General features: G+C 44.4%; 4 protein-coding genes and 1 long non-coding RNA gene across 13 annotated transcripts in view; 2 read left to right on the top strand and 3 right to left on the bottom strand.

Annotated features, from left to right (window-relative positions):
- Positions 1–302, bottom strand: part of TMEM254 (transmembrane protein 254) — an 8570-nt gene extending 8268 nt beyond the window's left edge. For 3 of the 6 annotated variants that reach the window (XR_014789323.1, XR_014789324.1, XM_084845249.1), the window contains exon 1: positions 1–191. This exon is cut by the window's left edge. Coding sequence is in view for 4 of the 6 variants with exons in the window: in XM_084845249.1 (XP_084701375.1) it covers positions 1–176 (176 nt within the window). In the remaining 2 variants the exon portion in view is untranslated. The other 3 variants (XM_084845247.1, XM_084845248.1, XM_084845246.1) reach the window with 2 other exon arrangements.
- A 64826-nt stretch (positions 303–65128) lies between these two features.
- Positions 65129–73240, top strand: LOC146350584 (homeobox protein prophet of Pit-1-like). Its single transcript, XM_084845587.1, has 3 exons — positions 65129–65151; positions 68493–68793; positions 72660–73240. The coding sequence occupies exons 1-3, from the start codon at positions 65129–65131 to the stop codon at positions 73182–73184; spliced, it is 849 nt and encodes a 282-aa protein (XP_084701713.1). The 3' UTR covers positions 73185–73240.
- A 412-nt stretch (positions 73241–73652) lies between these two features.
- LOC146350583 (uncharacterized) lies at positions 73653–88597 on the bottom strand. The gene is made up of 3 exons (XR_014789322.1): positions 88485–88597; positions 87936–88013; positions 73653–73842 (listed from the first exon to the last, which is right to left on the bottom strand). It is a non-coding gene; the product is annotated as an uncharacterized LOC146350583 (long non-coding RNA).
- A 55484-nt stretch (positions 88598–144081) lies between these two features.
- PLAC9 (placenta associated 9) lies at positions 144082–238816 on the top strand. Of its 4 annotated transcripts, none has more exons than XM_084845244.1 (5): positions 144082–144273; positions 145069–145141; positions 229389–229489; positions 234552–234672; positions 235632–238816. In XM_084845244.1, exons 2-5 carry the CDS (start codon positions 145087–145089, stop codon positions 235640–235642), a joined length of 288 nt encoding a protein of 95 aa, XP_084701370.1. In that variant the 5' UTR covers positions 144082–144273; positions 145069–145086; the 3' UTR covers positions 235643–238816. The 4 variants fall into 4 exon arrangements, with proteins under 4 accessions (XP_084701370.1, XP_084701369.1, XP_084701368.1 ...); XM_084845243.1 differs by having other exon boundaries at positions 144114–144564; XM_084845242.1 differs by having other exon boundaries at positions 144115–144205.
- ANXA11 (annexin A11) lies at positions 238457–282685 on the bottom strand. Its single transcript, XM_084845241.1, has 15 exons — positions 282577–282685; positions 261823–261929; positions 260010–260122; positions 257539–257886; positions 256697–256784; positions 255196–255290; positions 253424–253537; positions 251894–251984; positions 250127–250206; positions 247561–247617; positions 246467–246560; positions 244431–244526; positions 241577–241635; positions 240781–240903; positions 238457–239861 (listed from the first exon to the last, which is right to left on the bottom strand). Exons 2-15 carry the CDS (start codon positions 261926–261928, stop codon positions 239802–239804), a joined length of 1524 nt encoding a protein of 507 aa, XP_084701367.1. The 5' UTR covers position 261929; positions 282577–282685; the 3' UTR covers positions 238457–239801.
- Between the last annotated feature and the right edge of the window lie 5673 nt (positions 282686–288358).

The following is a 288358-nucleotide window of genomic DNA, read 5'->3' as shown; positions in this document are numbered from 1 at the left end:
GTGATGGTAGGGCCAGGCCGCCGGGACCAGTCGTGCGCAGGCGAAACCTCCGCCATGTCCACTCCCGAACCTATCGCTGAGATCTCCGCGTCCTTCTGCTCAAGCACCGGCACGCGCGAGCGCTCCACGCCCGCCCCCTGGGCGTGGCTACGCGGGACCCCACGCGCAGTTTGCATTATGAGGAGTGGACGGCGCCACTCTGACGTCCATCAAGAAAGTGGGGGTTTGCCACGGAGCGGGTCGCCGACCGCCCCTGCGCAGACTACGCGTGCGGGCGCTCTCGCCTCGCCTCTCCATCTCTCGGGGTTGTTTCCAGTCTCGGCGGGGCAGGGGTAACTACTTCCTCCCTCCACCGGCCAGGCAACGCAAATCGTTAGCGGCGGCGGCGGCGGAGGCATCATCGCCTGGCTGGTTGTGGCGCGGCTGTAACATGCGCAGGAGCCCCGGCGGGAAGAAGAGGCGGCTTGCGATGATCTTCCCACCGTGGGAGCAAGAGCGGCCCACCCTTGGCCGCGCGATGTTTCGCCCAAGAAGGGGGAAATCTCGCCCAGCCCGGAGTGGCTGGGCGTTGCTGGGCGTTGTAGGACTTCCTTCTGCCTAAACATGCCCAGTCAATCGCTAATGTTTCTGTCTAAACAAGCACAGACGAGTTCAAGCAACTCGCTACATGGTCTATTTTTCTTTCAAAAGCAAACTTCCTGTTAATAGCATGGGAAGGTGAGACAGAGAGGAAGGCCAGGATCTCCTCTCGATCATCCCAGAGTGCAGGACACGGAATAATGGGCTCAAGTTACAGGAAGCCAGAGTCCGGCTGAACATCAGGGAAAACTTCCTGACTGCTAGAGCAATACGACAATGGAACCAATTGCCTAGGGAGGTGGTGGGCTCTCCCACACTGGAGGCATTCAAGACGAGGCTGGGCAGCCATCTGTCAGGGATGCTCTGACTTGGATTCCGGCATTGAGCAGGGGGTTGGACTCGATGACCTTGCAGGCCCCTTCCAACCCTACTATTCTATGATTCTAAGTCTCAAGACATCCACGCAGGGTGAAAGGAACAAACCTCCCCCGTCCCCTGCTGTAACCCCGACCCAAATGCAGGGAAGGAGTCCGCAGCTACTTTTAGAACAGGAAAAAAATTGTGTGTTCACTCAGTGCACCTGGGTTTAGCAACTAATATACATGTATCTTCGGGAACTATATGACTTACACAAACAATGGATTTAAAAAAAAATGTTATCAGTCATTTTTCCCGCAACGATTTAAATCGCTGGTTTAAATTGCCTTGCTTTAAATTTATTTTACTTGTAGTTAGTAAAAAAAAAAAAAGCCAAAAAAATAATTACTCCATTTTAATTGTTTGTCCCAACTTGCCACAAGTATTTGACCTGAAATATTTGAGGGGGAAATGAAAGCACACTAAATGTGATTGAAATGTTATATTATGAAAGATGGTAGCATTTACTTCCCTTACATTGTTTACATTTAAGAAAAAAAGGAGAAGCAGTATAAATATTGCATATAAATGCATCTACAATGTGGAAACTTCCACACTTGCCTAATATTTAATTTGCAATATGCATTGGTACTAATGAAACTGAAATATTTCCACCCATATCACTGGGTTAAATCAATCCACCTTATAAGTGATTAGATCTGTTCTATGAAATTGCTGAGCTGACAGGTTAAGACTGGATATACATACGATAAGTTAATGGGTTCCTCTACAGCCCTATGATAACCAACTTGAGTGTTAACATTTTATGTGTCAGGGTGGAAACTGCGCCCAGAGAGCCTCAGAGCAGTTCGGATTCTGAGGAGGAACAGCTATCCGTGGGAGAGGGACCAGCTCATCCCTCACAGGCTCAGCACCTGGCAGAGATTCCTCCTGCCAGCATTCCTGAGATAGATAGTGACCCTGGTAGTGAGGGAGTGCGGGAGTGGGGCTTCTTAGATGCTCGATGCAGACGCAAAGAGCGACAAGCGATGGAGGGCGTGGAAAGGAGGCGTAGCGCCCGTTTGGCACACAAGCAACGGCCGCCTCCCATGGACCTAAGGGAAAGAGGGAGGATCTCTCCCTAGCCCATAAGTTCTGGGTCTTCAAGTGACTCTCTTTCAAATGGGGATCAACTGCCTACTTGAAGCTTAGGCCACTCTGCTGTTCCTTGCTTTAGTCGCTGGTGATTAGCATCTGAAAGAGTCATTAAGTTGTAAAAGGATTAAAGCTTTGAAAAGAAATTCTTTCCTCTGTGTCTTGAGTTGGCTATTGGAATCTACTGAGAGAGGTTGCCAAGGTGCTCCTGACATTATGTGGATTCAGCTATGGGAACCCTTCAGGAGCAGCATTTTTGGTTTCTTGTACTGCTTCTGTAAGTGGCAACAGCATCAACTGTGTTGAGGCTTCCACTTTTCTGAGGCAGAATTTTGAATTTCTTTTGGTGGTATTTTTGAGTTTACCTAATCTCTGTGAGGTGGCAGAGGGTGCAGTGTGTGTTTTCTGTCTCTATTACACATCTTTCCATTGCTCTGCAGTTCTCCCAGGCCACCTGCCCTTCCTGAACTGAAAAAGCCCCATGGGAGGAATTGCCTCATGATGTCTTCCTCATGATGTCTTTAATTAAAGTACGGGAAACCAAGGAGGCTACAGGCTGCCACAGAGAGTATTGTATGATGCCAGACAGGACACCCATGCACACTCTTCAGCCACCTCATAAGTAAGGTAAGCACAAGAACCCTAAACCCACCCTATGAGAATTTCTCCAAATATCCATTCTCATAAAATATCCATTCTCACTGCTTTACATGGAGCCAGTCCCAAATGGGGCCATTTAATATGGCAGCGTCATAACAATTCCCACTGTACTGAATTTGAACTATGCACTTTGGCTGTGAAATTATGAACTATCTTAATAATTAAAGTAATGTTTGCTAGAAGAATACTTTTGGATTCCTTTATTTCAGTTATGAAAACAACATGCAAGCCACAGAAACCCCCAAATAAACTCTCTCTGCCACCCAGGCCGACTTCCATACAAACATTGTACTTCAGGAATTAAGAGTGAAATGTTTCCCCAAATAATGACCGACACATCTGTGTCATTGATGACAATGTTACTTGGTGAGGTCCATGACATTGCAAGGTGGTAAATCTCTTGGGAATTTGCCTCTTCATGGGTGCATTTCTAAGAGCTCTCTTCATGCCATTGCATCCTATCATCCACAGTACGGAAAATGCACTGTGTCCCTGGCACCAGGGGATCTTCCGTCTTCCCTTCCTGCTACTGCATATTCCTGTTATATCAGAATAAAAAGACACTTTGGACTCCAAATCAAAGTGTGAGAAAACAAATAACTGGGAGCCCGGTTGCTGAGTGTTGAATATTACGTTAGAAGAACGTTGCTGTTAAGTAATTTTAGGGTGCAATCCTATGTGTGTTTAGACAGAGAAAAGGCCTACAATTCCCAGCATTCCCCAGTGAGCATGGCTGGCTGGGGAATGCTGGGAGTTGTAGGCCTTTTCCTCTGTCTAAACATGCATCGGATTGCACCCTTAGTTAATTAAAATTAATGTTAAGCCTAAATCTAATCTTTCACTGTCCCAATCAAGGTTGCATTTGATTTTCTCATCCTACTGATTGCAGCATAAGAGAACTAACTGAGACTCCCAGCTCCACTTGCTATTGCTCAAGAAGCAAAGAAATCAGGTCGTGAATTTTTAAGACGGAAAAGAATATGGGCTTCTCGTTTTGAAAAGTTATTGGTATGTTACAGTAACAGCTTACTCACCTCTTAGTTGTCCCTGCCTCTGACATGGATCAATAAGTTTAAGAAGGGTAAAAAAGAGGCAGCAGCAGAGATAGCAACCCTGCTTAAGCTTTGTCTTAACCCCTTAGGTGGGAGGAACAAAGGGAGGACCAAGTGTATGCGTGTGTGTGTGGTGGCGTTACTCAGCAGTTAGGGGAATGCACTCTAAACATGGGCAGAGGCACCTCCATCTTTAGTATTCACTCTCATCCATGATCCAGGCCTGAGCCCTGGCACATATTCCCAGGATGAGACTGCTGGGCTCTGGCTTCAGTTACGCTCTACCAAAAAGCATCTCAGGCAACCCTACGCACCCAGAGCATGCATGTCTCTGCCTCTGTCTGTGGCAGAAAATAGACACCCTTGCTACTCTAATATCCATTTCTTGGAAGTGAGTCCTGTTGAGAACAGTGGCAGTTTCAAGAGCGTTTTGGATCAGGATGTTACTAACACAAGACCCGCTAAGGAAAATCAGTATGAGAAACTTGCTAGAATCTATGTGTATGAGGAGGAGAAAGGGGTTTAGGGGTGATCGAGAGGATGGGTTTTGGAAGGATCCTGCAGGAGAATGAGCATTTTTTCATGTATTTGCTCAGTGTGTGTGTGTGTGTGTGTGTGTGCATGGAGTGGGACAGTATGTGTGTACGTGTGTGACTGGACGGGTGGTGATCCAAGATGAGAGGGTGTGTGCATGGGTAGTGATCCTGGGTGAGAGAGGAAAAGAGATGGTGTGGTGTGAAATGCACTGGCTGGCAGAGAGGGAGGGGAGAGAGGAAATTTATTAAGTCATTTATTAATGACGTGGATGACGAGGTGCAGGGAATGCTTATCAGACTTGCAGATAACACAAAATTGGGCAGGATAGCTAATACCCTGGAAGACAGAAACAGAATTCAAAGTGATCTTGATAGGCTGGAGTGCTGAGCAGTAAACAACGGAATGAAATTTAATAGGGATAAATGCCAAGTTCTCCACCTAGGAAAAAGAAACCAAATGCACAGGTAAAAGATGGGCGATACTTGGCTCAACAATACTACAAGCAAGAAGGATCTTGGAATTGTTGTTGTTCACAAGCTGAATATGAGCCAACAATGTGATGTGCCTGCAAAAAAGGCAAATGCTATTTTGGGCTGCATTAATAGAAGTATAGCTTCCAAATCCCGTGAAGTACTAGTTCCACTCTACTCAGCAGTAGTTAGGCCTCATCTTGAGTACTGTGTCCAGTTGTGGGCACCACACTATAAGAAGGATGCAGACAAACTGGAGAGGGTTCAAAGGAGGGCAACGAAGATGATCAGGGGACTGGAAACAAGGCCCTATGAGGAGAGACTGAAAGAACTGGGCATGTTTAGCCTTGAGAAGAGAAGACTGAGGGGAGATAGGATAGCGCTCTTCAAGTACTTGACAGGCTGTCACAGAGAGGAAGGCCAGGATCTCTTCTCGATCCTCCCAGAGTGCAGGACACGGAATAATTGGCTCAAGTGACAGGAAGCCAGATTCCGGCTGAACATCAGGAAAAACTTCCTGACTGCTAGAGCAATATGACAGTGGAACCAATTACCTAGGGAGGTAGTGGGCTCTCCCACACTAGAGGCATTCAAGACGAGGCTGGACAGCCATCTGTCAGGGATGCTTTGACTTAGATTCCTGCACTGAGCAGGGGGTTGGACTCGATGGTCTTACAGGCCCCTTCCAACTCTACTATTCTATGATTCTATGAAACGAGTTTGCTTTCAGTGAAATAGTTTCTGATGGAACAAATAACTGTGCACTCCAAGGAGTTGTTTAAAGTGTTGGGGCCCAGACCTCACCTCTGCCTTGTGCTCCCATCTCCCATGGACAGATTTCTTCTCTTTTGTGACTAGCCACACCTTCCAAGGCAGCAATTTTATGGTGGGGCCCAGGACAGCTTCTCAGTTTGCCAAATGGGCCCTCAGGCCCCAAATGGTTGCCTACTCCTGCTATTCTAGCAGTTAGCTCAAGCCAAAGTCCCTCCTGCCTCTGGCAATTCAAAAGCTGGCCCCTAGGCCTTTCCCTTTTGCTTGGACATTGCCTGTTACTGACCTAGTCATGGCTGCTAGACCCATTGTTTTCCATTAATTAGTCAAATATGCCTTTTGAGATGGAACTATTCACAGTATTCAAAATGGGACCACACATTTTATTCATGTAAAGCTACCATGATCCTGTCATTTTCTTTACTTTTTTCTTATTTTTTTCTTAGCAAATATACAAAATGTTCAATTGTATAAAAATATAGAAGTAGAGAATTATATTAATATTGAAACTATGTTGGATAAACGCATATATAAATTATACAAAAACATAATTCTTAACAATTTTGCAGTCATTATTATAACCATCCTCTGCATTCTCATAAAATTAATCCTCTACCCATACTATACTAAAGATAAATTACCCAGTCAGACTGGCCATGAGGATACATAAGAGTCCTTTGATTTAATCGTTGATAGATAAATAAATAAATAAGCAAGCAAGCTTGCTCCAATTCATTCCAGTTACTGTAGAAAGTTTGTCCTAGCAATTTAACAATGACTCTGAACAATTAATTAAACCCTCATATTTATTTCAAGATTTTATGCCAATTTCGAAACAAAACGTTTCCCCAAGGATGTACACAATAAACAAATTTTAAACAATAATACAATTTCAATATCTATAATATTAAAACTAAGACACTTAAATAGTAAAAGAGCAGCATAAGGACATCAGAGCAAATGGCCAATATATTGTCACCAGCAGAATATAATGGGTACAACCAATTTGAACGTAGTTCAGTACACATGGTACAGTTGGGAGGCCGGCAGTCATTAGAAATGGCAAAATGAAGGTGCCATCCCAAGTCACAAGTGTAAAAGCCTGCTCAACCACCAGCAGCACCTCACACCTCTGTGGCTGAACCAGTTCCTTTTGTTTTATCTGTATCATCACTTGCGCATTTTCTTTCCATAAGTACCGAGATTTTGAATCATTATTTGCCACCCATTCAGTTGGAAATATGCACATTTTAACCACAGCAGTTCTTCCAAACCAAGAACAATTCTGCTTTCCATCTTGTAAAATTTCTGGAGTATTTTTTTAAGGTTGTGGATTTAAATGAATGAGACTACACAATCTCATTGAGGGTTAATAAAAGACCTGGGTGTCTAATTGGCATTGACTTCCAGGATACCCAAATGTAATCTTTGTGTTAGATTTATGCTGTTCATTCAAATGAAACCCAATGAATTCTGTGTTTGATCCATTTAGTTTGTATCCTGAAACCTCTCCAACCATCTCATTTCACCTTGTATAATTATTCTATTGGACCAGATGAATGTTTTATTGAATACATGTTCATAGAATTTTTATTGTACCTATTGTATATGTTTTTTTTCTTGTACACTGCCTTGGGAGCATTCCACCCTTAAAGGCAGACTAGAAATAATGTTAAATAACTAACCTAACTGTTGTCTGTTTTGTGCACCTAATTTTATGTCTTTTATTTCCTGACTGCTTTGAACAGCAATGGCTAAACTTTCACTAAATATAGCAAATAAAAAGCCATTTCCTAATCATTCTCAACACTATGGCTATGATCCTACTTGGGTGTAAATCTCATTGAACACACCTCTAAGTAAACATGTATAGGTGTGCACAGAGGTCTGCAATCCTATGTACACCTACTTGAAAGTAAGTCCATTTGAGCCAAGTTCTGATTGTATATATCGGATTGTGTTGAAAGATTGCCTTTTTCAGTGCCCTTGTACACAAAGGGCCAATCTGGAGGTTAAGGACCTTCTGCATTTCTTAAAAGTAGGATTAAGGAGGTGGGGTCTGATCTGGATCCAGATCATGGTGCTAGGGCAGGGATGTTAACCTTTTATCCCAAGAATTTTAAATCAGTCCCTGAACCTATTTGGCTCTGGGGGAGGGGGAAGGTACAAACAAGTGCTTTAGTGGTATCTATAGGTTTCCTTCTGTGGGGTAGAATAACAGCTTGCCTGGTGACTGATGTTGATTCTGCCTTCTCTTGTAGTCCACGAGCCCATGTTAGAAGGTACGAAAGGTTTAATGATCATGATATCGTACAAATTCTCAAAAATTGCCAGTCTTATGAGCATCTTCTTGGGCATTTAGGGGGTGGCTGCTTCACCCAAACCTCTTCTTGGGGCCAGTGCTGATGTCATGAAGTAGATGGATGAAACAAGCAGTATCTGTTGGGAAACAGTGTACATCATTCCAGACTGTCCAGTCTGACTGACTTTGTTGGGGCTTGCTCCTTTTCTGCTCCTTCAGAAAGGGGTTATGGGGACAATTAATTACACTGGAAATACATGACTGAAACTAGTTCCACTGGGTAGAGATCACCTTCCTGCATCTTGAAATATCGAATCTGACAGATTTATATGGGGCAATCTAAAGTCAGGCCATTTAATATGGCCAGAGACACATGACATTGCTGTTTGTGAGTACGCACACCCATGCACACACACATACACTCAAGGAAAGCTATTTTATGTACTATAGTGCAAACACATTTTTTACTACATATCTTAGCGGAAAGTGCCTTTCATGCTTTCCTCCAAGCAAAAGAATCCATTACCTTGTCCATAGTAAAGAACCCAAGCTCCTATTTTCACTTGCCCTTTTACAGCATAGACCTCACAGACCCAGGATACATAAACTCACATAGAAACCTCTGAAGCAGCAGCTGAGGAAAGACTTCATCTCCAAAACACCTCCTTCGCCATTTTGCAGCGCCAAAGCTGTATTTCTAAAGAGGCATAATATTCAATCCCTGAAAGTCCCATCATTCCCCATATCAGGATTTGGGGGGGTTGTTTGTTGTTAGGCCTTCTGTGATTGAATATTGCTCTTTTAGAAACATGCAGACTTAGGAGTTGCAATGAGCAGCATGCAGAGGAGGTGGGGGGCAGGCTATTTATACATATCAAAATTGAATTCTTAACTCAATCACCTAAAATGTGGGGGATGTGACGAAAATGTATATGACCCACCCAATCCTCCAGAAAGTGTTAGTGTGCATTGCAATAAATCTGTTAATGACAGAATCCCATACAGGTCTATTCAGGGGTAACTCCCACGGACGTCAATGGAACCTACTCTCAGGCAAGTGTGTATAGGATTGCAGCCTTTTTAAGGTGTCACAACAGTCTATGTTTTCCCCCTAACCACACCTGGAGCTCATCCAGCATAAAGTGCATTCATTCTGTCCCATTTACTTGTAAGACTCTGTAGCAAGAAACAAGCATTTTACCCTCCATTCCCCCTGAAAAATAATAGGGATGCAAACCTTTTAAAAATTTATTTAAGGCATCGTACTTCACTTCCAATCCTCCCTATTCAGTTCATTCAACAATGTATAGTGTGTAACCAATTTGTAAGCCTTTAAAATGCCACAGGAGTCTTTGTTGTCCCCTTAGCCACACCTGTTGCAGTGTTGGCACAGCATTTTGGAGGTGGAACAGTGAAATGTAGTGCATCCAGGTACTCACTGTCTCAAGGGAGTGCTTTCTTCTAGGTTGTCCCGTGGATGTCTCCCCTTGCACATAAGATTTTGGACTCTTTACTGGGCTTGGGTTTCCTTTTCTGGGCAATGGGTGGCTGCTGGGGCAGAAAATGTGGGTTCAAGAGTGTTTTTTTCCTGTGCTGTGGGGATCAGGCCTTCCAGTGTTGGGGCAGAGTAGGGCCCCTGATACAGCCTCCTAGCCCCCAGCCCATCATGGCTGTGGGCCAGCCCTGCTCTTTACTTCTGCAGCTGCAGAAGTGTTAGAGTGATCTAGGGTGCAGTCTCAGCTGCCCCAAAAGATATGTTGTTGTTGTTGTTGTTGTTCAGTCGTTCAGTCGTGTCCGACTCTTCGTGACCCCATGGACCATAGCACGCCAGGCCTTCCTGTCCTGCGCTCTATGTACAGTGTTGCATCTCCCCTTCTTTAAAAAGCCAGCCCCAAGATCATATACAATGCAACCATGTTAACATTCAATTTTTTTTAAAGGAACAAAAATATAAACAAAGAGTGAAAATAGTATAAAATAAAAATATTTACTTACAGGGTTTACAAAAATTTTCAGTGGATGAATTACATGAAGAACATTTTGCAATTTCTGATGGATTTACAATCACTGATTCTAATGGGTGTATTTTTATTTTTAAAAAAATATTTACAGTCAGGGCCAGAAACATTGGAACAAGGATAACTGTTTTACCAGTTGGCCTCTGTTGTTGTTGTTCAGTCATTAAGTCGTGTCCGACTCTTCGTGACCCCATGGACCATAGCACGCCAGGCCTTCCTGTCCTGCGCTCTCTCCCAGAGTGTGCTCAAGTTCATATTCATTGCATCAGTGATGCTGTCTAGCCATCTCATCCTCTGCCGTCCCCTTCTCCTTTTGCCTTCAATCTTTCCCAGCATCAAGGTCTTTTCCAGGGAGTTTTCTCTTCGCATTAGGTGGCCAAAATATTTGAGCTTCAGCTTCAGTATCTGTCCTTCCAATGAGCACTCAGGGTTGATTTCCTTTAGGATTGACTGATTGGACCTCCTTGCAGTCCAGGGGACTCGTAAGAGTCTTCTCCAGCACCACAGTTAGAAGGCATCAATTCTTCAGCGCTCAGCCTTCCTTATAGTCCAGCTCTCACAGCCGTATGTTGCTACTGGGAAAACCATAGCTTTGATTATACGAATCTTTGTCGGCAAGGTGATGTCTCTGCTTCTTACTATGCTGTCTAGGTTTGCCATAGCTTTCTTCCCAAGGAGCAAGCGTCTTTTAATTTAATGGCTACAGTCACCGTCTGCGGTGATCTTGGAGCCCAAGAAAATAAAATCTGTCACTGCTTCCATTTCTTCCCCTTCTATATGCCAGGAAGTGATGGGGCCAGATGCCATGATCTTAGTTTTGTTAATGTTGAGTTTCAAACCAGCTTTTGCACTCTCCTCTTTCACCCTCAACAAGAGGCTCTTTAGATCCTCTTTGCTTTCTGCCATTAGGGTGGTATCATCTGCGTATCTGAGGTTGTTGATAATTCTCCCGGCAATCTTAATTCCAACCTGTGATCCAACCCAGCGTTTCTCATGATGTACTCTGCATATAAATTAAATAAGCAGGGCGACAATATACAGCCTTGTCGTACTCCTTTCCCAATTTTGAACCACTCGGTTGTTCCATATCCAGTTCTTACTGTTGCTTCTTGTCCCTTGTACAGTTTCTCAGGAGACAGGTAAGGTGGTCTGGTACGCCCATCTCTTTAAGAATTTTCCACAGTTTGTTGTGATCCACACAATCAAAGGCTTTAGCATAGTCAATGAAGCAGAAATAGATGTTTTTCTGGAATTCTCTTGCTTTCTCCATGATGCAGCGAATGTTGGCGATTTGATCTCTAGTTCCTCTGCCTCTTCGAAACCCAGCTTGTACTTCTGGTAGTTCTCGGTTCACGTGCTGCTGAAGCCTAGCTTGTAGGATTTTGAGCATCACCTTGCTGGCATGTGAAATGAGCGCAACTGTATGGTAGTTTGAGCACTCTTTGGCATTGCCCTTCTTTGGAATTGGAATGTAAACTGACCTTTTCCAGTCTTGTGGCCACTGTTGAGTGTTCCAAATATGTTGGCATATTGAATGCAGCACTTTAACAGCATCATCTTTTAGGATTTTAAATAGCTCAGCTGGAATACTGTCATCTCCGCTAGCTTTGTTGTTACTAATGCTTCCTAAGGCCCACTTGACTTCACTCTCGAGGATGTCCGGCTCAAGTTCAGTGACCGCACTATCATGGCTATCAGGGACATTCAGATCTTTCCTTTATAGTTCTTCTGTGTATACTTTCCACCTCTTCTTAATCTCATCTGCTTCCGTTAGGTCCCTGCCTTCTTTGTCCTTTATCATGCCCGTCTTTGCACAAAACGTTCCTTTGATATATCTGATTTTCTTGAAGAGATCTCTAGTCTTTCCCATTCTGTTGTTTTCCTCGATTTCTTTGCATTGTTCATTTAAGAAGGCCTTCTTGTCTCTCCTTGCTATTCTCTGGAACTCTGCTTTCAGTTGGATATATCTTCCCCTTTGTCCCTTGATTTTTGCTTCCCTTCTTTCCTCAGCTACTTGTAAAGCCTCATCAGACAGCCACTTGGCTTTCTTGCATTTCTTTTTCTTTGGGGTGGATTAAGTTGCTGTCTCCTGAACAATGTTACAGACCTCCATCCATAGTTCCTCAGGCACTCTGTCTATCAGGTCTAATCCCTTAAATCTATTCCTCACCTCCACTGTATATTCATAAGGAATATGATTTAGGTCATACCTGAATGGTTTAGTGGTTTTCCCTACGTTCTTCAATTTAAGCCGAAATTTTGCAACAAGAAGCTCATGATCTGAACCACAGTCAGCTCCAGGTCTTGTTTTGACTGACTGTATAGAGTTTCTCCATCTTTGGCTGCAAAGGACATAACCAATCTGATTTCGATATTGACCATCTGGTGATGTCCATGTGTAGAGTCGCCTCTTGTGCTGTTGGAAAAGAGTGTTTGCTATGATCAGCGTGTTCTCTTGGCAAAACTCTATTAGCCTTTGTCCTGCTTCATTTTGTACACCAAGGCTACGCTTGCCTGTTATCCTGGTTATTTCTTGAGTTCCTACTTTAGCATTCCAATCCCCTATGATGAAGAGGACATCTTTTTTTGGTGTTAGTTCTAGAAGGTGCTGTAGGTCTTCATAGAACCGATCAACCTCAGCTTCTTTGGCCTCAGTGGTTGGGGCATAGACTTGAATTACTGTGATGCTGAATGGTTTGCCTTGGATTCGTACTGAGATCATTCTATCGTTTTTGAGATTGTACCCCAGTACTGCTTTCCCCACCGTTTTGTTGACTATGAGTGCTACTCCATTTCTTCTAAGGGATTCTTGCCCACAGTAGTAGATATAATGGTCACCTGAATTAAATTCGCCCATGCTTGTCCATTTTAGTTTGCTGATTCCCAAGATGTCGATGTTCAATCTTGCCATCTCATGTTTGACCACCTCCAGCTTACCTTGATTCATTAATCTGACATTCCACGTTCCTAAACAATATTGTTCTTTACAGCATCGGACTTTCTTTTCACCACCAGACACATCCACAGCTGAGTGTCCTTTCGGCTTTGGCCCAGCCGCTTCACTCTTTCTGGCGCTACTTGGAAATTCCCTCTGCTCTTCCCCAGTAGTATATTGGACACCTTCCGACCTGAGGGGCTCATCTTCCGGCGTCATCTCTTTTAGCCTTGTGATACGTTCCATGGGTTTTTCTTGGCAAGAATACTGGAGTGGGTTGCCATTTCCTTCTCCAGTGGACCACATTTTGTCAGAACTCTCTGCCATGATCTGTCCATCTTGGGTGGTCCTGCATGGCATAGCTTATGGCTTCACTGAGTTACGCAAGCCCCTTCGCCACAACAAGGCAGTGATCCATGGAGGGGTGGCCTCTGTACATCACCACATTGAAGTTGAAAGGAAACACACCCAGATGGGAGCAAAGTCAGGACTTTCAGCTGTAATTCAAGGGGTTTGACAAAAGTGGGGCACTAACCATTCAGGAAGGATAGCCAGTGGCATACACACACACCCATCGTTGGTGGCTCATAAGTAATGGAATGAATGGCTGACAAGCAGCTGCATGGCCACGTGTGGCCTGTTTCCTGGGCACCCCATGACCAATCAAGCAGATAAAAGGCCTGGAGGTGGTTCTGAGTGTTACATTTGCATTTGGTAGCTGTTCACTGGAACTCCCAACATGAGGTCCAAAGAAGTGTCCATGCGAGTGAAGGAGGCCATCATTAGGCTGAGGAAACAAAATGAACCCATCAGAGAGATTGCAAAAACAGTGGGAGTGGCCAATACAACAGTTTGGAATATCCTGAAAAAGAAGACATTAACTGGCAAGCTCAGCAACAGCAAAAGGCCTGGAAGGCCACGGAAGACAACTTAAGTGGATGACCGCAGAATGCTGCTCATGGTGAAGAGGAACCCTTTCACAACATCTAGCCAGGTCAAGAACGCTTCTGCGGAGGTGGGCATATCATTGTCAACATCTACAGTCAAGAGACAGCTTTATGAATGTAAATACAGAGGCTCCACAACAAGGTGCAAACCACTGGTAACGCTCAAGAACCGAAAGGCCAGATTAGCCTTTGCCAGCAAACACCTAAAAAAGCCTGCCCAGTTCTGGAATAAGATTCTTTGGACTGATAAAACCAAGATTAACTTGTACCAGAATGATGGGAAGAGAAAAGTATGGAGAAGGAAAGGAACAGCTCATGATCCAAAGCATACCACATCATCTGTCAAAACATGGTGTTATGGCATGGGCATGTATGGCTGCCATTGGAACTGGGTCACTGGTGTTTATTGATGACCTGACTGCTGATAAAAGCAGCAGGATGAATTCTGAAGTGTAAGGGCTATACTTTCTGCTCAGATTCAGCCGAATGCTGCCAAACTGATAGGACGCCACTTCATATTGCAGATGGATAATGACCCAAAACATACAGCAAAAGCTACCCAAGAGTTCTGAAGGCAAAGAAGTGGGATGTTCTTCAATGTCCAAGTCAATCACCTGATCTCAACCCAATAGAGTATGCTTTTCACTTACTGAAGACAAGACTGAAGGCAGAAAGACCCACAAACAAGCAGCAGCTGAGGGCAGCTGCAGTAAAGGCCTGGCAAAGCATCTCGAGGGAGGAAACTCCGCATTTGGTCATGGCCATGGGTTCCAGACTTCAGGCAATCATTGACTGCAAAGGATTTTCATCCAGGTATTAAAGGCGATCCTTAAGTTTGAGATGATGTTGGTTTGTTCCATTACTTATGAGCCACCAATGATGGGTGTGTGCGTATGCCACTGGCTGTCCTTCCTGAATGGTTAGTGCCCCACTTTTGTCAAACCCCTTGAATTACAGCTGAAAGTCCTGGCTTCACTGCCATCTAGGTGTGTTTCCTTTCAACTTCAGTGTGGTGGTGTATGGAGGCCAACTGCCTGTTCCAATATTTCTGGCCCTGATTGTATTATTTAGTATGAATAGACTACCCAGTAGTTGGAAAGCTCCAGAAATAGCCCTGATGTAAACAGCAGTCCCAACATACTGGGCTTTTGGCAGACTTGGTAACTGCAAACATTTGGGGGAACTCAATTGCCTCCTTTTCAAGGACAGAGTAGAGGATACAGGAACTAAAGCAATAATCCCTGATATGACTCCAGTGGTAAAAAAAAAAAGGCATTTCCCCCCTCTTCCTTGTTCTTTAAGAAATTCTATAAGGCAAGGAAGATAAACGACAGAGCTGCTGCATCCACAAGGCAAGCTAAGGACATCAGGTCCTGAGAGATAAAAATCTCCATGGGGAGAGATGAGTATTGTTCATTGAATCCATCATAGTGCAAAAAGGTGTCTTCATCAACAGTAGCATCCTACATAAAAGAGATGGTAGAGATCCCAATCCGCACCATTCCAGAGCTGATTGATGCTGCCCAGATAGCCACTTTTGGAAGCCAGCATAGGAGGGAGCCACCCTAAGGGAGGGCACCACTGTGCAGCAAGCTTGGCCCTGAGGTTCATACCCAAACTGCTGGCAACTTCTCTGTCCTCTGGTTCGTATCCTCTGCTTAGAGATTGTTCATTAGTTGTTTAGGGCCTGGAGCAATCGGAGTTTCCTTGAATCTGCATTTGTAGAGAGGCAGCAAAACAAACCTTCTCTTCTAGCAAAACAAAGTCCTACTAGCCTGAAGCTTTGTCTCTTGTGGTGTTGATTGCAAAGGGAAAGGACCATCCATTTCTGACAGTAATATCCTTGTATTTGAGTTAATTGGTATGTGTATTTTTAAAAATAAGAGTGGGACCAAAGAAGGAAGGGGTTTTCTTTTGCCCTCCCCCAATGCTAGGCTCTACTGCCATGCTGCATTGACTTCAGAAAAAGCCCTAAGCTGCCAAACTTGGCCTTTTAGAGGGTGTGCAAGCCCATCTGGCACCTGTCAATCACCTCCATCGAGGCAGGTCAGCTTTTCTACCCACAGGCCCTTTGTCTTGTCTGGATTACGTTTCAGCTTCTTCACCCTCATTCATCCCAAAACTGTATCTGGAGACCTGTTCAGAAGGCCCACAGCCTCCCTGGGATTTGTAGGTGAAACTGGGAGGCAGAACTGTGTCTGCCCAGTGATGACACTTGATCCCTAACCTCCAGATGACTTCCTCCAGAGCTACTGTTGTTCTTTCCACCACTGTGTTTAGGGATGCAGCAGAAGAGAGATGGGAAGCCCAGGTTTCTATCAGTCAGCTGTGTTGAAAGACCAGCTTCAGTATGCTTTCCTCCTCTCTTCTGGTAGCGGACATCCCATCAGGCCACAGCAGAAGGAGGGGAGGGAAGATCTGCTGAGAGAACCTCCATCTGAGGTGACAGATGGAGGGGTCCTTGCTTTGAACTGCTTCTGGTCCAGCCACTCATTAGAAGGTCCACTATTTAACTTGAAGAACGGGATCCCCTGTTTTCCTCTACCCTCCCTGTCCCTTTGTCCTTTTCTGCTTTTGTGATGAAAGTTATTGTTATTTTAAATAAAAACACTTTGGGAATGTCAGCAGGTGTTAGATTTTCCATCTCAGCCATCATACATTCAAGGTCACCTGGTCCAGCCTGGAGACAGAAATTATCTTTACATGAAAAGAGAATCAAGGGGGCAAACAGCCTTAGGTGAATGAGAAGGTAATTGCCTCAGGATGACTGGGCCATTAATGGTAACTACAGCTTCATTTTTTACCTTTAGACCCACACACACCCCACAGCCCCAGACTTCTTACTCTCTTCTTACCCTCTCAGAGACACAGACTTCTTACTCTCTCAGCCATGGCAGCCAAATGGAACTCGGGAGAGAAAGTCAGACAGACAGGACTGGCCAAAGTCCCCGGTCCAACAGCTCAGGGGGGCCTACTACCAATCCCACCTGGCCAGTGTCCTTTTATATTCCAGCAGCACCAGTTTCTTCCATGCTGCAATGATCCCCACCCTGCATCACCATGAACCTTACTTTTAAACTTAAAAAATGGAGGGGGGGGGGGGCTGATAAAATGGCCAGATAGAAGGGAGGCACCCTGTAGGCAAAAACGCAAGTGACTCAAACTCACAAAAGTGCCTATTTATTATGTACCAGCACACCACACATATCTGAGCTGAACTCCTTCCTCAGTGGCTACCTGCAATACTGGAAAACACCATCAGAAGGTCTACTATTCAACTTTAAGAATTGGTGCCTCAGTTTGCTTTTCTCCTCTACCTTCCCTATCCCTTTGTCCTTTTCTGCTTTTGTGTTTTAGATTAAAGTTGTTTTAATAAAACTTTAAGAATGTCAGCAGGTGTTAGACTCTTCATCTCAGTCCTAATTCTTTCAAGGTCACCTGCTCCAACCTGGAGACAGAATTTATCTTTATATAAACAAAGAAGCAAGGGGCCAAACAGCCTTAGGTGAATGAGAAGGTAATTGCCTCAGGATGACTCACCCATCAATGGTAGCTACAGCTGAACATTTATCTCTAGAGACAAGGAGCAGGGGAGTTCACCTGTCCAGGCAAGTAGGTTCCTTTGATTCCAGGCAAGTCTGTTTAAGAACAAACTTTATTGAAAAACATTCAGTCACACACATTCAGATAAAAATTGATGCTTAAAAGCACCTTGTTCAAAATCCTTTTGAAATAGTTTGTTAAAATCTCCTATTACCTTTTAATAAATACCCCTTGTAGTTTAAAAATATAGAAAGTGTTCTTAACACTATGACTGGATTCGGATGTCACGATAAACCACGATGGGTTAATTAACCTCTTGTGGGTTATCCTGTCCTGTGTCAGGATTTTTTTTACCCATGATGGCTTAATTACCCAAAATAACCTATGTCAATATCCCAAGGTCTACAGTAGGGTTTATTTAACCCACCATGGGTTATCGTGTCCTCTGGCAGTCACCATGGTTATTTTGGCTGGTTAGAGAGCTGTGTGGCAAGAGTGGTCAAAACTGCTGCCACTTTGCTCATTGCTGCAATAGAGGCTGGGCTGAGGGCTATAGATCGCTAAAGCACTTTAGTGATCAAGTGAAAATGCTCCCCTCCCCTAGAAAACAGGTTGTTTCTTCCTGATCCTGCACACCCCTCCCCCAGCTTTTATTGCCACAAACCCCTTTTTTGTGTACTTGGGACCTTCGCTGCTGGGTGAGTGATCATATTGGGCTTGGCTGGCGGATCGGGTGCCTAGATATGAACCAGCGCCACTGCTCAGGCGGGAGGACTGCAGCAGAACGGAGGAAGGGAGGGGGGTTAGTCAGATTACACACAGTAGCTTAATAAACTACTCACAGTAGCTTATTAGCCCCTTTCTTGTTGTGGGGGATTGTGGGCTAATTTACAAATAAACTACTGTGAGTAGCTTATTAGCCCATCATGGGCTATCATGGTGTCTAAACGTGGCATATGTGTGACTAGAGGAGGAGTTTGAATCCTGGCCTACAGAGTGGAAATAACTGCTTTTGTGCTTGTGTCATTTCCAAAAGCCCTGCAACTTAATTATTTCCCATATAGAGCCAAGGGGGATTGTACTGTGCCATTAGATGATAGAAAGTGTGGACTGGAGTCTGTTGCCCTTCTAAAGAGGGGGAAGGAAGTGGAACTGCATAGAAGGGCCTGTTTCATCTGCACCAAAGGGGCTGTTTCCAGGCTGAAAGTTACAATCCTGTTGATATTGTCCCTTTGGGTGAGAGAGATGCCAACTTCCTCTTGGCTGATGGATAAAATTCTGAGCTGCTGGTGCTGCTTCTGAATAATTTTGGCTCTCCCTTGGTTGGTCCTGAAGAAGAGGTTAATGAGAAGGCCTTAGTGGTTTCCACCTGACTTGGAATTGGTGGATTTCAGCTTCCTGACTTGCCTATTTTGGAACAAGACCTAGAACAGAAGAATGCGAAGAACCACATGCCCATTACTTCCATACTTGAGATTCTATCGTTTCTAACTTTCTAGGTACAACTACATTCAAACACAGTACAATCTACATAATCTTGTTTGTTTGATTTGCTGTGTGAAAAATAAAAACACGAGTAGGACTAACATTCAATACTTACAACCCAAGGCTGTCATCCAATGGCTAGAAGAAAGCCCCCTTGAATTAAGTGGCACTGTGCACCTAAGAAAAGCAATGAGGGGTCAATCCTTGCCACAGAAGGAATCTCAGGATCAAGCATGCTCAGCCCGGGGGCTCCAGAGGTTCGGGGCTCCAATGATGGGAGTTTTTGTCCCAAACATCCAGAGAGCAACAGGCTGCCTACTCCTGTTTCCATTGGTGCAGTTTTGTCAGATGTGCAGAGTATCACTTTTTGTATCAGGACTGACAAACATTTCTCTCTCACGCACATATCAGGAATGTAGAAGCACGTGTTAAGCATGGAACGGCGGAGGGTGGGGTGAGGAATGAGAAATGTTTGTTTGAAGTCACAGCTTTATGAAGATTTGAGCTTGGGAGAAAAACCATGCCCTCCCCAGCTATTAAAGAAACCAGGCACTTGAAAGCATGGCTCTCAAAATTTATTTTGAGAGAGGCAGATTAATACAAGATTTCAAGAACTTTTTTTGTTTATATTCCTTCTCCTCCCTCCTTTTTGCAGCCCACTCCTAACCACATCACTGCCGGGAGCGGGGGAGATACAATTTATTTTAATAGGCTGCAACTAAGTTCCAATTATATTGCCATACTGCGCTTTTCCTGCAGGAAATGCTTCTCTGCAATGGAGGAGTTACTTCCAAGCGAACGTGTACAAGGTGAGGAAACAAAACACCCCAAGTTGAACGAGCCCCATTTCCAGTTCTTTCTATTTAGTGAGATGTGCCTCTTGATCTCAAGCATGTTTACTTGGAAGCAAATCTTGAGCTCACCCAACTGGGAATAAGTTGCATTAAAAACACAAAGCAACTCCCAGATTTCTATCTCTGTAAATAGGCTCGCTGCTTTCGAACTGTGGTGCTGGAGAAGACTCTTACGAGTCCCCTGGACTACAAGGAGATCAAATCAGTCAATCCTAAAGCAAATCAACCCTGACTGCTCATTGGAAGGACAGATAGTGAAGCTGAAGCTCAAATATTTTGGCCACCTAATGCGAAGAGAAAACTCTCTGGAAAAGACCCTGATGCTGGGAAAGACTGAAGGCAAAAGGAGAAGGGGGACGGCAGAGGATGAGATGGCTAGATAGCATCACCGATGCAATGAATATGGACTTGAGCATGCTCCGGGAGAGAGCGCAGGACAGGAAGGCCTGGCGTGCTATGGTCCATGGGGTCACGAAGAGTCGGACATGACTGAATGACTGAACAACAACAAAATAGGCTCGGGTGGCACGATTTCGTTAAGCACGCCGTCTGCCCTTTCGTGAAAGCTTGATAAATGATTATGGCCTTTACTTTGGGAAGCTGCGGTTTTATTCAAATTCATCTTTAAACAAAAGAACCAAAAAGAATCCTGTGCAGTCATTTCCATCCAAATAGTAGCAGCACAATCACAGTTGCCAAGAAAAACCTTCTCAAGTTTTAAAACCAAATGGTCAGGATCATCTAAGCACAGTTAATGTTTACTTGTGAGCAGCGTTAGACAGAATTTACTATGGGGGGAGTGACATATCAATTAAGGGAACAATCCTATGCAGGTTTAGACTGGAAAAAAAAGTCCTACAGCTCCCAGCACTCCCTATTCAGCCATGCTACCTGGGAAATGCTGGGAGTTGTAGGACTTTTTTCTGTCTAAACATGTACAGGATTGTGTTCTAAATAAACTTAAATGATTCTTTTTATCCTGAAGATGGATACAATTTTAATACATCAATATCTGCCCCACCCCCAATTTAGCATCTGTGGCCTTTCAAATTGCTTAACTGTGACCAGATCATATCGCACCAAAAGAAATAACCACCCTCCATATTCAAACCCATATATAAAATAATTGACGTGTGTGTGTGTGTAAGAAGAAAAATATTTACCTAATCCAAAAAGTGTTTCTTACCTTGATTAGTTGGTTCTATCTTGCATGCATAAGTCAGGTTCATCTTCTAGACGCCCTTAGCAAAAAAAACAAAACACTGCTTTTCTAAGGTGGGGGTGTCTTTCAGTAAAATAAAACTTGCTTTTGCTTTTATAGCCCTATCCATTCTGAAGCTTAGTGATCAGACCCCTGTCCCACCTTTCAGTCTCCTCAAATGGGATTGGGCTCACTAAAATTGGCAGCCACACCTGTATAGGCTTGTATTGGCTACAGACTCAATTACAGATGAGATATCTCAACCTCCAAATAACATCTCATGAGACTTGCTGCTTCCTGTAACCAGGAAAATGCTTTCCCAGGGCAGCGGCGGTGGCATGTGACTTTGATTCCCAAAAGGCCTGGTTTCATCTAGGCCACAGTGATGCACCAAGCAATGCTCCTGAACGTTCTGGGTTTCTTTCTTTGAGAGCCTCCACGCAGATGTTAGGATTCAGAACTCTACTTGCATAAGGTGAGGATTAGAAGAATACACCATCATCATTTGACTTTAGACCCTATTGGCTATGATGGCTGGGGATGTTAAGAATGGTAGGTCAATACATCTAGAGGGCTGGACAAGGCTGCATCAGCCATCCCTACAATGGTTCTGTAAGGGAGATGAGGCTGAAACCAAACGCCCTTCCCTGGAGCAAGCCCCCCGGAGCACAAGTGGTCTTCCTCCCAGGTAAATAGGTGGAGGCTGCTCCTGTTATTCTGTATCCCATGTTGCAGATGGGGAAGAGGGAAGGGTGGAGGCGGAAGATAATGGTTTGTCTCCCAGTGAGTTTATCACAAAGGAAAGATTTCGTTTCCCATCAAGCTGGGGCTCCCTGGCTCACCGCTGACTCTAGCGCAGCCCCATCCTTGGCCTGCTTACTCCGAAATTAAGCCTTTTCCCAACCAAGTCTGTCTAGGATTGTAGGTTTTGCCACTGCACTACACTAGAAGGGAAGAGACGGGCAGGAGAGGCCTGAAGGAGAAAGTCTTTTCAGGGGGCTTTCCAGGCACTTTTTCTTGTAAATAAACTCAACTGAAATAAATGGCCAATGCTTCCGAGTAAATGTGCTTACGATTCTGCTGCATGCCTTCTGAATGAATCCCATGTTTGCTTCTCTTCTTAGGTTTTTTTTTATTTCCAGTGCTCCCTGCCCCCATCTTTAAATTTTATTTTCCACTTCACTCTTTTCTCTCTCTCTCTTACAAGCAGATAGTCCAAAGGTCAAGTAAAGGTTTTTCCCAGTGTGGCAATTTCCCTGATATCAGGGTGGGAGACCTTGAAAGATATGGAGACCCCAGGGAATGTGTTTGTATATCCTTGTCCAAGTTTATGCATGATCAAAACAGGGCCCACATTATTGGTGGGCGTGCGCGCGCGTGTGTGTGTGTGTAGAGAGGCCAAAGTCAAATCTAAAAGTCCCACCCTGTGATGATTCTCCCCCTGCCCCATTTTAGCCAATCATTTTCTCCCTAAATCCTTCTAAAAACAGTAGTAAGGGGGCTGTTACAAAAGGTATGGGGTTCAGGGAGGCTCTGTGTGTCGTGTTCCCCCCCCCTGTCATCTGAGCACTGCAACAAGGCCCACCTCCCCCAGCAACAGAATCCAGCCTTCTTCAATATAGAAGGCGATTTGAGCCAGACTCCCCCCCCGTCCTGCTCTTTCCATGGGTGAAGCTCAAGAAAGGGATTGACCTGCAGCCGCGGGTTCTTGGGAAACAGGCCTTGCCCCAGGGGGAAGAAGCAACTAGTGAGGCAGTTCCAATGGCTTGGCAGCTTCCCTCAAGCATGGTACACAAGGCAGCTGGGACCTATTGAAGAAGAAGAAGATGATGATGATGATTACTATTATTTCATAATAAATTTAACAAATAAATATAAACACTGTAGCAGTAGCATACACAGTGAAACACAGCAGAAGGTTATATCACTTGTACATTGCAGGTTAGCTGGCCTCTGCTATTATACATGTATCTAATCTCTAGGAGGGCCCTATGTCAATATTAATTGCCTTCCAGATTACTTGGATCACAACTCCCAGCATTCTTGACCATTGACCAAGCTGTCTCGCGCTGATGGGAGCTGGACTCCAAAATATCAGGAGGAGCCCAAGTTGGGGAAGGTTGCCTTACAGAAGTATCAGGAACATTAAGGGCTTGATCCTATGCATGTTCAGACAGAAAAAAGGCCTCCAGCTCCCATCATCCCCCAGCCAGCATGGTTGCCTGGGGCATGCTGGGAGTTGTAGGACTTTTGTCTATCTAAACGTGCATAGGATTGCACCCTAAGACTGCTTGGGTTACATGAGGGGATCTTTCAAAAAGGAAGAATGAAGTGCAGGTGGATGAAATTGTGTGTTGGGGGGGGGGGACCCTTTATGAAATTCTGCAAGGGCTATCAGCCAGACCCTCGAGAACCAGTTCTCAGTCAAGTCGGCTGCTTTCACTTCTGCATTTCTCACCATTTCCAATCTAGCTGCAGCTAGCATAAGTCAAATAAGGGGATTGGGGCCGGGGGTGGGGGACACACAGAAATGATACAGCTGCCGATACAGGTGCCAAGAGGACGGCCTGCTGAATTTCCTTGGAAATAAAGTCCAAAGCCAGCCTCCCTAAAGTTGCAATGTATGAATGAAGGATCCCTGTTCTTTGCAGCCTTTCCAGGGCTATCCTGGTTGTTAGGCCAAGTGCTGCAGTCACCTCAGGCAGAAGATGCTGGGAGCTGGGAAAGGGCAGTCATGGGAACCCCTGGCCAGTTCTGTCCCTTGGAGCACAGAGTGGTGTGTCCTAGGCAGTCTGCCCTGCACCCCCAAGCAAGCCCCCTGGGATGCTAGATAAGGTGGAGGGAACTGTGAAAGAAATTCAGTGGTGAAGGAAATTTTGGAACCCCTGAGACTGAGGGCTTTTCTACATGAGGCTTTTAACCTGCAACTTCACTGAGGCTTCTGCTTCTGGAATCTTTATGGGATCAAGATTGGCTCTTTAACATGTTTTTTCCCCCCAGGTTTTTCCCCCTCTGCTTATCTATATGTTCCATTACACAACCACTAGGTGGCACTGTGGTATACTGGAATTGTGCAAATACACCAGGGTTTCATATCACCATTTACAGAAATACCAGACTTTCTTTGTTAGAAACCACCCCCCACACACACACACACACTATGTTTGCAAAATTTGGGAGAGGCCCTGGAAGATGAATCATGCAAAGTACCCACAAACTACTGTTAGTGAGGAATCATGAGCGTGCAATAAATACCTTGTGTAGAAAGGCTGTGAGGCAGAACAACGGAAGCCTCTTTCGTGGGGCGGAAAAATTCAGGAAACTGGAGGACAGATTTTGACACAGCACTTTCTCTATCTCATCCCTGGAGCTTAGACACAATGCTGCACCCTTCAAACCTGCATTGTGTGGATGCAAAATGGGGGCCAGCCTGTCTGATGCTGTTGCTTCTTGCAGTGGCAGTGCAGAAAGCCAAAATCCTTAGGAAAAAAGAAAGAGTATCTCTACACCACCTTAAAATCCCACTTTTAAAACTGGGCTTTCAGCTTCTGTTTTAAATGCAGGATCGCGACAGACTACCTTTACAAGTGCTTCCTTCCTCCCTTCCCCCCCACTTTCCCCCTTATCTGAGTCTTCCATATGTTTCATTATATAGCCACTAGATGGCGCTGTGGTCTAGGTCCTCTCATTGCAGCTTTTCCTTTTTCATGAGGGAACTGAAGTGGAACTCAAGCGTGGTAATTTTATAGATCTCTGATCTTTTAAAAAATGGAATAAAGGTCATTTAGTGCGGGAGACACCATGGAGGTTGTTGATATCATCTAAAGGACCCTCAAACTTCTCTGAGTAACCAATCTCAATAGCAGGATAGAAGCTCCATGTGAAGAAATCCAAAGAAGCTGAGCTACAACCCTGCCTGTGGTGAGCTCTTCCTGAGAAAAACGGCTGAGAATTTCTCCTACCCCTGGAGAAATTTGGCAAAAGTGTCCTCCCAATTTCTTTGCCCACAAATACAGCGGAGAATGTTCAGAGGTCATTTGCACAACACTCTAGCTGTGCCATCACTGGAGTTGAAGTGATTCCGCTGTCAGTGCAACTGGCTTCTGTGGGTGGAATGGCAGAAAGGTGCCATCTTATCCTTCACTTCTGGCAACAAATGTCATGGGCTGGCCCTGATCCCCTCTTGACACCAAGGCAAGAGATTGCTATCAGTGTTATAAATTTCACTAGGGTGAAGTGCCACCTATGTATTCGTTTCAAAGAAGACTCCCAGATGTTTGTTGCTTTTGAATGGCTGCTTCACCCAGATCAAGTCCCATTTTGCATCCAGGATATGTCTGCCTATGTCTGCCTCCCAGACCATTCTCAATCCTCTGGGGATCCCTCTGTTTGACAGGACAGAGAATCGATCTGCTCCTGTTCTAAACTGGTCTAAGGTCATCCCAAAGCAGCTACATGTAGACAGTGGGAGATTTCATTGGTGTACATCAGGGGCATCTAACCCCCCCTGGGGGGGGGATGTAAGAGAGGTAGTGACCTGGCTCTCCAATAGGTGGTTCCTTTTCATATCTGGCAGACATGGCTTCAGTGGGCACTCTTATGTGTCAATCTGCAAATGTGTAGATGACATGCTCATGTCTTTAAGCTATATATATATGTATGCAGCTTTTTCCAATCCAGTGCTCTCCCGGTGGGTTGGACTAAAACTCCCATCATCCCATGCTGGCTGGGGATGGTGGGAGTTGTGGACCAATGCAGCTGGAGGGCACCAGGTTGGGGAAGCTGGCTAGGGAGGAACCCCAGCCAAATAGAGTGCCCAAAGATGTGTAGATCCCACGAGCCCCAAGTCTGACACTGGTCCACATACATGCTTGCTGTGAGAAACTTTGGCTTATCCACAGCAATTGTATTTGCCACATGTACCTCAAATGTGGGAAGTAGCTCTTCCTTAGCATGTTCACTCAGAAGCCAGTCTTATTGCGTTCATTGGACTTACTCCCTAAGAAGTCTGCTCAGGATTTCATCGTTAGTTCTCATTTATACTGCTATTCCACTGGAATGATTTTTTAAACTATATTTTAGATTGTTTTTGCTGTAAACTGTATTAAATTGGTTTGAGAAGCCCTTTTCAGGGCAGATCATGGCCCTTTTCAGGGCACCAAGGTGGCATTGGAAATTTAAACATTAAATAATACAGATGAATGAAACCCCCAATAACTTTTGGTGAAAAATTTCCTCAGAACCAATATAATCTGGCACGCTTTGTTCTGAGATCTGTAGTGGGCTCCTTTCCCAAAGAAATTTCTCCGAAATAGCTGACAGCCATATAGTCCAATCATCCTGTGGATATTTAATTTGAAGTTAAGGGCCTTGCACTTCAGTGCTGGGACATGTCACTCCAGTTCTGTGAGGGGGCTGGGGTCTCTAAGAAAATGACCTCAGCCGCACAAGAAGAGAGAAATCCATACAACTGACTTCCAATGGATCACTTATCATTCAAGGACATTGCGCAATGCACGCTTTCTCTGTTGCCTATTGTGTGAGAAGATGTCTGGCGAGGGATGTGAGAGGAGCGCTTCCTGGGGATGCTTATGGAAGAGGCTTTTATTGTGCAATCTCATTGCCTCATTCACGGAATTTTATGAGAGGGGGGCATCCTAGATGTTAATTTCTTTCAATCATTTGCTCCTGGCATTCTTTACCAAAGTGCTCATGGCAGCTCACGATAAAAACTACAAACTGCAAGACCAACTTCCTCAGCATATAGCTTTGGTGAAGGGACTGTTGGCAAGGGACGGGTAGCACCTCAAAACAGCAGGGAAGAATGTGTTTGACCACAGCATGAAGAACAGCATGAAGCTCTCATCAGAAGGGCTTTAAACTGAATCCTATGGGGGAGGGAGATATAAAGTTGGGGGTAACAATGGACAAAAGCTCATGCACCACAACAGACACAACAACAGCTCTAATAGCACTCAATAATAGTCTTCAAAAACATGTAGGAAGAAAGCCAGACTATAAAGCACATGGTCTTCGATGTCTATATACTAATGCCCAGAATATGGGAAACAAATAGAATGATCTTGAACTTTTAATACAGGAGGGAAATTATGTCTTGATAGGTGTAACTGAAACTTGGTGGGATGACTCCCATGACTGGAATACAGCAATTGAAGGATATAACTTGTTCAGAAGGAACAGAAAGGGAGGTGGAGGTGCACTATATGTTAAAAATGCATATCTCTGCACAGAAATACAGGAGGGTGAATCTACTACCGGCCACCCAATCAAGGAGAAGACGAGGATGAAACTTTTGAAAAGCAAATTGCCAATGTTTCAAGGAAGCAAGATGTAGTAGTAATGGGGGACTTCAATTTTGAAGCTTGAGATTGATGGGCGTATGGTCAAGGAACACCTAATTACTCTGAATGAGTTCAAATCTCCAGGGCCAGATGAACTGCATCCTAGAGTAATAAAGGAACTGGCAGAAGAACTCTCAGAACCGCTGCCTATTCGCTTTGAGAAATCATGGAGGACGGGTGAAGTGCCAGATGACTGGAGGAGGGCTAATGTTGTCCCTATCTTCAAAAAGGGCAACAAGGAGGAACCTGGGAACTACAGACCAGTCATTCTGACATCAATCCCCAGGAAAATTCTGGAGCAGATGATAAAGCGATCAATATTTAAGCATCTTGACAATAATGCAGTGATTACTCGAAGCCAACATGGATTTGTCAAGAACAAATCCTGCCAGATGAATCTGATCTCATTTTTTGATCAAGTAACCTCCCTTGTGGACTGTAAGAATGCTGTGGACACAATATATCTCGATTTCAGCAAAGCTTTCAACAAAGTGCCCCATGATATCCTGATGAGCAAACTAGCTCAAAGTGGGCTAGATGAAACAACTATCAGGTGGATCCACAGTTGGCTACAGAATCGGACTCAAAGAGTGCTTATCAATGGGATCTTCTCAAACTGGGGAGAGGTTACGAACGGGGTACCACAGGGCTCAGTCCTGGGCCCATTTCTCTTCAACATTTTTATTAATGACTTGGATGAAGAGGTGCAGGAATGCTGATCAAATTTGCAGATGACACAAAATTGGGCGGGATAGCTAATACCTTGGAAGACAGAAACACAATTCAAAGTGATCTTGATAGACTGGAGCACTGGGCAGAAAACAATGGAATGAAATGTAATAGGGATAAATGCCATGTTCTGCACCTAGGAAAAAGAAGCCAAATGCACAGGTAAAAGATGGGGGATACTTGGCTCAACAATACTACAAGCAAGAAGGATCTTGGAACTGTTGTAGATCACAAGTTGAATATGAGCCAACAATGTGATGTGGATGCAAAAAAGGCCAATGCTATTTTGGACTGCATTAATAGACGTATAGCTTCCAAATCCTGTGAAGCACTAGTTCTCCTCTACTCAGCACTGGTTAAGCCTCATCTGGAGTACTGTGTCCAGTTCTGGGTGCCACACTTTAAGAATGATGCAGACAAACTGGAGAGGGTTCAGAGGAGGGCAGTGAAGATGATCAGGGGACTGGAAACAAGTCCCTATGAGGAGTGACTGAAAGAACTGGGCATGTTTAGCCTTGAGAAGAGAAGACTGAGGGGAGATAGGATAGCGCTCTTCAGGTACTTGAAATGTCACAGGAAGGAAGGCCAGGATCTCTTCTCGGTCATCCAAGAGTGCAGGGCACGGAATAATGGGCTCAAGTTGCAGGAAGCCAGATTCCAGCTGAACATCAGGGAAAACTTCCTGACTGTTAGAGCAATACAACAATGGAACCAATTACCTAGGGAGGTAGTGGGCTCTCCCACACTGGAGGCATTCAAGATGAGGCTGGACAGCCATCTGTCAGGGATGCTTTGACTTAGATTCCTGCATTGAGCAGGGGGTTGGACTCAGTGGTCTTACAGGCCCCTTCCAACCCTACTATTCTGTGATTCTAAGGCTGCTCCTATTGACTTCCTGCCTGTCCAAGAGGAGCCCTTCCAGAAAAAGGCTGGCAGCCCCAATGATGACTGTTTCACACACAGGGTCAGGGTTGCAGTTAGGAAGGGAGAAACAGCAGCCCTCCTAGGACAGCAGATTTGCTGGTCCTATTACAGAGCAGCATATTGACAAAGGTTTCATTTATTATATACTAGGTTACCACCATAGGACAAGAAGGTCGCCTTTGGATTTTCTGCCTCAGGCACTAAAATGTCTAGGCTGCCTCTGTTCATATGCACATTCACATGTTTACATCTATTTATCTGTTTCCTCTGATCATCTGTTTACATCTCTTTCATCTCTTTATATGCACATTCACCTGTTTACATGCTGTGCTAATTGTGGGGAAGAGCTGTGTTGCTCAGTGGATGAGCACATATTTTCTGTGGAGGAGGCCCCAGTTTTAATCCCTGGCACCTCTAGAGACAGTTCTACATGGAAACAGAATGAGAAGCCCTTTCTATTATATCCAGATTTTCATGAAATCGCTTTGGTCCGTTGGGGGCACACGAAGCAAGAAAAGCAGAGTATACACTACCTAAAAACCCACTTTCAGGGGTCACATAGTGCTTAAAACCCACATACTTCGAGGTTGGGTGGGCAGAGTAGGACTGAATGTCATCAACCACATAGGTGCTGCTCAGCAAATGAGGCAGGCTTGTTCCCCACCCCTGACCACACTCCTCTGCTCAGGGGAAGTTTAATGGAAGCTCTGAATTAAGCCCCGTAGTTTACCCCACACCTCTCTTAACTCATCCACCATTGGGAGATTGTGAAAGATTAAAGATTTAAACTGGTCTTATAGGAATGGGAATAACAGGCTGCATTCTGTCGATGAGTAAAGCCACTACTACAGTCTTCTGATCAATTGGAACAGCAAAACTGCACTTTTTGGGTGATCTCAGTGGGTAAAGCAGCTTGTGAATGGGAAGTGGTGCTAAGTAGGAAGATGCCTGTGCCCAAAAGCCCCACTGTCCTTCATAGCTTCCTAAAAGCCCAGCTTTGAAGCAAGAGGCTTGCCCACCCCCTTATGCTTCTGAGGATCTCTCAACAACCAAGGGAGGAAACTGCCAAGGGGCAGGGAGGCCAGAGGAGAGGGAAAGAGGAGAGTGCGTGGCATCCCTGCCCAGCGGACTCCAGGGGATTATTAGCTGCCTGTTGGGGACGAGGGTGGGCAGTGGGGCGAGGGCCCGTCCCCCAATCCCCGCCCTCTGGTTGGTGGTCTAAATGCTGGAAACAAAGACAGGCAGGAGGACTAAATGCTCCTAGGGGGGCCTGGCTGTGCTCCTGCAAAGCAGCTGCCCCCACTGCTGCAGCAGAGAAATGGGCAGCTGAGGAGAGGCGGAGGCAGCAGGAGGCTTCTGCAGACATTTGCTGATCCAGAAATTCAAATTTTCCGCACCCCTCTCTACTCCTGTACTCTGCAAAGTACAATGGAAGGCAATGAGTTACTTCAGAGCAGCCATAGCCTCATATCCACTCATGTCCTTTGAAGGTGCGAATGGGGGAAACCTGTGTCCCAAAAGCGTGCTACTCCGGTGGAGGAAAATAAGGAAATGGAGGGAGGGAGTGACAGCTCCACCCCTTGGCCAAAGGTCACAGCCAGGCGCAGCACTGCCCTAGGCATGCCCGGCATGCAGGATTTAATTCAGGTGAGTGGGGCACACTGCAACTGAAGCGCGCAGGAGCCGCATTTAAGGAAAAACACGCACTAAAATGACTTTTAGAAAATGCATCCTAAACGGCCCTGAAGCACTCTCCCTCCACGCTAAATCACACGTGTAGATGAGCCCAAGGTAGGGCTGGAAAAGACTCCTATTCAAAACCCTGGATATCTACTGCCAGTCAGCATGAAAATACTGAGCTACAGAGACCAGTATCATTTGGGTTAAGGTGCCTGATTACGTCAGCAGTGGTGGGCAGGGGCATTGTATTAACTTCAGGTTAATTAACATGGGGAATAACTATGTGGTAGTTAAATTACTGAAATTAAAAATTTAAATACAAAAAGATAGTATCTTTATCAATAGCAATAGCACCTTGATCATCAAAGGTGCTATTGCTGAGCTGCTCAGCATATGATAGATGAGGGAGGTACTTTTTTCTGTTTCTGCCCCTGCCAAATAGGTACTTAAGGTGGGGCTGCCAGAGGCTGCTCGGGAAGGAGCTTGTGGGGAAGGAGGACCAGCCAGCTGCACCGGGTGGAGCCTGAGCCTGTTTCTGCCCCTGCAAAACAGGTACTTAGGCGGAGCTGCCAGAGGCAGTGTCTTGGTGTGCGCCTCGGTGTCGCACCAAGTGCGACGCTAAGTGCGCACTTAGCGTCGCACTTGGAGATGCACGGAACAGCACATGAACACCCACCCACAGCCTCTCCAGAGACGCCAGCAGCCACAGATACCAGCAGCAAATAGCAGCAGCAGAGGGCAGCAGCTTTAAAGACCAGGGAGAAAGGGGCAAACGTAGATTTTATCTGCTCCTTCTTAGCTGCTGTTCTCTTTTATCTCTTTTGTTATTTTTTATCTTTTATATTCTTTTATATTGTTGTATATTTTATATCTTAACAATATGTGCCTGGGAGGACCATTGAGCAACTCAGGGGGTCGGGGAGGTGCCACCATAACTGTGCTCACGGGCAGGGGGAGGTATGGCATTGGGGGATTAACAGGCCAGCTGAGGAGAAGAGGGGCTAGACACCTTACAGCTGTCCCCTCTTCTGGTTCTTCCCCCAACCTGATGGTTCCTGGCAGCCTTACCAGTCTGCCCTCGGGTCTGGTGGTGCTGCTGCTGAATGCCAGGTCGGCCCAAAATAAAATCTCCCTCATCCATGATTTGATTGTGGATGAGGGGGCTGACCTGGTATGTATTACTGAGACCTGGGTGGGGGAACTGGGAGGGGTCACTCTCTCCCAGCTGTGCCCTCCTGGGTACTCAGTGCAGCACCAACACCGACTCGAGGGTCGGGGGGTGGTGGGGGCGCTGTGGTCTATAGGAATTCAATCTCTCTCTCCACGCTTCCTGCTCATTTGAGTGCAGATCTTGAGTGTTTGTACCTTGTGTTGGGTACCTGGGACAGATTAGGGATTCTGTTGGTGTACTACCCACCCCGCTGCCCATCAAACTCCCTGCCTGAGCTGACAGTGGTGGTCTTGGACCTGGTGTTGAGGACCCCTAGGATGATGGTCCTGGAGGATCTCAACTTTGATGTTGAGGCCACTGTATCTGGGGCGGCTCAGGACTTCATGGCCGCTATGACAACCATGGGGCTGTCCCAACATGTCATCAGCCCAAAGCATATAAAAGGATACACGCTTGATCTGGTTTTCTCGACTGGGCAGGAGGATGGTGATCTGAAAGTGGAGGAATTAACATCTGTCCCTTTGTCATGGTCAGATCACTTCCTTTTGAGGTTTAGACTCTTGGCAGCCTTCCCCTTCTGCAGGGGTGGGGGACCTATTAAAATGGTCCAGCCCCAGAGGCTAATGGATTCCGATGGATTCCAGAGGGCTCTGGGTAGGGATGTCAGAGAATTCCTCCACGGAACTCGGTGAGGCCGAATGCTAGTGCATTCGACCCCCTGAAATCCGTGGCAGAACGAAGCCCCCCGCCCCCACACCCCGCGAAATGGGCCTGGAACGGAGCACCTACCTGCTGCTGTCCACGCTGCATTGAGAATGGCGGCTGCGTCTGCAGCCGCCATTTGCTTCTTCCATATAGCTGTGATAGGCTACGTAAATACGACAAAAGAGAGGGGCGCAAATGGCATAGTGGCCACCATTTGCGTTCCCTTTTTTTTTTGCCATAATAGGCTATGTAAATATTTACGTAGCCTATCACAGAAAAAAAAAAAAGAGAACACAAATGGCGGCCTCCATAGCCACCGCCATTTGCGTTTGCTGTTTTGTTTTTGTTTTTCCGTGATAGGCTACGTAAAGATTTACGTAGCCTATCACGGCAAAATACAGGGACGCAAATGGTGGCAGCTACGGCAGCCACCATTTGCGTCCCTGTGCAGGCTGCCCAGCGGCTGGATGTCTGGCTGCAGGTGGCCCCGGCCGGTGGTTCCGCGGAATCTCCATGGAGTGGAGCTGGCCAGAGAGAATTTCGGGGGGAGGGACGGAGCGCCTCCCCCCCACCACGAATGTCACCCTTCGAAAACGTAAGTGACTTTCGTACATCCCTAGCTTCGGGGGATTTCCCTGCTGGGATGGCGGGTGCTCCTGTTGAAGCCCAGGTTGCTCTATGGAATGCAAAGATGACTCAGGCAGCTGACACAATCGCGCCTAAGTGCCCTCTCCCTCTGAGCAGAGCCCAGCCAGCTCCTTGGTATACACCTGAGCTGAGGGCAATGAAGCAAGAGGGGAGACAGCTAGAACGCAGGTGGAGGAAAACTCGTGCTGAGTCTGACCAAACACAGGTAAGAGCTCACTATCAAGCCTACTCTGTGGCGGTGAGGGTGGCAAAGAGACAGTTCTTTTCCACCAGCATTGCATCTTCTCAGTGTCATCCAGCGGAGATTTTCCCAGTGGTTTGTGGCCGGTTACATTCTGGGCCAGGGAGAGAGATGTGGCACTCTGTGATGAGTTTGCAAGGCACTTTGAAGATAAAGTTGCTCAGATTCGCCATGAACTGGACACCGCGATTAACGCAATTCCATTGGTAGAGGTGTTCAGAGCACCGTCTGGTCCAGTTTTATTGGATGAGTTTCAGTTACTGAGGCCTGAGGATGCAGACAAGGTGCTTGGCCAAGTCCGATCAACCACTTGTGTGCTTGACCCTTGCCTTTCATGGCTTATTAAATCAAACAAGGAGGGGATGTCCGGCCGGGTCCAGGAGGTTGTAAATTCCTCCTTGAGAGAGGGAGTGGTAATTAGACCACTCCTGAAAAAGCCTAACCAGGACCTGGAGAATGTTAACAACTATAGGCCAGTGGCCAACATCTCCTTCCTGGGCAAGGTGCTTGAGCAGGTGGTAGCAGGACAGCTCCAGGCACTGTTGAATGAAACGGATTATCTAGATCCATTTCAATCGGGCTTCAGGCCTGGTTTTGGAACGGAAACTGCCTTGGTCGCCCTGTGGGATGACCTCTGCTGGGAGAGGGACAGGGGGAGTGCAACCCTGTTGATTCTTCTGGACCTCTCAGCAGCTTTCGATACCATCGACCATGGTATCCTTCTGGATAGGTTGTCTGGGTTGGGAGTTGGAGGCACTGCATTGCAGTGGTTCCACTCCTACTTGGATGGACAACTCCAGAACGTGGTGCTGGGGGATTATTGCTCTGTGCCATGGCAATTGTGCCATGGGGTTCCACAGGGCTCTATTTTATCCCCCATGCTGTTTAACATCTACATGAAACCGCTGGGGTGAGCTGAGGTGCCATCAATATGTGGATGCCTCTCTTTCTCATCAAACCCAGGTGAGGCAGTGGCTGTTCTGAATCAGGGCCTGGGCATGGTAATGGACTGGATGAGGGCCAATAAACTGAAACTCAATCCAGACAAGACGAAGGTACTGTTAGTGGGTGGTTCGTCTGCCCGGCTAGGTGATATTCAACCTGTTCTGGAGGGGGTTGCACTCCCCCTAAAGGATCAGGTTCGTAGTTTGGGGGTGCTCTTGGATCCAGAACTGTCACTTGAGGCACTGGTGAACTCAGTGGCACGGAGCACTTTTTATCAGCTTAGGCTGGTATACCAACTACGCCCTTATCTGGACAGAGATAGCCTAGCTACAGTTATCCATGCTCTGATAACTTCTCGTCTGGATTACTGCAATGCGTTATACGTGGGGCTGCCTTTGAAAACTGTCCAGAAACTTCAGCTGGTCCAAAATAGAGCAGCAAGATTGTCAACAGGGACTGGCCAGCAAGTTCATATTACGCTAGTACTTTTTCAGCTGCACTGGCTGCCAGTCCATTTCCGGGCCCGATTCAAAGTGCTGGTATTAACATTTAAAGCCCTTAACGGCTTGGGGCCAGGTTATCTGAAGGATCGCCTCCCCCCATATGTGCCTGCCCAGACCTTAAGATCATCCTCAGCGGCCCTTCTCCATGAGCCCCTGCCAAGGGAAGTGAGGCGGGTGGCTACTAGGAGGAGGGCTTTTTCTGCTGTGGCACCCCGGCTCTGGAATGAGCTCCCTAGTGAGGTTCGCCTGGCCACCTACATTGTATTCCTTTCGGCGCCAGGTGAAGACCTTTTTATTTTCCCAGGCATTTTAGCTTTCTAGACTTTTCGCTTTGCTGTTTTAAATCTGTATTTTAAACTCCTGCACTGCTGCTAGGTTTTATTGTGGTTGTATTGTTATATTGTGGTTTTAATGTTCTATATATTTTAAATTGTTTTATTGTGTGCTGTTTGGTTTTAATTTTTGTGAACTGCCCAGAGAGCTTCGGCTATTGGGCGGTATAGAAATGAAATGAATGAATGAATGAAATACTTTTTAATTCACCAAGGACAGTTAAAAAAAACCCTACTTGAGCTGGTCCTGAAGAGCAGCTGTGTCTCTCCTACACGTTTATTTATTTATTATTGTATTTAAAAAAATTTTAGGCCGCCTTTAAGGGTAGAACCCTCTCAAGGCTACAAGATTAAAACAGTACAAAGCAATGCAAAGTGAACACAATAAAAATGCAATAAATTTGTAAATAAATCAATACACTGTTCCTCTATTTCAAGAATCATTTATTTCATTTAATTTACTGCTTTTCCTGCTTCCTCTCTGCTCTGCAAACCATTTTGGAATGTTCAACCACCTGCATTTAAAAAAAAAAATGCAGCTTTGATAAGCCTCGTGGATCCTGGCCTGCAAGGAAGTTATTCACCAGGGCTGGCCCTCTCACCAGGTGGGGTGATTGCCAGCAAGTCTGCTCTTTACCGAAGTCCAGGGCCCTGAAGGGGCTCCCCATATGGCCACCCAGAGAGCAGCAGGTGACGAGGGCATTAGGGCAGCAGACACAAACTCCATTTTATTCCTCTAGTCATGATAGCGCTATGATTTTAGTGAGCTTAAAATACAAAATTGTACATGCTCAGAGGTTGGTGTTTTTAAATCAAGGTTGGCAAACATTCTAACATATATGGAATGTAGAAGCAGTTGTAAAGCATGGGGTGGCGACTGGGATAGAAGAGAAACGTTGGGGGCGTTACAACTGAAGTAATATACACCAGGCCAAGTAGTCCCGCCTTAAGACCATTAAGTCCAGTGTCTAAAATTTGTTAGTGGCACCACTGGGAGAGGGGTCCTTGAGAACTGAAGCCACTGAGAGACAGATTGAGTTCCCAGCATAGGATAAACTTTATATGCATAGAATAACCCCATGTCTGCATTGATCTGGAGAGCAACTGTCCACATCTACAACTATTTGGCAATGGATCCTGGAAGTCAGAGATTTGCAGTGGTAATGAATTTCCACTGTGGGGCCATTCACAGACTTTTAACAAGGCCATTGTGTCACAAGCCAGCACTTATTCCCAGAGACATAGCTCAACTGATCAAGCTCAATTTGCATAAACTGATTAATGAGAACTCTCCCGGGTTTAGATAGATGGGCATCTTTAAAGTTTGTTTGTTTGTGAGTTTGTGGGGTAAGGTAAACAAACTGAAGATTAATAGTATACCTTGGATTATTTATATGTGGGATGCTCTATACCCGGCAAATATTTTCAAAAACTCAAGGCTCCTTTTTTTTTTTTTTAAACTCTGTGACAGGTACATTGGGAAAACGGTTAATGTCCTAGTAAGATCCTTGCACATCGTCTTAAACAGCACCAACATCCGAATGTCATTTCAGCTATTAAAGATGAGAGTGACAAAGCATATACTTCTCCTATAGATAAAAACCTCACAATTTTAAAAGTTCTATTCTGATCTTTACAGCACTGGTAGCGAGATATCAGAGCAAGATACGGAAGCTTTTTTTCTCATATTTATCTTCCATGCTTAAACTCTTCATGACAGCTTCTTTTGGCTCCTTTGCATTTGGAGGAAATTATGAATGCAATTATGAATATGAACACTGGGAAATCACCCGGTCTAGATGGTTTCCCAATTGAGTGGTATAAAACATTCTCCAGCTTTTTAGCTCCAAAGCTGTACTGCCTCTATAACCATATTTTTGAGGTGGGCTCCCCTTCTTCATCGTTAAACGTTGCTTATATTACCATGATTCCTAAGCCTCGCAAGGATGATAACTATTAACTATTGACCTACATCATTAATTAAAGTAGATATCAAAATATTAACAGCAATTTTGGCCTATAGACTGCAACAAGTTAGCATTGCAGCATTGGTTAGACTAGGTGGTATTTATTAAAAATAGACAGGGGGCAGATAGATTAGTTGTCGATCTAGTCACTTTCAACTCTGAAAGAACTGACCAGGCGGCCATCATTTCCTTGGATGTATTCATTGACAAAATTCACTGGAATGTTATTTTTTACCAAATTGACTAATTTCAGTTTTCCTATAGAATTTTTGAAATGAGTTAAAATTTTATACTCGGATCCAAGAGCAAGAATACAGACTAATGGTTTATTTTCGGCTTTTTTAAAAACTTAGTCGGGGCACCAATCAAGGCTGTCCACTTTCCCCATTGATTTTCGACTTATGCTTGGAACCCCTGGCATGTGCTATTAATCAAAATAGTAGTATTCATGGATTTGTACATCCTGGCTTAGAATTTAAAATTAGCCTTTATGCTGATGATCTTTTGCTGTTTATTTCGAAACTCTAGTCGGTTCCAGCTTTGATGAAATTGATTAATAAGTTTGGTGATTTGTCTGGTTATTCAATTAATTGGTCAGAGTCAGAAAAAATGCCGATTGGAGATAGGGTATACTCTAGTGTATTAGCCAACTGGTAATTGCGACGGTGCCCAGAGTTTATTACTTATTTGAGATATATCTCTAGAGATATAACTCAAATAATTTAAGTAAATTTAAGTAAATCGATCAACGATATTTCACGAGATATAGATAGATGGACATCTTTAAAGTTGAGCTTATGGGGGAAGGTTAATACACTTAAGATGAACACTATGGCTCAAATTGTTTATGTTAATTGTGGGATCCCCTTACTAATACCTGGCAAATATTTCCAAAAACTTAATGCTTTGTTTCGTAAATTCTTTGGGGGTTCCTTTCCACCAGAATATCTTTGAAAAGGACGCAACTTCCAATTAATGAAGGTGGGTTTGGCTTTCCGGAACTTGCTACATATCATCAGGCTTATTTGCTGACCTGCACTAAATTTTGGTCTTTTCCACTCAGATTTGATTTTCCATCTTGGTCAGTTTGGGAATCTTCCTGTTTGGAGCCTCTCTCCAAATGGATGGCATTAGGTTCTCAGCATATTAAGGTGGATAGAGTTCCTCCCATAAGCTTGGCGGTTAGAGATGTGTAGTGTATAATGTCATGCCAGTTACAGTTTTTGCAATTTGCAGTTTCAACATTTGTTAGAATCAAGTTTTGACTCTGCCGCTTTTACAGCTTCAGAGACCCCTTCAATATTGGGAGCACTTATTGAAGCCAATCATTCATATTGAACCCAAATCCCTCTTTATAAATACCTATTAATGGGGAAAAATATGATCTACAGGGTCTTAAGCAGGAATGGAATAGAGAACTGGATTGTCCCATTCTGCCTAATCAATGGATCACCGTTTTAGCGTCTGTATCTGAAGCACCTGTGGATCTCAAGTTACATGTTATTCAGCAAAAACTCTTGTTCCATTCCTATTGGATATCTTTAATATGGGTTTGTGTCAGCTATTTGCTGGAGGTGTAACACAGCTAATGCTTCTTTTAACCATATGGTTTGGCAATGCCAAATAGTTGCCTCTTTGGGGGAGGAGGTTATTATACAGATAAACCTTGTATTGGAACACTCTAATATTTACTGATGCGCATCCTTTTACATTATCTGCCTGTTTCCTGGAAGCAAATGCACAGTTAGCTCAAATGGATACTCCATGCCCTTTTGACAGCTAAAAGACTGATATGACAACATTGGAAAGATAAATGCTCACCTATAATGCACTGGATTGAGGATGTAACAACATTTCAACATTTGAACGGGTGGTATATAGATGATATTCACAAATATCCATTGTGAATGGATATTTATACAGATATTTGGCTTGCTTTTGTTGAAGTTTATGTATAATTCTTAGAGAGCAATATTATCTCTCACACACACACTTCATATTCATGCAATAAAATGTATATAATCACCTTAATGTAGCTATATTTTTTCTTTTCCTCTTTTTTATTTTGCTTTGTTGAAAGTTTACAATAAAAAATGAATTAAAACAAAAACAAAAAATGATTTTGCAATGAACCCCATAAGGAAGGGATTTGGAATGATAATAAGTTCCCACTGGGTGGCCATTCACAGACTTTTAACGGGATCATTATGTCACAAGCCAACACAAACAAATGCTAGCCACACAATGGTTGTTGAGAAAGAGGTGGACATTTGTGACCCTCCTGCTGGGTTCAGGCAGGAGTAAACTTTTAGTAAGATAAACTTAATACAAATCTATGCCCAATTAATTAATTTATGGGGGCAAAATTTTGATTGTTTTTTACATCAGAAAACTATGCCAAATTAAATGTTTGGGATAAATTGCATATGGAAAAATGTACCACCATAATCATCATCAATACACCAATGACAGAAATTCATTATTGCATATCGGACTATGGCTATAACTTTCTGGATTCATCGACCAGGAAGGCAGAGTTGCCAGGTTCTCATGCAGCTAAGGCTGGACCGTGCAGCTGAAGTCCCCCCCCCCTCGATCCCCTAGAAAGCAGCAGGTGATGCGAGTCGGTATCCATACCTGGGCCAGCATAGGTGTGCTGAGGCCCACTTAGTTGGGGCAGATGCTGGTCATTGCAGCACCCTTTCGTTCCCCCTATTTTTTTAAAAAAAATTATAGTTGGGGGGCTGCAGCTTGGGGATTCTCCTGAACTCAGTGCAGCATGGCGGCAGAGCCTGGTGTTGAGGTTAACAAATGAGAACCCCCTTTCTTCTTTGGTCCCATTCTTATTTTTAAAAATACACATAAGATAAATGAGTATTAATTGAGTTAATACTCAAATACAATGATATTACACTCTTAGTTCTTTCTACTGGCTGTTGACACCATTCTAACTGGGAACTCTAGACAGCAGTTGCCATGATACCCCGTTAGCATTCAAACTGGGTCACCACCCTACAGAGCAGTTGCTGAGGCCCCCAGATCAGACAATAGTCAGGTCTTCTCCCAAGATCTAGAAAAGGCCTTCAATGCTACAGTCTGACTGAGGAGCCCATTTCATGTACATATACACTATTAACTACAGCCCACATCCCCCTAACAGTAAGATATGCTGGGTAGCGCCACAGGGTTTAGTTGCCATTGGGTGAGAAATCACAAGATCCTTATGGTCTCTTTTGTCATTTTTGTTTCCTTTACAATGCTTCACAATATCATGAAAAAGGTAGACCCCTTAGGCAGACAAGAAAATTTCTGAACCTCTATCTGAAAGTAGCGGCTTAGACCAGCCTCCCCCAACTGGGTGCTCTCCAGATGTACTGGACTACAGATATGTTGGATTATCTCTGAATATCATCTGGAGGGCATCTGGCTTGGGAAACCCTGACTTAGAGCCTCACAACTGCCAAAGCTGTTTCCAGTCTAGCCAGCCTTGCAGTGTGTTGCCTCTGCCTGCCTGCCTGCCTCCCTCTCCCCAGCTCTATAGCTGTTTTAGGCTGCAAGACTATACACGCTTGCTGGTGTCTGGGATAAATCCAAGTGAACTCAAGGGAGTTTACCTCTTAGTAGGCAGGTCTAATAGAATGGCACTGTGACCTGTCCTTCCCCAACTTTGTGATGGCAACTGGCATCTGGAGGTAGTAGACAGATTTTCAGCTGTCTAGGGGTGTACAGTCTAACTGCATAAATGCGCGCGCGCGCGCACACACACACACACACACACTGAGAACTGGCAGTTGTCAACATGGGAAAGTTTCTTTTCTTTGCCATGTTTGCTCAGTTTCTTTGCTGGAAATTAGGCAGCTTTTTCCTGGCTATCCTATGCTGGATTATGTGTATCTCTTCAGCAGCGAGTGTACAATGGAGAGTATGGCAGGCAGAGAACGTTCCAGGCATCAGTCAGCTCTGGCATGGTATGGATTGGGATCTCTACAGTCTCTTTTATGCGGGATGCTACTGTGGATGAAGACATCTTTTTACACTGGGATGGATCTGAGGAACAATACTGGTCCCTCCCCAAGGGGATTCTTATTGCTCAGGACCTAAAGTCATTAGCGTTCCTTGCGTTACCAAATTTCTTAAAGAACAAGGAAGAAGGGGGAAATGCATTATTTTCTCTTTTTTCAACCACTGGAGCCATATCAGGGACTACTGCTTTAATTCCTGTATCCTAGAACCTCTACTCTATCCTTGAAAAGGAGGCAACCGGGTTTCCCAAATGTTTGCAGTTACCAAGTCTGCCGAAAGCCCAGTATGTTGGGACTGCTATTTACATCGGGGCTATTTCTGGAGCTCTCCAGTTACTGAGCAGTGTATTAATAATAAATACTAAATATTTTTAAAATAAAATAAAATAAAATATCCCCATTAGAATTAGTAATTGTAAATCCATCAGAAATTGCAAAATGTTCCTCATGTAATTCATCCACTGCAAATCTTGAAATTATTTTTGTAACCTCTGTAAATAAATATTTTTATTTTATACTATTTTCACCCTTTACATTTATATTTTTCTGTTTTATAAAAAAATGAAACGTTATGGTTGCATTGTGCATGATACTTGGATTGGATTTTTTTTTAAAGGGGAGATGCAACAAAGTACATATCTTTTGGGAGAGCTGAGCATGCCGCCTAGATCACTCTAACACTTCTGCAGCTGCAGAAGTAAAAATGGTGGTGGTGAGCAGGGCTGCATCACAGGTAGTACTGAGCCCCCCACTGCGTCCTGACACTGAATTCACAGACAGGACATTTGCACATGCATTTGCAACAGTAGTGACTGGTGCCCATTGGGGCCAGCTGGGTGGACGGCGAGGCAAAGCAGCTAATGCTAGGCAGAGCCAGAGGTAGGAGGAGATCATGAATGTAAAGCAGAAGGTTGGAGGATCTGATCCCTACAGCACAGAAAAAACACTCCTTTGAACCCACATTTTCTGCCCCAGCAGCAACCAGAAAAGGCAAACTGAGCCCAGTATATAGACCAAATCTTGTGTGCAAAGCAGGGGATGAGGGGACAATGCAGGGGACAATCTACATGACAATGCAGAAGAAAGCACTGTATCTGGATGTACTATACTTCACTGGTTCCATATCTGAAAGGCTGTACCAGCACACTGCAGCAGGTGTGGCTAAGCAGAAACCAAAGAGTCTTGTGCCACCTTAAAGACTTACAAATTGTTTACACAGTATATATTACTGCATGAACTGAACAGGGAAGGTTGGAAATGAGATATAGAATCATAGAATCATAGAATAGTAGGGTTGGAAGGGGCCTACAAGGCCATCGAGTCCAACCCCCTGCTCAATGCAGGAATCCAAGTCAGAGCATCCCCGACAAATGGCTGTCCAGCCTCGTCTTAAAGGCCTCCAGTGTGGGAGAGCCCACCACCTCCCCAAGTAATTGGTTCCATTGCCGTATTGCTCTGACACTCAGGAAGTTTTTCCTGATGTTCAGCCGGAATCTGGCTTCCTGTAACTTGAGCCCATTATTCCGTGTCCTGCACTCTGGGATGATCAAGAAGAGATCCTGGCCTTCTTCTCTGTGACAACCTTTCAAGTACTTGAAGAGTGCTATCCTATCTCCCCTCAGTCTTCTCTTCTCAAGGCTAAACATGCCCAGTTCTTTCAGTCTCTCTTCATAGGGCTTTGTTTCCAGTCCCCTGATCATCTTTGTTGCCCTCCTTTGAACCCTCTCCAGCTTGTCTGCATCCTTCTTAAAGTGTGGTGCCCAGAACTGGACACAGTTCTCCAGATGAGGCCTAACCAGTGCTGAGTAGAGGGGAACTAGTACTTCCCGGGATTTGGAAGCGATGCTTCTATTAATGCAGCCCAAAATAGCATTTGCCTTTTTTGCAGCCACATCACATTGTTGGCTCATATTCAGCTTGTGATCGACGACAATTCCAAGATCCTTCTCGCTCGTAGTGTGGTTGAGCCACGTATCCCCCATCTTGTAACTGTGCATTTGGTTTCTTTTTCCTAGGTGCAGAACTTGGCATTTGTCCCTATTAAATGCCATTCTGTTGTTTTCTGCCCAGCACTCCAGTCTATCCAGATCACTTTGAATTTTGTTTCTGTCTTCCAAAGTATTAGCTATCCCTCCCAATTTTGTGTCATCTGCAAATTTGATCAGCATTCCCTGCACCTCCTCCTCCAAGTCATTCATAAAAATGTTGAAGAGCACTGGGCCCAGGACTGAGCCCTGCGGTGCCCCACTCGTTACCTCTCCCCAGCTTGAGAAGGTCCCATTGATAAGCACTCTTTGAGTCCGATTCTGTAGCCAACTGTGGATCCACATGATCGTTGTTTCATCTAGCCCACTTCGAGCAAGTTTGCTCAACAGGATATCATGGGGCACTTTGTCGAAAGCTTTGCTGAAGTCGAGGTATATGATGTCTACAGCATTCCCACGGTCTACAAGGGAGGTTACTTGATCAAAAAATGAGATCAGATTTGTCTGGCAGGACTTGTTTTTGACAAATCCATGTTGGCTTCGAGTAATCACGGCATTGTTGTCAAGGTGCTTCCAGATGGATTGCTTTATGATCTGCTCCAGAATTTTCCCAGGGATTGATGTCAGACTGACTGGTCTGTAGTTCCCAGGTTCCTCCTTTTTACCCTTTTTGAAGATAGGGACAACGTTAGCCCTCCTCCAGTCATCTGGCACTTCCCCGGTCCTCCATGATTTCTCAAAGAGAATAGACAGCGGTTCTGAGAGTTCTTCTGCCAGTTCCTTTATTACTCTAGGATGCAGTTCATCTGGCCCTGGAGATCTGAACTCATTCAAAGTAATGAGGTGTTCCTTGACCATATGCCTGTCGATCTGAAGCTGCAATCCTGCCCCTTCAGCCTGTACTTCGCCTTTGCCAGGGGGGTCATAGACCCTCTTTTGGGAGAAGACTGAGCCAAAGTAGGAATTGAGCACCTCTGCCTTTTCTTTGTCATCTGTTATCATTTTGCCATCCTTATTTAATAGCTGAACAACCATTTCTTTCCTCTGCCTTTTACTATGCACGTAGCTGAAGAAAGCCTTTTTGTTGTTTTTAGCATCCCTCGCTAACCTCACCTCGTTCTCCACTTTAGCCTTCCTGACGCCATCCCTGCAATTCTGTGCTACCTGCCTGTACTCTTCCTTTGTTACTTGGCCTTCTTTCCACTTCCTATATGTGTCCTTTTTTGTTTTCAGGTCATCCCTAAGCTTTTTGTGAAGCCACATTGGCTTCTTCTGTTGTCTTCCACCTTTTCTTCTTGTTGGAATTGTTTGTGATTGTGCCTTGAGAATTTCCTTTTTTAAAAGTTCCCACCCATCTTGGACTCCTTTTCTCGCTAGCATTGTTTGCCATGGGACCTTACTGATCATTGTTCTGAGTTTATTAAAATCAGCTTTCCTAAAATCCAGGGTACGCGTTTGAGTACACTCGGCTTTTGCTTCCCTTAGAACCAAGAACTCAAGTACAACATGGTCGCTTTCCCCCAGAGTTCCTGTAACTGCTACTTTCTCCACTAAGTCATCTCTGTTGGTTAGGATCAAGTCAAGGATAGCCGATCCTCTAGTTCCTTCCTCTACTTTCTGTAGGAGGAAGTTATCCACCACACAAGTCAGGAATTTCCTGGAGGGGCCATGTTTTGCAGAATTTGTCTCCCAACAAATATCGGGGAAATTGAAGTCCCCCATTACTACTACATCATGCTTCCTTAAAACATTGGCTATTTGCTTTTCAAAAGTTTCATCCTTGTCTTCTCCTTGATTGGGTGGCCGGTAGTAGACTCCGACCACCAGGTTCCTTTTATTCTTTGCTCCATTTATTTCAACCCAGATGCTCTCGATGGGGCTACCAAGCTCCTCCTCCTGTATTTCTGTGCAGAGATATGTATTTTTCACATACAGTGCAACCCCGCCTCCCTTTCTGTTCCTCCTGTTCTTTTTGAACAAGTTATATCCTTCAACTGCTGTATTCCAGTCATGAGAGTCATCCCACCAAGTCTCAGTTATACCTATCAAGTCATAATTTCCCTCCTGTATTAAGAGTTCAAGTTCGTTCTGTTTGTTTCCCATACTCTGGGCATTAGTATATAGACATCGAAGACCATGTGCTTCATAGTCTGGCTTTCTTCCTACATGTGTCTGAAGACTATTATTGGGCGCTATCAGCGCTGTTCTCTCCATTGCAGTGCATGCGCCTACGTCCATTGTTACCCCCAACATTACATCTCCCTTCCCCGTAGGATTCAGTTTAAAGCCCTCCTGATGAAGTTCTTCATGCTGTGGCCAAACACATTCTTCCCAGCCTTTGTGAGGTGCAACCCATCCCTAGCCAACAGCCCATCTTCCAGGAAGTATAGCCCGTGGTCCCAGAATCCAAATCTCTCTCGTCGGCACCACCTTCGTAGCCAGTCATTCACCCGGAGTATTTTTCGTTCCCTTTCTATCCCTCTTCTAACTACTGGAAGGATGGATGAGAAAACTATCTGGGCTGCAAAGTTCTTGAGTTTCCTTCCCAAAGCTTCAAAGTCTGACGTGATCTCTTCGTAGCTCCGCTTGGCGGTATCATTTGTTCCCACATGGATGAGAAGAAAGGGATACCTGTCAGTGGGCTTTATGAGTGCAGGCAACCTTTCAGTCACGTCTCTAATCTGTCCTCCCGGGAGACAACATACCTGGCGAGTCCACGGGTCTTGGCGACATACTTGGGTCTCGATCCCACGCAGCAAGGAGTACCCACTACTACCACTCTTCTCTTCTTGTTGTTGTAGGCCTGGGTTTCATCGCCTCTGTTTGACTGACCTTCAGCCTCTTGCTCACTCTCATGCAGGTAATGCAGGTAATATGATGTCTTAAATTTAAAAAAAAGTTTTGCACCCGTATTTTTTCAAGGTGGGGTGGAAGGTTGAAAATGCTTGTTTATTTACAGGGTCTTATGAGTAAATGGGACAGGATGGATGCACTCTATTCCACTGATTCCATTCTGAAAGGCTGTGCCAACATAGCAGGTGAGGCTAGCGGGGGAAAGAAAGACCAATAGGAAACCTTAAAAAGACTTTGGCTGCAATTCTATACACATTTACCTGGGAGTACGTTTCACTGAACTCAGTGGGGCTTACCTCTGACTAGACATGTGCAGGATTACACTGTTAACAGCTTTGTTGCAATGCACACTAGCATCATCTGGAGGGAGGGTGGGTCATATAAATGTTTAATCAGATACCCCGCATTTGGGGTGTTTGAAAGTCTGGTGTGACTTACAGCCAAGTTGCTTTTTATAGAGAAAGCGTGGCAACACAGCATTTAGTACCGGAGGAAAAAAACACAGGAATTCAATTTTTTTTTGCATGTATACAGCTAAATAGCCCCCTTCTCTCTGCACTGCTGCTGATTGCAGCCCCTAAGTCTGTACTGTTCTAAAAGGGCATCATATCCAATTACAGCAAGCCAAACACACACCCCAGTCTTGATGTGGGAGATGATGGGACTTGACTTTACAGCTACTTCTACCTTCCTAATGTGTTAGAGCAAGTGAGTTTAACAACTGTGCTGGAGACAGGGATAATATATATTTAAAGGAAAAATGCTAAAAGGGGTATGTGCATGACCAGCTGGCCCCCTACCCCCACCCCTGTAAATGTACATTTGGGTCTTTATCACCAGCTGGCCCTAATCTTTATTCGGAGGCCTTTCCAGAAAGAGAAGGCGTGGGGAGGCGTTCAACCCTCTAGCTTACGATGCAAATAATGATCCCCATGACCCTTTTTCGGAGGGGTCAGGTCAGATTGGATGGTCTGGAATGATGTGAACTGTTCCCTCACAGATACTGCATGTCACATTCATGTACCTTATGACGTCATTATTGGCCCCGGGAAGGAGTCTGTGGGGAGCTGCCACCCACTAAACGCCTCAGCAGACGCTCATAAGACTGGCAGTTTTTGAGATGCCACACGGCATTTGTAAGGTATCTCGATAATCAAAGCTACTGTGACTTAAGATGTATGTATTTCGACACGAGTTCTTGGACTACAAGAGAAGGCAAAATAAATGTTGTAAGCATTACAAAATATACACCAGGAGACAGTTTGTTGTAAGACTGTTTTGCTCCTGGTGGGACCCGTAAAAGAAAATAATCCCCTCTGACTAAGGAACAAGACTTTGCCTGAAGGTATTAAGGTAGGCATCACCTTCAATGGCTCGGGCTCAGCTGGACTATAAGATCTAGTCTTTTACTCTCATTTTACATTTTGTTTCCTCATTTTACTTACAGACCATTTAGAGGCAGTCCTCACCAACCAAGCACCTTCCAGGTGTGTTGGACTATGCTTCCCATCATAGTCAGTGTGTTCAGGATTAAGTTAATAGCAACCGCAGGAGAAGAAGAATTGGCTTAGGGCTGTGGCGCTAGGGAAGGGGCGCTAACCCTTTCCCCCCTGAACGTTATTTTCCCCAAAGCTGCTATTCTCTGCCAAAGAAAAAAAATACACAGATACTGTGAACTTACTGGTATGTAAAAACCCCCACAACCCCCCACAACCCCCCCCCCACAACACAAATAGGTTCAGGGATTGATTTAAATTGGGGAAATTGTTGGGAGAAAAAGTTAACACCACTACCCTAGTGGCATGGCCCTATTTCAAATTGGACCCCCACCCTCTAATCCTAATTTTAAGAAAGAGATTCTGAACGTCCACCTTGGACCTCCATGTTCAAAGATCACTGAAAAATAATCTGATACATTAAAACCAGAAGTAACTCAAACTTGGCCCAAATGGACTTACTTCCAAGTAGGTGTACATAGGATTGCAGCCCTGAAGTGCAAATGTATGCATGTTTATTCAGACATAAGCCCCCCTGTGTTCAATGAGATTTACTCTCAGGTAGGATTGCAGCCATAGTGTTGGGAATTATTAGGAAATGGCTTTCTATTTGCTGTATGTATTGAGGACTTGGCCACTGCAACTTGAAGCAATCAGGAGATAAAACGCATAAAATTAGGTGCACATGGAATCAAAACAGACAACATAAAGTTAAGTCTATCAGATCCAGTAGAATAATTACAGAAGGAGAAGTGAGATGTTAGGATACAGAATTAATTAGATTTCATTTGCATGAACAGCATAAATCTAACATACAGATTATGTTTGGATGCCCAGGAAGTCAATGGCCATAAGACATCTGGATATTTTGTTAACTCCTAAATTAGATCAAATAGCCTCAATTAATTTTAATCCAGTTATTTAGAAAAAAAAAAACTTGAACGATTCTAGAGTAGGGAAAGAAGAATTGCTCTTGGTTTGGAAGAATTGCTGTGCTTGAACTGTACATATTACCAACATTTATTTTCAAAACCTGACTGTGAAATATTAGATCAACTGAAAGAGTGGCAAAGAATGATTCCAAATTTCTATTCTAATGGAAACAAAGAATGCAAATAATGATACATGTAAGTCAGGAAAGGGTGCAGTCACAGAGTGGCAGGTTTGCTGGTGATGGTGCTCTGCAGTCTCTAGCACTGGGGAAAGGATTTAAACCCCACGCCATTTCCCCCACCCAAGTTGTTGTTCACCCACACCTAGTACTTACCTTGTGCTGGAGGGACTTGCAGGTACCATTCAGGGCAAACAACAGCTAGGAGTGAAATATCCCTCTCCAAGCACTGTCAGGTGATGTCCATTCTGCTGAGCATCTTCTCCCAGAAGTACAAGAAACTATTCAAAAGAAGACATGTCAAACATCATACTCCAGAGACAGCAAAACCTTATTATCAAAGATTTGTTGTTCCCAAGTTAGGAGACATATTACATAGAAGTGGAACAGCCAGAGTAAATCAGTTCTTCTTTTAGAGTTCATGTGATGCATAACCACACAAAAGATGTCCCTGCACAAAAGTGCTGTGATGTGACTTATAATATATTAGCTAAAGAGAAGGTTTTCAAAATGTTCCGCATGAGCTGGAATGAATCGGATCAAACAAAATTATTGAATCAAAGAACTAGGAGTTATCACCATGGCCTATCTGACTGGGTAATTAGGGGATTGATTTAGCGGATTGATTTTATTAGAATTTAGAGGATTGTTAAATTCATGGTTGCATAATAGTTAAGAATGATGTCGTATAGTTTATATATTTGTATATCTAACATAGTTTCTATACTAATATAATTCTCTAATTCTATATTATTCTGTATTTTATATAATTGTACATTTTGTATATTTGTGAATACAAAATAAGAAAAAAGAAAGGAAAATGGCCAGTATCACAATGCCTTTAAGTAAATGAAAGGTGTGGTCCCATTTTCAATACTGTGAACAGTTCCATCTCAAAAAGCATATAATACAGTAGCACCAGAAAAGGGCAATTAAAAATGCAATCTTATACATGCCTACTTAAAAATAATCCCCACTGGGTTCAATGGGACCTACTCCCAGGTAAATTAGTATAGGATTGCAGCCTCAAATGATGCAGAAGTTGGAGCACCTTCCATATGAGGAATGGTGTAAAGTGCTTAGGTCTAAAAAAGACAGCTAAGAGGGAGACATGAGAAAAATTCATAATGTTATGAATAGAGTAGAAAGAGGGAAATTCTCTTTGGTCATAATATTTAAATCCAGGAAGCCCAGTGCCAATACACAGGACCTTTGATGGCTTTCAATGGGGCTCCTGCTAATTAATGGAAGATTACAGGCCTGCCAGCCTTTGCTTAGGTCTATCAGAGGCAATATGCATATGAATGCTGGGTGGGGTGTAGACAAGGCATAGAGCTCAGCCACCACCTTCCTGCCTTGTTGTTGAACTGCCAGAGACAGGATGCAGCTGGCTAATGCTAAGGATCAACCAGGTGGAGGTGGACTGACTTGGGTTTGATCTAGCAAATCATCTTAGATTTCTGTACAGATTTTCCTTCATGGGCTTTGTGCTGATAACATCCAAATCCAAAACGCCTTTGAAAGTATAATTGATCTTGACGGGCCTCCCTTGCAAGAAATGGAGATCACAGTAGTAGGGGTGTCTTGTTGCTGCAACAGATAGGTACACGCATGTGCTGGGTGAGATGCTCTATTTTAAATGATTGTACCAACTACTATGGTGTCACAAAACACAACGTCTGCCACCATTTTCTCATAGAGCTTCACTGTAGCCAGAGCCCTAGGTCTCAACCTGGGAATTTGCTTTCTGTGCTAGGCCTCAGCCCTGAAATACTAAAGATGGAGCTGCCTCTCCCTATGTTCAGAGTGCATTTCCTCACCACCGATAACCACCGCACACATCTAGAATTAAGAGGAAAAGCTGCTCAGTCAGAAGGTGTTGGTTGCTTCTGTGGCTGCTTCAGCCCCAGCACCTCCTGTTTAGGAAATACTCCCCAATCAACTCCTTTTCCATATCTACAGAGGACAATGGATGCCCCTTTGCCCAGACGCTCCCACCCCAAAGCATAAAATGCTGAACAGGAACAGGAGTTCTGCTTGGAGCCAGGGGCTCCTGGAATAAAAGACAGTCCCATCCAATAAGGCACACTTAAGGGATCTGCTTCACTTTTTACTCGAACCCCGAGATCACAGAATCATAGAATAGTAGGATTGGAAGGGGCCTACAAGGCCATCTAGTCCAACCCTCTGCTCAATGCAGGAATCCAAGTCAGAGCATCCCTGACAGATGGCTGTCCAGCCTCATCTTGAATGCCTCCAGTGTGGGAGAGCCCACTACCTCCCTAGGTAATTTATTTATTTATTTATTTCATTTCTATACCGCCCAATAGCCGAAGCTCTCTGGGCGGTTCACAAAAACTAAAACCAAACAACACACAATAAAACAATTTAAAATATATAGAACATTAAAACCACAATATAACAATACAACCACAATAAAACCTATCAGCAGTACAGGAGTTTAAAATACAGATTTAAAACAGCAAAGATAAAAATTTAGAAAGCTAAAATGCCTGGGAAAATAAAAAGGTCTTCACCTGGCGCCGAAAGGAGTACAATGTAGGCGCCAGGCAAACCTCACTAGGGAGCTCATTCTAGAGCCGGGGTGCCACAACAGAAAAAGCCCTCCTCCTAGTAGCCACCCGCCTTACTTCCTTCGGCAGGGGCTCACGGAGAAGGGCCGCTGATGATGATCTTAAGGTCCGGGCAGGCACATATGGGAGGAGGCGATCCTTCAGGTAACTTGGCCCCAAGCCGTTAAGGGCTTTGAATGTTAACACCAGCACTTTGAATCGGGCCCGGAAATGGACTGGCAGCCAGTGCAGCTGGAAAAGTACTGGCGTAATATGAGCTCGCAGGCCAGTCCCTGTTAACATTCTTGCTGCCCTATTTTGGACCAGCTGAAGTTTCCGGACCATTTTCAAAGGCAGCCCCACGTATAACGCATTGCAGTAATCCAGACGAGAAGTTATCAGAGCATGGATAACTGTAGCTAGGCTATCTCTGTCCAGATAAGGGCGTAGTTGGTATACCAGCCTAAGCTGATAAAAAGTGCTCCGTGCCACTAAGTTCACCTGTGCCTCAAGTGACAGTTCTGGATCCAAGAGCACCCCCAAACTACGAACCTGATCCTTTAGGGGGAGTGCAGCCCCCTCCAGAACAGGTTGAATATCACCTAGCCGGGCAGACGAACCACCCACTAACAGTACCTCCGTCTTGTCTGGATTGAGTTTCAGTTTTTTAGTTTCAGTAATTCAGTAGGTAATTGGTTCCATTGTCGTATTGCTCTAACAGTCAGGACGTTTTTCCTGATGTTCAGCCGGAATCTGGCTTCCTGTCACTTGAGCCCATTATTCCCCATGTCCTGCAATCTGGGATGATTGAGAAGAGATCCTAGCCTTCCTCTCTGTGATAACCTTTCAAGTACTTGAAGAGTGCTATCCTATCTTCCCTCAGTCTTCTCTTCTCAAGGCTAAACATGCCCAGTTCTTTCAGTCTCTCCTCACAGGGCTTTGTTTCCACTCCCTGATCATCTTTGTTGCCCTCCTCTGAATCCTCTCAAGTTTGTCTGCATCCTTCTTAAAGTGTGAACTGGACACAGTACTCCAGATGAGGCCTAACGAGTGCTGAGTAGAGGGGAACTAGTACTTCCCAAGATTTGGCAGCTATACTTCTATTAATGCAGCCCAAAATAGCATTTGCCTTTTTTGCAGCCACATCACATTGTTGGCTCATATTCAGCTTGTGATCGACAACAATTCCAAGATCCTTCTCGCTTGTCGTGTTGTTGAGCCACGTATCCCCCATCCTGTACTTGTGCATTTGGTTTCTTTTTCCTAGGTGCAGAACTTGGCATTTATCCCTATTACATTTCATTCCATTGTTTTCTGCCCAGCGCTCCAGTCTATCAAGATCACTCTGAATTGTGTTTCTGTCTTCCAAAGTATTAGCTATCCCGCCCAATTTTGTGTCATCTGCATATTTGTTCAGCATCCCCTGCACCACCTCCTCCTCCAAGTCATTAATAAAAATATTGAAGAGCATTGGGCCCAGGACTGAGCCCTGTGGTACCCCGCTCTATCCTCTCCCCAGTTTGAGAAGATCTCACTGATAAGCACTCTTTGAGTCCAATCCTGTAGCCAACTGTGGATCCACCAGATCGTTGTTTCATCTAGCCCACTTTGAGCTAGTTTGCTCATCAGGATATGATGGGGCACTTTGTCGAAAGCTTTGCTGAAGTCAAGGTATATTACATCTACAGCATTCCCACAGTCCACAAAGGAGGTTACTTGATCAAAAAATGAGATCAGATTAGTCTGGCAGGATTTGTTCTTGACAAATCCATGTTGGCTTTGAGTAATCACTGCATTGTTTTCAAGGTGCTTACGGATGGATTGCTCTATAATCTGCTCCAGAATTTTCCCAGGGATTGATGTCAGACTGACTGGTCTGTAGCTCCCAGGTTCCTCCTTGTTGCCCTTTTTGAAGATAGGGACAACATTAGCCCTCCTCCAGTCATCTGGCACTTCACCCGTCCTCCATGATTTCTCAAAGCGAATAGGCAGCGGTTCTGAGAGCTCTTCTGCCAGTTCTTTTATTACTCTAGGATGCAGTTCATCTGGCCCCGGAGATTTGAATTCATTCAAAGTAATTAGGTATTCCTTGACCATATGCCTATCGATCTCAAGCTGCAATCCTGCCCCTTCAGTCTGTACTTCGCCTTTGCCAGGGGGGTCATAGACCCTCTTTCGGGAGAAGGCTGAGCCAAAGTAGGAATTGAGCACTTCTGCCTTTTCTTTGTCCTCTGTTATCATTTTGCTATCCTTATTTAATAGCTGAACCGCCATTTATTTCCTCTTTTACTATGCACGTAGCTGAAGAAAGCCTTTTTGTTGCTTTTAGCATCCCTTGCTAACCTCAGCTCGTTCTCAGCTTTAGCCTTGCTGATGCCATCCCTGCAATTCTGTGCTACCTGCCTGTACTCTTCCTTTGTTGTTTGGCCTTCTTTCCACTTCCTATATATGTCCTTTTTTGTTTTCAGGCCATCTCTTTTTGTGAAGCCACATTGGCTTCTTCTGTTGTCTGCCACCTTTTCTTCTTGTTGGAATGGTTTGTAATTGTGCCTTGAGAATTTCCTTTTTTAAAAGCTCCCACCCATCTTGGAATCCTTTTCTCATTAGAGTCGCTTGCCATGGGACCTTACTTATCATTGTTCTGAGTTTCTTAAAATCTGCTTTCCTAAAATCCAGGGTACACATTTGATCCACTAACTAAAGCTGGTTGCCAAAGAAATACATTTAGAATTCAAAGAATTCTGACCCCTGGGATTTCTTTGGAGGACCAGAACTGAACAGAGCTCATGGATCTTCCTCTCCTTGCAGAGCTCAAGCTTTTTTCATTTCAGCAGTATAATTTAGGGGGAAGAGTCATTTTGTTGTTGCTGTTCTCAACAACCGGGAAGCACATCCTTGCCAATCTATTCCACGTCACTCAGTGATCAACCCATCTACCTCCTGCCCACCTCTGCAGTAAGGCAGCCTACTTATGGTTTCTCAGTAGCCAGTGATCTGTACGTATTGCTTCTTCCCACAGCCCCTTTCCCTGTTTCCATCTCTTTGGCCATGCTGCACCCAAATGGAACTCATGAAATGGCAGATGGCTGTCCATCCATCTGATATGACATAGCTTTGCTAGGCTTGCTCATTTTCCTGGTATGGCTGATTCCGTGCTTTTGGTGTTGCTGTCATGGAGAGGCAGTGATGGGAAATACATCACTTGCTGAATTTCCGCCAGCTTGGCAGCCAGAGAGGCTTGGAAGCAGTGGTAGAGCTACTTCATTTTAGACCCCGGACATAATGTTCTTACCCATGGCTATCTAAAGGGGTGAGTGGGTGGGTGGGGGCTATTACATCATTTGTGAAGCGCACAACTACCTTCTCCAGTCCTGTCCCCATCATTCCATGCTTTACCGCTGTTCTGCATTCCTGATATTTAAGAGCAAACACACAAAAGAAGCCATTTGCTAACACTGGAAAAGAAAAAGTCATACTCAGAGCATTGCATTTGAAACTAACTGAGATCATATCACCATCATGACTACAGAACTATAATCCCATTTGCTTCTGCTGCAAAACACATTTATTTGGGAATAAGCAGCATTTTGTTGTAGAAACGGAGAATATAGTTTTAAAGTAAAAAAATAATAACTTGAGCATCTGTTGACTGGTACATACCTGGCTGCCCCCCCCCAGCTATAAAAATGTTAATTTAAAAATAGGAAGAAAAGGTGCTGCAGTGAGCAGCATCTGCCCCACCCCAGTGGGCCCTGGCACGCCCATGCTGACCAAGGTGCGGGCACTGCCCTCATCATCCGCTGCTTTCTGGGTGGTCATTTGGGGGGAACAAGGTTCAGCACTAGCTGCACCAATGGCTGCAAGGAGAAAAGTGCCAATTCTACCTTCCAGGTGAATGAATCATAAGAACATAAGAAGCGCCATGATGGTCCATCTAGTCCAGCATTCTGTTCACACAGTGTCCAACCAGTTGTTGACCAGGGACCCACAAGCAGGACATGAATGCAACAGCACCCTCCCGCCCATGTTCCCCAGCAACTGGTGTACATAGGCTCAATGTCTCTGGTACTGGGGGTAGCACATAGCTATCAAGACTAGTAGTCATTGATAGCCTTTTCCTCCAGTAATTTGTCCAACCCCTTTTAAAGCCATCCAGATTGGTGCCCATCACTACATCTGTGGTAGCAAATTCCATAGTTTAACTATGCACTGTGTGAAGGACTTCCTCTTATCTGTCCTGAATCTCCCACCAATCAGCTTCATGGGATGACCCCAGGTTCTAGTATTTTGCGGGGGGGGGGGGATTTCTCCCTATCCACATTCTCCACACTATGCATAATTTTGTACACGTCTATGTCTCCCCTTACACTCTTTTTTTCCAAGCTAAACCATCCCAGCTGTTGCAAGCTTTTCTCATAGGAGAGATTCTCCAGCTCCTTGATCATTTCAGTGATCATTTCACTGGCCCTTTCCAGGAAGTTATAGTCATAGCCTGATATGCAGTAGCGAGTTTCCATCTTCGGTGTGTTATTAGTGATAATGGTAGCACATTTTTGCACAGGTTACCCCACCTATTTCATTTGGCATACTTTTCTGAGGAAGAAACCACAGTCAAACTGTTGTCCTTGTAAATTAATTGGACACAGATCCATCTAAGTTCACCTTAGGCTAGGTTTTCTCCTGCCTGAACCTGTGAGGAAGGTCGATTGTGTGAGCTGGCTTGTAACATAATGGCCTGTAAAAAACCTGTGAACGGCCACACAGTGGGAACTCATTACCATTACAAATCCCTTTCTTCTGGGGAGCGTTGCCCAATGCTGGCAGAAGTGGTCGAGGCCTGCCAGATCCGTGCAAAGAGGGTGTTGCATGCGCACAAAGTTGATTTCAAAAGCGAGAGAGGTCTTAAAAAAACGCCCGGTCAGAATCACAGTTCAATATTAGACACAGGAACTGCTTGCTAGGAACTCAACCTGCCTTTCAGGGCCTTCGGCCTCAGAGCTGAAGGAAGCCTCCCTGCAGCCCTGCTGTCCACCCCCGGCACCTTCCAAGAGCCCCTTGCCTGTAGCGACTCAGGGATAAGCCGAACCTAATGCTGGGATATCCAGTGGCGTTTTTTTTTAAATGGCAAGTGCAGCTGTGGTGGAGCGGGATTCAGTTCAGTCTGTGATGCTGAGGAAGGAGTTTTAAAACCCATGCGGGTTTCTCCATCAAGGTTGTCCCCCCAGGCAGTCCGGGGTGGGGGTGTTGGAATTTGCAGGTACTCGACAGGGCAAATGGCAGCTCAGGGGAATACTTAGGGTGGGGGTGGGGGAACAATGAAGTGAAAGAGTTAAACGTCCTTCGCCAAGCACTCCACCCCGTGGCTACCTTTGTATATGGTATCTTATCAGATCTCCAGACATCAGGTCTGGTTTGGATCTGAGGGGCCCAAGACAGGGAGAACTCTTTCCATCCCAAGACTTTGTTCATCCTGGAGTGCAGAGTCACTATTGCTCATCCTGATGCTAAGCCCAAAACATTGCCATTGTTAGAAATTAGCTGCTGCCTAGGGCAATATTGTCAAAAGAGTTTCAGCTAGCGCCTTAGAACTTTAGCTGAAACTAAAGCGAAATCCATAATGCTATATTTTTATTAGGCTGGCTAAAAGGTCCCCCCAAATGTGCAAGCTTTGAGATCTCCAGCTCTCTTCATCAGGCAAAATATTACAAAAAGCAGGGAGCGGGAATGGGGGGGGGGCATGGAGGGAGGCTGATTTGATGTTCAAATCATGATCATGTTGCCTGCATGATCAAGAGTCCCAAGATTGCACAGTTTCTGTGACCTTTGAGTTGGTCTAATAAAGGTATTATTCTAATATGGGTTTTGATATTTTTCTTTTGGCCAACATAGGTACCTTTGCTTTTTAGTGGGAGAGCCAGCATGGTGCATTAGAAGGAAGGTTGGATTGAGACTGGGGGCTGCTGGGGGGGGGGCAGGCATGAAGCCCCTGCTCAACCCATGACAAGCAACCTCCTCTTAATGGACGGCTCTCACCGGAAAGTTGATCTAGAACAGAATCTAAGGGAGCAGTGACCAGTTTCCTTTCATGATGCCAATGCTAGCTCACAAGATGGTTTCCCAAAAGTAGACAAAGCAGTCCTGTGAATGTCAGCTTTATTCCATTCCAGATCATAGTGAATATCTATATTATAATGTATTATATTCCTATAGCCAAAGTTCTCTGAGTGGTTCAGAGCAGTTTTAGCTTTATAACTTAAAGATTGTAGCTTGAAACTCAAATGCCTTGCTTTGACTGGCCTGCTTCATGTTTTGCCTCAGGTGTATGGTTGTCCTGAGGGGAGTAGACAAAAGCCAAAACAGCTTGGTGAGATGCCATCATCTACTTCTCAATGATGCTCTCCACCCCCCCCCCCCAAATGCCACCAGAGGGGCTTCTTGCCCTGAGGGAAATGCAGAAGGAGCAGATACAGCTTTTTTCAGACAAATTGTTGTTTTTCCTCCTCCTTTTTGTTGAATAGTTCTTATGGATGCCTTCTGAGGTGATACCTCTTAAGGGGCCAGGCTTGGAGTTACCCCAAGACGCTGTACAGCCTGGAGTGGGGTTTCCTGCCAACTGGATTAGGCCTGTGAGCTGGAGGTTCTACATCCCTGATTTAAGATTTGTGGCACGTTGCTCTTATACTCTTGAGTAAAATCACCCCCTTACTTTATGGTCACAGAGCATATAATCTTGTGATGCAGACTCTGTAAACATGTGCTTTAGTTTGCCAGTTTTTTCCTCAAAAACTGAATAGAGGTGAAGGGGCTAGGGCTGCATTAACAGAGAGAAACATGGTTTTTTAATGTGTTTTTGCCCTGATTCAACTCTCATTGTGCTTAATGTATGTCCTACTGCAAGCAGTGTCAAGAGCTGACTGGTGTCCTCTGATGGGTATTTTACACATCAAGGCTTACTAGATGGGGTGAAAGTGACACAGATGTGGGTCTTCTGAACTCAATTGGGCTGATTAAGACTTCTGTTCCACTTTTATTTCATCTATAATCAGAATAGTTATGTTTTCTTCAACAATAGTTACATTTTCTTCAACATTTAAAAAGATTGAAACTGATTCAAGATGGACGTTAGGTCCCCTCAAGTTATCTTATGACAAGCTGGACAGAAAAAACCAATGACCCTGAACTTAAGAACTCAGTAATTGATTATACCACTGTGTCTTGGTCAGGTGTCGCTCCAGGTAGGGGGACCCACCCCACTAGATTGTGTGTGGGGGTTTGAAGTTTTGGGTTTTCCTGTGCTTCCCTTGGCTGCTGTGTTGTGTTTTTCTGCCACTAGTCAGATGTGCACCTCTGCTTACATGGACCTTGCCTCTTTGGGGACAGTGCTGTCTAGGGATCACAGAATAGCGATCTTAGGGCACTGACGAAAAAGGATTCAAACTGCAAGAATTGGAGACAGACAAAATTACGACATCATTGCCATTTCTAAACCAAAAATTCTACAAATTCAGAGATGAAAACTCCAAATTGTCAAATAAAGTAAAATACACCAACACATGCACACACAAACTTCACTATATCAAAGATAAGAATGAAAAGACAAGGAAATTAACAAACAATGTTCTGATTTCTTCTCGGAGTTATATACCTCAGGAAATCCCGAGAGGGAGCAGATACATGTGTACCTGGAAAACACTATAGAGCAAAAATTAAGTACTGGACATCAGAACTTCCTTAACCAACCAATAACAGAAGAAACAAAAACCTCTGTCAAATTTATATATATATCAATCACCCAGTGTAGATGGTCTGCCTGGGGATTTTTTTTATAAAATACTTGAACTGATATTTACCCCATACTGAGTAAGATATACCTCCAGAATGGTAGTCATACCAAGACCAGGAACAGACATTGAAGTCACAGACTCTTGAAGCCCAATTATACTCCTCAGTAAAGACTACAAAATATTCACAGGAATTCTAGCTAAATAAATAACTTGGCCCCAACATAGATGAATTCAGATTGCACAGGCTTTCTTAAAAAAAAAGACAGATTTCAGACTCAATAAGAAGCATACTTAACATAATTCAAATTAACAACAACAAATCCAGACACACAGGTAGCCATATTTTCCCATGATGCTACAAAAAACGTTGACAAAACGGAATGGCCCTTTCCAATTGAATTGTAAAAAGGGTGGTAATAAAAAATTAAAAATAATCAAATAACTATATCTGCATAATAAAACACAAATAAGGATCAATGGAATGGATATGCAGTGAGATATTTAACAAGACTGACTCCCCCTTTTTCTTTGCCTTCTCCACAGAACCGTTAGCTTAGCAAATTCATTTAGGAAAAATACACACATTAAAGGCATTGATGTAAATAATATTCAACAGGGTACATTTATTTACTGATGATGTGGCAGTAATGATTTCTAACCCCAATCTCTGACAGAAGTTATAAAACTCACACAGCAATATGGTGGGGTGTCAGGCCTTCAAATATTTTTTTAATTGAAAATGTCTTAAATTTAGTGATACATCAACAAAAAATGTTGCAGCAAAATCAGGCATCCTATTATGCAATAAACAATGAAATATTAAAGGACTGAATGAACTTTAATCTCAAAACAAATGAAACTAGATTTTCGAAAGTGGCAAAACTTAAATCCTGGCTGGGAAAAGTAGCTGCTTGAAAAATATCTATCCTAACAAAACCAGAGTCTTTCAGGGCTTACAATTATTTTCACATATCAGAAAACAATGTAAATGAGTGGCAAAAACTAATCAATAATAACAAATAAACCATAGACTGAGTAAAATATATTATATAGATAATTGAATGGAGGAGGAATGGGTATCCCACATATACAGGCTCTCCTAGCTTGCATTAGCCACTAAAATATGCCATACCAGCTCCTAGGTCAGGTGTATAAGCCCATAAATGTATATATGTATAACATTTGGTAAATGACTCAAGCAGGCCTCTTAGAGAAGATTGAGGCTGACTTCATAAGAACAGCCATGGAGGATCAGACCAAGTGCCCATCCACTTCAGCAGTCTGTTCACATAGTGGCCAAAGAGCTGCCTGTGGAAAAACCACAAGTAGGACATGAGTGCAACAGCACCCGCCCAGTTCCGGAGGTAGTATATAGCCATAATGACTAGTCCCCATTGATAGCTTTATCCTCCATGAATTTGTCTAATCTCCTTTTAAAGCCATCCAAATTAAGTGTTGCTGAGTATGCATTCTTGCTTAAGTACCTTTCTAAATGTCATCCTTCATGGATCCCAACAGCCAAAGGGAATATTTCTTGGGAAGTTTTACCACCTGTGCCAACCAGGGTGTGGTTTATATCGTTAGATGTCCATGCAATCTAATATACGTAGGAATGACTACCGGTAAACTGAAGATAAGAATTGGAGAGCAGTTGAATAATATAAAGGAGAAAAGAGAAGATGAACTCTTAGTCAAACATTACTTACAACGTGGATATTTTATTTTGGGCCATAGAGCAGATTGCCCTGAAAGAGAGGAAAGAGCTTTGTAGAAAGAAACTACTTAGAAAGAAAGCAATGCGGATCTTGAGCCTTGATACTGTAACCCCTTCAGGGTTTAAATGATAGTATTGATTATATGTCTCACTTGGAATAAGCTGTATAATATACTAATTCTTGTTTATATCTTAAAATTGATTACAATATGGGGTAGTAAGTCTTAACAGGATTTGTACCATTCTGTCTTTAAGAATTGAGGCCCGGAAAAGGAGTTTAAATAAGCCCAATTTAATTTGGTTATAATCAGCTGATACCCCACATATGCCATGAGAGGGAATCCTCCAAAATAATGTCTAAGAGTTTGTAAGTACACTTTTAAAAATCCTGCCTGATCATCATTGGATATCTGAATACAGAGAATTTCATCATTTTTAAGCCAGTTGATATGTTTTGCAGTTTTTAATTTTAGGCTGTCCAGAGATCTTGTTAAAAACATATACATTTGTATCTTAAATACCTAGTATATGTATACACACACACACAGTTATGTTTTTAATACTTGTTAGATTATAAAATGTATGTATTTATATAATTTTAACATTTTTAGGATAATTTAGCATGTTTTGAAGATTTTAATTAGTCAATAGATATTATTCAAGAATTCTCTTTGAAACATGTGAAAATGTATTTAAAGTGTTTTGGTGTACATTATATATCACTTATGTGTTTTATATTTTGTATTCTGCAGTTCCCCTGATAAAGACCAAGTGTCGAAACGAGTTGGGAATTCAATTGGTGCAGCTGTTGTTTTTTTTACTTTGGTTTCCAGCCTTACAACTGTTTTTTCTGGTTCCTATTGGCACTGTTGCATTCCCCATTCTTCCATGCAAAGAAACGCAGTTGATCTGTTAACCCTGTTGGTTTTTATCTTTGTTTTGTTATTATTGTCTTACCATAGCTTTGTAGTTTATGTTTTCAATTTGGACACCACCTAGACAACTCCCATTATTGGGCAGTTGAGAAATGTAATAAATAAAATAAAATAAATAAGTGGCTAAACTGTGGCAGAGGTTCTGCAAGGGGCATCAGTAGCAGCAGAGGGTTTTGATATACCTGGACAGGAGTAGAAGGGCTAGTGAGGCTTGACTATGGGGTAATGGCCAGTGTGCCTCTCCAGCACTGCAACTGGAACATGGGGATGTGGGGAACTGCCCTATACAAGGGCAGATCTCCGGTCCATCTAGTCCAATATAGTCTCTTCCACCTGGCAGCAACTCTCCATGGCCTCTGGCAGAGGTCTTTTCCATCAGCTACAACCTAAGCCTTTTCAACTGGAGATGCCAGAGACTGAATCTAGGAGACCGTCTGCTTGGAAAGCTTGTATGTGATCATTGACTTATGGCCTTTGTTCTTTATGCATGAGATGAGAGGCCAAAGCACCCTGAGTGCATGTTGTTTTTCATGTTAGAGTGGTGTCCTCCCATATACAGCACATTTCCCCCAAAAATTTAGTGCATCGTGGCTGTAGTTCTGAGCACCAGGCAATCCTCTGTCTGTGCTAGAAGCTGTCTGGCTTTTCCAAATTCCTCCATGCATGACTTAAACACACAAACAAATTTTAAAAATGCTGTGCCCCCGTTGCATTTTATATTTAGTGGGCAGTATCCAAGCTGTCCCTCTGCTGATCCTAAAGCAACCCCAGAAATTAGCCAAAACACTTGTTTCCAGAATGGGACAGGTCAGCAGAGCTCCCTTCTGCAGACTCCACTGACCTGCTCTGTTGTGAAAAGTAGCCTTTTGGCTCATTTCCAGTTCCTTTAGGAAGCGCTAGCTTCCTATTGTGCGTGTGGTGGATCCTGTTGGCACACTGGCAGAATTTGCTGCTGCTTATGATTATCAATACTCACTTGGTGCACTACAGCATAAGGGGGAAAGGTCCCTGTCCCAAGGAGCTTCCAATCTAAAGTTAGTAAAATGCAGGACAGAACAGTAGGATGGGAAAGCCAAATGTAACAATGATTATGAGCTAAAGCAATTATATGTATATACAACTTGCTCCTATGCACATTTGATAGGAAGTAAATCCCACCGATTTCAGTCAGTGAGCATAGGATTGTTGGGTTAGTTGTGGTTGGGGGATAGTGTAGCACTCCCACAAATCCAGATCTGGCATACTATACCATCCTCGTATAATGATGTTGGGTGTGTGTACCAGCCTCTCTCTCTCTTTTTACATTTTTTCACACCAAAATTAAGTTTAATTGGAAAGGAACAGCTGAGTGACTTGGAACTATCTGGAGCAGGGTGAAAACTAATGGAAGAATGTATCTTATTTGAGGTGATTTTGATGAGAAATTCTCCCATAAAATTCCATGAAGGAGACAATGAGATTGCACAATAAAAGCCTCTTCCACAAGCATCCCCAGGAAGCGCTCCTCTCACATCCCTCGCCAGACATCTTCTCACACAATAGGCAACAGAGAAAGCGTGCATTGCGCAACGTCCTTGAATGATAAGTAATCCATTGAAAGTCAGTTGTATGGATTTCTCTCTTCTTGTGCCGCTGAGGTCATTTTCTTAGAGAGCCCAGCCCCCTCACAGAATTACAGAGTGACATGTCCTGGCTTCCTTGGGGAAGGAGGCAACTGATAGCACCGTAAAACTGGTTTGTTTGTGGCTTTGATGAATTTAGACACTACAAGTCTGTTATTGCACACTAACTGGGGAGGAATTACTGCTGAAGTGTGAGGCCCTTACTTCAAATTAAATGCCCATAGGATGATTGGGCTGTATGGCAGTCAGCTATTTTGGAGAGATTTCCTTAGAGAAAGGAGTCCAATACAGTTCTCAGAACAATAGTCTATTCTCTTTGAGGAAAAGTTTCACCAAAAGATATTGGGGATTTCATTACTCTTTAATTCTACTTTTCCAGTGCCACCTTTCTAGCCTGAAAAGGGCCATACAAACAAATTTAATACAATTTATAGCTAAAACTATCTAAAATACTGTAAAAAAAGAAGAAAAATGGAACAGCAGAAACTAAGACTAAAGATGCAACCCTAAACAGACTTCTTAGGGATTAACTCCAGTGAACCCAATGAGACTGACAGTTGAGTAAACATACTAAGAAACAGCTACTTCCCACATGTAGGGGACATGTGGCAAATACAATTGCTATGGGTATGTAAAAGATTCTCACAGCAAGCATGTATGTGGAACAGTGGCAGACTTCAGGCTTGTGGGATCTACTTTGATCTACTCCACCCATCCATCCAGTTTCATTCACCTGCCTTTCACTCTTTCTTTTGGAAAGATTCCCTAATGTAACCAAAGTGGTCTTATTGCCTATTAGAATGATGTAGGCAGCCTCCTCTAGCCTCGTGCCCTCCAGATATTTTGGACTTGAATTCCTATCTGCCCCAGCTGGCATGGTCAATGGTCAGGGATGCTGGAGGTTGTAGACCAAAACATCTGGAGGGCATGAGGTTGGGGAAGTCTGACGTAGACAATTAATACTTACCTGTTGTCATCCTGGAGCTTAGAAACATGTTTAATGAAAGAGGCCAGCTAATGTACAAGTTTTAACCTTTTCTTGTGTTTGTTTGTACATGTTTATTTGTTAAAATTAACTTAATAAAAATGGATCTCCTTCCATGTCTTCTAGTCTTGTGTACAGTACCTGAGGGAATCTTCCAGTCAAGTGGAATGACTTCACGCATTACATTAAAAGGAAGCTTCATTCTGGGGCAATATTTTTCTCCCAAAGACCCCTGGCTGGCTCCAAGGTGACCCCATTCTTAGATTCCACCCACGGAATGAGCAGGAGAAGCAGAGGAGGAGGAAGACTGCAGCTCAAATTGCCCTTAGAATCTCTACAGCAGAAGGCTGGGTTAGGTCTCTTAAAGAGGAAGGCCCTACTGCAGGACTCAGATCGGGGGGGGGGGGAGATGGCACAGAGGCCCCCTGGCCCCATACCTCCTGCAACAAACCCTTTACTACTGTTTTTAGGAGCATACAGGGAGGGCATGATTGGCTAAAATGGGGATGATCAGGAGTGGGGCTTGTGGATTTGACTCTGGCCCCTCTAACCCCACTCCCCAATAATTTGGCCCCTGTTTTGATCATGCATAAGGACTGGGATTTACAAACACTTTCCCTTAGGTCTCTTTATCTTTCAAGGTCTCCCAACTTCATATCAAGGAAATGCCACACTGGGGAAAGCTTTACTTCACCTTTTGACTTCCTGCTTGTCAGAGAGAGAGAAAGAGAAATACAAGAGTGAAGTGGAAAATAAAACATCAAGGTGGGAGGAAGGAGCATCAGAAATAGAAAGCCTGAGAAGAGAAGCAAACATGGGCACCATCCGGAAGGCATGCAGCAGAATCCTAGGCACATTTACTCAGAAGCAATGGCCATCTGTTCAGTTGGATTTAGTTACAATGAAGAGTGCCTGGAATGTAGCCTTTTACCCACACAGTTACCTGCTTCTAAGGTAAAGCACCTAAGGGAGGCCATGAACGGGTATCTGGAAGACAGGTGTGAGCAAGCTGAGCTGACCTCTCTCCTTTATGACTGAGTTGCCCTCTTTGCATCCAGGCTTTAGGGAGCAGCATTTTCTAGCATGCCTGGGGCATCTCTTCATAAACATTAGGCCTTCTGAAAGGATGTTCTCCTTCAGGTCCCTCTTGCCTGTCTCTTCTCTTCTAGTGTACTACAGTGGCAAAACCTACACTCCTAGATAGACTTGGTTGGGAAAAGGCTTCATTTAGGAGTAAGCAGGCCAAGGATGGGGCTGCGCTAGAGTCAGCGGTGAGCCAGACAGCCCCAGCTTGATAGGAAAAGAAATATTTCCTTTGCAATAAACTCCCTGGGAGACAAACCAGCACCTTCAGCCCCCCCTTCCCTCTTCCCCCTCTGCAATGTGGGATACAGAATAACAGAAGCAGCCTCCTCCTGTTTACCTGGGAGGAAGGTTCAGGGGGCTTATTCCAGGGAAGGGCCTTGGAATGCAGCCAGGTCTACCATACAGAGCTGTTGTAAGGATGGCTGATGCTGTCTTCCTCACCCTAGTCTCCTCCACACGCACTGGCCTACAACCAGTGGAGGCTGGTAGCTCTGATGTCAGTGGGGAAGTGAATCCACTCTGGTTTTCAGTCAGAACCAGCCAGAATTCTAAAACAGCATCTTGGATAGCTCCTTCAGAGTTCTGGCTGGTTCTGACTGAAACCCAGAGCAGACTCACTGCCCCACTAACATCAGAGCCACCAGGCTCTTTTGCCTACAACTCCCATCATCCACAACCAGCATAGCCAATAAAGACAAATGCTGCTGCTTCTTCTTATTATTATCTGCACTCTTCTAATCTTCACCCTGTGACCAAGAGCTCTCTCCCATCAAGCCTGCAAGTACAAAGTTCTGAATCCTAACAACTGGCTGGAGGTTCTCAAAGAAAGAAACCCAGAGCCGTTTCAGGGCATTCCTTGATGCATCACTGTCAGCTGGAAGAAACCAGGCCTTTTGGGATCTTGGCTGCTTTGCCTCCATTGGATTAGTACAGAAAAATCTCCCTCTCTTTGTTGAGAAGCAAAGTCACCCCCTTGGAGGACAGACAGAAATTAGCATTTTCCTGGATGCCATTAGGCAGTGCCTTAGGTGTTTACTGGAGTTTGAGATATCTCACCTGTGATTGGGTCTTCAGCCAATGCAGGCGTGGCTTCCCCATCTATAGGTAAGCTTGATCCTATTGGAGGAGATTGAAAGGGGTGGGGGGTTCCTTCTAAGCTCCAGAATGGACAGGGTTATAAAAGCAAAAGCCGCCTCCAGAATTTTATTCTAGAGAAGACAACTCCCCATCAGAAAAGCAGTTATTTTTGCTAAGAGAGCCTACAAGATGAAAACAGCTTATACATATGTGATGGAGCCAACTAAACAAGGTAAGAAAGAACCACTTTCTGGATTAGCCAAATATTTTTCTTCTTAAAAACAAAACAAAATCCCAGGGCAAAAATTTTATATATGGGGTTGAGTATGGCGGCAGTTATTTCTATCTAAGTGGGATGATCCAGTTACAGTTAAGCAATTTGAAAGCCACTGCCAAAATTGTGGGTGGGTTATTTATTAAAATTCTATGCATCTTCAGGGCAAAAAGTATTTTGTTTAAATTTATTTTATTGATATGTTGCTTCTCCCACAATAAATCCTACCCAATGCTGCTCACAAGTAAACATTAACTGTGCCTCAATGTTTTATTTTAAAACTTGATAAAAGTTTTTTTTCTTGGCAGTTGTGATTGCACCTCTGTTTTGATGGAAATGGTTGCACAAGGGTTTTTTTTGTTCTTTTGTTTAAAGAAGAATATGAGTAAAATCACAGCTTCCCAAAGTAAAGGTTGCAATTATCAAGCCTTCGCACTATGGCAGACTGCGTACTTAATGAACTCCTATTTTCATAGGCAGAAATTTGGGGGTTGTTCTGGTTTTTAATGTGGCTTATTCCCAGTTGGGTGAGCCCCGGATTTGCTTCCTAGCAAAGATGCTTAGGATCAAGAGGCATATCTCACTAAATAGCAAGAACTAGAAATGGGGCCTGTTCAATTTGGTGTTTTGTAGCCTCACCTTGTCTACCTTTGCCTGGAAGTAACTTCCCCTGAGAGGAGAAAAATGTGCAGAGGACTGATTGCTGCAGGTCCTGTGCAAATGTCCTTGGCCCTTATTTACATCCTATTAAAATAAATTTGATCCCCCCCCAGTAAATGTGGTTAGGGATGGCCAAAGGGAGGGAGAAGAAATATAAAAGCCAGAGTTCTTGAATTCTTGTTTAAATCTGCCTCCCTTGATAGTTTGTGAGAGGCCGTTGTTTCCTTAATAGCTGCAAAAGACGGTGGAATGATGTGCCAAATCCAAATCTGCATAAAGCTCCTCTCATGTTAGTCACAAACTGTGACTTAGGGCACTTCTGCTGGGGGCATTTCCACACAAGGCTTTTACTGTGTGCGAGGTACTTTGTACCATCTCCCATTTTTTGCAACCATTATCCAGGCTTTTTTCATAACTGGTATTTTCTCTGATTCACATTATAGAAGCCTTGTGTAAATGCATAATTCCTCTATACCACATCACCATCTAGTGGTTATATAATGAAACATATAGAAAGGCTGAGAAAGAAAAATCCCAGAAAAAAGCATGTGTGAAGGAGCTGGTCTTAATCCCGCAAAGAATCTGGAAACAGAAGCTCCAGTAAGGGTGCACAATAAAGGCCTCATGTAAAAATGCCCAGTTTTGGAGGCTGGATGTAATGGTTTTACAGGCACCCACTTGAGGCAGCCATGGGTAATAATACAGTGGGGAAGCAAACCACTAACATTTTTCTTTTCCTCACCCCAATCCAGGGGTTCCATTCTTAACAAGAGCCTCTACATTCCTGATATTTTAGAGCCAAAGGTCACCCCCCCAGCCAAAACCCCTTTTGCCAATCCTAATTTTAAAAAAGAAATACCTTGAGCATCTGCCCTACAGGAGCAAGGAACCTGTTGCCCTCTGGATGTCTAGAACTGCAACTTCCATCATTGGGGTCCAAAACATCTGGAGTCATCCAGGTTGCCTACCCTCTCTGAGCACGTTTGAATCCGGGTTTCCTTCTTGCTTTTTTTTTGGTGCACTATACCATTGAACTCAATAGGGCTTCCTCCCAACATTCAGCTGCAGCCTCAGCACAGCAGTCGGGTTGCACCCAGTGGGAGTCCGACTTAGAGTAGACCCATTTAAATGAACGGGACTAGATCCTCATGGCTATCTTAAGTCTCATTCATTTCACTGGGTCTACTCTAAGTAGGAGTCTCATTGGCGATAACCCCTTGCGAGTCTCTTTGGCCCCCCGAGAACTGGTGCCGTTTCCATCCGAGAAAGGCACCCACGAGGGCGAGAGGACTGCAAGGCAGCGGTGCTTAAAGTCCTGCGTTTGTCCTCCGGCCCCGCTTTTGTGCTCCTTGCAGGAAGGTGTCGCAAAACAGCAACAGGCGGCGGAGGACGCCGCAGCGGCAGCGAGAGAAGGAAGCGGACCCACTTCACCCCAGCCCAGCAGGCGATCCTCGTCAAGGCCTTTGAGAAGGACCGCTACCCGGGCTTCGAGGAGAGGAACAGGCTGGCAGGCCTGATCGGCAAGGAAGAGCCTCGCGTTCAGGTAAGAAGGGGGAGGATTTAGTTTTTCTCTCCTCTCAGCCTCCCCCCGCCCGATACTAGGTCACTAGCCCGGGCGGGAGTGGCTCGGTCTAGAAAAATCATCTAACAACCCTGCCCCTCCTGCTCGTTGTAGCTAGTGGTCACAACGAGCAGGAAATTCAACCCCGATCTCCGTCAAACACGTGTCCATTGCGCGAAAGGAGCCCCAAAATATTTCACCCCTCCCGCCCTGTTGGGGAGATGCTGGCCTGGAAACTGTCCTGAATCTTGTGTCCAAAAGCCCCTTTTCTTGGATGACGGTACAGGGGAGACGCTCTGAATAGCAGGTAGGAAAAAGCGGGCACAGAATTTGGGATTAAAAAGGCTTCCAAGTAATCTGAAGACAGGAAAGCCAGGTTTATTCTAGTGGGCATTTGGAAATGCTGGTGACTTTTTAATCAGGTTGCTTTTAATGCGGCTCCTCTTTTGACTTGGTTTGCTTCCAGTTTAATAATTACCTTGGTTATATTCTCAACCTCCCTAGGGTGGAAAGGCAGTATATTCTTTCTAATGGAGGAGTTTACAGGGTCTGAAAAGATGCCATTAAAGGTGTATATCTATAGATAAGCCACCCCCAGCATCTGGTCTTGGCTTTAACCACAATCCTAACAGAAAACCAAAAGCATGCTGGTAGGCATATTTTCAGACATACAGTTTTTGACCTTGAGTGGCACAAGATCTTACAAACTCCCCCAGCTTTATTTTAAAAATACTTTTTCTACCCCAAGTGGTTCCAAGGAGGTTCAGAATATAAATGAGCAATTCAAAATAACTGCAATATTGAAAGGGACCAGATCAGGTCTCTTGAGATAAATCTTCCCTGCCCTAAAACTGAAGGGAGTCAGTGGCCACACCAGTGCAGTGGGCAGAATTTGCCTAATACCCAACTACTATTCTATGATTCAGTTCTATTTTCAGCATCAGTTGTTGTAAATAACTGGAAACCACCACTTTTGCCAAATTATTCCTAAAAAATTAAACCTGAGTGTTTACGGTTGCAACCTTCCCCCGCACGACTAGGCAGTGGGACTTTCGTATGTGTGATCTAAAGCGTGGCCAAAAGTGTCCAGTGGATGCTATTTTTTGCCATTAGGGGTTCCAACCTCCATAGGTACACAGATGCTTTACCACATTCAAAAGAGTGATGTTATGTTATCCAGTGAACTCCTACAAAGGGATGAGTCACCCACACGTTTTTCCTAGTTTATCTCTAGAGGTGTCTTGTGCAAGAAGCAAGTTCCTCTTTTTCTGCCTTTGGACAACTTGTGGCCCTCCAGGTGGTGTTGCACTTCTACCTCCATCAGCCCTAGCCAGCATAGCCATTGGTGAGGGACAATGGGAGATGCAGTCCAGCAACATCTAGCACACCACAAGTTGCCCATCCCTGCATCAGGAGAACATGCTGCTGAGCTACTTTTGCTCCTTTGGGGTGGGGCGTGTTGCTAGGTTTTCCTATACTGATAGGGCTTATCCTGCGGGATATGTGAGTTTATGTTTCTGAGTGTGTGCAGAGTGCATTTTAGAGGAGGTCCTTCTGGTTGGAGGGTGGAGTTTCCATGTAGACTTGAACCCACTGCCTCTCTGTTGTATCTTCTCAGAAATCATGGTTCAAACCAGGTCTTGATTTTCCTCCCCAGTACAATTCACAATAAACTGTTCTCATTTGATACAAGTTCTGGGTTTCAGTAGTAAAACGTCTTTACAGACCCGGGTTAGAAATCCCTTTCATGCCAGGGCTAAGAGTACAACCCCTTAGAGCATGACCCAGCCCCATTAACTCCAAAGTAAGCGTGGGTCAGATTGCAGCCTAAATTGTCTTGCGCTTGAGAGGGCAGAAGGGGCATAGCTCGGCTAGAAGGGCAGTCCGGATGGGTTGTGCAAGGGCTTGATTCTCTTCCACAGAAATAAGTGGGGTTTAGAGAGGTGTCTTTCACCTCCACAGCCAAGCCACCTCGAGGTACTTGGGTGGCCCAGGCGGCAGATCCGATGGCACCACCCAGGAGGGTGCAATCCCCTGGCAAGTCCTCCGGCCAAGCCTTTGTGCCACCCTTCTTCGTCTCAATGCAGTCTGTGCAGGAGAACCTGCCAGTGGATTCTGCCCCAGTGCTCTGATTTATGCTGTTTCTGGCTCTGCCTCCTTTTAGTGCTACCTTCCCTCATCAGAGGATTGCCTTTGACTGGATTGTTCCCAAGATGCCTAGCCCTGCCTGCTTTCAGCCCAGTCCTAACCAGGTTTATGCAAACATAAATCAATTTAAATAAGAACTGAATTGTAAATTAGGAAGTATTGGGATTACTTGGCTATTTGGAAGCAAGTTCTACCGATCGTGATGCAAGTTCTGCATCAGCAATAGTTAGTGATGGGCTAGGTTGTTTCTGAGGATGGTGATAGGGCAGCCCTGCATGAACAAGGCTCTGTTCCAGTAGGGCAGCAAGTCCCCAACCTTGTGCCCTCCAGATGTGTTGGACTAACTCCCAGCAGGCCCCAGCCAGCATGCTAGGAGATGTAGTCCAGCACATCTGGCGGGCACCAGGTTGGGGAAGGCTGTAAGAGAGGGAGCCTTTGAGCATGCTTCTGCACTAGCACCTCCTACTGGCACTGAACTCTGGAATTCTCTTGTTAATTTCACAGCACAATCCTATAGTGTCTACTCAGAGGTATGTCCCATTGAATTCAGTGGTGCTTACTCCAAGGTAAATGTGCATAGGATTGCAGCCTCAGGCTTATAACTTTTTGCTTTGTGAAATGCAAGTAGGTTTCTAAGGTGTACTTGCAGTAGCCCCATTGGAAGGCATTATTTGCATGAAAAGGGGCTCAGCAGGACAGTGATACTGCTCTGTATTTCTAATAGCCCTTCTCTGAAGTTGCAGTCTGAAGCATACTTCCTGAATGGGGTGGGACTATCCTGTAGGACAAGGAGACCTGCTTCCACCAAGCTGCACAAGCGTCCAGACCTTAATATATGCTGTCTGACCTTTAGACAGGAAAAGAGTCAGGGAACTTGTGTTCCTGACCTTTAGATGACACCTGCAGGACAAGAGTGTTCAGCCACACTAGTATTGGCTAGATTAATATCTAACATTTTCAGGGTAAGCAATGATAACGGATGGGAAAGATTTCTGATCCAGGAGATCAAAAATATGGCTCAAATATTCCTAGGCACTACTCGATGGGATGAAAATAATTACAGTGAGTGACTTCTGGAGAAATCTTTTTGTTAGGAAGCATGATATGTCTGGTCTGACTGGCAGCCTAATGGGGAAAAAAAGAGAACAAGATCAGACTCATAGAATCATAGGATAGGGGCCTACAAGACCATTGGAAGGGGCCTACAAGACCATTGGAAGGGGCCTACAAGACCATTGGAAGGGGCCTACAAGACCAACGAGTCCAACCCCTGCTCAGTGAAGGAATCCAAGTCAAAGACTGGTAAACTTTGTTAAATCCAAATCGGAAGTGTTACATTAGCAGCTATGGGCATGTGATGTCTGAATGTGGAATTGGAAACAGCAGCAAAACGCTGCAAAGAACAAGTAACACAGGAATGGGGTCAGGCACACTTTATTAAAAGTAATTCTTATCTGTAACATAGTAAAGCCAAGAAGATTGCAGTGCCACAATGGAGAAAGTGGAGAAAAGACAGTAGTTGCCCATGGTAATGATGGCTTTTCACTAGGGCTACTGCATATTCATCATAGTTAAACAAACAAGATTGTGTAAGACCTCCTCATATTATGCTAATCTTTGCTTTGTTGTTGTAACCAGAAAGTTAAAAGCCACAGAATCCTAATCTGGGAATAATGGGCATGTGGTTCTTTCCATTCTAGGTATGGTTCCAAAACCGACGAGCGAGGCAACCAAAATCAACCGATTCCAGGGCACATGGAAACCAAGATGTCCTTCCTCCTAACCTCTGCCTTCAGGAGCAACCAAGGCAGAGCCAAAATTATGCAGCAGCAGCAGCAGCAGCAACAGCAGCATATCAGAATTGTATACATCAGCCAAGCCAGCCAGGAGGGAGCTGGCATCTCTCTCATCTAGCTGGACAATACCAACAGAACAGCTATTTCCAGCTGCCAAACAGCCCAATTGGAATAGGTCAGCTGGACCCTTTCCCACAAAGCAACTCTTTCTTGGGTTCTGTGGCTGGTTTCGGAGGTTCTGGTACTTTTCCTCTGATGCAGTATCAGGACCAGGAAAACAACTGTTATGAGGAATCTCTTCCCCAGAACAATTACGTTAATGAAAACCTAGTCCAGTCTTGGCAACAGACTCTTCAGGATCCAGCCCATGCTTTTCCTCAGGAAATGACACAATATAATCCACCTTGGCCTGATATGGCAAATAATTAAGTCCTTAATCTGTGTGACTGACATTTCTGTATAAAGTTTTTTAATGTTCTTAAACCAACTTGCCTGGGATTATCTTCTTGTTACTGCTCACCTGTCTTGCCTGTGGGCTTCACATTTGTTTATACGAATAGGAGCTTCCTTCCTGGGACAAATACCAGCTTTGGCCCTGGTGGGATCTTCATCAGGGCCATGACACAGGGAGAAGGTTTTTAAAACCCTCCTTTTCTTGCAGGGTGGTCCTCTAGGTAGAATCCAACTAAAGTCCTATATAGAGTAGACCCATTGAAACTTAAGTCCCATTTCATTTCAATGGGTCTACTGTATGTAGGACTTTAGTTGGATTCTGCTTTCTGATTTCCCCCTCCCCTGCAGCTGATATGTAAAAGGGAAAGATACATTTAATACAATCACATTTAATGTGACATCTTTAAAAATGTAAACTGTCCTGGGAACATGATTGCAGGGTGGTATAAAAATACAAAGATATACGAAGTACATAAGCGGTGCTGTCTGTGTGGCTGAAGAACACAGAAGGAGGTGAGCATCCAGAGTAGATCACAAAGAAGAGAAACAGGTTCTTGGGATGCAAGATAGAATTTATTCAAAGAAGCCCAGTGAGTTTCGGCCTTTTTTCTTATTTTAGGCCTTCTTCAGGGGGCTGTAATATAAATGATAATAAACACAAATCAGACAACACATAGTTAAAACATTACTGCAGTACAAATTGCCACAGGGGCTAATACATGCATAATAATTTTAAAAATCAAATAAAACCTACTTCATTCCTAAAAATAACATATAACTGTATATTTGCTAAACAAGTGCAGAATTTTTTTCAACAAAAGATCATCTGTATCACTCTACTGGTGACTGGGAGTCAATATTCCTCAAATTTTATCTCATACTCTTTTAGTCCATTTTTTTTTTCTTACTCTGTCAGGTGTTTCCATGTTGATGTAATCTGGCCAAGGTCTCAAAGCTGCACTGTGCTGTGATAGCTAGGGAGTGTGTGTAAATCACCCACAGGTCATAAGAGTGGTAAGAATTCAAGCTCTTCATTTAGACCATATGGAGAGAGTCCTGTTTGTAAAATTTTATCATTTATGTTACAGCCCCCTGAAGAAGGCCATAAATAAGAAAAAAGGCAAGAACGTGTTGGGCTTCTTAGAATAAATTCTATCTTGCATCCTGAGAACCCCTTTCTCTTCTTTGTGATCGGTGTGGTTGAAGCCTGCAGTAACATCTTCAGTCACTAAGGGCAGACCTCCCTAACCAGAGCATAGCTTTGCAGCCCATACAGTTTGAAGTCGGGGGAAATGAGCAGGCTGAGGGACCGTTTTATGCCCGTCCCCTTCCCCTTGCTGTGGGACAGCCCCCTTCAAGGGAATGGAGTGGGCCAACCCCTGCCTTAGGGCACTATAGGCACAATGGGCCCAACTCTGACAACTGTACATTTGAAGGCTTCGCAGTGTCAAATGAAGGCTATTCTGACCCGTGTGAAGTCCTGTCACTTGCAACATCTGGGTTCAGTCCGTTTTCAGCTATGTTTTGGTAGCACAAGCAGTGCAAATACCTTACAACACACATTTACAAAAAAACATTGAAGGACTATGTAGCCTGGGAGAATAAAAAAGTCTCCATTTGGCGCTGCAAAGGCCACAATGTTGGCACCAGGTGAGCCTCTCTGGGGCTGGGGAGGGAGGGATTCCCCAACTGGGGTGCTGCTAGAGATGTCAAATTTCCCAAAAATTTGAAGCCATGGAAAAAATGTTTATTCTGGGGTGTTTGGGGGGGAAATGGAAAGTTTGGGGAAAATGGAAAAATAAGCAATATTTTTTTAGTGGTCTTTATAGATCTAAAGTCATTTTGTTGCTTTAGGACAGCCTTCCCCAACCTGGTGTCCTCCAGAGATTTTGGACTTCAGCTCCCATCAGCCTCAGGCAACATGGCCAATGGTCAGGAAAGCTGGGCATTGTAGTCCAAAAGTACAATGTAGTCTTCCTACAATGGACTACAATGTGGTCCATTGAAGAAGGGCACCAGGGTGTGGAAAGCTGCTTTAGGAACATAAAACAGCCTTTATGTTCCTCAAGTTAAATTATGTATAACTTGGTTTGCTCATAAAACTATAATATTTGAAACATTTTAGAAGTAAACTCAGAACATTTGTAATTGTTGTCTCAATTAACTATACTTTTAAATTTAATATAGTGAACATGATAATTTTATGAGCAAACCAAGTTATACATAATACACTTTAGGTTTCTATTTTATGTCTGATCAGAGGGAACTCCAGCAAGTAATCCCTGAAACTGAATAATCCTAGAAGCCAGAAGAAGCAGGAAGACCTGGAGGTAGAGGAAGACTGGTGTATAGCATCTGCTCCTGTTTGTAAGGAAGTTTAGGGAAATTCCCAAACTTGTTCCTGTTTGTGGGGTGGATCTTAGGGAAATCATTTTATACTAATTTTGAAAGGTCTCTAGTGGTGGTTTCAATTCCATGTCGATGCCATAGGAAGCAGCTACTGAGTTTCTTTTAGGCACAGAGGATCTATTCTAGTGGCAGCAGTTAAAAGGTTTTATAGCTGAGGCAGCATTACCTAGTGGTGAGGTATAATTGAAAACTTTATTAAAAACTGTGGCAGTGAGTTCTATAGACCCAGGCCTCAAAGTTATTTTTAAAAAAAACACGGGTGAGATAATCCACAGTGGTTTTTTTCACATGTGGGTTTTAGATTAGAATTACATTAATTCACCCTTCCAGCACCTAACCCGCTCAAAAACACAGGACTCTGTAGAAGAAAAAAAAACTCAAGAATGCACATTTTCTTTCATTTTATGATATGGTGAGTCTACTCACATGTTGGGAAACTGAGCATGACTTGGAGCATTCCTAAATGTCTATCAGTAAAAGATACATTAGATCAATAATGTTAATATGGAATGGAAGAAACAACTATGACGGGCATCTTTCAGAGAGGATTTAAAAAACATTTCCCCATGGCTTCATTATTTCCAGGCATTTTACATCTCTAGTTCTTTCTATAAAAGTCTTATTACATAGTTTTTAGAAATCATTTGGGTGAGCGGGAGTAAAGGCTTTCGTAAGTAATGATACATAAACACCTTGCCTTAAATTCTAGAAGAAACTATTTCGCAATTCAAAGCTGTTAAAATGTTTTGGGGAAAAAACAAAATGGTCCTTGGGGGGGGGGGGAGGTGAAAACGTTTTTTCCTGAATGTTCCATTCCCCCCCCCCCATCTTCACATCTCTAGGCATTACCACTGAAAAGGCCCTCTCTTTGGGCAGTATCCAATGCTGTTCCCATGCTACTGGGATATACCGCTGGTGCAACAGGAAGCTGCTGGTTCCAGAAACAGCCAGAATGAGCCGAAGCACTCATTTCCAGAACGGGGCAGGTCAGGGGAGTTCCCAGAAGGGACCTCTGTTGACATTCCGGAAATGGCGTTCCAGAAACCAGTATTTTGACGCTTGCTGTAGGAAGCACTAGTTCCTGTTGTGCTAGCAGTGGGTCCTGCAGGCCCAAGGGAACTAGAGGAGGTGCAGCATCAATATTGGATCCTGCCCCTTAGTAGCCACCTGCCTCACCTTATGTGGTGGAGGCACCCAGAGAAGGGCCTCTGAAGTTGCCCTTCTAACATCATATATATTTTTATGACATGAAATCTTACCACATCACATGAAAATACTTTGTGTGAGATAAAAATAACATTTTCCCTCTTTCTAATGATAAATAACATTGATAAAGAGCCTAAGATATTATAGACTTAACAGGAAATAGTATTTCTTAAATATTTCCTGCTATCAAACACTTCATAGTGCTCATAGTCTAAAAGGAGAGCTTTCATCTAGGTACCAAGTTTCTTCTCCAGCTCTGAATAGACATACCTCTGTAGAGCTGACAGGTATGCAGTCTTGGTGAGCTTCTAGGTGGTAAAGGAGCTGATACGCCCACATCAGAGCATATTTATACACTTTCTACAATATTACTTCATTGTTTATCATAGAATCATAGAGTTGGAAGGGATCTCAGAGATCATCTAGTCCAACCCCCTGCTCAGTGCAAGCTCTGCACTGCAGGGTGCAGCTACGGCATCCCTGACAAGTGGCCATCCAGCCTCTGTTTACATACCTCCAATGGAGGAGAACCCACATCTCCCAAGGAGATAACTGATCTACTATTCTGTAAATGTGGGCTCACTCTTGATTTTTCATAAACTCTTATGAGATTAAAACATGCAAGAAGAGGTTTAAACATATATCTTTCAAGCTAGGTAAGACTGATTCTCAATCCCATCTCTGAGAAAACATCGCTCAACTCAAAATTTACTTCTTAAACCCTAAGAGAGTAATCCTATGGTCCCTAGAAAGCATCTCAAGGATCATAGGATTGTTCAGAAAAACCCTCTGGGTTCCAAGACAGAGCTCTGTACTTGGGAGGGTTTTCCCAGCATCAGAACCCTCTTTTTGGCTCCACCCAGCCACTGCCTAGTTTTCTGCTGAGTCTCCCTCTACAACAGGGGTACAGAACCTCAGGCCTGGGGGCCAAATCCAGACCTCCAGGGATCCTGAGATGGCCTTTTCCCCTGACCACAGATCATTTGGTGGTTTCCAAGCTTTTGTGCAGTCCCTCTCCCCCTTCTAAAAGGATGAAATGCCTCACCTAAGGCTTCCTTACTGGCAGTAAGAGCTTTAACCTAAAATAAGCCAGTAGGTTTGGTATTATGGGCTTTTGGCCTCCCCGCCCCCGCAGAAATGCAGCCCCCCCCAGCTTCTCCAAAATTGAATTCAGCTCTCTGGCTAAAGGGTATTCAACACCCCTGACACAGAAGATGAGAAACCCCAGCTCCATGCAAGTATATATAAAATATTCAGATTCTGATCAAAACAGACAGAGTCAGGAAATTAGGAGCTGGGAACCTATTCGATAGACACCCTGTGGATTTAGGTGCAACCTGATCAAAGTTTCCACATTTCACTTCCAGCTGAGATTAATGAAGCATTAGATAGTACAGACATTAATAGAGATTTATATAACAAGATAAATGCAGATTTCAAGTGAGTTATTTTTAAGGTCCAGTTCCATCCACAGATGGAAAAATAGCCTCAACCCAGTCCAGATAAATGGCTAGAAATGAATTGACTACAGCCCCATTGTGGGCCAGGGAGGTGAAAGTGAGTCTTAAATCACATTATCTCAATTTCATTGGGACTGGATCAAGTGACAGTTCCAAAGGATGGAGCCTTTTATGATGGGGGAACAAAGTCAGGCTCTATGCACAAATTTAGTGGCTATTAGAGAAGCTGCTTGCCAACCATGTAGTACTTGAACTGGACAGGTGCTGACAAAACAAAGGGATCTTTTGAAGTGCCAATATGTTTAAATTATTAAAAGGCGCTTACACATGACCATTTGGCACCCCCTAGAGGAGGAGGAGGAGAAAGCAGCAGTAGCTTTCTCCCAATATGTGCACGTTGCAGGGTGTACCTGTGATTTTCATCAGGAAACTAGCATGGACCCGATCAAATCAGGACCATGTTCTGGATCAGGCCCCCAGCTGTTTTTTCTTCAACAAGATGACAGCATATCTATCTATCTATCTATCTATCTATCTATCTATCTATCTATCTATCTATCTAAATACCTTTAAAAAAGTAATTTGGCCCTAAACTAAGACTAGCAGAGTAAAAAATAAAAACAGCCCTTAAAACCAATTCTATGAAGGCAGTTTCTGGCAGAACTAAAAGCATTTTCCTTGCATAGGGGTGGGCCACACAGTGCACGGATCGCATGCCGGCCGCGCCCTGAAATGCATTTTTAAAAAACAAAACTAAATGGTGCTTGGTAGCGGCTATGAAGTGCAAGCTACATCAGTCCATTTTACCTTGCAAACCAGCTAAATTTGTCCATTTTATTACTATGGATTGGCTTGCCACCAAATATCAGCAAACCAGCAGTTTTTTTTTAAATCCCCTCCCAGTGTGGACTGCAAGGAGGAGGCTGGAGGGCAAAAATGATCCCCAGACCTCCCACAGTTGCCCTCCTCTGGTTTAAAACTCTTGGCCTAAAAGCCTTCCTAATAAGGAAGGTTTTCAGTGCATGGCAGAAAGCCATTAATGACAAGACAGATCACCCTTGAGAGGGAGTTCCACATCCTGGGCACAGCTCTTGAGAAGGTCTCCAGGGGTCCCTTTTCTGATCCAATTTGAGCAGCCTGTGATCCCAGATGTCACCCTCTTTTACCTAGCTCTCAAAGTATGAGCCTTATGTATTTATTATTATTTGTATCTTACCATTGTGCACTGTGCATTTTGCCCTCCCAACAGCCCTTGAGGGAGGTTAGGCTGACAGAGCATGACTAACCCAAGGTTATCCTGTGATCTTCATGGCTGAGTGGTGATTTGAACCCAAGCCTCCCCAGTCCTGATCCAACATCCAATCCGCTAAAACACAAGCTCTATGCAGCAGGGCTAAAGTGGGGAAGGGATGTGTGCAAGCATGCCTGCCCCACCCCCAAACGTCCCCTTGTAACCATCTACCTCAGAGACCTTTGCACGCTGAGCATGATGGTCTGCACAGGGGCTTGTAAGAGTGTTCACCTGAATGCATTTCCTGATAACACAAGGTTTGTGATCGTGGGAGCCATGGAAGCACGTTCAACGGAACACGCTTACAACCCTGTCTGCCAGGAGTGGTGAACCTCAGGCCCAGGGCCAAATCCAACCTTCCTGGGACCCTATTCCAGTCGTCCAGAGTTCCCCAGATGGCCATGCCCCTTTCTGTTGACCACCAATCGTTTGGTGGTTTCCAGCTTTTGTGCAGTTTTCCCCCCATTCTGAAAGGTTGAAATGCCTCCCCTAAAGCTTAGTGACAGGCAGTAAGAGCTTGAAGATACACTATGCTGGGTCTTTTTGTGTGTTTTTGGCCCTGCCCGTTTTGCCTTTGGCCTTGCCCACCACTGGTACGCGGCCCCCCGAGAGCGTCTCCAAAATGGAATTCAGCCCTCAGGCTGTAAGAGGTCCTGCACCCCTGCCCTACCTCAGAGACCAATGCATGAAGGTCTCTCAGGCAGCGGGTGCAAGGGGACGTTTGGGAGCAGGGTGTGCATACTCGCACACATCCCATCCCCAGTTTAACTGCAACAGTGGTGTAGGTTGGGTGCCTGCATAGGCCTATACTGGCCTCCCCATCCGGCCACCCAGGTCACAGTGCTGGGGTTCCAGCATCCATGGCGAGAGAGAATTCCAAAAGATGTTACAAGAGACCGCTGGACTCAGTCTGGAAACTGTGGTACTAACGTCCTGCTCCAGAGGTTTCAGTCTTGACAGTCTTTAATGTCTTTATTCATAATGTCTTTACACAGATTTTTGAAATATAAGGGGCACCATACAGCTGTTCGCCAGCTGCAACGGCCAGTAGGAAGGGTCAAGGTTTTGGAAGGGTCAGCTGCTGGAAGTGATCGTTGGTTGGAAGGAAGGGGGTGTTGGTGCCAGAACAGGAGCTGGTTGGCTGGAGCAGGGGACCCCAATGTGGTGCCCATGGGTGCCACAGCGCCCCCGCTGGGACCTCCAACAGTACCCATGAAGCTCCCCAGACCCTGCTCCATCAAAATATTTTTTTAACACAGTCCTTAAAAAAACATTAGGATGCCAAGTTCTCCTTCCTGTTCCTGCACCTGCTGCAGATCAGCTGTTGGTGGGCACACAGAGAAGGAAAGTGCTGCTTTTTGGCCCCGCCCAATCTTCCACCCACACAGACCTTTCTCCTGTCCCCCCTCTCTCTAGCTTTGCTATTTCTCTCCCCACAACCCCTTTCCTCCCTCCTCCTCTCCCTTCCCCATCCCTATCCGCCTTCTCTCTCTCTCATTTTCTAGCCTTGCCCTTGCCCTCCCCTCTGCCTTGCTCTTTCCCCCACTCTCCCAGGCTCTAGCCTTGCTATTTCTCTCCCCACCCACCCACTTATTTAGCTCTCTTTTGACTAGCCAGCCCCCCATGGCAGCCATTAAGTGACTAGCCACATCCACTGTGGGAGCCATTTTGTGGTGGTGCCCCAAGGCACTTTCTCAAATTCACAGATGTGCCTACGGGTCCAAAAAGGCTGGTGACCCCTTGGCCAGAAGGTATGGAACAGGAAAACAGGGTATTTCCTGGCCGATGGTGGAAGAGCCCTGCTTTGAAGGAAAGGTCATTTTTATATCTCCTTGTTTGCTTCTCCATTTCAGTGACATCCCAGAACCCAATGGGAGTGTTTTTTCATGTCTGATTGGTGTATGTGTGTGTGGGGGCAATGTCTGGAGAGTCACAGTTGGGGAGGGAAAGCCTAACCCTTTTTTTCTGTGTGCTAAGAACCCCCCACCCTGGATGGCAACTAGGCCTGAAAAAAGTCTCCCATTGAGCTTTTTCCAAGCATAAGGATAGCACAGAGATGATTGGGGAGAGGGGGGAGCAGCTGTGGAGAGAATCTTGAAGAAAGCCAATGGGAGGCTTTTTTCAATTTTATTACTGTGTGCACAGGGACATTTTGTGTGTGTGCGTGTGTGCGTACGCTATGTGTCAGAATGGATGTATATGTGTGTTATGTGTGGATGGGTATGAATGGGTGTGCGTGTGTATGACAGACCACTTTTTGCTTGGTCCCCCACCCACTGCTGGCATGCCCCCCCCCCCGAAGGTTACCCATGAGGAAATATGGCCCTTAGGATGAAAAGGTGTCCCACACATGCTGTTGAAATAGAAGAAATGAGAGCCCAAACTTGTAGAGAGAAACTGAATGCAGCTATTGGTGATGATTCTCTGTGGATGCAGAGTGGCAGCGCTCTGATCCTTGACCTCTCTGAGGAGGGAGCCCTACGTATTTTGCCTTGGAAATTGGAATGAAAAAGGAGTGCAGCTGAATATCAGAAGTGCTACTGCAAACCCCACTTGAGGGCCACAAGGTGGCTCTCACCAGAAACTGGCCAGCAGTACAGCAGCGGACCAAGGTCCACCTTCTTCCCACGCTGGATCATCACAGGTAACTGACTAATGTCAGGAAACTTTAAAATATGTGGGCCCGTTTTTGTCTGCCCATCTTCCCCAAATGTTGACACATTCTGAGTGAAAGCAATTGTTGACCTGGAGTTGAACTTTTCAACTGCAGGCACGTCTTGAGCAATGCAGCAAGGTGACTGATTCTAGAATGTGCAGCATCAAAGGACAGACATGTGTCTGTAACTCTTCTTAAGGTCTTAAATTCCCCTGTAGAGGAAGAGAGAAAACCAAGGGTGGCATAATCTAATTGTTTTTGAGTTAATTTGCATGGGCATTTAAAAAAATAATAGTGGGGCCAGAGAAGGAAGGAGTTCTATTTTGTCATTCTCCACCACTAGCCACCTCCACTGAGGCAGAAAAATAAAGGCCAAAAATACAGGAAAGAATGCCATGAAGTCACTGCTGCTGCTGATCTCCTCCTCCTCCACAATATTTCTAGTGACATCACTTTGGCTTGCTCAAAGATCCCTTCTCGCTGGAAAATAATTAACGCTGTAGTATTTTTACATTACAAGGTAGTTACAGTTGTCTTTAATGCACCAAAGATCTCTGTTTACTTTTACTAATCAAAACATGCAGGGCAGTTTCCAATACTGTCACTGTGCTTACACAAGTGATGTAGCACTGGTGTAAGCGATCTCGAAGAGTCATGTAGAAACTTTTTAACCTGGGTTTATCTACACCACAGACCAAAACTGGTTTAATAATCATCCCCTCTTCCTACAGAACCTCTGGAAACAGTAGTTCTTAGAGGAGGGGGAGACTAGGGATTTGTAGCACAGTTCTCAGCACCCCCACCACCATAAATCTCTCAGGATTGTCTTGGGGAAGCCATGACAGTTAAACGTGCAGACAAAGCTGTTACAAGTTGATAACTGAGATATGCTCTCGGTCAGTGTAAAAGCCAGAATTCTAAGCAATGTCATAAAATGATCCAGGTGTGGCTGAACTACTGATGAGGCTGAATGCACTAGGAAGCCGAGGGTCAGTCTGCTCCATAAAAGGGGAAAAAGATAACTAAAGTCTGCTTGACCTTTAAAGTCAAATTGCAGCATTTGCTGGGCCCAGTACAGTAGAGCAGGTGTGGCAATCAAAAGCCACAGCTCTCCATGCAAATCTCCTTCTATGCACATAGAAATCTAGCATGTCAGGGAGAAGGCTAGCTAGAATGCTTCTCCCCAACATGGTAGTTTTTGGTGTGTACAGGGAGTTTTGTGGTGTGGAGAAATGTTCAGAGTCCTCACCTGCAGTCTGTAGTGTTATAGACTAGCTACAGAGTTTTACCACCACAGTGACAACAAGGTCTTGGTCAGATGTAAGTTTTTTCTAGATTAGGGTGACTATATTGGATAGAAACATTGCTTGGAGGCTCTGTGAGATGACATTTTTGCCCTTCCTTTATTTAACTTTTGGGGTTTTAAAAAGTATATTTATATTCATTCATTTATTAAATTTAGATAGTGCCCAAGTGGGAAATGCCCTCAGGGCAGTTTTTTCATTCCATTTTTCTTCCATAGAGTTGTTGGTGGCATTTCTGGGGTTCTCAAGTGGTCTCCCATCTAGGTACACTACTGACCAGACCCTGCCCTACTTTGGTTCATCAACCTTGCTTCATATAAAGTGCCTTCCAATCATATATTGAGCCCATTTTGAATTTTCTCCTAGGAGCTCAGTGGCTATATTACCGTCAGGAGGATCAGGCTGAGAGATGCTGATTTCAGTATCTAGGGAAACATTTCCATATTGATTAATTTGCTAAGGAACCCATGTGTGCAACAGCAGATTCTGAGGGAAGCGTGCTGTATGGTTTGTACAGGCATTCACATGGAGTGTTGGCCAGACCCTGGGCCTCTTTGGCCTCACAATCACATTGCATCAACTGAGAGGGTGCAGGTGAATACACCCAACAATTTTTGGCGGGACTGAACAATACATGGGAAAATTGGTAGCAGTGGGCTAGGTGTCCTTGAAGTTCTTTATTATAGAACACATTGTGGAACCCCTAATAAACCTCTGTGCTACCTCAGGTTTCCCTCCATTCCAGTCCCTCCTTACATTTCTGTTGAGTATTATGAAGGTAAGCTTTATCATTGTGGCTTTACCTAATGTCATCATGGACTGACAATGACAGAGAATGTACTTTGCATACAGAAGATTCTGGGTCCAAACCTTGGCATCTCTGCTGTGAAGGACCTCCACTCCTGTACTACAGCTAAGAAAGACTTCTGCTTGGAGAAGATGCCAGTCACAGTAGACAAACCTTGGCTAGCTGGACCAATGGTCTAATAGTACGAGTAGTGAATGACAACTCTGCAGTGTAGTCCAGTGTTGTTCGTATTTTAGGGAAGTGCATATGGGGCTGTGAAATTGATTGTTGCAGCAGCGCAATTTATTAAGGGTTAGAACGGGTGTGTGTGTGTGTGTGTGTGTGAGAGAGAGAGAGAGAGAGAGAGAGAGGTTTAAGAGAATCTGCCATTTTTAACTCTTGCAGGAGGCCCAAGTGGAACCTCTCCCCATCTCTCTCTTATTATTGACCTTGGAGCTGAGACAGTGTGCCACACATCTCCACAGACATGGGGGTTTTCTCATGTATTGTAGAAATAAAGAAATCCCTTGTGAGGGTACCTGAATCTATTGTCTGTTGTCTGTAGAGCAGAGCCTAGCAGTGGGCTACAAGCCAAGCAAGTCACCCCCCCCCCCAATATCAACCATGCCCTCCAACTCTGTAATGGTCTTTAGGCCAAAGGACCATTACAGGGTTGAAGTGAGACATGGAAAGAACTGAGGGTTTCAGCTGTGGGTGAAAAAACATTGTCTGGACACCAGGTATACCCACTGAGAAGCAACAGAGGAGTAGACCTGGTACAGAAATTTCTCAGAGGCTAGATCTACCTATCGTGGTAGACATGGTGCCCAGGCCTTATCGCTGCTCAATCACCAGATCTACCAGAAATGGTAGACCTGTTCTCTGATGCTATCAGGGCTTTTTAAAAATGTGAAACAAAATCTACAGCTCAGGAAAAAATATGCAGTTCCAAAAGAACATTGCTGTAATTCAGAATTCAAGCCATGCAAATGTTGTATTGTTAGCTGATGTAAAAAGTGGCTGATAACGACATGAAAAGTAAAGAGAGTAGTCCAGGCTCCTCTAGAACCCTAAACCTTATCAAGCGTACTGATTCCCTGTTCCACTGCTAAAGACACCCCCCACAGACTCCACTGCTACTCTTTAGAGCTGCCTTCCCCAACCTGGTGCCCTTCAGGTCTTTTGGACTTCAACTCCCAACAGCCCTAGCCAGCATGGACAATGGTCTGGAATGCTGGGGTTGCAGTCTAAAACATCTGGAGGGCACCTGGTTGGGGGAGACTGTTCTAGAGAGTTTCCATCAATGTTTCCAAGATGAAGGAAATCATTCTAGGATGAGTCATGTGAAGTTGTCAGTGTTATGATAAGGGCAGTGATGCCATAAAGTATACGATACAATATTCTTAAGACAGCTGTACTGTATTTGTGCATTTGGGTTTTTTTCCTTCTTGCTCCTATGTGTGCTTTTTAATCTCTCAAAAATAACATTTTGTTGGAGTTAATGATGCTTCTTGAATATAACACTCATCTGCATCAGTGCTGTTCAATTCCCAGGATCTTCTACTCTGTGTAGGTTTCTAAATGTCATAGAATGTGATGCTAAGCAACAAAGAGCACACACAAGGAAAGTGCACAGGTGTGTTGTGGCAATGTGCACTATGCGTGTGAATTACATCCACAAACAGCTGTGCAGCTTTGCCACCCACCCACCCACCCGGAAAAATTCCAGCAGATGCCCATGGGTGGAGGGTCAAGGGGGTGGGGGTGAAGGGAAATTGAGAGGTGTCACTATTGTAAATTTTCTCAGTCCCTTCCCAAGGAAATCTTTCAAGTTCAGGACGGAATGTCATTAGCTCCCATTCTAGAGCTAATGGCTAAATGTCAGGGGTGGACAACTTTCAGCTCTCCAGATGTTTTAGCCTACAACTTCCATGATCCCTCACCATTGGCTATGCTGACAAGGGATTGGGAGTTGCAGGCCAAAACATCTGTACAGCCAAAAGCTGCCTACCCCTGCATAGACATTTTATATCTCTTGCATTGTGGAATGTTTTTAAGACCATAAAACAGGGAAAAAATTGCTTACCTTTTTAAAAATGGGACTAGGTGGGCCTTTCCTTCCCTTTCCCTCTACCCTTCCCTTTTAAAATAAATATCTATTCACTCCAAGTTGGTGTGCTTCCTTCTGGGTAACCTCCGTGCTAATTTCAGTGCCTTTTGGCCAAGGTGGGTCAAAAGGCTACAGGGTGCTTCTTGATAATTTAAGGCCAGAATTGGCCTGCGCTACCTTGCAGGGAAGTTGGAACTAGTTCCAGCTTCTCTTCACAGATACACAACTTTAGTCATAGGCATACGCTTACATCATTCTTAATAATAATGTTTAATTATTACATTAAACAACAAATGTGTTGGTCTTTATAGTGCTACAAGAATTTTCGCTGTTTTTACAGAATTACATGTATTTATTTAGGTGGAATGACAGCAAGTCATGGTTAAGGAAGCTGAATTGACAAACCATGGTTTACAGTCAACAAACAATCCAGAATCAGAAGCCATGGTTTTAAGTTGTTTTGCAAACCATGGTTTGTCATAATGCACAAACTATAGTTAGAGCCATTCCTCTGCTTTTATAGACCAGTGCACTCAGGTTGCAGTGCTGAGCAACAAAAATGAAAGCACACAAGTTTCTCTAAATCCTGCTTTGCCTTTTGTACATTTTGAAGCTCAGACCATGGCTTGATCTAAATTACAATTTGTACAAATCATGGCATGGTGTGATATATGAATTGAGCCAGAAGTCTAGTTCTGGTCTGATTCTTTTGCTATTTCCTCTGGAGGGCTCAGAGGCATCCACTGCGTTTTTGCCAACTCCTCTTCCTTGGTTTTCCTACTTTCACTTGAGTCCAAATATAAGTAATGGATGAAGTACAAAAACCAAATTGAATTCAACATTCATTCTGACCATCTATAAATTCTAGTCCCAAGCTTTATACTCTCCTTTTGACTATATAGTCAAATGCAGGTCTTTTTGCCTACAGGGTGTCCAAAAAGTGGCACCAGAGTATTGTAATTGTTTCTAGGAAGAGCAAGGTTTAAAGACCCACAGAACTATGAGGTTCTTTGTGTGAACTTAGGCCAGTCATTTGCTCTCTCAGACTAACCTACTTCAAGTGGGGAGGCATGTATGATGTTCAAATGGGGGCGAGGGAGGTGCATTGAGATGTTTGGAGGAAGGATGAAATATAAGTGGAATAAATAAATAATGATACAGCTCTGTATTTTTTTAAAATAGTTGGTTGATTAGTTGCCAACCTTTTGTCTTTTGATTAGTCAAATGGCCAAGGATATGACTACCTATGAGTTCTAGATTCCCTCTTTCTGGTTTCATTTTTACCAAGCAACTGTTCAGCCACTGTTAGCTTACGATGTGACTGAGATTGCAATAAAAATGGATGAGAGGGAAAGGCTTCCCCCAACACCTTCCGTATCTGTATCTTGTTTTACCTTGAGAAGAGGGCTTCAATAAAAGAGGCTTTTCATTTTCTCTGTAAAGGCACTGTTAGTCTATGATGTGATGGAGATTCCACTAAAATGGGTGTGAGAGAAACACTTACCCCAAGATTTTCTGTATCTGCTTTCTATTTTCCTCCAGGGTCCTCCTGGATGGCAGGTTTGCTTGTCTGTTCCAGTGCCTGGGATCACAGAGAAAGATAAGCTATCGGTAAGCAGAGTAAAGCTTCAACTGGCAGGAGTGCCAATAAAGGCGGCTTCTCATCTTATAAGTAAAGGCAGTGTTAGCCTATGATGTGACTGAGATTGCACTAAAATGGGTGCGAGAGTTTAAAGGAAGGCAGGAGCCCCGGGCTCTACCAGCCTCCTTGATCCGCTGCCACCACCTCTCTGAGCCAGCTCAGCCAGACCCAAGAGGAACCCCCAACTTCCTCCCACCCTTGGGAGGTAAACAGTAGCCACTGAATTTAACACTGACACAGGAAAGAAATAGCAGCAATACTTTGAGGCATATATTTATTTACAAGTTAAGGTGTAAGGGAATGGAAGAGAAATAGAACAAAGTACAATTTAGAATTCCTCCAAGTACCAATCCCCTGTTTGGAAATCCAACATAAGATGAAACAATAAAACTACCCGGCCTAAATACTCACACCTTGCAGTAGGATCCTTTGTCGTAGCCAGCATTCCAACACCTTCCCTGCAGACAAAATGAAACCAAAGGACAAAGGAAGGATGGCTGCTTGTCTGTTTTTATCTGTTCTCTGCCCTGCTTCTAGTTTTTTCGTCCCTCCTCCCTTCTACCAAGGAGGATGAGATTTTTTTTCACACCTCTCCAGCTGTGCTGGCCCTTTGGCAGGCTGAGTTGGTTTATGACCTTGAGTTCTGATAAGACCTCCAGCCTGGCGCCTCCAGTCCTAGACCTACCCAGCCTCCCCTCCACTCCAGGTGGCCAGAATTGCAAATCATCTTGTAGGATCCTACTCCCTCCTACCATAAAACAATAAAAGTATTACCAAAAAACCAGGCATTATACTGTTAACCCTTTCCCACCACATTCTTCAGCTCTATGGGCCTTCTCCTTTACAGAGAGAGACACTTGCCTCAACACCTTCTGTATCTGCCTTCAGTTTTCCTCCAGAAAAATGAGCTGCCCAGGTCCTCCATGACAAGTGCTTGGCCTGTCAGTGTTTACACTTGTTTGGAATAGATTCTGTAGAGACTGCGTTTATTTCCACACTACCTTTAGAGGATCTCCCATCGTTGTTCTCAGAAGTGGATTTATTTGGGATGTCGAACAGTCTACAGAAGGGCCATGAGATGGACACTTTTGAGTCTCTCTTTTAGTTGTAGTTGTCAGTGCATTATAGTCACTGTTTCTAATGGTATATTTTGTGGGATTTCAATACATGTTTCTCAGTGAGGAGAATCAATCTGGCATGGATTTTAAGAGAATGAATTATTTTAAAACAAATAAATAAAGTTTTTCATACAATTGCATACAACCATAAACAACAGTAAAAGGGGACAAAATACAAAATTGTCAAATTTTCATATAATTTTTGGAACAACACAATTGTTGTTCAGTGGCTCTGAGATAAGTTTATAAGTAGGTCTGAGTGCTCTTATGATGACTTTTCACATTGATCCGTGTGTGTTTGGTGGTTTCATATTATTTTCTATTTTGTTTCCATACTTAATGAGACAGTTCTATGAAGTCATCAGTGTCTGTATGTCCTCTTGCTAGTTTTAATTGTTTGGTTAGTTTTTTTATGCTAGGGCTATACTCCATATATTCATTGTGCCATTGAGAAGAGAGAGCTATTTTAGCCATTTAAGGATTTCCTCTGAGAGGTTTCCTGTCTTATGTCCGCTCATAAAATATGTTCTGCCTCAATAAGAATGCAAAGCAAAAAAGAAAAGAATACATCTGTCTGGATCCTGTTGGCTTCAGCTGTCAAGGGGCTGTGGTTTGTTCTTTTACCTCCTTGAAGGCAATCGGAGAACCATCTCAGGAAGGTATGGCTCCTTCTTACTCCCTTCTTTTGTCCACCTCTTTCCCCACCCAACTGGAATTCCCTTTAAAGGACTGCCTTGAATGGCCTTCCTCCTGTATCCCAATTTAGTCCAGCCCTGCCCACCGTACTGTTCCTATTTCCATCAAGATCCCAAAACCCATTCCTGGAAAACACAGTCCCAGTTCTGGGCACAATAAAACAAAATTCAGGTTGAGTTGCTAGCATTGTCATTATTCAGGGTTCCACTCCTTACCAGGGACATTAAGACTCTGAGCGGGGGCATTTTGTAATCGATGCATTTTGTGCACATGCCTGTAAATGCTTGCAGATGCCACATATTGTGGGCTGCAGCTGCTGAGGTTCCTTTACACTAGGATGGTCCAATCTCAGTTTCTCTTTGCTTGGCTTGGTGAAAGGAGGGCTGGCTGCTCCATACTAACTGAGCATTGATGTTATCTCATGGAGCAGTTCTACTATAATTATGTTTCCAGGCTGCACCCTGTCTTGTCTGTCACCATACTGTCTTTTCTCTCCAGGTCGAGGCCTGAGAGGTCCAAATTCGTTGTGGAACTTTGCGGGTCAAAATGGGCTGCAAGAGCCCCCTCTTTTGCCTGATGTGTCCTCTGGGAGATCCTCTTTGTCCAGTATCGATTTAAATTTTTTAGGGCATTGTTTGCTGGAGTTACAGTTGATGTTTTTGCAGGTGGGCCAAGAGTGAACAGACTATACACCCTTTGCTGCCTGCACGCATGTGTGCCCCCCCCCCCCCGCCCAGCCCATCTTTCAATGCATTTCTTTATTCCTTTCTGGAAATTTGCCCATCCTTGAGAGTTGTGAAAACCAGCTTCAGGTTTCTTGGACTTGTCAGATGCATGGAATCAGTTTCTGGTATTTACAAGCCCAGGTCCCCTCGCTCTAACTAGGACTCTTCCATAACCTGTCAGGAGAATTCATGTCTTCGTTTCACAAACAGTTCTCAGTTTCTCTCCCAGACATTCCTTCCCTAAGCCAGAATCTGCTAGCCAGTCAAAACCTACCCAGCTCCTCCTCAGGCACTAACCCTGTTCCCACCAATCCTATCTTCACCACTACCAGCTCCCACTTCCAAATTCTTGACCCTTTTTACCTGCCATTGCAGTTGGAGGACAGCTGTATGATGACCCTCACATTTCATAAATCTGTGTAGAGACATTATGAATAAAGTCACTAGATCCGTTAAGACTAAAGCCTCTGAAGCAGGATGTTACTACAACCATTTCCAGATTCTGAGTCCAGTTGTCTATTGAAACTTCTTTTGGAATTCTCCCTCACCATGGATACTGGAACCCCCCCAGCATTGTGACCTAGTTAGTGGGTCACAAGGGAGAACCAGTGTGTTGTAGCGGATAGGGTGTTGGTTCAGAGTCTTGGTAGAGTCTAATGATAACATCTATAAATGTATTTCCCATGTTCTTTGCAGTGAGCAGTTTGATAAAAAAAGGTTCCTTCCCATTTATGGAAGGCTTTATGTGGATCTAGGAAGACCTTTGCTAATGGCTGTTTGCTTCATTTACTCTGGTATATAGCATTAAGAAGCCTTTGGACAGGATCAGAAATATGCCTGCCCAGCTGTTTATTACACTGTTTCTGTAATGTTTGATGAAGGTATTCATTCTGGATGCCAAAATTGATGTAAATAGTTTAGATTCTCCAGCAGAGGAGATCGTTACCTTGTTGTGGTGCTGGAGCTTGAGCACCTCAATGACGTCATGAGCTAAACTGTGAAGGGACACCCAAGATGGGAAGGTCATGGCAGAGAGGTCAGACTAAATACAATCCCTGGGGAAGGAAACGGCAACCCACCCCAGTAGTCTTGCCATGAAAACTAAATGGATCAGTACAACCAGAGATATGTCCGTATACCATCAGAAGATGGGACTTCCAGGTCGGAAGATGGTCAAAATGCTACTGGGGAGGAACAGAGGATAAGTTCAACTAGCCCCAGATGTGATGATGCAGCTAGCTCAAAGCCGAAAGGACGGCCAACAGTGCTGGTAGTGAACAATGAATCTGATGTTCTAAAGATCAACACACCATAGGAACCTGGAATGTAAGATCTATGAGCCAGGGCAAATTGGATGTGGTTATTGGGGAGATGTCAAGATTAAATATAGATATTTTGGGTGTCAGTGAACTGAAATGGACTGGAATGGGCCACTTCACATCAAATGGCCACCGGATCTACTACTATAGACAAGAGGACCACAGACGAAATGGAGTAGCCTTCATAATTAATAATAAAGTGGCTAAAGCAGTGCTTGGATACAATCCAAAAAATGACAGAATGATCTCAATTCGAATTCAGGGCAAGCCATGTAACATCACAGTGATCCAAATATACGCCCCAACCACAGATGCTGAATAAGCAGAAGTAGATCAGTTCTATGAGGATCTGCAGCACCTACGGGATAGTACTCCAAAAAAAGATGTTATTTTCACTACAGGAGACTGGAATGCTAAGGTGGGTAGTCAAACGACACCTGGAATTATAGGCAAGCATGGTCTGGGAGAACAAAATGAAGCGGGACATAGGCTGATAGAATTTTGCCAAGACAACTCACTGTGCATAACAAACACTCTCTTCCAACAACCTAAGAGATGACTTTATACATGGACTTCACCAGACGGTTGACACCGAAATCAGATTGACTACATCCTTTGTAGCCAAAGGTGGTGGACATCTATGCAGTTGGTAAAAACAAGACCTGGAGCTGATTGTAGTTCAGATCACGAACTTCTTATTGCACAATTTAGAATCGGACTAAAGAGAATAGGGAAGACCCACAGATCAGTGAGATATGTTGTTGTTTATTCGGTCAGTCACTTCCGACTCTTCGTGACTTCATGGACCAGCCATGAAGCTCCATGGATCAGCTCCAGGTCTTGTTTTTACCAACTGCATAATTGTCTGCCACCTTTGGCTACAAAGGATGTAGTCAATCTGATTTCGGTGTCGACCGTCTGGTGAAGTCCATGTATAAAGTCATCTCTTAGGTTGTTGGAAGAGAGTGTTTGTAATACACAGTGAGTTGTCTTGGCAAAATTCTATCAGCCTATGTCCTGCTTCATTTTGTTCTCCCAGACCATGCTTGCCTGTAATTCCAGGTGTCGTTTGACTACTCACCTTAGCATTCCAGTCTCCTGTAATGAAAATAACATCTTTGTTTGGCGTACTATCCCGTAGGTGCTGCAGATCCTCATAGAACTGATCTACTTCTGCTTCTTCAGCATCTGTGGTTGGGGCGTATATTTGGATCACTGTGATGTTACATGGCTTGCCCTGAATTCGAATTGAGATCATTCTGTCATTTTTTGGATTGTATCCAAGCACTGCTTTAGCCACTTTATTATTAATTATGAAGGCTACTCCATTTCTTCTGTGGTCCTCTTGTCCACAGTAGTAGATCCGGTGGTCATTTGATGTGAAGTGGCCCATTCCAGTCCATTTCAGTTCACTGATACCCAAAATATCTATATTTAATCTTGACATCTTCCCAATAACCACATCCAATTTGCCCTGGCTCATAGATCTTACATTCCAGGTTCCTATGGTGTGTTGATCTTTAGAACATCAGATTTGGCGTTCACCACCAGCACCATTGGCTGCTAGCCGTCCTTTCGGCTTTGAGCTAGCTGCGTCATCACACCTGGGGCTAGTTGAACTTATCCTCTGTTCCTCCCCAGTAGCATTTTGACCATCTTCTGACCTGGGAGTCCCATCTTCTGATGGTATACGGACATATCTCTGGTTGTACTGATCCATTTAGTTTTCATGGCAAGAATACTGGGGTGGGTTGCCGTTTCCTTCCCCAGGGATCGTATTTAGTCTGACCTCCCTGCCATGACCTTCCCATCTTGGGTGTCCCTTCACGGTTTAGCTCATGATGTCATTGAGGTGCTCAAGCTTCAGCACCACGACAAGGTAACGATCTCCTCTGCTGAAGAGTGAGATATGAGCGATTAGATATGAGATTAGATAAGAGTGAGATATGAGTGAGATATGAGCGATCAGGAGGCGGTTTTTTGTTGCTGCCTCCTGAACAATGTTGCGAACTTCTGTCCATAGTTCTTCTGAGACCCTATCTACTAAATCTAGTCCCTTAAATCTATTCTTCACCTCCACTGCATATTCATTAGGAATATTAGTGAGCTCAATGAGATATGAGCTCACTAATATTCCTAATGAATATGCAGTGGAGGTGAAGAATAGATTTAAGGGACTAGATTTAGTAGATAGGATCCCGGAAGAACTATGGACAGAAGTTTGCAACATTGTTCAGGAGGCGGCAACAAAAAACATCCCAAAGATAAAGAAAACCAAGAAGTCAAGATGGCTGTCTGCTGAGACACTGGAAGCAGCCCAAGAAAGAAGGAAAGCAAAAGGCAACAGTGATAGGGGGAGATATGCCCAATTAAATGCAAAATTCCAGAGGTTAGCCAGAAGAGATCAGGAATTATTTTTAAACAAGCAATGCGCAGAAGTGGAAGAAGATAATAGAATAGGAAGGACAAGAGACCTCTTCCAGAAAATTAGAAACATCGGAGGTAAATTCCAGGCAAAAATGGGTATGATCAAAAACAAAGATGGCAAGGACCTAACAGAAGCAGAAGAGATCAAGAAAAGGTGGCAAGAATATACGGAAGATCTGTATAGGAAGGATAATAATATCGGGGAGAGATTTGATGGTGTGGTCCTGAAGAGTGAGGTTGAATGGGCCTTAAGAAGCATTGCTAATAACAAGGCAGCAGGAGATGACGGTATCCCAGCTGAACTGTTTAAAATCTTGCAAGATGATGCTGTCAAGGTGATGCATGCCATATGCCAGCAAATTTGGAAAACACAAGAATGGCCACCAGATTGGAAAAAATCAACTTATATCCCCATACCAAAAAAGGGAAGCACCAAACAATGTTCAAACTATCAAACAGTGGCACTTATTTCACATGCCAGTAAGGTAATGCTCAAGATCTTGCAAGGTAGACTCCAGCAATTCATGGAACGAGAATTGCCAGATGTACAAGCTGGGTTTAGAAAAGGCAGAGGAACTAGAGACCAAATTGCCAATATCCGCTGGAGAATGGAGAAAGCCAGGGAGTTTCAGAAAAACATCTATTTCTGTTTTATTGACTATTCTAAAGCCTTCGACTGTGTGGATCATAACAAATTGTGGCAAGTTCTTGGTGGGATGGGGATACCAAGTCATCTTGTCTGCCTCCTGAGGAATCTGTATAACGACCAAGTAGCAACGGTAAGAACAGACCACGGAACAACGGACTGGTTTAAGATTGGGAAAGGAGTACGGCAGGGTTGTATACTCTCACCCTACCTATTCAACCTGTACGCAGAACACATCATGCAACGTGCTGGGCTTGATGAAGCCAAGGCTGGAGTTAAAATCACTGGAAGAAACATTAACAATCTCAGATATGCAGATGATACCACTTTGATGGCTGAAAGCAAGGAGGAGCTGAGGAACCTTATGACGAAGGTGAAAGAAGAAAGTGCAAAAGCTGGGTTGCACAAACCTCAAAAAACCAAGATTATGGCAACCAGCTTGATTGATAACTGGCAAATGGAGGGAGAAAACGTGGAGGCAGTGACAGACTTTGTCTTTCTAGGCGCAAAGATTACTGCAGACGCTGACTGCAGCCAGGAAATCAGAAGACGTTTACTTCTTGGGAGGACAGCAATGACAAATCTTGAAAAAATAGTGAAGAGCAGAGACATCACACTGACAACAAAGGTCCGCATAGTTCAAGCAATGGTATTCCCTGTAGTAACCTATGGCTGCGAGAGCTGGACCGTAAGGAAGGCTGAGTGAAGGAAGATAGAACTGTGGCGCTGGAGGAAAATTCTGAGAGTGCCTTGGACTGCAAGAAGATCAAACCAGTCCATACTCCAGGAAATAAAGCCAGACTGCTCACTTGAGGGAATGATATTAAAGGCAAAACTGAAGTACTTTGGCCACATCATGAGAAGACAGGATACCCTGGAGAAGATGCTGATGCTAGGGAAAATGGAAGGCAAAAGGAAGAGGGGCCGACCAAGGACAATATCGATGGATGATATTCTGGAGGTGACGGACATGACCTTGGGAGAGCTGGGGGTGGCGACGGCCGACAGGAAGCTCTGGCGTGGGCTGGTCCATGAAGTCACGAAGAGTCGGAAGTGACTGACCGAATAAACAACAAGAAGTTTGGCTTCTTAGTTTATTAATGTAGTCAGCCAGTAGGAGTCTATCAATTCTAGATCACTATTTAGGTTAAGGATTGCTATTATTCCAGATGTGTGCCAGGTGCTTGGAATTGGGGGCCCATTCAATATGCTGTTAAAGAGCCTAACTAGATGTGGGATTAGTAAATCAGCAAACTTTCTATCAAACTCTCCTGAGAATTCATTGGAGCCTTGGGTTTTGTAATTTTTACATTTTCTAACTGCTCATTTGACTTCTTCCTCTGTAATGTTCTGATTTAAATAAATTTTTGGTCTTCCATGATAGTATGGATCCCCGCTGTGTTTAGCTTTGAATCTGTGGATGCCCCTGGTGGATTCTCTGAGGCAGCCAGAAGCTAGATTTTTAGCATAAATTCCTTGTGCAATTTAAATACCAATGTCAGCAATGTAGTAAAACATTGTACATTAACAAAAAGGCCTGTGTGCTCTGTGTGTATATACACATAACTCCTATGAGAACATATATTATTAGAAAAACAACATTTAAACAAGTCAGTAACTCTAGGCTCTACTGGCTATTTGCTTCTTTCTTACCTCATTTATCAGATTTCACCAACTGTGAAAACAGGATTGTATTAACCCCTAAGCTCCTCACTTGATCAGGGTGAGGGGCTTGGAATTTATGAGGTGCAGTCAGGAAACGCAAGCAGTTTAGTAAAAGATTAAAAGGTTTACTGAAAAGATTGAAAGATAATAGGTTGGACAATGAAATCACAATATTCTGAAGGAGTTGTGTTAATCTGGTACTAAAGGGGTTAAATAATTTGGAATGGTGAAATGACCTGAATGACGATTTTGGGGAGACCTACAAGAAGAGCCCCTAAAAGGCCTCAGATTCTTATTTAAGAATCAGACTTTTATATTCCAGACTCTTGACCCCTGGGCGAGAAGACCTGGAATTTTTGATTCTATGCTAATTGATGTTATCTCACTGAGACTCTAACAAAGATTTTGCAGGACTGGTTTTGAAGAAAGGAAAAACAATGCAGCTGTCTTTACAAGCGGCTTCACAGAGCTTGTTCAAGGCCATGGTGTGCCGGCAGAGTGTATGAGCGAAATCATCAGAAGAACTGAGCATGCTCAGATGCCCACTAAGAGGAGGAAAAATACTGTTTTGACATCTCGTGTTGTATACCTGTTGATAAGAGAATGTCCTTACTGGACACTAGTTGGGCGGGGCAAGCTGTAGTCCTGGGCATGAGCAACAATTGGGAGGAGATGTACCAGGGAGATATATGTCAATCAAGATAACATGCCCAGATGGCAGACTTTTAGCCATGTTTTAGGACACTTCAAAGTAACCCCTGCCAAAGATGTTCCCAAAACACATTAGATTGCGGTAGATAAGACACCTTACTTCTGATTGGTGAGTGGGTGATCTAACCACACGCACCCCCCATCTTGATTGGAAGATTATAGTCTCATTGGGGCCCCCCGCCTTTGTCCAGAGCAAGCGTGTCAAAACACAGATAGCGAGAGCTCACTGCTGCTGTGGCTGCTGCTACTCGTACTTCCCCTCACTCTTTCTGCCTTGCCACTTGATTTGGGTAACTGTGGCCCTCTCTAGACTCTTAGACTTTGGAACTTAGAACATTTTCTGAAAGTAGAACTTAGAGTTATTTCTGAAGATGGGACTTAGAATTATTTCCAAGTCTTGGGTTTTTCCTTTCACTCTAACTTCTAGCTTTATTCCTCACATGCCTAGGGGAATTTAGTAATGCTTTAGCATAGTTTTTATAATTCAATTAATGTGCAGGAGGAGGAAGAGGGAGAGCCAACCATTATGTTTTTAGTTTAGTTTAGATTTCTTTAGATAAGCTCCAGCTGTTATCTTATCAGCAGATAATTCATAGTACCAGCTTTGGCAATTGCGATTCTCTTAATTAATCTTTTTTTTTTTTTTTGCATTCTCTTTCCCTGTAATCACAGATAAAGTTTCTAATGCTCATATAACCACCATGCCAGCATTTTCTTTTAATTTGTAATTTTCTAAAATAAATAGATTACAATTTACAATTTTGTCTGTGGTGATGTTTGTGTGTTTGGATTAATTTGGTTACCCACCGGGGTGCTTCAGACCCATCTGGTGCAGGTTCTGAGGTTAAACAGGACCTAATTTACAAGTTGCATGCTCCTTGGTTACAGACTTAGTTACCCAAATGTGGTGTATTAAATGACTACATACACAGTCTGTTTGTTACACAGTATTCCCAGGCCCAGCTAAGTTCCTGCCAAAACTTAGCTGGCTCTGTAACCCAAACCAATTTGAGAGTGGGGCACAGCAAAGATATAACTCTCTATCTAAACCTTGGATGGTAAAATCCTACCTCCCCCAGAATTCCACCCAAAGCATACTCACATTCACACAACCAACACTTGGTCAGAGCGACTGATACACGTGTCCCCGTGGATGAGGGTCCTGTTGGTTTGTGCACCAAGAAATTATCCGAATGTCACCATGCCCCTCCCGAACACTGGCAAGCTCATGGGTTTTATACTCTTGCTTCATTGGGGCCTATGGCATCAAAGAGGGGTTTGGTGTGTTCTTTGTTGATAATACATCATGTCTAGTTCCAATATTGATGATTGTTACTGAAAGTTGGACAACATCCTTCTGACTCCCCAACTTCTCTCAAGGTTGTTTCCATGGCCATAAAGTACTGTCCTTTGTTATTGAAACATCTGCTGATGCCCCTCTTTATTGGCCCATCATCTTTTGTAACTGATACTTTGGCAATCTTCAGCACATACCAAAGCACCCCCATTAGGCCTTCCTGCAATAAAACCATCCATACTCCATTCACATTGACCTGGGCCAGAATGTTTCATATAGATATTACACAGAATTGTTGTCACATTAACCTTTTTGCATTTCACGATGTTCTCCACTGACACTTAAATGTTTTGGCTAAAAGGATACACTCAGAATATTTACAATTCAAGTTGCATTCAGGGTCAAGCTTTGCATGCATCCTTTTAGTTTCTCACTGCATTTGTTACATTTCAATGTGAGATCCAGAGTTCATTGTGGCATCTGAAGTCTACAGGGTTATCTACTAGGAGTAGGGAGAGAAACTATAAATTTATAACTCGTTTATTGGCCCATCTCCTTGCAACCGATATTTACCAGTCTTCTGCACATACTTTGGCACCTGCACTTGGCCCTCCTGCAACAAAACCATTCATCCTCCAGTCACACTTCCCCCTTGACCTAGGCTAGAATGTTTCATGTGGATGTAACAGGATTGCTGACACATCAACCTCTTCATTCCATGTTGCCAACTGACATGTACATGTTTTGGAAAGAATGGCACATTCAGGATCTTTACAATCTGGGCTTCATTCAGGGTCAAGCTTTGCATGCATCCTTTTAGTTCCTCACCACATTTTTTACATTTCAACACGAGGACAAAAATTAATGGCGGCACCTGAAATCCAGGCCTATATACAGGCAGAGAAAGAAGGAGGGGTAGGAAGTTTTTAGAGAGGAATTTGGAAGGCACAGGGAAAGTTTATCTTTATTGACAGTGGCTAAGCTTGATTACGGAAATAGAATTAATGGATATAAGTACTGGAAAAAATATTGAAGAAAGCTAATTGAAAACCTATATGTTTCTAAAAGAATTCAGGTTAAATATCTGATACGTGGATTCTAAAAAGCACACACACAGTGTGCTGTGTGTCGGCCTGGCTGGTGGCAGCTCTGCCTTTCTCCACGTGGGCAAGGCGGACTGGGCGGAAGGCGGACTGGGCGCTTCCTTTGGCTGGGTGGACTGTCTGCCCTGTGCCAAGGGAAGACGAAACTTTCTGAGAAAGACGCTCCCTGCCACCTGCTGGCCTTGGGCATCTCTTCCCAAGCCCCCACCTCCCGGAAAGTGGTGGGGGGGTACTAGTGTTTTCTGCCCCCACACCTGTGTTGTTGCTGCCATCTCCTGCCTGCTACCTGTGTTTTAGACTCCCCATCTGAAATGGGTGGCAAACATTCTCAGCATTGCCTACACATTGGCCACCACAGGAGCCTGTGGGCTACCAAGGGCAGACTCGCTGAGCCAGCCTGAGCCCCACGAGGAAGGGAGGGAACTTGGCCAGACCCACAATGGTGGCAGGTCGAGGACTGCCCCTTCTCCTCCCGCACCTTTGGCCTCAGATTGGTTTGCCTGTCCCCGGAGCAGGGGGGTGGGGCCTCCTCTTTTCCCGGGGACAGGCGGAATGGGGGCCTTTTGCAGCTGGGGGCCTTGGAGTGGGAAACCAGGATTCCTTGGGAGCGGGGGAGCAAAGAGAGGAGACCATCCCACCAGCATCAGCAGCTCTGCAGCAGCTCTTTGGAGTCCAGGCTATATGGAAAAGGGGAGAGGAGGCATCAGGGCGGACTCCCTGGCTCCTTCACCGGGTGGGGTGGCAGGACTCCTGGGTTCTCTAGAAGGCCGGGGTGGCAGGGGTCATTCCAGGGGTGTGAGGTGGGGGCAGAACGTAATAGGGGTCACCCTGCCAATACGCACCTTCCGTGGCTTCTTTATTGGCAGACGAGGCCTCCCCGCTGCTGGCAAGGGCCCCTGCAGGGGGTGAAGGGGCAGGAGGAGGGGAACACCGGACCAGGGCTTGGATGGTGAGGTTCAGCGTTGAGGCCGAGCTGCTCTGGGGCTGCCTGGAGAGGGGCCACGACTGTGGTGGCTGCGGCATGCTCAGATCCAGCACTGCAACTGGAAGGTGCGGACTGTCACTGGCATATGCATTGGAGGAGCAGTGGCAGGCACTGCAGAGGCGCTCTGTGGGGCGGCTGCTCCCTGCGGGGGAGGGCAGGGAGGGTGGAGGCGCCCCTGCTTTGTGCGCAGCCAGCCAGCCAGTTGCTGGCCATGCCCAGTTCCAGGGGTCCAGGAGCCGCACTGGGCGGGGAAGGCCTCTTCCCTGCCAGGGGCTCCGTGGCCAGTGCCAGTCAGAGGGACGATGCTCATCCCCCCCCCCGTTCTACACAATCCCAGAGTTCCCGGAATGGGTCCAGACCTCAGCTATTGGTGGGCTCCAGGGCGTCTCTTGGCGAACTCTGCATGGGCTCCTTGCCCATCTTTAAGGAGATGCGAAGGCGGGTGGGGGGGAGAGAAAGGGACTGGGTCAGCTTCGCAAAGGGAGGAGGGAGAGAGAGTTGTTGCCTCGGAGCGGGACAGTCGCTGGCCCTGCCCCCTGCTTTCATCGTGGCATCTGGCTGTCCACTCTGGGAAGCCAAGCGCTGGCCTGGGGGAGCCGTCTGCATGGGATCTGGCAGGGAACAGTGCACCAGGGTCTCGCCACCTCACCACCTCCCTCACCAGAGACATGGCATTGCCGGTTTCTGTGGAAACAGAATTCTGCACTAGATGGACCTTTGGTCTGATCTAGTGTAGCTCGTATTATTAATTATGTTCATTCCCTGATCTGAGACTCTGCGTTCACCCTTATACTCTTCATACAAGCTCTCTCTCTCTCTCTCTCTCTCTTTCTCTCTCTGTCTCTGTTCCAGGACATAATGAATTGGGGAGAGAGAAAAAGGCTCAATGGTGCAAACTGTCAGAGGAAAGAAATGAACTGGAAGAGCCAAATGAAGGCACTGGGAAGCAAAGCAGAGCAGAAAAGCAGGAGAGAAAGGAAACGGAGGAGTGGAGGTGTGAAGACACTGCTGATCTGAGTGGCAGCTGCCCTGATGCCACAGACCATCAGAAAACCCCTGCGGAAGGGAGGCAGAGCCCATGCAATGTATGTGGGAAAAACTTCAGCCATAGGTCAAATCTTATCAGGCACTGGAGAATCCAGACTGGCGAAGAGCCTTATAAATGTTCAAACTGAGGGAAAAGCTTCAAGCAGAGCACGTGCCTCATTTCGTACCAGAGAATCCACATGGAGGAGAAACCCTACAAATGCTCTGACTGTGGGAAGAGCTTCAATCAGAGGACCTGCCTGATCAGGCACCAGAGAATCTACATGGGAGAGAAACCATACAAATGTACAGAGTGTGGAAAAAGCTTCAAGCAGAGCCAGCACCTCATTGCCCACCTCAAAATGCACTTGGGGGAGAGGCTGTACAAATGTTCGGACTGCGGCAAAAGTTTTTGTGACGAGTTGAGTCTCGGATGGCACCCGAGGCTCCATGCTGGGTGGAAGTTGTACAAATCTTAGATTGCGGGAAGGGCTTCGGTCAGAGCATGAGCCTCCTCAGTCACATGAGAACGCACACAGGGAGAAGCCATACAAATGCTCCAACTGTGCTGAGAGCTTTTGTGACAAATTGAGCCTCATCACACATCAGAGGATCCACATGAGAGAGAAACTGTACCAGTGCAGCAAGTGTGGGAAGAATTTCAGCCACCACGCAAACCTTGTTACAAGCCAGTGTGTTACAAGTGTGTAAGTGCAGCCACTGTGGGGAAAGTTTTAGCTGGAGCATGTACCTGTTTATCCATGAGAGGATTCATACAGGGGAGAGCCCGTACAAATGCTCTCACTGTGGGAAAAGCTTCTGTTGCAGCTCGCACCTTAATAGCCAACAGAGAACCCACATGCTAAAGAGGCTGTACAAAAGCCTCCACTGTGCGAAGAGCTTCACCCAGATCACAAACGTCACCCACAAGAGAACTCACACCGGGGGAAAGCCGTACAAATGTTCAGACTGCGCAAAGAGCTTCAACCAGAGCCCCAGCTTCACCAGACAAAGAGAAATCCACGCATGAGAGAAGCTATCAGAGAACAAAATTTCTTAAGAGAGTGGCAGTGCCCAATCCTAAATGAATTAATAATTAATTTAATTAGTTGCTCATGCTGGGTTCAAAGAAGTGGGGGGGGACCTGTGGCCAAGCAGCAGCAATTGTGTAGAAATATAATGTATATAGCTTATGTTTTGTGGATTCAGTCCATCCCCTTGCCCCCCCCCCCCAATTTGACCAATTATTTTCGGAGTCACGGCATGGAGGAGGAGTGGGATTGTTATGATCTCTCTTGCACAACTCTTAACTGGGAAATACTCTCAATTTTGCCTCAATACTTTTTTTTTTTACGTAGTACACCACTTAACACTAATCTCTGGCTTTGTTAATATAAGGATTGTCATGTTTCTCTGCATTTCGGCTCTATGCCACCTCAGGAACCTGTGTGTTTTGGAGATGATCTTTCATCTCCACCTTATTACAAACTCCTTTGGAAAGCTTCCTTAGTTTCAAAAATGGTTGCTATGCGACACAGGGAGACAGCGGTTCTGGCAATATCAGCTCACAGCCTCTTGGGGCACGTGGAACTAGTTGTGTGGTTCTTTGGATCCAGGAGGACAACGTATGTGAAACGCTCTGGTATTATATAAATGTGAAGTATTATCATAGAAATGCTCTCTTCTAGTAATGAAAATGCCTCAGATGTATTGTTAACTGTGGAACTAAAAACTGTACCTCAGACATGCAACAGATTCGGAAGAGAGGAATTTTGTCCATTTCACCAGAAAATGGACTCTTGATCTTTGCCACTAGACTTTCATGTACAGTAAGGCACCTTTAAATAACATTTCTGTGTGATCCCACAAAACGTCCCTGCTCCTTCCTCCTGAGATAATACTACCTTTGTGCACATTGACAAGGATGTTTCTCTTGCTTTAGTATGTCATAAAAATATATAGCCCTCCTCAGCATCAGTGATTAGCTATTTTAAATTCCTTCTGAAATGTAGGCTGGCATATTGCAAAGTCCATCATTAACAGATGATTTTAACAGCTTTGCTGACTGGGTAAATGGTTTAAACTAACTAGCTCCCTTGGTGGTTGTCTGGGGCAGGATACAGTGCCCGTTCTTTGAGTAACTTTGAAGGGCTAGTTGGTAATTTTTCCCAACTATGGTGCTGGTGCCCTTTAACTAATGTTGAATACCCAGCCACTCTGGGCGATGTACAGAATATATAATAAAACAGTTTAAAACAATAAAATTCTACAATAAAAATATTTTCTACAATACCCTAACCCACCCCAAATGCCTGCCTGAACAACCACATTTTTAATGCACGGAGGAAGCTCATTAAAGAGGGGGCATGGCGGAGTTCCCTAGGGAGGGTGTTCCACAGAGTGGGGGCCACCACAGAAAAGGCCCTCTCCCTCGTCCCCACCAGTCTAGCTGTCCTGGCTGATGGGACAGAGAGAAGGCCATCCGAGGCTGATCTTGTTAAGCGGCCTGTCTGGTGTTGCTGGAGGTGCTCCTTCAGATAGGCTGGGCCGGAACCATATAGGGTTTTAAAGGTCAAAACCAAGACCTTGAATTTGGCCCGGAAAACAACTGGTAACCAGTGCAACTCCTTCAGTACTGATGTGATCTCGCTGGCGGCTGCCTTTAATCAGGCGAGCTTACTGCGTTCTGTACCAGCTGCAGCTTCCAAACCGTCTTCAAGGGTAACTCCACATAGAGCACATTACAGTAGTCTAAACGAGAGGAGACCAGGGCATGTACTACCGATGGGAGCAGATGGTCGGGAAGGAAGGAGTGCAGCCGCCGTATCAGATGGAGTTGATACAGCGCTGTCCGGCTCACAGCTGACACCTGAGCCTCCATGGACAGCTAGGAGTCCAAAATGACCCCCAGGCTGTAGACCTGGTCTTTCAAGGGTAGCCATACCCCGTTCAACACCAGGTCAGCATCCCCCAGCCTCCTCTTGTCTCCCACCAAAAGTACCTCGGTCTTGTCAGGGTTCAGCTTCAGCTTATTCCTCCCCATCCAGCCACTCACGGTCTCCAGACATTTGGACAGGGATTCTCGGCCAACCTTCGTGAAGATTTGAATGAGAGGTAGAGCTGCGTGTCATCCGCATATTGATGACACCGCACCCCAAACCTCCTGATGATAGCCTCCAGCGGCTTCACAGAGATGCTAAATTGCATTGGGGAGAGGATGGAACCCTGTGGCACCCCACAAGTGAGTGGCCACGGGTCCGAAACCTCCTCTCCCAGTGCTACCCTCTGGTACCTGCCGGAGAGGAAGGACCAGAACCACCGCAATACGGTGTCTCCAATGCCCAACCCCTCCAGGCGGTCCAGGAGGATAGCGTGGTCAACGGTATCAAAAGCTGCTGAGAGGTCGAGGAGAACAAGGAAGGAGCATTCACTCCTATCCAGAGCCCTCCTCATATCATCCACCAAGGCAACCAAGGCCATTTCTGTCCCATACCCAAGCCTGAAGCCTGACTGAAATGGGTCTAGATAATTGGTTTCTTCCAAGTGTACCTTCAACTGCATCGCCACCACCCGCTCAATCACCTTGCCCAAAAATGGCAGATTTGAGACTGGCGAAAGTTGTTCAGAACTTGGGGATCCAAGGAGGGCTTCTTTAAGAGCAGTCTTATCACAGCCTCCTTGAGGGCTGATGGCATCACTCCCTTCTCAAGGGAGGCATTCACCACCGCCCTGATCCCCTCACCCAGTCTCTCTCTGCAGCCCATAATGAGCCAAGATGGGCAAGGATCAAGTAAGCAGGTGGTCGGCCTTACAGATGGAAGCACCTTGTCCACTTCATCAGAAGGAAGAAGCTGGAACCGATCCCACAAAACCAGATTGCCACAGGCCGCCTCTTGCTCACTAACTGTATCCACAGTGCACGGAGTAACACTTCTAATCCGATCAATTTTATCTGCAAAGTACCTTGCCAAGGCCTCACAGGAGGCCTTAGAATGCTCCAGTGCTTCCGGAGCCACTGGACCGACCAGGCTCTGGACCACTTGGAACAGCCTCCTGGGATAGCACTCTGCAGACGCAATAGAGGCAGCATAATATTCCTTTTTTGCTGCCTTCACCACCACGTGATAGGCTGAAGATACAGCTCTAGCCCGTGTCTGATATATACATATGAAAAGCTACCTGAGTGTTCTTTAGATAAAATGTCTCACAGCTATATATTTTTTTTCAAGTTAGACGCTCTGATGATGTGTCAGATGCTACATTTCTTTGCCAAAAAAAGCTCCTGGCTGTGCATTGGGCAGAAGGTCAGGTCAGTGACCAGGGCCCCATCTACATGGCACCGCTTTCACCCCCCACCCTGTCGCAACTGCGCCGCATTTTAGCTTTGAAGTAGCTTCTGCTGGGATACCCGCGATTTACTGTGCGCTTCCCTAATAGACTCCACCGTGCCCTTTTTTTTGCCATTATACTTAAATGTGCAGCTGTGCAGTCCTGTGAGCATGGGGGTGTGACACTTCAGTGGCTGTTTTGTATTTTAGGGGCTCTGCTGTGTCTTTCTGTCCCTCGTTAGGTAAAAAGTGGGTGTCCTGTGCTCCTTCATTTCCACACCATCTGTTTGTCAGTTCCCCACTGTTTCTCAGTGGTTCGCACTCACAAGCATGAGTGGTACATGCCTACCCATCACTCCGAAATGGTGGCCAGAGTGAAGTTGGTCCTCCCGCAAGACCCCCCCGGCCCTTGGGCACTGAGTTAAAAAGCAACCATTGCGAAGATATGAAACTGCAGAAATGTGCGAAAGTGTGATTAAATAAATGAAAACGCCTCTCTGTGCCTCTGTAACTGCACAGCTGCAAAGGACAGGGGAAGTAAAGGCACAGAGCGACGAAAGCACTACGCACGCCAACAACATGCCCACTGCAAAATGTGAAGTCGGTTTGGGGAAGGGACAGACGGCCTGCAACCGCGAGAAACCTGCAGCAAACTGAGAACATTGCAGCAAAACACCTCTTTGAAAATCCGCATTTTCCAGGAGAAAACCACAGATGGCTGTGAAGTGGCGACTGTGTCATCTAATCAAAAGGACCTCAACTCGCACCCGCCTCGGAGTAAAAGGCTCACGTAGATGGCCCCAAAGTCTGAACTCCCAAATTGCTCTTTAAGCACAAAGAGTTGTCAGAAGGCAAGTTCAGAGTGGAGAACAGAAATCACACCTGCTTTTGAGCTGAGTTGTAACTGGAAAGCTATATAATAATGTGCTGGGTTAATTTCCACAACACTACAATATTTGGAATTTGCCCCCAAACGTTCCTGAAGTTAGAGGTTGGCTCCAGTGTGAACGTTTTCTTTAAAAAAGTGGCAGCGGTAGAGATCATCACTTTGCTAAGAGGAGAAGCGAAATGTTGCAAACCTAGATTTTGATTCATTTAAATATATGCATTTAAACTTGTCCACTGCTTAGCAATGAGATTGTAGAAGACGAAAACTCTTGAGTGTAGAAAATCCTTTCCACCAACCCCAGTTCATCCCTAGAGCTGCCTACTTTTTCTCTGTGATGGTTCCTGTGTCCTTTAAGAATCGTGTGACACAATCAGACATTCACTAAGCCCACAAAACGTTTCTTGCCGCACAGGCTCAGTGATGGGGAAATACTTCATCTGCTGCATTTTTGTAGTTTCATAGTACTTCATCTGCTGCATGATTTTACTCACTTAGCTAATAAAGGCAGAGGATCCCTATCAGGGGGCGGGGAGAGAAAAAGGGAAGCAACTACCTTCTAGGTGGTATCGTCAACCTTTCTCATCTCTTTGAAGAACGATCCCTGTACACCTGTGCATGATGAAGCAGATCTGTCTTAGAGAGAAGGTGTCACTATCAAGCACAACCTCCTGGGAAACTGTATTGCTTTGCAGGTATACCGTGGCGGAAGGCTTTGTCATCTTATTGCACTGAAGAGCACTCTGGAGTAGAGCGGCTGTTCCACTCCGGTGTTTCAGACCACGTGATTATTCTTCAGCAGTACCTAGTTCCCTGGTTATTATCAGACATAAAAGGTATCTGCAGCAGATAATGTCCTGAGTGTCTTCAAATGTCCTGAGCATTGCTCCCAAGTGTCCTTTCCCCTTGAGTTGAGCCTAATGGGCTTCCTGGCTTTCCAGGGCGCTGGGGCAATGAAACGAGTGAGATGGCAACCACAGTGATGTTGGTGGAAAACTCGGAATAAGTCCAACCGAACGTGGGCTAGCCCAGGACCCACCTGAATGCCTCCTGTGTGGTGGTGATGAAGTGTTCTTTGCCACCATTGCATTACCCAACAGAGCTCCCTCAAGTCATCAATGGCCTATAACATTCTGGCACACGTAATGTAGACCACCGGATAGCTTGATATGACCAATTTGTGCAACCCTCTGCAGATAACATTACTCGTATTTGTGCCAACTTGAATGCCATACAGGTTGATATACATCCAGTGGATCTAGCTTTGGCCTTTGCTTGTCCAGTTATAATGGATACTTTTCAATTTGTACAACCCAAGGATGTGAACAGTATCCTTGTAGAAGTGGGACCTACCATGTGTGCTGGTCCTAGGGATGTATGGATTTTGTTAAATCCGTTCCATCTCTTTTTCATGGATTGCCAGGCATCTTTCATTCTGTTGACTCATTGATGGAATCGGAATTTTTTTTTTTTAGGGATGTATGAGAATTCTGTTCCTGTTTGCAAATGTGTATTTGTGCTAATGCACATTAGTGCAAGTGTGCACTTGCACTAATGCACATTTGCACAAATCCCTCCCAAAACTAAAACAAAAACCCAATCCAGGAATCTCCCAGCTTCTGCTCCCTCAGGATGAACCTGGATAAGGCCTTTCTAAAAGATTAGGGTCTGATCCAAGGAGAGTGACCACTGTCCTCCTAGCGTAGTGGCTAAGAGACTGAGTGGTGAATCAGGAAGTCCTCAGTTTGAATCTCACCTCTGCCATAAACTCACCAGGTGGCTTTAGGCAAGGTGCTTTCTCTCAGCCTCCGTCCCCCTGCCACCACCTGCAATATGGGGGATAATAACACTGGCTTTACCTTTCAGGGTTGTTTTTGTAAGGTGTAGAACATTGACAGTGCTATGGAAATGAGAAGTATAATTTTTGCTTGTTCTGACTGGCATGTTTTTCCAGGACCTTGCACAGAGAGAAAAGGATCTCTCCTGTCAACTCCCTGGCATTTTTTCTTAACTAGAGATGCCAGGATTGAACCTGAGTAGACCTTCTGCCCCCTTCATGGATCACTGCCTTGTTGTGGCGAAGGGGCTTGCGTAACTCAGTGAAGCCATAAGCTATGCCGTGCAGGGCCACCCAAGACGGACAGGTCATGGCGGAGAGTTCTGACAAAATGTGGTCCACTGGAGAAGGAAATGGCAACCCACTCCAGCATTCTTGCCAAGAAAACCCCATGGAACGTATCACAAGGCTAAAAGAGATGACGCCGGAAGATGAGCCCCTCAGGTCGGAAGGTGTCCAATATACTACTGGGGAAGAGCAGAGGGTATTTCCAAGTAGCGCCAGAAAGAGTGAAGCGGCTGGGCCAAAGCCGAAAGGACACTCAGCTGTGGATGTGTCTGGTGGTGAAAAGAAAGTCCGATGCTGTAAAGAACAATAATGTTTAGGAACCTGGAATGTAAGATGAATGAATCAAGGTAAGCTGGAGGTGGTTAAACATGAGATGGCAAGATTGAACATCGACATCTTGGGAATCAGCGAACTAAAATGGACAAGTATGGGCGAATTTAATTCAGGTGACCATTATATCTACTACTGTGGGCAAGAATCCCTTAGAAGAAATGGAGTAGCACTCATAGTCAACAAAAGGGTGGGAAAAGCAGTACCGGGGTACAATCTCAAAAATGATAGAATGATCTCAGTACGAATCCAAGGCAAACCATTCAACATCACAGTAATTCAAGTTTATGAATTGATAGACCACTGATGCCGAAGAAGCTGAGGTTGATCGGTTCTATGAAGACCTACAACACCTTCTAGAACTAACACCAAAAAAAGATGTCCTCTTCATCATAGGGGATTGGAATGCTAAAGTAGGAAGTCAAGAAAGAACCGGGATAACAGGCAAGCATGGCCTTGGTGTACAAAATGAAGCAGGACAAAGGCTAATAGAGTTTTGCCAAGCGAACATGCTGATCATAGCAAACACTCTTTTCCAACAGCACAAGAGGCAACTCTACACATGGACATCACCAGATGGTCAATATCAAAATCAGATTGATTATGTCCTTTGCAGCCAAAGATGGAGAAGCTCTATACAGTCAGTCAAAACAAGACCTGGAGCTGACTGTGGCTCAGATCATGAGCTGCTTCTTGCAAAATTTCGGCTTAAATTGAAGAACGTAGGGAAAACCACTAAACCATTCAGGTATGACCTCAATCATATTCCTTATGAATATACAGTGGAGGTGAGGAATAGATTTCAGGGATTAGACCTGATAGAGTGCCTGAGGAACTATGGACGGAGGTCCGTAACATTGTTCAGGAGGCAGCAACTCAATCCATCCCAAAGAAAAAGAAATGCAGAAAGCCAAGTGGCTGTCTGATGAGGCTTTACAAGTAGCTGAGGAAAGAAGGGGAGCGAAAAGCAAGGGAGAAAGGGGAAAATATATCCAACTGAATGCAGAGTTCCAGAGAATAGCAAGGAGAGACAAGAAGGCCTTCTTAAATGAACAATGCAAAGAAATCGAGGAAAACAATAGAATCTGAAAGACTAGAGATCTCTTCAGGAAAATCGGAGATATCAAGGGAAACTTTTGTGCAAAGATGAGCATGATAAAGGACAAAGAAGGCAGGGACCTAACAGAAGCAGATGAGATTAAGAAGAGGTGGAAAGAATACACATAAGAACTATACAGGAAAGATCTTAATGTCCCTGATAGCCATGATAGTGCGGTCACTGAACTTGAGCTGGACATCCTCGAGAGTGAAGTCAAGTGGGCCTTAGGAAGCCTTAGTAACAACAAAGCTAGCGGAGATGACAATATTCCAGCTGAGCTATTTAAGATCCTAAAAGATGATGCTGTTAAAGTGCTGCACTCAATATGCCAACACATTTGGAACACTCAACAATGGCCACAAGACTGGAAAAGGTCAGTTTACATTCCAATTCCAAAGAAGGGCAATGCCAAAGAGTGTTCAAACTACCGTACAATTGTGCTCATTTCACATGCCAGCAAGGTGATGCTCAAAATCCTACAAGCTAGTCTTCAGCAGTATGTGAACCGAGAACTACCGAAGTACAAGCTGGGTTTCGAAGAGGCAGAGGAACTAGAGATCAAATCGCCAACGTTCGCTGGATCATGGAGAAAGCAAGAGAATTCCAGAAAAACGTGTATTTCTGCTTCATTGACTACGCTAAAGCCTTTGATTGTGTGGATCACAACGAACTGTGGCAAATTCTTAAAGAGATGGGAGTACCAGACCACCTTACCTGTCTCCTGAGAAACCTGTACAACGGTCAAGAAGCAACAGTAAGAACCGGACATGGAACAACCGATTGGTTCAAAATTGGGAAAGGAGTACAACAAGGCTGTACATTGTCGCTCTGCTTATTTAATTTATATGCAGAGTCCATTATGAGAAATGCCAGGTTGGATGAATCACAGGTCGGAATTAAGATTGCCGGGAGAATTATCAACAACCTCAGATACGCAGATGATACCACCCTAATGGCAGAAAGCGAACGGGATCTAAAGAGCCTCTTGTTGAGGGTGAAAGTGGAGAGTGCAAAAGCTGGTTTGAAACTCAACATTAACAAACTAAGATCATGGCATCTGGCCCCCTCACTTCCTGGCATATAGAAGGGGAAGAAATGGAAGCAGTGACACATTTTATTTTCTTAGGCTCCAAGATCACCGCAGACAGTGAAATTAAAAGACGCTTGCTCCTTGGGAGGAAAGCTATGGCAAATCTAGACAGCATAGTAAGAAGCAGAGACATCACCTTGACGACAAAGGTTCGTATAATCAAAGCTATGGTTTTCCCAGTAGCAACGTATGGCTGTGAGAGCTGGACTATAAGGAAGGCTGAGCACTGAAGAATCAATGCTTTCGAACTGTGGTGCTGGACTCTTACGAGTTCCCTGGACTGCAAGGAGGTCCAATCAGTCCATCCTAAAGGAAATCAACCCTGACTGCTCATTGGAAGGACAGATACTGAAGCTGAAGCTCAAATATTTTGGCCACCTAATGTGAAGAGAAAACTCCTTGGAAAAGACCCTGATGCTGGGAAAGATTGAAGGCAAAAGGAGAAGGGGACGGTACAGGATGAGATGGCTGGATAGCATCACCAATGCAATGAATATGGACTTGAGCACACTCTGGGAGAGAGCAGAGGGCAGGAACGCCTGGCGTGCTATGGTCCATGGGGTCACGAAGAGTCGGACACGACTGAACGACTGAACAACAACAAAGACCTTCTGCATGCAAAGGATCACTGAGCTACGGCCCCTCCCCTCCCCAAAACTCTTATTTGGGTAGTTGCATAGATCTGGCACTGGTTCTCAAGGGAGCTTTTGACCCCAGGAAGAGGGTCCTTGTGCTTAAATGCCATCCCATCTGCCAGGACCACAGGAGACCTTTGAGGAGGGTTTGCTTAGAAAGATCCCCCTCAAAGTCAGTTCAGCTGCTGGGTTGGGAAGGCAGGTTGTGTTTTGCAATAATATGGGATTATTATTTGGCTGGGCAGAGAAAAGAGTTTGAGAGGTTTGTGCTTTGAGGGGCAATTCAAGGCCTAGGGGAGGAGGGTGCAGTTTTGAACCTCCCAATAAACAGCACCCCCTCTTTCATGGATTTAACTGTTTCTTCATCTCTCTCCCTTTTTAGCAAAATAAAAAACCTGCAGGTATGGACTCTCTGCGTGTCCTCTCCCAATTCCTTATTTTAATTTTTTTCCTCAAGTAGCTTGCAAATGTTTCAAAATAACCACACAAAGACAGTTCGCAGAGGGGTAGAAACAACAGCCCTATTAGTCTCTTGCAGCAGAAACAGCCAAGCATCTTGGAGCACTTTGAAGACTTGCAGATTTATTGTGGTAGAATCTTTTATGGGCAGAGCCCAATTCCTCAGATGCATGAAGGGTTATCCTCTGTTTGTTTGTTTATTATTAACACATATATATCAACTTCAATACAATCTCAAAGCATTTACACATAACAATATTAAAATCACAATTTAAAATGCACTATTATTGCAACCACAATAACAATAAGAACAATATAAAAACAGTAAAGTGGAGCAGCAGCATGATTCATTTATGAGTATCAGAAACCAGATTAATTACATGCCAAGTGGCAGATATATATGGATAAGGGGAAAATCCAACCAGAGGGACCAAAAGGCATTGAAATGCAAGGAGTGCTTTGAGCAAAACTCTCATGTATCCAAGAAAAGTACAGTGACAATACACAACCTTGAGCTCTCCGAGCACGAGGAGCCCCAGTGACAAAGCGTCTTAGCCCCAGTGACAAAGCGTCAGCAAACAAGCGAGTTAAGCAACTGTGAGAGTTTAGCGCCATGGTGAGGAAGCCAGGGTGGTGAACTCGCCTGAACTCTCCCCTCCTTACTCCGTACTCACAGTAAGTAACTGTAAATCAGTAACTATAAATAATTTCCCCACCTTCTCGTAGTAAACAACTAAGTTTTCCAGGGACCCCCCCCCAAAAAAAAAACCAGTTATGAAGGTAGAAAGCCAGCAGTGGGGAGGGGGCTATCCAGTGTATTGCACTGAGTGCCACATGTAGAACTATCTACCTCCTGGACAGAATTCGTGGGTGTGTGTGCTTGGTGTAATGAGCTCCTGGCTCTCAGGGAACAAGTGCGTTCCCTTGAGGCCAAGGTTGCTGACCTGGACAAGCTAGGACAGGCAGAGAGGTTGGCGGATGAGACCTTCAGGGACCCATTAGCTGTGTCCCACTCCCAGGGTGACAGCTCCTCTGCTGTCATGGAGAATGTGGGTCTCGGGGAAGGAGGGCATCATTCTGAGGAAGAGGGAAATGATCCCTTAGAAGGGACCCATTTCTCAGAAGATGAACAAATATCCTCTCGTGCCTAGGATGTGCCTCCGGGGGGAGGGGGGCTTGTGGTAGTGGGAGATTCGATCATTAGACACATAGACATCTGGGTTTGTGATGGGTGTGTAGACTGCATGGTGAACTGCCTCCCTAGTGCAAAGGTTGCAGATATTACGTGTTGTCTAGATAGCCTAGTAGATAGTGCTAGGGTGGAGTCAGTGGTCGTGGTCCATGTTGGTACCAATGATGTGGGGAAATGTAGTCATGAGGTCCTGGAAGCCAAATTTAGGTTGCTGGGTAGGAGGTTCAAATCCAGGACCACCAAGGTGGCTTTCTCGGAAATGCTACCTGTTCCACATGCAGAGCCAGCTAGACAGGTGAAGCTGAGGAGTCTCAATGTGTGGATGAGATGGTGGTGCCAGGAGAAGGGCTTAGCTAATAGAGATCTACAAAATTATGCATGGTGTAGAGAATGTGGATAGGGAGACATTCTCCCTCTCTCAAAATACTAGAACCTGGGGGTCATCCTATGAAGCTGATTGGTGGGAGATTCAGGACAGATAAAAGGAAGTACTTCTTCATACAGCACATAGTTAAACTATGGAATTCGCTACCATAGTATGTAATGATGGCTTTAAAAGGAGGTTAGACAAATTCCTGGAGGAAAAGGCTATCAATGGCTACTAGTCAGAGCTACTGAAATGGGGCTGGAATTCAAGGACTGAGAATCAAGGGAGAGGAAAGGAAAACAGAAATGGCGCACTCTGAACCCCATTAATAGCTCCACCGCTTCCTGTGCTACTGCTGTAACAATGAGAACCTGTCTCAAAATGATCCTGAGAGCAAATCCCAAAGAACGATTCTGCTTTTCAAGTCAGTCAGCCTTGTCTTCAGTTCTAAACTGTTCTATAGGCATCAGCTTGGATCCTAAGATAAGTAAGGTAGGGTGCAATCCTATGCATGTTTAGACTTCTGTAAATCGCCCAGAGCCAAGAAGCAACAGTAAGAATTGGACATGGAACAACTGATTGGTTCAAAATTGGGAAAGGAATACGATAAGGCTCTATATTATTGCCCTGCTTATTTAACTTATATGCAGAGTACATCATGAGAAATGCTGGGTTGGATGAATCACAGGTCGGAATTAAGATTGCCGGGAGAATTATCAACAACCTCAGATATGCAGACGATACCACCCTAATGGCAGAAAGCGAAGAGGATCTAAAGAGCCTCTTGTTGAGGGTGAACGTGGAGAGTGCAAAAGCTGGTTTGAAACTCACCATTAAAGAACTAAGATCATGGCAACTGGCCCCATCACTTCCTGGCATACAGAAGGGGAAGAAATGGAAGCAGTGACCGATTATATTTTCTTAGGCTCCAAGATCACCGCAGACGGTGACTGTAGCCATGAAATTAAAAGACGCTTACTCCTTGGGAGGAAAGCTATCGCAAACCTAGACAGCATAGTAAGAAGCAGAGACATCACCTTGCCGACAAAGTTTCATATAATCAATTATATGCTCATTGGAAGGACAGATACTGAAGCTGAAGCTCAAATATTTGGCCACCTAATGTGAAGAGAAAACTCCTTGGAAAAGACCCTGATGCTGGGAAAGATTGAAGGCAAAAGGAGAAGGGGACGGTACAGGATGAGATGGCTGGATAGCATCACCGATGCAATGAATATGAACTTGAGCACACTCCGGGAGACAGTGGAGGACAGGAAGGCCTGGCGTGCTATGGTCCATGGGGTCACGAAGAGTCAGACATGACTGAACGACTGAACAACAACAACCCGCCCAGAGGGCTTTGGCCATGGGGCAGTATAGAAATGTAATAGATGGATGGATGGATAGTCTTGCTGGCTATGTGCTACCTCCAGTACCAGAGGCAGTGAGCCTATGTACACTAGTTGCTGGGGAACATGGGTGGGAGGGTGCTGTTGCACTCATGCCCTGCTTGTGGGTTCCTGGTAGACAGCTGGTTGGCCACTGTGTGAACAGAATGCTGGGATGGATAGACCCTTGGTCCGATCTAGCATGGCTCTTCTTATGCTGTTACGTTTTAACAGGTTCAGCCTTCCTATTTTTGCTATGCTAATGAGGCATGGTGATTCCACACTAAATACCTAGAGTGGAAGCAGCCTTAAAAGCCAATGGACACAACCCTTAATTGTCATGGTTCTTTGTGATCTCTTCCAGACATACTACAGACCTACCTAGCATGGATCCCTCTCTTTCTTTGGGGACCAAACTCCACTGGGTTACAACTGAAATCTATTACGGTTAGCCAAGCCATCAACACGTCTTTGTACCTGATTCAGCAGGCCTCAAACACAACTATCCTTTATTTATCACACACAGAACTGCAGAACTTAGCAGAAACTCCACCCACTGCTGCTATTCTGAACTCTACAGGAGCTGTCAGGGTTCAAAACAATAACTAACCCACAGTACCACCCCCCAGAATACATAACAGCACCTGTCACAGCTGGGGAGGCCTGAATACATTTTGCTTAAAATACAGAGGTTGTGAGCTGTGCTGTAAACCAGTTTGGAAACCCATATTCTCTAAAATTATGTTTCTAATTGCATGCCAGTGTTACTCCCCTGCTCCCTTTTTTTTTCTAGAGAGCCAGCTACTGACTGGATTAAAAAAAACCCTATGAAGACTGAATCTACTAGTCAGGCTGTAGAACATTACATGCCTGGTCACCTGTGGTGAGCAAGCATTGCCTCCAGGTGATAAGCCAGAGAAGCTTTTGTAAACTGGAAGAGTGTGTGTGTGTTTTCAGGGTGCCAAATAACAGAGAAGATGGGCAGGCTAGTACACATTTCTGTGGACTTATTTGCAAGGCTGGAAGTAGTGTTTTTGGCTTAGCAGGTATAGAACAAGCAAAGCAATTATGAAGGAACTGTCATCAGAAGGAGCATCTGTTACCTACAATACTTCTGGGCAGACATGAATCGGAGAAGTCCCTTCCTAGAATTTGCTTGCTATACATTCTAGGATCCTATACAGCAATAAGACTTTAATTGCCTCTCCATTATTGCCTCCCAATTATATAATTGAGATTAATTGCCTCTCAATTATAATGCCTCTCAATTATATAATGCTGAAGGCAGGGGGTGGGGAGATCATGTAGAAAAAAACAATGCAAAGCTAGAACAAAGAGGAGGGACTACAGCTGAAACCCTGCAGATGCTATGAAGCACTCCTGAACTAATCTAAATTTGTAAGTTTATTCATTTTCATTATAAAGGAGAGGTGAGATTCGTCGTTAGCTGACAGGATACAGAAAAGAAAGAGATAAAGCCCTATAGTTACTCCCTAACTTTTTGATTTTGCAAGATTTAAACATATTATTGTCATAGTGATTGACTGTAATGCCATTTTAGATTGTAATCTCCTTGGGGTAGGGATCTATCAAACCTGTTTTTTGTAGAGCACCATGTATGTAGATGGGGCTATAGAGGGAAACAATAATAATAATAATAATATGTTCAGCTCTCTGTAAACTTAAAAAAATAAATTACAGATCTTGGAACCTATCAGCTGTGCTCATCACTGTTCCATCCATGTCATCAAAGGATAGCGGTCTACGAGGACATTTTTTAACTGAGCAGTGTGGATTTTGTCTCTGGTCTCTACAACACAGGTGACCTGGAAAAAAAAGTTAAGAATTTTGTTAAAGCTGATGGCAATGTTCCACAATAACATTGTCAGGGCTCAATCAAGTCAACCATAGGTGAAGCACCCACACATAGCGGGATCATCATAGCGTATAAGAACACTGCTGCCACCCCCCACCCCCCAATGTAGAGCAACCCTAGATAGGGGAGCCTTAAGGTGACAATAATGGTTCCCTAAAAGCACTGTCACGAAGAGTCGGACACGACTTAACGACTGAACAACAACAACAAAAGCACTGTTACCCATCCGTTCTTCAATAAACCCCCAAGTACTTCCAAAACCTTGCTTCTAAAATGATGTAAAATCCACTTTCATCTTCCTCCAGTTTTCTTAACAAACATCAGATCAGCCACATGTTCACTGTTATGAGTAAAGCCTTGACATAAAGGCAAGGAGGATATCATGTGAAGTTGACATACAAATCTACTCCTAAGAGCCCATTGCTATGACCAGAAATTGGTCCAATTTCCAAATACATTTTGGAAAAAACATATACATTTAAAAAACAGTTGCCACACACCTGCACTAAGGAATGGCAGGCTAAACAATTGGGGTGAGCATCCAAAGTCAATCACAAAGAAAAGAAACAGATTCGCAGTATGCAAAAAAAAAAAAAAATAATAATTGTAGGAAGCCCAATGTATTTCGGCCTTTTTCTTATTTTTAGGCCTTCTTTAGAGAGTAGAGAAAAAAATCTGTAGAATTTTTTCAGCAAAAGATTGTCTTGTGTGTCAATGTACTGGCGAAGAAGTGAGTGCCTTTATAGTCAAAGTATGTCTGATTTACTCTGAACTGTCATTAAATCTTTTTTATATATGATCAGTGACGGGTAAGTGATATTCAAGTGTCTTGTAGATTTATAATGCTCTTCTATGCTTGGGACTTCGTTCTTTCCATTCTTGTTCCCTCGTTAATTGCTGAACTTTGACCAGTTGCTGGGGATCTCTGTCATTATTGTCCTGCTTTTCTTCTGAGTCTTGATACGGGTTCATGGAGAAACCAAGAATTGCCATGACTTTTCTAGCTTCTGCATGTGTGGGCATCGTGAAGGATTTGTTTTTAAGACAAAAATGTTTTGGTAGGATTACCCTGCATGAAGGGTTCTTTGCACATAGAAGTTCTGTGAAGATTTTAAACTTTTTCCTTTTCTGCAGGGTCTCTAAAGCCAAATCCTGGAAGAAGCTTACTATCCCCATAGGGGATATAGCTTGCATCTGCCTTTGTTGTTCAGTCATTCAGTCGTGTCCGTCTCTTCGTGACCTTGTGGACCATAGCATGCCAGGCCTTCCTGTCCTCTGCTCTCTCCCAGAGAGGGCTCAAGTTCATATTCATTGCATTGGTGATGCTATCTAGCCATCTCATCCTCTGCCATCCCCTTCTCCTTTTGCCTTCAGTCTTTCCCAGCATCAGGGTCTTTTTCAGTGAGTTTTCTCTTCGCATCAAGTGGCCAAAATATTTGAGCTTCAGTTTCAGTATCTGTTCTTCCAATGAGCACTCAGGGTTGATTTCCTTTAGGATGGACTGATTTGACCTCCTTGCAGTCCAGGGGACTCGTAAGAGTCTTCGCCAGCACCACAGTTCGAAAGCATCAGTTCTTCGGCGCTCAGCCTTCCTTATAGTCCAGCTCTCACAGCCATACATTACTACTGGGAAAACCATAGCTTTGATTATACGGACCTTTGTCGGCAAGGTGATGTCTCTGCTTCTTACTACGCTGTCTAGGTTTGCCATAGCTTTCCTCCCAAGGAGCAAGCGTCTTTTAATTTCATGGCTACAGTCACCGTCTGCGGTGATCTTGGAGCCCAAGAAAATAAAATGTGTCACTGCTTCCATTTCTTCCCCTTCTATATGCCAGGAAGTGAGGGGGCCAGATGACATGATCTTAGTTTTATTAATGTTGAGTTCAAACCAGCTTTTGCACTGTCCTCTTTCACCCTCAACAAGAGGCTCTTGAGATCCTCTTCGCTTTCTGCCATTAGGGTGGTGTCGTCTGCGTATTTGAGGTTGTTGATAATTCTCCCGGCAATCTTAATTCCGATCTGCGATTCATCCAACCCGGCGTTTCTCATGATGTACTCTGCATATAAATTAAATAAGCAGGGCGACAATATACAGCCTTGTCGTACTCCTTTCCCAATTTCGAACCAATTGGTTGTTCCATGTCCGGTTCTTACTGTTGCTTCTTGTCCTTCGTACAGGTTTCTCAGGAGACAGGTAAGGTGGTCTGGTACTCCCATCTCTTTAAGAATTTGCCACAGTTTGTTGTGATCCACACAATCAAAGACTTTAGTGTAGTCAATGAAGCAGAAATAGACGTTTTTCTGGAATTCTCTTGCTTTCTCCATGATCCAGTGAATGTTGGCAATTTGATCTCTAGTTCCTCTGCCTCTTCGAAACCCAGCTTGTAATTCCGGTAGTTCTCGGTTCACATGCTGATGAAGCCTAGCTTGTAGGATTTTGAGCATAACCTTGCTGGCATATGAGATTAGCACAATTGTACGGTAGTTTGAACACTCTTTGGCATTGCCCTTCTTTAGAATTGGAACGTAAACTGACTTTTTCCAGTCTTGTGGCCACTGCTGAGTGTTCCAAATATGTTGGCATATTGAGTGCAGCACTTTAACAGCATCATCTTTTAGGATTTTAAATAGCTCAGCTGGAATACTGTCATCTCCGCTAGCTTTGTTGTTACTAAGGCTTCCTAAGGCCCACTTGACTTCACTCTCGAGGATGTCCAGCTCAAGTTCAGTGACCGCACTATCATGGCTATCAGGGACATTCAGATCTTTCCTGTATAGTTCTTCTGTGTATTCTTTCCACCTCTTCTTAATCTCATCTGCTTCTGTTAGGTCCCTGCCTTCTTTGTCCTTTATCATGCCCATTTTGCACAAAACGTTCCCTTAAGATCTCCGATTTTCTCGAAGAGATCTCTAGTCTTTCCCTTTCTGTTGTTTTCCTCGATTTCTTTGCATTGTTCATTTAAGAAGGCCTTCTTGTCTCTCCTTGCTATTCTCTGGAACTCTGCATTCAGTTGGATATATTTTCCCCTTTCTCCTTTGCTTTTCGCTTCCCTTCTTTCCTCAGCTACTTGTAAAGCCTCCTCAGACAGCCACTTGGCTTTCTTGCATTTCTTTTTCTTTGGGATGGATTGAGTTGCTGCCTCCTGAACAATGTTATGGACCTCCGTCCATAGTTCCTCAGGCACTCTGTCTATCAGGTCTAATCCCTGAAATCTATTCCTCACCTCCACTGTATATTCATCAGGGATATGATTTAGGTCATACCTGAATGGTTTAGTGGTTTTCCCTACGTTCTTCAATTTAAGCCAAAATTTTGCAACAAGAAGCTCATGATCTGAGCCACAGTCAGCTCCAGGTCTTGTTTTTACTGACTGTATAGAGCTTCTCCATCTTTGGCTGCAAAGGGCATAATCAATCTGATTTTGATATTGACCATCTGGTGATGTCCATGTGTAGAGTTGCCTCTTGTGCTGTTGGAAAAGAGTGTTTGCTATGATCAGCGTGTTCTCTTGGCAAAACTCTATTAGCCTTTGTCCTGCTTCATTTTGTACACCAAAGCCATGCTTGCCTGCTATCCCGGTTCTTTCTTGACTTCCCCCTTTAGCATTCCAATCCCCTATGATGAAGAGGACATCTTTTTTTGGTGTTAGTTCTAGAAGGTGTTGTAGGTCTTCATAGAACCGATCAACCTCAGCTTCTTCGGTATCAGTGGTTGGGGCATAGACTTGAATTACTGTGATGTTGAATGGTTTGCCTTGGATTCGCACTGAGATCATTCTATCGTTTTTGAGATTGTACCCTGGTACTGCTTTTCCCACCCTTTTGTTGACTATGAGTGCTACTCCATTTCTTCTAAGGGATTCTTGCCCACAGTAGTAGATATGATGGTCACCTGAATTAAATTTGCCCATGCCTGTCCATTTTAGTTCGCTGATTCCCAAGATGTCGATGTTCAATCTTGCCATCTCATGTTTGACCACCTCCAGCTTACCTTGATTCATTGATCTGACATTCCAGGTTCCTAAACAATATTGTTCTTTACAGCATCAGACTTTCTTTTCACCCCCAGACACATCCACAGCTGTCCTTTCGGCTTTGGCCCAGCCGCTTCACTCTTTCTGGCGCTACTTGGAAATACCCTCTGCTCTTCCCCAGTAGTATATTGGACACCTTCCGACTTGAGGGGCTCATCTTCCAGCGTCATATCTTTTAGTTTCATGGGGTTTTCTTGGCAAGAATACTGGAGTGGATTGCCATTTCCTTCTCCAGTGGACCACATTTTGTCAGAACTCTCTTCCATGACCTGTCCATCTTGGGTGGCCCTGCACAGCATAGCTTATGGCTTCACTGAGTTACGCAAGCTCCTTCGCCACAACAAGGCAGTGATCCATGAAGGGGTTGCATCTGCCTAGCAGTTTGTAAAAAAAAAAAACCCTTTCACTGCATTATTAAGAAATCAGATAATGATGTCCCCAGGCCTGTTTCCCATCAAAGGCCTAGGAGCTAAGGTTCTAGATGCTCTTTCAAAGTCTGAAGAGATTATGCCCAAATTGGGAAAAGGGGCTGCAAACATCTTTGTAAGTGACTAACAGATTAGTGTCTTCTTGAGACTCGATCAGACCTCCCACCCTTACATTTTTGGTTTCAGAGGACTTCGATACGTTACAAGGGATGAATATGTGAGTTCTTAACGGTCACTACCTCTGCTCTGCACTATTGGCTATCCTCCAACGACTCTGCTGCCATTTTGGTGGTATCCACAACCTGGATTGACATGTCTGTCATTTTATCTTCGAGGAGTTTTAGTGCTCCATTTCACTCTTCTGTCAGATCATGCTTTAAGTTTGCTAACTGGCCTACAGTTTCCATGAGGAGCTCCCCACCTCCCCTCTGTCTGTTTTAGCCCCTTTGGGCATCATATCTGAGTTTTTCTCCATCAGAGGAGGATCTTAGAATCATAGAATAGTAGGGTTGGAAGGAGCCTACAAGGCCATCGAGTCCTATCCCCTGCTCAATGCAGGAATCCAAGTCAGAGCATCCCTGACAGATGGCTGTCCAGCCTCATCTTGAATGCCTCCAGTTTGGGAGAGCCCACCACCTCCCTAGGTAATTGGTTCCATTGTCGTATTGCTCTAACAGTCAGGACGTTTTTCCTGATGTTCAGCCGGAATCTGGCTTCCTGTCACTTGAGCCCATTATTCCGTGTCCTGCACTCTGGGAGGATCGAGAACAGATCCTGGCCTTCCTCTCTGTGACAACCTTTCAAGTACTTGAAGAGCGCTATCCTATCTCCCCTCAGTCTTCTCTTCTCAAGGCTAAACATGCCCAGTTCTTTCAGTCTCTCTTCATAGGGCTTTGTTTCCAGTCCCCTGATCATCTTTGTTTCCCTCCTCTGAACCCTCTCCAGTTTGTCTGCATCATTCTTAAAGTGTGGTGCCCAGAACTGGACACAGTACTCCAGATGAGGCCTAACCAGTGCTGAGTAGAAGAGCACTAGTACTTCACGGGATTTGGAAGCTATGCTTCTATTAATGCAGCCCAAAATAGCATTTGCCTTTTTTGCAGCCACATCACCTTGTTGGCTCATATTCAGCTTGTGATCGACAACAATTCCAAGATCCTTCTCGCTTGTCGTGTTGTTGAGCCACGTATCCCCCATCTTGTAACTGCGCATTTGGTTTCTATTTCCTAGGTGCAGAACTTGGCATTTATCCCTATTAAATGTCATTCTGTTGTTTTCTGCCCAGCGCTCTAGTCTATCAAGATCACTTTGAATTTTGTTTCTGTCTTCCAGGGTATTAGCTATCCCACCCAATTTTGTGTCATCTGCAAATTTGATCAGCATTCCCAGTACCTCCTCCTCCAAGTCATTAATAAAAATGTTGAAGAGCACTGGGCCCAGGACTGAGCCCTGCGGTACCCCACTCATTACCTCTCCCCAGTTTGAGAAGGTCCCATTGATAAGCACTCTTTGAGTCCGATTCTGTAGCAAACCGTGGATCCACCAAGATCGTTGTTTCATCTAGCCCACTTTGAGCTAGTTTGCTCATCAGGATATCATGGGGCACTTTGTCGAAAGCTTTGCTGAAGTCGAGGTATATGATGTCTACAGCATTCCCATGGTCCACAAGGGAGGTTACCTGATCAAAAAATGAGATCAGATTCGTCTGGCAGGACTTGTTCTTGACAAATCCATGTTGGCTTTGAGTAATCACTGCATTGTTTTCAAGGTGCTTACAGATGGATTCCTTTATCATCTGCTCCAGAATGTTCCCAGGGATGGATGTCAGACTGACTGGTCTGTAGTTGCCAGGTTCCTCCTTTTTACCCTTTTTGAAGATAGGGACAACATTAGCCCTCCTCCAGTCATCTGGCACTTCCTCCGTTTTCCATGATTTCTCAAAGAGAACAGACAGCGGTTCTGAGAGTTCTTCTGCCAGTTCCTTTATTACTCTAGGATGCAGTTCATCTGGCCCTGGAGATGTGAACTCATTCAAAGTAATTAGGTGTTCCTTGGCCATATGCCTATCGATCTCAAGCTGCAATCCTGCCCCTTCAGCCTGTACTTCGCCTTTGCCAGGGGGGTCATAGACCCTCTTTTGGGAGAAGACTGAGCCATCTGATGGGATCACTGGATTTAGCTCAGAAATATTTTTATTTATTACATTTATTTATTAAATTTATATCCCCCCCTTTCTTCCACAGCAGAACTCAAGGTGGTCTCCCCTCCAAGCACTGACCAGACCCAGATCTGCTTAGCCTCAGCAAGGTGGCTGCCTTGTGTGTCTTCGGACCATGTCTTGGAACCATATCAGTTGAGATCCCAATTTTGCTTCAGCAGTATACTATGAAGCACCTCCTGACAGGATCTACCATGATTTCCAGAGTTTAGATTATTATTATGCTGTTTTTAATCTATTATTCCTGCATTCAAGGAACAGATTCCTGCATAAGATGGAACCACCATTTTCATGCGGGAATAACTCTGCCCCAGCTTCAGTGCAGAGTTAAGGGTCTTTCAGAGACCAGTGGTTGGTAGAACAATCTCCTCCTCCATCCTTTACCTATTTGTACATTTAAAAATTCTGAGTACAAAATGGCAAGCTGGGATTTGCTGCAGAATCCGAACATTCCCATGCTTTGGTGGGTATCTTCATTGTTTAGAAAGAGAACACAGGCTGCCAGCTATTTCAGCCTTTGAATCTTTGGTTTCATATGATTTGATCCTGAAACTGTATTCAGATTCCTCCTCTCCCAAGATGTAAAACAACATATCTATGGGATATTGTTATAGTTTAATATCTGTAACACATTCAGTTTTATTAGATCAACTATATTGTATGTCCTTCACTTATCAAGACCTGCAGCCATAAATGGGACAGCTACAGAAATTAGGACATTTGTTTCTAAACAGGAATAACCACTCAACTCTTTGCAAATTATTTTAACCTATACCTGGTTTAGATTGAGAGTAAGCTGGCTCCACTACAACACCCTAATTACCAAGTGAGACCCAATGTTTGGAAGCAACTGGTTGGTTTGGAGTTCAAAACATATAATAAGCTAAAAAAAAACTATTGTCAGCCTGTTGCCTGTTCGCCCCACGTGGGCATAGAATAGGTTTTTTGTGATATCTTGGAATGTGCATAAATGCTCAGGAGTGGAGTTGTCAGTGATACACCGCTGACAAAATGCAAATTCTGTGAGGGAAATAAAAAGTTCACTTGGCTGGGGAAAACCTTCACATAAGGAAAACCAACAGTAGCCATGCGCTCTTGGCATGAAGATAGGGCAGAGACTAGGGGATGGGCAATCACTGCGAGTAACTGATAGGAAGCTGAGTGCAAAGGGGGTCCAGAGGTACGGCGGCTTAAGAAAGGGAGATGGATGAAGTAGGGAGCTGAGGAAAAAGAACCCGAGAAAATAACAGACAGAGAACTGAAGAGAGACATGGTGGAAATACTAAGCCAGGGATCAAGAAAAATTCCAGGCAGGTGCACAGAGTGTGTTGCGGAACTCTAAAATGCATGGAACGTGGAATTAGGTGCAGAATTCACCTTCCTCAGAACATTAAAGACTTGCAGAAAGTGTGTGACAGAACCTATAGCCAAAGCAATGCCTGGTTATTTCAAATCAAAACTGGAAGTCCTCAACCTTCCTCACCTCTGCAACTCTGACCATGTGCAGCTCTTTTCTCTCCATTCTAGCCTCCTCCATCTGGCCTGGTCCTTTTCTTCTAGCTCACACACAATTCCTTCCGTTCCTTTCCTGGACTCTTTGCTTTTTTAGCTCCTGTCTATTCCTTTCCTAGACACCTGCTTGAGCTAGCCCTCTTTGCCTATACGGTCTGTAAGGTCCGAGCAGTCCAGCCAATTGTAGGCAGAGACTCTTGGGAAGAACACAACTCACCCAATAGCAAGCAGGGAGTATCAAAGCGGTTGAAGCAATGGCAACCAGAGACGCCTCTGACTGCCCAGCCCTGCTGAAAGAGGCAGGCAGCTGACCCTGCAGTCACTGCAGACGCTTCATCGCTATCACTGCTAGAAAGCCTCTTCCCACTGGATAACATTGACAGTGGAGATTTATCATAGCGCATTTCTGCCACGAATGATAACTAAAATACTGGGTGTACTAATGGGAAACATATACACAAACAGACTATAACTACTGAACCTTTATTCTTTTTCTTAAATTATACTAAAGGGTCTACAGAACTGAAATATTAAGGATTAGCATTGTAGAATTAGCATTGTTTCTGCAGCTAGAATCTTATTTACAAAATGCAGCAGGCAACAAAAACTTCCAGCTTTGAATAAATGGTCACTTAAATGTATTTATTAATTTATTTTATATCTCACCTTTCTGCCAAAAATGGTATCCTACTGGATAGGCTATTTGGGCTGGCAGCTGGAGGTACTGCACTGCTCCTACTTGGATGGCCGATTCCAGAAGATGGTGCTGGGGGTTTATTGCTCTGTCCCTTGGCAGTTATGCTTTGAGGTTCCACAGGGCTCTATTTTATCCACAATGCTGTTCAACATTTACATGAAACCACTGGGAGAGGTTATCCAGAGATATGAACTGAGATGTCACCAATATGCAAATGACATCCAGCTCTATCTCTCCTTTAGATCAAATCCAGGTGAGACCGTGGGTGTTCTGAACCAATACCTGGATGCAGTAATGGACTGGATGAGGGCCAGTAAACTGAGACTCAATCCAGGCAACACAGAGGTACTGTTGGAGGGTGGTTCGTCTGCCTGGCTAAGTGATGCTCAACTGGAGGGGGTTACACTCCCCTAAAGGATCAGGTTTGTAGTTTGGGGGTGCTCTTGGATCAAGAAATGTCATTCAAGGCACAGGTGGACTCAGTGGCATGGAGCACCATTTATCAGCTTAAGCTGATATACATACCAACTACGTCCTTATCTGGACAGAGATAGCCTAGCTACAATTATCCATGCTCTGATAACCTCTTGTCTGGATTACTGCAATATGTTATAGGTGGGGCTGCCTTTGAAAATGTTCTGGAAACTTCAGCTGGTCCAAAATAGGGCAGCGAGACTGTTAATGGGGACTGGGCAACGTGATCATATTATGCCAGTACTTTTTCATCTGCACTGGCTGCCAGTCCATGTCCAGGCCCAATTCAAAGTGCTGGTACTAACATTCAAAGCTCTAAATGGCTTCAGGCAAGGCTACCTGGAGGATTGTCTCCTCCCATATACATCTTCCTAGACCCTAAGATCAGCTTCAGCAGTCCTTCTCCGGGAGCCCTGCCAAAGGAAGTGAGGTGGGTGGCTACTAAGAAGAGGGCCTTTTCTGCTGTGGCATCCTGGCTGTGGAATGAGCTTCCCAGCGAGGTTCGCCTGGTGCCTATGTTGTGCTCATTTTGGCACCAGGCGAAGACCTTTTTATTCTCCCAGGCATTTTAGTTTTTCACTTTGTTTTATACCTGGTATTGTATTTAAAATTTTTGCACTGCTGCTAGCTTCTGTTTGGTTATTATTTTTACTTTTATATTATAGTTTTACACTTTTACATTTTATACTGTATTGTATTTTATTGTCTGCATTTTATTGTCTTGTATTTTATGGTTTTAGTTGTTGTGAACTGCCCAGAGAGCTTCGGCTATTGGGCAGTATAAAAATATAATAAATAAATTAATAAACAAACAAACAAAATCTTAATTAAAACATTACAGTAAAACGGATCCACAATGAAAACACAACAGTAAAAGAAATAGACAGCACCTAACCAATTAAAGCCTCTTTCAGCAATGGGCCATCTTACATGGCAAAGTCTTGCCTGAATAAAACTGTCTTTGCTTGTGGTGGAAGGACAACAGAAGAATGGCCAACCTGAGCTGTCTTGGCAGAGAGTTCCAGAGCCTGGGAATGGTGCCAAGAAGGCCCTGTCTGGCATCCCCACCAAATGTGGCTCTGATGGTGACAGGACTGAGCAAAGGGCTTCCCCAAAGATTTTAAAACCCAGGCAGATTCATATGGGAGAATGAAGTCTAAATTCAGAATATCTGATGTCAAAGTGAATTAGTTACATCTCTGTGACAATCACCAGCTCTAGGAGGGAGCAACATGATCTTTGGAATATGGAGAATAGCAAATCATGGGAACAGTAACAGCCAGGGGCGTAGGTGTGTGGCGATTCTGTAAAAATTCAGCAAAAGCACAGAATGTTATTGGGCACAGAATTCCGTTTCTGGAGAATCTTAGCTTACCTTTTTTTTAAAAAAGCAAGTTTCTAGTCTATATGGTTTTGAAAATATACTTAAAAGCACATGGACTTAAAAGCATACTGAAGTCACAGAAGCCAGGGAGAAGGCAGAATGGTTTCCAGTGCTGCCTAGCAGGGCAACTTTAGCATCTCACACAGTTCCCTTGCCCTTTCCCATGGCTAGAAAATGTATTTAGTTACGACTGACAGTTCAAAGTTGTTGGTGTATATTATCTGTGTGCTTTTATGTAAATGGCTTTTAAACTTCTATATTGTATTTTAATGTTTTAACCTCTGTAAACCGCCCAGAGAGTTTCAACTACGGGGTGGTATGGATATGATGATGATGATAATAATAATAATGGGAACATTAGAATGCATTATATAAAAAAGGAGGAAATGCACATTATGTACAACATGTGAAATTACACAAATTTCCTCAGTTTGCATAATGTTTATAAGGAGCAGGATTCAGCTTTTCTTTGTTGCAGAATTTGGATCACTTGGTAACAGAATGTTAATTTTTCTAGGGTAGCGTGCTACAGCTTATTGAAAGGGTTTTTATTTCAACAGCATGTATAATTTGTGCTGTCCATTAAACCTATGCATTTTCCCCCAGCAAAATTATACCTTTTGAAAAGAAAGGATGTGAGAGTTGGGAGGTAAAAGTCTGTTTTTCTTGAAACCAGGTCTTTTTCTGTAAAGACAGTCTATTCTCTAGCAAGCCAAGTGAATTTCCAATGTAAGTTTTAATGTATCATATGTATCCCTGCTGGCTACGAAAGCTCCAGTAATCTGGAACCAATTGAGAACTTAAGCTATAAATATTCTTATGGCATTTTACCAGCAAAATAAAACTGGACCAGTGGGAATTATTAAAACTGTCCAGAGTTGGCCAAAATAACTTCATGCCTCTTGAATAAATGCTATGTAAAAGAAAACAAAACCACCTCATTGGTATTGCGCCAACCACCCACGTGAGCCAGGAAATGCACAGCTTTTCATGGGTGAGTGTGTAACGTTCAAGCAAACGTTGACGCATGAATTCAGATTCTCCTGCATGGCCAGAGAGAAAGCAGGACTTGGAGCCAATATAAATCACCAAAAGCACTGCTGATGTCCAGTTCCCATCCATTTAAGTGACTGCATTGGCAACTGGAGCCACAGCAGTGCTTGGTGGCTGTCTTTCTTCATTCTCAAAAATTGTATGCAGCAGTCACGTTTGTCATGGCTACACCAGTATATTCCACAGAAATGGTACAAAGCAGCCTTACCCAACCTGGTGCCCTCCAGATGTGATGGACTGCAACTCCCATCATTCCCAGGCAGCCATTGGCCATGCTGTCTGGGAATGATGGGGGTAGCAATCCAGCACATCTGAAGATAACACTAGGGCATATGGACAGCTAGATACGGCAGCTTCCTATACAGTCACAGCTAAGTTTGTGCAGGACTCATAGTAATGAAACTCAACCACAGTCTTTTCCTTACCTCACTGGTGAACAGGTCTGACATCTTGTACATGTGTTCTTGTTTGATGTCCAGTACTCTGGAACAAAGAGATTGTATATGAGATTGTGACAGACCTGGCCACAGACGCACACTGTCTGCGCGTGGAGAGTAATGGCTTGGGGGGGGGGGCAGTGTCTGTAGAGGCCAACACCTGCCAGTTAGAGGAAAGGAGGGTGGAAGTAGAGGGACATCTAGGGAAAGTCTGTTCCAGAGCCCCACTGTTCCAGGTTGTGTTCTTCATTCTGGCTCTCACTGTCTGTCTCAAAGATGACCAACCTGGTTCTCTCCACCCCCTGCTCTTGAAAGCCTAGGCCAGCCGTGGTCCTCCCAGCACTAAAACGAGCGATGCGGTAAAGCCCTCTCCCTCTGGAACACAGTTCATGCTGAATGGGCACCTGCCAGGTTCTTCAGCTTGGGGGACTAGATCCTCCCCAGCTAAGCTGCTCTGGGGGTGGGTGGGAAATGAAGTCATTGCTAGCGGGGAGGGATACATCCCACCGTCAGTTGACCACTGCTGATCTCTCTCATCCATTATTTGTTCTTGCACTTTTGTCCATTTCCATTACTTACTGCGGGGGTTACACCTGCTGTTTTTATGCACTAGGGGCTGTGTACAGTTATTATTCATATGGAACAACAGAAGTGACTGCCCCTTTCCTGGTACAACTGTGCAAAGTCTGATCCCACTTCAGTACCTTGGTAAATGTACAAAGTAGTGAAAAATTCTCTAGAGCTGGAGAGGGAGGGCACACACTGTCCAGAGAGAAAGATAATTTTTAACAGTAACCCCCACCCCACCCCCAGCCTAAATTCTTGACATGGCAGAAAAGAGCAATGCCACCATAATTTCACCCTACAGAAAGGGAGTCTTTGATGCCAGACATTGCTTCATGAAAAAGTTGCATTCAGATAGGCACAATTGCCTTCGATTCAAAAAGGCCTTCTCTAATTTTGAATACCTTTTATTGCTTGATTTGCAACTTGAAATGGAGGAACAGGTAACTCCCCCATAGTGCTTGTCATGCTTTTGGGAGCCAGTTTCAGCTTTTCCAGGACATAGCATGAAGCATTAGAAACATCTCAAAACTACTTTGACAGAAAAATGGACATCGGTACTATAAGCAATGGCAACTCTACTATACCACCTCTATGGGCCTCTTGTTATTACTTGGTCTCTGGGATTGTACCTGGCATGAGACCAGGAGTGGGTCTCAGGCATTCATACACTTCTGTTCCCTCACTGTGATGGCTTCAGTTTATTTCCTACCAGGATCTAGAAAGTTCACAGAGCAGGGAGATGCACATGACATGCAATGCTAAGCAAGGATTTACTGTTACATGCACAAGCCTCTGCAAGACCAAGGAAAGCCTCTGGCGCACACATTTTCCTTCCACTCTCTTCCTCCCACATAGCTGGGAAGAGGACTCCTGCTGAGGTTAGTTTCACTTTCCAATTCCTGGCTTGTCTTTATGTAAAAATCAGGAATCATGGTTCAAAACACTCTAGTTTGTTAAAGAAGCCAACAAAACAATCCAGAATTTGTTGTTGGCTTGTTTAGCAATTGAAAACAGTTTTAAACCATGATTCCTGCTTGCTACATAACAACAAACCTTAATTGGGGAAAGTGAAATTGAACAATCATTTATTCCCCCTTCTTGCTGCACAGGAGGAAGAGAAGAGAAGAGGGGGCACTTTGCTTGGGCTCATAGAGGTTCATGCACTTAATGCTAAAACATGGTTTAGTGTTACATGTGAATGCAGCCACCGTCTATTCACTGAGAAGATTGTGAATAAATTCTTCTCCCTTTGCTGTTCCATCTCTCCTGTCCTCAGATATTAATCATAAACAACAGTGACTGCAATACTCTGAACGGAAAAAAGGTCAACTGCAGGAGAGAAATCAGCATAGGCCTCTCATATGCCACATTATCCCTGCTTTTTCTGAAAATTTTTGATTTAGTTTAAAACACTGCACCAGAAACATGAACAAATTCTTTGCGAACACACCATGTGTGTAATCTCTTTTGCACCCATTTGCATAGTCCCATAGTGGTTTCATCTGAAATGGAACAAATGAAAATGCAACAAATAGTTCTTGTGAAAACAAGGGATTATGTGACATAAAACAATCCTGCACCAAAACTGATTCCTGACCAAGGACATCTCTACACCAGCCTAAAATCCTGCATTTAAAACAGGGCTTTCTGCTGCCGTTTTAAATGCACGATCGCAACGACTCCCTTTTTCACGTGCTTCCCCCCCTTCCCCCTCCTTCTCCCCGTATCTGAGTCTTCCACTATCTTTCATTGATCTCGCTCCTCTTCTTGCTGCCTTTCCTCTATTCACGGAGGAAACTGAAGCAGAACACAACGGGGTAATTTGATAGCTCATTATCTGCAATCTATTTAAAAACGGAACAAAGGGCATTTAGTACAGGAGACGCCCTGGAGGGAGATGGCGTCATGTAAACAGCCCGCAAACTTCCATGAAGGAGTAATCTCAATCGCAGGATAAAAGCTCTGAGTGAAGAAAGCCCAAGTCAGAGGCACATTCTCAATGTGTGGTTGGTGTGGATACAGTATAACCCAACAAACCTAGGGTAGTTGTAGTTGGGCACCTGCCAAGGGCCTTCACCCCAGTGGGGGCCCACTGACAACAGCCCCATGGAGTTGCTCCCCCTCTTCGTTATTGCTTGTTCACCTGCGTCTTGTTCTGGCCCAGACAATGGTGGTAGTGAGAAGAAGGAGCAGGAGATGCCACTGACTGCTTGCCTCCTGGCTCTCTGCCTGTCAAGCAAGCAAGTGGTGGCAATGATGAGAAAGAGGACGAGGAGCAAGAGCAGCTGGGGACGATGGCGGTGTGACAGGGAGGGGGCCCTTAGAGGGTGTCTTGCCTGTGGGTCCTCAGAAATCTGGAGCCAGCACTAAAAAAACCCCACACATTCTTCCCCATGCTCTCAGATCTGGAGATGATACTCTGCTCTGTATATCATCATTTAGAGACTGCAAGTGCACACAAGGCAGGGCATTCTCTGTGGCAGCATCCACATAAGGAACAGCCTCCAAAGAGAAGAGAGGACAGTCCTCTCTTTCTCGTCCTCTCTCTCTCTCTCTCTCTCTCTCTCCAGAAGGTAAAGGTATTTCTGTTTTTAAAAGCGTTTCCCAGTTTCATACAAGTAATGGTTTTAATTGATCCTGGCTCCAGATTGACATTTTTTCTGCTGCTTTCATTTATTATACATGTAGCGTTGGAATTCATTTGTATATTAAACTGTGTTAGCTAATGGTTTTATATAAACTTGCCTCATTTGTATGTCACCTTGAGACAGACAAAAGAGAAATGGAGCCAATAAAATAAACACATTCATTCATCCATTCTTGCATCTTTGGATGCAACATTTCCCAGACATATGAAATATAAAATGAAAGTTAGCAGTCCAACTGGTTGCTTTCTGACACTGTCCTCTTCCAGCTACATGTGATTATCATTCTAGACTACCTGGTTTCCTCCCGAGCCAAGATCTCCAGTAGCTTTGAAATATCTCCTGGACAGTCAGAGATCAGGATGGAGAATTTACACACTCTGTTGTCAAGGGTGAGGGCACGATCAATGCACTGCCGCATCAGGGGGAGTTCCAGGTTACCACTGCATATAGCAACAGCCACTCTGAAAAGGGAAAAATAAACACTGCATAAGATCACCAGATTTTTCCCTACACAAAATAAACTCTTCTGCATGTTTTATACTAGCATAATAATCCATTTAAATACACTATATGGTACCTCCTTTTGCCACCCATTACAGTTATCTTCTATTGAATAGACATAGCACAAGCCAGATTAGATTTGTTTCCATATCTACCTAACTATAAAGCCAGTTCCTGATTTCCATTTCTTTGAAATGAATCCCGGAAGCTGAGCTATGCAAATTAAAGGGTAGGGCTTTACAGACAGTGTGGACACAGTTTTCAGTGCAAGTTCTGCAGGACAAACTAAACAGGCTTCTCTACACCAGGGTTTTATTTCACACCTTTACTGGGGTTTCTGCTACTGGATTCTTTGCAGGATTAAGATCAGCTCCTTTACACATGCTTACATGTGCTTTTTTCGGGTCTTTCCTTTCTCTGCAAGTTCTATATGTTTCATTATACAGCAACTAGATGGCACTGTGGTATACAACCACAACCAAGAATCACAGGGCTGTAAGAGGCCCCTCAAAGGCCTTCCAGACAAATCCCCCAAATTTACAATACAGGTATAGGTGCACCTATATTGCTAGCATGAAATTATCATGGCTCATTACATTGACTTGCTCCTGAGAGTGTACAGATGTCCTTCAAAGGTAGCTTGAAAACTGAGCCTGAGAGGAATCCCCATCTGGGCCTCAAACTCTGCTTGAGACCAGGCAGAAGCAACCATTTTTGTACATACAGCTTGGCTATAGGGCGGACAGCCCCAGTGACAAAAACCCAGATGTTTTCACTGTGGCATGGTCTAGATTTTATTGAACCTGAAGTGTACCTGGTAGGGTTAGACCCTGTCTTCAACCAGCATTGCTCCACACATGACAAGAGAAGAAACAACATGGAGCAGCTGAATTTACTTCTGATACCTTGGTATCTGCGAAGCACAGTTCTCTTTTTCCTTTGCTAGCTGCTTCAAAGTTTGTGTACCTTTTCCCCTTTAACTCCGGCAACTTCCCAGCAACCAGAGCTGCAAGTCCAATGGCCCCCTCAGCATCGACAGTGGCACGCTCGTACTCCAGTAACCTCAGCATGGAAATCAAAATGTCCTCTTCTCTGAATAGTGAGAGGAACAGTGTAAAAAAGAAGGCTTCTTTACACATATATACATCAGTCGATTTCTCATATCATTATTCAAAGATATAGCACTGGACATGACAGTAGGTGATATGAAAAGAAGTTTGAGCCAAAACTAATGACTTCATGTTCCTTTTTTGAATGGCAAAAAGCAACAGCCATCTCCCCCCACCCCTCCGTACTTGTGAACAAATCCACGTTGCTTCAGTGCTGTTCTCCTTGGTGCCATTTTCCTCTTTTGTTGCCTTAATAGTTCTTGGACCCAGTTGTCCATACCACCACCTTTTGATCCTATTGACTCTGGCAACCCATGTGATTTTGTTCATGATGTCACAATAGTACACATGACATGCTGTTGTCACACATGATTATGACGCTATACGTTACCACACCCAGTCTGAACAAAACGGGGCCCTGGACAGTGGGAACGAAGATATCAGCAGCCAGGAACACCAACAAGGTGCTGAACAGCATAAAAAAACAGACATGTTTAGCAAGGTATTTTTATTTAGCAGTTTCTTCTGCTGTTTCAAAAATGTTCTACTTTCAAAGCCAGTATTTAAATGACAGAACATTCAGTACAGCCCTGTTCTATCAGTGATGCCAGCTCTGTGGTGGGCTATTCACAGATATAGGCCATCACTTTATGCTGCAGTCACCAAGTGGTTAACATGAATGTCTGAAACAGCCTAGAGTTAAAGCTAAATTTAGAATTCTAAAACCTGGCAGGAAAAATCTAATTTTAAATCCCTTTAACTATGTATGTATGTACATACATACATGTACATACATACATGTATGTATGTATGTAGGGGGGGTGGCCTGAGTACTCCCAGCAGCAGAGTGGGCGGGAGGCTTCAGTCTGTTTCCCGCCTCCCAGCTGAGCAGAGCAGAGGAAGTATGTATTAATTTGTGAACCTCCCAGAAAGCTTCAGCTACTGGGAGGTATAGAAATGTAAATAAAAAGTAAAAACCATAAAATACAATATTACAAACTACAGTATAAAACGTTTAAAACTACGGTATAAAATCAAAGTAAAAACTAGCTGAATCAACTGCACTGTCGGAAGTGGCCTTCCCTGTCCCTTCTTCTCGTGGCAGCTCGTCCAATCCCCTTAATATGCTACACAAAGAGTCAGGAGAACTGTGGTGAAGGGGAAATCCCCCAAAACTAAGTGAAGGGACCTTTTGTGAGCAAAGATTCTTTCCTCTCGTGGAAAGCCGATCTTGTATCCAGCCCTATGTCAGTATGTCTTTGACATTTGAACAACATGCTATGTACGTGAGTGATACCATAAGGAAAAAAGAGGCAGAACTTGCTTTATGCTACAGAATTTTGTTGGTGTTCTGATTAACTAGGTTTGGTAGCTGAAGCACTGAAGAGAAACGTGCTGATGAACATTTCCACACGTGTCCTGAAAAAAACCTCAAGTTGCAATCAGACCTATTAGGAGAGACATTTATATACATTTCTCCATCACTCTACCAATCTTTGTGTGTTCAACATGGCAGGCTGCAATACAAATCAGCTTGCTCTGTGACTGATCCAAGGTATATCTGAGAAAATACCCCAAGAGCACATCCAGAATGCCCTGTAGTACAACTGGAAGCGTATAACACAAAAAGACAGGTACATCTTTCTTCTTCCTCTTCCTCTTCCTCTTCAAGCAAGCTCCCAGAGAGCGAGCGACCAGAGCGAGCGAACGGGGGAGCAAACAGGAGTTGGCCAGGGGAGTTGCAGTGGTAGAAGAGACAAAGGAGACAGAGGCTAAGAGGTAAGTGGGCTGCAGGAAGCCCAGGGGGCTGCCCTTTATCCTTCTGAGTGGCTGTGAGCTCACCAGGTGCTTCTGAGAGCTCCAACTGAATTGGGGGGGGGGGTGGCCTGAGTACTCCCAGCAGCAGAGTGGGCGGGAGGCTTTAGTCTGTTTCCCGCCTCCCAGCTGAGCAGAGCAGAGGAAGCTGCTCCAGCTGGTCCAGGGACTACAGGAGCAAGCAAGCTCCCAGAGAGTGAGCGACCAGAGCGAGTGAACAGGGGGAGCAAACAGGAGTTGGCCAGGGGAGTTCGGCAGGGGTGGTCAAGGGGGAGGCCCCTAACATTTTTTTTTAACTAACTTTTTTTCATTTATTTGTCTTGTAACACACACATTTCCACACCAGTGGGACTCTGCTTTTAACCTCTACTGAGTAGAGGAGCAGGCACAGGCTAGTCTAGAACAATCACAAAGCTAGACACAAAAAGGGAAAAGAGGCAATGGAAGGACAGGACTCTCCAGTGGTGGTGACCTGCAAGGTGTGTGCAATGTTTGTTTTCTTGCCTGAGAACAACATGGCCTACACCTGCAACAAGTGTAAGTTGATCACGCTGCTGGAAGAAAAAGTAAGTGGACTGCAGCGGTGACTGTTGACCCTCCGGGGAATAAGAGAAAATGAAGAGTTCTTGGACAGAATGAGGGAACTACAGCAGCAAAGGGAAGACCAGAAGCTTGAAGAGCAACAGCAAGCTGAGGCAGTGGGAAATGCTGAGGTGAAGAAAAATGGAGTAGAGGACACTCCTTGGAAAAGGGTGACAGTTAGGAGAAGAAGAACTAGACGCCACTCTGCACCAGTGGAAGCAGTGGAGCTGTGGAACCGATTCCAGGTACTTGCGGATGAGACTGGAGGACAGCCTGCAGAGGAAGAATCACAGGGGAACCTACATGAGAGTGAGCAAGAGGCTGAAGGTCAGTCAAACAGAGGCGATGAAACCCAGGCCTACAAAAAGAAGAGAAGAGTGGTAGTAGTGGGTACTCCTTGCTGCGTGGGATCGAGACCCAAGTATGTCGCAAAGACCCGTGGACTCGCCAGGTATGTTGTCTCCCGGGAGGACAGATTAGAGACGTGACTGAAAGGTTGCCTGCACTCATAAAGCCCACTGACAGGTATCCCTTTCTTCTCATCCATGTGGGAACAAATGATACCACCAAGCGGAGTTACGAAGAGATCACGTCAGACTTTGAAGCTTTGGGGAGGAAACTCAAGAACTTGGGGGCCCAGATAGTTTTCTCACCCATCCTTCCAGTAGTTAGAAGAGGGATAGAAAGGGAACGAAAAATACTCCGGGTGAATGACTGGCTACGAAGGTGGTGCCGACGAGAGAGATTTGGATTCTGGGACCACGGGATATACTTCCTGGAAGATGGGCTGTTGGCAAGGGACAGGTTGCACCTCACAAAGGATGGGAAGAATGTGTTTGGCCACAGCATGAAGAACTTCATCAGGAGGGCTTTAAACTGAATCCTATGGGGAAGGGAGATGTAATGTTAGGGGTAACAATGGACGTAGGTGCATGCACTGCAACGGAGAGAACAGCTCTGATAGCGCCCAATAATAGTCTTCAGACACATGTAGGAAGAAAGCCAGACTATGAAGCACATGGTCTTCGATGTCTATATACTAATGCCCAGAGTATAGGAAACAAACAGAACAAACTTGAACTCTTAATACAGGAGGGAAATTATGACTTGATAGGTATAACTGAAACTTGGTGGGATGACTCTCATGACTGGAATACAGCAATTAAAGGATATAACTTGTTCAAAAAGAACAGGAGGAAGAGAAAGGGAGGTGGGGTTGCACTGTATGTGAAAAATATATATCTCTGCACAGAAATACCGGAGGATGAGCTTGGTAGCCCCATCGAGAGCATCTGGATCAAAATAAATGGAGCAAAGAATAAAAGGAACCTGGCAGTCGGAGCCTACTACTGGCCACCCAACCAAGGAGAAGACGAGGAGGAAACTTTTGAAAAGCAAATAGCCAATGTTTTAAGGAAGCATGATGTAGTAGTAACGGGGGACTTCAATTTCCCCGATATTTGTTGGGAGACAAATTCTGCAAAACATGGCTCCTCCAAGGAAATTCCTGACTTGTGTGGCGAATAACTTCCTCCTACAGAAAGTAGAGGAAGGAACTAGAGGATTGGCTATCCTTGACTTGATCCTAACCAACAGAGATGACTTAGTGGATAAAGTAGCAGTTACAGGAACTCTGAGGGAAAGCGACCATGTTGTACTTCAGTTCTTGGTTCTAAGGGAAGCAAAAGCCGAGTGTAGTCAAACGCGTACCCTGGATTTTAGGAAAGCCAATTTTATTAAACTCAGAACAATGATCAGTAAGGTCCCATGGCAAGCAACGCGTTAGGAGTCCAAATGGGGTGGGAGCTTTTAAAAAAGGAAATTCTCAAGGCACAATTACAAACCATTCCAACAAGAAGAAAAGGTGGCAGACAACAGAAGAAGCCAATGTGGCTTCACAAAAAGCTTAGGGATTACCTGAAAACAAAAAAGGACACATATAGGAAGTGGAAAGAAGGCCAAGCAACAAACAAAGAGTACAGGCAGATAGCATAGAATTGCAGGGATGGCATCAGGAAGACTAAAGCTGAGAAGGAGCTGAGGTTAGCGAGAGATGCTAAAAACAACAAAAAGGCTTTCTTCAGCTATGTGCATAGTAAAAGGCAGAGGAAAGAAATGGCTGTTCAGCTATTAAATAAGGATGGCAACATGATAACAGATGACAAAGAAAAGGCAGAGGTGCTCAATTCCTACTTTGGCTCAGTCTTCTACCAAAAGAGGGTCTATGACCCCCCTGGCAAAGGCGAAGTACAGGCTGAAGGGGCAGGATTGCAGCTTGAGATCGATAGGCATATGGTCAAGGAACACCTAATTACTTTGAATGAGTTCACATCTCCAGGGCCAGATGAACTGCATCCTAGAGTAATAAAGGAACTGGCAGAAGAACTCTCAGAACCACTGTCTGTTCTCTTTGAGAAATCATGGAGAACGAGGGAAGTTCCAGATGACTGGAGGAGGGCTAATGTTGTCCCTATCTTCAAAAAGTGCAACAAGGAGGAACCTGGGAACTACAGACCAGTCAGTCTGACATCAATCCCTGGGAAAATTCTGGAGCAGATGATAAAGGAATCCATCTGTAAGCACCTTGAAAACAATGCAGTGATTACTCAAAGCCAACATGGATTTGTCAAAAACAAGTCCTGCCAGACTAATCTGATCTCAGTTTTTGATCAAGTAACCTCCACTGTGGACCGTGGGAATGCTGTAGACATCATATACATCAACTTCAGCAAAGCTTTTGACAAAGTGCCCCATGATATCCTGATGAGCAAACTAGCTCAAAGTGGGCTAGATGAAACAACGATCCGGTGGATCCACAGTTGGCTACAGAATCGGACTCAAAGAGTGCTTATCAATGGGACCTTCTCAAACTGGGGAGAGGTAACGAGTGGGGTACCGCAAGGCTCAGTCGTGGGCTCAGTGCTCTTCAACATTTTTATTAATGACTTGGAGGAGGAGGTGCAGGGAATGCTGATCAAATTTGCAGATGACACAAAATTGGGCGGGATAGCTAATACTTTGGAAGACAGAAACAAAATTCAAAGTGATCTGGATAGACTAGAGCGCTGGGCAGAAAACAACAGAATGACATTTAATAGGGATAAATGCCAAGTTCTGCACCTAGGAAAAAGAAACCAAATGCACAGTTACAAGATGGGGATACATGGCTCAACAACACGACAAGCGAGAAGGATCTTGGAATTGTTGTCGATCACAAGCTGAATATGAGCCAACAATGTGATGTTGCTGCAAAAAAGGCAAATGCTATTTTGGGCTGCATTAATAGAAGCATAGCTTCCAAATCCTGTGAAGTACTAGTTCTCTTCCACTCAGCACTGGTTAGGCCCCATCTGGAGTACTGTGTCCAGTTCTGGGGCACCACACTTTAAGAAAGATGCAGACAAACTGGAGAGGGTTCAGAGGAGGGCAACAAAGATGATCAGGGGACTGGAAACAAAGCCCTATGAAGAGAGACTGTAAGAACTGGGCATGTTTAGGCTTGAGAAGAGAAGACTGAGGGGAGATAGGATAGCGCTCTTCAAGTACTTGAAAGGTTGTCACAGAGAGGAAGGCCAGGATCTCTTCTTGATCATCCCAGAGTGCAGGACATGGGATAATAGGCTCAAGTGACAGGAAGCCAGATTCCGGCTGAACATCAGGAAAAACGTCCTGACTGTTAGAGCAATACGACAATGGAACCAATTACCTAGGGAGGTGGTGGGCTCTCCCACACTGGAGACATTCAAGACGAGGCTGGACAGCCATCTGTCAGGGATGCTCTGACTTGGATTCCTGCATTGAGTGGGGGGTTGGACTTGGTGGCCTTGTAGGCCCCTTCCAACCCTACTATTCAATGATTCTATGATTCATTCAAGATGAGGCTGGACAGCCATCTGTCAGGGATGCTTTGACTTGGATTCCTGCATTGAGCAGGGGGTTGGACTCGATGGTCTTATAGGCCCCTTCCAACCCTACTATTCTATGATTCTATGATTAAATGATCAGATTTTCCTGCAGGATAAACAGAAGTGGTAATTAGAAAAGGACGGGGAATCCATTTCTGTATTTACTGTGTGGTAGGGAAATCAGGGAATGCAAGTCTGCCTACCAGGCCCATAGCTGCCAGTCGGGGCTACAGAGGCCAGCCCCACTCAGAAATATTCCAAGCCCTTTCCCTGTTCCACACTGGCTTATGATGCATCCTCACAAGTCAATCCTTGGCTCTTCCCACCACCACCATATTTCTGGTTGTGGGCACTCTGGCACCCACCAGTCACAATATGTGCAATATATACTACAGGTGCATTTTCTGCTTTAAACTAAGATACTTTTTGTGCTCAGGTTAGAAAACTAAACTGTGAATTGGCTCCTAGAATCACCCGGAAATACCCCAGAAACTGACCACACAAAATAATAGTTCTCATGGAGTTAAGCATTTCCTGTACTTACCTCACTGTTACAACCTTATCAACAAATTTCCCAGTCAAGTGCAAAGAGTTGGTCCCAAAACAAGGTCCACTCACTTCTGTAGGTTGAAGTGACACATATAAAATAGGCAATAATTTATTTCCCCCATTAGTTGTAAATAGAAATAAAATCAATGCAATACCATTTTGCTGTCTATATTGTAACACAACAAAGGATTTTTGTAGTGGTAATGGACAGTATCCAAGATTGACATTCTGAAAACTCAAATAGCACTAGCAGAGCTCCAGTGAATCTTTCTATTGTCCAAGCGCTTGCCTATTACATTTGCACAACAGGTTGTGCGAGTAGTTGCGCAACTGGTTGCACAACATTGTATAACTCATTATAAAATGGGAATGTGCAACCCATATGCAAAACCGCTTGTGCAAATGTAACTTTAGTTGGATTCTTCCCTTGCGCATAGTTCAGAACCTAGTTTCCACTAGCGCAACATCATTTGCGCTAATGGAATGACTCAGTTGGATACTGCCCAGCAAAGCCTCTGGGAATGGTTAGCTGAACTGCCCTATTGTCACAGAGTTTGGGGCATGGAGGGAAGGGTTTCTGATGATCATTGGCTGATCTGCTTAGACCTAGAGAAGGGCTTAGGAAAAGAGGAGTAGAAGAAGCCGAGGATTAGGAAAGAAAGAAGCAGCAGCCTGGTGTTCCAAGGTAGGGAGATAAGAGGATTAGAAAGAGGAATTGGGAGGGGGCAAAGGAGGAAACTGGGAGAGAAAATCAGGAGGAGAAGGCTGAAGCTCACACATTGATTTCAAGTAACTAGCCAAACCATTGGTTCTAGGACTCTGGTTTTAATTTTAATGTAAAATAATTATGTAGGAAATGTTGCTTACACATATCTATAATAACTTTAGTTCACTGTGGAATATACTGTTTGTAAGCTATATCCCCTCCATTAAACATGCACAAACAACAGAGGGGGTGTTTGTGGAGGGCCTTTTGGGAGGTAGGATGGAGTGATTAATTCCATCCATCTGTAGATTAAATACACTGATGAGTATCTCCATCATTTTGAGAGTTGCAAAGCTATGTAAAACATGAATAAAATGTTACCGTATCACAAAGCTTAAAGCTCAAAGTAAATGTTATGCAGAGTTTTATATGTTTTCTCTATTTTGTATGTGTGCGCGTGTGTGTGTTTTCAACAGAAAGCAGCCCTGGGCTGAGCAACCTCTGAGTCTGAGCAGAAGAAAGTCAGGCAAAGTCAGCCTGGTTAAGCTTAACCCCTTTACCTTCAGAACTTTTCCAGCTCAAACACCTCCATCTGTTTTTTTCAGCCATAGTTGGGAAAGCTATGGAAAAGCTACAGGAGCCCCCTGTCTTTCGTCCTTGTGGGTAAAAAGCACAGGGAGGGTAGTTTTATATGAAAGGAGACTGCACAGGTTAAGCAGCCTCTCTGCCTATGCCCCACCTCTACTCTGGGATTTTCTACATGTGGCTGTTAATCTGCTGCATCTGCTTTCAGTTTCATTGCAGAACTGAGATCTGAGCACTGAAAGAGGAGCATTTCCTTTCTTGCTTTCCCGCTACATAACCTCTAGGTGGTGCTGTGGTATAGCAGAATAGCAAAAATACACACATGGAAACAGTGTTTTTTTTTACTTTCAGAAATAGTAACCCATTTTCCCTGCTCTAAAAAAACTCATTGAAAGTGCTGTTTACAAACAGAAGTGAAACTGGAGGGTCATGATGTCATCTAAAGAACCCAGAAACAATTATGAGTAGGAAATGCCTAGCACACAATAAATGCCTTGTGTAGAAAAGCTCCTTATCATGATGGTTATCTACAGGACTTAGCACCTTTTCATAATCCTCCTGTGTATCTCAGCATTATAATGGACCCTCAAGAAGATATGAAAATGTATGTAAAACATTCCCCCTAACCTGTGCCACTTCATAATCTACATATTCTTCTACGATAAATGGAATGATTGTTCTGTGGCATTTCAGCCTCCTCTCCCATTGTCTTTTTAATTCTTTATTTGAGGGTTCATTAAAATAGCATTGGGTCAGTTAGTGTCCAACTAAATTGAAGTGGGGGAGGGAGTGAAATATTGCACTGGGTGACCAGAACATGGAGAAAACTTTCATTTAATAAACAGAAGCTATTTTGTAGTAGTTGAGGGAAGGAAAGGCCAGCGTTATTGTTGTTTGTTTCTTTAAATCATATTTTCAGGAGGTTTTGAGTTGAAAGAAAAAGTAAGGTTCCCCAGGTCAGTAAGACCCCACAAGAATTAACACTGGAGGTCATTACAGTTTCCAAAGCCTATTCCTGCATGGTCATAGCCCAGTTTAAACAATAATCCTTATCAGAATATTATATTTTAAATTATATTAGAGCAGGGGTGCAAAACATGTGGACCGCAGGCCTCTCTCCAAGCCTTGTCTGGCAACCCCAGATCCCCAGCATGAGCGGCTACCAGAGAAGGTAGGGAAAGGAAAAACATTCTAGAACAAGTTCTATGGTTCCTGCCATAGAAGCCTCATTCCTAGAGTGTACCTGGAGCATCCTAGGAAGCAGTGCTTGAAGGTGCCTACCAGTTTCCTAGGATGCTCTGGGGACACTCTAGGAATGTGGGTTCTATGGCAGGAAACATAGAGACTTTTCCTAGAGAGATGTGTGCAGGCACATGTGCTGCCCCCACCACCCCAGGAGACAGCGTTGGTGCAGGCAGCCGTCGGAGCTGAAATGGTTGTGGACCCCGGCACTAGAGTCATTGCAAAATACCTCTCATTTTAAGAAACTGATTACTTAATTGGGTAGTATTTGACCCTATTGTCAGATTAATCGTAGGATAATTAACCAAATGTAATAACCAATATAATAACCACACTGTGTATTGATTACATGTACTGTTTTTCATCTTACTTGTACTATGCTTCCTGATTCATATAAACAAAGTCTTAGCCAGTGGCAAACTCCCAGAGTACCACCTCTGCATTAAATAGGACATCCGAATGGCTACCATATCAAAGGTGCATCATGAAACAAAACATCATAAAACAAAACAGGATAACTTAGCTTCTCTTCTTCCGTGAGGAAGGCCTAAGGTATGAAAGCTTCCAGAGTCGCTTACCTTTGTAAAACTGATGGCTACTGCGGGTCTGATCTTCTATAGGGTGGCCAATCTTTAACGATTGCTGCAATATAGGGACACTCTCTGACTCCACACCCTGAGAAAAAGGAAAGAAATTTAAATGATGGTTTAGCATTTGAGCTCAGCTACTTATTTCTATTATGTCTCCAAACTTCAGTGAAAGTGTCATTGGTTACCTTACTAGTTTTCAAATTTTGTTTGTTCAGGAAACTCCTTCCACATTGACCAATGCTGAGGCATACCTGCTACAGAACTCTTCACATGGAAGAGGACTGTGGGGCATACTTTAGGGTACACAGTTCGCATGGGAATAGGCCAGCTGTGATGAATCCAATCTCCATCCCCCCTCCTTTCTAGAAGTGTCTCTGAACAGTGAACATACCCAGGTATCATTAGATGTGAAAATCTGCATTACTATACATTCAAGACTGACACCATTGTTTTTCCTCTGCACTAGGCACCCTATCCTCTCCAAATGATTTCAATACCAGCTCCTGCACCCTCACAAAATTGGGGACAATCCAGCAAAGGTAAGTGCTTTTAAATTCCATTGATCCAGTTGTGATTTTTGGTCTAGTTCTATCTATTTTAGAGATTGGCGTGATTGTATGGTTTTATTGTTGTTTTTAACCTGTAACGTCTGTAATGCTTCAGGTTTCTATAACTAGGATGAGGAGGGGCAGACTGTAGTCACTCCAAACAAAATACATATCTAACAGTATTTATTTAACTTAAGAATGTTTGGTGAATAATAACCTCAAGAAAACTATTAACAGAACTATGAACCAAATATGTTCAGCTCAGATTTCAACCCACAGTTCTCTGTGAAGAGCAGTGTTATCATTGCTGGACCAACAACAGTTGCTTAGCCCAGTTCTCTAGTCCTTGGTTGCCTGTCCCTGTGTGGAGGTGCACTCTTCGTTGAGCTGCAGACTGTCTCCTTCTCCACCGCACTGCTCGTTTCTCTGTCCTTTCTTCTCTTTTTCTCCTCCTTCACTCTCTTTCTGCCTCTCCTTCCTCCCAGCCTTCCCTTTTCCAAACTGACCTCCACTCCCTCCGCCACTCCCTCCATTGCATACCCCTCCCACTTTATTCAGCCCACATTCCACGGCCCTTAGAGACAGGCATTATGCTTGCCATGTAAGCGGCAAGTAAAACAAAGTAAGAGTGAGGGAAATTTAAGCACTGCTCAAGTCTCTCCCACTGAAATCAACGGAGCTTAGAATTGTTTGGCAATGGTGCTCTTCATTTTAAATGTGTCAAGTTACCTGGCTTACTCCTGATGGGTAGCGAGTCAAGTTCTGATTGTAAGACTCAGTTCTCACATAACGGTGGCAAACTGTCGATTAATTAACCCATGATTTGCTGCCGGCAGTGCCAGGTACGTGTCGCAGCCATTTTGAGTATTCAACCCCCAATCAGGGTTGCTGAGGATGTCCAAACCTGGGCACTATAGGTTAATTGAGGGTCAAACAACTTGTTTAACCCACAATTAACGTATTGTGTCCAGTTTGGACATCTCCTAGCAACCCCTAATTGGAGGTTGAATATTCAAAAAGGCTGCAGAATGGGACCAGCAAGTGCCATGGAAAATTGTGGGTTAATTAACCCATGATTTGCCATCCTTATGTGGTAATAGCCCTTAAGAATAAAGCTTTCCTCAGGGGTTTTCTTTAATAAAAGAAAGTGCTTTCACCCTGATCTCTGTGAATGTGTGAAATATCAAATGAAAACTCTTTCACCTAAGGGAATCTGTAAGCAGGCTTCTTCATGTGTATCATTTGTAAGATCAGGAAGCCAGGCATACACTGGATGCATATCCAAATGTGCCTTGGAATGTGCATTGAACTATCTGTTGAACTAGTAGGTTTCCATCTATCCTCACTACATTGTTTTCAGTGAAATGCATATTTGAATGCACATCTCCATCCATATCCTGAACAATTAATCATGCACAAACAGTACTTTTTCTGAAACTTGACTAGAACTGGATCTGGGTACATGATCTGAGCAGCAACACAAAAAACCACAATAAGGTCAAACTCTTAATATCATTTATCGAGAAATTGCTTTGGTCTGCTTTTCTACTGAAGCTATTAAAAGTCCAATGCCTTTCTATTTATTTAGTTAGTTCAATAAGTCCATTTAATTCTACCACCAATTTAAAAAAATGCAATAACCACAACTTCGAAAATACATACACATGGGAGCCAAAGTTATACAGATGCTTACAATCACAGAAATATGTGGGTTCAAATGTTTCAGTGCAGCAGCTGAGCCTGCTAGCAATCCACAGTGGGCCCCTGCTGGGAATATCGCTGCATCCAGCTTTGGCACCTGTTCGTAGATTTCCAGCCCCATGGTCCCCAGCCCCGATAGATAAACAGCACCGTCTTCTCTGCAAAAGCAAGCAGAAAGAAAATGTCTGATCATCAACAAGGAACAATATCCTGATTATTTGCTGCTAAAAACAGCAAACCTTAAGGTTAACTTTCATTAGCATGTTGTTAAAGCAATTACAGATTCTTCTGGAATGCAAAAAACCTCTTACTGCTTGTATGTATAAGTATAGCTTCATGGCTTTGAGTGCTGGATACTTTCATTTTTTAATATTTTGTTCATAGATGCACAAGCTGTACAAGGGTATAAGATACTGAGCACACTGAAAACTATCTGAAATACACTGTACTGCTACTGATCATGTAATAAAATGTTACTGAGGGTCAGTTCTGACATGACGACATACACTGGATTTTCCTTTTTCCATAAAACAACAAAGAATTTTGTGGCTCTTTAACGACTGATACACTTTTTTTTAAAAAAGATCAGTCCTTCCCTGAGTGAGGGTGCAGCACTCATGGACAGTTGGATCCCTGTAGGATTCAATAGAGCCCAGTTTCTTCCTTTCCTCCCACTTCTGTGCACTTGATCCAGCTTCTAACTTGAACAGCATTTAGAGGGAAGGCTGCATGGGATATCGGAGATGCATACAGACTTCCCATTCCCTTAAATCTCTTGATGATGCTTCCAGACATGTCCAGGTTAGGGGAAGGAAGAAACAGCCCTAGTTAAGCACGTGGCGACTACACAGTCGTACTGGGAAAAACCACATCTAAGTATCTTACTGAGCAATTCTATAATGCCTATTCAAAAGTAAGCCCTATAGAGTTCAATGGGACTTACCAGGTAAGTTTGCATATGATTTGAGTCTAAATTTAACATATTTAGTGGGATTGACTATAAAAGCTTATTCCATTTTGCCGCTAAGACAAAGACAGATGCAACATTTTTTTAACAGCAGTCATAGCAGCTTCTTTATCAGTGGTGTAAACTTGGCTTTGCACTTTGCCTTTTATATATATGTATATATGCATGGAAGTCAAAGACTGGATCAACTCTCAGTCTTGCTCCTGGATCTGCCTCAGTCTTCTTCTCCTTGTGTTTCAGGAGGGCTATCCACCATTTTTTGAAGTGTTTGTGTGTGTATGTAAAATGAGAGAGAGAGAGAGAGAGAGAGAGAGAGAATGTATGTGTGTATAGTTTTAATATAAGCCACTATAGAAAAACAATTTGAAAAGTGGGGTATAAATCATCTTTCACATCCTTCTCCCCAGTCATTAACTTTCAAAAATAGTTGCGAAACTGTTTCAGGAATTGGGGTAAGTATGTTGGAGATATCTGGTAAAAACCCATAGCTTCCCACCATATCTGGCTTTAACTGACACTGTGGAAACTTACAGAACCATTTTTTTCCAGAGCTCATTCTAGGACATTAAAATGTATGGCTATTTTCAAGTCAGGGAATGTGCTTTCAAACTCCCTGTAACACACTTCAGATGTTACATCTGCCTTCTGCCTTTTGTTATTACTGCCACAAAACTCTTCATTGTTTTTGCTGCAAGAGACTTAACGTGGCTACTCTTCTGGTATGGTCTTTCCATATTACAGTTGTATGTCTGAATGTACTTCCTCTCATATTTGTGAGTTCCAGTCATACAGAGGTGCATCCAGATTAATTCTGGGATGTCTGCCTATCACAGATCATCGCTGCAGCCATTTGAGGTCTTGTCTTGAAGGACACCTTCATGGATCACTGCCTTGTTGTGGCGAAGGGGCTTGCATAACTCAGTGAAGCCATAAGCTATGCCGTGCAGGGCCACCCAAGACGGACAGGTCATGGCGGAGACTTCTGACAAAATGTGGTCCACTGGAGAAGGAAATGGCAACCCACTCCACTATTCTTGCCAAGAAAACCCCATGGAACGTATCACAAGGCTAAAAGAGATGACGCCGGAAGATGAGCCCCTCAGGTCGGAAGGTGTCCAATATACTACTGGGGAAGAGCAGAGGGTATTTCCAAGTAGTGCCAGAAAGAGTGAAGCGGCTGGGCCAAAGCCGAAAGGACACTCAGCTGTGGATGTATCTGGTGGTGAAAAGAAAATCCGATGCTGTAATGAACAATATTGTTTAGGAACCTGGAATGTCAGATCAATGAATCAAGGTAAGCTGGAGGTGGTCAAACATGAGATGGCAAGATTGAACATCGACATCTTGGGAATCAGTGAACTAATATGGACAGGCATGGGCGAATTTAATTCAGGTGACCATCATATCTACTATTGTGGGCAAGAATCCCTTAGAAGAAATGGAGTAGCACTCATAGTCAACAAAAGGGTGGGAAAAGCAGTACCAGGGTACAATCTCAAAAACGATAGAATGATCTCAGTACGAATCCAAGGCAAACCATTCAACATCACAGTAATTCAAGTCTATGCCCCAACCACTGATGCCAAAGAAGCTGAGGTTGATCGGTTCTATGAAGACCTACAACACCTTCTAGAACTAACACCAAAAAAAGATGTCCTCTTCATCATAGGGGATTGGAATGCTAAAGTAGGAAGTCAAGAAATCACTGGGATAACAGGCAGGCATGGCCTTGGTGTACAAAATGAAGCAGGACAAAGGCTAATAGAGTTTTGCCAAGAGAACACGCTGATCATAGCAAACACCCTTTTCCAACAGCACAAGAGACGACTCTACACATGGACATCACCAGATGGTCAATATCAAAATCAGATTGATTATGTCCTTTGCAGCCAAAGATGGAGAAGCTCTATACAGTCAGTCAAAACAAGACCTGGAGCTGACTGTGGCTCAGATCATGAGCTTCTTGTTGCAAAATTTCGGCTTAAATTGAAGAACGTAGGGAAAACCACTAAACCATTCAGGTATGACCTAAATCATATCCCTTATGAATATATTGTCCCTATCTTCAAAAAGGGTAAAAAGGAGGAACCTGGGAACTACAGACCAGTCAGTCTGACATCAATCCCTGGGAAAATTCTGGAGCAGATCATAAAGCAATCCATCTGGAAGCACCTTGACAACAATGCAGTGATTACTCGAAGCCAACATGGATTTGTCAAAAACAAGTCCTGCCAGACAAATCTGATCTCATTTTTTGATCAAGTAACCTCCCTTGTAGACTGTGGGAATGCTGTAGACATCATATACCTCGACTTCAGCAAAGCTTTCGACAAAGTGCCCCATGATATCCTGATGAGCAAACTAGCTCAAAGTGGGCTAGATGAAACAACGATCCGGTGGATCCACAGTTGGCTACAGAATCGGACTCAAAGAGTGCTTATCAATGGGACCTTCTCAAACTGGGGAGAGGTAACGAGTGGGGTACCGCAGGGCTCAGTCCTGGGCCCAGTGCTCTTCAACATTTTTATTAATGACTTGGAGGAGGAGGTGCAGGGAATGCTGATCAAATTTGCAGATGACACAAAATTGGGAGGGATAGCTAATACTTTGGAAGACAAAAAAAAAAATTCAAAGTGATCTGGATAGACTGGAGCGCTGGGCAGAAAACAACAGAATGACATTTAATAGGGACAAATGCCAAGTTCTGCACCTAGGAAAAAGAAACCAAATGCACAGTTACAAGATGGGGGATACGTGGCTCAACCACACTACAAGCGAGAAGGATCTTGGAATTGTTGTCAATCACAAGCTGAATATGAGCCAACAATGTGATGTAGCTGCAAAAAAGGCAAATGCTATTTTGGGCTGCATTCATAGAAGCATCGCTTCCAAATCCAGGGAAGTACTAGTTCCACTCTACTCAGCACTGGTTAGGCCTCATCTGGAGTACTGTGTCCAGTTCTGGGCACCACACTTTAAGAAGGATGCAGACAAACTGGAGAGGGTTCAAAGGAGGGCAACAAAGATGATCAGGGGACTGGAAAGAAAGCCCTATGAAGAGAGACTGAAAGAACTGGGCATGTTTAGCCTTGAGAAGAGAAGACTGAGGGGAGATATGATAGCACTCTTCAAGTACTTGAAAGGTTGTCACAGAGAAGAAGGCCAGGATCTGTTCTTGATCATCCCAGAGTGCAGGACACGGAATAATGGGCTCAAGTTACAGGAAGCCAGATTCCGGCTGAACATCAGGAAAAACTTCCTGACTGTAAGAGCAATACGACAATGGAACCAATTACCTAGGGAGGTGGTGGGCTCTCCCACACTGGAGGCCTTTAAGATGAGGCTGGACAGCCATTTGTCAGGGATGCTCTGACTTGGATTCCTGCACTGAGCAGGGGGTTGGACTCAATGGCCTTGTGGGCCCCTTCCAGCCCTACTATTCTATGATTCTATGATTCTATACAGTGGAGGTGAGGAATAGATTTCAGGGATTAGACCTGATAGAGTGCCTGAGGAACTATGGACGGAGGTCCGTAACATTGTTCAGGAGGCAGCAACTCAATCCATCCCAAAGAAAAAGAAATGCAAGAAAGCCAAGTGGCTGTCTGAGGAGGCTTTACAAGTAGCTGAGGAAAGAAGGGGAGCGAAAAGCAAGGGAGAAAGGGGTAGATATATCCAACTGAATGCAGAGTTCCAGAGAATAGCAAGGAGAGACAAGAAGGCCTTCTTAAATGAACAATGCAAAGAAATCGAGGAAAACAACAGAATGGGAAAGACTAGAGATCTCTTCAAGAAAATTGGAGATCTCAAGGGAACGTTTTGTGCAAAGACGGGCATGATAAAGGACAAAGAAGGCAGGGACCTAACAGAAGCAGATGAGATTAAGAAGAGGTGGAAAGAATACACAGAGGAACTATACAGCAAAGATCTGAATGTCCCTGATAGCCATGATAGTGCGGTCACTGAACTTGAGCCGGACATCCTAGAGAGTGAAGTCAAGTGGGCCTTAGGAAGCATTACTAACAACAAAACTAGTAGAGATGACAGTATTCCAGCTGAGCTATTTAAAATCCTAAAAGATGATGCTGTTAAAGTGCTGCATTCAATATGCCAACAAATTTGGAACACTCAACAATGGCCACAAGACTGGAAAAGGTAAGTTTACATTCCAATTCCAAAGAAGGGCAACGCCAAAGAGTGTTCAAACTACCGCACAATTGCGCTCATTTCGCATGCCAGCAAGGTGATGCTCAAAATCCTACAAGCTAGGCTTCAGCAGTATGCGAACCGAGAACTACCGGAAGTACAAGCTGGGTTTCGAAGAGGCAGAGGAACTAGAGATCAAATCGCCAACATTCGCTGCATCATGGAGAAAGCAAGAGAATTCCAGAAAAACGTCTATTTCTGCTTCATTGACTATGCTAAAGCCTTTGATTGTGTGGATCAAAACAAACTGTGGCAAATTCTTAAAGTGATGGGAGTACCAGACCACCTTACCTGTCTCCTGAGAAACCTGTACGAGGGTCAAGAAGCAACAGTAAGAACCAGACATGGAACAACCGAGTGGTTCAAAATTGGGAAAGGAGTACGACAAGGCTGCATATTGTCACCCTGCTTATTTAACTTATATGCAGAGTACATCATGAGAAATGCCGGGTTGGATGAATCAGAGGTTGGAATTAAGATTGCTGGGAGAATTATCAACAACCTCCGATATGCAGACGATACCACCCTAATGGCAGAAAGCGACAAGGATCTAAAGAGCCTCTTGTTGAGGGTGAAAGAGGAGAGAGCAAAAGCTGGTTTGAAACTCAACATTAAAAAAACTAAGATCTTGGCATCTGGCCCTATCACTTCCTGGCACATAGAAGGGGAAGAAATAGAAGCAGTGACAGATTTTACTTTCTTGGGCTCCAAGGTCACCGCAGACAGTGACTGTAGCCATGAAATTAAAAGACGCTTGCTCCTTGGGAGGAAAGCTATGGCAAACCTAGACAGCATAGTAAGAAGCAGAGACATCACCTTGCCAACAAAGGTCCATCTAATCAAAGCTATGGTTTTCCCAGTAGTAATGTATGGCTGTGAGAGCTGGACTATAAGGAAGGCTGAGCGCTGAAGAATTGATGCTTTCGAACTGTGGTGCTGGAGAAGACTCTTACGAGTCCCCTGGACTGCAAGGAGGTCAAATCAGTTAGTCCTAAAGGAAATCAACCCTGAGTGCTCATTGGAAGGACCGATACTGAAGCTGAAGCTCAAATATTTTGGCCACCTAATGCGAAGAGAAAACTCTCTGGAAAAGACCCTGATGCTGGGAAAGACTGAAGGCAAAAGGAGAAGGGGACGGCAGAGGATGAGTGGCTAGATAGCATCACCGATGCAATGAATATGAACTTGAGCACGCTCTGGGAGACAGCGCAGGACAGGAAGACCTGGCGTGCTATGGTCCATGGGGTCACGAAGAGTCGGACACGACTGAACGACTGAACAACAACAACTTGAAGGACAACAAGACATCTGTGTACTTAAATTTGGTGTTGCAACCCAGGCACTTCATGATCGTATTTTAATATTAATCCCCAGCCCCTCATTTTATGGCACATTGCCTCAAATGCATGGGTAGGCATCGATGCATCATGCAAATTCAGCATTTGTTTTTGGGAGGTGTACCATGCACATATAAGAAATGCGTTAAGATTATTTACAGCCAAGGGTATAAGTGGGAAAAATATATATTGCAGCTACTGTTAAGTCTTGCTCTTATCAGCCCATTCCTTCCCTCATTTAATGATACCCATTTAGTACTACCCCTCCCATCTTTAAAAAAGCCATCTCAGATATTATATAATGCAGGAAAGCACCTCTGAGCTTATACAGAGTGCCTTTCCTCAACCATGAGCAACTGCATCCCGATTCCACACATAGATTTAAGGAGAGGGCTTCATTCCAGCATAGACAAACAGCAGGGCTCTTACTCAGGGCAAAGCCCTGGCATTCTCGTTAAAAATTAAGAACTGATCCCACCTCCCTTCACAACATTCTCAGAATGCAATCCATTAAAGAAAAAACCCGACCAACACACAACTCTTGCTGCTCACAGTACCATTCTTGTTCCATTGCTAATCCTTGTGCCGATCGATACTCCATGCCTGAAAGTACCCATTTACTTTCAGTACTAGTTCTGGCATAGTCAGGGAAAAAGTGACTTTGTTTCAAACGCGACATAGAAGACTGCTGGCACAGACACCACAAACCACCCTAGTTGCTAATCATTTGAGATGACAGAAATTACTGTATCTAGGAAGCAGACAGGACTGAAGTAACAGAAGGGTGACTGTTGTATAGGTAGAAGGAATGACTGCAGAATCAGCAGGCCTCAAACACCTGTTCTTTAATTCAGCACACAAAAGTGACAACTTAGCAGAAGATCCACCCACTGTTGCTACTCCCAGCTCTACAGAGTTGCCAAGGTTCAAAACAGTAACTAAGCCACAGTTCCTTGCAAGAGGAAAATAGGCGGGGTATAAATGCAATAAATAAATAAATAAATAAATAAATACATCCCCCCCCCCCCGAAACATAGCAGTGACAGAGGGTTATCTGTACTCCAAACTTTGTTGTTGTTCAGTCGTTCAGTCATGTCCGACTCTTCGTGACCCCATGGACCATAGCACGCCAGGCCTTCCTGTCCTCCGCTCTCTCCCGGAGCGTGCTCAAGTTCATATTCATTGCATCGGTGATGCTATCTAGCCACTCATCCTCTGCCATCCCCTTCTCCTTTGCCTTCAATCTTTCCCAGCATCGGGGTCTTTTCCAGGGAGTTTTCTCTTCGCATTAGATGGCCAAAATATTTGAGCTTCAGTATCTGTCCTTCCAATGAGCAGTCAGGGTTGATTTCCTTTAGGATGGACTGATTTGACCTCCTTGCAGTCTCCAAACTTAGATTGTTTCTATACAAGTTTAAGTGTTCTCCCCCCCCACCGCGCCCCCTGGTCCCATGAAGAATCCTGCAAGTTCTAGTTTGATGAGACTGCTGAGAATTCTATGTTGGAGAGTCCTCGCTTCCTCGTTGTCAGGGCCCAGCTTCAGCACTGCAGTGGGCCTTGTAGGGCCTATTCAGGGTTTGATTAGAAGTAGCCCGGAAGGGCTTGGGCCTATTCAGCCTCTGGAATGTCAGAATCTGTGTCAGCTTATCTATGTCGGTGTTCTCAGAGCAGAGCCAGGGGGAGTCACGCAACTCCCTGGCCACCTGCTGGTCTGGCCTGGTGTATTGCCCCTGCAGTGGGCTTTGAACTCTTAGGTTAGAGGTGCCAAGATAGCGATAAATCAGATCCAGGTTTACTTACAAGGAGATACTTTACTGAGTACAATCAGTACACAGGCATACCCAATGACTGGATCAGACAGCTTCTCTGAACCCAGAGCCATGGAGTACAATGGGTCTTATACCATACATGTTAGCAGTGAGGCAGCTCGACACTAGCAAGCACCACCTAGCGTTCATTCCCAGCGTAGACTAGCCATGCTTGGTTCCCAGCACAGCCACCTGCAGCTTTAAGACAAACAAACTTCGCTTCCCAGGCACATCTTGATAATGCGCTTGGGGCCAAACCATCGGTCTTATTGGTCTTTGACTCATCCTGGTGAATCAAGAGGCCTGTTAGCGGAAAAAAGCAGCCTTCTGAACCAAAGTCAGAGAGCATTATGGGGCCTCTCAGCCCCTCTAAAACTACTAATAGCTTGGTTCAGGCTTGGGGCCTTACACATTGGCAGGTAGGGAGGCTGGAAGCTGTCCATGAAAACCTGACAGAGGTGGGGTGGGGTTTGCAGAAGAGTCGCCCAGGTTGAAGCATCAGCGCTGGAGGGGTTAGTAGTGATGCCCTGTTTAGACAGGGCCCTTGCTGAAAGGCCAAAGCCCTTGTCTGACACAGGATCTGAAGGGTATGTCTTACAGTCACACCTTCCCTTTTAAGCTGAAGCAAAGGTAAAGAACCTTTGCTGGGAACATCTCGTCTTCATTGCCCAAAGCCTTCTCTATTTGGATCCATCATTGTCTGGGTTTTTAGAGGCACTCTGCACATGGACTCTGCCTTTGGATTGCTAAAGTCTTGCCATGAAAAGTACTGTGAGGCTTTTCATAGACTTGAATTCTCATTTCCTGTGGATTGTGTGTCTTTGTTTGTCATCAGCTCAGCGTACCAGCAGGCTGGGTTTAATCTATGACTTCTGGACTTTCCTCTGCCTGGACTCGTGCAGCGTGGAGTTACCAATGCGAAAGTGGTGGCACGGAACTCCTTGCGTGTGTAGGTTTACCCTTGGTCGTGATAGGCCTTGACCATGTAGCCTGGAGTTATCAACGAAAGATTCAAAGTTGGACTAACTCTCCATGGGTGTGGTTTTGTTTAGGCCTTTCAAGAATTTACCCCTTGATTGCCTGAGGGATCATTCCAGGAATCATTCCCATTCCTTATCCGAGGTATGGAGCCCTGTGTATGGATTGCCTGGGTTAGATACGCCTGGAATCCTGAGTCCGTTCCCTTGTGTCCAGAGCCATGGAGATGGCAGTGGGGAAACCATGTTGATGAGGATCTCAGTCACAGTGGTAGTGTTTAGTTTTGAACTGTTCTGGAATTACATAGAGCTTATAGCTACTGACCATCAGCTATATGATTTCTGAAGAGTGTAACCATTAAGTTTTTGCCGTGGGATTTCCTGCAATAAAGAAATCTCACTGATTTAGATGTCCAGTGTCAGATTGCCTGAGGGTGTGTGCTGGGGGGATCGGGAAACTTGACACTTGTAGTATTAGAGTTCCCAAGATTCCTTGGGGAAACAAAATTACTATTAAATCAGGATAAGTCTATGATACAGATATGCCCATTGTCTAAAGTTTTCCTCTTGGGAAGATCTTGGGATAGTCTGAGGGCTTTTCTAAATTTTAACATATCAACTGTATGGGTATATAGCCAACAACAACTTCAGCTGTGGCTTAGCAGAGAGCTCTGGGTTCTTTTGCTATTGCACTTGGCACGTCTCTCCCTCTTTTGCTTTCTGCTGTTATATAAAAAAAAGAAAAAAGCAAGCCATAGAAATTATATTGTTTTGAACCTCTCTTTCATTCCATTATGAGGGCATGGTCAATTTTGCATTTAGGATAGCGAGGAGTTTTCAGGAAATGATGGCTTTCAATTTAGCCTGTTGTGCAAATGTGAAGCAGACCAACGCTGCATAAGTCTTTCCATCATCCAGAGCCAAAATCTGATACCTTAACCTCTAACTTGGAGGACCTCCCTGAAGGCTACAAAGAAGATTTAAAGAGACCTACTTCTCAACTGTTAAAACTGTTTCAGTGAACAGATTATGAAGAAACATGAAGAAACATGTTTTAAAGTGGGGATAACTATATCAGAGCTGGAACATTTGGAAAGAGCTGTTTATAAAAGGTTATTTTTCTTTGGTTTATTAACCTGCAGGATGATGAATTAGTGGGTTGTTTTTTTGGTTTTTTTTACAAAATAGCATTTGGAAACTGTTTATTCCATTTGTTCCATCAAATGGATAAACCAAGCAGAGATCCAGGACACTTATTGCTTTATGCTCATGGCTGGCAGAAAGGAAAATATTCTAATCCCAAGGCATCTCAACAGATACTGTGACCCTTATTGTGGCCAATGCATGTGTTATATTTTCCATTCAGAGAATCACAAAAACAAACGACTTTCCCCCTTTTATACTTGGAAATACTGCACTACAGAATTCACATTTCACTAAATCTTGCCCTCAGTCATCTGTGGTCTCCTGGTGTCAGGCTGATGATGGGTAGAAACAGAAAGCATGGTTCAAGCTCATGTCTGGGTAGAAAGCAGGCTAAACCTGCTTCCTGGCAAAGGTGGTCCCACTGATTCCAGCCATTCTATGGAAGTTACTTCGATTTATGTTTACTTGGAGCTGCTGCTCAAATTTAAGGGTATCATGCTGTCAAAGGTTTGTGTTTTTAAGTGGATCCTTCCTGGCTTAGTGCACATCATGACTCTAACTAAGCTAGTAGTTCTGGCTACTAACAATAGTTGTCAAGCCAATTCACAGAATGGCAACAGCTGTTTAATACAGGCACAAACTTTTGCTATATATGTTTTCCATTATTATATTCCCCATTATTCCTATGAGAATATTCCCTTGATTAAGGGAGCTAAAGATGGTACTTTAAGAACTGCTGTTCTACAAGGTGAGTCAAATTCCCATGCTACAATTTGTTCAAGTGTACAGATAGTCTTTCAAGTCTTTCAATAAAGTAAATGACAGAATATATGAGACAGAGAAAATTGATCATCTGGAGAATTAATTTGAATACACTGAGCCTAAATCCAAATGAGGCCAAAAGTGGATTACCTTTGACCAATTTGGCATAGGCACAAATATATTGCCATGGATTAAACCCCAAAGAAGGCAAAACACATACGAAACAATGAGTTCTTGTGGCTGGGCCAAATTCAAGTCTGGGTATTATATATTAAATATCCACTTACTCTTCAAGATACAGGTAGCCATTTTCTTGTGCTAGCCTCCTGGCATGCAGTTGGGAATCTCTCGCTGTAGAGCCATAGGAAATTACCATGGCACCATACTCACGGCACATTTTAACTCTAGCTGGCAAGGTGCTGGTGGACATGATGACAAACACAGGAATTTGATGCTCCGAGGCGTGATATGCTACTGCCATGGAGAAGTTACTGTCTGAGGAAACGATCACACCTTTTCTTTGCTGATCCTGCAGAACAGGAACCATAAAAAAATAGGATACTAATCCATAACTAGCCTTACTTGGGGGCCACTTTGAGGAGAAATTGGAAAGTAATAGGGCCAGACCACCTCTTAAAATGGACTGATGGCAAATCCATAGCCACAGTCACCATTCCCTCCACAAAGTCATTGTGTCTCTTGGCTGACATCTGTGGGACAGAACTTAACTTCTGAAGGACCCAACTTGTCCTAAAGCCTGTCAGTTGCTGACCCCTATCAGAGGATCACAATGCTTAGACAGATCAAAACAAAAGAAAAATCCAAGGCACAAGAAAAGAAAAGAAAAGAAAAGAAAAGGAAAGGAAATGCTCCCAGATGAAAGCATAAATATGTTTGTACACAAATGGCATCTTTAACCCAGGGGTGGAGAAACTTTTTCAGCCCAAGGGCCAAATTGGTTCTGGCCAAGCATGTCATGGGCCGCATGCCAGCAGTGGGTGCGGTTGCACCCCAAAGTGGGTGAGAAAAACCTACTGCTGGCACGCAGCCTCAATGTGATTGTCCAGACCCCATTCAGTCACACACACACTGTTGTATGCACACGTGCACACACATATACTCACTCACGTTTATATACACACAGGAGTTGTTCACACGCTAACCCAGACTCAGTGGTTGAGTGTGGGTTGTTTTGAACTGTGGGTTGTTTGTTGAACCATGGGTTATCATATTGTCAGAACGCAGCCAGGGTGGCTTGTTAACCATGCAATGTGGCTTATTTTTCCCCAACAATCCATCTTGAGAATCTAGGTTTGTTGTTGGGTTATTCAGGGTGGTTAACAAGCCACAGTGCATGGTTAACAAGCCACCTGCGTTCAGACAACATGATAACCCACCCTGTGGAAAATGTGCTGCATTTAGACAACACACTAACCCGCGTTTCAACAAACAACCCACGGTTTGACACAACCCACACTCAATCACTGAGTCTGGGTTAGCGTGTTGTGTGAACAGCCCACATACTCAGACATCCCCCTTCCCCCACTGCAATCAAGCTTTTAAAAAGACACAATGGGTGGTGCTCATCAGGATATCATGGGGTACTTTGTCGAAAGCGCCTCAATGGATGGCAATGGAGGCTTTTTAAAAGCCTGATTGCAGAGAGGGAGGGGCAGTTTTTCAGGGGGGGTCACAGCATTGGGGAGTTAGCTCTCCACTCCTCTACCCTGTGACACCCCTCCAAGTCCCCCCCACTGTAATTAGGCTTTTTTTAAGCCTCTATTGACATTAATTAAGGCTCTTGTAAAGCTTAAATGCATGGGGCTGCGGTGGCTTAGTGGTTAAGATGCTGAACTGCAGACCGGAAGGTCGGCAGGACAGCAGTTCGAGACCCGAGTGCCGCGTGACAGAGTGAGCTCCTGTCTTCAATCCCAGCTCCTGCCAACCTAGCAGTTCGAAAGCAAGAAACTGCAAGTAGATAAATAGGTACCGCTTCGGCGGGAAAGGGAACAGCGTTCCGTGCACCTCGGTGTTCAGTCATGCCGGCCACATGACCACGGAAGCGTCTTCAGACAGCGCTGGCTCTTCAGCTTAGAAATGGAGATGAGCACCACACCCTAGAGTCGGACACGACTGGTTGGGGACACCTTTACCTTTAAAGCTTAAATGCAGTGGGGGGGCAATGTTTCAGGGAGGGGAGTCTGCAGGGTTGGGGTAGGGAGGATTAGTCCTTCCCTCCTCAACAGTGACCCCAAATACACCCCGTGCTATAATTAGGCTTGTCATCAAGGGAGGCTTTTTAAAAGCCTCATTTGCAGAATGGGAGGGAGGAGTGGAAATCCCTTAGCTGTGATCAGGTTGGAGCTTCCCTGTCGCTGCTTTAAAAACTATGCATGCAAATTTTACAAAATAATATATAGAAAATATTATAATCCTAAAATATGCTGCATCATAACTGTATACAGGATCAGATCTACATAGTGTGTGTGTATATATATATATATATATATATATACACACACACACACACACACACACGTCATATGGCATATATGATCATATTAAGAACTCAACATGATGCCAGTCAACTCACCCATTTTCATAAATGAACATATTCATTAGTGTAATCTGTAACTATAAAGAGAGGCCTTTAGAGGATGTGTCTTGCTGAACCAAAGTTAATGAAAGAGTTCTTCATCTGGATACAAGCTTCCAAACCCTGTTTGAGTCCTTAGAGTTTATCCTAATGGCTCGTTATCTCTGAAAACATCCAATTAGGGTCAGCAGTGTTAGGGCAGCAGGCCAACCTTGTTTTGGATTATACACTTTTGCACCAGAAAAGGGAGACAGCAAGGAAAAAGAGGGTGTATAGCCAATGAGATGGGAAGTGACAGGTGTGTTTTTTCCTACCCCGTTCCTATGCCTTTAAGAACAGGCTGACACACACATCAGTGTAGAAGGTGAAGTGTTTCCCTCCTCTTTTCTCCATGCCAAGAAGAGCTTTGCCAGCTTAAACTTCTGTAAGTCAGTGGTTAAAAGCACAAAAGCAGGGCCTGTCAAAACAGAAGGCTGGAACACATGAAGGTCAGGACTCACAACTGGAAGGCCTTTGTACAGTAACAGAGTGTGTGGCTCCCTTTGGAAACCCTAGTTTCCCCCTAGTTTCCTTTGGAAACCCAAATCCCCCATTCAAATACAGAGCTTATTAGGAGGCCTTGGGTAAATCACTGTCAGCTTGGGCAATACTGTGGAAAGATGACAAATAGTTGAGCAGAGAGGCGTTACCTCTCAGGCTATGGAAACTTACCTCACAGGGTTTGTTATACATTTAGTAAACAGCCACTTCACTCTGATGCTCAAATTTTGCTCCACTGGTTTACCTACCTGTTGTAAAGACATCAGAAGGTAAAGCACACCCCGCTCCTTCACGGATCCTGTGTACTGAAGGAACTCTTTCTTTAGATATATGTCCATTCCATACTGCTTTGAAAGCCTAGAATACTGAAAACAATGGTCCTTGAGTTACTTTGGTGAGCCCTGCGAGCCCACCAGCACACAGCCATGTTAGACATTTATACCACAGGGTGAATGAAAAAGAGAAACAACCAAGTGTATCCCAACTTGCAAAAACCTCCCATCCTGAATACAAGTGGCGATATTTTACTTGCTCTAGGTGATCAGGTTATTTCACAAGGCCATTCTCCTTACATCTTGTGCTCAGCCCACTGTTTTCGATCACAGTTCAGCAAGATATAAAATATAGCATACTTTCATCCAGTGAGAATACCTGGGAGTGTGGCAGAAGTTCAACACTTCATGTTAGTTTAATTATACAGATTTGTCTGCACTGACAGCCCTGCTATCTGGCAGCCTTTTAACTGGAGGTGCTACAAACTGAACATGGTGGGACTACCTGCATGCAAAGCATGTGCTCTACTATTTAGCTTTGATGCCTGGTTGACTATTTTGGTGTGAATACTGGCAAACCGTTGGGGGCATGGGTGGTGAGAAAGAGCCACACTGGCTAGCCTACACATTCAAGCCCTCCTCACCACATCACACCACTACCACCAGCCCAATGCTTACCTTGCTGGTGTTTTGCTTTCCCACCCTACACTGGGCCACATAGGGAAGATGTATGAAGGGTGGCATGGCAATACAGGGCCATGCTGAAGCCAATAAACACAACAGAGAAGCAGCCACATATTAGGCTAGGGTCATCGAGCACACAAATGTGTGTGTATGTAAAAGAGAGGGTGGGAGTGTGGGTTGGGGTCTTACTCTGGATCTTGCTGCCCTGTGTCCATGTGGAATATATGTATATGAATCAGATAAGTGAAAGTGTTTATGTGTTGCCATTTCCTACATGCTTAATGTACAGGCTGTGGCTTGGCTCATTTTCTTGAGTTATCTACTTTGCATGTAGGCTATTTCCTACTTTATGATTGTGGCACAATTGTAGATGAGCTCACATCGATCTGTGGGAGTGTGAGATCATGTGTGGATGATATAGGCATATGTAATAGCTGTACATCTTAGATTAATAGCATTTTTGTAGGCTACACCTCTGGACTTGCAGTCTCTGCCTCCTAATGCCTCCCTCACACCCTAGGTTCTATTTCCATGCTTCTGAGATCCCAGAATTTTATTTCAAATGTTGGTAATTTTAGATATAAGTCCCAAATATCTCAATGCAAATAAAACCAACAGCATTAGGCCACTCTCGATTAGGGTGGATAACATTCAGAGCACTGAAGTCCAGATATCCTGCTGAGCCCTACTCTGACAAATGTTCACCATATATTGCTCATGTGCTTTCAGTCCTATTATCAAAGCCATAAGGGCTAGAACCCCCCCCCCCTTTTTAAGTCAAGATTCTCAGAATGCTGAATTCTGTGTGGCCAGTAGCAGAATCTGCACATTATCTGTGCAGTGTACACACATCCACTGCCTAATATTTAGCAACAATAACTGATATGTTCCCAACTTGGAGGGAATAAAGTGCAAATCTACAAGACAGACACAGTCAAGATGAAAGTAGGGGTTGTTTGATAAAGGAATACCAAAGGTGTGAGGAGGACAGAGCTGGCTTGTAGAAGACAATGCAACCTTGTCTTAAAATTACCTCCACAAGTACACATGCGGTGTTTAATCCAAACTGAACATCCATTCTACTTGCTCATGAATGATCTGATTAATACTACCTATCCAGGAATCCCTAATGACAAAGGTGAAAGAAGAAAGTGCAAAAGCTGGGTTGCAGTTCAACCTCAAAAAAACCAAGATTATGGCAACCAGCTTGATTGATAACTGGCAAATAGAGGGAGAAAACGTGGAGGCAGTGACAGACTTTGTCTTTCTAGGCGCAAAGATTACTGCAGATGCTGACTGCAGCCAGGAAATCAGAAGATGTTTACTTCTTGGGAGGACGGCCATGACAAATCTTGATAAAATAATTAAGAGCAGAGACATCACACTGACAACAAAGGTCCGCATAGTTCAAGCAATGGTAGTCCCCGTAGTAATCTATGGCTGCGAGAGCTGGGCCGTAAGGAAGGCTGAGTGAAGGAAGATAGATGCTTTTGAACTGTGGTGCTGGAAGAAAATTCTGAGAGTGCCTTGGACTGCAAGAAGATCAAACCAGTCCACACTCCGGGAACTAAAGCCAGCCTGCTCACTTGAGGGAATGATATTAAAGGCAAAACTGAAGTACTTTGGCCACATCATGAGAAGACAGGATACCCTGGAGAAGATGCTGATGCTAGGGAAAGTGGAAGGCAAAAGGAAGAGGGGCCGACCAAGGGCAAGATGGATGGATGATATTCTGGAGGTGACGGACTCGACCTTGGGTGAGCTGGGGGTGGTGACGGCCAACAGGAAGCTCTGGCATGGGCTGGTCCATGAAGTCACGAAGAGTCGGAAGCGACTGACCGAATAAACAACAATAAAAACCAGGAATCCCACCAACAATATAGAAAATGATCTTTGGAGCAGTTGCTCAGATAATCCATTTGGATTACTATGTTATACTCATAGAGATGATGTCAAAGAGTCATTCCTTAGATGCAAAATATCACTTGGAGACTGACTACGATACTGGATGTATTTAAGAGAGAAAGTTAAAAAAAGAAGAGGGAAATAATCGTGTTACCAATTTTGCTAATATTTCAACTCATCGTGTTTATAATATCCCCATTAAATTCACAGGCCTCAATCCAGCACAGACTTAAGTGTGCTTATAAAGAGCTTATGGTTGCCCAACTCTGAGTTGTATTATGGCCACATTTTCTATTTAAGACCACCTCCCTAAATAAGATTTGTTTGCAGATTTTCCTCAGGTGTTTACATTTCTTTGCTGGAATGCATCTCGGCTACTATTAAAATCAAGTTTGTGACAGAACAATGTCTGGGTCAGAATCTTGGTGTATTGCCAGATCTTATCAGGAATGCACTAAATATCCAACAATTCAGTATTTGTTTGAAAGATGTCCCAAACAGAGTAAAGAAGCAGCAGTATAAAATTATTTACAAATCATGCCCTGGCATACCACAAAAAAAGAACTCAACGTGACTTGCTTTTTTTATTGCCAGCCATATTAGGTATCTAACTGATAGTCATTCATCCAAGCTCTTGAACCTAATGAAATATGAAAGAGGCATATTACCAATTATTTGGCTTAGTTCTTTGATATAAACTTCTTTATGCTTCATGAAATATTTGGAAAAATCTAACTGTGTTTTGAAGGACTCTGGCTTATACATCTGTGTTCTAATTTAGTAAGGGTGCAATCCTATGCATATTTAGATGGAAAAAAGTCGCTGGCTGGGGCATGCTAGGAGTTGTAGGATTTTTCTCTGTCTAAACTTGTTTAGGATTGCACCCTAAATAAAATGCAGTTAAGGTCAAAGCTTAATTTATCAACCACATTCAAAACCTTCAACCCATGAAGGTTGAATACCTTATTCAACCCATAAGGTATCTAGCTTCATCTCCACTGCTTAGCAGCTAGTACCACATTGGTGGCATCTCCTGTATTATAAGCACTGATGGTAGGTTCCAGTGAGATATCCATATTCAATGGATTTGATATATATGGTAAATTGGAACTGTGGGATCACCCCATGTATGCTGCTCGAGAGAAGAAGTGGCATACAGATTAGACCAGAGGTAGGCAGAAGTTAGATCTCCATAAGAAACTACTCTAAAATTACTGTAATGATCTTGAGATTTGCTAATTTCCTGGATGCAGAGAGCATTGAAACCTCTCTCTCTCTCTCTCTCTCTCTCTCTCTCTCACACACACACACACACACACACACACACACACACACAGTAATCTGCAGTAGAATAGCTCGGAATTCTATCACCACATCCTACCTAATGGCTCCATTGGTTTGTTAGCATGTTTAAATTTCACTTTGCGCTTTCAATGTTTGAACATTTATGTTTAAATCCTAAATGAAAATGTTTAATGTGTTTCAGAATGGCAAATGCAAAAATGTTCTAAATACAATTCTGACCTATCTGCTAGACCTTCTAACACAGCAGTTGAGGCAACAATCTAATCGACTTTTTTTTGCAAGATGAAAATGACTCTTTTATGAATCAGAATCTAAATAGAGAAGAAGGTTTTTTCTTGGGCTCCAAGATCACTGCAGACGGTGACTGTAGCCATGAAATTACAAGACGCTTGCTCCTTGGGAGGAAAGCTATGGCAAACCTAGACAGCATAGTAAGAAGCAGAGACATCACCTTGCCGACAAAGGTCCGTCTAATCAAAGCTATGGTTTTCCCAGTAGCAACGTATGGCTGTGAGAGCTGGACTGTAAGGAAGGCTGAGCACCGAAGATTGATGCTTTCTAACTGTGGTGCTGGAGAAGACTCTTACGAGTCCCCTGGACTGCAAGGAGGTCAAATCAGTCAATCCTAAAGGAAATCAACCCTGAGTGCTCATTGGAAGGACAGATACTGAAGCTCAAATAGAAAACTCCGAATGCGAAGAGAAAACTCCCTGGAAAAGACCCTGATGCTGGGAAAGATTGAAGGCAAAAGGAGAAGGGGACGGCAGAGGAAGAGATGGCTGGATAGCATCACTGATGCAATGAATGAACTTGAGCACATTCCGGGAGAGAGCTGAGGACAGGAAGACCTGGTGTGCTATGGTCCATGGGCTCACGAAGAGTCGGACATGACTGAACAACTGAACAACAACAAATCCTCAGAAGCAACTCTGGTTGAGTTCAGACAGAGAAACCTGTTCACCAAGAAACAGCCTATTTCCTTTTAATTCACATAATGAGAAACAAAGGATTGGTTTACTTAGCCATTCACTTTAAGGCAATCCCCTCCATTCATTTCAACCTGAGTTTTGCTAACATCAGTGGTTTTCAGACTTCCAGGAAATCCTTTCTACATTGATTGTCTGCTGAGGAGCCCCTGTACACTATAGAAGTTTCTTAGGCATATTTGGGATACATAATGAATTTGCCCATATGCTCAAGTCATCTTTGGAGGTTCTCATCCAAGTGCCTTCACTGTCTAAGGTAGGTGGCAATAGGAGAGAGGACTTTCTTGGTTGGTGCCCTGTTTATGGAATGGTCGCCTCCCAGACGGCTCTGGGCTTTTCTACATGAGACTTTTAACCCATAGCTTTACCAAGGCTTCTGCTTCCAGATTCTTCACAGGATTAAGATCAACTGTGTTTTTTTCTGGGGGTTTTCTTTCTCTGCTTTCTATATGCTTCATTACACAACCACTAGGTGGTGTTGTGGTACAGCAGAATTGTGCAAATACACTAGCGTTCTATAACACCATTCAGAAAAATACCAGACTTTCCTTGTTAGGAAACAACCCATGATAATGGTTGCATGTGAGAGGTTCTGGAGGATAATGTCGTTGGGTAAAGGACCCGCAAACTACTGTGAGGGAAGAATCACAAACACTCAATAAAAGCCTTGTGTAAAAAGGTTCTCTGACTCTTGTCTTTCCAGTGCCAGGCAAAGATCTTTCTATTTTCCCAGGCTTTTAACTTTTAACCTGTGGAGGAACTGTTTTAATAGCAACTCTTATCCTGCTGTTTATTTATTGTTGTATTTTTATATTGTTGTTTTCTATTAGATTTATGTCAGCCATCTTGGATTCCTTTTTAACACTGAAGGGCAGGGTATACATTCATAAATAAAATAAAGTACACAATCTGCACATGTTGGCCAGGCCTACAGAGGCTCACTGTTGCCTTACAGGAACTCAATGCACACACTAAAGAACACCAAAACACTCCTGTAACTACACATCACAGGGATGATTGGTAGTGATAGTGATAGGTAATCTGTCTTTCAGGTGTTCTTGTCTCCCATTACTAGTCTTCTAAGTGAGGAGCCACATTAAGATGCAATTACACTCTGTGCACACAGACATAGCGCATCTGCATGTATTTCTACATGCATACTCCCTCTCCTGAACATTCTGATTTATTCATATTGACATTTAAATATTGTTATTCACCACCTTCCTCAATCTTATGTGAAAGCCCAATACGAAGTAATGGGGGGGGATACATGACCCCCCAAGGTATTCCAAAAATGTGTGAGGGACTAGCCCCACCCTCCACTGAAACTGCCAGTAGTTGCACAACCTGCCATCCACATGTTCAGCGCATGTGAGAAGGGTCTCTATTTATGTACTGACATATGTACATAGAGCTTCTCAACACAAGGCATTTGAAGATAAAGTCACTCAAATCAATCACGAATTGGACACCACAATTAATGCAGTTCCATTAGTAGAGGTATCCAGAGTCTGGTTCAGTTGTATTGGATGAGTTTTGTTGTTGAGGTCCGAGGATGCTGACAAGGTGCTTGGCCAAGTTTGGTCAACCACCTATGTGCTTGCTCCTTGCCCTTCATGGCTTCTAATATCTAATATGAAGGGGATATCCACCTGAGTCCTCCTTGAGAGAGGGAGTGGTGCCAGCCTCTTTAAAGGAGGTGGTAATTAGGTCACTCCTGAAAAAGCCTAATCTGGATCCAGACGATGATAACAACTATAGGCTGGTAGCCAACATTCCCTTCCTGGGCAAGGTGCTTCAGCAGGTGGTTGCTGGTCAGTTCAAGCACTCTTGAATGAAACTGTTTATTTAGACCCATTTCAGTCAGGCTTCAGGCCTGATTTTGGAATAGAAACTGCTTTGGTCACCCTGGGGGATGAGCTCTCCCAAGAAAGGGACAGGGGAAGTGCAACCTGTTGATTCTTTTGGATGTCTCAGCAGCTTTTGATACCATCAACCATGGTATCTTCCTGGATAGGTTACCTGGGTTGGGAGTTGGAGACACTTCATTGCAGTGGTTCTGCTCCTACTTGGATGGCTGATTCCAGAAGGTGGTGCTGGGGAATTACTGCTCTGTACCTTGGCAGCTCTGCTATGGGGTTCCGCAGGGCTCTATTTACTTTCCTATGCTCTTCAACATCTACATAAAACTGCTGGGGGAGGTTATCCAGAGAACTGGTCTGAGGTGTCATCAATATGCAGATGACACCCAGCTCTCTCTCTCTTCTTTTCATCAAAACCAGGTGAGGCAGTGGCTGTTCTGAATCGGTGCCTGGGCAAGAGAATGGACTGGATAAGGGCCAATAAACTGAGACTCAATCCAGACAAGATGGAGGTACTGTTAGTGGGTTGTTAGTCTACCTGGCTAAGCAATTTTCAACCTGTTCTGGAGGGAGTTGCACTCCCCCTAAGTTCGTAGTTTCGGGGTGCTCTTGGATCCAGCATTGTCACCAGAGGCACAGGTGGACCCAGTGGCATGGAGCACCTTTCATCAGCTTAGGCTGATATACCAATTACATCCATAGGTAGCCTAGCTACAGTTATCCATAGTATTGGGCGGTATAGAAATGCAATAAATAAATAAAGGGGGGTCATAATTGGTTCAGGATCCCCTCTTGTGTGGTGGATCTGTACTTGCATAGAGTCCCTTCTCACATGTGCTGAAGTGTGTGTGTGTGTGTGTGTGTGTGGTGGGGGGCTGCTAGGCCCCAGCAAGGATAACCTACACAGCCCCATCACCCACCCCCACACACCATTTTTAAATACCTGAAGGTGGCTGTATGAACCATCCCAAAGAAAGGAAAAAATCCTTTTCCTCACAGGCAGGAAGTTGCTTCAAGGAAAGTTACGAGCAGTGTCTTTAAGTAGCCCTGCACATATCTATTACGGCTCTTCCTGATGGCGTTGTTGTAACAGAAGAACTGTAGACCCATGGCTGAACCAGCTAGATGTCACCTCAGCAAACTTTCCCATTGCTGAGGAATCACTGACAAGTGCAAAACCCCAAACTCAAATTCCCAAAGAGCAGCAATCCCAGCTCAAACACTTATTCCTGTGTTAACATGTGTTTCCATGAGTTCTCTCTAACAGGGCAAATACAGATTGGGGGTGCAGCTCCCCAGTGGCTGTTTGTTTTTACAAAAAATTAAAGTGCCAGGAAATCTGATCACAGATTGTCATCTGCTCTCATTTGGCCTTACTTCTGAAACTGAAGATAGGTCTACACAGTGGTGAAGAACATCAGGCCTGGGGAACAAATTTGGCCCTCCAAGGTTCCCCAGAAGGCCACGCCCCTTGCCCCCAAACACTGATCATTTGATGGGTTCCAGCTTTTGTGCAGTTTTCTCCCCATTCTAAAAAGTTGAAATCCCTCTCCTGAGGCTTAGTTACTGGTTGTAAGAATTTCAAGCTAAAATAGGCTGGCATTTTGGCCTGGGGCCGATCTACATTGTGCCCGCCATCGCAACGAATTCAGTGTCCTGTCGGGTTAAACGCTCTTGCATTAAAACGTGATTATCCACACTCAGCCATTTTCCCCGTTGCAGTGCTTCATCGAATGCGTGAACTCTGTTCACACCCGAGCACTGTGCTGTTTTCCTGCTCTTAAAAGACGACGGCTCTCATTGGAGGATCAGAAACTCTTCCTGTTTCTGCTGATTCCACGCCTACCATGCGATAGTGGCGCGGGAGAGGCTTGTAGTTTTCCAGGCCTTGGGGAAAACGAGCAGCTTGTCCCTTGCTGCCACCGCTGTAGCAGGTGGGGGTGGAGGGAAGAAGGAGGCACCTATCCTCTCCCGCCCCCCACTGGAGGCCAGGACGAGCGGCTGGGGGGTGTCTGCTAATGCTCATTTCCCCATGCCAGCAATTGACAGCCAGCGCAAGGAAGAGGGGCAGTGGTGGCAGCACTCAGCGCTCGCGTTTGTGGGGGGGCTGCTGGCATCTTTGAAGATTCAAAGCTTCACATCGTCCCGGTCAGTAGTTGGATGGGCGACTGCCTGGGAATCAGGCTTCCTGCATTGAGCAGGGAGGTGCTCTATCCCTTCAAATTAGACTAAGTTTTACCCCCTTCTATCCCCCGCTTCGGCTTTTTTTTTTTTTTTTAATTAAGGCGTTATCTTTGAAGAATCATGGCTTCTCCATGATTTTTTTTTTCTAATTCAGGCATGATCTTTGAAGATTTGAAGATTCGAATATGTCTAATACCTTATATCATAACTAATATCATACCATACAGGGTGTTTTCTGGACTCCATACTGGATTTTGAAAGCTGCCGCGCTGATATCTTCAAATCTAATAAATTTATTGTAGGCCGGCAAGCTAATCCTATCTGGGCGGATGTCCGAGTCTCTTAACAGTTCCTCATTATGGCTAATTATCTTCATTTCCCACGTCTTCACTCCCCCATTTAGATAATCTTCCTCGCCAAAATCTTTTAGTCTCTCAGGATTGATGGAGGGTGGCTGCTGCCCAATATGGCCATTTCTTATGGGTCCATCCTTACAGCAATGAAGTTCACAATGTGTGGGGGCATCAAGTTTTCTCACTTTAGTTTCACCCCTAAGGAGAAGAGAGAGACAGAGAACCATGTTATGGACATCAACCAAGTTAAAATTTAGTACCTGAGGTTTGAGATGGGCATACATCCGATACCTGGATATCACTTCCATTCTTCATACATTCATTTGTCACAATACACACACATGCAGGGAGTGAGCCAGGCCATTTGGTTGCAAGAGACAGCTAAAATCATGAGCAAATTAAGGAACAGCAAAAAACAAAAAAAGCGGGGGGGGGAATAAATAATGTTTTCAAGTGCAAAGTGGGACGCATGGTGGAGTGCTGGTGGTGATGCCAACCATCATAACAAGCGGCAAGTTAAAAGAACGTTCTAAGAACATTCCCAAGAGAAGCCCCATTAATTTTAGATATGTACTGTTGACCAGCTTGGTCAGCTGCTGATTACTTTCCTCTGTGGCAGGTGCTCCAGGAACTCGTGGCCTGACTTGGGGCAGGGCTATATATTCTGCATCAGCACTGTGTCTTCATAGTGTAGCTGATGCTTCTCCTATGCACGTCAGGGCCAGAAGGGCATGGCATGCAGATATAAGGTAAGAGGACTCTTCCCAGGTCCTTTTCTCACAGTTCCTTTTCTCCCAGACTAGGGGGTTCATCACACGGAGCTTTTATCCTGCTATTGAGATGGCGCTCTCTCTCGAAAATTTAGGGGCTCTTTAGATGACGCTGTTACCCTCCAGGGTGTCTCCCGTCATTTCCTCCAGCCTATCTCATGTTTTTCCCAAATGCAAAAAATGTGGTATTTTTTCCAGCCCAAGGAACAAGAGCGCCATGACCTCCCTGTGAAATTCTCCAATAGTGGAAGAAACAGCTGTGTCTGCCTGCTGTGGGCATTTGTTTTCAGTTGTTGGGGGCGCGGTCAGGATGAGATTTGACAAGAGCGAGGGCAAGAATCGCCTGCCGATTGCGTCTCCTGCCTCTGCATTTCTCAACTGGAGGGAGAAGACAGAAAAATGCCTCCCTGCAATGAAGGGAGACACATCTGATCCCCCCACCCCACCAAGCTCAGAAGCAACCTCCTCTGTTGTTTCAGAGCACCCTATTAAATTCAGTAGGGCTTACTCCCAAGTAAGTGTGCCGAAGGTTGCAGACTTACAGACTTACAGTTGCAGACTTACAGGGTGATCTTATGTCTACTCAGAATTAAGTCCAATTGAGTTTAATGCAGCTTATGCCCACATAAGTGTGCCAATGATTGCAGATTTACAGCACAATTTACATTTTATGTCTACTCAGAAGTAAGTCAGAGGTTTCCTGAGGGCTGCGAGAAATCAGTACAGCAGAAGTTAAGCTATGAAAACAAGACTCCCCACCCCCTTTGTACACATGCCGGGGAGGGAGGAAAGCACTCCGACAGTTCAAACCACCTGATTGCCATGTAAAGAAGCCCTTCCTAATCCCACAAAGAAACTGAAAGCAGGAAGCTCCAGAAAGGATGTGGGTTATTGTGGGGGTTTTGCTTAATGTAGAAACACCCTAGGTTCAAGACCCATGCTTGAGATGGATGGGGAGGGGTTGCACACAGAAAAAAGGAAGGTAAGGGATTGAGAATCACTGCTCTGCAAATCAACCTCTCCTAGCCCTGATACGCACAGAAGAAATAGCAGCTTTGGGGATGTGATGCTGAGGCAGAACATATAATGAGTTATGTGGGACTAAGTGCACTCAGGCCCCTTTGAGCTTTTTTTGGGTACACAAGTGCAGTATCAGCTTCCTGAAAGGTAAAATGAAAACTCCAGATTGACCAGGCCTGACTTTTATACTTCTGCCTTGCCTGGTCACCAGAGCAAAACCTTCTGTTCTCCAGCAACTAACCTTAAGAACTCTGGACTGAGAATGCACCTTCCATGTCTAAATTTGGGTACAGTCCACCCACAGCCCATGGGAAGTAAAATGTTAGGAAAAATTGGTGACCCAATTCCACAGCACAGTTGTTTTGAGACAACAGGGTTGTTCAGCGGGGGACTTGAATAAATAGGGCTAGGGTGAAGATATAGTAGCTTCAAATGTCAGTGGCATTTTTGTCAATAATGGAAGAAAATATGAAATACAGCAAGTATAATGAGGAATAACCATGGATATATCTAGGCAACAGCCTTGTATCAGTTTTATACTAGTTTAACTTCCCCCAAAGAATCCCAGGAACTGTAGTTTACTCAGGATGCTAAGAATTCTTTGATTAATGCAGCTCAGTTCTACTTATGCATATTCAGAAATTATACTGCATTCAAGTGGGCTTACTTCCAAGTAAGGGTGCATAGGGTTGGGGTTTTCCTGATATTATCTCTTTATTTAAAATGTAAATGGTCAGGGCAGATTGCAACATTTTAAAACTGAATATGTGCAATAGTAACTGTAAAAATATGTGGCATGATCCAGTCAGGATTAAGAAGTTTTAAGCCCCACTGAATTCAATGGGAGAAAATTGAAGCATATGCCTAAAACTTTTCCATTGAAATTTATTGGGACTCAAAAGTGCTTCACTGTGGTTGCATCGTGCCCAAAGTTTAGAACACACCTTAATATCCTCAATGTATTAACCCCCAAAATTCAGAACAATGGCCAGTCTATGTAAGAGAGTACACAGGAAGCCAGATTCCGGCTGAACATCAGGAAAAACTTCCTGACTGTTAGAGCAATATGACAATGGAACCAATCACCTAGGGAGGTGATGGGCTCTCCCACACTGGAGGCATTCAAGACGAGGCTGGACAGCCATCTGTCAGGTATGCTCTGACTTGGATTCCTGCATTAAGCAGGAAGCAGGTTGAACTCAATGGTTTTATAGGCCCCTTCCAACCCTACTGTTCTGTGATTCTACGTCCCTGAGATGGGTTTGTTTATTTATTTTAAATTATTTTTAGGCCACCTTTAAGGGTAAAAACCCTCTCAAGGTGACGTACTAGATAAAACCTATACAAAAATATACAAACAAGCAATAAATACACAATCAGAGAGCAATCCTATGGCCTCAAGACAGCATCTGGGGGGCATTAGGATAGCTAGAATTCCTGGATCCAAGGTTGGAGTCAGCACTCCAACCTCAAACCCAGGAGTCCAAACTCCCTGCCCACTTACAGCTGGCAGAGGGAGAACTGCCCAGCTGCCTCTCCAAGGTTGCAAGAGCGACCTCGGAGGGAAGGTAAAGGGGATGTTTCCTGTGGGCGGAGAGGGGAGGGTACTGGGGAGGCCGACTTATGAGGAATCCTCTGGACTCCTTTCCTCCCCCTCACCAACACCTCAACTAGATGGGAGAAAAAGTCTGTCTAGCTGAAATGTAGAGCAGGAGAAGATTGTGTCTGCCGCTCCTCCCGCTTTGCCTCCCCAAGTTTGGAGGCATATGGCCATCCCCATAGGATTGCACCCTAAAATGCGCTAAAAACTATAAAGAACACATTGGGAAAACAATCCCTGGGATTGTTGAAAGGGGGCAAAATTATGCCCATGAGTGACTGAAGAGGGTACAGGTTACCATCTTCATTCAGTGACAAAACACACACTGTGGTTGCATAAGATTCAACGTTCAATCTCTGTCATCTCAAGTTTAATCCCCTGCCCCCCACGAGGGTAGCCATGTTAGTCTTTTCAGCAAAAACAACAACCATTTCTTGTGGCACCTTAAAGACTAACACATTTATTCTGGCATGAGCTTTTGTGGACCATAGCCCACTTCAACAGATGCATGGCGTATTATGGTGAGTTTCAGGTTATATACACTACATTGGGTCGGCGGGGGGGGGGGATTATAAAGAGTGAGATCAGAAGGATACTTTTCTTCATTTCCTTCATACAATACTTTCTGCATTTAATTCCCTTCTGACCTCACTGTTTACAGTTCTTCCCCATGCTCACTGTAATACTCCATGTATACAATGAAGTGGGCTATAGTCCATGAAAACTTACACTGGAATAAATGTGTTAGTCTTTAAGATATCACCAGACTCTTTGTAGAAAATGCTAAGCTTGATGGCCTGATGGACCGAATCAGTGTATGGGAGCTCCATATGTGGATAAGTAGCGCTAGCTAGGTAAACTTGAGGTGACAGAAAGTAGAGGGAAAGGCTGGGTGATTATTCAACTAGGCCACCATGGTGTTAGCTTGTCTGGTCCCAACCATGCCATCCTGTCACATCAGTGCTATTTATTAAAGCATGACCCGGGGGTGTTTGCACCAGCGATTTACTCCAAGCCGGCTGCGTATTGAGGTTGTTAGGGATACATGACGTTGTGGCCATCCAGCAGCCACCCCGGCACTTATCAGGGAACAAATAGATTTCTTGAGACTGCCTAAAGTCCAATTTTTTTCCCCAAGTCAGGTTCTCCCCGGTATGGCTGTCGTGTGCCCCAACCCCCATACTGACCTCGGGCATGCTAGCCCTGCCCAGGGGTGTGCCTTTCACCGTGACCCTGGTCAAGGGGTGTTTCCTCCCATTGTGCCGAATGAGGCTTGCCCTCTCAATGACCACGGCATTGAAGCCCCTCAATTGACACGGCACATGTTAAAGCCCAATTCCATAAGTGCGCTTAAGTGGAACCTTGAGGCTCCGATTCATTGCCTTAGGAAGTAACTACGTCACAGCTCCCTTATAGAGATCCTGTACATTAAAATAGGGGCTGGTTTCTATCTCTTTCGCACAACAAACCCATTAGTGTTTCCTCAGAAGTAACTCCTGTTGTGCTGAATGAGGCTTGCCTTTGAATGCCCACATCGGAACTTACAGATATTCTCCCTCAGTGGAAATGGCCCTATTCCTTAAGTGTGATCAAGCACGATCTCAAGGCTCCGATTCATTGCCTTAGGAAGTAAGTACTCCACAGCTTCATTCTAGAGATCCTGCGGTTTACAATGGGGGCTGGTTTCTGTCTTTGTGTTTACTGCTCTTTCCCACAACAAACCTATTAGTATCTCCTGAGAAGTAACTCCATTGTGGTCAATGAGGCTTGCTCCTGAAATGCAGGTACATCTGGACTTTCAGGGGAAAGGAGAAGGGGGGGAGGGGGAAGCCTCTCTTACTGGTTGAGCAGCCCCTGCCAGTCAGATGACGTTCACTCCAACCCCCACCCCCACCAGGAAGTATGTTCTGTGAAGCGATTTTTACTGGGCTAGAAAATCTGCTTGTGGAACCCTGCTCACAGCAAAGCCAATTCCTTTTTAAAAATCCGGTACTCCTCCATTAGCTTCTCCTTCCATTGTCGTGGAAACACAACCCATGACTTAATGCCTCCCACATTTGATAGTATGTCAGATATGCACAGCCATGCTCACTTTTACCATTCACCAGCCCCGAAAACACACACGTACAACATGAAATGATAGCATTACACAGAAGTGTTTACTGGCAAAATCAGGCAGGTCAACACACCCCTTCTACCCCAGGACCTTTCCTAGGTGCAAAGATGTCACAGCACCATCAACCCCCACAGGTGAAAGGCACCAGGGAGCTGGTGGTAGACTCCATCTGGGTCTTTCAATTAGTGATTAGAAGCCAAACCAGTTTCCCTGTGTTGCTATCAACTTTGGAGAAGGGCCTGAGTGTGTCTGGCTCTACACCCATTCCAAAACGGGATGGATCTGTGAAGGGGAGTCATGTTAATCCATTGCAGCAAAACCAGCATTCTAGTTGTATAACACATAGTTACATTAATAAAGCACTCCTGTGGGGCCAAAAGGAAAGGAAACAGATAGCAGCAGGTGAGTCAGAATGCTATGCAGAATACAAATTCATTCAAACATTCTGAGCAGAGGTGTGGAAGCCATGCCCATTAGAGCCACAGGTTGCAGTGCTGGTGTTTTTTGCCCTCTGGACAGAACCCTGCCTAGAGCAATCTCCCCATGAGATCAGCCTTTCAGCCCAGACAAAAGCAGCGTAACAGCCCAGTGAGGATATTGCCAGAGGCCTTGCTTTTATATGCAGTTATAGTGAGCGGTTGGAAATAAATGAACTGAAGGTATTTTACCGTCACCATAGAAAAAAGTTTGGATGTATCCTGATCACCTTTATGAACAGATCCAGTTTATATACCAGTACAATCCATATACTAAAATAAAGACTGGTACTGTGAGAAGTAAGTCTCATTGTGTTCCATGGGGCTTACTTGCAGGTAAGCCTGAGTTGTTTTCTGCATACAACAAGAGGTGTTTTTGCTGTTTTTATTTGTGTGCAGATTTTTCAATTTTTTTGCATTAGAAATTGAACAGATATAACTGTGAGGCTTATATACATGACTTCCCCCCCCCCCATTTCAGTGTTAGTAGAATTAGCAAGGCATGCAATGTGATTTTAAAACCTACTTTTTTACAAATAGCTTCTTTGCAGAGCTGGGGGGAAAAACACAGAGAGATGGATACATTCTAAAGGTAATAAAAAGAGTAAAATAAAATAAGGAAGCTAAGATCTAAACTACAGACTATGTTAAATGTGCAGCATGCCTCTGATCTGGACTTTCTTTTTGCCTCCAAGTAAGTGTGTGGGGCCCCAATCCAGATCACTGCATGTGGATAAGGGAGGTTTAAAACTTCCCATGCAGTCACTTTCCCCCCTAAATTCCCCCTCCCCACCCATGGGGGCCAAAGGGGGGGGGGACTCAATCAGAACCAATGGTGTTTTTTTTTAGCCTTTTGTGCAAAAGTGAATTTAAGGGGGGAAATGTAGTTGGGTGGGAAGGCTTAAGCGTTTCCTACCTGCACATAGTGATCTTGATTGGACCCACAAACTTACTTGGGAGGCAAAAAAAAAGTGACCTGGTTCGCACAATCACTGCAGTCCACCATGGCTTGTTTAGGCCATGATGAGCTGTACTGCCTGTGGGCACGAGGTTGCAGCAGGAGTTGTTTGAAGGTTAAACAACCCTCAAATAACCCATGGGCTGTTGTAGGGTTATTTGAAGGTTGTTTAACCCTCAAACAACCCCTGCTGCCTGGGTTTGGATGATACAACAAACCACGGCAACCCTCTGCCAGGGGTTAAATATTCAAAATGGTCACCTGCATTTTGTGGGCTACGGTGATCATGAGAACTGGTCCAGTGAAGATTAGTTGTGTGCTATGCATTTAACGTAGTGTGTAATTTAGCTCTAAGGTGTTTTCCCTCTCTAGGCAGAATGTATTAAGCAGCCAGTTCTCTTGCCCCTGGCAGAAGGAGAGGGAGAGATAGCAAAACTCCTCTATTAGTCTGATAAGACAAAAGCTGCTTCTATACAAGAGCCCCCGTTAGCACTGCTGAGCCATTGCTTCAAGCAGAATAAATGGAGGTTCCATATAGCGCTTCATTTAGCACTGAATTATCCAACAATGCTCTTTCCTATGGCTAAAACCCTTCAATAATGTGAACTCATAAGCTCCTCCCATTCAGGAAAGGTCTATTCAGGGCTGCACAACCTTTTTGGCCCCAAGGGCCACATGTGATGCTGTTTCAGGGGCTGCATATGTGCACGCACGCACATACACTGACACACACCAGCGCTCCTTATGCAGATTGCTCTTCCCTCACTAGTAGCAGCAGTGGAAAAAGAGCAGCTCTGTGAGGATCTCTGGGGGAGGGAGAAATAGGCGGGAGGGGTCAGGGCACCCTTGGGCAACCACTGTTAAGGCTCTGGTGGGGCCACAGGTTGTGCACCTCCTCTGGGTTGCAATGTAAAATTAATTCTGCCTGTTTTCTATCTTCCTGTTGATAAAAGTTGAAGAATTACTGATGAACACCCTGTTGATTGCCTCTCGGATAGGCTCTCTTAATTACCCCGGTGTCAGGTTCTATGGGAGGTGGGGGGAGTTACCTTTTTTTAAGCTTTTTTTCTTTTCATTTTTATAACAAAATAGCACTATTTCACTAGAAAAAATATAAGAAAGAAAGGGTTCAGTAATTAAAGCCTCCCCTTCCCATAGGAACAAAATTTAGTACCAAGGCTATTCAAGGGCAATTAATAGGCTATTTGCTATTCATCACCAGTGCTATAAATGCCTTTCAGGGCTGTTCTACCTTTAGGCAAAACACTTCCTCTTTACGGGTACAATCTATTTTATTTTGTCCTATCTTGACTAGGAATTAGTAACCACTCCAGGAATTGCCCCATATCAGTTTTTGTTCCTGTGTGTCAGGGTGCATGTGTTTAATTACTTACTCTCCTCCTCACCCCGCTTTTTTATTGCAAATCACTGTAATAAATAGTGCTGTGTTTTATTTCAACAGGCTTTCTAAACTGTAATTTGTGTTGCTGTTTTTAAACTAATTTTTATTTATTGCTGGTTTTGATATTTATTGTTAAAACCATATTGTTTTATAATTTTATTGTTTTAATTTTTGTAAGGCATGCTTTTAACTGATAAAAGCTGCTCTGACTTCTCTGTTAGCCGAAGAGTGGTGTATAAATATATTTAATAATAACAGGAACCATTAAAACCAGCTGAACCAGCAAGCTATAAATTTCATTTGAAGTTGTAAGGGACCTTTGCTGAATGCAACTTCCTTGTGAGGAAGGATCTTGGCCATGGGAGAAAACATTGCTCATTAACATAACACTATATTAAATGCTATGTGGATCCTGTGTTTTAATTCCACTTCCAGCTACGGCAATGCTAGAAAAAGCAATGCTTCAACAGTGCCAAAAGTCTCAAGGGTGGAAGCATCCATTATATAATGGTAATTTGAAGGGTTTACATGAGAGCACCCCCAGTTACACCAGTTCCAGCCAGCTACATCCACATTACCAGGAAGGTTGGGACTCAAGGTTCAAAAACTGCAAATAGTTCTTTGGACTCAAGATCTGGTAGGCAAGGAAATGCCTTGAACCTTCCACACAAGGTTCCTTAATCTCAACTGATTTCTCTGGACACTGTTGTAATACAATTAGCTCTAAGCACGGTCCATAATCACAAGTCAAAATATACATCTAATGTTTTTGTGACAACAACTTCAAGGAAAACATATAAAACTGAATGCAGTTCATGAGACAGACACTATTTTCTGGTATCTTGCTGGCTCCTTTCAGCCCATTTTCAGCAGGACCTTTATAGTGATAGGTAAGAAGTTCCAAAATGCATAAATTCAAAGTAAATCAAAGTGACCTATGCCACAATAAAACAAATTTAATTTTTGACGGTGCCATGAATTCTAACAATTTATTCAAGAAAGAACAAATCTAGTCTGCAAATAAACACACTGACTGTAATTGCTTGGGAATGAAAATCAGAAAAGGTAGAAGAACATTTTATTATTATTATTATTATTATTATTATTATTATTATTATTATTATTATTATTACCTATAAAGTATGGCAATGAAATATACAAAGAAGTGAAGCAATACTCCAACTACTGCACCATAAGGAGGCAGGAAGGATCCAGGGGAGGTGTTGGCCAGTGGCTTGGCCCCAGGTACAAATCTAGGACTGTCCATAATTCCTAAGGGGGAGAAATCAACACTCTAGGTCTACGTCACATGGCAACATTCTCCAACCTTTGCCAGAAAGGATCATATTCTTCCTCTTCTCTGATGCGTTCCCTGGGAGTTCGGTTCTTTAAAGCCTTGGAGTAGAGAAACTGTGCAACAAAATTCATAGCAATCCCTTGGTTTGTTATCGAAACAGCGAGATTCCCAGGCAAAGGGCAAAACTTGCCTTTCTGAATAGTGCCAAGGGCACAGCAAGCGTGCGTGGTGAACAGGCTGTTGCAAGCTGTCCTCCCACTCAGGATGGGACAACAAAATGACTTTGGGGATTGGCTGCTGCTATTTAAAGAGATTATTTCGCAGACCAACCTGTCCCTGTCAGTTTGAATCAGGGCCTGGATTATACTTCATTAGTGTTCAGTTAGCTGACTGTTTAAAGCTTTAGACACTCCCTACAGAACACTATCCTAGTTTGTTGTAAAGCTACGACATTTCTTTCTAGGAAAGAAAACAAACAAACAGGATGGTTCAAGCCATTGTTCCCCTGCTTCCCCTTACCAGTGCTTTTAGGGAGCCAGTTCAAGGACTGCTTGCACAGTATCTTCCCCCACTACCACAAAGAAGTGGAAGCTAGAGAAAATAGTCCTGCCCTCCACATTACACACCTTGAGCTGGCCCAGGAATTGCCCCTGAATGCTGTAGGAGCAGCCAGAAATAGTCAAGGAACCAATGTGGGTTGAAATCACGAACACCAGTAGATGTCGAATGAATTCCCAAACCCATCAAAAATTATTGTGATGATACATTCTACGAAGCAAGAGGATCTAGGATCACCAGGGAACTGGGTCCTGTTGTGCAACAGCGAACCGGAAGCGTGCACTGGCCAGGGGCTCTGTCACCTGAGCAGAAAGTGCAAACCTTGGGTGTGGGAAGAAGGTGTGGGAGAAGAGTAAGTGAATCAATTGGCCTGAGGAAGCAGAGAATGAGGGCAAGGAGGGAGAATGCCTCTGGCACAGTTCTTTAGTGCAGAGATGATCAACAAACAGTGATCCCAGGCAGATGACCATACAACTCGTTCACTCCAGAATAGCCTAGTTGCTTGTATCACCCTGTCAAGTATGGAGAATTTGACCACACATCAAGTGCCGATGGGTGGTTTAATAGTTATTTGTACGTGCTCAGTCATGAGGCTGAAATGAATGTGGGGGAGCAGCGGGGGGAAATAATAAAAGTAATTTGAAATGAAATTAAATTGTTTTCACATTAAACTTACCACTCTCTGAAAACCTGTCTTTTATAAAGGAATGTACACATTTTTGCCCCAATCCATCAAGAGAGATCTGTGCCTGGAAGCACTCTTCCAAGAACATAACAAATGCTGGTGTATATTTGGAGGTGCAACCACATCCACATCATGATGCCCATCCAGGCCACATTGACCTGACTGGATGCCTCTTGTGATGTAAGCAGGAACAAAGGAAGCTTCCTCATACCAGGACAGACCTTTTCTCCATCTTGCCCGGTATTGTTTCCCAGGGCCGGCATCAAGGGTAGGCGTGGGCAGGCACCTGCCAAGGGCCCACACCCCAGCAGGGCCCCACTGACAAGAACCCCTGGAGTCACTCCTCCTTTTCACCTTTGCAACCTACTTGTTCTCCTGCCTCTCAGTGTAGCCCAGACAATGGTGGCGGCGGCGGCGGCGGTGGTGGTGAGGAGGAGGAGGAGGAGGAGGAGATGCCACTGCCTACTTGCTCACAAGCTCTCTACCTGTCCAGCAAGCAAGTGGTAGCAAGGATGAGAAAGAGGATGAGGAGCAACAGCAGCTGGAGACAGTGGCAGTGAGAAGGTGGACTTGCTGAAGGATGGAGCCCATTGAAGGTTTCTTTCCCAAGGCCCCTCAAAACCTGGAACCAACGCTGTAGTCTGCTCTGACTGGCAGCAGCCCTCTAGGGTCCAAGACAGACAGAAGAGATCTTTAACATCAGCAGCTAACTTTTTAACACGATCTTTTGCATCCCTGTCCAGAGCCATGGGTCACGTTGCCTACAACTAGAGCTGGCATGGTCCCTTTGATTCCTCAAATTCTCAACCTTTCATGTCAACATATAATATTTCAAGTACATATTACTATTTAGATTTTTAAAAAAGCTTTAGCTCCATAGACCCATTCAAGTCCCTTGCAAAATTCCCCTTGTTTTTATTTATTCCAGACTGCAACCCATGTTTTTCACTACGGTGTCTTTAAATTAGGGATTTATTCCATCCTTTAATTTTTGAGCACCTCTGCTTACAATCCTGATCAACATGAGCCATTAAAAGCATTCAGTACAAAAATAAGAGAAAGAGAAAGATGTATCCTCTTTCAGAAGCAAGCCACACCTGCTTTGTGTGATCTAATCCTAACAGATTGCAATGTGGGTGGAGGTTGAAACACATCACAGGCAAAGTGCAGATAGAAAGGAACCTTTGCAGGTCACACAATAGCAGGCTCCATGTGCTGTACCTCAAGGGCGGACAGACTTCAGACTTGTGGGATCTATTTTGTTTTCTATGAGAACCTCAAGGTCTACCCATTATAGTTTTGTGGGATTCCAGTTACCTACTGCACCCCATGAACCATATGGTGTCTGTTCAAATACAGACTGAGTTACTATAGCTCAGGGATACTAACACAAAAACTTTCCATTTTTTACTTGCTACAGTTAAAAGTATCAGGAGTCAAAACCCCGTGTCAGTCTACTGCAGGTCATCTGCCAGTAGATCCCAGTCTACCTTGTGCCTGCTCTTGCGGTACACAAAAGGGAGGGGTTCAGTCATGCCCCCCCGCGATCCTCAAAACCTGGCTGATGTGCCTGGCGATCGTGCCCCCTATCATGGCCCACATGAGAAGGGGATCTACTTGTGTACTATGTCCAGAGAGCCCCTTCTTACATGTGCCTCCCATGTGAGGGGTGCGATTAAGCTGCATGGCCCTTTGCCCCCAACACACATTCTTTGAATGTATGGGGCAGATTGTAATTCACAGTGAAGTGTTGGTGGAAATGACTAAAAATGGGGACATCCACTCTTTCCTCTTTCCTCTCCATTTCTCCTCCTTTCCCTTCCTCAACAGAAGGTGCTGTGCCTTAATTCTGCGGGAGCACAGAAAAATACAAAATGTGATACTGGGTGCAGAATTCCAGGTCCTGAGAACACCAGCTTTCTTCTTTTTTAGGAGCAAGGGTCTAGCCCTTAAGGCTGGTAAAGTTATGACTGAGAGTGTGTGGGCAATGCCAACAAAAGCCTCAGAAGGATTTGATGAATAAGACTTTCCATAGCTGGGTGCAAGGCTACAGTGCCCTTTGTAGCTCCTTGTCCCTCCTCAAGATTAGCAAATGCCAGGGGGGGAAATATGCAAATGCTAAACATTACAGAATAAACTATGTAAAGTAAGAGAATCCATGCAAGTTTGCCAAATTTGCATAATGTATATATATATCCCACAAAACAACAGTATTTCTTGGCACAGAACTGTAATTTTGGTACAAGCGTTTGGTACACGCAGGCCTGCCTATAGGTCTCTGAAAACATAAAGGCACACAGAGGGTCACATAGTCCTATTCATGTGTAGACAGTGACACAGGTGTATGATCAAGTGGCCACATTTCTGTGCTGTAGTCGTCACTGGCTAGGTTTGTTCCTTGCTGTGTCCCATTGCTCAGACAGAAAAAGCAGCATGAGAGAGGAACACAGACAACGAGAAGACCACATCGCTCTTTGAAGTAGGGAGAGCTGCCCCAACAGCCAACCTTCAAGGCGACTGTGCCTCAACGGCTTTGTCTGTCTTGGCCCAAAGTTACTTCAGGATTCAGTTTTTCTGGAGAACAATGTAACTCCAAGACTTTCCCAGCTGGCCAGGTCTGCATGACGATGCTCTAGATAAAACTTTAGATAATGTTTAAGTATGATGTTATTGACTGAACTGTGTCTGCAAGGCCCTGATTTAAAATTTAACTATGGCCATAGTCAGAGCTGTCTTAGCTTCTTAATGGCAGATTAACTGGTAAAGGAGCTATTATTATACTGGCCTTCCTTTCATTCTCATCTATCAAACGCCACTGCTGCTGGAAAATCCGCTTATCTAGTTCTCTGTGCTTTTAATTGTCCAGACTCAGCCTTCATAATTCTTGTGACAGATAACCTTCCATCATCACAGCCACCATTATCATATATAAACAATATAAGTCTTGTTTTTTTCACATAGAGGAACAAGTGAATTTTCTTTGTATTCTTATGGGCATTTTTTTTTAAAAAAATCCCTAACCCTGACCCTGCTCTCTCCCCACTATAATCCCATTCAAATCCTCTCCAAAACAAGGACAGTCTTTCTTTACTAAAGAATTAATCTGGACTTCCCCATTGACCGTTTCCTTTGTACTCCTTCCCAGGAAATTCAGCATTCTTCTTTTATTGCTAATACTATTATCAGTCAGATTATGCTGGTGAACTCCATTGCCATCAAAAACCTTGCCTTCAGATCCCACTTGCTCCTTCACTCCCCTCCACAGCCCAAATGAATTTCTTCAACTGAAGAGCACCAAGTTGTGGAAGACTACTCTTTCCACTATAAACTGCACTGCCCCCCTCCTGTGATGTGTTTAACTACACATCTGAGTAAACACATATATGTTCACATGAACACAGATTAGACAGCCCTGGCAACAAATGGACCAGCTCTAAGTACTCTCCTTAGTATCACTATGCCTTGGTTGGTAACAGAACCGCCTTGGTTGGTTTCAGAAAGGTGATATATAAATGCAATTAATATCACTGGTCCATCTCTTAGGTTCTACATTTCATTAGGAAGGGATGTGTTCCTAATGACACAGAGATAGGATGCGGGCTATTTTAAGCTTGATCCTGATCAGCTTTCCCATGTGACTTTGCTGTCTGTAACACTGACAGAGAATAACTCCTATGGCCTTTAGCAGAGAGGAGAAAGATTTCCCTCCATCAACGTCTGAAATTTCTCAGTGAGATAAAGGCTTATCTGTGTGTAAAAGAGCCCTCAAAGTTTCCTCCACCTTAAGTGTTGTGGGACCACTTCAAAAACCACAGGGTGTTGACTTCTGGTTTATAAATCTCTGCAATACGTTAACAGTCAATGTGTAAGAGGATCAGGGTCCAGAGAGACTGAACAAGCACAAAAAGGCGACGTCAAAAGCAGGGTCAGTACAGGTCAGGATTCCATACTAGGGGAGCAAGCCAGGCTGAGATGACTCTGCAGAGGGGATAGGTGTGATGCCCAAAATGCAGAACAGCATTCAAATCAAAAGAGCTGATTCAGGGGGATGATGGTGAGCTTTAGGCAGGAACCAAAGGTGGTGTAGGAGGTCCAGACAGGTTTGCCAACTGACCAGAAAAATATAAATACAGCCTGGCCTGCTCCTGCCTGTTAACCACAGTTTGCTCTGCACAAATCAGCCACTGAAGCTTTTAATGGCATGGGGACAAATGCTGCCATGTACTAAATGCTGCAAAGCAAATTTGCTGTTAAAAAGACAGTTAGAGGGGCTGGTCCAAAAGTTGGCAATCCTAGGCAAAGTCCAGAACAGATTAGGGCCCCATCTACATGGCACCACTTTCACCCTTCACTCCATCCCAACTGCGCAGCATTTCAGCTTCGAATTAGCTTCTGCTGGGATACACTCACGATTTACTGCAGGCTTCCCTAACAGACTCTGCCTTGCCTTTTTTTGGCCATTATAGTTTAATGTGCAGCTGTGCAGTCCTGTGAGCATGGGGGTGCGACACTTCAGTAGCTGTTTTGTATTTTAGGGGCTCTGCTGTGTCTTTCTGTCCCTCGTTAGGTAAAAAGTGGGTGTTCTGTGCTCCTTCTTTTCCATGCCATCTGTTTGTCAGTTCCCCAGCCTCTCTCAATGGTTCGCACTCACAAGCGTGAGCGGTATGTGCCTACCCATCACTCCAAAATGGTGGTCAGAGCGGAGTTGGTCCTCTGCCAAGACCTCCCTGTCCCTTGGACACTGAGTCGAAAAGCAACCATTGAGAAGATACGAAGCTGCAGACATGTGTGAAAGTGTGATTAAATAAATGAAAATGCCTCTGTGCCTCTGTAACTGCGCAACTGCGAAGGGACGGGGGGAGTAAAGGGGAGTCACAGAATGATGCAAGCACTACGCATGCCTACAACACGCCCACTGCAAAATGTGAAGTCGGTTTGGGGAAGGGACAGATGGCTCGCAACTGTGGGGAAACCCGCAGCAAATGAAAATCATCGCAGCAAAACACCTCTTTGGAATTCTGCATTTTCCAGGAGAAAACCATGGATGGCTGCGAAGTGGCGACTGTGTCATCTGTCCGGAGGAGCCTCAACTTGCAGCCACCCTGAAGTAAAAGGCTCGTGTAGATGGGGCTATGGGCAGGGCTGGCCCAATCCTATAGGCCAACTAGGCAACTGTGCGTGACACAGAACATTCCAGGGCTGCTGGCTTCAGCTACGTAAATCCCATGGAGAAGGAGTCTGAAATTCAGATGAGGTGCCCAGAGGCAGTTTAGCAGTTTGTTAAGTGAGTCATATCACCAGTGTTTGATTCCACCAGCTGCTGGGACATATACACAATTGAAAAGGAGAAGAACTGACAAGGATTAAAATAGAAAATATAAAAATAATATCTCAGCTTTTGATCCTTTCATGTACTATTGTTATGCCGATCAGCCTATGATAAAGACATGGTGGTATTTTAATTTGTGTAGGGCAGCAAACAAATATTGGGCCAGCCCTGGTTCGGGAAATCCAGCTGGATCTAAGAGCAGGACAGGGACTGATGGCACTGCTGTAGACAAAGACATGTTCAATGAATATAACTCACAATGAGGCTCTGCTGCACAGGAAAGACAGCCTCTTAGGGTGCCCATATTTCCACAGGAAAGAAGCATACGGGATGCCCCCTTTTTGCTGACCAATACAAGCAGTGAACTCTCTGAGCCAGGGTTCAATTTTGCACCCGGGTTCCATTTCTGATACCAGGACTCAGTGCTGGAACATATGAAGTAAGAGGGGGAAAACTTGTTCTCTGCTTCCTCTGAGGGCAAGGCTAGGGCTTCACCACACCAGGCTTTTTATCCCGCAACCTACCAGGGCTTCTGCTTCTGAATTATTTGCGGGATTAAGATCGGCTCCTTACCCAGGCTGACATGGGCTATTTTTTTCGGCAAGTTCTCAGCAAGTTCTATATGTTTCATTTTACAGCCAGTAGATGGCACTGTGGTTAAAGCACATCTCCATCATTACACACTGCAGATATATTGGATTAATGTTCCTTATTGGGTTATCTCCTATCTTTTCAAAAGTGGGATAAAGGTCAGAAAGCGTGGCAGACGCCCTGGAGGTTGATGACATCATGTAAAGGGCCCGCAAACTTCTGTGAGTAACCAATCACGAGTGTGCAATAAAAGCCTCATGCAGAAATGCTCTAGATCTAGTAGGCTTAAGTTACAGGAGGGTAGGTTTCAGCTGAACGTTAGGAGAAACTCCTTGATGGTAAGAGCAATTCAGCAATTAAATCAACTACCTAGAACAGGGGAAGGCAATCCAAAGCCCGTCAGACATTTTGGACTACAAGTCCCATAATCTCACCATTGGCTGTGCTGGCAGGGACTGATGGAAATTGTAGTTCAAAATATCTGGAGGGCAAAAAGCACAGTCTGACAATACAATTTGCAGAGTAGTTAGACTCAGAGGGTGGACTCCAAGCAGTTATGTGGGGAAGGGATATTGCAGCTGGTGACAGACTATCGTTTTTAAGATACCTGAAGCTGGTTTGAGAGAGGGTTCCACTTCCCATGGTACATACCAGTTTTCCCCAGCCTGATGCCCTCCAGATGGGAGGTGTAGTCCAACACATCTGGAGGGCACTAGACTGGAAAAGGATGCTGTACACACACACTTGTTTTGTCCAACTAATTGCCCCTAGTCAAACAGATTTTACAGAAGCAAATGTAGTAAGAATGTGCGTATCTATTTTGAGCAGTGATCCCTCTTCCAAACTGCCTTCAACTTTGGAAAAAAACGTAATCTATCTTCAACCAATGCTGCCACATTCTACTAAAAGTACAAAGGGTTTGAAAAAATATTATTGTTTTGGAAAAGTCTTAAATTAGCATTTTTCTGAGCAAGCAAGTATTTTCTTATGTTACTGATAAGGAGCCTTCCTCATTTAAGCACCCCACATCACTCCATACTAGATATTGCTGAGAGTTACCTAGTGAATGCAATGCATTGTTATTCAATCTGCCAGAGTTGTCAAAAATTCAAAATAGAATACTAAACTCCTTTGTTTTCTAATCAGCATAAGCAACTTCAAGGTTAAGTGCTTAAACATTCAAAGTATCTTATCTTGTTCTAGACTTCCATTGATCTAAATCCCTTTGCCCATCCTCCTGCTGTGTCTGATTAGATCAACTTTGAATGTTGAATGTAGCTTTGAATCACACCTCATTCTGGGTTTAAAGGCAACTTGCACGTCCAGCTTGGGGCCACTGCAGAATGCACACACTCTTCCTCTCTTGGTTCAATCTAGGGGCATTGCTGGGGTCTTAAAATATCCAGGGCACAGGCCCATAACACAAATTTGCATACACACACACACACACGTCTAAGCACACGTCTAGTGTGTGTGTGTGTGTGTGTGTGTGGTGCATGCACTCAGTGTGCTTGCGTGTGTGTACAGATTACATACATACATAAGAAGTGTACACTGACCCCCCACCCCACTTCAACTCAGATCCCGATTCAGCGTTTTGGAAAACATCCCACTTCTGCTCGGGCCAATTTGTAGTCAGACCACTTCAGCTCAGCACCAAACCTGACTCAAGGTTTGGAAAAATGAGTCTTTATGCTTCCTGTTGACTACCATGGGAAATTAGAAAAAAACTAACTTTTTTCTCTTGGTCAGAACTGGATGATAATTTCAGGCATAGTAGCCTCCTAGAAGGGGATTACACCTGCCCAATGTCAGAAAAATAGGTGCAGGGTTTATATTTTGATTTTCTTTTAAAGGGAACTGCCAATAACGTTTTAATTCCTTGGAAGAATTGGATAAAAATTTCAGGATTCATTGGCCCATCAGAGGAGATCATGTCTGCCAAATTTCAGAATGCTAGCCACAAGGGTTTTTGTGCAAGGGTGGCCTTGACATTTTGAGGTCTCCAAAAGAAGACATACTTCTCTCCCTATGTTCCTTGTGGACCATTGTTCTGAAAATTACAGACAGCCTAACGTTGTCCCTGAGTAAGAAATCAACAAAGTTTCAGAAGGATAGGTGCAGCAGTTCATGTGGAAGAGGAGTTCTCCATTTTGGGGGAAGGAGTGATTTGCTTTCCCTTCCATTCACCCCTTCCCTAACAGTTTTTGGGTATATTTGTATGAAAATGCACAGGTCATTAGAGGTGTCCCCCAGGCAATAACCCTGCAAAGTTTCTGAAGGATATACATGCATGCAAATTTAGAATGACTAGAATTTATTTACATTTCACCAGTGTTAGCAGCAGGGGAACATGGGTGAGAAGGTGCTATTGCACTCATGTCCTGTTTGTGGGTTTCCAATGGGCATCTGGTTGGCCACTGTGTGAACAGAATGCTGGACTAGATGGAGCTTGGTCTGATGCAGCACGGCTCTTCTTAGGTTCTTAAATATAGAGTGCCTCTGAACATGTGCAAAATGTTTTTCTTTCGCCACTGAGCACTTACATTTCCCACCTACCAATTCTGTTCCCCTCCATGCAACCATCCCTCCTCATCCTACCATACTCCAGCAACTCTTCATCAAAACAGATATCTTGTTTTGTGCAACTCATCTCTATCCACAAGCTCTCATTGTATCTTCCTCCCCATAACTTCATTTGTGCCAGGACTTCACCAGGATTTAGCCAATGAGTCTGTTTTCAAAACTAGGGCTAAATTATGGAGAAACTCTGAGCATGCACTAAGTGCTTTTCCCTCACCACTGAAGCTAGAGTTCATGCAACAAACAAACAAACAAACCCACAAATGACAAAACATGCATAGGACTGAGCTGAAAAGGTAGTCAGTTCATTAGGTGGAATTGGGTAGGCCCTGTATTAAGCCTGCAGTACCATGATCACAACTCAGGACTTATTTCTGAATAAACATGCAGAACATCAAGGTGCAAACCTTCCTGCAAAAGTAATTTGTGATGGAATCCTATGCACACTTTCCTGAGGGTAAGCCTCATTACACATAATGGAGCTTCTGAGTAGGCATACATAGGCTTGTATAAATGAGCAGCATTTATCTCCCCTCCACTTAAAAAACAAACCAAAAACTCCTATTTTTATTAAAGCTTTCTGTTCAGAGGAACATAGGAAGCTGCCTTGTACTGGGTCCATCTAGCGCAGTATTGTTGACACTGACTGGCAGCAGCAGCTCTCCGGGGTTTCAGGCAGGATTCTTTCCTAGCCCTACTTCGAGATGCTGGGGATTGAACCTGGGACCTTCTGCATGCCAAGCATGTGCTTTGCCAGTGAGCTGATTGCTGGATAATGGCAACTGACAAACAAAACAGGCACAGTTTTGTTTCTGTGTGAACATGTGAACCCACTCTTCTCAAAGACTTGAGTGAGAAGGAGAAAAACCAACCCTCTTGTCTGTTTGTATAACATCAAATACAGTTCAGAACTTCTCTTGCCTGCCAAAGGGAATTCTCTTTAAAAATTCCCCAAGATATGCTAGAACAAAAGTCACTGGACATAATTGCCTGAAATGTTGCAGGTTCCATCAGCTCCACGGGGACTGCCAGGTTTCCAAATTCCATATACTTATGTGGAAGAACAAAGAAATTATAGCTCTTTGCTTTGACACATTTTGTTGGAAAAAGCAAATTTTACCTGTGGCTAGCACAAAAGCCACTAGGCCCAACTGTCTGAAATTTGGCTGGCCCAGTCATCTCTATCGGGGCTGGCAGGTTCCCAAATTCCATGCATGTATGTCGAAGCACGAAAAATATATAGCTCTTTGCTTTGACAGATTTTCTTGAAAACAGCACATTTTACCTGTGACTAGCACAAAAGCCACTGGACGTAACTGCCTGAAATGTGGCTGATTCAATCAGTTCCATGGGGGCTACCAAGCCTCCAAATTCTATGTAATTATCATGCAAACTAAAAAAAGTTATGGCCATTTTTGTTTACCAATGCAAGTCAATGTGAAAATGTTAAAAAAAAAGGCAATTAGGACAGCACAAAAAGATCCGGGGCCCGTGCCCAGGGCCTGTCTATAAACGACGCCCCTGGTTCATTCCATCTGGAGTAAAAGGGAAATGGAAAGTTCCCAGGAATAGAGTTTCCTTCCTGCCAGCCAGCTAGCCAGCAGTTATGGGCCCCTTGGCAGAAAAGCAAGAAAACAAAATGATTGTCCATCCCATCCAGGGTTATTTCCTTTAGTTGTACTCCTTGGCCACTTTTGTGCCAGGCTCCACCTAGGATGGCCTTGTGTTCTACTTTACAGAGGACAGTCCTCTGTTTCAGCCTTCCCCAGTATGGCTGGCTGGGGCATACTGGGAGTTTTAGTTCAACACATCTGGAGGGCTCCAGGTTGGGGAAACCCTGCTCTATTTGAAGGTGTCCCCTACTGAGGGCTGTCAAGACTTAAGTCCAGTTTAAAGATGAATAATCATAAGAACGTGGAGCTGTCCATTAACAGTTAGCATCTGGACCACCCCTGGTCACAGTCTTCCCTGCCATGGCAAGATGCACTGTATTTCCATTTAAATTATAGTAATTTCTAAATTTGCAGCTATAAGCAAAAATTAGCATATGTGAATTTTATGTGTAGATGAGTCCTCTTTTCTGATGATGCATTTCTTCTCTTTTTGGAAATGTGTAAGTGGACACCCTAGCTTCGCCCCCCCAATCTGCTCACAGCAGATGAGCTCTGCCCCCTGGCCGCAAACTCAGACCTGCTCTAGGTCTGCCTCCAGTCCTTGACCCAGTACTAGAAGCTGACAACCCAAGGTGAAATGAACAGCACTATATAGGTCAGGGACAGAGTAATAGCATATGGTTTATCGATGATCCAGGAGCACTACCCTAACTATATACTTTTAAGCCCCTTTAAAAATACCTTTTGAACCATATTCTCACAATGCTGTTATGAGAAGTGTGGTAGTGATTTATTTTAAAAACAGGCGCTAGGGCTGAGGCCTGCATGAGAGCCCTGTTGCCCACTCTGGAAGAAAATTCTCTTTCTAGGTGTTCAAGGACTTAATGCAGCTGCCCGCTGCTATGGGAAAGACACTCTGTACATTCTCATATGTACTTCCCATTATTATATTATCATTTAATATCTATTGCTTTTAAAAGGGGGCTGGCCATAGATGGAGAAAGTGTTGCTGTAGGAGGAAGGATGGGGGATTTATTATGGTATCACTAGTCACAGGGAGGGGAAAGCAGCTATGCAAGACACTTCAGGCCACACACCCCAAACAGTAGAAATCTTACTCAGCCACCACTTTGGCTTCCATGATTTCTGCGGAGCCATGCACTTCCAAGCATATCACACTCATCTGCCCCATGCAAGTCACTCAGAGATCTACCAGTAGATCCTGATCTGCCTTTTGCCCACCTCTGTTCTGCACGGCTATGAAACTACACAAGCCTGGTCTCCTGCTGCATCTGGTCATCCTTGTTGTTTATTCGGCCAGTCGCTTCTGACTCTTCGTGACTTCATGGACCAGCCCACGCCAGAGTTTCCTGTCGGCCGTCACCACCCCCAGCTCCCCCAAGGTCGATCCCGTCACCTCCAGAACATCATCCATCCATCTTGCCCTTGGTCAGCCCCTCTTCCTTTTGCCTTCCACTTTCCCTAGCATCAGCATCTTCTCCAGGGTATCCTGTCTTCTCATGATGTGGCCAAAGTACTTCAGTTTTGCCTTTAATATCATTCCCTCAAGTGAGCAGTCTGGCTTTATTTCCTGGAGTATGGACTGGTTTGATCTTCTTGCAGTCCAAGGCACTCTCAGAATTTTCCTCCAGCACCACAGTTCAAATGCATCTATCTTCCTTCGCTCAGCCTTCCTTATGGTCCAGCTCTCGCAGCCATAGGTTCCTACGGGGAATACCATTGCTTGAACTATGCAGACCTTTGTTGTCAGTGTGATGTCTCTGCTCTTCACTATTTTATCAAGATTTGTCATTGCTGTCCTCCCAAGAAGTAAACGTCTTCTGAGTTCCTGGCTGCAGTCAGCGTCTGCAGTAATCTTTGCGCCTAGAAAGACAAAGTCTGTCACTGCCTTCATGTTTTCTCCCTCTATTTGCCAGTTATCAATCAAGCTGGTTGCCATAATCTTGGTTTTTTTGAGGTTGAACTGCAAGCCAGCTTTTGCACTTTCTTCTTTCACCTTCGTCATAAGGTTCCTCAGCTCCTCCTCACTTTCAGCCATCAAAGTGGTATCATCTGCATATCTGAGATTGTTAATGTTTCTTCCAGCGATTTTAACTCCAGCCTTGGCGTCATCAAGCCCAGCACGTTGCATGATGTGTTCTGCATACAGGTTGAATAGGTAGGGTGAGAGTATACAACCCTGCCGTACTCCTTTCCCAATCTTAAACCAGTCCGTTGTTCCGTGGTCTGTTCTTACTATTGCTACTTGGTCGTTATACAGATTCCTCAGGAGGCAGACAAGATGACTTGGTATCCCCATCCCACCAAGAACTTGCCACAATTTGTTATGATCCACACAGTCAAAGGCCTCTGAATAGTCAATAAAACAGAAATAGATGTTTTTCTGAAACTCCCTGGCTTTCTCCATTCTCCAGCAGATATTGGCAATTTGGTCTCTAGTTCCTCTGCCTTTTCTAAACCCAGCTTGTACATCTGGCAATTCTCGTTTCATGAATTGCTGGAGTCTACCTTGCAAGATCTTGAGCATTACCTTACTGGCATGTGAAATAAGTGCCACTGTTTGATAGTTTGAACATTCTTTGGTGCTTCCCTTTTTTGGTATGGGGATACAAGTTGATCTTTTCCAATCTGGTGGCCATTCTTGTGTTTTCCAAATTTGCTGGCATATGGCATGCATTGCCTTGACAGCATCATCTTGCAAGATGTTAAACAGTTCAGCTGGGATACCGTCATCTCCTGCTGCCTTGTTATTAGCAATGCTTCTTAAGGCCCATTCAACCTCACTCTTCAGGATGTCTGGCTCTAGCTCACTGACCACACCATCAAATCTATCCCCGATATTATTATCCTTCCTATACAGATCTTCCGTATATTCTTGTCACCTTTTCTTGATCTCTTCTGCTTCTGTTAGGTCCTTGCCATCTTTGTTTTTGATCATACCCATTTTTGCCTGGAATTTACCTCCGATGTTTCTAATTTTCTGGAAGAGGTCTCTTGTCCTTCCTCTTCTATTATCTTCTTCCGCTTCCGCGCATTGCTTGTTTAAAAATAATTCCTTATCTCTTCTGGCTAACCTCTGGAATTTTGCATTTAATTGGGCATATCTCCCCCTATCACTGTTGCCTTTTGCTTTCCTTCTTTCTTACACTGCTTCCAGTGTCTCAGCAGACAGCCATCTTGCCTTCTTGGTTTTCTTTTTCTTTGGGACGTTTTTTGTTGCCACCTCCTGAACAATGTTGCAAACTTCTGTCCATAGTTCTTCCGGGGCCCTATCTACTAAATCTAGTCCCTTAATTCTATTCTTCACCTCCACTGCATATTCATGAGGAATATTAGTGAGCTCATATCTCACTGATCTGTGGGTCTTCCCTATTCTCTTTAGTCTGATTCTAAATTGTGCAATAAGAAGTTCGTGATCTGAACTACAATCACCTCCAGGTCTTGTTTTTACCGACTGCATAGATGTCTGCCACCTTTGGCTACAAAGGATGTAGTCAATCTGATTTCGGTGTCGACCGTCTGGTGAAGTCCATGTATAAAGTCATCTCTAGAGTTGTTGGAAGAGAGTGTTTGTTATGCACAGTGAGTTGTCTTGGCAAAATTCTATCAGCCTATGTCCTGCTTCATTTTGTTCTCCCAGAGCATGCTTGCCTGTAATTCCAGGTGTCGTTTGACTACCCACCTTAGCATTCCAGTCTCCTGTAATGAAAATAACATCTTTGTTTGGCGTACTATCCAGTAGGTGCTGCAGATCCTCATAGAACTGATCTACTTCTGCTTCTTCAGCATCTGTGGTTGGGGCGTGTATTTGGATCACTGAGATGTTAAATGGCTTACCCTGAATTCGAATTGAGATCATTCTGTCATTTTTTGGATTGTATCCAAGCACTGCTTTAGCCACTTTATTATTAATTATGAAGGCTACTCCATTTCTTCTGTGGTCCTCTTGTCCACAGTAGTAGATCTGGTGGTCATTTGATGTGAAGTGGCCCATTCTCGTCCATTTCAGTTCACTGATACCCAAAATGTCTATATTTAATCTTGACATCTCCCCAATAACCACATCCAATTTGCCCTGGCTCATAGATCTTACATTCCAGGTTCCTTTGGTGTGTTGATCTTTAGAACATCGGATTTGTCGTTCACCACCAGCACCATAGGCTGCTAGCCGTCTTTTCAGCTTTGTGCTAGTTGCGTCATCACATCTGGGGCTAGTTGAACTTATCCTCTGTTCCTCCCCAGTAGCATTTTGACCATCCTCCGATCTGGGAGTCCCATCTTCCGATGGTATACGGACATATCTCTGGTTGTACTGATCCATTTAGTTTTCATGGCAAGAATACTGGGGTGGGTTGCCGTTTCCTTCCCCAGTGATCGTATTTAGTCTGACCTCTCTGCCATGACCTTCCCATCTTGGGTGTCCCTTCACAGTTTAGCTCACGACGACATTGAGGTGCTCAAGCTCCAGCACCACGACAAGGTAACAATATCCTTTGCTGGAGATTTAACTATACTATAATAATATAGTATAGTTAGGATAATAGTATCCTAACTATACTATAATAACCCTGTGGCTTTCCAACTTCAACATCAGTTCTGTGAGCAATCTGCCTTTTATATTAAATATAAACAAACATACAAAGCTGTCCAATATATAGCTGCTTATTCCCCACGTAAGGGGTATTCACAATGAATGTATGAGGGAGTTTGTTTGAACATCCCTTTAGGTGCCTTGGCAGTCCAACCCTATGCATGTTTACTCAGAGGTTAAATTCCACTGAGTCTGAAATGAAGCTTAAACACATGTTAACGAACTTGCTCATATTTTTCCTGTACTACTATTGCTTCCACTTGAGGGAATGATATTAAAGGCAAAACTGAAGTACTTTGGCCACATCATGAGAAGACAGGATACCCTGGAGAAGATGCTGATGCTTGGGAAAGTGGAAGGCAAAAGGAAGAGGGGCCGACCAAGGGCAAGGTGGATGGATGATATTCTGGAGGTGACGGAGTCGACCTTGGGGGAGCTGGGGGTGGCGACGGCCGACAGGAAGCTCTGGCGTGGGCTGGTCCATGAAGTCACGAAGAGTCGGAAGCGACTGACCGAATAAACAACAACTATTGCTTCTCTCATTTCTCACTCTGTGTTTACTTCCCCTTTCCTTTGGTACCTTCCCCTATTTTGGTCAGACTTTTGATAATAAGTTCCCACTCACTTATGTTGCAATGCATTTGTATATTGATGGCATTACACAAATAATAAAATAGGATTTATAAAACATGGTTTGAAAGAGGAAGAGTCAGCATCTGACGCTTCTAAGTGACTGTATGGCTTTGACCAACATAGTGATTCTCACTGTATCTTTTTCCAGCTCTGTTACGTTTTGCCTAAATAGTTACATGTAAATAAAAAGCACCAAAGAAATGCAAACATATATTTGGCCCTATGGAGCTAGCTGATCTTGGAGGTGCATATAAACCTACCATGTCTATCTTATGCTCACCAGGTGTGATGCGAACGCATGGTCACCTTGCTTCATAGTGACTGAACGTTCCACAAACAGTATTTTAAAAAGACTATATCACCTGGATGCAAGTCGGATGCTTTTTCAGGAAGCATGGGCATTCCCTACACCCAGGAGAGCCACCTCCAAACTGCTCCAGTGTTCAGCCTACTGATGTAGACAGAAGAAAGAGATGCAACATGATCTCACAACCAAAAGCGAGCATGCGTGTCACACAGGCTGCAAAGTTGGGGGTCACACCCGGATGGGAAAAACTGCACCACATAGATATACATACACACACACACACACACACTTCCATCTTCTGCACTAGCCAGCACTGGAAAGCGGGCAGTTACCTTGCCTTAAGTAGTCATGGAATTCTGAAGCAAGTGTATTCTTCCCCAAATTCAGCAAACAATACTTAGCATCATATATTGGCACCAAAATATAAAAACATTGTTCCCAAAGACTGACTCATTTGCTGCTGGCAGGATGTCTCCACATAGTACAAGCTGTATTCTGCTTGAACAGACTTGGCTCTTCAGGGAGACCTGCTGCAGTATACAGAACACTTGTGTCCCTCCCCTTTCCCCCCACGACACATGGTTCCCATTACATAGCTATATACACCATTATACAGGCTATTCGTTCTTAGTGAAGTCACCGTAGTGCCAGTTGTTTTGTATTTCAGAAGTATCTTAAATACAGTCCACTGACTGGACTAATCATGAGTGACTAGTGGGACAAGTGTACCATGTGACAGAACTCGGGCTCTGTTACTCCATCAGAAATAATTTAAAATTCTACACCAAAATACTGTACCAAGAAAAACTTCATTCTGCAGCCTATACCCATTATGCACGTGTGAATGACTTTTCTTATTTTGCATAATTTATATTACTATTTTGCATATTTATTATGCTCCCACTAGTTATGGGAAGCAGCAAACAGCTATGCAGCGCACCTAAGCTACACCCTCATACTTTGGAAATCTTATTCAGTCACTTACCTAGCTTCCAAGATTTCAGGAAGCCCATGTATTCCTAGCATATCTCAACAACTATAAGGTCCAGGAACTTGTTGTTTTCACAGTTGAAAGCAGAGGTCCTCAGGAACTGGAATTCAGCAATCAATACCACACTTTTTTGTACTCAGGTATGCACACAGCCAATAGCATAACCAGATGTAAAAGAGGACAGAGTTCTTGTACCTTAAATTCTGTAGAGTGGAAGTTTTAGTAGGTTCAGCTTGTGATTACAGGGTGCAACAGCTGTTACTGAGAAAGGAGCCCTGTCTTCCTTTACATCTGTCTACCTTAAATGCCAAATACCAGCTTCTAAATGTAGGTCCACACAAATTAAAATCTTAGGTCCCAGAATGCAGTGCTCTGTTTTGGTTCTTTTAGACTTCATTATGGTTGCCAAGTAAGCAATGAGGATGATCAGAAGCCCCCCACCCCACAACGCTTATTTCTTTAAAATATTTCTTGGCTTCCTTTCAGGGCTGAAGCTTTCCAGAGTGGTTTACAGAATAAAACACATAAAAATAGTTTCAAAAGCAATAAAAACAAACACAGTAAGATAGCAATAAAAACAACAATAGCCAAGAATAAAGCCAGTAATGAAAATGGCAATAGCAGCAACAACGGCAATCATATCAAGAGAAGGCCGAGGTGAAATAATATGTTTTCAAGGTCTTCTTAAAAGCCTGCAATGATGGAGCATAGTGTACCCCCAATAGCAACTTGTTCCAGAGGTGTGGGGCCACTGCAGAGAAGGCCTTCTCACATGTGGCCACCCCCTAACTGTTCTCACAGGTGGGCAAATGAAAAAGGCCTCTCTTGCTGATTTTAAAGTGCAGGCAGGCTGATATGGGTGAAGGCGGTCCTTCAGGTGACTTGGTCCCAAGCTGTTTAAGGCATTAAAGGTCAAAATCATCGCTTTGAGTTGGGCTCAGAAACATACCAGTAACCAGCGCAGCTGGTGCAGTGTATGGACTATTGTAAGTTTAAGAATTATGTAAAAGAGAGAATTTTAGCAGATGCAGCTTATCTCATAGCCTGTTGTACCACAGTAACATGACAAGCTGCACCTGCAAGGTTCTCTTTTCCACACCACTCTTAAAAGTACAGTAACCATTCTAAGAATCAAATCCCTTTATGGTCAACAAAGCATTAGCAGTTAACTCTCCTGTGATTGTAAAATTGTTTACAGTCAGAACTAAATGTAAAATCTATGATTTTACATTTCTTGTGGACTTGTATTTATTGAGCCCCTATTTTCTAACTATAGGGGATTTTAATGTTTCTAGTTTTGTAATCTTAACAAACAAGCAAAATGTGAATTTGTGTTGGTTGCCATTTAGAAAGATGAAATTATAGATGTTGCAGTTGCCTAGCAACCACACTTGCACTCTCTCAATATTTCCCTGCTAGCATAAGAACACTGGCCATCGTATTAGTGAGATATTTCCCTGTGGCTGCTGACATCTTGGAAATAGCACTGGATTTTGCTCAGACCTCTTATTCCTATGTTTTCACCGGTTTCTCAGATTAGACCGTATTTGGGCTTAAAGATACTAAGGAATGTTTTCTCTTTCCAGACAATCATTGTGCCAAAAATCTGTGGTATTATTTTAAATTAGAAATCGCTTTTGAGTTCTTTAGGAACAGCAGTGTGTTCTTTTGATGATGATATCTGGGATCATGTGTGGGAAGTGAATGCTTATTTTAACATATAGAATCACAATCTATTTCGGAAAGGGTAGATAAAAGATGAAACTGGTCTTCATGGGGTGCTGAACAAACCTCACCAGCCAACCATCTCTCTGCCATTCAGCCATTAAAGACACAGGAGCAGTCTTTGGATTTGCGTAACTATATGTTGCTCTTCTATGGTAAGCAAAGTCTTAGAAGATCCAAGGTTTATTAATGCAATAAAGGAGAGAGAAATATAACAGATTATCGTCAACCCTCTCATGCCCCTATGAAAAAGCTCAGTTCCATCCAAAATCCAAGGTAAATATATCATAGTTGTGATGCAGTTAGCAACTCTCTGAAAACTATCACCACAAACCAGACCAATCTGCCTTTTTAAATCCTTTAATATTGCATTTATATGGTTAGATCCAGAGGTACCCATCTGCGAGCAGAAGTCCTCTTCCACATGCAGAAGGACATTATCCTGACTTTGTGCAAGACCCTTGTGCAAGAAAAAGAATTGAAACCCAGAACTATAGTGCAAGGCGCTACTCATTCTGTTGTACAAAGGCCTAAAGTGGGTGCAAGCAAAAGGTTTGCACAATCCCTTGCACCTGATCACACAATGCCATCCACACTAGCTCCTGCACAGTAGTTCAGAGAACAGTGCCAATGTCAGAATTTCTTCTGCTAGCGCATCTCTGGATCCAACCCATCATCATTTGTCATGAGCCTCTTTCGCGTGTGCATCCCATGAAGGGCAAATGTGTAGAACAGAGTTGCAGGAACACTCCTCTGGCCCACCCCTCAGGTCATATGGCACTGCTGGCCTCTCCGTCAACATCCATGCATTAGCATGGACGTCTGCAAGAGAATGCCTCTTGCCAATGTGTGTAGACCTCTATGCATGTAGGCTTTCCCTGTGTTCTGGAACCCAACCCTGGGGAAAGCCCAGGTGTGTAGGAATCTACACACCTAGGCTTTCCGTTGCAGATATCTACATCTGTCATAGATATTATCCTGGAGGGGGCCAGCACCACTGCATTAACTTGGGAGGAGGTCAGAAGTGTGATCCTGCCACCCCATTCTGTGTGTGACTCCCCTTCACATGAAACCCACATGTCGGAGGCTGTGATGTAGCTTGGTTCTTAATCAGTCCCATTATAACATGCCAGTTGCTGACTTGTCCAGGCTGGCTCCAGGTCTGAGGGGGGCTGTGGCAAAGTGCCTTTCCTATGTCAGGGGTCCATCTGGCAGTGGCAGGAAGCGATCTTAGTTTCCAACAATGCCCCAGAACCACACTATGTCTGGAGCATTGCGGGAAATTCAAATGACTGCCTATCACTGCAACCATCAGATAAGACGATAGCCTGAAGCCTTGAAGGAGAGTGAACAAACTGAAATTCATGCCAATAAGAATTGCTTATGGTAGAAGACTAAGGGAAGCAGGGAAAACTGTGCCAAAGTTGTGCAGTAAAAAAAATGGGGGCTTTAGAAAAGCCTGAAAACTTATCTGGAAGGCCCCTCCCCTAATGCATACTTCTTTCACACTGGTTCAGAACTTCTTGTCAGCTCTGACTGGTAGCTGTTGCAGCACCATTAATTAAAGGGGCTTTCCCCCTTAAGAACAAATGAGTTACCACGTAATTAATTCAGCTTGGTGATATGATGATTAACCTGTTGCTAAGGTTAAAAGATCCCCCTTTTAAAAATGGCTCCACACCAATCAGGCATGTAAAGACTCTGGGCTCCTTCATTCTGTGATTGAGATTGTGCCTTCACTGAAGTTTGTGGTTTCTTTATGTGATGCCGTGACCCTCCAGGGCATCTCCTGCCCTTTGTTCCATTTTTAAATAGAGCACAGATAATGAGCTATCATATTACCCCGTTGTGTTCCACTTGAGTTCCCTCCATGAAAAGAGTTAAAGCAGCAAGAAGAGGCGTAAGATCAATGAAAGATAACGGAAGACTCAGATATGGGGAGAAGGGGGGGAAGAGGAGGAGGGAAAGGAAGCACGTGTAAAGGGAGTCAGTTGTGATCCTGCATTTAAAACAGAAGCAGAAAGCCCTGTTTTAAATGCGGGATTTTAGGCTGGTGTAGAGATGCCCTCTGACTTTGGAGTGCTGCTATCAAGTCTGTGGCATCACTTAAGTAGCAGGTCTGGGGGAAGTGAGCCTGAAGGTGTGTTCCGGGGTTGCTGTGCAGTCAGACTGCAAAGACTTTTGCCCCCTTTTGAGTTCCTCCCTAAAGCATTACCAAAAGAGGGTCCTTGTTGCAGCCTGAAAGAGGTTGTGAAATGTATCTGTTCTGGATAGGGTCCCATTCACCCCGCACCATCAGTTTTGCGAAGTCGGAGTGGTCCTGGACACAGCTTTGTTCCTGAATGGCCAGGTGGAGGAAGTGGCCAGGTGGATGCCAGCTGCCCCACTTCTGCATAACAAGGGCATTGCCACTGGATTACTGGCCCTGCTAGCTTCTTCAGTTGACTATTGTACTGTGCTTTACTGCTGCTGATAAAGACAGTTTGGGAACCTCGGCTGCCTCTTTGCCCAGTCTTGACTAAGTCTGTTCAAATGGAAAACATTACACATTTCTGGGACAGTTCCACTGGTTTCTAGTTAGTTTCTGGGCTTAACTCAAGAAGTTGTTTTTCATGGTTAAGCCCTACAGGGCCTGGATTTGGAATCTTTGTGAGGATGCCTGTAGGAACTCCCCACCTCAAATATGCATGCATTTTGAAGCCCTATTTTCTGTACCATCATAGAGGCAAGGCTAGCTACTAGAAATGGGACCTTTTTGGTGTTGGTTCTCATTTTATGAATTCCCTTCCAAGGCAGATTCACCAAATCTGTGCCATTAGATCTGGAGTCGTTGGGCAGTTAAAGCTCTCTTATTTCTCCTGGACATTCAACTATCACTGCTGTCTTTTCTTTTAAAGTGAATTATGTATTCCACTGTTGACTGTTCTATACTTACTGTCTGGTGATTTATTATTGAGTTGGGTAATAAAGCAATGACGGCATAGCTTTATGTGTATATTTTGTTGGGGCTAAACAGTGGACGCACTCCCCCCAATTAAAGATGGCTTTTCCTGCAAAGAAGAGTTCTCTCATGCTTCCTTCTGTCCATCAAAAAGGCAACTATGTTGAGGTTTGGTAATCTGCAAATGTATTTGGGGCACAATCTTATGCCTGTTTAGAAAAAAAGGAGTTGTAAGACATTCTTCTGTTTAAGCAGGCATAGGATAATAAATATGAGAGCCAATGTGATACAGTGAATAGCATTGGGCTTGATTCAGAAAGACTTGAGTTCGAGTACCTGCTCAGCCATGAAGCTTACTGGGTGATCTTATATTAGCTATTAACCTAACCTACCTCACAGGGTTGTCAGAAGGTAAAAAATAGTAATCCTCATGGATGCTGCCCTGAGACCCCCTTGGAGAAAAGGTGAGATACAAGCGTATACATACTAAATGAATATAATCCAGTTTAGGGAAATATAGTGGTGCAGCAGATGTTTGGCATGCAAAAGGTCGCAGGTTCAGTCCCTTGCATCTCCAGGTTGGGCAGGGAAAGACTGCTGTCTGAAACCTGTAGAACCGCTGTCAGGCATTACAGGCAATGCTGAGCTAGATGAACTGGTGGTTTCACTTGGGATATGGGAGCTTCCTATGTCCCAAATGTATGTTTCAGGTTTCAGCTGGGAATCTCAGTTTGCATCGCTGTGTTTTGTTATATATAAATTGTCAAATATTATAACCTGCACTGAACTTTCGGAATAGAATGGATTGTTTTAAAAATCTAAACCAATAAATAATAACAGTCACTGCAAATGTAACAAATGATGTTCGCTTCTCCACAAAGTGATAAAAACTGCACACCACAGAAATCCAAGGCAGCTGCTCTGTGCTTCACCCACTTCAGTGGATTCAGTAGAGCTCTTTCAGCACATTCCATTCATGCTCAGTATAAATAAATAACAAATATCCCCCCCTCCCCTTCAGCAGATTTGGCCTAGAATGAGCTCACCTGGGTGACTGGATCCTATGTGGAGTTTGAAGGGTGGTTTGGTTTGGGTTGGGGAGAGGAGAGGAGAGGAGAGAGGAAGGAAGGAGAGAGCTGACTAAGAAACTTGGCTGAGCCAAAGACTGTTTCCTCCCAATTCTCAGGCTGCCAATCCAAACCCTTCTGCAGAGGGCCAGTGTGTGTATACCGGGGTTTAGAAAGACTGCTTATTTTTCCTCATCTGCTGGACCAGGAGAGGCTCCTCTGGACTGAGAAACCATGCTTTACATTTGGCCTCTGCTTTTTATTTTAATGCGGAATGGGCAAGGACTGGGTAAGTGATTCAATGCTTGCAAAGGTCAGCATTCTTTTCTAAATGAAAAGTAAAGCAAAACTGGTTTGTAGTCTGAAAGAGCCAATGGGTTATTTTAATTTGTGAAGTTCACCTAAATAAAGCTGTATATAAGCATGAGCTCTGTTTAAGTAGATAACATGTTGTATAGAGGTAAATTATACACTTTTACAGGGCTCAAATTATGTAATAATTTGAATCTTTTGCCAAAAATTAGAGCAATATCAGCAAGATGACATGCAGGTTATAGTGCTATCCACATTTGTGGATACAGATGTTGCTGCTGAACAACATTCAGCTTTGGTGAGATTAAAATGTAGGTTCTGTTGTGTTGATATGAAAACATTTGTGTTCCGAGAAGCTAGTAATGAGAAATCTTATAAGTCTAGTTCTAATGTTTTATCCTTGGTTAGTAATTTCCCCATGTTTGGGTGCTTTATTGTACTATGCATGTGTAAATAATTTGGAGGGGGGAATAGTTTGCAAAAAGCTAGATCTTTGGCTTTTTGTGCGTGAGTAAATGTTTAAGATGGTTTTGTCAGATAATGCTGTTTTGAGTAAGGTTGCAACTGAGCAAAGCCAAGCTCTGGAAAGGCTGCAATCCTATGCATATTTACTTGGGAGTAAGTCCCACTTCATATACTGGGTTTTGCTTCTGAATGAACATTGGTAGCATCTGGCTCAAAGTCTCATTTATTTCAGTAGAAGATACTTTGCAACTGTTTAACTGTCTCCTTGAAGTGTATGAGACATAGAAATGCTTTACTCTAGCTAGATCATGCAGAAAATCTGCAGAGATGTATTTTTTAATATGAGATAGGCTTTTATGCTTCTCTCACCCTGTTCTCTTTGGGTGCATCCCTGTCCCCTCCCCACGTACTTTCTCCTCTTTCTATATTACATAGAAATACTCGTAAATTGTGCACATGTTAGATTTTTGCTGTATTTCTTCAAAGATGAATTGCTTTTATCCAAATATATAGATGCCCATGTGTCTAGGGCCATCCAGATAGTTTATAGTAGAGGAGTGATGTTTGATGCCTCTGCAATGATTCATGTGTATGCATAAAAAGCTAAGGGACCACATACAAGAATTCTCACTTGCAGCGTCTCCTTCCCCTGGAAACAAGTCCTCGCTCCTGCCTTAAGGACAGCTAGACAGCAAGAGTTGACCTCAGAGACAGGTTACTAAAGCAAAATGACATTAAGAGACAGGGTTTGACCGAAGGACTAAAACTAATTAATTGAACCCGTTCTTTACCAGACTGCATGCAAACAAATGCTTTAAACCAGGGGTGAGCAACTTGTGGCCCTCCAGAAATTTTGGCCCACAACTTTGAGCTCCCTCACTATTGGCTAAAAATGCTATGGAACCAAGCCAGCTCTACACGCATGCACTCTAAATAACACTGACAGTTGATTGGCAGGGAGGACTAAATGGACAATTTTCACAATTGCAAAAGAAGGCCTTTTGCTTGAAGCATACAGCTACACGCTGGGATTTGTTCACATTATTTTGGATTTTTCATCTTCCATATCTACCTACCTTCCTTCCTTCCTTCCTTCCTTCCTTCCTTCCTTCCTTCCTGTTTTTTAATATTTCTGCAAGTGGCACTTACCCTCCTAAGTTGCTTTAAGACTAAATCCAGCTCCCCTGCCTTCCCCTCCCAAACAGCTGTGCTGATCAGCTGTCCAGTGGATCTAACCCTGTCTGGCGAATTGTAAAGGCTGCATGCACAATTCCTCATTCAGCAAGACATATACATAAATGGAAGCCTGCCTCCTACACAGATACGGGCCCTAGTTGAAACACAGTACCACAAAATACAAAATATTGTTGTTAAAATGTTAATGTTTTACTCAGTAGTTCATTATGAGCTCAAGAGATAATGACCAGAATCCAGAGAACAGGCCCAAGGAGGTTTCAGAATTAAATATTTCTTAAATTGCAGCCTTCCACACTTGCATGGCAAACTACTTATTGATGTCTCATATCTGTAGTTTATTTCCTCTAAGGGCACAATCCCAACTAGATAGGCGGCCACCTCCAAACTCGGAGGCGGCCACCTCCAAACTCGGAGGCGTCTACCTCCAAACTCGGAGGCGGCCACCTCCAAACTCGGAGGCAACCGCCTATCCAAAACAAGGCAGAAAAGACACGGGGGGGGGGTTGTTACCTCCGCACCTCTCCTGCCTTGCTATTTTTTGCTAGACAGCCATTTTCAGCTGTCTAGCAGCGGAGGAGGAGGGGCGCGACCAGGAGAGGAAGCTGCCGTATGTGTCGTACGCACATTGGATGTGTCGTATGCGCAGCTCCGCTCTCCCCACCCCAGGACGCCCCCCCGAATGCCCCTTTTCAGTCGCTCCGCACTCCTCTTCCGAGCATGGAGGACGGGGCTTCTCCGTGCTGCCTCAGAGTAGTGCGGATGAGGAGGGAGGTCGGTTTTCCAGGAACCGACCTCAGAGTTCGGGCTCCGAGGTCGATTCCTGGAAATGAGCATATCTTATGGCTCTCTAGACAGTGTCTAGTGGCCATAGGATTGCTCCCTAAGAAACTCAAAGCTAGACACCAAGGGCCAAACTAGATCTGTGGCAGAAAAGCCATTTGTTTAGATCCAGGTTTGCCCCAGTCATGTATAAATGTTTGAACGTATATATGTTCTGGTGCCTAGATCAAAAGGGGCAAGCAGGTATGTGTAGGTGTGCTCAACCTTCTGCATCTCTGTGGTTTACCTTTATACCCACAGACACTTTTTTCCTTCAGTGACTTGGTTCACACATCATGGCAGCAATCCCTGGATTGTTTAACCCAGGAATCGCAGTAATGAGTGGAGCATGCAAGCCATGCACTTGTCATTTCCACTTTTAATAAACAACCCAATTAATTAACAGATATGAAAAGTGAACTTAGCTGAGAGAAAAGCACTGTGAAGGGAATAAGTATGGTGAGGTCAGTGGCAGGTAGTATTCAAAGCCCTGCATCTGTGCTCCTGGATTTTACTCTAAAAATATGGTAATCTGCCCCCTATTTTATACATGATTCGGGTAGATCTCAGACTAAAAATCAATGGGTCTGTTGCCATCACATCTAGCTTGGCCCTAGGAGTGGAATTTCCAAAGCAGCTTGTGATATGACATGGGCGTAGGTGGTTCAAAGGAAAAACAAATGCAAAATTCCATCCATGCACATGCATGCCTAAAACAGCTCTTTGGTTCATTTCCACCATGTCTGGCATCTGCACACCTACCACCCAGCCATGGCTAAAGTTAATTTATGAGAAGTACATGAGAAATCTCCTGTGCCTTGTCTATAGTATAATATAGAAATAGATGGCAAATACTCTATAAAAACATAAAGCACAAGTCTTAAGGGTTTAACACAATTAGCACCAGATGTAGAAGCTTATTCTCTCAGCTACAATTTCAATTAGACCAATAGTTCTGGAGAATCCTCTAATGAAATGTATAGGTGGGTCTGGAAAACTATTTCCAACAAAATTTCTTTTGAGTCAATCCAAAGGTTTATATTCCCTGTGCAACCACAAAACCTTGTTCTGCAGTGTGTTGGCGTTCCATGCTTTCTAATAATGGGGCCCAATCAGAATTTTATCCCTAAAGTAACTTCATGGGAATGCTTAATATTCTGCTTTTATGAGTTTGCCGGGGGGAGGGGGCAGGTTTTCATTAACATGAACACAAATTAAATAAACAATACTTGGGTTGATTATTGGGGGCTGTTGTATTGTTGCTGTGTTTTAGCTCTTGCACTCTGGTCTTAATGTTTTTATGGTCTTATGTTTTAAATGATTAATTGTTGTTTTCAATGGTTATGTTAGATTGTTCTTAGTGAGGTGCAGCCAGCTTGGAGGAATCTTTGAGTCCAAAGGCAGAATATAAGTAAATATTGTTATTAGGACCCCGCCCCCCAGGATTGTTGGAAGAGGCAGAACACTTCATGTACATTATTTTGGTCTAAACATTCATTATATATAAAGTGCTATTACCACACAATAAGACACAATAGCCCAGTCCATTGAGTGAAAAGCAACTGAAAGCAATTTAGTCCTCTCAAAAACATGTCTGTTTCTGAATACAGATTTATCTACTTTCTGAGCACAAACACGTATAACGAGAGCAAGCACAGAGTTAAGCCGAGTTCTTGCTTCCCTAATGTACTATTTTGGACAGAGGGGAAGTTGTCAATAAAACAAAGCTGAGTGGAATAAAACAGCAACACAGAAATCTCCTCAGCTCTGTGGTTCTTGAGTTTGAGCTCATAACGAAAGAGATGTGCATCTAGGCACAGTTACCTTCAGGAAACCCTTTTCAGATTGATTTGCCTGCAGAGGAACCCATGTGCGTTGGAGAGGATGCTAGGTTGCATCCTAAGCTACGGCCACTCAGTTCACATGAGAATGAGCCACTCCTATTGGGGCTCATTGTCACCCTGTGTGAAGTGAAAATGCACCCAAGAACACATACAAGACTCACCTATAGGGGGGTCTATTTGCAAGGGAAGGTCAACAGTAGTGGGGATGCAAGCTGTCTTTCAGGAAAATGGGTCCATCATTACAGATTTTCTCATTGAGGAACCCCTGGTAAGCTTCTAAGAAACACCAAAGTTCCCTGGAATACACATTTGGGCACCATGGCTTTATGGCTACATAAAGGTTTTGTTTTTGCATTAATCAAAATAGGCTCTGCACAAGAAATTGTCTCTGTTGGAGAGAATGACTTCAGGCTTCTCTCCAACAGAATGCACTCACAGTCACAGTTTTGTTACTAGATGTGATTGCCCCACCCTTGGCTGCAATCCACTATTAAGAATCTTTGTTTTGCTGGGACAAAACACTCCTTTCCGCTCTTCAGCTTCATGAGACTAGATCACACACAGCTGCAGAAGAAACAGCCTTGCCCAATTATTGTTGTTGTTGTTGTTGTTTATTCGGTCAGTCACTTCCGACTCTTCGTGACTTCATGGACCAGCCCATGCCAGAGCTTCCAGTCGGCCGTCACCACCCCCAGCTCCCCCAAGGTCGAGTCCGTCACCTCCAGAATATCATCCATCCACCTTGCCCTTGGTTGGCCCCTCTTCCTTTTGCCTTCCACTTTCCCTAGCATCAGCATCTTCTCCAGGGTATCCTGTCTTCTCATAATGTGGCCAAAGTACTTCAGTTTTGCCTTTAATATCATTCCCTCAAGTGAGCAGTCTGGCTTTATTTCCTGGAGTATGGACTGGTTTGATCTTCTTGCAGTCCAAGGCACTCTCAGAATTTTCCTCCAGCACCACAGTTCAAAAGCATCTATCTTCCTTCGCTCAGCCTTCCTTATGGTCCAGCTCTCGCAGCCATAGGTTCCTACGGGGAATACCATTGCTTGAACTATGCGGACCTTTGTTGTCAGTGTGATGTCTCTGCTCTTAACTATTTTATCAAGATTTGTCATTGCTGTCCTCCCAAGAAGTAAACGTCTTCCGATTTCCTGGCTGCAGTCAGCGTCTGCAGTAATCTTTGCGCCTAGAAAGACAATGTCTGTCACTGCCTCCACGTTTTCTCCCTCTATTTGCCAGTTATCAATCAAGCTGGTTGCCATAATCTTGGTTTTTTTGAGGTTGAACTGCAAGCCAGCTTTTGCACTTTCTTCTTTCACCTTCGTCATAAGGTTCCTCAGCTCCTCCTCACTTTCAGCCATCAAAGTGGTATCATCTGCATATCTGAGATTGTTAATGTTTCTTCCAGCGATTTTAACTCCAGCCTTGGCTTCATCAAGCCTAGCATGTTGCATGATGTGTTCTGCGTACAGGTTGAATAGGTAGGGTGAGAGTATACCACCCTGCCGTACTCCTTTCCCAATCTTAAACCAGTCCGTTGTTCCGTGGTCTGTTCTTACTATTGCTACTTGGTCGTTATACAGATTCCTCAGGAGGCAGACAAGATGACTTGGTATCCCCATCCCACCAAGAACTTGCCACAATTTGTTATGATCCACACAGTCAAAGGCCTCTGAATAGTCAATAAAACAGAAATAGATGTTTTTCTGAAACTCCCTGGCTTTCTCCATTATCCAGGGGATATTGGCAATTTGGTCTCTAGTTCCTCTGCCTTTTCTAAACCCAGCTTGTACATCTGGCAATTCTCGTTCCATGAATTGCTGGAGTCTACCTTGCAAGATCTTGAGCATTACCTTACTGGCATGTGAAATAAGTGCCACTGTTTGATAGTTTGAACATTCTTTGGTGCTTCCCTTTTTTGGTATGGGGATAAAAGTTGATCTTTTCCAATCTGTTGGCCACTTTATTATTAATTATGAAGGCTACTCCATTTCTTCTGTGGTCCTCTTGTCCACATTAGTAGATCTGGTGGTCATTTGATGTGAAGTGGCCCATTCCCGTCCATTTCAGTTCACTGATACCCAAAATGTCTATTTAATCTTGACATCTCCCCAGTAACCACATCCAATTTGCCCTGGCTCATAGATCTTACATTCCAGGTTCCTATGGTGTGTTGATCTTTAGAACATCGGATTCGTCGTTCACCACCAGCACCATTGGCTGCTAGCTGTCCTTTCAGCTTTGAGCTAGCTGTGTCATCACATCTGGGGCTAGTTGAACTTATTCTCTGTTCCTCCCCAGTAGCATTTTGACCATCTTCTGACCTGGGAGTCCCATCTTCCGATGGTATACGGACATATCTCTGGTTGTACTGATCCATTTAGTTTTCATGGCAAGAATACTGGGGTGGGTTGCCATTTCCTTCCCCAGGGATCGTATTTAGTCTGACCTCTCTGCCATGACCTTCCCATCTTGGGTCTCCCTTCACAGTTTAGCTCACGACGTCATTGAGGTGCTCAAGCTCCAGCACCACAACAAGGTAACGATCTCCTTTGCTGATCCAGCCAATTATATGGGTCCAAAAAGAAACCACGCTTCCTAAAGTTGCTACTTGCTCCCATTTTGGCTGCTCCTGCACCTTTATTTTAGCAGGAGACTGTGACACAGTGCTTTTCTACACAAGGCATTTATTGTGCATTCATCGATCCCTACTTAGGGTTGTTTACGGGCTTTTTAGACATCATGACCCTCCAGTTTCACGCCTGCTTTTAAACAGCACTTTCTAGGGTTTTTTAGAGCTGGGAAAATGTGGTATTATTTAAAGAAAGTGAAATAAAACACTTTTTGGTCTCATGTAATTGCATTATTTTGCTATAGCACAGTGCCACCTAGAGGCTTTGTAGAGAAAAGCAGGAAAGGAAAGGCTCTTCATGCAGTGCTTAGATCTCGATACAGCGATGTAACCGAAAGGAGATACAGCGAATTAACAGCCCCTTGGAGAAAAGCTCAGAGAAACCTAGTAGTAGCAGATGAAGCTTTTCCTGGAATGGAGATACATTGGAGGTTAGAACTTCACTTGCTAAACGTGTTTGTTAGGCTGCTGATAAAGGCATAAAGGTTTCCAGGAGTGTTTCCAGAGGAGGCTTTTATTCTGCCATTGCCCAGCCTCATTCATGGAATTTTACACAGGGTCCAGGCATCACCATCTTCCAATTGTAACTCTCCCGTGTTTCCCCACTGCTTCTACTGTCTTTTTTCCTTCCTTCGACTGTCTTCTTTTTACTTCTACCTTACTTCTATGGCTCCTACTGTCTTTTTTCCTTACTTAAGGAAGAAAAGATGGAATAACCACGACATGCTTTCTGAGTGGTCATGATAGGAACCCTCTATCTGGAAGCACCTCAGGTGGGAGGGAGTGGTTGGGGAGCTAGTTGAGATGCTGTCTGCTCTCACCCTGGGTCCCTATCCCAGAAGAGGGGGAGATTCACCTCACCCAGTCTTGGGATATGTGCATCATCTGAAGGGAGAACAAATATAATGCATCTAAAGAGCAACCTGCCTCATTTTTTAAAAGCAGGATAGGACTCTGCACAGATGTGTTTGGGGATTTATTTATTTATTTATTAAATTTCTTAATCGCCCATCTGGCTGGTCACCTGGCCACTCTGGGCAATGTACGATAATACAACACTTTAAAACAATAAAATTACACATTAAAACATCATATTTCTAAAAATACCCTAACCCACCCCAAATGCCAGCCTGAACAACCACGTTTTTAATGCATGGTGGAAGCTCATTAAAAAGGGGGCATGGCAGAGTTCCCTAGGGAGGGAGATCTACAGAGTGGGGGCCACCACAGAGAAGGCCCTCTCCCTTGTCCTCACCGGCCTAGCTGTCCTGGCTGATAGGACAGAGAGAAGGCCATCTGAGGTTGATCTTGTTGAGCGGCCTGTCTGGTGTTGCTGGAGGTGCTCCTTGAGATATGCTGGGCCAGAACCTTATAAGGTTTTAAAGGTCAAAACCAACACCTTGAATTTGGCCTGGAAAACAACCGGTAGCCAGTGAAACTCCTTCAGCACTGGAGTGATGTGATCTTGCCGGCGGCTGCCTTTAATCAGGCGAGCCGCCATGTTCTGCACCAGCTGCAGCTTCCGAACTGTCTTCAAGGGTAACCCCACATAGAGCGCATTACACTAGTCTGAGAGGAGACCAGGGCATGTACTACCGATGGGAGCAGATGGTCAGGAAGGTAGGGGCGCAGCTGCCATATCAGATGGAGTTGGTACAGTGCTGTCCAGCTCACAGCTGACACCTGAGCCTCCATGGACAGCTGGGAGTCTAAAATGACCCCCAGGCTGCGGACCTGGTCTTTCAAGAGTAGCCATACCCCATTTCACACCAGGTCAACATCCCCCAACCTACTCTTGTCTCCCACCAAAAGTACCTTGGTCTTGTCAAGGTTCAGCTTCAGCTTATTCCTCCCCATGTAGCCACTCACCGTCTACAGACATTTGGACAGGGATTCCACGGCCAACCCTGGTGAAGATTTGAACGAGAGGTAGAGCTGCGTGTCATCCACATATTGATGACACCACACCCCAAACCTCCTGATGATAACCCCAGTAGCTTCACATAGATGTTAAATAGCAACAGGGAGAGAATGGAACCCTGTGGCACCCCACAAGTGAGTGGCCACGGGTCCAACACCACCTCTCCCAGTGCTACCCTCTGGTACCTGCCGGAGAGGAAGGACTGGAACCATCGTAATACGACGTCTCCAATATCCATCCTCTCCAGGCGGTCCAGGAGGGTACTGTGGTCAACGGTATCAAAAGCTGCTGAGAGGTTGAGGAGAACAAGGAAGGAGCATTCACCCCTATCCAAAGCCCTCCTCCTATCATCCACCAAAGCGACCAAAGCCGTTTCAGTCCCATGCCCAGGCCTGAAGCCCGATTGAAATGGATCTAGGTAATCGGCTTCTTCCAAGTGTGCCTTCAACTGCATCACCACCACCCACTCAATGATCTTGCCCAAAAATGGCAGATTCGAGACCGGGCGAAAGTTGTTCAAAACTTGGGGATCCAAGGAGGGCTTCTTTAAGAGCGGTCTTATCACTGCCTCCTTGAGGGCTGATGGCATCACTCCCTCCTCAAGGGAGGCATTCACCACTGCCCTGATCCCCTCATCCAATCTCTCTCTGCAGCTCATAATGAGCCAAGATGGGCAAGGATCAAGTAAGCAGGTGGTCGGCCTTACAGATGAAAGCACCTTGTCCACTTCATCAGAAGGAAGAAGCTGGAACCAATCCCGCAAAATCGGTTTTGCCACAGGCCGCCTCTTGCTAACTGTATCCACGGCGCACAGAATAACACTCCTGATCCGATCAATTTTATCTGCAAAGTACCTTGCCAAGGCCTCACAGGAGGCCTTAGAATGCTCCAGCGGTTCCAGAACAACTGGACCGACCAGGCTCTGGACCACTTGGAACAGCCTCCTGGGACAGCACTCTGCAGACACGATAGAGGCAGCATAGTATTCCTTTTTTGCTTCCTTCATCGCCATGTGATAGGCTGAAGATACAGCTCTAGCCTGTGTCTGATTGTCTTCGGAACGAGACTTCCGCCACCGGTGCTTTAGCCGTCTCACCTCCTGTTTCTGGGCTTGTAACCGCGGATTGAACCATGGTGCAGTCTGAGCCCTGTTCAGGGGGAGAGGGCGTTTTGGAGCCACCCGATCTAATGTCCTAGTGATTGCAGCATTCCAGCCACCCACCAGGGCCTTGACCGAGTGGCCATTTGTGTGCTCCAGAGAATCCCCAAGGGTGTTTAGGAATTCATTTGGATCCATAGGATGCCTGGGGCGGGCCATTTTAATGGGTCCTCCACCCCTGCGGAGGGGTTGTGGAACCGAGAAGTCCAGCGTCACCAGATAGTGATCTGACCATGACAAGGGGGGGCGTGGATATACCCCCGACTTCCAGACCACTCCTCACTTCTCCAGAAACAAATACAAGGACTAGTGCATGACTGGCTACATGGGTGGGCCCAGTTAGAATAGGGTACAGCTCCCAGGAAACCAAGGTCTCCATGAAGTCCTGAGGTGCCCCCATGAGGATGGCCTCTGAATGTACACTGAAGTCCCCCAACACCAATAAGTTAGGGGACTGCACATGCACATCAGAGACCACCTCAAGCACCTCAGCCAGGGAGTCAGTCGTGCAGCGGGGTGGACGGTACACGAGCAGAATCCTCAGACTGCCCTTTGGGCCCAACCTCCAGTACATGCACTCAGCAACCTTGGTCTCCCAGAGAGGGGGTCTGGTGAAGACCAAGGACTCCTGGTAGATAACAGCCACTCCCCCTCCCCGATCCCCAGCCCTCGGCTGCTGTGCATGCGAAAATCCAGCTGGGCACATGGGCACCAGAGTTGGAGCAGCGGCCTCAGCTGGCCAGGTCTCCATAATACATGCCAAGTCTGCACCCTCATCCAGGATCATGTCATGGGATGTTTTCTGGTTAACAGACCTGGCATTGCAGAACAGCAAACGAAGGCCAGAAGATGGAGTCACGCCTCCCCCAGCCATCCTTTGGCTCTGGACAGGCCCGGAACAGGGGACAGATATTACACACCTCTCCCTTGTTCCCCTTACCTGGCATGGCCTGCCTCCAGTGCTCTGCCAGTACCTGCCACCCAGACTCTGTATAGTCTGGCCCCCAACACTCACCCCACCGCCTCTGTCAGGTGGACACATGCCCCCTCGCTTCCGCCTGTCAGGCAGGCTACCCACCCCTAAAAACACAACAAAATCCCCCCAAAACCCACCCCCCACCAGCAGTTAAACAAAAGACAACCCATCCCCTTTACCAATACTGGCTCTCCCAAGCCACCTCAGCCAGCCAGCTTATTTGGTCCCTCCAGGAGGAACAGGTGGCAACAGTCAGCCACCCTGGGGGCCTGGTGGCTGCAGGGAGTGGCGGTCTGCCAGGCAGAAGCCCACAGGAGGAGGAGTGGTGGTGGTGGCGGCCGCAGCAGCAGCAAGCACTGCAGCAGGCACTCCCTCTTCCTGGATGGTGGCTCTCCTACAGGTAGTGGCTCTCCCGATATATACTCCAAAGATGCACATTTTCTGTCCTCTTGCTTTAACTAGACCTTAGCAACAAGGAGTCGATAAAACTTGCACTTGGGTGTCAGTGTCTAGACCAGAGCTTTCCAAACTGTGTGTCGCGACACATTAGTGTGTCGCCAGCAGTGTGTAGGTGTGTTGCGCAAAAATTGTGCGGAAGGGCACTGTGGAGTTCCCTTACTCACGTTTGCTTCGCTTGGTCCCTCCCCCGGAACTTCCTAAAGCAGCTAATGTTAAAGCAGCTTAGCTGCTAAGGCTTAGGTGCTTTAACATTAGCTGCTTTAGGATCACGTGGCATCTTGATGCAGGACGCACGTGATTGGCGGTGTTGGAGCGGTACGGCGAGGAGTCTGGTAATGCTGGCTGCACGAGGAGTGTGGAGAATTTGAAGTTAGCAGAGCAGTTAGTCGAGCAATTTGCAATCAGCTCGGGCGAGAGGCTTCCCCACGTCCTCAGTGTGGCTGCAGGGCAGCGGGGGAGAACACGGCCCGCTGGACGCCCCCAGAGTAGGGAGGGCTGCGCCGGGCAGGCGAGGAGCTTTGAGCCTGCGCTCCCCAGAAAGGTAGAGGCGTGGGCGAAGAGAGGGGAAGGGAGGAACTGCCCTGGGAGCAGAGCTTGGCCGACACTGGTGCGGAGAAGTGGCAGCGGCCACCAGCCCTGCGTGGTTTCGGGCGTGCCCTTCGCGGATTTCTGCACCATGCTGCCGCGCGGCCAGGCCAAAGTAACACACAGGTGGAAACGCCACCTGGGACTGTACCGAGCGGGCCGTCCGTCATCTCGGCCAGTCGGAACGGAGCTCAGTTGATTTCTGCCATTTATTTTTATTTTTACTCTGCTGTAATTGTGGATTAACCACCCACTGGCAGTGTACCACCGGAGAGTGCTGGAACTGGACTCTGGACATAGGCATTGCAAATATTTACAGCAGTATAGCCTTGTAGTGAGACATATATATTTACACCATTTTTGTTGGACTTTTGCTTCTCTACTTCATGTGTTTTTGCAGCTGAGCTCCTACCTGGACCTATGTGTCCTAATATGTATTGTAAATACTTTAGTTAATTTTGTTTATTTTTCACATTTTCTCCTGGTCCCGATTCCTATCTTTATCTCACTTTATCGCTGTGGGAGTGGAGCACAGGTGCTGTTATTTTCATAAGAAAAAACAGAGAAAGATAAGTGCTAAAAACATGGAAGTATGGTACCAAATAAATTAAAGCGTCATTTTACCTCGAAACACTGTCATTTGTCAGAAAAACCAGTGGGATACTTTAATGAGCTTTCAAAATCTATAAAGAAGCAGTCTGCATCATTCACAAAGAGAATGAAGACATCAGAGAAAGCTCAAAAGGCAAGTTACTTGGTTGCTCAAATAATTGCCAAAAACAAGGACCCACACGCTATTGCCGAAACCACCATAAAGGAATCTTGCCGTGCTATTGTTCGAACAATGTTTGGGCCCGAATTTGAGATAGAAATTAATAAAATCCCTTTGGCAGATAACACAATCGGAAGACGTATTCAAGACATGTCTGATGACGTTAAGCTGCAAATTAAGGATATTTTTCAAGACGATAATATGATCTTTACATTGCAATTAGATGAAGCAACAGATGTCAGTAGGTTAGCACAATTATTGGTTTTTATACGCTTCATTCATACTGACAGAATTATTGAGCAATTCTTGTGTTGTCTAGAACTTCCACTGAGAACTAGAGGTGAAGATATATTTAAAACTTTTGATTGCTTCATGAAGGAAAATAATTTGCAATGGTTAAATTGTATAGGAATATGCACAGATGGCGTACCCTCAATGGTTGGTTCAACAAAAGGTTTTATAGCTTTAGCAAAGAAAGAGAATGAAAATATTATAATTGCTCACTGCTTTTTACATCGCAAAGCACTAGTCGCACAAACCATTGGAAATGAATTAAGAAAAATTTTGGACAAAGTGGTTCAAATGGTCAATTACATTAAAAGTAGACCTCTTCAATCAAGATTATTTGCTCATATTTGTGAAGACATGGGGGCAAGGTTTAAAAAGCTTCTACTACACACAGAAGTTCGTTGGCTCTCAAGAGGTCGAGTGTTTTGTCGTGTATATGAATTGAGGGAAATGATGCTTAAACTTTTTGAGGAAAATCAGCAAAATGAATTCTGTGATCTAATTCAAAGCAAACTTTGGTGCACAAAATTGGCATATCTTGCTGACATATTTGAACATTTGAATAAAATAAACACCAGTATGCAAGGAAAAGGAGAAAATATCTTAACAGCGGTAGATAAAATTTGTGCTATGAGAGACAAAATAGCAATTTGGAAAAGGAAAGTGAAAGAAGGAAATTTTGAAATGTTTTCCAAAACTGCTGAGTGCCAGCTAAAATGTGATATCATCTTGCTAATTGTTGACTATTTAACATTGCTTGGGGAGAAAGTTCATCATTACTTCCCAAATGTTGAAATCCAAGACTATGATTGGATCAGAAATCCATTTCTTTCAACTGCAATGAGGAATTTTTCACTTATTGAAGAAGAAGAATTAGCTGACATAAAAAATGATCGAAATCTGTTAATGATGCATGAACAGGGTGACTTAGCTTTTGGATTCACATTCAAAAATGCATCCAAACATAGCTAAAATCGAAATCTGTTAATGATGCATGAACAGGGTGACTTAGCTTTTGGATTCACATTCAAAAATGCATCTAAACATAGCTAAAAAAGTGTTAAAAATTCTTCTGCAGTTTTGTACTACATACATTTGTGAAGTATCCTTTTCAACGATGGCAAACTTAAAGACACTGAAACGTGGAAGCTTAAAAATGCTTGACGACGAAATGCGAGTGTCTTTATCTAATATTCCACCAAATATTGAAAAGCTGTGTTCATCCCATCAACCTCATACATCCCATTAAAATGGTAAGTAGTTATTGGTGTTATTCAACTTTTTAAAATTCTTGCACATATTTACATACTGTTACTCATAAATGCCCCTTCATGGATCACTGCCTTGTTGTGGCGAAGGGGCTTGCGTAACTCAGTGAAGCCATAAGCTATGCCAGGCAGGGCCACCCAAGACAGACAGGTCATGGTGGAGGGTTCTGACAAAATGTGGTCCACTGGAGAAGGAAATGGCAACCCACTCCACTATTCTTGCCAAGAAAACCCCATGGAACGTATGACAAGGCTAAAAGATATGACGCCGGAAGATGAGGCCCTCAGGTTGGAAGGTGTCCAATATACTACTGGGGAAGAGCAGAGGGAATTTCTGAGTAGCGCCAGAAAGAGTGAAGCGGCTGGGCCAAAGCTGAAAGGACACTCAGCTGTGGATGTGTCTGGTGGTGAAAAGAAAGTCCGATGCTGTAAAGAACAATACTGTTTAGGAACCTGGAATGTAAGATCAATGAATCAAGGTAAGCTGGAGGTGGTCAAACATGAGATGGCAAGATTGAACATCGACATCTTGGGAATCAGCGAACTAAAATGGACAGGCATGGGCGAAATTAATTCAGGTGACCATCATATCTACTATTGTGGGCAAGAATCCCTTAGAAGAAATGGAGTAGCACTCATAGTCAACAAAAGGGTGGGAAAAGCAGTACTGGGGTACAATCTTAAAAACGACAGAATGATCTCAGTATGAATCCAAGGCAAACCATTCAACATCACAGTAATTCAAGTCTATGCCCCAACCACTGATGCCAAAGAAGCTGAGGTTGATCGGTTCTGTGAAGACCTACAACACATTCTAGAACTAACACCAAAAAAAGATGTCCTCTTCATCATAGGGGATTGGAATGCTAAAGTAGGAAGTCAAGAAATAACGGGGATAACAGGCAAGCATGGCCTTGGTGTACAAAATGAAGCAGGACAAAGGCTAATAGAGTTTTGCCAAGAGAACACACTGATCATAGCAAACACTCTTTTCCAACAGCACAAGAGACGACTCTACACATGGACATCACCAGATGGTCAATATCGAAATCAGATTGATTATGTCTTTTGCAGCCAAAGATGGAGAAGCTCTATACAGTCAGTCAAAACAAGACCTGGAGCTGACTGTGGCTCAGATCATGAGCTTCTTGTTGCAAAATTTTGGCTTAAATTGAAGAACGTAGGGAAAACCACTAAACCATTCAGGTATGACCTAAATCATATTCCTTATGAATATACAGTGGAGGTGAGGAATAGATTTCAGGGATTAGACCTGATAGACAGAGTGCCTGAGGAACTATGGACGGAGGTCCGTAACATTGTTCAGGAGGCAGCAACAGAATCCATCCCAAAGAAAAAGAAATGCAAGAAAGCCAAGTGGCTGTCTGATGAGGCTTTACAAGTAGCTGAGGAAAGAAGGGAAGCGAAAAGCAAGGGAGAAAGGGGAAAATATATCCAACTGAATGCAGAGTTCCAGAGAATAGCAAGGAGAGACAAGAAGGCCTTCTTAAATGAACAATGCAAAAAAATCGAGGAAAACAATAGAATGGGAAAGACTAGAGATCTCTTCAAGAAAATTGGAGATCTCAAGGGAACGTTTTGTGCAAAGACAGGCATGATAAAGGACAAAGAAGGCAGGGACCTAACAGAAGCACATGAGATTAAGAAGAGGTGGAAAGAATACACCGAAGAACTATACAGGAAAGATCTGAATGTCCCTGATAGCCATGATAGTGCGCTCACTGAACTTGAGCCGGACATCCTCGAGAGTGAAGTCAAGTGGGCCTTAGGAAGCATTAGTAACAACAAAGCTAGCGGAGATGACAGTATTTCAGCTGAGCTATTTAAAATCCTAAAAGATGATGCTGTTAAAGTGCTGCATTCAATATGCCAACAAATTTGGAACACTCAACAATGGCCACAAGACTGGAAAAGGTCAGTTTACATTCCAATTCCAAAGAGGGGCAACGCCAAAGAGTGTTCAAACTACCGCACAATTGCGTTCATATCACATGCCAGCAAGGTGATGCTCAAAATCCTACAAGCTAGGCTTCAGCAGTATGCGAACCGAGAACTACCGGAAGTACAAGCTGGGTTTTGAAGAGGCAGAGGAACTAGAGATCAAATCGCCAACATTCACTGGATCATGGAGAAAGCAAGAGAATTCCAGAAAAACGTCTATTTCTGCTTCATTGACTACGCTAAAGCCTTTGATTGTGTGGATCACAACAAACTGTGGCAAATTCTTAAAGAGATGGGCGTACCAGACCACCTTACCTGTCTCCTGAGAAACCTGTACGAGGGTCAAGAAGCAACAGTAAGAACCAGACATGGAACAACCGAGTGGTTCAAAATTGGGAAAGGAGTACGACAAGGCTGCATATTTCACCCTGCTTATTTAACTTATATTCAGAGTACATCATGAGAAACGCCGGGTTGGATGAATCACAGGTCGGAATTAAGATTGCTGGGAGAATTATCAACAACCTCCGATATGCAGACGATACACCCTAATGGCAGAAAGCGAAGAGGATCTAAAGAGCCTCTTGTTGAGGGTGAAAGGGGAGAGTGCAAAAGCTGGTTTGAAACTCAACATTAAAAAAACTACGATCATGGCATCTGGCCCCCTCACTTCCTGGCATATAGAAGGGGAAGAAATGGAAGCAGTGACAGATTTTACTTTCTTGGGCTCCAAGATCACCGCAGATGGTGACTGTAGCCATGAAATTAAAAGACGCTTGCTCCTTGGGAGGAAAGCTAGGGCAAACCTAGACAGCATAGTAAGAAGCAGAGACATCACCTTGCCAACAAAGGTCCGTCTAATCAAAGCTATGGTTTTCCCAGTAGTAATGTATGGCTGTGAGAGCTGGACTATAAGGAAGGCTGAGCACCGAAGAATCAATGTTTTCGAACTGTGGTGCTGGAGAAGACTCTTACGAGTCCCCTGGACTGCAAGGAGGTCAAATCAGTCAATCCTAAAGGAAATCAACCCTGACTGCTCATTGGAAGGACAGATACTGAAACTGAAGCTCAAATATTTTGGCCACCTAATGCGAAGAGAAAACTCTCTGGAAAAGACCCTGATGCTGGGAAAGACTGAAGGCAAAAGGAGAAGGAGACGGCAGAGGATGAGATGGCTAGATAGCATCACCGATGCAATGAATATGAACTTGAGCACACTCTGGGAGAGAGTGCAGGACAGGAAGGCCTGGCGTGCTATGGTCCATGGGGTCACGAAGAGTCGGACACGACTGAACGACTGAACAACAACAACAACTCATAAATGACAACAATGTATGTTATTATCTTACAAATCATATATTTTTAAAAATATAAATGAAAGGTTTTCATGAGATATGTTGTATCCCCATACTTTTCGTTATTACAATTTATGTATGTGTCCGTATCTCTTATAACGGGTTAGTTTAACCTCCGGTTTGCTAGTAAAACTGAGTTACCGTGTCACGAAATGATGCATGTCTAAAAAGTGTGTCACCAACACGAAAAGTTTGGAAAGCTCTGGTCTAGACAATGGGCTACTTTGGACAAAATGTTTCCAGCTTCATAAACCATCGATTTGTTTGGCCCATGGAGTTCTCCCTTGTATGCTGGCTTTGCTGCGGAAACCCTGGCGAGGGGAGGAGGGCTAGAAGAGGAGTATGTATGTCCAATGTTAAGTCCTGGCTTCATACAGCATTGTGTATGAAGCTATGAATGGTGCATCTGAATGAGCCTATGGGCATTTCCTCATGAGGCTTTTATCCTGCACCCTTACCGGGGCTTCTGCTTCTGGATTCTTTGCAGGATTAAGATTGGCTCCTTTACACTTGCTTTTTCCCAGGGGGTTTCTTTCTCTGCCGTTCTACATGTTTCATTATATGTCCACTAGATGGTACTATGGTATAGCAGAACTGCACAAATACATGGAGACTTTTATAGCGCCATTCAGGATATATCAGACTTTCCTCAATCTAAAAAAACCCACGATAATGGTTGCAAAGCACGGGAGAGGCCCTGGAGGATAACGTTGTGTAAAGGACCCTCAAACTACCATGAGTGAGCAATCATGAGCAGACAATAAAAGCCTCGTCTACAAAGGCTCATAGTGTAGTTTTCACTTTGAAAAGGAAAGGCTTTCAGGAGTTAACTGGTTGTGTTCATGTGATTGCTCCATTGCACATCCAAAGTCTGCTTTTTCTGTACAGGCTGATGATCTTATGGGATGATGCTTCCCTTATCTCTCTTACATTATGGATGAGAAAACAGGATTTTGAATTCACTGATGTTTTACCAACATAAATGAGAACAGAAATGTTTTCATCAAGGATAGTCACAATGAGGCCAGGAGAGCATCCCACATACTGCGAGAACTGAAATTGCCTCACTTCGTACTCAGTGGCCCAAGAAGTTCCAAGCAGATATTGGTATCACATGTGGAAACAGTTTATGTGGTTGCACAGTGCTGTATGTGCTCTTTATTCTTAAGTCTATGGACCTGGTTTTTCTATGATTTTAAGTCTATGTACCTCAACTTGCCGTTTTGACATGCCCCCTTGCTCTCTGATTGGCCAGAGTAATAGGTTACACATTGGTGTCCTTACTCCTATTCTTTGCCTTCTAGGGGTGGGCATGAGTAGTGGGTGGCTGTGTCGGAAGGGAAAGGTAAATGTTCCCCTTGAACTCAAACTGGCAGTACGGGGATGGGACTGAGTGGGCTGGGGTCTCTTCCATCTGAGAGGGGAGCACACGCCAATTTCCTGCCTGCTTACTCACCCTCTCACTTGCATTTTTGGGGGTGAGGGGGACGGTGCTTGTTCTCCAACACTTTATTTTTGTTTGTTGGGAGATGCAGTGCTTGTCCTCTATGCCCTTCTGTTTGTTTGTCGGAATTTCCAACCTGTTCACTCACCTGCCCATGTTGCTTTACCTCCAGGTTTTTGTTTTTGGGGTGGTGGTGATGTGGGGGACATTTCCCATTCTCCCCCATGGCCACCTGCCTTGTGTTTGCTGTGCATTCTCGATGTTGTTTGGTGCATGTGGGTAGCATTTGCAAAGTTAAGGATTTTGCTGCATGCTCCCTCACATGCCTGTGCTGCTTTTGTTCATTATGCATGCTAGATTTCCGGGCTCACTGGCTGCTCAACCCAGCCCAGTTCATTTGCTTTTTGTGGTACGCAGTTGTCACTGGTGCCCATGGCACTTTGTCAGGATTCCAAATGCGTCCTCGGGGCAAAAAAGCCTGGGCAGCCCCTGGTATAGGGATTAGATCAGCCTGTGCCCTCCAGATGTTTTGGATGTCAATTCCCAGCATTCCTGACCACTGGCCATTATGGCTGAGAGTTAGAGTCCAAAACATCTGAAGGGGACCACACTGGGAAGGCTGGATTAGAGTGTTGGACTAAAATTTGGAAGATCAGGGTTCAAATCCCACCTGAGTTCACTGGGAGTCCTTGGGCCAGTCACTCAGCCTACCTCAGAGGGTTGTTGTGAGGATGAAATGAACAAGGGGAAGAACTATGTACACTGCCTTGAGCTCCTTGGAGGAAGGGTGGGCTATAAATGTGTGTGTGTGTGTGTGTGAGAGAGAGAGAGAGAAGGAAAGAAAGAAAGAACGAACGAACGAACAAGGGTAGCCTTGAAAAGGAAGAGTGCCATCCTACACAGGTTGCTTTTGCTCAACAGAAAGACTGACTGAAGATTTGTGCATTTATACCCACTCTTGTCCTCAGTCTAGCTCAGTCTTCCCCAACCTGGTGCCCTCCAGATCTATTGGACTATAACACATGTATTTCAGTCCAACACATCTGGAGGACATCAGGTTGGGGAAGACTGGTCTAGCTGATTAAGATTGCTCCATGTTGCTCAAGAACTTGTATGTTTCCTAGAACAAAACACTCCCCCCGCCGAAGGTGGGACTCTGGCCAGACCAACGTTAAGGCCATAAACCATTTTAACACTGCAGTCTGTGATCATTCCTCCTTTGCAAGGAACCCTTCTCATGCCCCCAGTGTATATGGCAACATAAAAAACAAAAAGTCAGGTCCCTGTCCTGAGGGATTTACAGTCCAGATTCCAGCCGTGTGGAGACACAAAGGCAGGGGGCGAAGAAGGCAGGCAAAAGTAACATGAATGTGAGTCTGGTTGCACTTAGTGTACTGAGGCGCTTTGAACTGGTGATGAACTCTAAGGGCTAAAGCCATTAGCAGATTAGCTTCGTAGGAAAGGTAAGTTTTTCCCGGGAGATCTAGGAGATGAGAGAGGTGACACCACGCAGTTCCAGCCAAAGCAAGTAGAAAAATGGAATCGGAGTTATTTGAGAGAGAGGGCTGAAGGCAGGCGGATCAAAGGTCACAGGCAAGGAGACAACCTGATAGGAGGGCAAAGAGATTGTGGGGGCGAGTGTTGGACTACAACTCCCATTGTTGGACTAAAACTCCCCATTTGGTTGGGGGATTATGGAAGTTGAAGTCCAACACATTTGGAGGGCCCCAGGTTAGGTGAAGCTGTTGTAGAGAGAAAGAGGGAAAGGAACTGCACTGAATGGGGGAAACCAGGGTAGGATATGAGGAGGGGTGTCATATGGAGTGAATAATGGGAGAAGTAAATTAAATTGGCAGAAGAGGACTGGATAGAGGTGAGAGAGGACTAATTTGCAACAAGGGAAGGCCACGGAGAAGAAGGTTGCAACAGCGTGAATCAGAGCTTTAGACAAGAGTCAGAGACAATCGGGCCAGTTTTCACCATGTTGTGTAGGAAGAAACTATACAATGCACAGGCAGGGCTTACATGTTCCCCCCTTTAAGTAAATTCTTGATGGGAGACATCCATTTCATTATTTCACACTGAGGCTGTTTATGCTTTCAGGCCACAGGGGTGGATATAAGAACTGTCATTCCAAGTTATAAACCTGTTAATAAGCTGACAGTCTACATGTTCTTGAACTAGCAGCATTAGTATTTATTTTATAGTAACGTCTTGAATGTATCTTGTGTAAAGTGGTCCCTTTCATATTCAGTCAGGCAAGACATGATTGAAATTTGCTCTCTTTTCCCCTCCCCCCTCCAAGCTGTGAAATCTTTCCCCAAGCCCAGTGGTGGTTCAGCTTTGCACCCACTAGTTTCAACCAAATTCCCTGACTTTGAGACAAGCAAGTCCCACATAGTTTTGGTTTGCACTCATTATCCTGAAGTGGGTGGGGGCTCCACTACAAACCTTTTAGGGTTTGATGGTTAGCCAGACTTTGGAGGAGGAGGGCCTTTTTCCTGCTCTTTAATCACATCTTGTTTTTCATCCCGGAAAGGCTTTAAAGGAGACCTTGTTTTGCTTTTATGGGGAGACATAAATTTCCCTCAGAGAAAAACAATGCTGAAGATAAAATAAAGGAACCAATGTAAACAAATTGTACTAAAGCTATTTTATTTAGGAGTAAGCCCTGTTGAACTCAGTGGGCCAGCCCTGAGTAAACATACTCAGGCGGTATGTAAACTAATCCATCTCTCAGCCCTCCAGTTTCTGTTGTTGTATTTTTAAATGGGTTTAGTTCCACTGACAGCAACACGAGAGAACTAAAGTTGCTAACTTTTCAACCGGTCACTGTTGTTGTGACTTTTACAGCAGTTTGATGCGCAGACATAATAACGATTATCTCGTTCCTTATTTCCATACATCAAGTTGCTGGTAAAGCCATGAGGCAGATTTTTTTCTGGTCAGTTGGCAACCCTGGTCTGAACTAGGCCCAATCTACTCAGTTGATTTAGCGTGGAGCGACAAGACATCAGGGTTGCTCATCTGCAGCTTCCCTCTGGAAAAGGTGCATTTCGGAAAGTCCTATTAGTGCATCTTTCTTCCTTAAACATGCCTCCTGCACAGTTCTGCTGCAGTTTTGCCCCATCCCCCTGCATTAAATCCTGGGCAGGCCCATCTGTGGCCTGGCTGTGACCTAGCAGTGAGCTGGTCAAGGGGTGGGGCTGCCCCCTGCCCCCCTCCCCTCTTTTTCCCCATTCACAGTAGGGCTGTTTTCTCATTCACAATATCTGGCCTCTTTTTCCGGTTCACAGTATCAAAGTATTGAAACAGTATTGTTTCAGGCATTCGCAATAACACAGTAACTGATTTCCCCCTTCCCTGTATGTAGCCTGTTTTTCCCATTCAGAGTAGTGCAGTAGCGCTGTTTCAAGCATTCACAATATCCCAATGGTCGATGAGAGGGGAGAGGTGTGCATGGAGCACTTTTTATCAGCTTAGGCTGGTATACCAACTACACCCTTATCTGGACAGAGATAGCCTAGCTGCAGTTATCCATGCTCTGATAACTTCTTGTCTGGATTACTGCAGTGCATTATATGTGGGGCTGCCTTTGAAAACGGTCCGGAAACTTCAGCTGGTCCAAAATAGGGCAGCAAGTTTGTTAACAGGGACTGGCCTGCGAGTCATATTACGCCAGTACTTTTTCAGCTGCACTGGCTGCCAGTCCATTTCCGGGCCCGATTCGATGTGCTGGTGTTAACATTCAAAGCCCTTAACGGCTTGGGGCCAAGTTATCTGAAGGATCGCCTCCCCCCATATGTGCCTGCCCGGACCTTAAGATCATCCTCAGCGGCCCTTCTCCGTGAGCCCCTGCCAAAGGAAGTGAGGCGGGTGGCTACTAGGAGGAGGGCTTTTTCTGCTGTGGCACCCCGGCTCTGGAATGAGCTCCCTAGTGAGGTTCGCCTGGCCACCTACATTGTATTCCTTTCGGCGCCAGGTGAAGACCTTTTTATTTTCCCAGGCATTTTAGCATTTTAGCTTTCTAGACTTTTCGCTTTGCTGTTTTAAATCTGTATTTTAAATTCCTGCACTGCTGCTAGGTTTTATTGTGGTCGTATTGTTATATTGTGGTTTTAATGTTCTATATATTTTAAATTGTTTTATTGTGCGCCATTTGGTTTTAATTCTGTGAACCGCCCAGACAGCTTCGGCTATTGGGCAGTATAGAAATGAAATAAATAAATATAAATAGGTGTGGGGTAAACTACAGGGGTTTAATTCAGTGCTTCCATTAAACTTCCCTGAGCAGGGGAGCATGGAGAGGGGTGGGGAACAAGCCTCTCTTATTCACTGAGCAGCACCTATGGGATTGATGACATTCAGTACTACTCCCTGGATTCCACCCACCCAACCCCAAAGTTTCAACTGCTGTGTGACCAGTGAAAGTGGGTTTTTAGGTAGTGTATACTGTGCTTTTCTTGCTTCCTGTGCCCCTGACAGACCAAAGCGATTTCATGAAGATCCGGATATAACCAGAAAGTGCTTCTCATTCCATTTCCATGTAGATTGGGCCCTACTGTAAGTCCAAGTACTCCGGTTTGAAAAGGTTTAGGGCCATCCCTATTATTCAGCAGGGAGAGGCAACCAGCCACCAGGGGCAATAAATTGTCAGTTACATAGTTGATTCTTACATTTTTTACTACTGCAGGGGGTGGGATCTAGATTTTCTAAGTACCACAGTGTTATATGCCATCTCTAACTGGACTGTGGATCAGGCTGCTTATTTCTTAAGAAACGTAAATATGTGATAAATTAAATGCTTACTACTTATCTGCTATGCATAGGGTTTTAAGCAATGTGATGACAATGTAATGACTGCACTTACTTGTTTCTTAATACAGCCTTGAGACAACAGTATTTTTTTCACGTTATGTAAAACATGTATTTCTATAAACCAAAAGAACAGTTATTTGATTGCCTAGAGAGAGGCAAATCCCAGCACAAGTGCTAGAGACATGGGGAAGGGTTCATGGCCTTTTCTGTGGGGTTATCATTTATAAGGAAAGCAGGTTTGCAAGGAGATCGTTGATCTTTTCTCTCTGCATTATAATTCTATTCAACTGCATGTTCTGTTTACTACACTGACATACCACGCAGTTGTGATCTGTTGCAGTTTCCTTTACCCATTAGTTAACTCTAGAAAGCACAAGAGATCAAACTGTGATGGGATTATTTAATAATGATGCCTCATGTTAGAAAGGCAATTAGCAGAGAAAATAAAAAAGGCGAAACAGAATGAGCATTTACCAGTCCCACATGCACACAGGCTATCTTAGAACAATAAAAGAGACCTCACTCTTCTTCAGTGAAGGAAAGAAAAACAGTTTACTCACAATATTCTTGCATATACAATGCAGGTACAGCATAGAGTTCCAAAAAGAGTTTGTTCAGTCCATTTTGTGTTCCATTACACCGGCAGGAGTGAGAGAGCAAACACGTGCACTCCCAGCAATGGTGCAAGTCAGAGACAGAGAGGAAGGGGAAGAAGGGGAGCAGCAAAAGGAAGAAATTACAGGAAACCACATTGTAGGCTGTAGAGATCATAAGGCTAGCTATGGTCAAAATTCCCATGAATTAACTAACTGCAACACCATCCCCTTCCAGGAATTTGAAGATGAGGTTGCAATATTCCCATCAAACTGCTGCCATCCGTGGTGCATCACCCCTGATGAGCATCCATGATTTATACATAAGTAGATTAAAGAGGTCGAGGTTCTGCCAAATTATAGGATCCTTAAGAGTTCAACTCTCAGTGTGTATTTCCAAACACCAGGAATTCTAGGAATTCTTGCAGAACCGAACTAGTATTATCAAAACAACAACACCAGATCCTTTGCAAAGCATTAATATTGTTGTTTTTACCCCTGCAGTTGCTGCTGATCCTGTCATTGTGCCCCAAGGCAGCTCAGAGCTAAATGAATGGTGTGATGATCACAATACAATTCATAGGCGCTTAGATGCCATCGAGGAGGTAAGAGGATCCAGCAAAACAACATAGGGCCACAATTACTCTTGCAGACACTTGGTCTTTCTTGTGACCTCCCCCAAAATGGCTCCACTAACTACCATATATTTGTTTGTTTGTCTGTCTGTTTGTTTGTTTGTTTCATTATTCCTGAGTCACCTTTTGGCTCAGAAAGGGCCCCAAGGCAACTCACAATTTAAAACTTTAGGACAATTTAAACCCTTTAAACATAGTAACACAGCAAAATTAAGAACAGGGGAAAAATGATCTTTTAAAAACAGAGAGCAGAGTTAATACATTTAAATTAACTCAAAAGCCATGCAAAATAAAAGTGCTTCAATGGCCCACCTGAAACTAAACAAAGAAGGGGCCAGTCTAACCTTCTTAAGGAGTTTCACAGTTGTAGTGCCACCACAAAGAAAGCCCTGCCTTGTGATCCCACCAACTTAGCCTCTCTTGCTGGCGAGGCACACAAGGGCTTCTGAAGCAGATTTTAAACTGTGGACAGATTCATATGGGAGGAGATAGTATTTCAGGTATCCTGGCCCCAAACAGTTCAGGGATTTATAGATAAGAACCAGCACCTTGAATTGAGCCTGGAAACACATTGGCAGCCAGTGCAGTTTATGCAAGATCAACTGTAACAAAGTGCACAGCAGAAAGCAATCTGGCCACCACATTTTGCTCTATCTGCAGTTTTCAAACATCATCCAGTGTAGTCCAATGCAGAGTACATTCCAGTAGTCTAATAGGAAGTGATTAAGGCATGGATCACTGTCTGCCTTGTCCAGGAAGGGGCACAACTGGCACACCAGTTCGAGCCAAGCAAAGGGCCTCCTGGCCAGAGTAGCCATCTACCGCTCCAGGACCAATGCCAGGCCCAGAAGCACCCCCAAGCTGAGAACCTGATTCTTTAGAGGAAGTGCAGCCCCATCCAGAACAGGCTGTACCCCCAACCCCAAATTAGTTTGTCTGCTGGCCAACAGGACCTCCATCTTGTCTGGACTGAGCTTCAACTTGTTAACCTACATCCAATCCATCACTGTGATCAGACAATGGTTCAGGACGTCCACAGCTTCCTTGTCACCAGTTGACAAAGAGAGATAGAGCTGGGTATCATCAGCATAGTGATGAGACCCAACTGCAAAACACTGGATGACCTCTCCCAGCAGCTGCATGTAGATGTTGAAAAGCATAGGGGACAAGATAGAGCCCCGAGAAACCCCATAGGCCAGTGGCCATGGGGCCAAGCAATAGTCCCCCAGCCCCACCTTCTGCAAGTGCTCAGCCAGATAAGGTGGAACCACTGTAACACAATGTCCTCAAGTCCTGTATTGGTCAAACACCCCAGAAAGATACCATGATTGATGGTATCAATTGTTGCTGAGAGGTCCAAGAGAGACACACTCCCCCTGTCTAGTTCCCAGAATAGGTCATCCACCAAAGCTGTTTCTTTGTTCAGACAGGCCTGAACCTGGATTAGAAAGGAACCAAATAATCAGTTTCATCCCGCAAACCCTCGGACTGCATCCAATGGTGTCATTCCACAAACTCAAATAGTGCTAGTGGAGCTCCACCAAATCTTCCATTTCGCAAGTCATAGAAGTCATAGAATCATAGGGCTGGAAGGGGCCTACAAGACCACTGAGTCCAACCCCCTGCTCAGTGCAGGAAGCCTGATTCCCAGGCAGTCTCCCATCCAAGTACTAACCAGGGCTAACCCTGCTTAGCTTCCAAGATCAGATGAGATAAGGCACACCCAGCCCTTTGTGTGATTGTGCAAGTGTGATGTGCAACCAGTTGTGTAAGTGTAATGCCCAATTGCTTGTGCATCCATTCTTTCTCAACTGTGCTTGCGCAACCAAGCAATGTCTGATCTACTTGGCTGGGAAGGTCCAAAGTTCCAACGCAAATAGATGCGATGGCAAATGTGGCCAGCAGTAGCATTGCCACAAGCTGAGTAGTAGAGCACCTGTATAGTGGGCAGAGGCATCAAGCCTCCATCCTCGGTATCCCCCATTTCATAAAAAGGCACTTGAGTTGCAAGGCTGGAAGTGGACTCCTCTGCCTTAGATCCCAGAGAGCTGCTTCCTGTTGAAGTAGACTGGGCTATAGGATTAATGGTCTAATGTAACAGAAGGCAGCTGCATAGGTGAATGCTAGTGTGATGGAGTGGCTGGTGCACCAGGCCTTTGATTAAATGCCTGCTTAACCAGCGTTCTCAATGGTCGATTCAGGGTTAGTCATGAACACCCAGGAAGCTGACTTATACTGAGTCTGACCCTTGTTCTGTCAGACCCTTGCTCCATCTAGCCCAGTATTGCCCACGCTGACTGGCAGCAGCGGCTCTCCAGAGTTTCAGGCAGGATTCTTTCCTAGCCCTACTGGGAGATGCCGGGGATTGAACCTGGGACCTTCTGCATGCCAAGCAGCTGCTCTGCCACTGAGCTATGGCCCCTCCCATCCCTGAGCTTAACCTACATCACAGGGTTGTTGTATGAGGATCCAGTGTTGTTCTGGGCTCCTTGGAGGAAGGGCAGGACAAACACAAATCAGTTCTGCTCGTTCCATTGAGCTTTTGCGGCTATAGGTATGTCACTTGCTAGGGTGAGCTATTTTGGGTGGCATCCCCATGATGACAGTAACATGTGTTTTTGCTTTGATTCTACATCCACCCGTTTTTACACAATGGTAAATGCTTGTTTTTTACTTGGGTGTGTGTCTTTGCAGAAAAGAAGATGAGCGCCAGCCTGTGGTTGCATTCATATGCAACAGCAAATCATGGTTTAACGTTACAAGACTGAGCATGTGCAGCCTTGGGCTCGTGTGCCTCTCTTGGCCAAGGCAGGGGAGGAGCTGGGGGTGAGGGAGCCCAAGTCTTGCACAGAGTTGTTCCATGTCACTAAACCAGGGGTGGGCAGCTTTGGTGGGTCCAGGGGCAATTCCCCTCTGCTACATAACCACTGCTGAAATTGCTACCACGCCGCCAAATTGCTGCTGAATTTTGGTAGTGCAGCAGTGACAAAAAGCCATTTTTCTCCTTTAACATAAGGCGCACAATGAGCCTTGTTTCAAAGGCAATTCGCACTCCCAGAAGACCCAGAAGAGTGTGGTCTGTCCTTAAAACAAGGTGCAACTCCCCATGCATCTTTCTTTTGGGGAGATGTATCTTTGGGGTACATTTTCAGGGTGGGGGAGGGTGCAAAACAGGCCGGGGGGCGGGGGGAGACATTCTGTCCGCAGGACAAATGCAGCCACCCTGTTCCCAGTCATGTCCATCACTGGTAAAAGTTTTATATTCTTGTTCAGCAGAGGGCAGCACAAGACCAGAAATCTCAACTCTATTCTATACTGGTGTGATTTTATTTCCATTTATAAGCAAAGGCCTTCCAGCAAGCTAAGCTTTGATTAGCCTTTGTGTAGGCCTGGTTTAAAGTAGAAGGAATTTGCTAAGAGCAGATGGCCACCTGCTTTTGCATACGCCATGGGAGTAATGAATCAGGAAGAGAGGGCACACACAACAAGAATAGTGTAATTACACTTGCTTCTGATAACCATCAAGGCAGAACGTGTCCCAAACATTGAGAAATGGCCAGAAATGCCCCTCTTCAATCCAAGACCAACTTAAATCAGGGGTGGGAGACCATAGGGTTGGGTGGCCAAACTGAACCTCCCAGAACTCTCTGGGGTGCCACAACCAGAAGTGGCTACACATCCCCTCATGTATCCTGTTTATCTGCACAACCAGCATTTCTGCTGGGAAACAGGACATGTGGGGAGCAGGGGACCCAGTGGGGGTTGCAAAACTCCCCCAGCGGGGCTGCACGCATTTGGTGGACTGTGTGTTGCCCACCCCTGGTTTAAAGTAATGCAGGACTGGAGGGAACCAGGTAGGCAACCTGGTGTCCTCCAGTTGTTTTGGACTTTGTCGTTTATTTGTTCAGTCGCTTCTGACTTTTCGTGACTTCATGGACCAGCCCACGCCAGAGCTTCCTGTCAGCTGTCACCACCCCCAGCTCCCCCAAGGTCGATCCCGTCACCTCCAGAATATCATCCATCCCTCTTGCCCTTGGTCGGCCCCTCTTCCTTTTGCCTTCCACTTTCTCTAGCATCAGCATCTTCTCCAGGGTATCCTGTCTTCTCATGATGTGGCCAAAGTACTTCAGTTTTGCCTTTAATATAGGGGTGTACAAAACCCCACTTACCTGGCTCCGCTGGGGTCCACAGGTGGGTGGAGGCGATCCGTTCCTTCCCCCCGGAATCCTGCCTGGCCAGCTCTGCTCTACGGCCAGTCCGCGGAGCCGCTGGCTGGGCCAATCCACAGCGGGGCCTCCACCCGCTGCCGGGCTGCTGCAGACGCAAATGGTGTCCTGCGTAGGGGACGCCATTTGCGTCGCTACGCTAGCCCGTGATAGGCTACGTAAATATTTACGTAGCCTATCACGGCTAAAGCGGGGACGCAAATGGCGTAGGGGACCGGAGCCACCGCCACCGCTTCATCCACTGCCGGAGCCGCCGCCGCATCCACCACCAGGTAGGTCTGTCCCGGGGGGATTCTGCGGGGTGGTGGTGGGGGGAGGCCGTTCCGCCATGGACTCTGGGGGGCCGCATTCTAAAGAATCCGGCCCCGCTGGAGTCCGTGGTGGAATTCTCTGACATCCCTACTTTAATATTCCCTCAAGTGAGCAGTCTGGCTTTATTTCCTGGAGTATGGACTGGTTTGATCTTTTTGCAGTCCAAGGCACTCTGTTCCCCATAATCCCTGACCATTGGCTGTGCTGGCTGGGGCTTGTGGGAGTTGTAGTCCAAAGCATCTGGACAGCCTCAGGTTGCCAACCCCTTGTACTAAGCTAACCTGTACTAAGCTAACCTAAGCCGTTCAAATGATAGGTGGATCCTGTTAATGGTGTGAAGCTGTTTGTTTTGATGTAGATCCCTGGATCTTCAGTAGCACTGTTATGGCTTTATGTCTCTGTGTTTTTTTACTCTGTTTGCTATGATTCAAGAGACACATGCCCGGATGTGGATTATCATGACCTTACCCCAAATGTCTCTCTCCCTCCATTAGCAGATGGAAAAAACTGTTGATCATCTGGAATCTGAAGTCGAGTCATTACTCAGTGCCGTAAGTGAAACAGCCTGGAGTGTTCCACTTCCTCCTGGGACTCCCCTGATGGATCTCTTTGGAGGTATGAGGCACACAGGGATAGCACACCTCTTGTTTAAGTCAGCCGTCATGTATGTTGGACCTCAACTCCCATCATTCCCAGCAAATGGCCATGCTGGGTGGGGAATTGCAGTCCAGTACTTCTGAAGGGCACCAGGCTGGGGAAGGCTGGCCTAAATCTACAATCATAGATCACTGATCATAGTTTAGCATTCATTCCTTCAAATCTGAATGCTCCTTAAACATTGCCTTAGAATCCCATCTTTCTTCCTGTAGTCTCTGTACAGTCCCACATATGGGTTCTGCATCTGCACAGAACCACTGTAGTGTTCTATACAAAATGCATAGTATAAATGTCCTGAACACACCAGAAAAAATTCACTGGAAAAACAAACATGGCTGTTGTTGTATCCTTAAACTTCAAGGCATCTCCCCGCCCCCACCCCCGCTATGCAACAATACTGATCTAACTATTGCATATGCATTGACTGCCATCCAACATGCCCCTTTTGCAAATGAAAGGAGTCCTTCTGTTCATAGAAGGGCTTTTGATCTAGCAGAGGAATGGGAAGGAGGGTATGTGTGCAATTTTCACAGATCTTTTCACTCCCCTCCTGCAGTCCCCTGAAAATTTGCTTTGGAGGATAGATAGATCCTCTAAAATAGCCCGAGAGGAAGTACAGGGCAGTGGATGGTTGCAGGGAGAAGCCACACTGGTGAATATCCCCTTCCCTTTCTTCCGTTAATGCCGGGGTGGGCAACTTGTGGCCCCCCAGAGGTTGTTGGATTGCAACTCCCATCATCCCGCCACATTGGCCATACAGGCTAGGGCTGGTGGGAGTTGTAGCCCAATGTTACATGTTGCCCACTCTTGTGTTGATGGAAGGGCAGTGTTGGATGCAACCCAGTATCCACTTTGTCGGTGCTCAATACTGCCCCCCCAGGACCACCACAATCTCCCACTCTCTTGTCTTTCTCTAGATACCAGCTGAGCTTCAAGACGATGGATAAAAGCATGGACTGTAAGCACACTTACAACCCACCTGAGTTGCACTTCATAAGCTTGTTTCATAAGCTTTTAAACCAAGCTGGTATAGTTGACTTGGGATGGACAATGTTTTGCAATAAGTTCTTCTGTGTTGTTGAGTAAAATTCAATACAAAGTCAAAAGATAAAATTAACTCTGGAGGTTGCTCATTCTCTCGAATAGGTGGCTGTCCTGAAGATCTAATGACACCTGTGTTGATTAAAAAGGTTTAAATGGAATCTCACCATAAAGCTGAAGCAACTTCCCCAGAACCCCCAACAGCCTTTGAATAAGGCAGTAGAAAAGGAAAAGAAGTTCCAGGGATTGCTATATGAAGCCTTCCTTCACAGGGCACTTGCTGCAGCTGGAACAGGTACTCCTGGTACAGGCAATCTCAGTGGACTGGTATTTGAGATGTCAAACACTCCATTAACTGTCTGGCTAAATATTGATACCATAATAGTTACCTATTTATTCAGACTGTTTTTGGATTGCCCCTCCATGGGTGTTCGAGGCGATGTACAATAGAAAGCATTTGAACAGGGGAAAAAAGGACAGAAGTAATTACGCTAGTTAAAAAAAAAAGCAAAGCAACCCCCACCCCCACCCCGCCGGCATCTTCCTAGCAGCTCTACACAGCACCAGTCCTGATCATGCGGCCCCTGCTGCTCCTCCACACAGCCAGTGGTGGGAGTCTTGACCACTGGGCCAACGTGAGCATCGCTCGTGTGTGTATTCCATCTTCAGGCTTCCCTCTGAATCCTGCCCAAGAAGTGAGTTCAGCCTTACCCAACCTTGCGCTCTCCAGATGGTTTGGACTACAACTCCCAGCATTCCTGACCCTTGGCTATGCTGGCTGGGGCTGATGGGAGCTGAAATCCAAAACATCTGGATGCCACCAGGTTGGGCAAGGCTGTGCTGTGCATTCACTGGAAAGGGGGCAGAAATTTTCTGGAGTCGCCAGTCAAGTGTTACCTGCTCCTAAATGAGGTATATGTACATCTGTGTGACCCTGATTGCTGCAAGGCTGGGAAGCAAGGGAGGGGGTTTGCTCCTGACCGTGCTCATCCATGCTGCAATAAAGGGAGGCTGCCACTTATCCAAGAGCATTCTTGACTTGGGGAATACATAGCAATGTTTGCCAAGGTCCAGTAGCCAGCTTTCTCCAGTCTGGTAGAAGTAGACCTCCCTTCCCAACTGGGTGCCTCCAACTGTGTTGGATTGCAACCCCCATCACTCCCAGCCAGCATGGCCTTTGGATGAGGATGACAGAAGTTGCAGGCAAACACATCTGGAGGGCACAAGGTTGGGGAAGGCTGCAATACATGTTTGGCCAGTCAACGGCATCAACCCTAGTCAGAAGAGCAGTTCAGAAGGAAGCATATGGAAGTAGGAAGTCAACTAGCGTAAGTTAACAGAGGCGTGCTGCTCATTATACATCATGAAAAGAGCTGGATTCTTGAGTGCTCTTCCTTTTCTCTACCACTTCACATATATATTTTTGGGAGGAGCTTCTCACTTTGTTCCCTTTACAGGGTGCTGAAAATGGATTATGCATTTATTTTCAACTGTATTGCAAAACCAGGACCCTTGAGCCAACTAGACAATCCTGGGAGAAACATACACCAAAAGCTATTGGAGAGAACTCCAAGGGCATGAGCCTGAGGCTGATTTTTGGTCCCTTAATCATGGCGGCTCTTATTCCAGGTAGAGCTTTATGCAGCAGTGTAAATGACGCCCACAACAGTAGCTGGGAGGCACATTCCCCTTCCACTTAGCAGTGGGGATGGAAATGTCCGACCCTGTCCACACTGAATGCACGTTGCAACGTGGATCCATTCTGCACACCTTGCTCTGGACCAGCAAGGGAAGCTGTATGCAGACATGCGCTTTCTGTTCTTATTTACCTTGCTGGATTGAGCCAGGCTAGAAATTAGGTACAGAATATTGTATTAGCAGCCTGGCTTGCTTTAAAACCATGAATAGCTTACCCGACAGCACTGGTGCCACAAGGGGCATGAGCAACATATGCTTGTGGTGCTCCTTGAGAGTAGGTACAGGAGGGCCAGTGGGCCTAGCATCAAGTCAGACCTACACACTTTCTTGCCTGTTGCCTTCATGCCCCGCTTTGAGCTTCCCAGAGGCATCGGGCTGGCCACTGTTAGAAGGCTGGACTAGAGGGAAATGCTCGCACAGGGCTCCTCTTGGGTGTCAGTTTTCCCCCCTCAAGCTCAAAGCCATGGCAGGGAAACATGTGCTGTAGTGCGCACTAAAGGGGCAGTTTCTCAGGCTCTGGCTTGTCCTTGTGGCACGCTTGCCAAAAAAGGTTGCAAAACAGCAGTGTCTGGCCACCACTGGAAATAGGGCGGGGTGCGCCGGGTGATGGCTGTTTCTTAATGCTTTGTCCTTACATAACTTGCACTTTGGCTTTCTGCTGAAGTAGCCCAGGGAGAAAGCACTGAGAACCTTAACCCAGGCGCAGGGGAATGATTCACATATGTGTTCATGCACTTATTATTCCCACTGTGCAAGCTAGAATCCCGCTACAACATTTGTTCAGGACACTGCCGAAGCCAAACACCCTGTCTACAAGCAGTGATTTGCTCACCAGTCTGAGACAAGGCCCGTTCCCTTGTCTCAAACTGAATATCTGGAAGGCAGCCGGTCAATAAAATTGTTTAAATGGTGCTATCAGGAGAGAACCTACATCAAAATAAATGAATGAATGAATGAATGAATGAATGAATGGCACAAATATAAGAAAGCTGCTCTAAGAGGCTTAGGAGATAGATTGCTTTATTTGTACAATCTTATTTGTTTAAAAATTGCATTTTATTGGTTTAAAAATTACATGTTTTGGATTTCAAAGGCACAATTCTAAAACCACAGAGAGAAAGCTGTGGCATGCACTTGTGTGGAAGGCATTCTGAGTCTCTCAAAGACTTCTGGCACTATCTAGTCAAAGCTGGGCCCATTTAAGAAGCAGAGATTTGAATGGGGAAGTCAAGCATGGCTGAACATTAAAATCAACGGGGACCTTGGTGCATATTTCTGAAAAGGAGGAGCATAATCCAGCCAATTGTAAATGTGGAATCTCCAGTCACTTCTGTGCATGGCTCAATTAAGTGAATGAATCTTGTACAGCAGCGGGGTCTTGGTGCCTTGTTTTGTATCCTAACAATGCAAACTGACCCTTCTTCACGCTAAAAGAATCAACCTCCCTCCACCAAGAAAGGAATGATATTTGATTGCGGGTTTTCCCTGACAGCCTAATTAGATGTAATGCTAAAGGAAGCCAGTCAGGTTAAAATAAATATATATTTTATATATATATTAGCAGGCGGAGCAGGGGATTTTCACCGAGCTTGCAGGGAGGGGAGGTTTAACCCCTTCTTCCCCTGCCACAGTCTCAGTGAAAATCACCCTTCCCATGCTGCTATTAGCCCCAGAAGCTCCTGTTGGCGAAAAAAAGCAATAGGCTCCCTAGTGACACATTTAGCATCACATCTAGTTTTTCCCTGACTCTGCAATTATCCACATCCACTCTCCTTTCAATGTAGGAATGGATCACAAGGTCAGCAAGATCCCACATTCAAACAAACATGGTACACGTTATTCACTTGTTATTCTCCCTTTGACATAATGGAGTGCAAGAGCCAGATTTAAGGTTCTCCTTGGACAGTAATGAATGAACAGGGTCCGAGAAGCCACCCAAGCACTTTTCAGAGCAGGCACTTTTGATTCAGACTACAAGAAACATGTAGATAGAAAGCCTACCATCCATCACACAAACACAAATGTTTTATAGTTTTAAAAAACAAAGCTACATAGAATAATTTTGCACAGAAAAGAGGGTGTTTCTCCCCCAAAAGAAAGATTATTCATACAACATACATCTTTCAGACAGAGGAATAAGGAAGCAAAAACCTATTTCTGAACTACAACAATCCTCTATTATAGCAGAATTTATTTCTGTATTTATTATACAGTGTTAATGAATGGAATATATTGAGAACTGTTTACCAAACATGGCACTGCAGAGGAAGAGATTTGACAGCAATGTAAAATGATAAGGTAATGTTAGCTGATTTTTTTAAACAAACAAAAATCCAAACAAGTTCCACTTAGTCATTTCCACCACAAAGTTTGAGCAGGATTTTCCGGTAGTCCCCTGAAGTGTCACCCTGGCAACAGAAAAACAAAACCCAAAGCATGAGGGAAAAAAGAGGAAATGTGAAGTTGTCCCATAGGTGAAGAAAATAACGCCCCCAATTTCCTTCTTTGACTGAGGCCAGCAAATGAATTTCTGTTAAGTGCACAGTAGGTAGCAGCAACCAAAGATTTCTAAGAGCAGATCTATTTGGATAGTAGGGTTAGGACAACTGTTCCCAAATGCCCCAGATAGCATAGCCAATGGCTAGGTATGATGGGAACTGGAGCCAAAAAACACCTGGAGGGCACCCAGTTGCTTGCCCCTGTGACTGGATGCCCTGGGCTGCCCTAGCTATAACAGCAGACTTCTGCAGGCAGATTTGCATACATGCAAATCCATCCATCCTATCAGGACTATAGATGAATGATTTCAATATTGTTTTTAAACAGCAAAACCAAGGCTTCTCAGGAATCCAAATACATGTTTTTATGCAGAATTGCTTGACTGGGAGTATCATTCTGAGGAGGAGGATTGGATGGCAGTGGTATGCCTCTCCCCAAGCTCACAGCTATCACACCCTGCCTGCTGGCGTAAGTCCTGCCTTTTGACTGGCAATGGGTGGGGGCTGAAGGATCCATCGCCTCCAGCGGACTGGGCCTAGGGGCTGCCAGTCGCTGATCTCTAATGTGCACGGTTAGACAAGGTAAACAGCCCCGCCCACCTCAACCTACGACAGCAACATAAACAAGAACCCCACAGAATGGGAGAGGCAGCAGCTGCTAGATCTGATCTTCATTTTCTTGCCATCCCAACGGCAGATTGTCTAGAGTAGTTGGGTTTTTGTTCACAGCTATCGCAGGCCACATTTCTAGTAAACTGGCTCAAAGGCTGGCATTTGAAGTTGGAACCCAATGACCAGGTGGGGGGAAATAGGCCCCACGCAGCCTTACCGTGATGTCTGTGTACAGAGATTTGCCATACATCCGCTTGTACTCCTGCCGTATATCCAGCAGGTCAACCTCACTGCGCGAAACCATGATGCGAATGAGAGTCCTGTCTTTGGTCCCAGCGCCCTGTGAAGCACACACACACAGGGCCAGAATGTGAATCGTTATCAGACTGTAAACCTCACCCTAAATATGTAGCATTCGTTATTATTCCTAATGCCAGCCCAAGGCTTTATGCTAACAAACCAAAGCCCCAAAATATTAACATGCGATGTAGCTATAGCTGAGCCTTCCAAAACTGGGTGCCCTCCAGATGTGTTGGACTATAGCTCATCACCCCCAAGGCTATGAAGGCTGGGAATGATGGGGGTTGTAGTCCAACACAACTAGCAGGCACCAGGTAATGGAAGGGTGCTTATAGCCTGACATACCTTGTTTAGCTTGAAAGCTACTGGGGCTCGTGGTGTACAATTCCACCAAGCACTACCATCTCATGGCATTTAAAATGAAAACATGCTTCTGGAACCCTTGGGGTGCAAGTTGTATTGAGAACTAACTATCCAAATGATGCCCACCCCCGCCACTTCTCTGCATTCGAACACAATCCCCAGAAGTGGCTTTTTCAAGCTAAAAAAAAGGTTTGTATGTGACATGCAGCTTGGCCCTAAACCTCCAATCCTGGCTCAGAACAACATCCCCAGAGAACTAGTAAGCTAACAGCTTTTTTAAAAAAGGGCAATCCACTTGAGTATCTCAGCACATTATTGTGCAGAATCCCATGTGATTTCAAATTACGTACCTTCATGGCCTTGTGCAGCCTCTCCGCAAAGAAAGCCGGAGTGTTTTTCATACACTTAACTGCAAAAGAAGTTGAGATGACAGGTTATTGGCAGAGGAATACCCTTGTTCTAGGAGAGTGTAGCAGCTTCAGAAAAAAGGCCACACTTGATAATACTCCCCATTTATATACCACTTTTTAATGTTCAAAGTACTTCATATACATCGCATTGTTGCAACCCGTACGAACAATCAAGTTACATCTTGGATGAAAACCTTGGAGCTGAGTTACACTGCTGAGCAAAACTAAGAGACTGGCTCAAACTTTGATCGTCTGGCCTTTAAAGTGACGGGAGTAGAGGGTTGTTTTTTTACTTTCTACTTTGTCAATGAATCAGTCCTGCAATCGCACCAGTTGAAAACCCCATCCTAAAACTGTACAAAACATCCTAAAACTGTACAATTGCATACTATGTCGATCTACTCAATGTGGCTTCATTTGCATAATTTATTCTAAGGGAAGAATGGGGGTTGTGTAAAAGTGTAAAGATTTTAATGTAAAAGTTAGTGTAAAAGTGTAAAAAAGCTCTTCATCGTATCCTGTGCAGCAAAGATGATGAGGCTACAGACCAACACCTGTTTTTTTTAGAGCATTGATGTTGATGTGATGGTTCTATCATATGTTCATACTCATAGTTTCAGTTCCTATATCTTCTCCAGTAAAAGAGGATTTGAAAAATGTTTAGAGAACTTCAGAAGCCTGCAAAACCTGTCTGAGCAGCCTTCTCCAACCAAGCCCTCTCCAGATGTGTTGGACTATAACTCCCATCATCTCCAGCTAGCACGGCCAGTGGCTAGCACATCTGAAAGGCACCAGGTTGGGGAAGGCTGAGGGACTGAACGCATGACCATAGGAACTTCAACTCTTGTCAACCGCTAGTCTCCAGACTAAATCAAATGGAAAAACACACACACAGTTTTTCAAACCATTTGCCAACTACAAAAAAAAAAATCAAAACATCAAACCCATTTTACCATTTGTCTATATCTGCTTTTCTTCAACTTACCTAGGAGTTGAGATGAATCAATAAATGAAACTGAGAACACACACACCGTATTCCAAAATAAAAACAACAAAGACACCTATCTTACGGATGGTAAGCACACAGTCATGCAATCCAACTAGGTCATTTTGCTTGGGCATTTCATGGGGGTGGAAAGAACCAATGCAGATGTTCATTGTAGATGAACAAGGCACACATTTAACTTCAAGGCCAGATAATGCACGGCAATGAATTCAGCCACTCACACCACAAAAATAGCACGTAAAGTTACCATACATACAATCCCGAAAGCTTTAACGAAGCCAAAAAGAAGCACATACTTTGAGTTAGTCTTGGCAAGCAAGGTGCAAAAGGGTATAAGACACATTTTATAGGACAAACACACACTGAACATTTATATAGCACACTTCAAATGTTCAAAAGCGCTTCACGTATATTAATTTCATCTATCATTACAACGATCTCCTAAGGTAGGTCAGTATTATTAACCCTATATTGCAGATGAGAGGCGGAGGTGGAGAGACAGTAGCTTGCCTAAGGCCACCCGGTTATTTCATGGCAAATAGGCGATTTGAACCGGCACTTCCTGACTGGCACCTCAGGCTCTTGCCCACAACAATATAGGGTGAATAAACTACAAATCTGCAATTGGGTAATACCTTTATTAGGACCAACCAAAATGTTACAAAATAGTGGTGGGTCCTAACAAAGGTATTGCCCAGCTGTGGATTCTGTAGTTTTTTTCTTGCTGATCAAGACGGCTGCCTTTGCTTTTTATGTACATTGGGTGACATGGTTAACGAATAGTAGAATGGGGGAATGTGGCCCACCAATACAACTTCTAGAACCAAAGACCTGCCTATCCTGTAATACTCAAACATCACGCTACAAATCAAAATATGTAATGACATGAAAATCCCAATATGCACGAGTATCTACAAAGTCAGTCTTCTGGTTTTCTTTTTAATATTACAATCAAATGAAGAGTCATTTGCAGATGCTCACGTGTATACAGTGCACTTGAGGATTCTGGGATTCACAATTTGATCATTGAGCACTTATCACGGGACAGGCAGAACCTTGATCCTGGAAGTTATTTAATATTTTTGGGAAGGGACGTTTGGGAAGGGAAGCTAAGGTTTCCTTCCCAATACTCCCCCCTTTTTAAGAAACACACCTCAAACACAAAAACAGTGGTTAGTGGACATTTCTGTCTACAAAAGGGTAGGGCTGAAAAGTAGGGGATACAGCCAAGAGCTGCTGGGCCTAGTATTAATTTTCCCTGCAAGCACATTCACTGCATTGTTTCGTTCAGTTTACAACCAGGTTTATCAAGAAAAACTAAAGGAACAGTAGTTATAGGTTGAGTCAACTCTGGGGAAACCCTAGTTTGAACTCAGCTTTGCGACTTGCTTTACACACACATATGAACTCAAACACCATATCAGGTTTCTCCTTGTGTTTCAGGCATGCAGATTAGCTTAAAATATAGTTAAAGTGGCATATATGCTTTTATAGCCATCTTTGCTCATCTTTTACTTTGCAAAAAAAATATTAAGTATTTCAAAACTGCTCTGGGGGTTTGTGGGGGTGGCGGAGAAGAGGATGTTGGTGATGTTACCAGTACTAGCCAATAAGTGCCTGATAGCCAGCTTTTCCCTGACACACTGGTAGATTCCAGAGCTGTTCTTTCTTTTTAAAAGAGTACACGCCAGGACAGAAACATATATGTGTGTTTTAGGGCAGCAAAGGTATATTCAACCCACAATAAAAAATGTTGCATCTGTCTTCACCCTTAAGAGATCCACCCACCTACAGCCAGCATCCCGGATTCGAGGTCTCCAGACATCTCTCTACATATGCTCTTCTCAATGTCACGGTTACACATTCGTTGGTATTCATTGAAAACTGTAGAGAGAAAAATAATCAGTAATTACTCTTCAGTTAAGACACTTAGGCTGCAATCCTATACATCGTTTCCTGGGAGTAAGTCCCATTGAACTCAAGGGGACTTACTTCTAAGTAGATACACATAGGATTGCACTGTAATTTGAATTTAAAGGTTGGCGACCACTCTCCTTGGAGAATGCTGGTAAGTCTTAATCAGTTGCACAGAAACATCTGCATTAGGCAAGTGCAGCTTTCCCTGCCCCTTCCTTCCATGACATGAGAAGCTGAACCTTCCAAAGTTCTCTCAATGGAGCTCTTGATGTAGGGATCATCAATTGATGGTCTCTCAGCTATAGCCTGCCTCATGAAGGGAATGCTGTCACTTTTATTATTGTACTCTGCTTTTATTTTTCAAATGAAAAAAGCAGTGCCTACATTTAAAAAATAATAAGTAGTGTGCATCTTGGCCTCCAGGCTGCTAATCAGATAGTAAGAAACAGGCGTAGAGGGAACCAGCAGCTATGACAACAAGACTTGATAGCAGGCTGCTTTGGGCAGTGGTAACATGGTCCCACCATCATTCCCACTCTTTTCTCAAAGTGGGCTTCTGACAAAATTAGTTATTAACTGGGATCTTAAAGGAACAGAAATCCTTTTCAAGCCAGCAACTGTGAAGCCCAGTTGATCAGGTAATCCACAGGGCAATCAACTCCTTTATGATGCAATCCTATGCATGTTTAGACAGAAATAAGTCCTTCAACTCCCAGCATCCCCCACCCAGCATGGTTGGCTGCGGAATGCTGGGAGTTGTAGGACCTCTGTCTAAACATGCACAAGACTGTGCCCTTAAGGAGCTTCAGAGGAAAATAAAGCATCACCTTAAGTAAACACCTGTTTTAAAAGCTTCTCCTTGATTTAAAATTTGCATGAATTCTAAAAACCCAACCAAAGGCCAAGAGACCAGAACAGACCATTCCGCAGTTTCTGGAATGTGATCATTTCATGGATAGTCATGAGGTATGCACAGGTATACTTTAAAACAGTGCCTTCCTTCAAGTCTCACCACTGTAATTCTATTTCTTTCTTGAAATTTTTTCTAATTTAAGCAGCTTTGCTGATAGCAAATCTTGGAAATAATTTAGATTGGGAAAATGCCATGGGGGTGGGATGAAGGGAAAAGAGCAACATTTTCATTCTCCAGCGCAGCAACCTTGACCCAATTCAGCGTGTGCACACGCGCACACACAGGTAAAGCTTAAACAGCACCACCACCACACATGGGTGGATCCAATCACAGGCCTTCAGCTGACACGTCTACTTGGAACTCTTTGAGTGATCAACACCCTGAATTGGCATTTGGTGGCTTACATGCCCTATAACAGCGGTGGTCAAAAGTTAGATCTCCAGATGTTTGGGACTTCAACTTCCAGAAGCCAATGGTCAGGAATGCTGGCAGCTGAATCCAAAACATCTGGAGATCTACTTTCTGCCCACCCCTGCCCTTGTAGAACAATGAGAACTGCGAAAACACATGCCCAATTATAACTGAGGACACAAGGAGCAGGGAAAGGCCCCAACAGGGTGACAAGGTGTAACGGAGAACAGGGGCCCCTTGCACATTTAGTAGTTGTGTAAAAGAAGGAATGTCAGCTGGTACAGCACATCTTATCTCGCTTCTTCTACATGACTATCAAAATGGGTAAAGGTACCCAGCCCTTCTTCACATCTGATCAGAATTTCCATTAGGATGCAACAAAAATACAAAATATTGTCACCTGTCAAGAAAAGAAATGTCATCTGAAAAGAAAAACAATGCATATTTAAGATGATGTACAAGACAGTATGTGACGCCTCCTTCACATTTTACAGCCTAATTTTACAATCGCCAACCAGCCTCTGGGTTGGTTACAAAATAATGTATTGCTTGCTGCAATATATATAATTATAGACAAAGTTACCTGCGCTTAGGTGAGCTCTACTTCTGGTACAGAGAATTGCGTTGAACTTGGATTCATCAGTCCCAAGTCGATTCTCTCCTGCTGCGTACAGGGCCTAAAAAGTCACAGGCGCTCATTATCCAATTACTCTAGCCTAGCTGCTTGAAGAATTACCCCCCGACCCACTTTCCAGACAATCTCCCTCTTAATGGCTCATTCTTCAGTGGCCCTGATATTTTTGGACTATGATCCCTTAGTTGATCTGGACAGTCTCGCCCTCATTGTCCATCAAGACTGAACTCTGTTCTAAGAAATCTGGGGCTGCTACCAAAAAAACAATAGTCCTGTGTCATGTGCCCCCTAATCCCTCCATATCATGTAGTAGAACTTCACCTTGTGTCTTTACGTTATTAAGTGGTATGTTTCTCTATCCACTGGCTGGTGGTGGTGAGAAAATGCTCAGCATAAAAACATCATGCATAACATGATGCAAATGTAGTTTGTTTCATACTTTATACAGATAAAACCATTGAAAAAAAAATTCCTTTTATAAATATTTTCTTGAGGATACACCTTGCTCTGTTAGTATTCTAGTAGAGAACCAAGGCCCTTTTTGAAAGCTTCAGAGTTGCAAAAACACTTAAAAAAAAACCAAACAGCACAAACAATAGTATTTTTAAGGCCCCCAAATATATACAAAAAGGTTACTGCAAAGAGTTTCCAGATAACAGTTCAGTATTACAAAGAAATATTTGTAACCATTCAAAAATTTTAAACACCTAAAAAGATTTTCCGAAATACACACACAGTATTTAAAAAAAAAAATGGAAAGGAGCTCTATGTCAAGAATAACTCAAGATAAATACACATCTGCAAGGAAAACCATAAAAGATCTCAGCTCTGAAAATTAGGCTAAACTGGAGTATGTGTGAGGAGTACACACTCCCCAAATTAATCCAAGTTTCATATTTCCTTAAAGGAGGAGCTTTTTAAATAGGAAATTGGTGTTGTTTTTAAACTGAAGATTCAGCTTAATGGAGCATCAGCAATTTGGCTGTGCAAAGCTTTTTAAAACTGGTCAGAAAGGTATGTCAGCCAGGGCTTCCTCTACTAACCTGAGCATCAGCTTGGACAACTGACATGTTCACGTTGGTACTTTCATCTCTGTTTCCCTGAAAGAATTACAAAAGTGACAAGAATTAAAGCAACACACATAACACAGCTTCAGGAACAACACAGCAAAAGCACTGCCAGAAACAACTAAAGATGAGAGATTACCGAGGTGGTTGCTGAAGCAAAAGAAGGACAAAGAGTTTAAGGTGCCCATGTGCCATCCTGTTTGGCTGTTTTGTATATAAGTTTGTTTGATGACACCACCACTGAACACTGAGTTACTGGAATGCATTTTTGTATGCACATTCAACACATCATTCTTCTTTTCAGTTCTGAACAGCACTTTAATCTCCATACCCATTTTAAAAAGTGGGGAGGAAAGTGCAAAGTATGAAGTAATGAGGTATCTCCCTTGAAAACGGCAATGTCAGAATCAAGCCCAGGTGGGGTGTAACACTACGTTAAGCATTATGGGAACAAAGCTACTTGAGCCTCACGCATAGGAACATGGGAAGCTGCCTTATGCCGAGTCAGGCCGTTGGTCCATCCAGCCCAGTATTGTCAAACTGACTGGCAGCGGCTCTCCAGGGTTTCAGGCAGGAATATTTCCAGCCCTGACTGGAGAGGCTGAGGATCGAACCTGGGACCTTGTGCATGCAAAGCTGCTGCTCTCCCACTGAGCTATGGCCCGTGTCCTCTCTCCTTGTTTTCCACCATGGCCACAAGGAGGGGGATGGAAGCATACACCTCCCGGTTTAAACCATTTCTCATGACATCTAAGCCAGGAACTGCAGTAACTTTCAATTGCAGCTTATTGAAACAAGCAAGTATCACAAACCACAGCTTATTTCAATAAACCATAATTTAGTTTAAACTAGCTGCAGTTTGGCTTCGTTCACTGGCTGAAAACAAATTATGATACCATTAAACCAGGAAGGGGGTGCAGGAGGGGAGGATTGCTTGCTCTTGAACAGGCTTGTTCCCATAACACTAAACTGTGGTTTAGCAGAGCTTTATAAATAAGACCACAAATGTTACTATCCTGCAACATACTCTTTTTAACTAATCTACTAAGAGACAAGTAGTGTGTGTTTCCATACTGGCCACAGAGAAAGAGAAGATAGTTTTTAAAAGCCTTCCACCAAGCGGACTGGTAGAGGAGGCATGGAGGGGTCCATCCCCCCTTTGCCAGCCTGCTGCATTTCTATGCTGGTTATAGAAAGGAAGAGATTTTACTTCCCCTACAACAGGGTCTGCATAGGCCTCCAATGCTCCTCGCCGCCGCCTCCTGCCTCCCCCCAATTTCTCTGAATTTTAATATAAGAAAAAGAAGAAGAATGGTGCCCTTACTGGCTACGGGGTGCCCAAAAGATCAAAATTACCTTATTTGCAAACTAGTAATGCCTTTTGGCAGTCCACAGCTGCTACAGACACCAATTCTTTATTTTGTTTTAAAATCGGCACCTGCAGGGGTGGAGTGTAGCCCACAGAGGGGGCAAAATGGCCCCGAGACCTGCTGAAGTTGCCCACCCCTGCTCTGTAACTACCACAAAAACTGTGGGCTGGCGGAAGAAGGATGGAGCAATTCCACTGCAAAGAATTCCATGCACTCGCCTGCTGGAATTCCTGGTCAAAGATAACTATAGCTACCAGATGAATTGTTAACTACAAGGCTGGTTTGGTATTACGTCCCAGCTGGGTCTCAGGGTGCTCCCAGACCAGGCTTCTCATTTGCAATCGCCCTGCCTCATTCACAGAATTTTACAGGGGGTCCAGACAATGTGACCTTCCATTTGTAACCCTCCCACGTTTCCCCACCACGTCTTCTGTCTCTTGTCTTTCCACAAAAAATCCATCAAGGAGGGAAAGAGAGAATCACTGCACAGAGTCTTTCCACTTGTCTGGAAGCGCCCTCAGTGTCGGCAATCCATGAAATTTGGACTCTACCCTGACCCCACATAAAACAGATTGCAATGTGATACCTGAACAGAGGATTCTCAAACATTGTGCTTTCCTAGATAAACTAAATAGCTATAAATGTTAGCACAGGAAAGAGAGAGGAAGTAACCTCCAAAGAAATAGGGAGCGGAAACAGGCGAGTATGCAGGCTACAAACAATGGCTGAAAACAGGCAAGAAAGATGCCGTTTGTGTTTGAAAAAAATCCTCTTGTCAATTCCACCTCACTTGAACAAAAGCCTAAGAAGTAGCGTTGATAGTCAAAACCGAAGTCCTGCTTTGCTGGTCAAGCCTAAGGTCCCTATGCATGTTTAGACAGAGCATTCCCCAGCCAGCAAGGCTAGCTGTGGGATGCTGAGGGTTGTCGAATTTATTTCTGGCTGGGGGCCCAAGCTTTTGTGGGCCAGATGGGAAACCTCTGCGGGGCTGGATTAGGCCCATGGGCGAAGGTTCCCCATCCCTGTTCCAGCTGTTACAAATGTAAAATTCTGTGAACAGTATATTTTTTGTTTCAATGAGATCATCTTTGATTACGTACAATAAAATCTGTACATGCTAATAATAAAAATAAAAACAGGATAATAACTGAGTTCCACAATCCTGCACATACCTGAGCAAGTGAGATTAAAAGCCTCTGGAAGTGTCCCGATGTGTCACTTCTGATGGCTTCCTCCAGAGTTCTCTTAAATTCTGCAGAAGACACACAGAGGAGACTCATTTTCTAAATGGTCATGTTTCTTGCTTTATTTCAGAGTGCACAAGTTGTTTTTCAAATCAGAGGCCACACTGGATGTTGGGAAACCTATCAGGGGCTGCATGAGAAAAAGGGGCATACCCAGAGCCAAAAGTGGGCATATCCAATGCTCGATCGTTAAGAACAACATTCCATACTACACTTCATGGTGATGCTTTGTTCAAATGTACAGATTTTCCCATTTAACTGACTTCATTAATTACTCATGTCATGTACTGATATTTAAAACCCACACCATCTTCAGATTTTTAAACCCCCGCCAGAGTGGTGCTTTGATCAACTGGGTTCTTTTCTGTTCCCATTTAATTCTCTCTGTTGATTTTTCCCTCCACCCCCACCTGATGCTTTGCACTTAGCTTCTCCACTTAGTTTGGAAAAGTGCGCTCCAACAGAACCACCCTAACTGCAGCAGCGGTGGCTGACTCATTGCTCAGAACTCAGACACAGGGCTGCACTCAGATAGCAGGAGTGATAGAGCTCTGTTGGACCAACTGCAAGAATGTCTCCTTGAAGTCTCTGGTAGCCAGCAGACCGCTCTATCATTCATGCACTTTTGTTTTGCAGTGATAATCTGCCAGCAACTCACCGAGGGCTCTATGGTTCCTGCCCTCTGAATGCCAATCCTACAGCATCCTCCAGGAAGTGGAAAGACATTGCTGTTGGAAGAGATAGGAGCTGGGAGGTGACCTAGGGGAAGGGGGCGATTGGCAGCATCATATAATTTTAGCATTAAAAAAGCCTCCAGAACTTTTGCAAGTTTTCAGTCTGATTCAATGCATACTTCCTTGTAAATCAAGTTCACTTAAGCAAGTATGCAAATGACTGTAGCCTTACAGTGCAATCCTATATATAACTACTCAGAAGTAGGTTTCATTGGCCTGGTTCACATGTCACAACAACCCAGAGTATGGGCTGATGTTGAACTGTAGATTGTTGATGGGTCGTTAGCCATGAACAACCCAGAAAGAGAACCCACAGTTTGTTGTTGGGTTGTGAACTCTGGGTTGTTCTTGTTTAATAACCTACAGTTAAATCATAGTGCAGGTTTCGCACATGACAAACTACAATTCAACAACCCATACTCAACCTATACTCCATGTGTACTCTGGGTTGTCATTATGTACAAACCAGGACTGTGAGTTTAATGGGGCTTATTACCAGGAAGGTTGGTTTAGGACTGCAGAGTACTTTGGTTATCGCACAACGTATGGTGTGTGTGTGTGTGTCTCAGACATGGAGGTGGGGAAGAGATATAAAAAGAATGGCATCTCATGGGCCAGGAGAGCAGTTGAGCTATGGAAACCATTAACAACATTGCTAAGCTTCTCTTTCTACACAGACTCCGAGATCAAATGATTGCCTGCAAAATGATAACCTTCATGGCCTCTACAGCTTGCTATGACCAGAGAAATCACAGGAGAGTATTGATAGCTCCACCCAACACACCAACAAGCCCAAGTTTGAAGCAAAACAGCATCTTATCAATTCAAGCAAACCAACATCAATGGCCAAAACCCAATTCCTCACCCAAATGTTTCTTCTTAGTGTAACCTCATCTTTAGGTATCGCCCGGTCCATCAGAAAACAGAACAGCAAACAGTGCTGAGCTGCAGCAAAACTAACCTGTCTTGTATGCCCTACTGACTTCCCGAATGTGGTCATTGCTGCGAGATGCCAGGATTTCTATCAGGCAGGCTTCATCTGTGCCAGCACCCTAAGGAAAGAAAACTCATCTCACTACTATGCAGAAGCATTTTCCTGGCCTTTGCCCTCTTTTAAAGCTAAGAGCACACTTGGGTTAATTGACAAAAGCCCCAACTTCATGAGGATTGAGTGCATCCTTAGTTGATCAATCAGTTAGAAGCACTGCGATTGACTAAAAAGGTGGCCTCGATTAAATTGGTCCACAGATTTTAAATATGATTTGTAATTAAAGTACTTATACAAACTGCAGATGGCAAGCACCATCTTAAAAGAGGCATTCACTCATGTGAGATAAGGAAGAATGCCTCTTCTAAGGGGATGCAGATGCATCAACAAGTGCACTTGTTTTCTTTAGAACAGGGATGAATAACATGTGGCCACCAAGCCGTTTCTGGCAACCTGCCAGAACCCCTTGCATCTGCTGCTGAAAAAATCACGGCTGCACCGCCTCAGATTTCCTTTCCTAGCACCAGCAAGAGAATCCTTTCCTTCATATCCGATCTTTGCTGAGACTAGAGATAAGGGAAGGGTGTCCCTTGCCAGTGCTACTGCCCGGTGGGCCTTTGGGGCCAAAAAGGTCGCACACCCCTGCTTTAGAACATTTGTGTGTTCTCAAATGCACGTTGAATTGCTTAGGTAAGCAACCCATTGATTAACAGTCATACAAAATTGACTTCAGAGTGCTTTCATCAAGGGAGACCCTAACTTCCCCTCCCCTGTCACCTACCAGAACAACCCCCTGCTCAGCCAAGCAGGCTAACAAGCTTATGGCACTTCTGGTTAGTGCTTGCTATAAGCCGGTGATGAGTTATGTTTTCACCTGGTGCAGTTTCTCATTGATCTGAGTTGGGGGATTTTATCCCTTCTAAGCCATCTTGACCACATGGAAAAGTGGCCTATAAATGTTTTAAACAAATCAGTTAAAAAAACAGGCGGGCTGCGTAGGCTATGGATCGCCAGAGACCAGCATGGGATGAACAGCAATGCTGCAGGTCCAGATTGCAGGAGCTGGGAACGTTCCAACAGAGCTCCTACTTTTGGCAATTAGAGCAATCAGCAAGTGCCCAGTACTCCCTCAGCATGATACAAAGGGAAAGGAAAGGTGTTGTTGTTTATGTATAGTATCTTCAGTGCACAAAACTGCAGAGGGTGGCAGACACAAAGGAGAGCCCAGGTCAACCGCCTCAACCTGGCTGATGGGAGTTGTAGTCCAACACATCTGCAGGACACCCGGTTGAGGAAGGCTGACCTAGAATAACAAGGCCACGAGAAGTGAGAAAAAGCAATAAAGAACACTTTCTGCTGAGGATCAGGCAGTTAAGTTAAGGGCTCCCCAGGAAAGGTGGATTTGGGGAGCAGATCTGAAGGAAGAGCGAGAGCGAGGTAAGTAAGAGTTTAGGGAGGCAAAACTTTGCCACAGTCATAGCTTTCATTTAAACTCATCCAGACCTTGATCGCTTCTTTTATTTCATGAACATCAAACAAGACAGGCGTCTTCATCATTGCCAAGATGGCTTTCTCAAAGTTGCCTGAGAGCTCAGACTTCAGGTCCTTGATCAAATCCTGGTGTTTAGTTAAAAACAAAACAATATGTCATGGTTGTAAAATGAAAGATGGCAAGTTTACAGAATTGTTTAGTAAAAGCACTGAAGTCAGTGGGGCTTACTTCTGAACAGACATGCATAGATTGCACTAACAGTCTCTTTTCCTGTAACAATTAGCTTGCACCATTACACAATACCTAATAAAGGTACCTTAGGGCACAACCCTATGGCTACTACACGGCCATAGGATTGGTCGGTTCCTGGAAAACTGCCTCCCCACCACTCCCCCTCATAGGCAGCGCGGATCGTCCCTGTGCTCTGCGCTCGTAAGAGCAGCGTGGAACGGGGGGGGGGAGGGGGTGCTCCCGGGGGCAAGGCGGGGAGTTAGGAAGTGTCGTACCGGCACTTACGATGTGCCGTCTGGCCTCCCCACCCCACCCCCCAATGTCCCATGGCTAAACAGCCCAGATCGGCTGTCCAGCTGCAAATGCAGGGCGGCTGGAGCGTGGAGGAGGCGATCGCCTCTGTGCTCCTCCTGCTGTGCATTGGACAGGCAGCGCCTCTGAGTTCTGAGGCAGCCAACTATCCCCATAGGATTGCTCCCTCCAATAATTTTTTTTTAAAATATAGCACTGTCAATGTAGATGGTGCTTTAAGGAATAATGTAAGGACAAAAACCAAGATCCCTGCCCAATGGAGCTTAGAATGTACATTTCTACCAGAGGGGAGTGGGAGGAAGAACTCAGGGAGGAGCAAACAAGGCAAATGTTACGAGAAGAATATGTGCAGTTTCACAGATTTTAGGCTTTTAATTGAGGTTAAATTGAAGTGTGGTGATGAGCTATACTGGCCAAGGCAATCATTTTTACAATTCACTCAGAGCAGCCTGTGCAACCTCCAGTACCAGAGGCAGTGAACCAGTTGCTGGGGAACATGGGTGGGAGAGTGCTGTTGTGCTCGTCTCCTGCTTGGGGGTTCCCGGTTGACAGCTGGTTGGCCACTGTGTGAACAGACTGCTCGACTAGATGGACCCTTGGTCTGATCCAGCAGGGCTCTTCTTATGTTCTTATGCTTCACGGCATAAGAAATTATAGAACAAAAATATATATCAAAAACATGACCATAAACAAAGCAATGGAGGACATAATATAAAAAGCAGCAGCAGCAGCAATTCCCATTGAGAATATGTATGCTTCTGAGTTGTATAAAACTCTCCTGCTGAAGAGTTCTAGATAATACCAAATTTAATTTGTATCTCTTGAACCATAACAATAGGTAATGTCTAATTATTTGGCTGCCAAATTCATTCACTTCTCTCATTGTTCTGATCACGTGACATCTCTCCTGTGCGATGTCACTTCTGTCAATCCCTCCAAATCCTTCCTCAGAACCCACAAGCCCCTTGTTCCCATGCCCTGCTACCACAACTCATCTTCTAGCTAAGCTCAGGCACGCGCAAGTGACACTGCTGAATTTTCCTTCCCTGTTTACCACTCCCTCCCACCACCCTTGTTTTTTCCCTGTACCAAATTTTAGACTGTTAAGTTTTCAGGACAGGGACCTGTCCACTTGTACTCTGTAAAGCATCATGCACACTGATGGTGCTACATAAATCAATAATAATGAGAATTAATGTACATATATATCATATATGGGGGGGGGGCTGGGAGAACTTGCCTTTCCATATGCTGTTTTGAATGAGAGCATGATCTGCTGCCGCTGCTTGCTTGAACGACTCCCAAGGCAATCTATGATTGCCTGTTCATCAGTTCCTGAAAACACAGACAGGAACATTAAATGGTAGCACAGCATATTTGGCTACGACAGAACTTTCTGGTCTAACCAACTTCAGCAGAAACTAATCCAGTGTTTCATACTGAAACAAATAAAAAATTAAACCAGCCCTATTACATTTCTTCTCCTGCCATAAGCAATCATTGCACAGCTTTGCTTTCGACGGTGCACACGTCCAAATACACATTCTCATATGCAACTAGTCACGGCTAAATCTTTATTATTGTATTATGCTTGTGGTAGTGAAGTCTCCAACAGTACTGATCAGCCAAATAGGTATGACATCACAGAACGTTCATGAACATTTCAATTGCTCCCCCCATCCCCGTTTTCAACTTTAATGGAGGAGGAAGTTATCAATTTAGCTGCTTTAAAGCCCCACGGAAGTTTTGTATAGACTAGGGAAAGAGGGAATGCAGGAATTGGAAGGAAGAAGCAAAACAGGATCAAGTGAGGAAAGGCAGTGAAATATTGTAAAGGACTAGAAAAGTGCTTTTACAAAAAGCAAATAAGTAAAACAACAATAAAAGCAAATTTCGAGTCCTTAAGACCTTGAAGAAAAGATTAAATACCACCTGGGGAAGTCTTGAAAGCCAGAAGGGAATGGAAAAACTGAGTATTTGTAATCAGAATGAGAAACCATGTGTGATTTTGAATACGTTTGTTCTGAACAAATAATTTCAATGGGCAGTATCCTATAGTGCTGCTGCACTCCCGCTGTTTCTTTTGGGCCAGTGGGAACAACTGCTTGCTCAACAGGGATTTTGCAGTTCTAAAAATAACTCTGGAAGTGAGCAGAAACGCCCGCTTCCGGATCGGGAAAGATCAGCGGAGCTCTCTTTGGCAAGCTCCACTGAGCTGCCCCATTCCAAAAATAATAGTTTCTGCTTGTTTTGGATTGCTTGTAGGTCAGTGAAATCCCCATTGTACAAGGGGTCGCGCCCACTGGCGTACGGGCACAGTAATCTTGTTGCAGAGTACACAGTCCCTTAGCTGGTCTCATGGACTGTGTTCGAATCACAGAAGATGCATGCACTGCAATTCTCAGATTCTCTTTTACATTATCTGCATCAGTGCTGTATCCAGTAAGAGAGGCAGAGTAAAGTACAAAACCCTTTATGTAAAAGTAAACACAACAAAGGTTGCAGAACTCACAGCTATACCTAGAACTAAGCAGACGCCACTGCTGCTTCCTAAGTCCTTTTACAGGTTGCCTCCCTTCAGCAGGTACAACGCCTACAAAATTACCGCAGGTACAACCAGCAACAAGCAAAGTGCAAACCATCCCTGTATGCCTAAGGACAAAGGGTGGCAGTGGTGAGACAAAGTGGACCACCCCGTTACAAAAGAAAAGCCCCCAACCCTGAAGTCAGGCTCTACTCACCAAATCCTTTCATGGCTTTCCTCAATACTTCCGCATCCCTCAGGGGGTCAAATGATGGAGCATCACGGATGGTGCCTCGGTTCCCAGACTATATTACCCCAAGCAAAATAAAAGGTATCAACTCAATGTTTCTCATTCCATGACCAATCTACAGTAACTCAGCTATCTGCATCGTCACATTTGCATCATGCCGGAGAACAAACGGAGGATTCAAGTAAAGTCTTCCTTTTCAGAGTCAAAATACCTTGTTCTTATTAACTGTGTTATTTGGCCATTTAGACATTTGATGAAATACAAGGAAACAGGGTTTGTTTGTTGAGACTGGCTAGTTAAGTATTTCACTCTGAAGCTCTCCTACATCTACCATAATGGCACGAGGCTCATCCATACTTCAGTTCAAGCTAAGGAACTGCTCCTCCTTGGCTCTCAACTGTGGCAGAACTAGACATTCACCTGCACAAGGGGGGTGAGAACCCCAGGCACCCCAAAGAGGGCTCGATTTGTGGGGGACACGCCACAGCTAAAGGAGAAATGCTTAAGCACTCCAGCTTGACCTTCTCCTGCATGCCACTTTCTCCTGCAACTCCCCCCATCAGCCTCTTCCCGCCGCTCAACATGGCAAATTCATGGTGGGGGGTGGAGTTACAGGGGAAGGGTGAACCACTCTCCTGCACCCACTGCTTGTCCCCTGCAACTGAATCCTCCCCCATTGCTTGTCAGCAGCTTGACAGCAGCTGGTGTTCCCAGATCCCATGCGTGCAGCTAAACATCTAGCTTCTGCCCTGCTTCTCTTCTTCAGTGAAAGGGGGGAGTCCAGTAATTTAAAACAGGAATGCTCTTACCATTCCAGGAGTAACTGTGGGCATTGTAGGTCCTGGATATGATGGCATAGAAGGATTAACGGCTGGGCCAGAAGGATAACTTGGCATGGGCTGCTGCCCAGGATATGTCGTTGGCAGGGGCTGCTGTCCTGCTGGCGGCATGGGGCTGCCTGGATATGCTGGATAAGATGGCATTCCCGATGGCGGGTTTCCTCCTGGGGGTGGGGGGTACATCCCGTAAGTCGATTGCTGTCCTTGTGGAGGTTGCCCAAAGCCCCCTGGAGCAGCAGGGGGATAGCCGCCAGGGGCTGGAGGGTATATACCCTGCGGCATGCTGGCTCCACCAAAAGTTCCCGACATGTTGGAAGCCTGCAACAGTAGACAAGGCAACCAAATGCGCACTGTAAGCAAACACGTATCAAATAATACACAGCACTTCAGAATGTTCAGCGCACGTCACATACCATGTTTCAGTAATCATTACACCAGCCAGGTAAAACAGACCAGAATGATCTCATACTGCAGATAGGGCCTGGTGCCAAGAGATCACAGTGTGCGCTATGGCAGACGTCCCCAACCTGGTACCCTGCAACTCCCATCATTCCTGACCATTGGCCATGCTGGAGGAGGCTGATGGGAGTTGAAGTCCGAAACATCTGGAGAGCACCAAGTGGAGAAGGCTGCCTTAAGGCTCCCTAGTGAGTTCATGGCCAAGCAGAGATGTGACGTTGGGACTTCTTGATTAACAGCACGGTTTCTTGTCCACTGTGCTACTCTCGCCTCTATTCACATCATGTATTATTCAGTTTATGCATCTCCCTATAACCAAAGCTCTCAGAGCAATATACATAATTTGAATATATAGCTATCAACCAAAACCAGGGATAAAACACATTACAAAAAGAATCTGAAAGCAACAACAACAACAATCATTTAAAAATAATTTTAAAAGGAGAGAGAAGTACCAAAACTTGGAAAAGGAGAATTTTAAAATTCAGCTTTAAACATACCTTTAAAAATGAAACAAGCAGCAGCTAAAAAATGTTTTAAAGGCCCGGGAGAGTAAAATAGTCAGCCAAGTAGGCACCAGGTGGACCTCTGTAGGGAGAGCATTCCAGTTTTAAGGGCACCACAGGAAAGGCCTGCTCACAAGTGGCCACCCACCAAATCTCAGTATGTGGGGGCACCTGGAGCAGGGCCTCAGGGCATGATCTCAGGCCATGGGCAGGAATGGATAGGAAGAGGCGATCCTTCAGATACTGCGGCCCCACACCATCCCAAACTGTAAACAGGGTCATACGTTTGAACAGGCTAAGAGAACTCCCTCTTCCCCTTCTCTTTTTTCTCTTGCTCTCAAAAATTAAGGGACTTGCTCTTGGATCTTTTTGCTTATATTACTCCACATATACAAACAGCTCAAACACCATGCTAAGCCGAATTGAAGATAGAAGACTCCTTGTCACATATCGTATTTCAGTAAATATTGTTCAGAAAATTATCCATTTGTCAGAGCTTTAGATAGGGGGGTGTTTCCAGTTTCCTTCTAGCCATCACCCTGCCTCATTCAATGAATTTTACAGGGGAGTCCAGACAGTTGTAACCTTCCCATGTTTTCTTATCACTTCTTCTGTCTTTTTTCTTAGCAAAATCTGTTTAGGAGGAAAAGCTGGAATAGCTGCACAAGGCCTTCTCATTGGTAGTACTAGGAGCCCTCTGTCAGGAAGCACCCATGGGATTTATATATAATTTTATCCATCTCCCAATAGTAGCAGCATGCTATATTCTAGAAATGCAGTAATAACAACTTCCATTTCTGATTATCAAAGACTTTTTGAACATATAATGGCAATAAGGTCTTTATTTTTAGTTGTAGCCAGTTGGTAACTATTATCAGAACTCTGTCATCTTCTAATTACTTGGGCCAGCTTTGGTTACTACGAATAATACTTTCAATTACCCTTTGTAATTCGCCACTTTGAGCTTTCTTCCTGAAGGGATCGTCTATAGAATACTATTCTTCCTCAGTACACCTTTGTCCCATTTCCTGATATTGTCAACACTCACTGTTGGCACCATAGTGACCCACACACTAGGCTCCTGTGATGTACTGGCATGACTCACCCCACAGTTTAGAGTCATCAAGGTGTATGTATGTAGGTTTGTAGAATCTTAGGAAATTCTACTTATCTTGCAAAATAAAATTAAGTTTTGAAAAAGGAGTATGCGTATGTATACATGTATTATGAAATAAAAAAGAAGGGTGGGTAGGTTAAACAAAAATAAGGCGGAAAGAGGAAAATGGCGAGGAGGAAATGTTTAATTTAACTTGATTTTATCACTGCTGTAATTACTTTGAGACCTTCCCTCAAAAAGCAAGATCTCAAGATGTTATTGACTGACACACTTTATAGACCAAAATAGGTCAGCAGAACTTTGCCACTAGCTTCACTGCAAACAGTAAGACCCATCAGGTTCAAACTGAAATTACTTACCATGCCTGACATATGTTCCGGATTAAACTGATTTGCATAGTTGCTAACATTTTCAAGTCCAATTGGAGGAGGGTTTGCAGGAGAATAGCTGGGGGCACCCCAGGGATTACTGCCTGGAATTAATTGACAAAACAAAATAAATCAACAACCATAGACCAAACAGCTGGATATTCATTTGTAAGTGTATGGATTTGTATGGCGGTTTTTTAATTTTAATAGCTAAAATGCTTTGTACTGATAAAAGCTGCAGTTGATGCATCTCTCTGCTCCTAATTCGCTCACTCCTATCCTCAGTTGAGATTCCTGATCAAGGAAACACCTCCTGGAATAATAGATTCTCCAACATTAGCAGCAGGTTCCTTGCCAGCTATGCTAAAATCACCCACGCATTTCAAAGGCCAACAAACACCCATCAAATAGAACATAATCTATTTGTAAACCATGCCATGCATAAACTATATTGGCACACAGTGTACGAGCGGAGGCACAGTCTTGTCTCTCTCTTGTTTTACACAATGCAAGAGAGCAACTGAGAACAGCAGGGGGGGGGAAAAAAAAGCTCCCCTGGGCCCACTGGCTCCCACACCTATTTAGGGCACAAGCCTTTGCATGTTTAGGCAGAAATAACTCCTTAAACTCCCAGCCAGCAAGGCTGGCTGGGGAATGCTGAGAGTTGTAGGACTTCTCTCTGTCTAAACACACTTAAGATTAAGCTGTTATCATATTTTAATATTTGTAGATGGTCCTTTAATAAAATTATTCAAGGCAGGTGACTATAACTGAAATAACAATTCTAATACAATGTCAACTACATCATAATACAATTTAAGGCCAACAGTGGGCTTGTTAGATTTAACACTAAAGTATGTTTTATTGTTACATGAATGAGCCTCAGACTCATGCACTCCTCCCTTGCCTCCCTCCCCTTGCATGTGCGGGAGGAGATGGGAAGGGTTTCCTTCCATTTTCAATTAACTGCAGTTAAGCATTATGTCTGTTTTCAGTTAATCATGGATTAACATTATGTCCAAATCCTACACTTGGTTAATCTTAACCATGGTTTAAGTTGACTTGTTTCAGTAAACCACAGTTATGTCCAGCTTTGGATATAACGCTGAACTGCGATTAGCTAAAAATGGAAGTGAACGCTTCTGATCTCCTACAGGCGGCCATGTCTGGTATGGGAGTGCATAAGCCCAAGGCTTGTTTACTTAACACTAAACCATAGTTTAAGATTATGTCCGAACGAGCCCAGTAAAAGCATTACCAAGAGCACTTTAAAAGGTAAAAAACCCCTAGTATTTATACACTATAAATCTGTGTACTTTTCAGTGTAGAATACAGATCTAGCTCTCAAATCATATCATTATGTAGACTTACCCCCCCACAATCTATGCCAGCAAAGTTGTCAGAGCTAAGACCAAAGCAAAGATGGTAAACACTTACTAGATGTGCAGTCCAAGGGCCATTTCCTTCCCCCCATCCGCAAACTAAATCTGACCTATTTACCGCTCTGTAGCAGTAAACAGGAGATTTCTTTGGTTGCCGCTGCAAATTTCAGCAGCACAGCAGCAGTGAGGGGCACTGGGGGGAGGAGGTGGCTGTGGGAACATGTGTTGCCCACCCCTGATCTACGTAACTGGCAGCAGCACTTCCAGGTCTCTGACAAATGGTCTTTTAACTAGAGATGCAGGTGGAGGATTTTACCTGGGGTCTTCTGCATCTGTTACTTGTAGGACTCAGACCCTCCTATTATCCCATTTGTGCCCAGGTACTCTGATCCCCCACCCTAAGGGAAAAATAGTAAGCTTACCTGGCGCAGCAGGAGGATACCCTCCTGTGGGAGGATACCCCCCTGTGGGAGGATACCCACCTGCGGGAGGATACCCACCTGCGGGAGGATATCCTGGATAACTCATTCTGTAGAAATGAAACAGAAGAGAGATTTTTTAATGAAGTGCAGCGTGTTAATGACATATGTAACACTCAGCAGCTCGTACTACAGTAGCTGGTGTCTTCGAACTTTGATGTGTAAGAGCTGAATTGGTTAAAAAAAATATTCCTCCCTTCTTCCAAGGAGTTCAGGCTAGGTGGCATGGTCGTCTTCCCATTATCCTCACAACAACCCTGTGAGGTAGGTTAGGCTGAGAGATGGTGACTGGCTCAAGGTCACCCAATACGATTTGTGGCCAAATGGGGGTTTGAACTGGGAACTCTTGACATTCTAGCCACTCAGTATGCAGCACTATTTTTATTGTATTGCGTGTTTTTGTAGTTTTGATGTTTCACACCACACATGCTGCCATGATTAGTAATCTCATGATTCTGGCAATCTCAGATGATCCACCCATCCAAACACCACCAGAACAGCAGGGGATCCAGACAGGAGGAACCACAAAGCACTGTGACCATTAAACATGTTTACAATCAAAGATACCATAAGGTCACACCCTTCATGGTTTTCTTCTTCAGGTTGTAAATCGGTGCACCTTCCTTTTCTATATAGTTTCAGATGCTACCTTCTCACTTATCCAGGCACAGGTGCAACTTCGGTGTGCAACTCGCATCTTTCAAAGGCAAACGTAAGTCATTCTTACATCCAAGTAATGGTGTTTAAGACCAAGGTATACATCTGCTGAAATCCAAGTGTACTGACTGCTTACTACAGAACACACCTTTCTAAAGCCATTTTACACATGTACAGAGCTGGAAATGTGTATTAATCATCTTGTTCACACAGTGAGAACTGTAGTCAATTCTGGGTCTCTGGCAAGTGTATTTGGACAATAGTTGTATGTATGCACTGGTTGCATGCACATTATATATTTTTATCTACATATATAAAATGTTTTGAATGTGTATGTCAAAAAGTTAATGTCAAGCAACCCTCCCTTTGGGACACTCCTTCAGCTTCTTCCAAAGTTAATATTACTTCAAGGATATTAGCCTCCACCCAAAAACAGATTTCTTAGATAAGAGCTCCTATACAAAAAGAGTTCCCTTTCCCCCAGAAAAAAAGTAAAGTCACTTCCCATTTTGACATGTTTATAACTTGTACTTTTCAAAGACAGGCCTTCAAACTGGAGTAACAAGAATATACATACATTACCTTTTTGCCAAATGTGGCCTACTAGAATTACATCACAAGGGCACTTGTTATTGGGTGGATTCAAAATTTAATAAATAAATATGAATCTAGTGTTACTTTTTACTACCCACCAGTAAAAAGAGAGTGCCTTATCCAGATGTGGCACACCCATGTCTGTTGCCTTAATAACACAAGCAAATCCAAGAGAACAAGTTTTTTGTGCTATACTTGGGTGTCTGAAATTGTAACGGCTTTTTAAAGGTTACAACCAAATCGTCATAATACGCTTATTCATTCCTCCCAGCCACCAAATGCCAGTAAGTAAAAAGGTAGCAGAGGGCACAAGGGTGGAACTGTGTTGGAACCCAGCAGGCAGAAAAGTTTGTTGATTTAGCTACCTACCTCAGCTTGGAATTCCTTTCCCTAGGAGTCTAAAACCAAAGCCTTTTGCTATGTCAACTTTCCAACCCTTCCTTGGCTCCAGGAACCAACACTGGAACATTGTGGGACAATATTCCAGTTATATAGGACTGTGCTGATCAGATGTTACACATGGATGTTAGAGGAATAATGAACTAGTAGAACATTCAAGCTTTTCCTATCTTATGCACAGATGGGGTGACTAAGGACATTTAGAGAAAAACGACAGGAGCAATAATTCTCACAACTGTTTTGAACTCAGTCGCAGGTTACTTCCATACTAGAGCCCTTTAGCACTGCTTGAGGCATTCCTGTTCTGCAATTTGCTGGAAACGGAATTAAAATGGTTGACCCACACAGACGAGGCTGTTTAATCCACAGTTTCTACTTCCCGTTTCATTGTAAAATTAAGATCAGAACTCTACATGGATTGTTTTCCTATAGTGCTTTTCTGTATTTCTACTGTGGTATAGCAGCGCTGTGGTATAGCGGAATAATGCAACTACACTAGAGGGGACAAGTGCATTGTTTCACTTTCACAAAAAACCACAAGATTTTCCCCACTCCAAAAAAATGTGCGAAACTGCTTTTTAAAACCAGAAGCAAAACTGGGCAGTAACATCATCTAAGCACTCACAAACAACCACAAGTGAGGAACAATGAGCACACAATAAAAAACCTGTCTATAAAAGCTCTTAATATGCTGCCACATTATTCAGCAATGCCCTCCCCCAGGCCAAGTTGGTTCTATAATGTCTGCTCCCAAATACGGTTCATTTGGCAAAAGTCCATTCTAAAAATGCCAGTGGAAAGCCGCTTCAGTCCGTTTTACTGCTTCCCATTGGCCCTGGGGTTTGGGAATAGCAATCAACAATCTCAATTTGTCCCTTGAATAGTCTCCTCAAATTGTCCCACCGCCAGCTCTGAAAGGTATGATTTTGCCATTAAAAAAGAAGAGGAAAATATTAAAGGAAATAAGTAATTTAAGCCTCACACACACTCCCCTGGGCATGCAAACTCTTCATTTACTTCTATGGTTTTCTTTAACCAAGGCGTAGTGTTACATTTGCATTATTTGGCACTAACCATAGTTAATGATAATCAGAATTGCCTTAATCAAGGATTGCATCTGCCATATGGCACCCGCCCAAGGAATAACGCTGGTGCGTGAACATGCCACAGGACTCTCTCTCAGCCCTTTCTGGGCTGCCACTCAGAGCTTGTGTGGTGCCTTCAGTTTGGTGGATAACAAGCTACCCAACTGATCAATACAAACTACTATCATTTCACACACACACACACACACACACACAGCGCATGAACAGAAGAGAAAGGAAAAACAGCCAGTCCTCATGAACAGGATGTTGTTGTGGAATTTTAAACCTCTTATCATTTCCAAACCCAAAGTAGTACAATTTCCACCAATAACAAGTTAGAGGGAATAGAAGAAGATACTTGAAGCACTTAAATGTCCTCCTCCCCTTCCTAGTTTCCCCAGACTAAAACAAACTGATGAGTGAAAGGGGGGGGGGAATGTTCTTTGACTGTTTAAGTAAGATGACATAGCCCCCAAGGTGTAAATTGTTTTTTGGTTTAAGTATTCTTATCTCACTCATTAGCTAAAAAGGCTTACATGCCGCAGACCCAAGGTGAGGGTGTTTTGCACACCCCTGCGGCCTGGTTGCTGACAGGCCATGGACTGGTACCAGTCCGTGGACCGGGGATTGGGGACCCCTGGCCTAGAGCATTACCCAAGTCACAGCATAAGGACCTTCATATAAAATAAATAAATAATAAAGTTCTGTCTCTCAGACTGCTTCTGTCCCAAGTCCTTTTAACACTTCTGAGACACAAGCCTGTTTCCTACACAAACAGGTAGTCGTAGAATTAAAATGGTGGTTCCACACAGTACTTAATAGGAACTTCTTTATATTTGGTCAGACCCTTGGCTCTCCAGGGTTTCAGCAGGGGTTTTTCCAGACCTCCCCTGAGATGCTGGGGATAAAACATGGAACCCTCGGCATGCAAAGTGTGTGCTCTACCACAGAGCTATGGCCCCTTCCCGCTATATAACACTGTAGTCATCCCCACAATGCCATTCCATATGGGCAAGATTCCAATATATGTTTACTCAGATGAAATTCCATTTCAGCAAAGGTCCCACTTCACTTGGCTACTGGCCCTTTAAATTAGTTGTTTCTTCCTTAACAGGGGGTGTCTCCACAAGTGATTTACTGTGACATTGCTGTGTTCCAAGGTTGTTCAGGACACATGACATCATGGCCATCTTGCAGCCACCCCGGAGTTTTGTGCCAAAAAACTGGTTCTTCTGAGACTACTCTTAGTCCGATTGTTTTCCTTAATTCACATTGTCTGTGCTTCTGTTGTGTGGTGTGCACCACCCTCCGCATTTACTCCGGCATGATTTCCCTGCCTGGGGCTGTGTCTTTCACCTGGCCATGACCTCACTGACCCAGTCAAGGGATGTTTCCCCAATGTTTTCCCCGCCTGTGTTTCCCCGATGTTTCCGCCATTTCAGGGCTGGCCATCAGAGTTCTGCGCTACCACATGGCATTTACTTCACCTTGCCTACCACTAAACTCTGGTGGCCATCCCCGCAAAATTTAGATGTGCTCCGGACAGCCTCTAACTTTTTAAAAAAGTAACGAATTAAGCAAAATAGCGCTTTTGTCTGGCAATACGTACATCACCTATCTCACTATTGCACAATTGCACGATAGTGAGATAGGGACCATAGGACTTGCTGGCAAATGTGTGATAGTGAAATAGGGGAGGGAAAGAAATAAAAACAAAATTGCTGGAATTGGGCATAGGTTGGGGAAGCAGGTGTCTCCTCAGAAGTAACTCCCATTGTGGTCAATGAGGCTTGTTCCCTAAATATTGATGCTGCATTTCTTTATTGCTTGCTTTGTTGCTGTAAGGAAGTAATTAATGTGAAGCTTCACTCCATTGCATTTTGGGAGCTTCAGGGGAAGGAGACAGGGGGGTAGAGCCTGGATGGGGAGGGGAGCCTCTCTTATTGGTTGAGCAGCCCCTGCCAGTCTGATGACGTTCACTCCAACCCCCCCCCCCCCGAAGTATGTTTCTGTGAAGTGACTTAGAATGGTGCAGTGCACTCGTTCATGGAACCCTGAGCGGACTAAAGCCAGTTCCTTGAAAAATCCGGGTAAGCCACCATTCGCTTCTCCTTCTGTTGTCACGGAGACACGCACCCAGTCTAGTTATTCTAAAGTGGATCCTGCTTCTCTCTGCTACTGGGCCTTTAATTAGTCATTTCCTGTTACCTTCCAGCCACATTGGCCCTTAATTCGTTGTTTCCTATTTGCAGCTTGAGCAACCCCACCACTTTCCTGTTAATTTTTAAAAAATTGTTTAAAATTTTATTATCACAATCGCATAACAAGGACAATACAGAGAACATGGAAAACACTGAAATGCAGTGGTATGGCAGCAAAGTTGTCTGGATTCTCCTTAAAATCTGAGTGAACGAACAAAGCCAGTTCCAGAAAAAACAGCTAGTTTGGAAGCAACCAACACAAAATGCAGCAGCACACTTCTACTTGACTCAGTTGTGTCTACATTTCTGCCAGGTGCAATACGCAACCATGTGCTCCTAAAAAAGAAAATGACTGAAATGGGAGAACACGCCTCACTGTAATCAAATCAACATGCCCTGTGCTGAAACTGACCTTTCAACAATCTAAAAGCAACAAGATGGGTGCTGGAAGACAGAACTCAGAACCCAACTAGCGGCTATGAATCCAGGCAGTGTGCACAACAAGTGTGAATGCTTAGACACTATAATGATTGTGAGAAAGTTACATGCAAAATCCTGCAGCCTTCCACCCACAGGCACAACCTGAAATTCTGAATGTTATGCAGACATTATGTCACATTAACACAGGCAAGGAAGTTAGCAACAGAAGCACCCCAGAGATCATTAGCCAAGACTTACCGTATCTGTACTGGGCAATAAGCTACCAAGACATCTCAAAAAACAAAGCTCCTAAAAGAAGCCACCAAAATCAGCTTCAAAATGCAATACAGTCAGATGGAGCTCTGGTGGTGTTTTGCAATCCTGTTCCCAGTTAACACCCACAGAATTTGGAAAGAGTAACCAATCTACATCAAAATGAAAGGAAGCATATAAAGTATTGGTTATCTAAGAGATCTAAAGGCTGGACTACTTTGAAGAGAGGACTAAAGATGGCAAACCAGGGCTCCGAATCTCCAAAGCAGACTACCAGCCAGCCCTGTGGTGCAACTGGGTAATCTCGGACCCTGGACTAAATGGTCTTATGGAGCACCCCTTTAGATGGCTATGTCCACACAACTAACATTCCTTTTATCCCTTCCCACTGACATCCCATGCTTTAAAACTGCTTCTAGATACCTGATATGTTAGAACAACAAGAAAACTGTTTGCCAGCTGCAATAATAATAATAATAATAATAATACCCTGAGCATATGCTGTTTTGCAATTTAAAGTCACCACAGCATCTACAGGAATGAAGTGGAATTTGTGTCTGCACCTGCCAATCTCTGGATGGTCATTTGGGGCCCCCCTGGGCTGTGAAGCCCTGAACTTTGGACCCAAGGTCCAGCTCTAGCTGTACCACTGAGCAAGCCCCACTGGCATACTTACCATTCCTTCCACACACTCTTCGTGTGCCTCAGTTGGCAATTGGGAGGTAGCTGGAACTCCTTGCAGGAGGGGGATCAGATTTGGTCCTGGGTCCAGTTTCTGATTTCTGATGTAAAGCTTACACTGAGGCCTCTCTCACACGTGCAAACGGCAGCATGGGGGCCATTTGAAGAGGCTGCTACACTTTACAAGCTTTTTGGGTAAAGCAGCTGGCCATATAGTTCTAGCAGCATTCACACCTCCAGTGCCAAACTTGGGGAGGGGCAAGGATTTGGGATGGGGTCCTGACTACATCTGCTCAGCAACCCATTTACATGAGCAGTCAGCAAATGGTTCCATTACAGCCAGGCAGAACGCAGTTGCATCATGCGTGAATAGGGATCTAAGAAAATCGAGTTTTGAAAAACTACCACTAGCCCCCCTTTCAGATGTTATTCGCATGAAGTGGACTAGGATTATAAGGGCTTCTGATATTTATTTGAAAGAATACTGACAAAAACTTCACTTTTAATTTTAAAAACCAGTAGAACATCTCAGCACGGCTGTCGCTGAAAGAAATCTTAAGAGCACAGTCTTATGTACGTCTACTCAAAAGTGAGTCCCCCTGAGTTAAATGGTGCTTTCCCCCAAGATCATATGCATAGAATTGCATTCTTAGTTGATTAATCATTAAATATGCATATGAGTAAAACAGTAGATCCTAAACAAAAAAGCATACATTTTATATAATGTGTTGTGAGTCATAAAGTTTCATTTTAGAAAGGGCAGGTTGTTCTGTTTGGGAGAGAAAGAGGTGTGCTTCTGAAGAAAATTGCAGATGGCAAGCACTTTTATAAGCCCTTCTGTTGCAATGTTGAAATTGCTGCCCAATTAACTGGCACACCTTTTTAGTCGATCAAAGGGTTTTTTCTGCCAATTAATTAATTTAATCTATTAATTGATTAAATGTTGCGGTCCACTTCCCAGTAGAAATCAAGGGACAGGAGCTTGAAAAAGGATTGTCACTAGTTTCCCAAGACACTTGATCTCAGCTATTATTGCCATTATTTTAAAGCAATCCCCAGAAATTGTGTTTTATTTTGGTCACTACAAACATGAGCTCAGATGAGGCTTTGAAACTGGAGACAATATTGACAAAGGGTGGACAGTGCAAACAAAAATGCTCAGAGTGGCAGTGTGCCAAGGAAGTGCAGGTAGAACTGTTAGGACACATTGCCTTTGGTGTGTGGTGTGCTCACACAGGCTTTTTATGCAATTTCAGACAAGGCAAGCCCTTGCAGTCAGCAGAACGCATGGTCAATTTTAAAAATAGCTGGCAGCTCATGCCCACCCAAAGGGGAAGATTTATCGTTGAAGTAAAGAGTTTGCATGCAACTTTGGATAGGATTCATCTGCATTCAACATGAGCATCCTTCCCCAGCCTGGTGCCCTCCAGATGTTTGGGACTACAGCTCCCAACATTCCGGATTGCTGGCTGAGGCTGATGGGAATTGAAGTCCAAAACCTCTGGAGAGCACCTGGTTGGGAAAGGCTGTATGTGAGGAAGAACTCAGAATGTTAGATCATCATGTCCAAAGCCAACTGTAAGGCAGAATTCAATGTTTGGATTCTTCCCAGAGCACAGCCTAATACAATATTTTGACTTCACAGGTGTAAGTGCAAGCCTAGGATGGCCATTCAAGAAAGACCTGGGTTTAAACTGAAATACCTTCCTTGATGTCAGACTCAAGGGGCATAAACTTTAGTGCTTCGGCTTAGTTTCTTTGTGGATCAAGCTGAACCCATCTCTTTCATGGTCTCTACTGGAAAACTATGGGTTTTTCAAGTAGCCAAGGGACTCCTCACACAACGCATATACAGGGCCAAACTAAAAGTTCTACTAATCCAATGTGGGCCAGATTCAGGACAGGACTATTGCGATTCAAGAGGAGGTGGGTTTAAGTTCCTCCTCCTGTTTACAGCTTGAAATTGCAAGCTGTAATATCTCCACTGGATTCCAATAGAGATTTTTTTTTCTTTTTTTAACCCCCTGGGGTGGATTTTGGCACAAAAACAGGAGGGGGAAACTTAAAGCCCCCCTCCTGAATTGCCATGGTCCCAATCCAAATGGGGCCGGTCTGCACTTACACAAAAGTAAGGAAGCCAATCATACATGGCTCTGCTATATGTGATTAGCAGAATGGTTAGTTTGGCCCAGAGAATGTAATCCTATGCATGTCTACTTAGAAGCAAAGCACTACTGAGTTTAATATGACTTGCTCCTAGGTGTGTATAGGATTGCAGCCACACTGTTTGTGTGCAATAAAGGTTAGACACATGAAGATGGTCACAAATTTAAGGCACAGTCCTATGCACATTTAGACAGAAAACAGTCCTACAACTCCCAGCATCCCTCCAGGCAGCCATGCTGGCTGGGGAATGCTGGGAATTGTAGGACTTTTTTCTGTGTAAACATGCACAGGATTGCACCCCTAATGGCTATAATTTAAACAGAAATACAATACAGCACACCATAATGGAGAAGATTGTGACCCAGATGACTTGTGTGCCTGCTCAGTCTTCTGTTCAGGTCCAGGCGCTAACCGTTGATAAGCAACTTCAAGGCCCCTGCTGGATCTCCCTTCTTACCATTATCTTTAAGCCAGACCTGGACTGGACAGCCTTTCAAACAGAGGATAGTCCTCTGTAAAGCAGGATACCTAGCCACCCTACAAAGGAAGCATTTCCTTTGACAGCCATGAACTTTGCTTTGTGACACCTTTTTTCCAGTCATGAGAGATAACTTAAATGTAATAAGGAAGCAATTGTTTAATGCCCTGGAGTAATGCTATGTCTGAAGCATTCTGGGAAATAAAATGGCAGCTCAGACCTAGCCCACATCAAACACTGTCGCCACTGGCCACCAGAGGGCACCCTCAAACATGGTGCCAGTCCTGGGAAAGAGGCAACATTAGGAATGGCGGTGAATTTCTCCATGAATCTCGGGGAGGCCGAATGCCAACGCATTTGGCCCCCCGAAATTGTCGGTGAAATTCTCCGCCACCCCCCCGCCACCCCCCGGGATGGGACTTACCTCCCTCGAATGTCCCTTTCGGCAGCGTTTCGGCGGCGTTTCAGCGGGGGCCGGTCTTCCGACCAGCTGCCGCCGCCGCCATTACAAACTGAATGTAAAAAAACCCCAAAAAACACCCGTGATAGGCTACGTAGCCGTGATAGGCTACGTTAATCGTTACGTAGCCTATCACGGGTGTGTGTGTGGGTTTTTTTACATTCAGTTTTTTATTTCACGGCCAGGGAGATGGGGCGCTTCTCCCTGGCCTGAATTTCGGCCGGGTGAGGCGGGGCACCTCCCCCCCCGGCCTGAACTTCGGGGGGAGAACCGAAGTGCCTCCCCCCCACCGCGAAGCAAGCTGCGGGACCAGGTAAGTGACTTTCGTACATCACTAGGCAACATAGATTCCCCATTTGCACGTATATAGAGTTTTAACATGACAGCCTTAAAACAACCTTTGAGCCACTCTTGTACTATTTTTTTTAATGCCCGGTTGTCGATCATATAAAAGAGGAAATGGAAGAGAAACATTTGTAAACAAGCATTCTGTTTAATGTTGATGTTACATTTGCATTACAAACTGAGTGAAGCAAGGAGTGGCTTAGAGCCTCATATGTACAGCTTCCGTGCTGGAGCACTCCACACCCTGCTTGCAGCCTCAGTGACTGTCAGTTGAGAGTTGCTAGGCTGCAAGATATATTCTGAAGAAGGGTCCTCTGGGCTCTCTGTGAATGACTATCTAGTAGTTTCAGGGTTGTTGTTTTTAAATGTCAACTTGCATATTTCAACGTTTATATCACTAGAATAAAAGATACAACATCCTGACATTTTATTCTTTCAATTCACAGGAATCCAAATGTAACCTTATCCACACAGACATTTCTCTGAACATCCATGTCCTATGACATCTGAAAACTTTAACCATTTCCATCTAATCACCTTCAGTTTCCTGAGCCAAAAGCATAGAGAAGGGGGTTAGAAAATCAGTGAGGAAGCCACACCCCTGCAGCAACCTCCCTGCTTGGCTATGGCCCTGTGTCTACAATAAACAGCTTGGGAGTGAAACAGCCACTGCAAAATGTTCATTGTAGAGAGGGTGGATTGATTTTAAAATTCAAGGTGATTTTAGATAGACAAGAAAAAACCCAGCAAGATTTAAATCCTGACTTAAATCAGCAAAGACTTGAAGTCATTGATCAAATCACGTTTGGACACGCAACAAAATCCCACGACATGGTCTGTAGGCACATGATGCAGCCACCTTGCTGAAGCTAAGCAGGCCTCGGTCTGTTCAGTGCTTGGAGGGGAACCACAGCCACCTTGAGTTCCACATTGATTTCCACAATGGGAGATAGATAGATAGATAGATAGATAGATAGATAGATAGATAGATAGATAGATAGAGTATCCTCACCTTCTAAACATAGCCTTTGCACAGAAAAGGCTCCAAATTAAATCCTCAGCATCTCCAGGTAGGGCTGAGAAAGGCTCCTGCTTCAAACCCTGGAAAGTGGCTGCCAAGTCAGCGTAGAGAACATGGAACCAGACAGACCAATGGTCTGCCTTGGTATAAGGCAGCTTCTAAGTTATGGGTCCAACCATGTCCTCCTCCAGGATACTATAAGATGTCAGGGGCCTAAGAAGGTCAATCCACTGAGCATCTCTACACCAGCCTAAAATCCAGCATTTAAAACAGGGTTTTCTGTTTCTGTTTTAAATGCAGGATCATGATGGACTCTCTTTACACATGCTTCCTTCCTCCCCTTTCCCCCCTTATCTGAGTCTTACATATGTTTCATTACACAGTCACTAGATGGTGCTGTGGTTGAGCTCCTCTTATTGTAGCTTTACCTTTTTTACAAGGGAACTCAAGCACAGTAATTTGATAGCTCATTATCTCTGATCTTTTAAAAAATGGAATGAAGGTCATTTAGTGCGGGAGATGCCCTGGAGGTTGACGACATCATCTAAAGGGCCCACAAACTTCCATCTCAATAGCAGGATAAAAGCTCTGTCTGAAGAAGCTCCCACCCCCTGGTTTTCCTTTTCAAATGACACTCAATATTCCATGGCTCCTAAATGCCACTGAACATGCACAGGCCTCATGAGGCTGTTTTTGGGGAAAGGCTGCTCGGTATAGTTTTGATAAGATATGTTTGTACATCTGTAAACTTTGGGGTTCACACAAGCATGATGATACCTCCCCCTTGCTTCTCAGTGGTTCCATTTAGGCTCCAATCCTGTCGGCACTCAATCACCTGAGTTCGCTATTAGAGGGAATAACCTGGTTTGTATGACACAGCAGCCCACCATGAGTTAATTAACCCTTGAGGAGCTGCAGTGCATGCCAGATGCCATTATGAATATTCAACCCCCAACCAAGGGTTGTCATGTTGTGCAAACCCGGGCACCAAGAGTTATTTGAGGGTTAAACACTCCTTGCATAATCCACGGCCTGTTGTAGGGATATGCGAGGGTTATTTAACCCTCAAATAATCCCCGCTAGCCGGATTCACACAACACAGCAACCCCCGGTCAGGGGTTGCATATTCATAATGGCAGCTGGCACATGCCAGAGCTCCTCAAAGGTGAATTAACCCACAATAGGTTGCTATATCATCCAAACTGGCCCACTGATATATTCCTGAACAAGTATGCATACTGTCTAATAAGCAAACAACAACAAAACATTCTCCAAGAACCATTTGCACCTGCATATTTCTATTGGGTTTAGTGGGTTGACAACAATGTCAATGGCAAGCAAATCATCTCCAAATATATATTTTTAATTATACTTCTCTCAAAATACTAAAGAGCACTTCCAAACACTGACCCTTCCACAGTTTAAGTCTCACTAATTTCCGCATGAGTTGAGAACACGCATATGTCCTCCACAGAATTACATGGAATTTAAAAGCGCTAACTGTGGTTGGATTATACCCAAGCCTCAGCAAATTTTAGCTAGCCTTGGTAGTCAGGCAAAGTCTGTTTTTGCCATGACTATACCCACCCAGAGGGAAGGAAAAGAGCATTCTGACATAATCTGAGCTAAGACACAGTCCATCTGTAGGGGATGAGCCACTGCTCTCCTACACAGGTGCAGAGAGAGACGGGAGCTTGTCTCCACGGCACTTAGGGCGCAATCCTATGGGGATAGGCGGCCGCCTCCGAACTCGGAGCCGACTGCCTATCCAATGCAGGGCAGGAGAAGCACAGAGGGGATCATTCCCCCCGCGCTTCTCCTGCCTTGCATTTGTGGCTGTATTTCAGCTGTCTAGCCACAGGAAGGTGGAGCGGGGGAGGAGGCTGCCGGATGACACATAGGATGTATTGTGCAGGCATTTCCGCCTTCCCCACCCCAGAACGCCCCGATTTGGTTGCTTGGCGCTCCTCTTCACAGCGCGGAGCCCAGGCTGTTCCACGCTGCCTCCAAGGCAGCGCAGAAGGGGGAAAGGTCAGTTCTCTGGGAAATGACCTCCAAGTGTGGCCTCCGAGGTCGGTTCCCAGAAAATGAGATATCCTATGGCCGTCTAGCTGCTGACTAGCGGCCATAGGATTGCTCCCTAAGCCTCAGATGCTCAAAGAGCTGCAAGAAGTCTCATGGCTTTCCAGCAGTCTGAAGTTCTGCCCATTATGTCTAAATCTTTTAGGACCAGTTGTGTATATTGGGCCCTGTGTGCCCGTTTGTTTTAAATTAGTCTTCTTGCTTCAGTCTCTGATGGCAGCGACAATTTCTTTAAAATACACACACGTTTTAGATTTAAACTTTTTGTTATGTGGAGGTTTTATTATTCAGTTTTACAAATATCTTGTTCATCTGTATTGGGTTGAATTTCCTGCACCCATCCATGTAGTTCTGGTATTATTATTGGCAATGAAAAACAGAATAATCTGAATTTAACACATACTTATGCTTCTATTTAATGAAATATCAATAGCAGCAAGGTAGATGACATTTTGCTTACCGTTCTTTTGAAAGCCATATCGCTGTTGTTAGTATGCTGTACCAAAAATCTGTACAGAACTAGATTACTTGATCTTTAGTAGTTTTGATAACAGAAACACAAGATTTCTGCCAAAAAGGAAAACACACACATACACAAGTAACTAGCATACTTCAGTAAACAATTAAAGTGAATCACAGGACTCTGGCAAATACATGGTTGGGTACAATTTTTACACAGGACTCACTTTGTAATAATTTACCTAAAGGCAGCACAACCTTTCTTATTTTACGTGTGAGAACTCTCTTGTGAATGGATAAATAAGGCCTTGCCCGCAAGAGAAGCAGTCTAAATAGAGGCCTTGTAACCACTACAGCTTCTACAAGCTTGGCATATTTTTGATCTGGTGGCATTAATAAAGCCACTGTTTTTATGCTACAGACAGATCCCATCTATAGTTTTCAACCAAATATTTCATGCCACAAAGCTCTCCAAGGGCACCAATAAATACACCTTTGGGACAAGATGAGATACAGAATTTTTGAAATTGTGAGATATAAATATCTTAAATTATGAAGTTTACCACCACAAGATATGGTGATGGACATCAACTTAGATAGCTTTAAAAGGGGATTAGACAAATTCATAGAGGAGAAGGCTATCCATAGCTACTAGTCACGGTGGCTATATGCTACCTCCAGGATCAGAGGAAGCAGACCTCTGAATGCCAGTCGCTAGGGAACAACAGTGGGAGAGGTCTATTCTTAAACTTGGGATACATTTTATTCATTTCCCCCAGGACATTTTACACATCTGTTAACATAACCAAGATCCAACCTGCCATTACTACCTTTCCTTAAAAAAGGAAGGAAGGAAGGAAGGAAGGAAGGAAGGAAGAAAGAAAGAAAGAAAGAAAGAAAGAAAGAAGCAAACATGCTGGCATCTTAAGCCTAGTTTTTTCTCTCCATAAACTTTTGGATTAATAGCTTTCTCTTCGCATGGCTTTGAAAGGTCATCACTACAAGGATGCACACCTGCTCCCAGATCACATGAACTCAGTTCCTTCCTACTTCCTAGAAAGAGAAAACCGTAGCTTGCCATTGTATTCAAGGCAGGCAATCTATGGGCACAAGCCCCGTATGATTATGTGTGAACCAGACCCAAGTATACCTCTGAATGCTTTCCAGAATCCTCTCCACAACACAGAAGCGTTCCTCTGCAGATGAATCAGTGCAAATAATGTTCCCTGAAGGTATGACATTTGAAAAGCATCACTAACTATAATCCAGGGATAACCTAAATCTGTATATACTCTCAGGGCCTGCTCTATTATCCTCCAGACAATAGTCTGAGGACCAGAAGTGTGTTTTGCCATACAAAGTGCCCTCCTCACAGATGCCAAAGTGCTGCAATAAAGTTGGCACCATCATAAGGGCTTCATGATAATTGGATATAAGCACCGATTTAGCTAGAGCACTGTATATAAAACCTAGTAAGTGTTCACATTAATGTGTGGAGTATCTCTTCTCTCTTACATCTTTTGAAATCCTCTCTCTTTCTTTTACAAGCCAAAAATCATGGGCAAACCTTCTACAATATCTTGATTAAAAGCTGTTAGGACTGCCAGGGACCAGATGCAATTGCTTCAAAAGCTGGTTACAGCCCAAGGGCTATCACTGCTGGTCATCCCTACGCTGATCTTAAGCTTTTCTGAAGCCTTTCCTCTCTTGACAAGTCTTTTTGATGTTTCAATAGCTCTCCTCAAATCCTTTCTAATTTGTTTACATGAAATGTGGGACTCTGTATGTTCTATGAGAAGAGTTCCCATTCATGGTAGACAGGATCTCAGATCTGGAGCAGCAACTTCCCAGCCAGTTCCTATAGCCTTTGTCCTGTTTTAAGAAGTTGCATGTGACCCTAAGGGAGTTACAGTGCTGGGCTGTTATGGTTCCCATGACAGCCCACAATGAGGTCATAAACCATTTATTTCTGTATAAGGAAAGGGGATATGACTGTTTGCTTAAGGTAACATTGCACAAGGGGAAATCTGCATGAGTTAATGAGGAAGAAACAGAGAATGAAACCAAGTTATGCTTGGTTAATGTATTTTTCTTCCCAGTTTTGCCAAGCAGATAAATTCCTCTTTGGACAATTAGGAGGTCTAAAACAAGCAAATCTGCCAGGCAGGCTTGGGGTCACAGATACACCCTCTGCTTGGCTAATTAAATCAATGTATAGTGTTTAATGATGTACGAAGGGCTCAACCCAGGAGGAGGTTTTCCTCCAGAAGCCCCAGTGGAAGGAAAGAACACATTCATTTCAGTGGGGCTTCTGCAGGAAAACCTCCTCCTGGGTTGGTCCCACTATTTACAGATTATATTACCAGATTTATGGATGGATTTGGAGACCATAAAAATCCTGGAGTGATTTTAGGCCATTCATTCTCTCTCACAATAACTCTACGAGGGGGATACACTAAAGCTAAAATGAGGCAGATCTCAGAAAAGGCAAAACAAACAAACCCCCACCTTCCATCCAAAAGATTTCTCAAACAGATTTCTGTCTCTGGGCTGTGTGTTTCTGTATATTTTAAAATACTCACTATTATTTTTATTTCAATTATAGCCTATTATTGATAGGACACTTTAAAAGTACTTTACTATTCTTAGTTCATCGTGCTCTGCAGTTACATTTCCCTTCCTAGACATGAGGAACTGAAGCCAAGAGATTGGAACTGGCCCAAAAGTACTCAGGGCTGAGCAGGGAATTGACCCCATTAATTTGACAGTTCCAAGACAAAGGGTGCTTCCAGACAGAGTGCTACCATTCAAAAGGCAGCTTTGCAGCCATTTCTGCCTCCTTAACGGGCTTCTTCTGGAAAGAAAAAAAAGGGAAGAAGGCAATGGGAAAACACAGGACGGTTACAAGTGGAATTCCATAACTGAGCCAGGACAATCTGGAAGCACCTCAAAACTCTGTTGAGATAACAGTGACACCTCTTCCCTCCATGCTGAAACCAAGGTCTAAGCTAGACATGACAGGGACAGACACACCTGTTTTTCGTGTGCTTGACCTATTCAAGTACAAAGCAGGTGTGTGTGTGTGTGTGTGTTAACAAAAAAGGTGTGCATGGATGAGGGCTATTGAAGCATCTCCGTCCTCTTCAGTGCAATTCCTTCATCACCAGCCAGGTGGGGAGAGAAGTGCCTGCAGTGATGGTGAGGTAAAGCAGAGGCAGGAGAGAGCAGGGCTCAGTCAGCTCCCCTCATCCATGCGCAACTTTTGTGGCAGGGTGGGGCGGTTGAACATGGGAGAGCTGAGGCACCTGGGGCTGGTTGCTGAAGGCTGTGTATTTCCTGTCTCCCCCTGGCAATAAAACTCAGGGCCTTGCCCAAGGCAGGTGGGTGGAGCTGAGCTGAATTGAGGCACAACTGTTGGGGTAAAATTTGGCCCACGTTGCTTATATGAAAATGGCAGACATGGAAAGAATACATCTGGCTGCCCATGTCACGGCGAGTATGTTGGATCTTAGTTCAGAAGGGTTCAAAGCCAATACACAAAAAGTTTAAAATGATGTGCAAATCCTAATTTTCTGAAGAAGAATAAAAAACAAGCTTCCCAACACATTAAATCTAGATAGTATAAAAAATCTGTGAACCCCTTCTTCCTTGTGTTACTTAAAATGAAATCTAAATACACATACTAGCAGTAACTGAAGATTTTTGACCCATTACCCTAACCTTCTCCCCAAATTGTCTCCCCCACTGACAAACTACAGAACGTGATCTGCTAGCAGAGAAAACCTGTCAAGTAGGCCAGTATTATCACCCCACGTTACAGATCAGGAAGAGAGGAGATTGGGCTGGTTCACACAATCACCAGAGCCCAGTGTGGCTTAAATAAGGCACTGCTCTAGCTCACCTTAAGCTCATTCTACCACAAAGCTGCATCCAAAAATAATCCTGGGGAAAGCAGCTGCCATTCAGTGTGCAGGAAGCAACATGGGGGGGGGGGGTTATAAGCACTCACGGAGGGAGCAATCCTATGGCCGCTAGATAGTGGCTAGACAGCCACAGGATATGCTGTTTTCTGGGAACTGACCTTGGAGCCTGTGCTCCAAGGTCGGTTCCCGGAAAACCGACCTCCCCCCACGTCCACGCTGCCTCGGAGTCAGTGCGGAGAAGCCCCGTCCTCCGCGCTTGGAAGAGGAGTGTGGAGGGGCCGAAAAGGGGTGGGGCTCGGGGTGTTCCGGGGCGGGGAGAGCAGATCTGCCTGTATGACACACGTACAGCAGCCTCCTCTCCCACTCGGCCCCCCTACAGCTAGACAGCCGAAAACGACTGTCTAGCAGAAGAAGCAGGGCAGGAGAGGTGCGGAGGGAACGATCCCTCCCGTGCTTCTCCTGCCTTGCTTTGGATAGGCGGTCACCTCCAAGTTTGGAGGCGACCACCTATTCAGGTAGAATTGCGCCCTAAACCAGGCTCAACTGCAGTGGAACAGCCAGAAACAGGATAACAGAAGTGACAATATTATTATGAACAACTACAGGAGATACCAACAGGAGGCTCCTTTGTTGTTGGTTCATACACAGAAGGGGGGAGGAGAGAAAACAATACAACATTTGGGAAACAACTCAGAAGAAGGGGGAAACGTTTCAGACTGCAAATGCAAGCTGATCACTATATAAATTATAGAAAATAAGTATTATTTCACAGCACCTAATTCACTGTATAAATAACATTAAGCAGATGCAAAGCACTTTACAACTCTCAGTACACAACCCATCAACTTCATGTAACCTTAACAAAAAGATCCCGACCTAGGTAACCCAAATTCTGAATTCATTATGCACAATAGGCAAATTGCCCTATAGCTGCTAGTCTGACTTCATTTAGTGGTCTGCCTCTACAGTCGTAGGTAGGTACAAAGTTCTATGAAGAACATGAATCCCCCTGCCCCCATCCCACTTCTGAAATTTCACCAGATATTCCCCACCTATTCAATGCTTAAATAAGGCTTAATGGCTAGAACCTTGGTTACCCTCACTCACCATTTAAACCCAGGGGATCTAGCCCCTGTGGTTCTCATGCTAACCCAATGTTTTGAACTACCAAAGTAAGAACCAAACTCAATGTGATGCATAAGATACTTCCTGAATTAATTTTTTTTTAAAAAAAATCGTTGCAGTTGGGGGGGCGTGTCCAAATTTTATCACAATGTGTGCATATGGGCAGGGGGGATTTAACCTTTTCTCTTTGGCCATCTTTCTCAGCACAATCTCCCATGTTGCTTTCCCACACACAGGGGGAAAGATTCTAGGTCTATATATATTTTCCCTTGTGGGGAGAAAAGCAGCTGGGGACAAACTGACAGACACCTTGAAGGGAAAAGATTAAACACAGTCCACCACCACGCCAAACAAATTCAGAGTCTCCTCATGGCAAGATATGGTGCCTTCCCACAGAAAAGCAGAAACAGAAAAACAATTACATTTTCTTCTCATTTTCCCCCTTCAAAGAAACGTAAGAATAACCTTGCTTAAAGGTCCATTTAATCCAGTATTCTGTCTCCAAAACTGGCTAATCTTATGCCATGGCCAGGCCCATAAAGGGCAGGCCTAGCCCTACCTCGTGCCCGTGTGGCGAAATGGTTAGAGCAGCTTTCCCCAACCTGCTGCCCCCCAGATATACTGGACTGGGCATGATGGAAGTTGTAGTCCAACACATCTGGAGGGTACCAAGTTGGGGAAGGCTGGATTGCTGCATTGGACTAGAACCGGGGAGATCCAAGTTCAAGTCTCCACTCAGCCATGGAGTTCACTAGGAGGCTAGGATAGTCACTGTCTGTCAGCCTAACCTAGAATAAAATGGGGTGGAGTGGGTGGAGGGAAGAACCATGCAAGTTGCCTTGAGCTTCTTGAAGGAAAGGTATAAAAGTGATAAAAGAAACCAAGAGTAAAATGCCTCCGAAGTCTACACTAGAAGTGTGACTTTCCCATGCAGGCCAGTTTTTGAGGATTGGGGAGAGAGAAGAATGGTGGAAAGGCCCTGGGCATATCAGTAGACCATAAACACAACTTTCATGAATTCAAGGGGTGCAGTATAGCAATTAAGAATATAAACTGGGAGTTCCTAATTCAATTAGTGATAAATTCATTAGGTAGCCTTGGCAAGCAACTATCCCTCAAACACTCTACTTCACAAATCCATTATATGGGGTTAAACGTTGGTTTTTGTTACAGGAGTGTTAAAGGATTACTGAGATTATGTACCTGAAACCCTTTCAACTCTAGATACACACAATAGAAATTCTGCTAAGCATCATCACTATAAAGATGCAATTATTATTTGTCCAGTGCCCCATACAGTACTTTCCCGTCTAACATACAAAGCAACAACATTGCTCTTTAGGGCCCTGCCCCAAAGAGATTTGACAAAACTGAGATGGCAAAGGATCGGAAAGAAGGAAAAGGAAATGAGTAATGCAATAGGGCAAGGGTTGCTGCTAAAGATTAGGTAAAGTAAGACATCCGCTATACATTCAGCCCTTAAGAGATGATCATAATTGGAGATCAGGGGTGTGGAATCTCAGGCCCAGGAGCCATATCTGACCCGCCTGAGTTCATGGATGCCCACGCCCCCTTCCCCTGGCCCCAGCCCCTTTCCCCCACCGACTGTTGGGTGGTTCTCAAAGGCTGAAATGCTTCTCATAAGGCTCAGTTACTGGGAGTAAGTGCTTTAAGCTACAAGATTCAGGAGTGCTTTTTGTATTTTTTTTTTTTGCCCCGCCCCGCGCCATGGTCGCCGCCCACCGCTGGAATGCAGGGCCCCAAGAGTCCCGGAAGATGATTTCGGCCGTGGGGCTGAAAGAGGTTCCCCACCCGTTTTAGGTGCTGCTGCAGAGCAGAAATGCCGTGCCAACACAATCTGCTTATCTGCCAACAAGGAGCAGCCCTGGGACTCCCCCCCTCCTTTCCTTGCCGAACCCAACCCAGGAACTACGCCCTGGGCGGGCAGCGCTCATTCCCTTCGCGGGAGGCTTGCAACCCATATTTGCACTTGAGAAGGGAGGGGCGCAGGGCTTCCTTCCTCTTCAGCTTGCTTACGCTCCCTGATCTGCTGGGGAGATCGAGAGACGACGCCAACTTGCATGAGAGTAAGGCACCCTTGCCTACGGCGGGGCTTCCTTCCAAATCGACCTGCCCGAGATCAGGCGTGAAGTCCCACTGATCGCGGACCTCACCTCGGGCGAAACCCGCGTAGAATTTCAGCGACACCAGAACTGCCTTGCTGGATCAGACGCGAGGCCCATCTGGCCCCAGCACTCTGCCTCCAACAGCGGCCAGCCAGCTGCTTCGGGAAAGCGCGCCAAGCCTGCTGCTGCTGTTGCCTCTTACCTTGGCAGGCTACACACCCAGGAGCGCCGTCAGGAGGGTTCGGGCAGCCGCAAGCCCTCTGCGAGAGCAGCGTCGGTCCCCGGCCGCGCTCGCTTCTCTTCCCTGTTCCGGGAAGGAAAAAATAACAGCGGAGCCAAGAGGAGGAGTTGAACTCACAGCCGCGGTCTCCCTCCTCCTCCTCGCTGGGCCCTCCCCGTGAGCGGCGCATCGGGTTTCACAGCGCAGGCAACCCTTTACGGGCGGAAAAAATGAACGGGCCCGCTCCGCCCCGAGAGCGCTCCCCCGCGCACCCAGCGCCTCTCCCCGCCGCAGGCGCGCCGCTGCTTTGTATTTTTCGCTCAGGCGGACATGTCCCGGGTAGGAAACCCCGGGGTGTGTGTGTGATTCACGAGCGTGTGGTTCCGCAACCCTGGCCTTCAGGAAAGCCCGTGAACCAGAAATGCTGCTGACAGTGGAGGCTGGTGGCTCCGATTTCGCTGGGGCTGCGGATCCATTCTGGGTTTCAGTCAGAACCAGCCAGAACTCTAAAGCGGGTATCCAAGGTGCTGAACCCTAGCCCCAAAGTAGGCTCAGCACCTTGGATAGCTCCGTTGGGGGTCTGGCTGGTTCTGACTGAAACCCAGAATGGATCGCGGCCCCACCGAAACCGGAGCCACCAGCCTGCACTGGTTTACAGAGCTAATCCAGGCACTGCTTCAGCCAGCGACCGATTTTCGCAGAGTTGCTTTCCCCACCCCCGCCAAGGTAGGGCTCCTGTACCGTGTGGCCCGATCCTCGGTGTGTTTACTCCCCAGTAAGTATGCGCAGGGTGACAGGCTGTATAAGAGGCAGAGCTGAAATAGGTAAGACCTCAGTGCTGCTGGCAAGGCTGTATCCTCTCTAGTCTTCCCCAAGCTGGTGCCCTCCAGATGTATTGGACTATAGGCCCAATATCCCAGCTATCATTGTACTGGCTGGGGATGATGGGGACTGTAGTCCAACACGTCTGGAGGGCATCAGGTTGAGCAAGCTTGCTCTAGAGTTTCTGCCCATTCTCAGCAACTGCCTCTCGGAATTCTGCTTCCTGACTCAAGACCACTGAGGACCAAACCTGAGCACCTTTGTTAAGAGTCAACCCACCTATTTGGCTTTTGAGGATCTGGGTTATTATGTTCACTCTGATGAACTTTTTTTATTCTGCTTTTCTGGGAATTGCATGCTTTTCTTGCCCATTATGATCCTCCAAGATAGGGCAGGCTGTATAGCCAAATAAACAAAAGGCAGTGGAGCTCTGTCCAGGTGGGGGAGGGGGGAGGGAGTCCAACGGAAGTATGGCTCTTGTGAGTTCTGTCCATAATAAGCGGAAAAAATGCTGGACAGAGATTGTTTTCATGTTTTCCATGAAAGCAGAATTGTGTGTCAGAACAAACAGCAATAGATGCTGCCTCCAGTTTAAAAAAATGTGTTTGTAAAAGAGGAAACTTCAATGAACTACAAAGAATAGCAAATATACTTTAAAAAATCAACCCTAGTACATAGTTTTGTGAAAATAGAATGCATAGTGGTATTTTGTTTGTCATCCCTTCCTGTAATGATTGTTATGTGTTAGTGTCCTATTCTCCAACTCCATATTTGTAAAATAATAATAATACACAATGTTACTATGATTATAATATTCAATTAAGTGTTCTATTAATTTTGCCCCACTGATGCAGTGGGTTACTGGACTGCCCAGAACTGGCTAGGGTAAAAGGTGGCAATCTTAAGGAGAGGTATTGTGGTCGGGTAGCTAAAAGAGGGTGAGCCAGGAAGTCCCAGGTTCTGAGCTCTGCCACTGGATGGTCTTAGGCATGCCATTTTTCTCCCAGCCTCAGCCCTTCATCTGCACTATGAGGATGACCTTGAACATTAGGCTTATAGAGATAGGTTGTTCCATCATGCTAATTAGCCACTTAAAGTGTATTTGCTGTCCCAAGACTAAGCAAGTTGCTCGCATTAACTGGGAGCCAATGTATGATAGCTATTAGAATGTTGGACTAAGTCCAGGGAGACCTGGGTTCAAATCCCCACTCAACTATAAAGCTCACTGGATGACCTTGAGCCAGTCATTGTCTCTGAACCTAATCTACCTCACAGGGTTGTTGTGAAGATAAAACAGGGAGAGAGCCATGAGTTCCTTGGAGAAAAAGCGGGATAAAAATGTCATAATAAGAAATTAATGAATGACTTGCTTCATCGATTTGGCAGAGGGTTATAAAAGCGTCTTTAAAATGGTCTGAAGAAACAGCCCCACTAGGAAAGTGTGGTGACTTAGCTTTAAGAACAATTCAGTGTAACTGTGCCCTTCATACCCACACCCAGTAGTATGGGAGTTCTTTCAGCCTGGTGGGATCCCATACTGCAGGGGTGCATATATGTATGTATGCAGTTCAGTGACCGAGGCCAATTGTGTGGGCCTTTCCCACAGAAGACACCCCATCAGGCAACTAACTGGCAATTTAAAAAGCGTGCTGAGAAGTTCACAGGGGAAAATATGAATGAGTTTCCCCATTATAGCTCACTATGATTAAATAAATCACACCTTCCTTAAATGGCTTCTAAGTATAAACACAAACATCTTACCAAAAGCAGTGATGCCTATTATTAGCATTGGGCAATTACACTGACGTTAATTTGCCTATGTGCCCTGCAGAAATTGTAGCATATTTCCAAAGCAACAGGGAAATTTCCTTGCAGGGAAACTGGTATGACACACACAGGCCCTTTCAGTGCTGTCACTTCCTTCTAGGATAAAAGTAATGGATACAGTAAAAAGAACAGTTTATTTATATATTTTATTTATTACACTTACATACCACTCTGTAACCATTGTTCTGAGTAGTTCAGACACTTAAAAAACACACAACAAAACATGATAAAGTTCTAAAGTTCCCTATAAAATACAAAAATGAAATGACTATGACAGGGATTCAGGTAGCAATACCACAGTCAAACCCAAATCCTTGCCAAATTAATAAGTTTTTAATGTGCTTTCTAAGAGCCCAAAGGTGAGTTTTCCTGATTAGGGAGTTCCATTACCCAGAAAGGCCTACATCTTGTAGCTACCCTCTGTACTGCAGGCATTAAGAGTTCTCTAAAAAGGGCTCCCTCAGGTGGGAGAAGATATTTCTTCAGATAAGCAGGACCCAAATCATGTGTGTAGGGCTTTAAAGGTCCAAATGAGCCCTTCTAACAGAGCCTAGAAACAAACAGATAGACAATGCGGACCTTTTAGGGCAGAGGTGGGGAACCCCTCTTAGCCTGAGGGCCAAATTAGTTCCTGGCAAGAATGTGAGGGGCCATGCACCTGCAGTGAGTAGGGCCACTGCACTGCTAGCGTGTGGCCTCATGATGTGATTGCCTACTCAGAGACACACTCAGACATTTTAAAAGCCCCCTTGCAGCAGGGCAGGGGCAATTTTTCAGGGGTGTGTGTGTCACAGTGTTGGGGAGGGATAGGTTAGCCTTTTCCTCCCCAGGAGCCATCCCCCCTCCCCCCATGCTGCAATTATGTTTTTTAAAACCCTCTGTTGGCACTAATGGAGGTTTTGAAAAGCCTTAACACAGCATTTATTTATTTATTTATTAAATTTCTTAATCGCCCATCTGGCTGGTCACCCGGCCACTCTGGGCGATGTACAACAATACAAACAGTTTTAAAACAATAAAATTTTACATTAAAACATCATGTTTCTAAAAATACCCTAACCCACCCCAAATACCTGCCTGAACAACCACATTTTTAATGTGTGGCAGAAGCTCGTTGTTGTGGCGAAGGGGCTTGTGTAGCTCAGTGAAGCCATAAGCTATGCCATTCAGGGCCACCCAAGATGGACAGGTCATGGCGGAGAGTTCTGACAAAATGTGGTCCACTGGAGAAGGAAATGGCAACCCACTCCAGTATTCTTGCCAAGAAAACCCCATGGAACGTATCACAAGGCTAAAAGAGATGACGCCGGAATGTGAGCCCCTCAGGTCGGAAGGTGTCCGATATACTACTGGGGAAGAGCGGAAGGTATTTCCAAGTAGCGCCAGAAAGAGTGAAGCGGCTGGGCCAAAGCCGAAAGAACACTCAGCTGTGGATGTGTCTGATGGTGAAAAGAAAATCCGATCCTGTAAAGAACAATATTGTTTAGGAACCTGGAATGTCAGATTAATGAATCAAGGTAAGCTGGAGGTGGTCAAACATGAGATGGCAAGATTGAACATCGACATCTTGGGAATCAGCGAACTAAAATGGACAAGCATGGGCGAATTTAATTCAGGTGACCATCATATCTACTATTGTGGGCAAGAATCCCTTAGAAGAAATGGAGTAGCACTCATAGACAACAAAAGAGTGGGAAAAGCAGTACTGGGGTACAATCTCAAAAACGATAGAATGATCTCAGTACGAATCCAAGGCAAACCATTCAACATCACAGTAATTCAAGTCTATGCCCCGACCACTGATACCAAAGAAGCTGAGGTTGATCGGTTCTATGAAGACCTACAGCACCTTCTAGAACTAACACCAAAAAAAGATGTCCTTTTCATCATAGGGGATTGGAATGCTAAAGTAGGAAATCAAGAAATCAGCGGGATAACAGGCAAGCATGGCCTTGGTGTACAAAATGAAGCAGGACAAAGGCTAATAGAGTTTTGCCAAGAGAACGTGCTGATCATAGCAAACACTCTTTTCCAACAGCACAAAAGGTGACTCTACACATGGACATCACCAGATGGTCAATATCGAAATCAGATTGATTATGTACTTTGGAGAAGCTCTATACAGTCAGTAAAAACAAGACCTGGAGCTGACTGTGGCTCAGATCATGAGCTTCTTATCACAAAATTTCGGCTTAAATTGAAGAACGTAGGGAAAACCACTAAACCATTCAGGTATGACCTAAATCATATCCCTGATGAATATACAGTGGAGGTGAGGAATAGATGTCAGGGAGTAGACCTGATAGACAGAGTGCCTGAGGAACTATATACGGAGGTCCGTAACGTTGTTCAGGAGGCAGCAACGAAATCCATCCCAAAGAAAAAGAAATGCAAGAAAGCCAAGTGGCTGTCTGATGAGGCTTTACAAGTAGCTGAGGAAAGAAGGGAAGCGAAAAGCAAGGGAGAAAGGGGAAGATATATCTGACTGAATGCAGAGTTCCAGAGAATAGCAAGGAGAGACAAGAAGGCCTTCTTAAATGAACAATGCAAAGAAATCGAGGAAAACAACAGAATGGGAAAGACTAGAGATCTCTTCAAGAAAATGGGAGATCTCAAGGGAAAGTTTTGTGCAAAGACAGGCATGATAAAGGACAAAGAAGGCAGGGACCTAACAGAAGCAGATGAGATTAAGAAGAGGTGGAAAGAATACACAGAAGAACTATACAGGAAAGATCTGAATGTCCCTGATAGCCATGATAGTGCGGTCACTGAACTTGAGCCGGACATCCTCGAGAGTGAAGTCAAGTGGGCCTTAGGAAGCATTACTAACAACAAAGCTAGTGGAGATGACAGTATTCCAACTGAGCTATTTAAAATCCTAAAAGATGATGCTGTTAAAGTGCTGCGCTCAATATGCCAGCAAATGTGGAACACTCAACAGTGGCCACAAGACTGGAAAAGGTCAGTTTGCATTCCAATTCCAAAGAAGGGGACGGCAGAGGATGAGATGGCTAGATAGCATCACCGATGCAATGAATATGGACTTGAGCACACTCCGGGAGAGAGTGGAGGACAGGAAGGCCTGGCGTGCTATGGTCCATGGGGTCACAAAGAG

This window comes from Heloderma suspectum, chromosome 3 (genome assembly GCF_057233095.1).
Source record: "Heloderma suspectum isolate Gila_16-S chromosome 3, 16-S_ref, whole genome shotgun sequence".
In the NCBI taxonomy this organism is placed as follows: domain Eukaryota; kingdom Metazoa; phylum Chordata; class Lepidosauria; order Squamata; family Helodermatidae; genus Heloderma; species Heloderma suspectum.
This window is presented reverse-complemented; position numbering and strand designations above follow the sequence as displayed.

What these genes read in the sequence shown, in the direction of transcription:
- ANXA11 (XM_084845241.1), bottom strand. Translation starts at nt 261,928, where the DNA reads ATGAGTTATCCAGGATATCCTCCCGCAGGTGGGTATCCTCCCGCAGGT. An exon ending in CAGTAGGGCATACAAGACAG is followed by an intron (nt 250,207 to 251,893) that starts GTTAGTTTTGCT and finishes TGTCTTCTGCAG; the next exon opens with AATTTAAGAGAACTCTGGAG. An exon ending in GGCTGCACAAGGCCATGAAG is followed by an intron (nt 240,904 to 241,576) that starts GTACGTAATTTG and finishes TGTGCTTCACAG; the next exon opens with GGCGCTGGGACCAAAGACAG.
- LOC146350584 (XM_084845587.1), top strand. Translation starts at nt 65,129, where the DNA reads ATGAACGGGTATCTGGAAGACAG. An exon ending in AACGGGTATCTGGAAGACAG is followed by an intron (nt 65,152 to 68,492) that starts GTGTGAGCAAGC and finishes TGGCCCCCCGAG; the next exon opens with AACTGGTGCCGTTTCCATCC. An exon ending in AGGAAGAGCCTCGCGTTCAG is followed by an intron (nt 68,794 to 72,659) that starts GTAAGAAGGGGG and finishes TTTCCATTCTAG; the next exon opens with GTATGGTTCCAAAACCGACG.
- PLAC9 (XM_084845242.1), top strand. An exon ending in TTGGGGACAATCCAGCAAAG is followed by an intron (nt 145,142 to 229,388) that starts GTAAGTGCTTTT and finishes TTACCCCTGCAG; the next exon opens with TTGCTGCTGATCCTGTCATT. An exon ending in GCTTAGATGCCATCGAGGAG is followed by an intron (nt 229,490 to 234,551) that starts GTAAGAGGATCC and finishes TCCCTCCATTAG; the next exon opens with CAGATGGAAAAAACTGTTGA.